Here is a 252,870-nt window from a genome sequence, read left to right as displayed (position 1 = left end):
AGATCCGCCAACGGAGCATTGTCAAAATGTATGGATTCTGCTCCCATTCAGCGTATAAATTTCTTGTCTACGACTACATTCAGCAGGGAAGCCTCCACCAGATGTTGGAAAATGAGGAGACAGCAAGGGAATTGGATTGGCAAAAGAGAATTGTTGTTGTAAATGATGTGGCTCAAGCAATATCTTATTTGCACCACGAATGCAGTCCACCTATAATCCATCGAGATATAACGAGCAACAACATCTTACTTGATGCAACCTTCAAGGCTTTCGTCTCGGATTTCGGCACAGCAAGAATTCTTAAGCCCGATTCATCAAACTGGAGTGCACTAGCAGGGACGTATGGGTACATAGCTCCTGGTATGTACTAGTATAACCTTCCTTCTCACGTCTGGGCATGTATCTATATATATATTTGTTCCTAACTCTAATGTTTTAATTATGTGCAGAACTCTCGTACACATCTGTTGTCACGGAGAAATGTGATGTCTATAGCTTTGGCGTGGTTGTGCTAGAGCTACTTATGGGGAAGCATCCAAGGGATCTATTAGACGGTAGTTTGTCAAACAGGGAACAAGCTATGCTGGTGAAAGATATTCTGGACCAGCGACCGACAACACCAACAGCAACGGAAGAGAATAGCTTAGCTCTGCTCATCAAGCTGGCCTTCTCTTGCTTGGAATCTTCTCCACAAGCAAGGCCAACCATGAGGCAGGCATACCAGACACTCATCCAGCGACCCTCTTGTAGTTCCTCTTCCGTGCCTTTCAGTGCACTAACACTACGGCAAGGGATACATGTTGACATGTGATCCGAATTCTGGCGAGGTTTCCGCTTTAGACTCAAGTCACTCATATGCCACACATATTATATATACCTCCTGTATGCCACACGGGATGAGTTGATGACTCATTCTAAGTCTGTATTTGTAGAAAATCTCCTGATATAGGAAAATACCACGGTGAAAGGACTTCCAGGAAAATTACCACACGGAGCTAGGTGCAGGAAAATTACGAACAGCAAGGAAAACTAGTTGACTCAGTACCTCCTCATCAATGTAATCTGGGACGTAGTAGTTTGTACCGATAGTTTCTTGTATTTCATTGCTCACATTACACTAGATCCATCATCTCGTATTGCATACCCTGCCTGCAGATTATAGAAGCAGGTATGGATTCAGATGCAATTGAAACAAAAGTAGAGAGAAAAGATAGACAATCAAATGAGAATCTTGAAAACATGAAGATTCTGGTAAACAACAGGATGCTGCATACATCTATATCTTGAATCCTGACAGATCCCTCCATCCATTTCAGCTCTTTATTGGCAGTTTTCCGCAGTCATCTGTTAAATGAAAGACAATTCAAGATAAGTCTGGGAGCTAGAATCCAAATCTAACATGAACTGGATAGGAAACCAAGGCAACATACAGTGTGTTGAGCATCTTTAATTCACTCTGATGCAAAAGTGCAGCATGTCATGTTGTCCTTCATACCTGTAGGGAAGGCATATGGAATACAGATATTAGACATTAGAGCGTAGTTTCTCTATCAGATAAGAACACAACCTTTACAAAGATGAGCTATTCTAATGAAGGAAAAATAATATATAGGTGTATGAAAGCACGTCAACTAGATTCAGGATTCAGCTATATACCTTCTCCTATTCAGCTAGACTGAGGACATTTCATCGAATAGTGTGCGGGAAGAGAGGTGAAGAGGACATCGCTGGGGGTGCCGTGGGCATTTCATCGAACATGTAGTGTGCGGGAACTAATCTTTGTGGCCCTGCTCGACTCCCTCCTCCAAATTTGAGTCTTCTGTCTTCTCCCTGAAATGGATGCTCAAACCACCAACAACAGCAGCAACCACCAAATTCTCCTCATCCATGGCATCAATCACCAGAAGTTGTAGGACCCATTAGATCGGGAGAGCACGAGGCAACACCTACTGACCTGAGGCATGGTGAGCACTGAGAGACGAGGGAGTTGACGGTGGCATGGTGACCTCGATGAATGTAGGGCAGCGGGGAGAAGAACAGCTTTCCATAGAAGAGCTCGCGGACACCGTAGCCGCTGCACTTGATGGCCCGGAGCTTGGTGGTCGACGCGGAAGAGGCCGCCGAGAAGTCGATCGGCGCGGCTTGGGGGACTGGAGTAGGCAGGGGCGAGGATGCCGACGGGGACGCGTCGGTGGCCGGAGCACGCAGGCCGGCCGGCGCTGGGTCTAGAGTTAGTACCTTTTTCTTTTAGGGGAAAGCCAATTTATTAATCAAAGTCCACACGAGGTGGGATACAAACTTGGTCATGGGGCTGGCCAAGCCACACATGACGTCCCTTCGAAAGGGAAAGAGCAAATCTTGCTAGTTTACGAGCTTCTACATTAACTACCTGACTTTCAAAAATGAAATTACAAGAAAAAGAAATGGCTCCAGTCTTGATCTCCGCCACAATAGCTCCATATGGACCCTGGCTCCCTTTGGAAATATCCTCGATGACTTGCCTGCAATCAGAGGAAACAATGAATCGATGTAGACCAAGGTCTTGGGCCAAGGCAATTGCTTCCCTACATGCGATGGCTTCTAGTGTTGCTGCGTCACAAACGCCAGTAATTATCAGAGCTGAGCTGCCTAGGTAGGCTCCTTGGGTGTTCCGGCATATAGCTGCTGCCGGTCCGCCTCTGTCGGTGCGAACCGCTGTGTCAACATGGATCTTTGCATAATTGGCAGGTGGGGCGCTTGGTCTTGGAGCTGCTTGATGTATCCTTGGTGCAGTATCTGATGTTGGTTTAGTCACCCGTACTTGGTCTAGATCGGCGATGAAGCGATTTATGAATGCATGTGTAGCATGGGGAGTTTGGAAGATCGCCTCATGTATCGCCTTTCTTCTGGACGACCAGATCGCCCATAATGTTACCGTCAGGAGGACAAACTTTTCGTGAGAGAGAGTGTCGAGTAGATTGAATAACCAGCTCTTAGCTCTGATCTCAGTAGACGTAACCAAAGAACAGGCAAGTTCCTCGTCTACCAGAGCCCATGTGCATCTGGACACAGTACACTCCAAGAGGGAGTGACGCCACGAATCTGGAGCCCCGCAGAAGCCGCATGTGCTCGAAGTTGACATGTTGCGATGCGCCTTCACATCCTCAGTTGGTAGAGATTGCTTGGCCAGTCTCCACAGAAACATACGGACTTTTGAAGGAACCTCAACTTTCCACAATGTTTTCCATGAACCCTCTTCCATGCGAGAAGATGAGGGCCCGGCTGATCCATATAGCCATGCTTCTCTCCTTTGCTTGATTGTTACTAGCATATTATATGCAGACTTTACTGAAAATTGGCCCCGTCTCTCATGAGCCCAGCTCCAGAAGTCTGGGACATTCATAGTACATAAAGGGATACTAGAAATCACCTTTGCATCAAAACTCAGGAACGTGGCATTTAGCTTATTCATATCCCATGAGGCCGAAGTGGCGTCCATTAGTTCTGAGACCATCAAAGGGGGATTTGCGTTGATGCAGCCATATGGTCTCATCATTTCCTCTCTGGGCAACCAATTGTCCTCCCATATATTCGTGTTTTCCCCATTACCGATACATTTGATCAGGCCAAGTTTGAGTGTGTCGCGCCCCTCAACTATAGCCCTCCATATCTGACTAGGGTGGCCCCCTAGAGTTGCATCAAGGATGGTTGACTGTGGATAATAGATGCTCTTCAGTAACCGTGCACATAGCGACTCCGGGTGTTGGAGTAGGCGCCAGGCCTGTCTTGCTAACATTGCCAAATTAAAAAGTTCAAAATCTTTGAACCCCAAACCTCCCATTGTTTTTGGTTTCGTCATCTCTTGCCATGAGACCCAATAGGGTTTACGCTGCCCATTCTTACTGCCCCACCAGAATTTCCTTATTAATTTGTCGAGGTGCTCGCAAAGGCCTCTTGGAAGCTTAAAGCAGGACATGGAGTATACTGGCACTGCTTGCGCGACCGATTTGACCAAGACTTCCTTTCCTGCTGTAGACAAGGATTTTTCAATCCGCCCTTGAATCTTACTCTATAGTCTATCTTTGAGGTATTTAAAGGCCCTGTTCTTCGAATTTCCAATATCAGAGGGCATCCCAAGGTACTTCTCATTTAGGGTTTCATTAGGAACATTGAGGAGTCCCTTAATCTGGTTTCGCATGCTGTCAGGAACACCCTTGCTGGAAAAAATTGAGGATTTTGCATAGTTTATTCGCTGACCTGATGCTTGACAGTAGGCTTCCAACACCTGGTTCACCTCGGTAGCTCCCATACTATTTGCCTTGAAAAACAGCAGGCTGTCATCGGCGAATAAGAGATGGTTTACCGGAGGTGCCGTAGGCGCCACCTGTATCCCACTCAAGTTGGATGACTCACTTTTCGATTTTAACAGGCACGAAAGGCCCTCTGCTGCTAACAAGAACAAGTACGGTGATATCGGGTCCCCTTGGCGGATTCCTCTCGAAAGCTGAAATTCCTCTAGTTTCCTCCCATTGAACATGACTGAAAATTTAACTGAAGTCACCATGCTCATAACAATATCTACCCAGTTCTCAGTGAAGCCCAGCTTAAGCATGATGGCCCGGAGATACGCCCACTCAACCCTATCATATGCCTTCATCATGTCGAGCTTAAGTGCACATAATTGATGCTTCTTTGCCCCGTTTCGCTTCATGAAATGCAGACACTCATAAGCAGTTATGATATTGTCAGTTATTATTCTATCAGGGACAAAAGCGGATTGCTCATCGGAGATGATATCTGGTAATATTTGTTTCAGCCTATTGGCGATGACCTTCGATGCAATCTTGTATAAAATATTACACAAGCTGATTGGGCGGAACTGTGATAGGAGTGTAGAATTTTTTACCTTTGGGATCAACACGAGGATTGTGTCATTAATGCATGCGGCTGACTCCGTTCCTGCCACAATTTGAAGGACCACGCTGGTAACCTCATCCCCACACAAATCCCAATGGCGCTGAAAGAAGTGTGCCAGGAATCCGTCTGGGCCTGGGGCTTTAATAGGAAACATCTGAAATAGGGCCTGCTTGACCTCTTGCTGAGTGTAAGGTGCATTGAGAAATAGGGTCTGGAGTTAGTACCTGCCTGCCATGGCCGGACCCCGGCCCAAAAAGAAATATTGCTCACTCATGGGCCGCAGTCCAATTTCTTCTGTGATCACTTTTTATCGCTTGTGGCGCTCAAAAAAAATTGTCGCTTGTGTTTTTTATTTCATCATGTGTTTTAGAAATTCATCTTTTTCTCAAAATTGTTTATCATGTATTTAAGAACTGTTTGCCGTGTATCTAGCCGGCGAGGCAGAAGGCAGTTGCTGCACTTGGCGCGGGCGCGGCCCTAATCTCGGTGGTGGGGAGGAGAACATCGACGGGGACGCAGCTTCGGGTCGCCGTTGAGAGTTCGGCCGGCACAGCTTTGAAGACGGCGACGGCGGCGGGGCCAAGCCGGCACATCTATTTCCCCTGTTAATTTTTTTGCTTTTTAGGTTTTCTCTTGTTTTGTTCGGTTTATTTATTACGGTGGGTTTTTCGTTTTCCATTTTTTTTCTCTGGTTCTTTTTCCTTTTCTTTTTTGATTTTTATTTCCATTATAAATATAACTCTGGTGTATATCAGTATGACAGTATATATGTGAACATTCTTTAGAAAACATCCAAACTGTAAGCTACTAGCTAATTCTCACCCCGGTTAATGGTGGATTCCGATCTGTGGCAGGAAGAGGAAGGGGATCAGTACGGAGAGATACACACCCACGCCACACACAGCCGTCGTCGCCTTGATCAGCCGTCGTCGCCGTTAGCCTGTGGTTGGGCTTTCTCTCCCTTTGCGGCCTGCTGGGTTCGGTGCTCTTCCTCCCTGGGCCTTGGGCAGATGCTGCTCTACTTGCTGACACCTCCTCCTTCTTCAGAACCAGCTTGTCCCCAAGCCGGATCGCATGGGAACCGGCGTTGCATGTCAGCGAGGTCCTTCCGGGTATCCGATGCAGTGTCATCCCCTTGCCATCGAATGAGCCCCTTCTTTTTGAACTTGCGCCCTCCTTGATGCCAGCAGCGATCCAGCTATTGCACCGGCGTGTTGCTGGTCACTGCTGTAGATGGAAGCTTCGAAGAAGCACTGGTACCTGGTGCCAGGGCCTAAGCTGGGAGATGTGAAACACCGGGAAGACGGAGGAGTTGGCCGCCACGGAAGTTTGTATATATGGCTGAAGCTTCAGGAATGCTTGGCCGCCTACATGAAATTCCCACCACGAATGCCGCGTGTCTGCCTGATCTTCATGATCTGCTTAGTTCACACCTAGTGTTGACGGAGTGCATCTTGCATCTGTTGTCTCTCCTCGAGCCACGAGTTGAGCTCTCATAGGCATAGCGGGGTTGCTTGCTCTAGAGTGATGCCCAATTGCCGTGGTTGTTGGCCGTAGACCACCACAAGTGGTGTTTTGCACAAGGAGGATTGAAAGGTGGAATTATCCCAAAATTCTGCTAGCGCCAACCATCTGCTCCAGCTGCTTGGTGCTCTTTGGACGAAACAACGCCAATGAGTCCCTAGACATTGATTGGCGCGCTCCGTTTGCCGGTCCGTTTGCGGCTGATGGGATAAACTCATCTTCAATTCCACTCCTTGCAACTTAAAAATGTCCTGCCACACTGTCCGACACCAAAGCATAGATTTGATTGATGTACAATTGGGCTATGTGTTGAGCAATATAGGGGTGAGTGACGGGCAGGAAATGAGCAGGGGTGGACTGTGTTGGTCTTTTGGTTTTTTATTAATATTTTTTGAATATTCTAAATACATATTTTCTCATTTCTTTGTAGTTCTGCAGATATATGGGGCTGCCTTGGTCCAGGGTGTTAATCGAGAAAAGACTGCAATATACTTTAGTCCGAACTCCGAACACGCCTGCTAGCTGCAGACAAACCATCAAGCTGACGCTTGACATTAATGTGTAGGCGTTCAGTGAATGCTACATTGAGCTCCCTAACCAGCGGCACCTTTGATCATATTGGCAAGAGAGCGAGGAGTATATGATGCAAGATGAAGATGGTCAGAACAACAGTTCGAAGTTTTAGGTTGGGAAACAATTTTGAAATAAGCAATCCAGGCTATCCCGACGTATAGCCTTAGTTGTTCGGTTTACTGCAATGTCCATCTAGAGGGGCGGTTTTAATTGTAATATCTATTATTATTATCGATTAACTGAATTATCCCTCTGTGATGTCTTCCTGAACACGATGTAATATTATCCAGTTCAGCAATTTAAGCTTCCAACTCAATTACAAACATGTTGTGTGAACCAGAGAAAACTACATCCCAGAAAATTACAGCCAGACAGATGACTGATACAGATCATGTGCTCTCAAGCAACATTTTTGCAACCTCATTATCCCACCCACTGCACATCCCTGTGCTCCAACATTTGCCCCTCTCCCCTCGTCAGAATGCGAGCAGGAAGAAAAATAGAAGCAAGACTTCCAATCATTTATCCTCAAGTAGCATGATCCCACACATGAATCTTGCCCGATTTGGTAGGAGGTGCCTTAAAGGTTTGCACTTTTTAGTCGAACCGAGGAGCTGCTTGACCTGAGTAGTGTGCTGAAAAATATGGCAGCCTGAGAGTAGCCGGAGTCTCCGGCGATTTTTGCCTGACAGCCATGCTTTAGACATGATTGTTTGGTTCGTGACTTGAGCCTGCGAAACAGAGAAATGCAAGTAAAATAATACTATAAGATACAGAAAGAAGGCGATAGGCACGGAACAGGAAGTGGATTAATATGCTAACAATAATGGGTGGAAGCTCCAGGTCTCCAACCAAGCAGCTCGCAGGTAGTTGTCTGGCCAGGTGAGTTCATGTCAGGGTTTCAACCAATGTGTATGCTTGGCTTGGCTTGCAGATCTCTCGTCTAAATCCAGGCTTGGGAATTGCAGTGCTTGAAACTAAATCGCCAACCTTGGGAATCCAGTGCTTGCTTCACTCAGCTAGGAATACCTACCTGCCTCTGCAGCAAATTCAGCAGCTAACATAATAGTCTGGACAATCGTCGAGTTCCAAAACAACAAAATCTTGTCGACAGGCAAGCTTAAATCCATGTGTGTATGTATCTACTCATAAGAGATTCACATGGAACAGCAAATAATCTACTACTACTAGTACAGTTTCAGGCAATGTCCAAATATTGGCACCTTCGGTTAGGCATGCAGTTTGTATTAGGCATGCGCAAGTACTTCCTCCGTTCCTAAATGTAAGTCTTTCTAGAGATTCCACTATGAACCACATACGGATGTATATAGATGCATTTTAGAGTATACATTCACTCATTTTGCTTCGTATGTAGTCCACAGTAGAATCTCTACAAAGACTTATATTTAGGAACGGAGGGAGTAGAAGCATTGGAACATTAAATGCAGCCACATTCTTACTTCTCAATAGGATGGAATGAGGAGAATGATAATGTGTGAAACAAACAAAAAACCCAAGCAACAAAAAGCAGAAAGCGATATTCGAGAACAGCAAGATATCATAACAGTACCAACCAACCATGCAATGGGAGCCCACCATGGGCAGGCAGGCATACAGAAAGCGATGGTAGTAGAATCGGCGGATCGAGTACCCACCTGAGCTTGGAATTTTTCTAGAGTTTGTGTGGTCAAGATGCTTCTTGCTTCTTGTACTATTGATTTGAATTCCACAATTGCAGCCACTGCCTCATTTTCCCACCGACAAGTACAGGATTTCCAACAAGACTTGTCTCAGCCGACACTGGCAGGTTAGGTGTCTCTGCAGCAAATTCAGCAGCTGAGACAATAGTCAGTCATAATAGACAATGGAAAATAGCCTGCAAACAACAGTCAGTCAGAATTTCGGCGGATGAGTACCCACTTGAGTTTGAAATTTTTCTTCAGTTTGTGTGGTCAAGAACTCAAGAGGCTGCTTGCTTGTACAATTGCTTTGAGTTCCACAAGTTGCAGACACTGCCTCATTTTCCGGGGGACTTCCAACAAGACTTGTTTCAGCTAGGTTAGGTGCCTGTCTACGTTCCTCTATGGGATTAATTGGCACCAACCTGAGCTTGGATTTTTTTTTTCTTGCTTCAACTTGTGTGGTGAAGATGCTGCTTGGTTTGTACAAGCCTTGATTTCCACAAAAGATGCAGCTATTGTCGCGTGTTTCCTCAAATACATGACTTCCAGCACGACATGTGGTCCAAAAAAAGAGCTAATTGGCATCCAGCAGGCAAAGATGGCGACACTCATGACTTGAAGAGAAACAGGTTGCCCAGTACGAGCTGCCAAAGGTGTGTTCTGTTCACTCAGGACCTCATATAACACTATTTATCTATGAATAGTGTTGCAACGTCTACTGAATCACACATCCCCCAACCAAACACAACATGCAAACACTAGGCAGCAAAATGGGACCTTTGTTCTACCTCTGCATGGTGCTCATGCTGCCATGCCTCCTTCCACCGCAAGAAGCACATGCCGTGCGCCATGGAGGGATCTCTCTGAGGTCTCAACACATGGCCCTCCTCCACTGGAAAGCAACACTTGCAAGCCCACCGCTGCAGATGAGTTCTTGGCAGGAAAACACCAGCCCCTGCAACTGGACGGGCATCATGTGCACGGCTATTCCACATGGCCGCCGCATGCCCTGGGTGGTGACCAACATCTCCCTGCCAGATGCTGGCATCCATGGCCAGCTTGGTGAGCTCAACTTCTCAGCTCTTCCATTCATCACATATATTGACCTTCATAACAATAGTCTCCATGGTGCACTACCCGCTAGTATCAGCTCCCTGTCTGCACTTTCGAAACTTACCCTTCAGCAGAACCAGTTCACAGGGAAAATTCCTCATGAGATTGGTGACTTGCAAAGTCTCATGTTGCTTGCTCTCTCATTCAACAGACTCACGGGACATATCCCTGCGTCTCTGGGTAACCTAACAATGTTAACTGAACTTGTCATTCACCAAAACATGATATCAGGTCCCATTCCCGAGGACATTGGAAGGCTTGTCAACCTACAACTTCTGCAGCTAAGCAACAACACCATAAGCGGCATGATACCAAAAATCATTGGAAATATGACCCAACTGAATGTTTTGCACCTGTATGGTAATCAACTTTCAGGGCCTATACCCCAAGAACTAGGCACGCTGGTCCATCTACGAAGTCTTGATCTTAGTTCAAATAATTTTTTAGGTCCAATTCCAATCTCCATAAGCAATCTCACTAAGATGAACCGACTTTTTCTACATGAAAATCAAATCATAGGTCTAATACCACCAGAACTAGGCAACCTCGCCATGCTAAGCCAACTTGCTCTCTGCACAAATCAAATAACAGGTTCAATACCCCCAGAACTAGGGAATCTCACTATGCTCAATCTACTTGTTCTATATAGAAATCAAATTACAGGCCCAATACCTTTAGAATTGGGCCACTTGCTGAATCTCCAGGATTTAGAATTGGATGAGAACCAAATATCTGGCTCTATTCCTGGCAGCTTAGGAAATATAACCAAGCTAGTACGACTTGCCCTCGCTACAAATCAGATAAGCGGTTCCATCCCCCAGGAAATTGGCAATCTGATGAACCTAAAATATTTATCCTTGCCTCAGAACCAAATTATAGGTTCAATACCAAAAACTTTTGGGAAGTTGCAAAGTATCCAATCAATAAAACTCTTTGATAACAAATTATCAGGTGCTCTTCCTAAAGAATTAGGAGATCTCACCAACCTTGTTGAACTTGCAGTGTCTAACAACTCACTTTCAGGACCTTTACCCACAAATATATGTTCAGGTGGGAGACTTCAACATCTCACTGTTCATTATAATATGTTTAGTGGACCCATTCCAAGGAGTTTAAAGACATGTACGAGTTTGGTTAAAATTATCCTTCAGAAAACCCAACTAACAGGAGATATATCTCACGATTTCGGTGTGTATCCACAACTCATATGGATGATCTTGTCATCGACTAGACTCTCTGGGCAGATCCCACAAAGTTTAGGTGCATGTACCCAACTAACGGTACTACATCTCCAAAAAAATAACATCACTGGTTCCATACCTCCAATCCTTTCAAAATTGTCCAGACTAGAAGAACTAAGACTCGACTCTAATCATCTCAGTGGTGAGATTCCACCAGAAATCTACACTTTAGCAAACCTATATGGACTGAACTTGTCATCAAACCAACTATCTGGATCCATACCTACACAGATAGAAAAGCTTGGCAATCTAGGATACCTTGATATATCTATGAATAAACTGAGTGGATCAATACCTGAGGAACTAGGGACCATGAAACTACAGTCCTTCAAGATCAACAACAACAACTTCAGTGGGAGTTTGCCAGATGCAATTGGAAATTTAGCAGGCCTGCAGACCATGTTAGATGTCAGCAACAATAATTTCAGTGGTGTGTTGCCGCAACAACTTGGGAAGTTGGAGATCCTAGAATTTCTGAATTTATCACATAATCAGTTTGGTGGCAGCATTCCATCCTCCTTCGCAAGCATGTTGAGCCTTTCAACACTCGATGTGTCGTACAATGACTTGGAAGGACCAGTACCAACAACACGGCTACTCCAAAATGCTTCAACAAGTTGGTTTCTTCACAATAAAGGTCTATGCGGTAACCTCTCTGGCTTGCCTCCTTGTTATTCAACTCCAGTAGCTGGTCACCATAAACGGAAGATACTTGGTTTGCTTTTGCCAATTCTTCTTGTTGTGGGTTTGAGCATTGTTGCTGCAGTTGTTGTCATAATAATGCTTAATCGTAACAAGAGAAAACCTCAAGAAAATGTTACTTCTCAAGGAAGGGAGCTATTCTCTGTTTGGAATTTTGATGGAAGATTAGCATTTGACGACATTGTAAGGGCAACAGAGGACTTCGATGATAAGTACATCATTGGAACAGGAGCATACGGCAAAGTCTATAAGGCACGACTCCAAGACGGGCAGCTAGTTGCTGTAAAGAAGCTTTATCAGACTGAAGAAGAGTTGGATGACCAGAGAAGGTTTCACAGTGAAATGGAAATCTTATCACAGATCCGACAACGAAGTATTGTCAAAATGTATGGATTCTGCTCCCATCCAGCATATAAATTTCTTGTCTATGACTACATTCAGCAGGGAAGCCTCCACAGGACATTGGAAAATGAGGAACTAGCAACGGAACTAGATTGGCACAAGAGAATTGCTCTTGCAAATGATGTGGCTCAAGCAATATCTTATTTGCACCACGAATGCAGTCCACCTATAATCCATCGAGATATCACGAGCAACAACATCTTACTTGATACAACCTTCAAGGCTTTTGTCTCGGATTTCGGCACAGCAAGGATTCTTAAGCCTGATTCATCAAACTGGAGTGCACTTGCAGGAACATATGGCTACATAGCTCCTGGTATGTACTAGTACTACTATAACCTTTCTTCTCATGTTAGAAGGACTCATCTGAAGGAATTCTAATGTTTTTATTTTGTGCAGAATTGTCGTACACATCTGTTGTGACAGAGAAATGCGATGTCTATAGCTTTGGAGTGGTTGTGCTAGAGCTAGTGATGGGGAAGCATCCAAGGGATCTATTAGACGGTACTTTGTCAAACGGAGAACAAGTCATACTGGTGAAAGATATACTGGACCAACGACTGACAACACCAACAACAGAAGAGAATAGGTTATATCTGCTCATCAAGCTGGCCTTTTCTTGCTTGGAATCTTCTCCACAAGCAAGGCCAAGCATGCGGGAGGCATACCAATTGCTCATCGAGCGACCCTCCTCCAGTTCATGTTCTGTGCCTTTCAGCGCACTTACGTTACAGCAAGTAAGGATGAGTTGATGACTCATTGTATGTCCATGTATTTGTAGCCACTCTCCTGATATAGTAAAAGATACCATCATGTGCCCGTGGTTTTTTTCCCGCAAGGGTTTTCCACGTAAAAATTGGTGTCCCGTGTTCTTGATATTTCTTTGTTTACTCGCTTGCTGATTTCTGACAATGCACAAATATAATTTGTTTTGTGGGGTGCTTGTAAAATGTATGCAGTGTCTATGTTATATTTGTTTAGACATAATACCCACATACGACACGTTGTTCCTGCTGTTCTCTACATTCTACAAGGGTACTTGATATGATGTATTAATGTTTCTACATTTATCTACTAACTGGCGTGATATCAGCGGTCACGCTTTATTGTTCCCTAGGAATCAAGGTAAAATACCTTGGACCAAGCAGGAAAAATCACAATGATCAAGTGGTCGATGCGTAAACAGGAACAAATGAATGTAAACGAGCTGGGTGCGTAAAAAAGGAAAATTATTCAAGCATTAGTTGGCGAAATTGACATGGAACAAAGATACAACCTTCTTTTTCTTCATGCCTAATACAAGCTAAAAATTCAACTCAGCTAGTTGAATCACAGACATACTAAGAACAAGATGTACAATCATATAGAGAATAGCTCCATTTACGATTGTTCAACGACTTGCAGTGGTATATGAGGAAAGATACAATGAATTTGTCCATGCACAAACAAAGCGCCAACCATGTACATCAAGATCAAACCTACACCATAGCTTGTTTTTGTTAATTTCAGATATGAATTGACGTGTGTGGCACTGCAGGCAGTCCTAGTTCATCTTCCTGCACAAGCAGAGGAAAGCAAGCACAGCAAATTAGTTTACTAGTTGGGACACAAGCACAGACGTTCACTGAAACTGAAATGAAGCAAAGTATGTGATGTGGTATGATAGGACCGAGACAACGGTAATTATTCCAAAAGCTCAGGATCAAATCCATCATATGGTACATGTTTGGCATTAAAGTGGTTTGCATGTCCTCCCGTGAGTTGTTTTTGCTGGTAATATCAAGCTAGGATAAGCTCAGTTGTTCACACCAACAATATAGGTACTTGACATGAAATTAAACCCGAAATACACAATTTTTAGGTTAGGAAATACTTCCATAATGATCGCACGTATCTAGCCTGTCATTTAGATCATGTGACGAGATAAAGAAGCCGTTTTACAACTTCACGCACAGTGATTGCATGGGAAATGGCATGAACCATCGATTTCTTTCTCAGGAAATCAACACCATAATCAACATAGCAGAAACTAGTCAGTCTTGCAATTGGCATACCTAACTACCTGCTGCCAGTTTTCCATGACTGCTGCATGACCACTTGGTGAAGCAGGTAAGTTAAGCTCAAAATCAAGATATGTTTTATTTGGTTAGAGGTACGATGGGACTGAATTTGATTTGAAGTCCATCAGCTTCCAAAGCATCGAGCTCTGCATTTTTCAACATATAAAATGAGCGCAGCAAACAAAGAACTGTCTTGTATGTACATTAATAAATAGTGCAGGGATTAGGACAAAGTGCCAAAGAAACGTTTTAGGTAAAATCATGGACCTAAGAACTGATAAAAACTGAGAATTGCTGGATTGAATTCAACTACAGAATTTAAATTGATGTGAGCAGTGAAATCATGGACCTAAGTACCACTGTAAGGGAAACTATTTGATTCAGTAACTTTAAGGTGATAATACCTGGTGTTTGAGTCATCTAAGAATAGCCAACTACAAATAAATTCCTCCTCATCAATGTCATCTGGGACATTGTAGCTTCTACCTAGAGTTCCTTGTATTTCACTGCTCACATCCATAACATCTATCGTCTTTGTTGAACGTAACATTGTTCCATCCTCACGTGACAGAGTTCGGCACGTTCTGGGGATAAGCATTGCACAGGAGTCCAACTAGATAGATTAGAATCTTCTCATATGGTTGTAACTCCCTTATCTCTTCCTCTCCAAGAATGTAATCTGAACAAACTTGTACGCTTCACCAGGAGGTCGCGACCTGGTTATTTTTAACACGCAGCCGTTGCCCAGGATGGGTACGACGTTCCTCCATATGGTATACAGAGCCTAACTCTTCCCATCTAGCCTTCCTCCTTCCACCACAGCTTCCTGCCATGGCCTCATCCGCCGCCGCCTCCTCTCCCCTCTCCGGCCAGATCCCCGAGCGCCTTACCCGCACCAACTACGTCCTTTGGCGCACTCAGATCACGCCGCAGCTGAGAGGGGCTGGAGTTTTCGGGTACGTTGATGGAAGCATGGCGGAGCCAGCCGAGTTCGTCGTCAGCAAGGACAAGGATGGAAAGGAGGAAACCATCCCCAACCCGCTCCATGCCGTCTGGTTCCGAGAGGATCAGCAGGTACTCGGTTATCTTCTAAGTAACCTATCCAAAGAGGTGCTAGTGCAGGTCACCTCCATCGCGCACGCACGCGAACTCTGGACGGCGCTGGCGAGCATGTTCTCGTCAAGGTCGCTGTCCCGCGTCAACAACATCCGCGCCGCCCTCTCCAATGCGCAGAAAGGAACGCAATCGGTGGCCACCTTCTTCGCGTATATGCGGGGACTCGCCGATGAGCTCGCTGCGGCTGGCAAGCCATTGAGGGATGATGATGAGTTAATCTCTTATATCCTCAATGGGCTTGACATGGAGTACCAGCCATTGGTGTCCGCCCTTGACGCGCGCACCACTCCGGTCACCCTCGACGAGCTGTTCGGGCAGATGAGCAACTTCGACCAGCGGATGGCTCTTTTCCAGGGAGCGGGCGCGGCAGGCGGCTTCAAGTCGTCGGCAAACGTTGCCACTCGTGGCCGGGGCGGAGGCTCCCGCTACCGCGGTCCACCTCGGACCGGCAAGGGCCGGGGCAACGGGAACGGCAACGGCAACAACAGCGGCGCCAACAACACACGCGGCGGCCGGCCTTTCTCCTCCAACAACCGAGGCCGGCGCAACAACTCCTCCAACAACCGATCGCGCCCTGATGCAATCAGGTGCCAAATCTGTGGCAAGCCGGGACACTCGGCGAAAGATTGTTGGTACCGTTTTGAAGAAGATGAAGATGATTCCTCCCAAGATGAGAAGGTGGCTGGAGCTGCTGATGGCTCCTACGGCATCGACACAAACTGGTACGTCGATAGCGGCGCCACAAACCACATCACCGGTGAGCTGGAGAAGGTGACCATGCGCGATAAATACCGTGGCAAAGATCACATCCACACAGCAAGTGGAGAAGGTATGAAAATTAGTCATGTTGGTCACTCAATTATTAAAACCCCTCATCGGAAAATTCACCTTAGGAAAATTTTGCATGTCCCTAGTGCTTCAAAAAGCCTTCTTTCCGTTCATCGCATTGCCATTGACAATCATGTCTTTCTTGAGTTTCACCCTTACTTCTTTTTGATCAAGGATCAGGCAATGAAGATGGTGCTACATCGAGGTAGATGCGTTCATGGGCTTTGCCCTTTGATTCCGGAGATCCGAAGATTAAATAAAAAAGTTTTTAGTGCCACCAAAGTGTCTTCAACACGATGGCACGATCGTTTAGGACATGCATCTTTTTCCTTAGTTGAGAGATTACTTAAGAAAAATAAGCTCCCGTATGTTGGAGAGCGTGATGTTGAGACAATTTGTGATTCTTGTCAAAGGGCTAAAAGCCATCAATTACCTTATCCAATTTCCACCAGTGTTTCTACCAAGCCTCTACAACTTGTTTTCTCTGATGTGTGGGGGCATGCCCCCTCCTCTGTTGGTAGACACACGTATTATGTGAGTTTCATAGATGACTATAGCAAGTTTTCATGGATATATCTCCTTAAGAAAAAAGATCGGATGTGTTTCAAGTTTTTCTGAATTTCGAAGCTCTTGTTGAGCGTCCATTTGATTGCAAAATTTTAGCTCTCCAATCTGATTGGGGAGGGGAGTACGAGAAGTTAAACTCGTTCTTTCAGAAAATTGGCATATCCCATCATGTGTCATGTCCTCACGCCCATCAACAGAATGGGTCTGCTGAATGCAAACACAGACACATCATTGAAGTCGGCCTAGCTCTCCTAGCCGGCGCCTCCATGCCCTTAAAATTCTGGGACGAGGCCTTTCTTGCTGCGGTACATATCATAAATATGCTCCCTACACTAGTGCAGAACCGGGCAATAGCACCGGTTCGTAAGGCCCTTTAGTGCCGGTTTAGGAACCGGCACTAAAGTTTCGGCACTAAAGCCCCCCCCCCTTTAGTACCGGTTCAGCATGAACCGGTGCTAAAGGGAAACCACGTGGCACGAGGCAGCTCCGGGGGCCGGGAGCCCTTTAGTACCGGTTGGTAACACCAACCGGTACTAAAATGTTTGGGGGTTTTTTGGTTTTATGATTTCTTTTTCATTTAATTTTGTGTTTTCCATTTTAATTCTTTTTCGTTTGCTGGTATTTTACGGTACTACACATTGTACACGTTATGCATATATATATATATAAATAGAATTTCTAGTAGAACCAATCATATATATATCATCAATGTCTCACAAACCACCATATTAATTTACACATACACACATGTATAGCTATATACAATTTCTCCTACATATGCATGTTGCCTTCGGAGCCACTGGCATTAGCCTAATTGGTGCCTTCGGAGCACGATGACAATTGGAAGTGGTTCATGACCTGGTCGATGGGGGCGGTAGCGGGTAATAGTATTCTCCCTTCGGATTTATGACCTGGTCGAGCAAAAATCCCGCTATTTCCTCTTGAAGTGCTTCTACGCGCTCCGTTTCTAGGAGCTTGTCCCGCACCTCTTTGAACTGTTAAGAAGGAGATCAATATGCATGTGTATTAGTTGTGTGACTAGATATCGATAATGGTGTAAAAATTGTGAATAGTGTTCTGACAAGCGTACCCATTCCTGTCTTTGAGATCTACTCCTTTCGGACGCCATCATGCGAATGTTCTCGCAAACGCAGAATGCACACAGATCAGTCCCCTGCACCTGCTTCAGGGACTTTATTACGAGAATGGAATTTAATTTGCTCAGATAATAATTAATCAAGCATGATAATTAAAGAGATGGCAGCTAGCTAGCTAGCTAGTACTACTTAATTACTTACCTTGGGTCGAAACCATTTCAGCTGTGGTTTCCATTCGCCTTCCGTGACGCTGATGAACCTTGCCCAAGCCCTGCCCGCCGACAAAGAAAATGAATAAAGGGGTTATTAAATAGTTCATATCATGAAATAACAAACTAAATAGGACGAGATATATAGTTAATAATGATTGAAATTACCTGTTGACTATCCCAAACAAGATGTTATAGTCACTATTTGCTTTGAGTGGCGAGTCCAGTATTTCAACTGTTCCGGCGTCAACTTTAATGATACACAAGATCCAGTGAAATCTGCATGCACACACGTTTGCATGTCTTAATTAAGCGGGCATATGTAAGCAAAAACATGTAGCTAGCTAGTAGGCAAAAACAGAGAATTTGTAGTACAAGAAAGTGTGACTCACTGGAATTTGTAAGGAAGTAGTATATCTTCATTGTATTTGAGGCGCTTCAAGAACTCTAGCATGCTGTCCTCTACCTCTTTTTCATGATGCTTGTTTATTTTCCATGTGTATTCATTAACGGTGTTTGGGTCAATGAACCCAATGCCATAGCGTCCACCTTTTCTCATTTCATACATCTTCATCCTGCATAATACCACAGAAAAGAATATAGTGAGGATAATTACACGTAATGATTGATCAAAAGGATCACTACAGCTAGCTTGAGACTTAAATTACAGAAAGAAATCACTTACACATAATAGCAACTGACGATAGATTTGTCCAGTGCATCTTGATTGTATAACTGAAACAGTTCAGAATACTCAACGGCCACAGCTTTCTCATGGTAGTAATCATCCTTCTTGACATACACCATGAGGGACTCTCGATCGGATCTCTTGGTAATGTCCATGTACCATTGATGCAATTCATACATTCTCGTTGGGAGCTTCTTGACATCTTCTGGCTCGACCAAAGGTTGGCTCCGGACATATTTCCGTTTTATTTCCTCCTCTGTAATCACAGGCATGTCCTCGATCTCGAGGAGTTGTCCAACAGTGATCTTGAGTTCTTCAGCCTGCATTATATGCTCCTAGGTTATTACCACATCGCCCACCTCGGGAACGTAAACTGTTTGGCCACAATAATATTGGGCGCGCGTACTATCACGTGTTGTTGGCGGCACAACAAGCGGGGGGATCGATTGCGCCGCCTGTTTTCCTAGCTGGGCAACGGTTTTCCCGCATTTTTTGACAGCTGCTTCTTGTTTGCTCGAGCTCGAGCTCGCCTCCTTCTGTAGACGTTGTCGATGTAACTTCCTGATGTGGCGCTCATAGTCTGTGTCAACGGGCTTAGGAGCTGGTGGTTGAGCCATACGAATGAAGTGGTCAACTACTTCCACAGGCACTTTCTCCTTTGGCGGCGGTGGCGGTTTCGGTCCAAAATGGGCGTCGACTTCTGCCCGCACTATGGCATTGGTTTGCTCCTCGGTCCTGTCATAAGCCCTCACAGGAAGAGGAGTAGTGAGGTTTGGACCATATTTATATCGCTTGCCTCCGCCTGTACTTCCTGTACTATGACCTCGACTCGTACCGCTACGCACCATAGCTGCGGGGTGTCTCTTCTGCGATTGCTGAGGCGGCGGAGACGGCTGACGGGGCTGAGTTGGACGAGGAGGAGTGGCCTGAAGCTGTGCCGGACATGGAGGAGGAGTGGCCTGAGGTTGTGCCGGACTTGGAGGAGGAGTGGACGTCTGACGCTGTGTCGGACTTGGAGGAGGAGTGGCCTGACACTTTACCGGACTTGGAGGAGGAGGAGTGGCCTCACGCGTTGGTGGACTTGGAGCGGGAGTCTGCTGACTCGGTGGCGGACTTCGACGAGGAGTCGGGTGACGCGGTGTCGGTGGCCTTCGAAAGATGATGCAATCCTTTCTCCATAGGATGACATGATGTATGGCCTCTCCCGATGTGTGCTCGTCGTCACCTCCAGGAATGTCAAGCTATAGCTCTGATATGGGTCCACCACCTCATCAACCAAGACACGAGCATAGCCCGCTGGAATCGGGTTGCAATGGAAGGTTGCCTCGGGGGAATTTGAAAAAGCAACGGCGTCCGCCACCTTCATGGATATGTTCTTCATTTTGAAGTGTAGCTCGTAGTTAGTGTTCTCCATGATGTCATCCACGGGGTATCTATCCAGCACTGTGTCGCCCGGGGCGGAACCCACGCTGCTTCTCGGCATGGATGGGGCGGTGCTATCCAATGCTGGATCATCCGCTAGCTGCTGCAGATGCTGAGACCCCGTTTGCTGGCTAAGTGAGTCGATCTGCTCCTGCTGCCGCTAGAATTTAACTGCCAATTCCGCTTGACTTGCTTCTAGGCCTTGAAGGCGTTCATAGTCCCGCTTCCTCTGCTCCTCCTCCATCTTCCTCTTCTTCTCCTCCGCAATCTTCTTTCTCGCACGGGTTCTGTAGTCGGCGTTCCAGTCCGAAAACCCCTCATACCACGGAATAGCGCCCTTGCCTCGTGTTCTTCCCGGGTGTTCAGGATTTCCCAGGGCACGCGTAAGCTCGTCGTTCTCTCTGTTGGGCTGGAACACCCCCGATCGAGCCTCTTCTATTGCAACAAGTAGCGCATCGTCGGCTCCATTCAGACATGCCTTCATCAAAACATTGCCTGTCTTCGGGTCCAACTCCCCCTCATGCGCATAGAACCAAGTCCTGCACCTGGGGGGCCAGCTCTTAGTAACCGGAGTGACACTTGCATCCTCCATCTCTTTCTCAGACTTATCCCACTTAGGCATTGCCACCGCGTAGCCACCTGGCCCCAGCTTATGGAACTTATCCTTTTTTCGGCATTCTTCTTGCTTATTCTCGACCGTTCCTTAGCTAATTCTGAATCCTTGAATTTCACGAAATCGTCCCAATGAGCACTTTGATTCTCTAGTATCCCCTCGAATACTGGAGTCTTCCTTCCTCCCTTGACGTACTTCTCCCACGTCGTTCTCTTGTGGTTCTTGAATGCAACCGCCATCTTCCTAAAAGCAGCGTCCTTGACTTTCTGCACATCTGCTTCTGTGAAATGATCTGGTAGGGTGAAATGTTCCATGAGAGTATCCCAAAGCAGTTTTTTTATTCTCGTCGACAAAAGTAACATTTGGACGTGGCTTTACTGGCTTTCTCCATTCTTGAAGGGAGATCGGGAGTTGGTCCTTCCTAAGAACTCCGCACTGACGAACGAACTTGTCCGCAATCTTCTTAGGCGCTAATGGTTCGCCATTAGGTTTGAATGCCTCGATATTGTACTTTCACTACTGGAATCAGCTACTTTGCCATCTGCCAGCTCTTTGACATCTGCTAGCAGACGGCAAAGAAGCTCTTTGCCATCAGCTACCCGAAAGCAGACGGCAAAGAGGGAGGGGCCCACTGAGGAGCTGGTTAAAAAATACTTAACACGGCCCCCCTCTTTGCCGTCCGCTAGCGGACGGCAAAGAGCACATTAGCGGACGGCAAAGGTGGCGGACGGCAAAGATTAAACATATCTAACGGCGCGCCCCCCACCCCGCCCCTCTCTCTCTGTTTCTCTCCCCTGCTCCCACACGCGCGCCGCCGCCACCACCACTCGCCGCCGCCCGGTCGCACCACCGCCCCACCGCCCCACCAGCCCCCCGCCCCGTCGCCCCACCGCCCCCCCGCCCCGTCGCCCCGGCCGCCCTGCCGTCTCGGCGCCGCCGCCGCCCCAGGCCCCCCGCCCCCCGCGCCCCACCGCCCTGGCCCGCCGGCCCCAGGCCGCCCCGCCCCCCTCCTCCACCGGCCACCTCCTCCACCGGCCCAGGTGAGCTCTACCTCTCCTCTGTTTTTCCTTTTTTTCTGTTTTTTTAGTTTTAGGTTTATGTTTAGTTTAGATTTAGTTTTAGTTTTAGGTTTAGGTTTAGGTTTAGGTTTAGGTTTAGTCTTAGTTTAGTTTAAGGTTTAGATTTAGTTTTTTCCTTTTTTCTGTTTTTTTAGTTTTAGGTTTATGTTTAGATTAGATTTAGGTTTAGTTCAGTTTTAGGAAAGAAAAAGAAGAAGAAGAAAAAAACAGGAGAGGAGGAGAAGAAGAAGAGGAAAAAGGAAAGGAGAAAGAAGAAGAGGAGGAGGAGAAGAAAAAAGAAGAGGAAGAAGAAGAAGAAGAAAAAAACAGGAGAGGAGGAGAAGAAGAAGAGGAAAAAGGAAAGGAAGAAGAAGAGGGGGAGGAGAAGAAAAAAGAAGAAGAGGAAGAAGAAGAAGAAGAAGAAGAAGAAAACAGGAGAGGAGGAGAAGAAGAAGAGGAAAAAGGAAAGGAGGAAGAAGAAGAAGAAGAAGAAGAAGAGGAAGAAGAAGAAGAAGGAAAAAAAAGGAAGAAAAGGAAGAAGAGGAAGAAGATGAAAAGGAAAAAAGACCCCGACCCGGCACCCCGACACGACACCCCGACCCTGAGACCCCGACCCCGACACCCGACCCGACCCGACCCCGACCCCCCGACCCCCGACTGACCCGACACCCCGACCCCGAGCCTGACCCGACACCCTGACCCCGACACCACACCCCGACCCCGAAACAACACCCCGACACGACACGGCACTACCCCGACATCGACACGACACCCCGACCCCCCGACCCCGAAACAGCACCCCGACCCGGACACGGCACCCCGACACCGACAGGACACCCCGACCACCGACACCTCCCGAAAAGGTGTTCTTTGGCCTTCCAGAGGCCGACGGGGTCATATATTTGTGAATTATTAGTTAGGTCATATATTTTTCGATTTTGTTATGAAAAACATCATATATAATTGTGTTGATCGTGTAGTTTTAAATGTGCAGTTGTTTCAACGCTGCGAGGTTTGGTGTTCGACGACCTCGCCGTGCGTTTGACGAGCTCTGCCCCTTCGTTCGTGGGTGAGCACAAATGACAAGTCCTCCTCCCCCATTAATTATTTGATCTATTCCGATGAAACTTGATAGCTAGCTATATATGTGTCTTGAATCATCAGTATGCGTAACGAATATGTGTCTCCCGTTCGAAAGCGTCATAGTTATAAATATGCATGCATTTGCATATTTATAACCTTGATTCTTTCGAATTGTCCAACGCTATCCATGGACAGCCCGAGTATGTGTAGATTGGGTTCGTTTTCCCATATGCTTTGCTCCGGATCCGACGCATATATTTCATCAGTGCCTCCCCTGTTGTTCTCCGGGTACACATCCTCTCTGTTTATTGCAGAGACGTGTATCAGGAGAACAGCGGGGAGGTGCTGCCGAAATTTTGCGTCGGATCCGGAGCATAGCATGCGAAAATGAACCCAATCTACACATACACGGGTGGGATTAGGACCTATCATTACCTATTAGAGTGTAGGTTGCATGGACGTAATAAAATTGACAAAGTAGATCAACTAATGAATATATACATGGTGAATTACATATATAATTGTTGTGTGTCCAGCAGCTCTGAAAGTCAAGATGAGTGACCGTGCTTGGATGTATACCGGTCACACTGGTCAGAACAAATGGAGCGCTGAATGGTTCACAAAAACTAAGGGGTTTGTGCAAGCCGCATTTGCAAATGGCCAAAAGAAAACCTGGTGCCCCTATTTTCGGTGCGGCAATTGGGAAAAGAAGACAGAGGCTGAAATGGGCAAACACCTGCAGAAGAGTGGTTTTACGCCCGATTATACGGTGTGGACATTTCATGGTGAGTCTGCCCAACGTGACCGAGCTGAGGTGGATCGTCGTCGCACCGACGAGCATGGTACCGGGATGGAAAACATGGTGCAAGGCTATGATGATGCTCGGGATTCGGACGAGGAGATGGAGGAATCTGCAAAGGCCTTCAATGAAATGTTGGAGTCTTCGAAACGTCCGCTCCACGAGCACGCTGAGCTTTGTCAGTTGGATGCCATCTCACAAGTAATGGCTCTGAAGGCTCGGTTCAACTTGGGCAGAGAATGCTATGACGCAATTATGACAGTATTTGCTTTCTACCCAAAGGCCATGTAATGCCTGCAAACCTGTACCAGTCAGACAAAATCCTCCGTGCACTGAAGATGCCCTATGAGAAGATACATGCCTGTGAGAAAGGATGTGCCTTATTTAGGCTTGACTATGCGGACTTGAACTATTGTCCCATTTGCAAGTCTTCCAGGTATATTGTGGTAGACAACGGTATGGGTGAGAAGACACAGACCAAAATCCCCGTTAGTGTTCTTCGGTATATGCCAATCGTACCAAGACTTCAACGTCTTTTCATGGTCGAAGAGACGGCCAGACAGATGACATGGCACAAAACAGGCAAAAGAACCGAACTAGATGTAGATGGGAATCTGATGATGGTACACACATCGGATGGTGTTGCGTGGAAAAAGTTTGATGAATTACATGGTGACAAAGCGGCAGATCCGAGGCATCCTCGAGTCGGCATCAGCACGGATGGGTTCAGTGTGTTTGGTATGACGGAAGCCCAATACAGTTGTTGGCCTGTATTTGTCTTTCCACTCAATCTCCCCCCCGGACAGATTATGCAAAGAAAGAACATTTTCCTGACGTTGATAATTCCAGGACCCAACTATCCGGGCAAAGATATGAATGTGTACATGCAGCCGCTTAAGGATGAATTGCAAGAAGCCTGGGATAATGGGTTCAAGACATACGACACCTTTAGCAAATGGAACTTCATAATGCGTGTCTGGTACATGTACTCGACGCATGACTTGCTGGCGTATGCGCTATTCGTTGGCTGGTGTGTGCATGGAAGGTTCCTGTGCCCCACATGCAAGGGAGCTCTTGAGTTTCGTTGGCTTCAGGCCGGTCGCAAGTTTTCTTGCTTCGACATGCATAGACAGTTCCTGGATCCTCGCCATAAGTTCAGGAAAGACAAGAAGAACTTCATCAGGGGTAGATTTGTCAAAAACTCTGCACCACCTGCATTGACAGGCCAATAGACCCTGGATCAGTTAAACGCTCTCGAGCCAGATCCACAACGTCCAGGGTACTTCAAGGGGTATAATACTAAGCACGCGTGGACTCACAAAACATGCTTATGGGATCTGCCTTACTTCAAAGACCTCCTTTGCCCACACAACATCGACGTGATGCACACTGAGAAGAATATCACCGAGGCACTTTTTGGTACATTGTTCGGCATAGATGGGAAGTCAAAGGATAATACTAAGGCTAGAGTCGATCTGGAGGCGCTATGTGATAGGCCGTTACAAAACATGAAAGAACCGAAAGGAAAGCAGAACTGGACGAAGCCAAAGGCATGGTTCAATCTTGGAAGGCCAGCTATGAGGGAAATTCTCTTGTGGGTGCAACAGCAGTTGATGTTCCCCGATGGGTATGCAGCGAATCTAAAGAGGGGAGCGAATCTTGATAAACTGAAGATATTTGGTCTCAAGAGTCATGATTGGCACATATGGATTGAGCGGGTAATGCCGGTGATGTCGCGTGGCTTCATCCCTGAGGATGAATGGCTAGTACTGGCAGAACTCAGCTATTTCTTCCGTGTTCTTTGTGTGAAAGAACTATCGCTTGGCGTGCTAGAAGAAATGGAAGAGTTGGCGCCGGAGTTGATCTGCAAGTTAGAGAAGATCTTTCCACCGGGCTTCTTTAATCCAATGCAGCATTTGATTTTGCATCTCCCGACCGAGGCAAGATTGGGGGGGCCCGTGCAAAATCGTTGGTGCTACCCAACTGAGAGGATGCAGAAGACGCTTCGAGAAAAATGTAAAAATAAACGTAGAATTGAAGCATCGATGGCTGAGGCATTCATCACAGAGGAGGCGGCAAACTTCGTAACAGCGCACTACGAAGCCAAAAATCGTCATTTGCATAATCCGAAGCCTCGGTACAATGCTGACGAGCCTAAAAAGGGTGGATCCAACCTCAGCCTATTCAAAGGGAATCTCGCACCAGCTAGTGTTTCACATCCAGTATCTTTGGATAACGAAGAATGGCGGACCATTTCGTTGTATATCTTCAACAACCTGATAGAAGTGCGGCCGTACATCGAGTAAGTTCTCGGTACATTGTTTCGCAACTTCTATTTCCTTTGAACTACTCTTATTCCTGGATATGTCATACAGTCGATACGTCGCCATATTCTCGTATGGAGCGGAGATCCAAAAGGATTCCGTCGAAGAGTATGAGCTTCTCGCAAAGCAAGGAGGTGGCTATCCTGGTTTCATCTCTTGGTTCAAACAAACGGTAATTTCTATTAGACAATTTCATTTCATTCGCTAATTTGTGCATAATGCAACAATCCTTTCATATTAAACTTGTAGGCTAATTCAGAATCTATGGACGCCGAATTGAGACAAGTCGCTAATGGTTTTGACTATAAGGTCCATTCATTTGACAAGTATGACATCAACGGGTATCGCTTTCGTACCTATGGCAAAGAGCTATCTATGGCCGACCGAAAGTCTACAAATTGTTGTGTATCTGCTATCGGCGAAGGAGGTACCGAGTATTATGGGAGAGTTGAAGCAATTTATGAACTTCTGTTCTATGGTGAAAACCCATCGAATGTCGTAGTCTTCAAATGTTATTGGTTTCAGCCGAAGGAGACTAGAAGGACTCATGAACATATAGGGCTAGTTGAAATCAACCAAAGCACTCATTTAGATGTTCCTGATGTCTATATTATGGCTCAACAGGCGACCCAAGTATTCTATCTACCGTGGGCCTGCCAAACTAATCCAAATCTGAAAGGTAGGGATGTCGTTTATGAAGTGCCGCCACGTGCTAGACTTTCTCCCCCAAAGGAAGAGGATTATGAACCTCACATTAACCCAGACACATATGAAGGAGAATTCTTCCAAGAGACACGTCTTTCCAAAAAGCGTTTCAAGAACCGCTATACTTCACCCGAAAACATTGAAGTAGACAGCGACAGTGAATCCGACATCACCCCAGAGGAGGAACAAGAAGAGCCAGAACAAGAAGAGGTTACTGTTGCGGATGACCTGTCAATGCTTGACCGATTACGTCAAGTGGCCTTGCACATGTTCATGCCAATGAACCCTATGAGCCCATCATTGATTATAGTGATGATGATGATTATGCATTTATTGATGATACTGATCGAGATTATTAGTAGTGTCAGGTATTCAATTTTTTTATGTTGTACTTGATGATGATACACTTAAGTGATATACATATTATTATTCATGTCGGTACTTTTTTTATGTTGTACTAATTTTGTTTATTCTTTGTCATGGCAGGTGTTGAAAGATGGTGGGCGCTGGTCGGGAGCGCGCCGAGGCCCCTTCTTCGTCGGCACGTGGTGCGAGGTCTTCCATTCCACACACACCTCTCCGCCGAGCGTTGCTGGACAGTATGGCGACACCGCCGGGCCCTTCTTCGTCGACCGCGGTGCCCAGCAGGGGTCGAGGTAAGAAGAAGAGAGGAGTTGGAGCACGTGGTCGCGGGAGAGGAGGTAGGGTGACTCGTACGGTGCCTTCCTCGCCACCGCCCCCAGCTGTTTCACCCGAGCACGTGACTGCTAGGGTGGACTCGTCTGAGGAGGAGGCTGCACGGACTCCGGTCCACGAGTCTTCGGCCCACGAGCCTCGGGTCGACGGGCCTTCGGCCCACGAGACCCCAGAGGAGCACACGTCTGGATGGGGTACCTGGTCGGGTCAGCCTGAGCATGGCGGGGAGCCGAGTGGCCATGCTGATGATGGCGGGGAGCCGACTGATGAGGAGGGGGAGGAGGGGGGCAACGTCTACCAGCGTGGTGCTACACGGCTCCCGTCCGTGCCGGTGACCCGCGAGCAGAGGTGGTTGATTTTCCCTGATGGGGAGAGGTACGTAAGTGCATTTAATATTTTTGTACCTTCTGCATTCACGTTTCTTCAAATAACTAATGCGTTGGCCTTGTCATGCTGCAGGGGTTGGGACCACCATCATAGTGTCCGCCGGCCCAACTCCGTCCTTGGAGTTCTTTGCCGGCAAAACTTCCCGGGGTTTGTCACGTTGCCTGGTGAGGGTCGGCTTCTAGAGCTTGGATTGAGCTGGGAGAACTACGTGGCTGCCCCGGCCCCGCCGGATGAGATCATCGACGGTGTCGTGTGCGACACGAGGGCAGACATGGTGATCAGAAATTTCTGGGTAATTTCTCCTTTACACATTTAAAAATCTTCAACTAGCTAGTTATTAATTGTACTAATCAATATTGTCTCATTTGATTGCAGACATTCTACAGGTGTGAGGAGGGATACGAGGAGGACGCGGCACATGTTATCGAGAACGTCTGCAAGCGCCTACTCCAGAACTTACGGCACGAGGCTCGGGTGCAGGCTGTTCGAGACTACTACGCCTTGCGTGGTATCAAGAAGACCAAGCCGGCGTGCCGCGATAAGTTCCTGAGTAAGGAGCAGTACATGAAGGTAATTCTTAAGGCCTTCTCTACTTAAGTTCCTTCATTTAGTAATTCTTAGCCGTAGCGCTCAAGTTTCTATTTGCTAACTTAGGCGCCTCCGAGATGGTGTGCGGATCGGATGGATTGTTGGGAGGTGTTGGTCGATGAGTGGTGCTCAAAACAATGGCTAGCCCTCCACAACGAGGCCAAGTACAAACGTGCCCAAATGGAAGGTGTGCCACACCATCAAGGCAGCTCCAACTTATATCAGTTCGGGCGCAACTGGGTATGTGGTTTGCTTCATGATTCATGCAATTCATTCATCATGCTAGCTTGAGCCCTTTAATTACTAATTTTCATTGTTTCTCTCTTTCAGGCACGCTACAATAAGGCGGATAAGGTGCCAGAGGTGTACGACCTGTATGCCATGGCCCACACTGCCTCTTTCAAGAAAGTCAAGGCTTTCTCTCAGTCTGACCTCGATGATGCAAACAACTTCACCAACACTCCTCCCACAACAAGCTCGTGAGATATAGAGATGAGGGGAAGGCGAGGAAAGGGGAGGACTTTAACCCGAGCCAGGGTCCCATTGATCCAGAGCTGGTGATGATATCTGGTGGCGGGAGGTCCCATGGCTCCATAGCCATTGGAGATGGACTTATCCGTTGTCCTAGCACTCTCCCGGAGATCAAGGCGCGCCAGTCGAGCTCCGCTCCTGAGATAAGGCCTCGTGAACGGCCAGTGCAACTCGCCATCAAGGTTAGTGATACGTACTCAGTTATCTTTCTCCATTACATTGTGTGCGCTTCCATCAATGATTACAAATGGTCATGTGAGTGGTGTTGCAGGCTGCTATACATAGTGAGAGAGATAGAACGGAGAAACTTCTGGTGGAGGCGGCGGAGAGGCAGCGGGAGTTGGAGGAGAGGACGACAAAGATGATGGAGGAGGAGAGGGCACGGAATGACATGCAGGCAAGGGCCATGTACGAGCTCCTTGTGGTAAGTTTCTTCTGCAGATTAGCCAAAACATTCATGTAGTGTTTGTCTCATTACTAACTAGTATGACTGAGTCGTCAAAACCAAATGTGTAGTCTGTGTGCGAGAAGACAGGTCAGACCGCTCCGCCGATGCCAGTGATTGCTCCTGGGACCACGGTGAGTTTTATTTGAATGGACATTACTTGCTAGTCTTAACATTTGAGTGTCATCATGCTAACAAGACATTGGAAATGATCTTTGGTGCAGCGTAACTCCAGAAAAGCATCGCACGATCCTTCTCCAGCTACCGACACGAGCCACCCCGCTCCTACACCTCCTGGATCTTGGTAAGTTTATCTAGTGTTTTGCTTAACACATGCATAAAGACCTAGACTTAGCTTTATTTCCTCCAATGCTTACCATAATGTCCTAGACTTAGCTTCTTCTCCTCCAAAATGACTTAATAAGCTTACTGACCTCCAAAACCATCCATTTTACCTAAGTTAGCTCTAAAACGATCTGTACTTAGCTTACTTATGTCAAAAATTGCATAATTAGCTTAGTTAGCTCATAGACGATCCATTTTACCTAAGTTAGCTCTAAAATGACCCATTTTACCTAGGTTAGCTTATAAATGATCCAGTTCATCCAAGTTAGCTCAAAAATGACCCATTTTACCTAGATTAGCTCCTAAATGATCCATTTTATCTACGTTAGCTTTAAAATGACCCATTTCACCTAGGTTAACTCCAAAATGACCCATCTTACCTAGGTTATCTCATAAACGATCCATTTCAACTAATTTAGCTCATAAACGATCCATTTCACCAAGTTAGCTAAAAAATGATCCATTTCACCTAAATTAGCTCTTAAATGATCCATTTCACCTAAGTTAGCTCAAAAAGATCTATTTCAACTAAATTAGCTCATAAATGATCCATTTCACCTAAGTTAGCTCAAAAACGATCCATTTCAACTAAGTTAGCTCATAAATGATCCATTTCACCTAAGTTAGCTAAAAAACGATCCATTTCACCTTAGTTACCTCAAAAACGATCCATTTGACCTTAGTTAGCTCATAAACGACCCATTTCAACTAAGTTAGCTCATAAATGATCCATTTCACCTTAGCTAGCTCATAAACGACCCATTTCAACTTAGTTAGCTCATATATGATCCATTTCACGTAAGTTAGCTCATAAATGGCATACTCTTCTTGTTCTAGTCTTCTTCTTGTTCTACTCTTCTTGTTCTAGTCTTCTTCTTGTTCTACTCTTCTTCTTGTTCTACTCTTCTTGTTCTAACTTTCTTATTTTTCATTTTGCAGATTTCATTCACTTGACGAGAGCTTGATAGATGGAGTGCTCCTTATCCCTTTCTCTGTTTATTTTGTATCGTTGAACTATGCATGTATCGTTGGATGAAACTATTGTAATATATATGGTTGGATGCCTCTATGTTGAACTTGTTATGTATGATGGAACTATGCATGTAATATATATGGTTGGATGATGAAGTTATGTGTTGGATATCTTATATGTTTGCTCTGTAATGTCCTTTTGAAATATATCTATATATGTCATATATATTTGTGATGAAAATTGTTGGATTTAATAAAAAACAGATAAAAGAGCCAATATGCAGGCTCTTTGCCGTCTGCCACCGACGGCAACGGGCTCTTTGCCGTCTGCCGCGGACGGCAAAGAAGACACGTGGCATCCAGCTGTGCTTCCTGGGAGCTGACCCATTTGGTCAGTTTGCCTATAGTGGCAGACGGCAAAGACTTTGCCATCAGTGGCAGACGGCAAAGAACCTGCACTTTGCCATCAGTGGCAGACGGCAAAGAACCTGCCATGTAGTGACGTGTAGATGACATCATACGGCGAACGACAAAGACACTAGAAATTTTGCCGTCAGCGACGGACGGCAAAGGCCTACCATTAGCCACTTAACGGACTAACAGCGCAATTATTGCCGTCCGCTCTCTTTGCCGTCCGCCGCAGAAGGCAAAGGGCCTTTGCCGTCAGCCGCCAGGAAGCAGACGGCAAAGTAGCTGTTTACCGTAGCCTACTTTGCCGGAGCCTTTTGCCGTCCGCGGCTGACGGCAAAGGCCTTTGCCGTCCGCCGTTCATGCCTTTGCCGTCCGCCGTGGCAGACGGCAAAATAGCTGATTCCTGTAGTGTTTACGCCCTCCTTCAACTTTTTGTTCGGGCCTCGTTTCGTCCTTTTGCCTGAAGATTTGCTCGATCCAGATGGCTGAAAGAAGAAAGATCGATTCGTTAATATATCTTCAACTCATTTAAAACATGTGATGATCACCAGATTCCTGCTTATATAAATATATATACCTCGCCGGTGTTTGTTGTTTCAGGATCAACATGTTCTTCGTCGTAGTTCATGACTTCATCTTCTCGGTCGTCGCGATCGAATATCATATCACCCTCTCCGGTGTTGTTTAGAAATTCGGAGCCGTCAAAATCTTCTTCATTCTGATCATCATCTGGCCCGCGTATGATATCGAACATGGTCTGTTCTCTCTCTCTGTCGGTATTGTCCGCCATAGCTTTTATTTAACTATGCCAAAACAAATATAAAACAATTTAGTATAATCTCGAATAATAGATATAATCTCGAATACACCATCTCGAATAATAGATATAATCTCGAATACACCATCTCGAATAATAGATATAATCTCGAATACATCGTCTCGAATAATAGATTTAATCTCGAATACATCGTCTCAAATAATATATAATATTGAATAGTACATCACTGGCTAGGCGGTGGACACCCAAAGAGAAGGAACCCTCACAGGATCATAGCTGAAGTGAGATACCTGAAGAAACTGCCAGGTATTGGAGAACCTGCCGCCCTCTAACGCAACCATGTAGCGATGGACATGCTCGTCCTCCTCCCTGACACGACGACGTACCACCTCCGGCGGGGCCGGCTCCCTCCGCATCGAAACTGGCCCACGCGAACGCCACCAAACGAGATCAGGGTCGACGACGGGACCCGGGGCCGGGTTCCTCATCAAGCGGCGCGCCCCTCCAGGCAACACCTCCCAGTGCCAGCCCGGCGGAGCCCAGTCCCGGACATGGGTCAGCTGGACGTCGTCGCGGACATGTCCACGGCGAGGATGCGGGCCGGGCATCATCGACAACAAATACTAGCTATATGCCCGCAAAAAGTAACATTTTTTTAATGATTGGATTTTGATAACTAAAATTTCTAACATTTCTATATAACACTAATTATGCTATCATTGCATATGTCAAAATTCTATATGCTATTTCATACTAATTAAGCATCTAACACTAAAAACAGAAAACACAACTTTTATACATCCATTAAAAAACTGAAAAACAACATTATATAAAAAAAATTCCATACTAATTAAACACTAATTATATCCATCTAACATGCATTCATACATATATACAAGTGAAAAAATAATAATCTAAAAAATCTAAACTAATTAAACATACAAAATACGTATATACTAATATATACATGCATTAATTCATACATATGTACGTGTGTGTGTGTGTGTGTTCATCATGCTTGTGTGTGTGTATGGGCTCGGGGAGGGGCGGCGCCCATGGTGGCCGCCGGGGGGGAGGGAGAGGGGTTAGAGGGGGAGAGCTCACAGCGGGGTGACGGCGATGGCCGGGGGTGGCGACGGGCCGGGGCGTGACGCGGGGGCGGCGACGCGGGGACGGCGCGACGGGGACGGGCCCAGGGTGGCGACGGAGACGAGGGCGGCGACGGCGACGGCGTCGATCGATCGGGGCGCGCGGGCGGTGCTTCAATGGGGAAACAGAGGAAGAAACAGAGGGAGAATGAAATTTTCGTAAGTGTTGTATATATAGAAGGCACCTTTAGTACCGGTTGGAGCCACCAACCGGTACTAAAGGGTGTGCGCTGCCAGGCGAGGGGCACAAAAGTTTAGTCCCACCTCGCTAGCCGAGGGGCACTCGCACCTGCTTATAAGCCCCGTCGTCGCTGCTGTCTCGAGCTCCTCTCTTAAGCAGGCCTTCTGGGCCTACCTCTTCTGCGATGCCCTATTGGGCCTACCGGGCTAGCGGGCCTGCATCCTGGCCCAACTTGAATTTGGGTTTCTAGTCGTATGCAGGCCGCTGTGGCCCAGTAGGTGGGCTTTTTTTTCTTATTTTTTTTGCTTTATTTATTTTTGTGAATAACTTAACTTTGAAAATAGATTTTTCAGTGATTCTTTTTTCTTATGTTTAATATTAGTGTGTTTTATCATTATATTCAATTTGGTAATGCTTAGGTTATTTAAAAAATGAAATGCCTTTGTAACGGATGAGTTTTCGTCCGAATCCCTGATACTTCGAAACAGATTGTCCATTTTGTACACGAAGTGCATCCAGTTTTTGCGGTAACCCTCTCTACTTTTTTGCACATGCTATGTGGGTGAAATTATGATACCATGCCAACTTTCATCCTTTTCTGAGTTCATTTGAAATGCTTTTCAATTTCAGGGTCATTTAGCTGAAAAAATCAGTAAATGCATGAAAGAATTTGCTTGCACATAAAATTTCTTCGCGTTTCAAATGCCAAAACACATAACTAGCTACCCTAACTATTACAGAGATTCCCTCCTGGGTGTGAAACACAGAAGAAAGTGATGATAGTTAAGCCGGTCACATCCCAGATCTTTGGGTGTGAAACTTTTTCTTCGCGTGTGTCCCTTTGCGTCGTAGCCATGGAAAATCTTCATCATTTAACGGGATGCTCGGGTCAATATTCACTGTGAATGGAGCAATTTCATCAAACTTTTCATAATCTTCTGACTTGTCTGTCTTGTCATCCACTCCCACGATGTTTCTCTTTCCAGAAAGAACTATGTGCCGCTTTGGCTCATCGTACGATGCATTCGCTTCCTTATCTTTTCTTTTTCTTGGCTTGGTAGACATGTCCTTCACATAGAAAACCTGTGCCACATCATTGGCTAGGACGAATGGTTCGTCTGCATACGCAAGATTGTTGAGATCCACTATTGTCATTCCGTACTGCGGGTCTTCCGTTACCCCACCTCGTGTCATATTGACCCATTTGCACCGAAACAAAGGGACCTTCAAACCACGTCGATAGTCAAGTTCCCATATGTCCTGTATATAACCATAATATGTTTCCTTTCCCGTCTTGGTTTCTGCATCAAAGCGGACACCACTGTTTTGGTTGGTGCTCTTCTTATCTTGGGCGATCGTGTAAAATGTATTACCATTTATCTCGTACCCTTTGAAAGTCATTATATTCGAAGATGGTAACTGGGACAGCAAGTACAGGTCATCTTCAATAGAGGTGTCATGCATGGTACGTGCTTGCAACCAGCTGGCGAAACTCCTGGTTTATTCACGTGTAATCCAGTCATCAGACCGCTCCCGGTGTTTGGAGCGTAGCAAATTCTTGTGTTCATCCATATACGGAGCCACCAAGGCGGAATTTTGTAGAACTGTGTAGTGTGCTTCAGTGAGAAAATGTCCGTCCATACATATTATTTGTTCCCCTCCTAGCGTGCCTTTTCCATCCAGTCTGCCCTTATGCCGCGATTCAGGAACACCAATCGGCTTAAGGTCAGGAATAAAGTCAATACAAAACTCAATGACCTCCTCATTTTGACGGCCCTTGGAGATGCTTCCTTCTGTCCTAGCACGGTTATGAACATATTTCTTTAAGACTCCCATGAACCTCTCAAAGGGGAACATATTGTGTAGAAATACAGGACCCAAAACGTTAATCTCTTCGCATAGGTGAACTAGGACGTGTGTCATGATGTTGAAGAAGGATGGTGGGAACACCAACTCGAAACTGACAAGACATTACACCAAATCATTCTATAACCTTGGTATGATTTCTGGATCGATTACCTTCTGAGAGATTGCATTGAGAAATGCACATAGCTTCACAATGGCTAATCGAACGTTTTCCGGTAGAAGCCCCCTCAATGCAACCGGAAGCAGTTGCGTCATAATCACGTGGCAGTCATGAGACTTTAGGTTCTGGAACTTTTTCTCTACCATGTTTATTATTCCCTTTATATTCGACGAGAAGCCAGACAGTACCTTAATACTGAGCAGGCATTCAAAGAAGATTTCCTTCTCTTCTTTGGTAAGAGCGTAGCTTGCATGACCCTGATGTATGCCGTCTTTTCCGTGCATACGTTGCTGGTCCTCCCGTGCCTCAGGTGTATCTTTTTTCTTCCCATACACGCCCAAGAAGCCAAGCAGGGTCACACAAAGATTCTTCGTCACGTGCATCACGTCGATTGCGGAGCGGACCTCCAGGTTTTTCCAATAGGGCAGGTCCCAAAATATAGATTTCTTCTTCCACATGGGTGCGCGTCCGTCAGCGTCATTCGGAACAGGTTGTCCACCACGACCCTTTCCAAAGACCACCTTCAAATCCTTGACAATATCATGTACATCAGCACCAGTACGGTGGCGAGGCTTCGTCCGGTGATCCGCCTCACCTTTGAAATGCTTGCCATTCTTTCTTACGGGATGCCTGCTCGGAAGAAATCGACGATGTCCCAGGTACACATTCTTATTAGCCAAATATATACTGTCGGTATCGTCCAAACAGTGTGTGCATGCACGGTATCCCTTGTTTGTCTGTCCTGAAAGGTTACTGAGAGCAGGCCAATCATTTATGGTCACGAACAGCAACGCCTTTAGGTCAAATTCTTCCCCCATGTGCTCATCCCACGCACTTACACCTGTTCCATTCCACAGTTGTAAGAGTTCTTCAACTAATGGCCTTAGGTACACATCAATGTCGTTGCCGGGTTGCTTAGGGCCTTGGATGAGCACTGGCATCATAATGAACTTCCGCTTCATGCACAACCAAGGAGGAAGGTTATACAAACATAGAGTCACAGGCCAGGTGCTATGGTTGCTGCTCTGCTCCCCAAAAGGATTAATGCCATCTGCGCTTAGACCAAACCATACGCTCCTTGCGTCATCTGCAAACTCCTTCCCGTACTTTCTTTCAATTTTTCTCCACTGCGACCCGTCAGCGGGTACTCTCAACTTTCCGTCTTTCTTACGGTCTTCTCTGTGCCATCGCATCGCCTTGGCATGCTCTTTGTTTTGGAACAAACGTTTCAGCCATGGTATTATAGGAGCATACCACATCACCTTGGCAGGAATCTTCTTCCTGGGGCGCCGGCCCTCGACATCACCAGGGTCATCGCGGCTGATCTTATAGCGCAATGCACCACATACCGGGCAAGCGTTCAAATCCTCATACTCACCGCGGTAGAGGATGCAATCATTAGGGCATGCATGTATCTTCTGCACCTCTAACCCTAGAGGGCAGACAGCCTTCTTTGCTTCGTACGTACTCTCGGGCAATTCGTTGTCCTTTGGAAGCATATCCTTTATCATTACCAGCAACTTTCCAAATCCCTTGTCAGATACACCATTCTCTGCCTTCCATTGCAGCAATTCCAGTGTGGTGCCCAGCTTTTTCTTGTCACCTACGCAATTCAGGTACAACAATTTTTTGTGATCCTCTAACATGCGCTGCAACTTCTTCTTCTCCAAATCACTTGTGCAGTTTCTCTTTGCATCGGCAATGGCCCGACCTAGATCATCAACGGGCTCATCTGATGCCTCTTCTTCAGCTTCTTCCCGCATTGCCGGCTCAGCTTCTTCCCGCATTACCGGCTCAGCTTCTTCCCCCATTGTTGTATCATCGTATTCAGGGAACCCATGGCCAGGATAGCTGTCGTCGTCCTCTTCTTCTTCATTGTCTTCCATCATAACCCCTCTTTCTCCGTGCTTGGTCCAAACATTATAATGGGGCATGAAACCGGACTTAAACAGGTGGACGTGAATGGTTCTTGACGTAGAGTAATTGTGACCATTCTTACAGCGAGCACATGGACAAGGCATAAAACCATCCGCCCGCTTGTTTGCCTCAGCCGCAAGCAGAAAAGTATGCACGCCCTCAACGAACTGGGGAGAGCATCGGTCATCGTACATCCATTGCCGGCTCATCTTCATTACACAACACCGAATAGACCAAATTAATACAAGTTCATACACCACTTAAATGCAACAAACAAATAACTCTCTAGCTAAAGCATTTAAATGCAACAACAAATACGATCAAGATCGCAACTAAGGTAACAATGGATCCAACAGCATAATGATACCAAGCCTCACTATCGATGGCATATTTTCTAATCTTTCTAATCTTCAAGCGCATTTTCTCCATCTTGATCTTGTGATCATCGACGACATCGGCAACATGCAACTCCAATTCCATCTTCTCCCCCTCAATTCTTTTCAATTTTTCTTTCAAGTACTCGTTTTCTCTTTCAACTAAATTAACCTCTCGACAATAGGGTCGGTTAGAATTTCCGGTTCACATACCTCCTAGAAAAAATTGCATATAAATCAAATACTAGCACACACACATATATATATATATATCCTCCCAAATTACTAAACTCACAAATTAATCACTATATAAAGCATTGCAAGAGCATATCTAGCAATGAGAGATGAAAGGACAAAGTTGCTAACCTTTGTGATCATTTGAATGGATGGGGGCCTTCAAATCTTGACAAATTTTGGGCAAAATGTGTGATGAGCTCGAGAGGAAGAGGGGAAGAACAGAGAGGAGAGGGGAAAGGGGAAGAACAGAGCGAGCTCGGGTGGACGAAGGGTTTATGTAGGACGACCTTTAGTACCGGTTCGTGCCAAGAACCGGTACTAAAGGGGCTGGAGGGGCCCCAGTCTGACAACATCCTGCCACCACCCTCATTAGTACCGGTTCGTGGCACGAACCAGTGCTAAAGGTTCGCCACGAACCGGTACTAATGAAAGCGGCCCGGCTAGCCGTTGGAACCGGCACTAATGTATACATTAGTGCCGGCTCAAATACAAACCGGCACTAATGTGCTTCACGTTTGACCCTTTTTCTACTAGTGCTAGCCGTGTCATTAACTATGAAACTCCTATTGAGCGTCTTCTTCACACAAAACCCGACTACACAACCCTTTGTGTGTTTGGTTGCGCTTGCTGGCCCAATCTCCATCCATACAATGCTCGCAAGCTCATGTTTCGCTCTAAGCAATGCGCTTTTCTTGGCTATAGCGCCCAACACAAGGGTGTCAAGTGTCTTGATATCTCCACTGGTCGCGTTTATATTTCTCGCGACGTCGTTTTCGATGAGACCAAATTCCCTTTCTCTGAACTCCATCCAAATGCCGGTGCACTCCTTCGTAAAGAAATTCTTCTTCTACCATCTAGTCTTACCGGTATTTCTCATGGGGATAATGATTGTGGTGATCCAATATTGACTAATGTTTATAACCAAGTGCATGAGCTCTATGATGATGCAGATGAAAACAGCGCAGAAAATGGTGCAGAACCCATCCAACATGGCAAAGAAAATATGCAAAATACGCCATATTTCATGTGTCCAGGGCTGGGGGACAGATCTTCCTCGGGATATGTTCCAATGCAGCCTGACAGCCGATCTTCCTCGGGATCGGAGTTGCATGGGAGCAGCGCTGCGCGGAATTCCGCGTCGCCCGACAGCCAACTCCGTGGCGGGCCAGCATCTGCCACCCGGCGCATTACGACGGGCCCGAGTGATCCACCCCGCCTCCACCACTCGGACGCCTCCGCGCGGCGGCCCGAGACTCGCTGGGCCACTGATGGGCCCCGCCACTACATGCGCCGCCAGCCGACTGGCGGGGAGGCAGGCGTGTCTCCCGATGCAGATCCGGCCCCGTCCACTGGCGCGCCTTCCAGGGTCGATCCGGCCCCATCCGCTGGCGTGCGATCTGATGCTGTCGCGCCGGCTGTCTCCCGCGGCCCTAGATTGTCTGCGCCTGATTCCACCGCATCTCCCCCATCTCCAGCCCGTGTCGGTACAGAGGATCCGACTGGCTTGGTTGGCAGCGAGGCGGGGAATGCCACAGGTCCTCCTCGGATTCTGCTGCCGCTGACGCTGCAGCATCAGGATCTTCTGCACCAACACCTGTTGCTGCCCCACGGACACGTCTTCAAAAAGGGGTAATAAAGCAAATTAATTACAAACAGTTGACGAAGTTCATTCTAATGTGCTCCACAGATGAACCAAGTACTCTTAGCGAGGCACTCAGCGACAACAATTGGAAGGCAGCCATGGAAGAAGAATACATGGCATTCCTCAAAAATAAAACGTGGCATCTGGTTCCCCCACGGCATGGTAAAAATTTGATTGATTGCAAGTGGGTCTTTAGAATCAAAAAGAAGGCTGATGGAACCATTGATCGCTACAAAGCCAGACTAGTTGCAAAGGGTTTCAAACAACGGTATGGTATAGACTATGAGGATACTTTTAGTCCAGTTGTTAAAGCTGCAACTATTCGTCTTGTGCTCTCCATTGCTGTTTCCAGGGGATGGAGCCTTCGCCAGCTAGATGTCAAGAATGCGTTTCTTCATGGTGTTCTGGAAGAGGAAGTGTATATGAAACAACCTCCTGGTTTTGAAAACAAAACAAACCGTTCCACGTGTGCAAGCTTGATAAAGCGCTATATGGACTCAAACAAGCCCCCAGGGCGTGGTACTCCAGGCTAAGTCACAAGTTGCAAACTCTTGGCTTTGTTCCTTCTAAGTCTGACACATCCTTGTTTATTTACAATAAGCTGAAAACATCCGTATTTGTTCTTATATACGTTGATGATATTATTGTCACAAGCTCATCTGATGAGGCTATATCAGGACTGTTGAAGGATTTAAATGCTGAGTTTGCTCTCAAGGATCTAGGTGACTTGCATTTTTCCCTAGGGATTGAAGTTAAGAAACAAGGGAACAGTCTTCATTTATCTCAGGAAAAATATGCTACTGATCTGGTGAGAAGAGCTGGGCTAGAGGGGTGTAAATCTTCATCAACTCCATTGTCCAGCATAGAAAAATTGTCACTTACAGAAGGAGAGCCCTTGGGTCAAGATGACAGTACCAGGTACAGGAGTCTGGTAGGTGCACTTCAGTATTTGACCTTGACAAGACCTGATCTCTCATTTGTAGTAAACAAGGTTTGTCAGTTTCTTCATGCACCCACTACAACTCATTGGACTGCTGCAAAACGCATAGTGAGATATGTAAAAGATACAGTCAATCTTGGTCTCACATTCCACAAGTCCTCATCTACACTTGTTAGTGCTTTCTCTGATTCAGATTGGGCAGGATGCTTAGATGACAGACGATCCACTGGTGGTTTTGCAGTATTTCTTGGTCCAAATCTAGTATCATGGTGTGCAAAGAAACAAGCCACTGTATCAAGATCAAGTACTGAGGCTGAGTACAAAGCTTTGGCCAATGCCACAGCTGAGATTATTTGGGTCCAGTCCATGTTGGGAGAGCTTGGTGTAAAGGTCACTCAAGCCCCATGTTTATGGTGTGATAACCTTGGTGCTACCTATTTATCTGCTAACCCAGTTTTTCATGCAAGGACAAAACACATTGAGATTGATTTCCACTTTGTCAGAGAACGAGTTGCAAGCAAACAGCTGGAAATTCGTTTCATTCATTCTCGTGATCAGGTTGCAGATGGATTCACCAAAGCTTTGCCCATACGAAACTTTGAAGAGTTTAAGCGTAATCTCAACTTGACCAAGTTGTGATTATGGGAGGGTGTTGAACGTAACATTATTCCATCCTCACGTGACAGAGTTCGGCACGTTCTGGAGATAAGCATTGCGCAGGAGTCCAACTAGATAGATTAGAATCTTCTCATATGGTTGTAACTCCCTTATCTCTTTCTCTCCAAGAATGTAATCTGAACAAACTTGTACGCTTCACCAGGAGGTCACGACCTGGTTATTTTTAACACGCAGCCGTCGCCCAGGATTGGTACGACGTTCCTCCATAGTCTCGTCTTGCATGCTCTGCGGATTATGAAAGCAGGTACGGATTCATATGTAATTCAAACAAAATAAGCTGAAGATCTTGAAAACATGAACAATGATGCTGCACACGTCTATATTTTCAATCCTGACAGTCTTCATCATCCCTTTCAGTTCTTTATTGGCAGCTTTCATTGCAGTCATCTGTTAAATGAAAAACAATTCAACATAAGTTTGGGTGCCACAATAAGAATCTGTCATGAACTAGATAGGAAACTAAGGCAACATACAGTGTGTTGAGCATCTTTAATTCTGTCTGATGTGAAAGCGAGTTGGTACGGGATGTGACGTTGATCTTCATACCTGTAGGGAAAGCATGTGGAGTATAAAGATTAGAGCACTAGAATAATAGCCTACTGCCACAAGAGGAATGATTAAATGGTACAGGGTAATCAGCACCCTTTAACCAATAGCATCCCCACTTCTGTCTTGTCCATGTCAAGAACATGCTAGCATTCGAAATCAGCGGCTTCTATAACAAGTAACCTAAGTAGATAAGAACAAAACCTTTTACCTATAAGGAAGTTTTGAAACAACACAAAAATGGCCTATTATTGTAAAGAAGGAAAACAGAATCTGAAAGTGTATGAGAGCACATCAACCAGATTCGGGATTCAGCTATACCTTCTCGGACAGCCTTTTAGACGCTGACTTGTCATTTGTCAACATTGATGGATGGAAGCGTGGACCGGCGAGCGACTGCCAAGAGGGGAGAAGATGACATTGCTGCAGCGCGTTGTGGACATTTCATCGAACATGTGGTGCGCGAGGGCTGATCTTTATGGCCTTGGTCGCCTCTCTCCTCCGATTCCTCGTCCTGCCCCTGAAATCGGTGCTCAAGCTACCAAAATCAACAGTTTTCTTCATCCGTGGCAGCAATCAACGGAAGTTGTAGGATTTAGTAGAAGGAGAGAGCACTAGGCGGCGGAAACGCAACACCTACTGACCTGAGGCTATGAGCACTGGGGCTCGAGGGAGTTGCGGGGAGAAGAGCTGGCGGACGTGGTCGGTGGCTTTGCCGACAAGGGGACACCGCAGTCGCTCGCCGGCGGGGACGGAGGTCGCGATCGGCCGTCACGGCGGTGCAACTTGGCAGCGACGGCCTCGATGCTCAATACAGGCTCTTTTTCTTTCCCGCGGGCGTGAGGCTTTTTTCTTCACTTATGCTTATATTCCAAAAATGCACTAAAATGTACAACTAGATATGTAGACATATAGAAAAAAATCATCCATTCCAAAATAAGTAGTTTCTAAAGAATGTTCAACGTGTAATATAAAAATGTTTCAGAGAATGTCAAAATTTCTGTTCTCAGAGTTTTAAAAAATGTTTGTACAATTCAGTAAAATGTTCGCGAGTTAAAAAAATTCTCATGCAGTACAATTTGTTTTTATAATATTTAAAACAAATCACACCATTAAATAAAATGTTTGTGACACCTTAAAATGTTCACACTTATAACAGAATTATGTTCATGAAATTTCAAAAAACAAGTTTGTCCATGCTCAACATATAATTAAAGAAATGTTCGCATGTATAAGGAAAATGTACAACGCGTATTGAGAAAAAACATTCAATGTGTATTTAAAAATATTCATCATGCATTTACAAAGTTATCAAGGTGTATCCTGGAAATACTCATCATGCATTATGTTCTCGTGGTTTTAAAATATGTTCGTACAATTCAGAAAAATGTTTGCGAGTTTAAAAAATTCCCATGCAGTATAATTTGTTTTCATATGATTTGAAACAAATCACGCCATTCAATAAAATGTTTGTGACATTGTAAAATGTTCACACTTTTAACAAAATTATGTTCATGAAATTTCAAAAACAACTTTGTCCATGCTCAACATACAATTAAAAAATGTTCTCATGTATATGGAAAATGTCCAACGTGTATTCAGAAAAAATTCAATGTGTATTTAAAAAATATTCATCATGCACTTACAAAATTATCAAGTTGTATCCTGAAAATGTTTCACATGTATTGAAAAATATTAAACATGTACTTGAAAAATGGTTAACATGTGTTCCAAAACATGTTCAAAGACGTATTTTATAAAATCTTCATCATGCGTTTGAAAAATATTCAGTGTGTACACAAAAAAGTAGAGCATTTGAAATATATAGCTCTGGCGCTGCTATCCCTCGCTTTTAGCGAGGGCTAGCGTACGAGTCCCTCGCTGGTCACCCTTAAATAGGTCTGACCCGTCAGTGTGTGGTTGTTTTCTTTTTTTCCAAAAATTGCAATTTTTTAATGTTTGAAAATTCAAAATTCTGAACATTTGTAGAAATGTGAAATTATTTAAGAAATTTGAATATTTTTAAAAAGTGAACTCTTTCAAAACACGAATAAATGTTGAGAACACGATTTATTTAAAATCCAAAACAAAAAATCGAAATTCTATCCAAATTTTGAAAAAGTGAAAAAATTTCAAATTACTTTTTGAAAGAAATACACGCTTAACAATTAATTATATATTTTGATGAACATTTTATTTATATAAAATGAACGTTTTATATATGGTGAACAATTTTGCAAAACACACACTGAAGAATTATTGAATATGCAATGAACATTTTATTTGTGTACAATGAAATTTACTTAATATACGGTGAATAATTTTTAATTACACTGATCATTTTATATTTTTATGGTGAACAATATTTAAAAATCCCAAATAATTTTTTATGTCTCGAACAATTTATTAGAAATGTGAAATTTTTGAAAATTTCTTGAAATTGTGATAAAAAATTTAGATTTTGGTAAAATAAAAATTGATTTGAAAAACGTGATTTTTTTCATAAAAACATGAACAATTTAGAAAATCTGAACATTTATATGTTGTGCAACTTCTTCCCGCAATTCTCCCGCAACTCATCCATTGCCGCCGACAGGGAAACACAGATCTAGAGTCACACGCGATAGTGATGGCAAGCAGGAGTGACGCAACTTTTGGCCTCGAGGGCCGGAACGCCACAACATAAGGTACCATGATTTGCTGTTTTTCTTGCTCCGCTGGAACAGCCGCAAAGCCCAGAGTCCCTGGGAGCTGGTCAATCTCCATGACTACTTTCGACCACCTACAAGATATGGTCACTCCAAGTTTTCTGCCTGACCGGCGCGTCTTCCTGTGGCTCCATGTATTTCTACACGTAAAGAAACACATGGAATTTTCCTTAATCACAACAATTAGTAGATTAATATTTTTTAATAAACAAAATTAAACTTCAAAATGGATAGATATGTTTTCAATGATGTTTGACTCTGAAATTGGAGATGTTCTATTCGCAATATATTAGCAAATCTTTTGAGGCATTTGGGCTTGGTGTCGTCATTGTGAGATCGTGAGGATTATCTTGATGTCCTGGCCCTAGATTGTAGTCAATGAATGACGAATGATGAAATTTGTGAGTCATTCCAACAAATGGGTAGTGTCAACAGGGTACATATAGTATATTTTTGTAGCCAGGTCAGCCAATGGTCCCATGTCTATAGGTGTTGTAATATTAACATTAGCCCAATTTTCCTGCAATTAACATGGAGACTCTTTAACTTAACTGGTATATGTGTTAAATGGAGGAAGTGTCAATCAAGTCCACTAAGAAATAAAAATTGATGAAAAATCTATCTATATTCATATCCAAACAAAAATATATATGAATCAAACATTCATTACATGCAAATCAGCTCCACACTTAAGGAACATTGAGACAACGCCTATTTTTTGCATATAAGAAAATATAGATCATGAGGGCATGTACAATGGTTGATAATATTTTCTTATCTTATGTCCCCTATGTAATCTAGAGAAGACAACAAAAAACGATGTACAATGTATTACTCTTAGTCTGGTCTCTAATAACAAGATATTCCTAATTATGTGGTGAGAGAATTGTTGCTAAGAGATCATCTCTTAATGAAAAGAAGGCAAGTCTTTGCTTATGTTTCTCTCTCCTCCACCTCTGCAATTATCCTATGTGGCACTTCTAAGATAAGACCATTGTATATGCCCTCATACGTCCATTCTTTGGATGCAAATCAAGTCCATTGTTAATTATTATTGATGCATAAATTGATCTATATTCATATAAAAAGATAGGAAATCAAGCAATCATTAATTGTATGTAAACCAAGTCAATATTTAATGAACATTAATTAAACAATTGATTTATACCCAACTCTAGAAAGATTAGTTCACCAGATGACTACCCATTAAATGTTCAGTGTATCATCAGTACAATGCAATCCAAAGCCTTCTAAAAGAAGAACCTGGCTCAATTCTATATAAGTTGTGTTCTATAAGAAGATACAAGTACGTCAGGAATCATATAGTTACTATTTCATGGAAAATAACACAATTACCTATACAAATGGGAGGTGATTATGTGGTCATATCGGTCTTACTATGCTTTTTGTGTATAACTTTCCACCTCACCTTTGTTGAATCGGTAGACGTAGATGTCAATCTCCAGACGAATGAGAAGGTAACCAATATTTTACATTTAGATTTTGATATATACAACTTTTTGTCAATTGTTTTATGTATTATCCCATTATTGTATCTACTCAACCCCTTAATCTTGATAATTACTATTGGTGTTAATATTCATAACTACTTTATGTAACTTATATGTTCAACTAAAATCTAGGACATATGTGAAACAAATAGTTATCTTTCAAAGACTCTGTGCATCAATTATATATGCTAACTAGTCATGAACTATTATTTCCCTCTGCAGAACACCACTCTTTTAAGACGTAAACCTTTCCATTTTCCTTGGAGAGCTGATATCACGAATGAAGGAAGCGACATTGTTTCTCATGTACACACACTCTCCCCCATTCTCTGTATATATATCTCTTTACTTTTTCATGTGTTAGATTTGGGATGTTTTGTTGATTTCCTTCTGTGTATTGATCACAAAAATGTCACAATGTATATGCCAGAGTGACATGTGATAAATATAAAAGGCAAAGTCAAGGTATTTTCAATATATGCATCACATATTTAAACCACAGATGAAAAACAGTAGGACTCTAATTCATTAGTGATGTATCTAAATCATTGCTTGTCAAGCTAAATTATGGTAAATGGTCCATGAGACAAGGTGGTACATAAAGACCAGATAAAAGGAATACACCTAAATGAACTTATCTTGATCCCCTATATATCGTGAAAGCTATGCTCATTACATACAAAACATGCTACCAAAATACTGTGAACAACAGATTCAGAAAGGCAGTTAAGACATACTCTATAGGAGACTTATGCTGACATACCAACTTTATTGGCAATACACTTCACACCTACCAGAGAGAGAATCAAATCTTGTTTCACCCATGCCGCAAGGAGTAGAGAAGATGTTGTGAGCCCAAGCACCTAAGTAAGACCATAAAAAATGCACATGAACTAAAGCATTGCATGCATCACCACAAAAGGTCTAATTGTGTTGGATTGACACCACACCCCGCGGAGGAAGCTAAAGCTAGTATGATATACTCAACAAGGCCTATGAAAACAAATCTAGACTAACTCCAAAATAGCATGAAAAATTCCCCATTGTAAATGTCTGGTAGGTGAACCTCATACCAAGGCCAAGAACGCACACCCTCACTTTTTATTATGTCGTTCTCTATAGATTTTTCTCGTTATTTGCTAATTTGAGCTATAATTTTCTATCACTAGTATGCAATGTGGCACACAGAGCCAGGACAATTCTACGGCCTTCGAGCTGACATGAGTATATGGGCTTCACCAAATCAAGGAACTTCTCAAGAATCTGGAGCATCCTTGCAGATCTATTGTCAAGATGGAGGAAACTACAACTTAATTCAAGTTGGATTTCATGTACAAACATATCACCCATGATGTTAAAGTCAAATTCTTTTGAATAAACAACTATTTCATAATTTGCTTCTGCTTGCAGATTTCCCCCTCTTTATACCATAACAGAGATATTCGCTTCTTTACATATTGGACCGTAAGTATAATCAATGCCATTTTAACAAGTTATATATTATTGTGGTCCCCATATAGTTTTATGGTATTTCATAGGAGTTAGAGGCACTATTGGACTAAGTAAAAGTCTCTTTACATCCACAATAATACATGTTTCCTCTTTTTTTGTTGCTCAGAAGGACTTGAAATCGAAGGGGTGCTACAACTTGCAGTGCCCAGGATTTGTTTCTGCAAGTCGAGCTAATCTAGTGCCTGGACAAGCCATGGCTCCTCCATCAATTTATGGCAAAGAAGACCACTACGTTAGGCTTAGCCTCAACAAGGTGCACCATTTGTCCCATTCTAGAGATTACTATATCTATATAAATTCACAAATGTGCTCCTATTTCTACTATAACTAGATGAAACATGCACGTTCCTGCAGTAACCTCATCGAATGAAACATGTAAATAGATGCTATAAGAGCAACTACAAAAGAGAAAAAGTAGGATTGTGGTTAACAGAATGCCATTTTTCTATCAAAAATGTGAAACATGAACTACATAAGTATCCTCAGAGTGTCCAACACATGATCCATTCATGACAACAAAAAATAAACGCAAAAACAGTAATTTATGAGGGGCATGCATGACGTGCTGGCGTGTAGGACTGCATGGATAGGAAAAACAAGCACATATGAAAAATATAACTTATACGAACATGCATGACTTGTTGATGTGGTATGGATGCACACATATAGAAAGAAAAGTAAAATTATAACTAACATGTATGACTTGTTTACATGGCATGGCTGCTTGAATAGGAAAAATAGGTAGTGGATTGCAACTATTTAGGAATAGAGGATTACAATTAACAAAGATATATTTTTTGAATGTTAAAATTAGTTAGGCATAAATTCACATGGTTACTAAGTACCATGCTTTGTATTTTATTAAGAAAATATGGAACGTTGGAATCTAGGAAATTGTATGCCACCCAAGATTCTTGTAAATAACAACATGTTTCCTACTCTTCTTGTACATGAAATTTATTGTTCATGGATGTCATCAATCCCTTGTTGACTACAGGATCCAAATTCCGGAGATTGGGTGGTGTACCGTCACGATTTACAAAAACCATCATTCTTGGGACATTTTCCAAATAAGCTTTGCCCGGGAACTCGACGTATACAAGCCTTGACTGGATTCGTGAATTACTTGAAGAACGCACATGGTCCTCCCATGGGTAGCAGCCACTTCCCTGATTATGACGATAAGAGATCTGCGTACTTCAAGCACATTCAGAACTACAATCCAAATGGTCATTCTTCCGACCTCTTTGGCATTCCCATGATCAAGTTAGTTGATAGGCCAGATTGTTATGGAGCAAATAATTTATTTCTCGAATACAAGAAGGGTTATATGTTCAACTATGGTGGACCAGGTGGTTGTGTTGGTTGATAAAAATAAATTGTATTGCCATTTGCGTTCAATAAATAAAAAATATGTTACTTAATGGTCAAAGACTGTCCTTTATTTCATTTATTTTGTTCCAACTTGGTCTTGATGTTGATTATCGCCATCGTCTCTAGTTTATTAAATTATTGGTTTTCACCGCGCATAAGCCATTCCCAACACGTGCACTTCTGACAAGAGCTAGGTGACAATCGTAAAACAAATCAGTGAAGCCTCAAAGCAGCAAAGACCATATGATCGGACCTCTATGGGCCCAAATATGGGGCAGGAAACCCTAGTAGAACACTACCAACCAATGTGGTATGTTATCCATCTGATGAATTAGGAGTGTGTGTTTGGGCGTGAAATGTTTATTCTGTGTGCGCACTTTGCTGTGCTAAACCCTCCACTGAAAGCCTGGATCTTGTATCAGATAGACACACTGTGTGCAGTACAGGGTCAGGCAGCCGAGTCAGGCAGCACCTGAATAATTCCTCCTTTTCAAGAAAAAAGGCAGCACCTGAATCTCTCGACTCTCTCAACCCAGGCATGCAGGAGATGACGGTGATGATGATGATGATGATGATAACGACGGGGGGTGATCGAGCACACACCCCAAGCCGGAGATGGGCATGATGCTTGCTTTTGCTTTCGTTTCGCGTGATGACTTGTAGCAGAAAATCTAGAAGCTAACACAATAATCTGAACAATCATCGAGTTCAGAAACCTTTGCTACACGACAGGTTAGGTCGACACTCAGGCAAGCAATATTACAAAAATTGCCATCTGCTCCATTCATAATACAGACTTACAAAGGATGGCATGAGACATACAGTATACTAAGTAAAAAGACTAACGGGTTGTAGGGCCGGATTATGAAGTCCTTGTCCATATGAGCATTATATTTCCAGAAATATGTAGTCCATATGAGCATTATCCACCAAATATTCTCCTCATGTGACGCGTTTTAAAATTTCTGTCGGAAATCTGAACCTTATTACTTCTGATACCTGTGCATGTGCTTAGCATCCGAGCTCTTCATGTTTCGTTAATACAGTATAATGAAAACGGGCGGTGCATCCTTTTTCTCTAAAAAAATCATGGTCGGCTTCAGCCAACACATTCTCTTTTGGCTTGATTGTCCACCATAATTATTTGGGCACGTAAGAAATATCAGCTGAGCACAACGATCTATCTACACAAGCGTCAGTATACCATTTGGCAGCAGGTGAGCAGGAAGATGTGTCTCGAAGGTTGACAATTGTTATTGTGGCCAACCCCTGATGATTTGTACAATAAATTTATCAGCTAACATAGTAGTCTGAATAATATATCATAGACTTTTGTTACAGACTTACAATATTAGTTTGGTCGACAGTTAGGCAGGCAAGCAAACATTGGAAATTCGACGTGTGCTCATAAGAAAAATGATTGACATGGAACAACAAATAATTTACTACTGCAGTACCTTGTGGATTGACATGGAACAAACATACAGCCTTCTTTTTTCTTTCTGCCTATTATAAACTTAAGATCATGTGAAAAGGCCCAAGTGAAGGAAACAGGAGAGCTAGCAATGCCCAATAAATTCTTTATAAGAAAAGTAGATACCAATTCGACCAAACTAATCATCAAAATTCATCTCAGCTAGTGGAACCAGACATGCTAAAAGCCGGACGTACAACTGTATCGGGAGCAGCTCCCTCTATCACTCGCTATTATTCCAAAACAAAAGTAGTAAAGAGACATTTCATTGTTCAACTGGGATCAGGAAGGGAAAAAAATCAAGTTCTTGCAACCAGGGGCTGAGGCAAGAGAATACCATGCACGGGGTGACGTACAGAATAATGCAGAAATTGTGCCAAACAGCAAAGGTAATATGAGTCTACCTTTGAGAGACTATGTTTAAGATGCAACCAGTCTAATCTACACGTACACATAAGCACAGGCGCCACTTGGAGCTACCAAAAGTATGGGAGCAATACTAATCATTTGCACACTATTTGTTTACTTGTATTTATAAAGTGCTGGGCAATCAACTCATACATGGGAAGACGTACAGAAAGTGCTCGAAGAAGTAGAATATTACCAAATCAAATCCACTTGAGGTTGGAACTTTTCTTCGGTCAGTGTGCTCCAAATTTTTGCTTAATTGTATTCCCCCACTTGTATCCCACAAGTTGGACCTTTCTTCAGCCAGCCACTTGAATTCAACAAGTTGCAGCCACTGCCTCGTATTCCCTCGGACACAGGACACAATTGGTCCAAGATTCGTATGAACCAAAATTCAGCACATAAACCTTTTCATATTCACCATCGATAGAATTCCAGAATGGAATTTTCCCATGGTTAACCATCCACTTGAGCTAAATATTTTGTTTCATACCAGCTGAAAAGCAAAAAGGGAAACATTTTAGAGAATAGCTTAAGAAATATTCAAGCAGTTATGGTCAAACAAATAAGAAATACTATCAAACCAATCAGAGGAGATACCATCCGATAAAAACTCTACCAGAATGTTAATTCAAAAGTGCATTAAGTGCATAAGTTGTGGTGGGTACCCTTCTATCCCTGCTTTCAATTTGCTTTCTGGGAGTAATTACTGTGTCATCATTCCACAGGCATGAGGAAATAAAATAGAGATGATCACGCTGAAAAAGACAAACTGTCAGTCCAACAAAGCTGCCAAAGGAAAGAAAAATGGGTCAGAGATGGTGACAGATACTGAAGAATATCATCCAGCACCAGCTTCCACTCAACTGCTGTGTGTTGACTGACTGAGGACCTCATGACAATGGATGAGACATTCCTTAAATACTCATCAATGGTTTCCACGGAATCACATCCTCCAACCAATACACAACACGCAAACACTAGGCAGCAAAATGCCATCTTCCTCAACACCATCGTTGTACCTCTGCCTACTGCTCATGTCGTGCCTTCTTCTCTTGGAAGAAGCACATGGGGCGCGCCATGGAGGGATCTCACTGAGGTCTCAGCACATGGCCCTCCTCCACTGGAAGGCTACACTCGCAAGCCCACCGCTGCGGATGAGCTCTTGGCAGGAAAACACCAGCCCATGCAACTGGACGGGTATCATGTGCGCGGTTGTTCGCCATGGCCGACATATGCCCTGGGTGGTGACCAACGTCTCCCTGCCAGATGCTGGCATCCATGGCCAGCTTGGTGAGCTTAACTTCTCGGCTCTTCCATTCCTCGCATATATCGACCTTAGTAATAACAGTCTCAATGGTGCCCTGCCAGCTAGTATCAGCTCCCTGTCAGCACTTTCAGTACTTAACCTTCAGGAAAACCAGCTCACTGGGAAAATTCCTGATGAGATTGGTGACCTGCAAAGTCTTAGGAAACTTGCCCTCGCATTTAACAGGATCACGGGACATATCCCTGCGTCTCTGGGTAACCTAACACTGCTAACTGATATTTTCATTCACCAAACCATGGTATCAGGCCCCATTCCTGAGGAGATGGGAAGGCTTGTCAACCTACAAAGTCTACAGCTAAGCAACAGCAGCTTAAGCGGTTTGATACCGAAAACAATTAGAAATCTGACCCAACTAAATGGTTTGTACCTGTTTGGTAATCAACTTTCAGGACCTATACCCCAAGAAGTAGGCAACCTAGTCCATTTGGAAAGTCTTCAGCTTAATTCAAATGATTTTTCAGGTTCAATTCCAATCTCCATAGCGAATCTTACGAAGATGAACCAACTTTTTCTCTTTGATAATCAAATCACAGGTTCAATACCCCCAGAACTAGGCAACCTCGCTATGCTAAACCAACTGGGTCTCGATAGGAATCAAATAACAGGTTTGATACCCCCAGAACTAGGGAACCTCACTATGCTAAATGATATGTTTCTCTATAGAAATCAAATCACAGGTCCAATACCTTTGGAATTGTGCATCTTGTTGAATCTCCAGACTTTAGAATTGACCGACAACCATATAACCGGTTCCATCCCCCAGGAAATTGGCAATTTGATGAATCTCAAATATTTAGGCTTGTCCGAGAACCAAATTTCGGGATCAATACCGAAAACTTTCGGGAAGTTGCAAAGCCTCATACGACTGCAAATCTACAGTAACAAACTATCAGGTTTTCTTCCTCAAGAATTTGGAGATCTCATCGGCCTTGTTGATCTTGGGCTGTCTAACAACTCACTTTCAGGACATTTACCCGCAAATATTTGTTCAGGTGGCAGACTTCAACATTTCGCTGCAGTTTCTAATATGTTCAGTGGCCCCATTCCTAGAAGTTTAAAGGCATGTACGAGTTTAGTTCGACTTCGCCTTGAGTCGAACCAACTAACTGGAGATATATCACAACATTTTGGTGTGTATCCACAACTCAGAATGATGAGCTTAACATCGAATAGACTCTCCGGGCAAATCTCGCCCAGTCTTGGTGAATGTACCCAACTAACGATCACAGGCTCCATACCTCCAGTCCTTTCTAAATTGTCCAACCTAGTAGAACTAACACTTGATTCTAATCATCTCAGCGGTGAGACTCCACCAGAAATCTTCACTTTAGCAAACCTATATATCCTGAACTTGTCATCAAACCAATTATCTGGAACCATACCTACACAGATAGAGAAGCTAAGGAGCATAGGGTACCTCGATATAGCTGGGAACAAACTGAGTGGATTAATACCTGAGGAACCAGGGGCCTGCGTGAAACTACAGTCCCTGAAGATCAACAACAACAAATTCAGTGGGAGTTTGCCTGGTGCGATTGGAAATTTAGAAGGCCTGCAGATTATGTTCGACGCGAGCAACAATAACCTCAGTGGTGCATTGCCGCAGCAACTTGGGAAGTTGGAGATGCTAGAATTGCTGAATTTATCACATAATCAGTTCAGTGGCAGCATTCCGCCCTCCTTTGCAAGCATGGCAAGCCTTTCAACACTTGATGTGTCCTACAACAAATTGGAAGGACCGGTCCCAACAGCACGGCTACTCCAGAATGCTTCGACAAGTTGGTTTCTTCCCAATAGAGGTCTGTGTGGTAACCTCTCTGGTCTTCCACCTTGCTATTCAACTCTAGCATCTGGTCAACATAAACGGAAGACACCTCGTTTGCTTTTGCCAGTTGTTCTTGTGCTCGGTTTCATCATTGTTGCTACAATTGTTGTCATAATAATGCTTAGCAGTAACAAAAGAAAACCACAAGAAAGTGCTACTGCTGAAGGAAGGGACCTATTCTCTGTTTGGAATTTTGATGGAAGATTAGCATTTGAAAATATTGTAAGGGCAACAGAAGACTTCGATGATAAGTACATCATTGGAATAGGAGGATACGGCAAAGTATACAAGTCACAACTTCAAGACGGGCAGCTAGTTGCTGTGAAGAAGCTTCATCAGACCGGGGAAGAGTTGGATGATGAAAGAAGATTTCGTAGAGAAATGGAAATATTATCACAGATCCGACAACGAAGCATTGTCAAAATGTATGGATTCTGCTCCCATCCAGCGTATAAATTTCTTGTCTATGACTATATTGAGCAGGGAAGCCTCCATGGGACATTGGAAAATGAGGAGCTAGCAAAGGAATTGGATTGGCAGAAGAGAAATGCTCTTGCAACTGATGTGGCTCAAGCCATATCTTATTTGCACCACGAATGCAGTCCACCTATAATCCATCGAGATATAACAAGCAACAACATCTTACTTGATACAACCTTCAAGGCTTTTGTCTCGGATTTCGGCACAGCAAGGATTCTTAAGCCCGATTCATCAAATTGGAGTGCACTAGCAGGAACATATGGCTACATAGCTCTTGGTATGTACTAGTATAACATTACTGCTCAAGTTGGAATCATTTATCTCTATCCATGTATTCCTAACTCTAATGTTTTAATCTTGTGCAGAATTGTCGTACACATCTGTTGTGACAGAGAAATGTGATGTTTATAGCTTTGGCGTGGTTGTGCTAGAACTAGTGATGGGGAAGCATCCAAGGGATCTATTAGACTGTAGTTTGCCAAACGGGGAACAAGCTATACTGGTGAAAGATATTCTGGACCAACGGCCGACAACACCAACAACAGCAGAACAGAAGAGTTTAGCTCTGCTCATCAAGCTGGCCTTTTGTTGCATGGAATCTTCTCCACAAGCAAGGCCAACCATGCGGGACGCATATCAAACGCTCATCCAACGACCCTCTTCTAGTTCAAGTCCCGTGCCTTTCAGCACACTTACATTACAACAAGTAAGGGATGTCTGTTGATATATGATCTGAATTCTAGTGAGAACCCATGGTCTATCGTAGCAGAAACCTAATATGCCATGTATATATGGTTAAGTTTGTAATCATGTCATGTCATCTCCTAGGTTTTATTTCTAGCAAAAATAAAAACCAGTCCATGCAGCGTGAGCCTGTTCACGACATGACCGGATCAGTAGCTCCATGCTGCTATGATCGCCCCGTGGGATGGCACGAGTACCGGCTGTGGTGGCTTATAACTTGAGGCATGGTCAAGAGACGTGGGATGGCACGTCCGTGAAGCTTGGTCATGGCGCAAGATTAGGATCTTTCTAAGCTAATGAGTTGTTTAAATAAAGAGGAGAACAAAGCAGGAAAGCTGCAACATTTTACTCATCGCAAATATCCTGAGTGTTCACTGATTCTTCTCCCTCCCATTTCTGCTCCAACAATATATATGTCAGGATGAGTTCATGACTCATTGTAAGTCTACGTGTTTGTAGACACTCTCCCGATACAGTGAAATATAATCGTTGTGTGCCCTTGGTTTTTCCCAACAAGGGTTTTCTACAAGAAATTACTGTCCCATGCATGTTCTTCGTATTTCATTATTTTTTTACTTGTAATTTCTATCAATTGATAAATATAATTATTTTGGCCGGTTGCTTGTAAAATATATGCGGTCTCTATGCTTATTTATCTGCAAGGGTACTTGAAATGGAGTACTAAGATTCTATATTTATCTACTATTGTTCCCATGAACCTGAGGATGAAAAAAATCAGGATCCAAAACTGACGCAATATAAGCGATCACGCTTTACTGTAAAACACCTTGGAGGCTTGGACCAAGCAGGAACAATCACTAAGATCAAGTGGTTGATGCGTAGACGGGAACAAATGAATGTATAAACGCAGAGCTAGGTGCATAAAAATAGAAAATTATCACAATACTATGTAAAAGAACTTACAGAGGGTTGTAGGACAGGAGTATGATGTTCTTGTCCTTATGTTGGAGCATTGTATCCTGGAATATGTAGTCCTTGCCCTTAGGATGAAAAAAAATAACTACTACACTTAATTTCAAGCATTGGTTGGTTAGCGAGATTAACATGGAACAAAGATACAGCCTTCTTTTTCTTCATGCCTAATGCAAACTTAAAAGACGATGAGATGGTATGATATGAAGAAAATCCCAAGGTGACAAACAACATGAGAGCTAGCAATGTCCCATAATTTTTTCATCAGAAAACTAGATACCAATTCAACTCAGCTAGTTTGCCATGACTGCTGCATGACCAGTTGGTGCAGCAGGTAAGTTAAGCTCAGAATCAAGATCTGTCTCGTTGTCTAGTTGGAGGTACAATGGGACTAAATTCGAATAAAAGTCCATATCGGCTTCCAAAGCATCAAGCTCTGCATTTTGCAATACAGAAAATGAGAACAGAAAAACAGAGAAGTGGCTTGCCTGTAAATTAACACATACATGCGGGAAACCCCACTGAAGTTTTACAAAAATGCCAACGAAATTTTTCAGATGATACCTAAGACTGGTATAAACTGGAGAGTTTGCTGGTTCAAATTCAACTATGAAATTTCGATAGAGGATTGGTTCTGAGCTGGCAACCACTGTAAGGGAACTAGTCACCTCAGTATCTTTAAGGTGACCATATGTGGCATTTGAATTATCTAAGAATAACCGACTAGCAAATAAGAGCCATACCCCCCATAAGTCCTCCTCATCAATGTCATCTGCGACCTTGAAGCTTCTACCAAGAGTTTCTTGTATCTCATTGCTCACATCCATAAGATCCACCATCTCGTCTTGCATTCTCTACAGATTTGAAAAGTAGGCATGGATTCAGATGTAACTGAAACAAAAGTAGACAGGAAAATAAGCAATCAAATGAGAGTATATATAATGTAAGCTGGAAATCTTGAAAGCATGAAGAATCTGGTAAACAACGGCATGCTGCATACATCTATATCTTCAATCCTCGCAGTCTTCATCATCCCTTTCGGCTCTTTATTGGCAGCCTTCATTGCAGTCATCTGTTGAATGAAAGGCACTTCCACCTAAGTTTGGGAGCTAGAATCAGAATATATCATGAACAAGATAGGAAACGAAGGCAACATACAGTCTGTTGAGCACATTTAATTCCCTTTGGTGTGCGCAAGTTTGGTTGTACAGCAAGTCCCGCTGCCCTTCATAGCTCTAGCCTCTAGGGGAAGCACACATGGAGTGTAAAGATTAGGGCACTCGACTAACAGGCTACGGCCATAGAAAGATGACTAAATGCTACAGGATGATCAGCTCCATAGAAAGACTGTCCATGCTAAGAACTTGCTAGTGTTCGAATCAGCATCAGCAGTAACCTAAGCGGATAAGAACGCAACGTTTTACCTATTATTGTATAGAAGGAAAAAGGAATCTAAAGGTGTATGAAAGCACTTGGACTAGATTCAGGATTTAGCTATACCTTCTCGGACAAACTTTTAGATGGTGACTTGTCAACATTGATTGACGGCAGTGTCGACCAGCGAGCTGCCGGGAAGAGAGGAGAAGAAGACATCATGCGGGCTTGTGGTGGGCATTTCATCGAACAGGTAGTGTGCGGGAGCTGATCTTTATGGCCCTACTCACCTCCCTCCTTCGAATCCTCGTCCTGCCCCTGAAATCGGTGCTCAAACTACCAAAATCAGAAGCAAGCCATTTTTCTCTATCCGTGGCATGGCATCAATCAATGGAATTTGTAGGATTTGGTAGAACAAGAGAGCAACTACTGACCTGAGGCGGTGAGCAGAGCACTGGGGATCGAGGGTGTAGGCGACCTCGATGTAGAATGTGGGGGGATGTGGTCGGTGGCGTTGCCGACGAGCGGACGCCGCAGTCGCTCGCCGGGGAACGGAGCTCTCGGTCGACCGTCGCGGCTTCCAGGCGGCACAACTTGGCAGCGTGAGGCTTTTTTTTTCACTTATGCGTATATTCCAAAAATGCCGTGGTTTCCCAGTAGTTTTAAAGAATATCCAACATGTAATATAAAAATATTTTGTAGAATGTCAAAAAATTATGTTCTCACAGTTTAAAAAAATGTTTGCAAGTTTAAAAAATGCTCATGCAGTGGAATTTGTTTGCATAAGATTTCAAAAAATCACACCACTCAATAAAATGTTTGTGACATTTAAAATGTTCACACGTTTAAAAAATTATGTTAATGAAAAATTGGAAAACAAGTTTTTCCATGCTCAACATGTATCAAAAAAAATGTTCTCATGTATATGAAAAAATGTCCAATACATATTGAAAAAAAAACTTCAATGTGTATTTAAAAAACATTCATCAAGTATTTAAAACATTATCAGGGTGTATCAGAAAAATGTTTCACATGTATTAAAAAAATATTAAACATGTACTTGAAAAATGTTTAACATGTTCAAAGAAGTATTTTATAAAATGTTCATCATGCATTTGAAAAATATTAATTGTGTATAGAAAAAAGTAGAACCTATACTATAAAAAGTCTGGCATGTATTTGATAGAAATAAAATGAAAACTGAACGGAAAAGCAAAAGAACCATACAACACCCGCAAAGGAAAACTTAGTACTCCCTCCGTCCCATAATATAGGAGCGTTTTTAACACTAGTGTTAAAAACGCTCCTATATTATGGGACGGAGGGAGTAAAAGACAAAAGAAAAAACTACATGGAACCTTCCAAAAACCGGTGGAAGGTTCCACGAACTGGTGTAGAAACTTCACAACACCGCACGTGTACATGTTAATTGGACCGGCTCGACCTACTGCTCACCTACTGTGTTAGGTATTGCAGTAGACGAGATATTGGTCTGGCCCTCCTATCCATCGCTTTTGGCGAGCGCCAGCTTACGAGTCCCTCGCGGGTCACACCTAAATAGGTCTGACCCGTCAGCGGGAGCCCACCGCGCCCCACGACGCCTCAGCCCCTTCACGCCGCCACCCACAGCCCGCGTCTCCACCGCCTGCTGTTGCTGCCGTGCCGCCGTGCCCCGAGGAAAGCACCGCGCCGCCGCCAGATCTTGGATCCCGTGACCGTCGACTCGTGCGGGGGAAGGAGGAACACCCCGCCGCCGCCCGCGCCGGCAGGGCTTAGCCCACCAGCACGTCGGGGCAGCGGCGAGGGGAGGGAGGCATGAGGAGGACGGCCGCGAGCCGGAGCTGGTTTCCCCCCGGCGCTCGCGGGAGAGTCGCGGGAGGGGAGACAAGGCTGGAATCTTAGAATATGATTACTCCACACTTCAGAGAATAGCTTAAGACATAACTGAAGCAGTTACAAGTTACATGGTCAAATGAACTGATAATGCGTAAGTGTTTACTGCCGTTTCTGATATGCACTGCTATGAGATACCAAAGTACTGAAGCAGTAATAATAATTTGCACACTTTTGATTACTACTTGTAAAGTACAAAGGGCATACCTGGAAATACTGGCGTGTTGGATGTTACACGGCAACTAATCAACTCATACAGAAAGCACTAGTAGTAGAAATTTACTGAGTCAACTCACTTGAGCCTGGAACTTTTCTTCAGTCATTGTCGTCATGATGCTACTTGGTTGTGCATGCTTTGAATTCCACAAGCTGCAGCCACTGCCTCATTTTTCCTCAGACACATGACTTCCGGGAAGACTTGGGGTCCAGGATTTGTATTGACCAAAATTCAACACGGAAACCTTTGTTTTTCCAACAAGACTTGGGAATTTTCCCCACATTTAATCGCTGCATCGCGGCACCGACAATGAGTTATTAATCTTTTGTAGCAGTTAAAAAGCGAACAAGGGAAACATTAGTACTATAGAAAATGATTTGAGACAAGCTGCTTCCATTTATTTTTGGAATTGCAGTTACATGTTGCATGATGAAATTAACAAGAAATACTATCAAACCAATCACAGGATATACCATCAAATAAAAAAATTCTAAATGTTTAACTCAGTGCATAAGTTGTAGACGGAGGATAACTGGGAAAGATATGATTAGGTGTATGCCGTGGGCACACTTCTATCCCTGTCTTCAATTGCTTTCTAGGAATAATTAATGTGTCATTTTCCCATAGTCATGAGGAAAGAAAAAAGAGGAAGAGATGGCGACACTGAAGAGGAGATGGGAAAGAAAAAGGGGCAGAGATGGCCACAGACTCAATTGTCGTGTGTTGACTGAGGGCCATCAACTCTTCTTAGTACCTTTTTTCTTTTGCGAGAACTCTTCTTAGTACTCCTGGTGGCTTACTTAATTTTATTAAAGCATTTATTGGCATACACCAACCTTAATTTTCTTCACGCCATGCCTAATACTGTACAAACTTAACAGGGGATGGCATGAGATCATATGGTACGAAAAAGAACCAGGTGACAGAAAACAGGAGAGCATGATGTACTACCGTATTTGAACAGCTCCCTCATTTTTCCTCAGAGACATGACTTCCAACAAGACTTCCGGTCCAGTAGTTGTATCAGCCAAATCTGAACATAGAAACCTTTATTTTTTTTACCATTGATGTAAATCCAAAAGCGGAATTTTTCCCACAATTGATCTCATATGTAGCATCTGAAAAAGGACAAGGAGAACATTAGTACGGTTGACGATAGCTTAAAATAAGCTGCTTCTATTACTATATGGAATTTCCATAACTGAAGCAGTTACAAGTTACATGAACAAATGAACAAGAAATAATAGAAAACCAATCACAGGAGATACCATCATCAAATAAATACTCAACCCAATGTTAACTGGGAAAGATATGACCAGTAGGCATACTGTCCCTGCCTTCAATTGCTTTCTAGGAGTAATTGCTGTGTCATTTTTTCCACAGGCATGATAGGAAAGAAATAAAGAGATGGCTACACCGAAGAATAGTCATCCTTCTTTATGTGGGGGAGAAGAATAGTCATCCAGCACAAGCTTCCACTCAACTGTTGAGTGTTGGCTGAATGAGAACCTCATAACAATTGGCAACGCGCTAGTTAAATACCGATAGTTGCAGTGTGCACAGAATCACATCCCCCAATCAATACACAACATGGAAACACTAGGCAGCAAAATGTCATCTTTCCCCACACCATTGTTGTACCTCTACCTACTGCTGGTGGCATGCCTTCTTCTCTTCCAAGAAGCACAAGCGGTGCCCCATGGAGGGATCTCACTCAGGTCTCAACACATGACCCTCCTCCACTGGAAAGATACACTTGCAAGACCACCACTGCAGATGAGCTCGTGGCAGCAAAACACCAGCCCCTGCAATTGGACGGGCATCATGTGCACGGCTGTTCGCCATGGCCGCCGCATGCCTTTGGTGGTGGCCAACATCTCCCTGCCGGATGCTGGCATCCGTGGACAGCTTGGTGAGCTCAACTTCTCGGCTCTTCCATTCCTCACACATATTGACCTCAGCAACAACAGTCTCCATGGGGCACTACCCGGCAGTATTATCTCCCTTTCAGCGCTTTTGATACTTAACCTTCCCTACAACCAGCTCACAGGGGAAATTCCTTATGAGATTGGTGGCCTGCGAAGTCTCATGCAGATTGATCTCTCATTTAATAGACTCACAGGACTTATCCCTGCGTGTCTGAGTAACCTAACAATGTTAACTGGTCTTGCCATTCACCAAAACATGGTATCAGGGCCCATTCCTGAGGAGATTGGAAGGCTTGTCAACCTCCAAGGTCTACAGCTAAGCAACAGTGCCTTAAGCGGCATGATACCAAAAACACTTGGAAATCTGACCCAACTAAATATTTTGTACCTGTTTGGCAATCAGCTTTCAGGGCCTATACCCCATGAACTAAGCAGGCTAGTCCATTTGCAGCGTCTTCAGCTTCAGTCAAATGATTTTTCAGGTCCAATCCCAATCTCCATAACCAATCTCACTAAGATGAACCAACTTTTTCTCTTCGAAAATAAAATCACAGGTTCCATCCCACAGGCAATAGGCAGTCTCAATATGTTAAACCAACTTGGTCTCCATAAAAATCAAATAACAGGTTCAATACCCGTAGAACTAGGGAACCTCACTGTGCTCAATGAACTTTTTCTCTATACAAATCAAATCACAGGTTCAATACCTTCAGAATTGGGCATCTTGCTGAACCTCCAGGAATTAGACTTGTCAGAGAACCAAATAACCGGTTCCATTCCCCAAGAGATTGGCAATCTGATGAACCTCGAATATTTAGGCTTGTCTATGAACCAAATTTTGGGATCAATACCAAAAACTTTTGGGAAGTTGCAAAGCATCCAAACAGTGGAAATATTTAGTAACAAATTATCGGGTTCTCTTCCTCAAGAATTTGGAGGTCTCATAAGCCTTGTTGACCTTGAGGTGTCACACAACTCACTTTCAGGACATTTACCCACAAATATATGTTCAAGTGGTAGACTCCAACATCTCATTGTCTCATCTAATATGTTCAATGGCCCCATTCCAAGCAGTTTAAGGACATGTACGAGTTTGGTTCGAATTGACCTTCAGAGAAACCAAATAACAGGTGATATATCTCAGCATTTTGGTGTGTATCCACAACTCATAAAAATGATCTTGGCATCGAATAGACTCTTTGGGCACATCTCACCAAATCTAGCTGCAAGTACCCAGCTAACGGTACTACATCTAGCACAAAATAATATCACGGGTTCCATACCTCCAATACTATCTAAATTGTCCAACCTAGTAGAACTAACACTCGGTTCTAATAATCTCAGCGGTGAGATTCCACCAGAAATCTGCACTTTAACTAATCTATATAAACTGAACTTATCATCGAACCAATTATCTGGATCCATACCTACACAAATAAAAAAGCTGAGCAATCTAGGATACCTTGACATATCTGGGAACAGACTGAGTGGATCAATACCTGAGGCATTAGGGGCCTGCATGAAACTACAGTCTTTGAAGATCTGCAACAACAACTTCAGTGGGAGTTTGCCTGGTGCAATTGGAAATTTAGCAGCTCTGCAGATCATGTTAGATGTGAGCAACAATAACCTCAGCGGTGTGTTGCCACAGCAACTTGGGAAGTTGGAGATGCTAGAATTTCTGAATTTATCAAATAATCAGTTCAGTGGCAGCATTCCATCCGCCTTTGCAAGCATGGTTAGCCTTTCAACACTTGATGTGTCCTACAACAACTTGGAAGGACCAGTCCCAACAGCCCCGCTACTCCAAAATGCTTCAGCAAGTTGGTTTCTTCCCAATAAAGGTCTGTGTGGTAACCTCTCTGGCCTGCCACCATGTTATTCAACCCCAGCAACTGCTCATAAAAGGGGAAAGATACTTGGTTTGCTTTTGCCAATTGTTCTTGTGATGGGTTTCGGCATTGTTGCTGCAATTGTTGTCATAATAATACTTACTCGTAAGAAGAGAAATCCACAAGAAGGTGTTACCGCTGAAGCAAGGGACTTATTCTCTGTTTGGAATTTCGATGGAAGATTAGCATTTGATGATATTGTAAGGGCAACAGAAGACTTTGATGATAAGTACATCATTGGAACAGGGGGGTACGGCAAAGTCTACAAGACACAACTCCAAGACGGGCAGGTGGTTGCTGTGAAGAAGCTTCATCGGACCGAAGAAGAGTTGGATGATGAAAGAAGATTTCGTAGTGAAATGGAAATCTTAACACAGATCCGACAACGAAGCATCGTCAAAATGTATGGATTTTGCTCCCATCCAACATATAAATTTCTCGTCTACGACTACATTCAGCAGGGAAGCCTCCACGGAATATTGGAAAATCAGGGGCTAGCAAAGGAATTAGATTGGAAGAAGAGAATTGCTCTTGCAACTGATGTGGCTCAAGCAATATCTTATTTGCACCACGAATGCAGTCCACCTATAATCCATCGAGATATCACAAGCAACAACATCTTACTTGATACATCCTTCAAGACTTTTGTCTCGGATTTCGGCACGGCAAGGATTCTTAAGCCCGATTCATCAAACTGGAGTGCACTAGCAGGAACGTACGGCTATATAGCTCCTGGTATGTACTAGCATAACCATCCTTCTCACGTCAGAAGCATTCATCTCTATCCATTTGTTCCTGATTCTAATATTCTCGACACTTTTGTGCAGAACTGTCGTACACATCTGTTGCGACAGAGAAATGTGATGTCTATAGCTTTGGGGTGGTTGTGTTAGAGCTACTGATGGGCAAGCACCCAAGGGATCTATTAGATGGTAATCTTTCTAACAGCGAACACTCAATAATGGTGAAAGATATTCTGGACCAACGGCCAACAACACCAACATCAACTGAAGAGATTAGCTTAGCTGTGCACATCAAGCTGGCCTTATCTTGTTTGGAATCTTCACCCTAAGCAAGGCCAACCATGCGGGAGGCATACCAAACACTCATCCAGCAACCATCTTCTAGTTCTTGTTCCGTGCCTTTCAGCGCACTTATATTACAGCAAGGGATGCATGTTGACATAAGGTCTGAATCCTAGTTAGAGACCAGGGTCTGCCAAAGCAGAGGCTGGTTCAGATTTCCGATTTTTTTACTCAAGTCACTTATACACCACATGCCACACAGGATGAGTTGACTACTCATTGTAAGTCTATGCATTTGTAGACTCTTCTGATGCAGCAAAAGATCACCGTTGTGTGCTCGTGGTTTTTCCCACAACGGTTTTCCACGTAAAAATGTGTGTCCATCCCGTGTTCTTGATATTTCTCTGTTTGTTTGCTTGCTGATTTCTAACAATGCATAAATATAATTTGGTTTGTGTGTTGCTTATATTTGTCAAAGACTGTACTGTAGACATAGTATCCACATGAACCTAAAGATTGACAAAAAATGTGTCCTAATATTTGTCTCTTTCTATCTACTGTTGCTCCCATGAACCTAAAGATTGAAAAAAAATGGAATCCAAAACTAGTGCAGTACCATGTAGCCTTGCTTTATTTGTTCCATATGGGAACCGAGATGCATAAACGGGAAGAAATGAATGTAAACATGTTGGAGATAGGTGCATAAAAAATGAGAATTCTTATTATTGCTCCCACTTTGAAGTGCCACAATATACCAAGTAAAAGGACTTACAGAGGGTTGTAGGGTAGGAGAATGTAGTCATTTTCCTTATGACGGAGCATTGTACTAATATTTGTCTCTTTTTAACTATTATTATTGCTCCCATGAACCTGAAGGTGAAAAATGGAATCCAAAACTGGCACGCTATCATGCCATCCCGCTTTATTGTTCTCTGGGTATCAGAGTAAAATACCTTGGACCAAGCAGGAACGATCACAATGATCAAGTGTTCGAACGGACCAAATGAATGTGAACACACGGATATAGGTGCATAAAACAAGAAAAGTGCAACAGTACTAAGTAAAAGGGCTTACGGAGGGTTGTAGGGCACGCATGCGTAGTCCTTGTCCCCATGATGGAGCATATGTGGTCCTTGTTCTTAGGATGGAGCAATAGATAATGTACTACTACACTTAATTACAAGCACTGGTAACGAGATATTCATGGAACAAAGATACACCCTTCTTTTTCTCGATGCCTAATACAAACTTAACAAAGGATGAGATGATAGGAAAAAGCCGTGACTGACAACACAAGAGCCAGCGATGTCCCATAATTTCATTGTCAAAAAATCAGATACCAATTCAACTCAACATAGACATACTAACAACAGGATGTACAACCATATAGAGAACACTCCCTTTATCACTCACTATTGTTCTAACACAATGGGGAAGAAACATTTCATCATTCAACGAATTGCAGTGGTATCTGAGGAAAGATACAATGAATTTGTACGTGCATAAACAAAGTGTCGACTATTTACAACGAGATCAAACCTATAGCATAGTTTTTTTTGGTTACTTTTCAGGTACGAATTGATGCATGTGGCACTGTAGACAGTCCCAGTGCATCCTCTTGCGTGAACAAACAAAAGTAAGCACAGCAAATTAGTCTACTGGCTGACAAGTGTAGCAATCAGGGGGAATCAAGCAAATTAAAGTATGTGCCGTTTAAGATGTTCAATAGAGATTTCGAAGTTCAAGGTCAAATCCCCTTCTGTGTGTTTCTTTTGGTAGTAAGATCAAGATAGGATAAGCTCAATTGTTCACACCAACAATACAGGTATGTACCATGAAATTAAGCCTGAACTTCATGATTTATGAGGTAAGAAATACCTGTAAATTAGATCATGTGACAAGATAAAAGACACCTGCTTATAGCTTCAAGCACTCTGATTACATGGGAAAATGACGCGAGTCATCGATTTCTTCCTTGGGATATCAGCACCATAATCAATGTGAATAGAAACTAGTCAGTCTTGCAATTGACATACCTGCTGCCGGTTTGCCGGGACCGGGACTGCTGCATGACCACTTGGTGCAGCAGGTTAGTTAAGCTGAGAATAAAGATCAGTCTCCTTGTCTGGTTGGAGGTACGATGGGACTGAGTTTGATTCGACATCCATATCAGCTTCCAAAGCATCAAGCTCTGCATTTTTCAACATAAAAATGAGAACGTCATACAGAGAATTGTCTTGTCTCTAAATTAACATGTGCATGACACAAAACTACTAAAGTTTTGCAAAAGTGCCAAAGAAATGTCTTAGAAGAAATCTAAGACTGATAAATTGGAGAGTTTGCTGGATCAGACTCAACTATGAAATTCAAATAGAAGTGGTTCCTCCTCATCGATGTCATCATCTCGTCTTACATTGCTCACGTCCATATATCTTGAAAACAATCTACTCTGTAAAGAAATATAAGAGTGTTTAGATCACTAGTTTAGCTCTTCATATGCAGCCTTCATTGCAGCTATCTGTATACTCACGGAGGGAGTAGTAAACAACAGGATGCTGCATACATCCATGCCTTCAATCCTGACAGTCTTCATCATCCCTCTCGGCTCTTCATATGCAGCCTTCATTGCAGCTAGCTGACAGCTGTTAAATGAAAGATACTTGAACAGAAGTCTAGGAGCAAGAATCTGAATCTATCATGAACTTGGTAGGAAACTAAGGCAACATACAGTGTGGTGAGCACCTTTAATTCCCTCATGGGAAAGCAATTTGGTCGAGATTATATGGTTGTACAGACTGCCACATTATCCTTCATACCTGTAGGGAAAGCATGTGGGGTATACAGATTAGAGCAGTGGACTAATAGGCCGCTGCCAGAGAGATGAAATGAATGATTAGATGCTACAGGATCATCGGCTCCATTTAAGATTTAACTAGGTCCAGGAGCATGGAGCAACAATAGCACTCCATTTCTGTCTTGTCCATGTTAAGATAACAGATAACCTAAGCAGATAAGAACACAAGTCCTATATATAAGGAACTTCTGAGACTACACAAAAATGACATACCTTCTGGGATAACCTTTTAGAACATTGATTGATGGGTGGCAGCATGGGTCGGGTCGGTTCCTTGGTGGGCATTTCATCGAACATGTGGTGTGCGGGAACTTGCCCTTATGGCCCAGCTCGCCTCCCTCCTCTGAATCTTCTTCCTTCCAGCCCCTGAAATCGGTGCTTAATCCACCAAAATCAGCCGCAACCACTCGGTTCTCTTCATCCGTGGCGTCAATCACCAGATGTTACAGGATTCATTAGATTGGGAGAGCACGAGCGAGGTAGCACATACTAATTAACCTGATGGCCGGAGCTCGGTGGACGGGGAGGAGCAGTGGACGGTCGGCGCGGCTTGGAGTTGGAGGCAGGGGCGAGGACGCCGCCGGGGACGCGTCGGTGGCCGGAGCACGGAGGCCGGCCGGCGGTGGGACTGGAGCACCTGCATGACATGGCCGGACCCCGACCCAAAAAGAAATAAATATTGCTCACTCATGGGCCGCAGTCCAATCAAGTGTTTTCTTCTGTCGGCTGGAGTTGGCCCAAAACGAAAGCCCTCAAGTCGGCTGGAGTTCTTTTTTTGTGTGTTTTTTTTTCTTTTTTCTTTGTGTCCGTTCTTTTTTTTCATTGTCAAATGCTCATAGTGTTTTCCTTTATTTCATCATTTTCTCAAAATTGTTTATCATCTAGTAGCATTTAAGAACTGTTTGCCATGTATCTAGAAATTGTCCCGTGTATAAAAAATATTCACGGTGTTTCTAAGAAAATATTAACCGGTTGACATGCATGGGCAGGCTGGTCAGGCGGATACGTCCTGCGCATGAATCTTCCCTGATTTGACAGCGGGTGAGCGGGAGCAAGATGTGGCACTCGGGATATTTGAGATGTGCTTTCACTTTTAATAAGGTATTAGAAGCGGTCGCGCGCTTTGCCGCACCGCTAGGGCTGTATTAATTATCTGACTTGTTAATTTTATGTTTCCTATGTGCGTTAAGAAAATCACTCAATATAAGAAAGCAGCCATGTCCACACACATGAGCCAAAGAAGCATAAGCAGCAGCCGGAGACCATCGGGCAACGACAATGCTACGCCATAGACGTCACACATGTGATCCACTCACTCGAAGACTATCCATGCACGCAGGTACAAGACACCATGCCGAACCTGAATAGCCAAGGCGACATGGCGTACGCGCAACATCGCCCAATGGTTAACAACAACGGCTCATCAAGGGGATGCTGCAAAAATGGTTCATGAGCATGGCATTGATGACGATAGAGATGCAGCGGGGCCGCAAGCTACATGGAGCAATACGGCATGGCATCAACGCGGAGAAGTAGTTTGGCAAGGAGCGGTGGGCACATAAAGAGGCTACGGCGGTCGCATGGCCGCGTACAACACCATCTTTACCCATAGACGTGTACGTACATCATATCACAATGTTTTGATATATATAATGAATTCTTCACTTAAACTCTTCTCTTGTAATCATCTTCTCGGGATCTTGATCCTCCATGACTTAACTCACAAGCTAGAGCAAGACAACCTTTGAGTCGCACACAAGGACTCCATCTTCTTTTATTTTCCTCTTCTTTCAACCTTGAATCTGTTGGAAATATGAGAATTACTACGAGATTTAATCCGAATAAACAGAAGATAAATCATGACCACAACAGCAGAGATTAAACTAATCATGCGAACTAGCATAGCAGATGAATATATCACATCTAGGGCACATACTAGAAACATGAATTCTACCACGATCTCGAACAGGAAGGATAGAATCACATACGGTGCAGCGGGTGCAGCACCGCCGGCGTTGACGTTGTCGCCCATGTCGTCGAGGATGAGGTTGCCGAGGTCGGGGAAGAAGTCGTCGTTCGCGAAGTCGTCGCTGTCAGCAGTCGCGCGAGTGCGCTCCCCAAAAACCTAATCGCCCCTCTCCCGTACAGGATCACGAGAGGCGGGGTTCCGGAGGCCTGCTGTCCCTTCTCGCGGTGCACGCCGGAAGAAGGGATGGAGAAGACTTGCTTGGCGGCGCAATGATCTGGAACAGTGGTGAGAAACCATACAAAGCGGCGGCGGCTAGGGTAGACGTCTGCCTGACTATATAGTACGGGCGGGGTAGGTCGTGGGAGTAAACCCCACGTCCGAGTCGTCACGATCCAAAAGAATCGGAAAGGGTTTAGTAATTAACGCGTCCGTTAATTATTAATGAATGACTCATTAATTTTTCCCGTGCAGCAAAAATGTAGACAACGTGCATAGCTCTGTCCTCGGCTCGGCTCAATCCCGCAACCCGCGGCGCGTCGTGACGAGGCGTGGCGTGGCGAGGAGGAGGAGCGCGCGTGTAGGTCTCCTCTTCTCATGCTCATACAAGTGGTAGAAGAGCTCACCTTATAAAGAGGTGCAACTCTCTCTCAACTTATGAGGTGGGACTAAACTTTAGCCTCACTCACTCCACTCACATGTGTGCATGAATGGGCCAAGAGAATTTCAGAATTTTAGTTGGGCTTTGGGCCAAAGGCCTACTAGCAAAATTCCAACAATCCCCCACAAAGTCTCATTGGCACATCTCATCATTTAGTTCCAAAACATTGTTTTATATACCGGTGCTTAGTGGAGACTGTGAAGTTGAACTTCCACTTAGAAATTTATGCTACACTAGATCACAACTTGAATAGTGGACTATGCCTTGAACTATAAGTTTTCAGTGAAACTAGTTTCACAAAAATTCTTGACCGATACTGGGCTGCCGCAAGGCTTCCCCGCGGGTGGAGCGTATACGTCATACTCCAGGGCCTTTCATGAATTTATTAGAGAACACCCAATTCTCACAGACTGCGACATTAACAGTCAAATTCATATAGGTGTGTTCCTCAGAAGATGTTCTGCAGGACAACATCTCTGCTTACCCGAATAAGCCACTTGAAACACATTAAGATAAGTATCAACCTGCCAGATCAAGAGAGTATTGTATCTTCACGGAGTGGGATAATTAATATAGGGATACTCTCCTCCCAGCTGACCAACAGCTTGTCTCCCACTTCTACTTCACGGGATCTCCGATCACATAGAGTGGGTTACCACTATGGACAACTCATGCCGTGGGTCTCAAACCCATCTCCATTGATGCATTATCTATCACATTACGTGATAGACCCTTTGTGAAGGGATCTGCCAAGTTTTTCGACGTTTGGATATAATCCAATGTAATAATTCCGGAGTTCCTCAATTTTCTGACAGATTTTAGTCTCCTCTTCACATGCCTTGAGGACTTCATATTGTCCTTAGAACTGTTTATCTTGACGATCACAGTTTGATTATCACAGTTCATCAGGATAGGGGGTATTGGTTTTTCAACCATAGGTAAGTCCATCAAGAGTTCACGAAGCCACTCTGCTTCAACAGTGGCAGTGTCTAATGCTGTGAGTTCTGCTTCCATAGTTGACCTCGTTAAGATGGTCTGCTTGCAAGACTTCCAGGAAACAGCGCCACCACCAAGTGTAAAAACATAACCACTTGTGGCCTTAATCTCATCAGCACCAGATATCCAGTTTGAGTCACTATAACCCTCCAGTACCCTTGGATACCCGGTGTAGTGAATCCCATAGCTCGCGGTGCCTTTCAAATAGCGCATAACTCTCTCAAGCGCATGCCAATGATCATCTCCCGGTTTTGACACAAACCGACTCAGCTTGCTCACAGCAAAAGAGATGTCAGGCCTCGTGGCACTCGCCAAATACATAAGCAAGCCAATAATCTGAGAATACCTCAGTTGATCTCTTGCAATCCGTCGATTCTTTCGAAGCAACACACTAGCATCATATGGAGTTGGAGAAGGCGTGCAGTCCTATACCCAAAACGACTCAAGACCTTTTCCACATAATGAGACTGAAGCAGTGTGATCTCATCATTCTCATCTCTCAACAGCTTGATGTTTAAGATAACATCAGCTACTCCTAGATCCTTCATCTCAAAACAGCGAGATAAGAAATCCTTAACCTCCTTGATTAAATCAAGTTTGGTTCCAAAGATCAATATGTCGTCGACATACAGACAAAGAATAACTCCTTCGCCCCCACCATAGCGATAGTACACGCACTTGTCACCATCGTTTACTACAAAGCCGGCAGCAGTTAATGTTCTTTCGAACTTCTCATGCCACTCCTTAGGGCATCTCCAGCCGTTGGCCCCCCAGGGGACGTCCAAAAGCGCCGCCTGGGGGTGAGCCGGCGAAAAAAATTGCACTGGGGGCGAGTCGGTCCCCAGCCGTCGGCCCCCAGGAGCATATCTTAAAAAAAACAGAACCGTTCGGTGAAGTTATGATAAAAACTAGTTAAATTTCGGCCAAACATTACAAATTTCGGCGAAATTCGGCCAAACATTACATGAACCTAATCTAAAAAAAGAGAAAGGGGCTGAAGTCGTCGCCGCCGTCGCCGCCATCGTCGTCGTCGGCCTTCTTCTCCTCCTTGACGCGGGCGCCCCTGCTGGACCCCTCCCCGGTGTCGCCATGGCGAAAAGGCGGTGGCGCGTAGTCGTCGTTGTCGCTGTCGCACAAGACGACGACCCCGCCTTCCTCGCGGCCGCGTCGGCGCTCCTCGAAGCGGCGTAGGGCGGCGCGCTGGCGCTCCTTCTCCTTCTCCATCGCAATGGAGTCTTGGCGCGCCCATTCGAGGGCGGCGTCGCCGTTGTCGTCGAACTCGGCCTTCACCGGCGCCAGCCCCGGCTCCGTCTTCACCGGCGCCAGCCCCGGCTCCGTCTTTGGCTTGACGAAGCACGGAGGAGCCGACGAGGGGCGCGCCGGCCGCCCTCGTTGATGACGATGCCGGCGCTGCGACTGCGCCGGCCGAGCGGCGTCTCCGCCGCGGGCTCGGCCTTGACGCCGAGCAGCGCCGGAGAGCCGGAGCCGAGCAGCGCCAGAGAGCCGGAGGAGTGTGAGGAAGAACGGGATGAGGAGGAGGAAGAAGAGGAGGCACCGAACCTCCTTGGAGCCCATGGCCCGGCGCGTCGGTGCTGCGCCGGGGCGGCCACCCTCGCCGGGGGGTACGCCAATGGCGGGTCGTTGCCGCCCTCGAGGTACGTGAGCACGCCCTCGAGTGTGCGGCCGGGGACGCCCCACCAGAGGTAGCGTCCCTCGCTGTTCTGCCGGCTGCCGACCACCGGCGCGCCGTTGGTGGACGCCAAGCGCTGCTGTTGGCGGCGCTCGAAATACGCCGCCCAGGCCGCGTGGTTGTCGGCGGCATACTGGGGAAGGGAGAGCTCGGCGTCGGTGAGGGACGCGCGCACGATCTCGACCTCCTCGGCGAAGTACCCCGGGTCCGCCACGGCGTCGGGCAACGGGGGAATGGGCACTCCCCTGGGGCTGAGTCTCCACCCCGTCGGCCCGGCGCGCATGTCCGGCGGCGCCGGGATGTTCGCCTGGAACAGGAGTCAGGACTCCTGTTTGCGGAGCGAACGGCCGCCGAAGCCGTTGGCCGCCGCCGTATCTCCGGGGAAGCGTTCTGCCATGGCGAAGGCGGGGCTGGGCGGGCTCGGGAGAGGTAGAGGGAGGGGCTGGGCGGCGGCGCTCGGGGAGAGGTAGGGAGAGGAAGGGCTGGACGGCGGCGAGGGGCGGGGCTGGTGTGGGCGCAGGTGAGTGGAGGCCGCCGGCTTTTATAGCCGGGCCGCGCCCGTGTGTACGCGTGCGAGGGAGTGGAGGCATCGGCGCGCCGTCCCGTGAACGCGCCGCCCGTGAGGAATCAATGGCAAGGCTGACCGGCGGCAGCCTTGCCATTGATTCCCTGCGGGAACCGAGGCCGTTGGGGGAAGACGAGGCGCCGAGTCGCTGACGCGGCTGGCCCGCGTCTTTTTCGCGCCAAAACAGCTCGCCCCGGCGCCCCCGGACGCCCCCCAGCGTGCCGGGTTCGGCCTGGGTCCGCCGGCGCTGTTTTTGGCCCAAGCCGGCGAAAATCGGGCTCCTGGCGGCGCGACTGGGCCGTTTTTTCGGCGCCGGCGCGAAAAAATCGCCTGGGGAGGCCTTCCTGGGGGCGCGGCTAGAGATGCCCTTAGGAGCTTGTTTAAGGCCATATAAAGACTTTAATAACTTGCACACCTTTCCTTCCTGACCAGGTACTACAAAACCATCTGGCTGATCCATGTAAATTTCCTCCTTCAACTCTCCATTGAGGAAAGCCGTCTTAACGTCCATTTGATGAACGAGAAGATCATGTGAGGCAGCCAGTGATAGTAGCACCCGAATTGTGGTCAGTCTAGCCGCAGGTGAGTAAGTATCAAAGAAGTCTTCACCTTCTTTCTGGGTATAACCCTTGGCCACAAGCCGTGCCTTGTACTTTTCAATCGTACCATCAGGTCTAAGCTTCTTCTTGAACACCCACTTACATCCTACAGGTTTGCACCCATAAGGACGGTCAGTGATCTCCCAGGTACCGTTAGCTAAGATGGAATCCATCTCGCTACGTACAGCTTCCTTCCAGTAGTCAGCATCAGGAGATGCATAGGCTTCTGAAATAGTCCTGGGTGTGTCATCCACGAGGTACACAATGAAATCATCACTAAAAGACTTTGCAGTCCTCTGTCTCTTACTCCTCACAGGAGTTCCATTGTCACCCTCAACAGGATTCTCAACGTGTTCCATCGCAATGGTGGGTTCAGGAATTACAGTGAATTCCTCACTAGATGGAGTAGGTATCTCCTGATTTGATGAACTCGACATATCCTTCATAGGAAATATGTCCTCAAAGAAAGTTGCATCATTTGATTCCATAATCGTACCAACATGCATGTCGGATACCTCAGATTTTATTATCAAAAATCTATAGCCGATGCTATGAAAATCATAGCCCAGAAGAACACAATCCACGGTTTTTGGTCCAAGCTTGCGGTTCTTGGGAATTGGTATATTGACTCTCGCCAAACAACCCCAAGTACGTAGGTAAGAGAGTTTCAACCTTTTCCTTTCCCATTCCTCAAATGGAGTCATGGTCTTATGCTTTGTGGGAACTCGGTTTAGGACATGACATGCAGTCATTAGCGCCTCCCCCCACCATTCCTTGGATAGACCCGAAGTGTCTAACATGGTGTTAACCATATCAGTTAGAGTTCGGTTCTTTTTTTCGGCTACCCCATTTGACTGGGGTGAGTAGGGAGGCGTCCTCTCATGGATTATACCATGTTCCGCACAAAACAGATCAAATTCATTGGAAAAATACTCTCCACCACGATCAGACCTAAACCGTTTAATTTTTCGATCAAGTTGGTTCTCTGCCTCAGCTTTATAGTTTTTAAAGAAAGTCAAAGCCTCATCTTTTGATTTCAGAAGATACACATAACAATATCTAGTGGAGTCATCAATCAACGTCATGAAGTATCTCTTTCCACCTTTTGTCAAAACGCCATTCATCTCACAAAGATCAGAATGTATAAGCTCTAGTGGCGCCAAGTCTCTTGCCTCTGCAGTCTTATGAGACTTGCGAGGTTGCTTAGCTTGCACACATACTTGGCACTTGGAGCCTTTGACAGTAGAGATTTTCGGAATTAAATTCATATTGGCTAGCCGCGTCATGCAACCAAAGTTAATATGACAAAGTCGTGAATGCCAAATATCAGACTCATTATTGTGGCAAACATTATTAATAACTTTAGTGCAAATATCTGACAAAGATAGGCGGAACAAGCCTCCGCACTCATCGCTTTTTCCAACAAATTGTCCACACTTAGAAATTACAACTTTATTGGATTCGAAAACCAACTTAAAACCATCTCGACATAAACGAGAACCGCTAACGAGATTTTTATTGATGGACGGCACATGATGAACGTTCTTCAGACACACAGTCTTCCCCGAAGTAAACTTCAGATCGACCGTACCAACACCTCGAACGATGGCATGTGACCCGTTCCCCATCAGCACGAGTGAAGTCCCTGTTGCCTGGTAAGAAAAAAACATGGAGGCGTCAGCACAAACATGTACATTGGCACCGGTGTCAATTAACCAATCAGGGGATTGAAATACTGAAAGGATGGTAGGAAAAATATCGTACCCTGATTCCTTCATATCAGTATCACCGATGACAACATTAGCGGACTTGCCGCTCTTCTCATGTTCGCGCTTCTCAAAGCGGTTAGGACACTTCGGAGCCCAGTGATTAGGATCACCGCAGACATGGCAAAGTCCCTTCCCCTTCTTATGAGAATTCTTCTTGAAGTTGGTAGAATGTGATGGCTTGTTCTTTTTATCAAACTTGCCTTTGCCCTGAGTTTTGTTCTTGTTGTTTTTGAACTTGTTGGGTTGGAAGTTCTTCTTCTGTACCATGTGGGCACTAGAACCTCCCTCAGCAACTCGAGCACGTGTGTCCTTTGCTCTCGCCTTCTCTTCAACATCAAGAGTATCAATAAGATCCGCAACGGAAAACTCCTGTCTCTTGTGTTTCAGGGAAGTAGCAAAATTGTTCCACGAAGGTGGAAGCTTGGCAATGATGCCTCCGGCAACAAATTTGTCCGGCAACACACACTTGAAGTACTCAAGTTCTTTTACGAGCGACTGTATCTCATGAGCCTGCTGTACAACAGGGCGCTCATCAGTCATCTTGTAGTCATAGAATTGCTCCATGACGTACAACTCGCTGCCGGCGTCCGAGGCACCAAACTTGGCCTCGAGCCCAACCCACATGTCCTTGCCGTTGTCAAATGACATATACGAATCCACAATGGAGTCATCAAGAACACTCAGAAGAGCGCCTTTAAAGAGGGTATTGATCTTCTCAAAAGCTTCCAACTGTGCTGGATTAAGATCGCCCTCAGGCTTGCCCTTGGTGGCATCATAGCAGCCCATGGTCTGAAACCAGTAGACTGCTCTCGTGCGCCACCTCTTATATTGCGCCCCCTTAAAGGCAGGCGGCTTCAGATGCGCAACAAAACCACTCGGAGTAAATTGCCTATAATCAGGTTTTTGGATTGTTGGAAATATGAGCAAATTACTACGAGATTTAATCCGAATAAACAGAAGATAAATCATGACCACAACAGCAGAGATTAAACTAATCATGCGAACTAGCATAGCAGATGAATATATCACATCTAGGGCACATACTAGAAACATGAATTCTACCACGATCTCGAACAGGAAGGATAGAATCACATACGGTGCAGCGGGTGCAGCACCGCCGGCGTTGACGTTGTCGCCCATGTCGTCGAGGATGAGGTTGCCGAGGTCGGGGAAGAAGTCGTCGTTCGCGAAGTCGTCGCTGCCAGCAATCGCGCGAGTGCGCTCCCCAAAAACCTGATCGCCCCTCTCCCGTACAGGATCACGAGAGGCGGGGTTCCGGAGGCCTGCTGTCCCTTCTCGCGGTGCACGCCGGAAGAAGGGATGGAGAAGACTTGCTTGGCGGCGCAATGATCTGGAACGGTGGTGAGAAATCATACGAAGCGGCGGCGGCTAGGGTAGACGTCTGCCTGACTATATAGTGCGGGCCGGGTAGGTCGTGGGAGTAAACCCCACGTCCGAGTCGTCACGATCCAAAAGAATCGGAAACGGTTCAGTAATTAACGCATCCGTTAATTATTAATTAATGACTCATTAATTTTTCCCGTGCAGCAAAAATATAGACAACGTGCATAGCTCTGTCCTCGGCTCGGCTCAATCCCGCAACCCGCGGCGCGTCGTGACGAGGCGTGGCGTGGCGAGGAGGAGGAGCGCGCGTGTAGGTCTTCTCTTCTCATGCTCATACAAGTGGTAGAAGAGCTCACCTTATAAAGAGGTGCAACTCTCTCTCAACTTATGAGGTGGGACTAAACTTTAGCCTCACTCACTCCACTCACATGTGTGCATGAATGGGCCAAGAGAATTTTAGAATTTTAGTTGGGCTTTGGGTCAAAGGCCTACTAGCAAAATTCCAACAGAATCCAAGATATGGTCTGCAAGCATTGTCTATGGATAAACCTTCAAGTATAATTCAATACAAACACTAGTCCATAAGGATTGTCCTTACTTACCGAAAAACACACACATGGGGGCACCATGAAGTTTCATGTCGAAATCTGCCATCTTCAGATTGGAGGAAGAAGCCAAACATAATGGTTGAGAACCAAATTTGTGGTGGAGGCTCAAGGAGAAGAATGTGAGCCCGAGGAACTTCGTCGTTAGCAACACCTCTTCAATGGTGATTAGGTTTCTTATCAGGAAGTAAACATCAAGATAAATCTTCATCTCCTCATATCTTGATTATCCAAGTTATCTACCCATTGGGTGGCATCACATCAAGCGATACCGTGGGACGAAAAAAAAAATCACAAAAAAGCGTAGCGTGCTGGCGGGGAATTGACTTGGTAACGAGCCGCTGGTGAATGTGTGTTCCTAGGCACTGGAGCTGACTAGCGTTGTTGATTGTAAGGCAGCGCATATCTTATTGAACAAACCGGAGCCACAACATCAAACTGTGCCATTATAGCAAACTGGAATCAGTCACTGTAGCGAATCAGACCCTGCCAAATATAGCGAACCGGAATGAGTTATTGCACCGGTCAATTTTAAAACAAATTGAGAAATATTTTTTTAAAAGTGTATTTCTTGAAAAAGTGCCAACATATTTGAATTTGTGAAGAAATGTTAAAAACAGGGAACATTTTTTGAAAACTCAAAATAATTTTTTAAAGCATGGACATTCTTTGAATGTGTGATTTTTAAAAAAAAATGCGCAAGCAAATTTTTTGAAGTTGTAAACATTTACGAAATTGCAAACAATTTTTGAAGCCGTGAACATTTTTTGAGTATGTGAAACAAAAATTGAAAATGTTATGAAATTCCGAACAAATAAAATCCGACCACGAACCTTTTTAAAATTTCCTGGACATTTTATATATTTTCTACATTGTTCTCTTACTTTTAGATTGTTTTCTAGCAACTTTAGATATTTTTCCCTGTGTTTTTCATAAAGAAAAAATGTCTTTTTTAAGAACTTAAAGAAAAAATGTCCAGAAGGCCGAAAATAGCGGCCGTCGGCCCGCAGCACAAGGTTCCTGGCTGGGCCATGTGAGCGTGGCGCCGCTGCAGCCCACATCTTCCTCCGCTGGAAATTACAGAGACCAACTAGAAATGCGAGACTAGCTAGGGTTTACTACACTCTCTCCTCCTCCGGCAAGGTCGAGCGGCGGCGGCTACGGTCCATTAATTCTCTATCGCCGGTCTTCTCCGAATCAAGCCCCTCAAGGTTCCCCGTTTCCACATGTAGATGGTTTTTTCTCCCGATTCGATTTCTTGTTCTTGATTGATAGGGGAAAACAAACCCGGTAGTATCATCCCCATCCATCCATAAACTTAGTTAGTTAATGTTGTAAACCCGGTAGTATCTTGTTCTTGATAGAGGCAGTAAGTAAGCTTTTTGCCCTGGGTTGCAGCAAATACTAGTGTAGTATTTCTAGTTGAACAGTTATCAGATTGGCCCTGTGAACTCATGAACTCATCGGCTGTGGCTGGCAAAATGATTGGTTTCCCTGCTTTCTTTCTTGCCCAACCAAGAGCTGCAAGTACTAATTAATTCGCATATGTGCTCTGGGTTTCATGTTACTGTCAATTAGATAGGTTCCTTCAAACAAGTTGGTTCAGATTCAGCATGTTTCTTTGTATTCTCTTAGTTCATTATTCAGGCTCTGCTTCCTTCTTAATTATGGCGCTAGCTAGTTTAATTTAATGATAATGTGGCACGCCTGTAGCCTCATTTTTTCTTCCTAGCAATCTAGAGACAGATAAGGTGCTAGCTAGCTACTTCAATAAATCTCGATGCTTATGAACAGCACACAATTAAGTTTTGGACAGAAAGTGCTCAAAGTTCATCGGCAGTTGGAATTCTTCGTAATGAGTGTCTGTCGCCAGTGTGATCTCCGTCTATCTTCACATGGCACTATTTTTTCTGATCTGATATATCATAAGTTTGAGTTCTGCTCTCTGAGCGTGCCCTGTTGGACCTAAAGTTCGTTAATGTTGTAAAGCTATTCTCCTAGGTACTAGGAAGTAAATTTTTTTGCAATTGATCGAGTACTAGCCTAGGGTTGCAGCAAATACTACTGTAGAATTTCTAGTTGGACATATATTAGATTGGCGTTATCTATCAATAATAACTGAACCCTGTGAACTAACTCATCGGCTGTGGCAAATTTAAATGATTGGTTTCCCTACTTCCTTTCTTGCCCTACCAAGAGCTACAAGTACGTACTATATATTAATTGGCATGTATCCTCTGCTTTTCATCTTATTAATTAGGTGCCTCCAAGTAAATTGTAGGTTCAGATTCAGCACATGGGTCTTCTTGCGTCAATTCTAGCTCGTTTCTTTTTGTATTCTCTTAATTAGTTAGTTCATTATTCAGGCTCTGCCACGTATTGTCATTTTTCTTTCTAATAACAATCTAGAGACAGATAAGGTGCTAGCTAGCTACTTTAATAAATCTCCATGCTTATGAACAACACACAATTAAGTTTTGGACAGATACAGCAAAAAGTGCTCAAAGTTCATCAGTAGTTGGAATTCTTCGTAATGAGTGTCTGTCACCAGTGTTTCTCCATCTATCTTCACATGCATGCATTATTCTGATATTATATCATTGAAGTTTGAGTCCAGCTCTTTCGGTTGTTTTCTGATATTATATCATACAAGTGCTCAAAGTTCATCAGTAGCTAGTTTAATTTAATGATTTGGCCTGCCTGCAGCGTCATTTTTTCTTTCTAACAATCTAGACACAGATAAGGTGCTAGCTAGCTACTTTAATAAATCTCCATGCTTGTGAAGAACACACAAGTTTTGGACGGATACTGAAAATGCTCAAACTTTGTCAGTAACATATTCTTCGTAATGAGTGTCTACCATCAGTGATATATTCTGATATATAATAAGTTTGAGTCAAGCTCTTTCGGTTGTTTTCTGAAAGTTTGAGTCAAGCTCTTTCGGTTGTTTTCTGAACCTTGATATATATTTCCTGATGATTGGTACAGCTGAATTGAATTTGTTCGATGGAGGACCTACCGGAGGCTCTGCTGACAGAGATTCTCAACAGGATCACCAGGACAAGTGATCTCAATTCTCTTTCCCTTGTGTCAAAGCAGCTCTACAAGATAGAGGGGAATCAAAGGGGCGCTATCCGTGTTGGTTCCGGTCTTTGCACTGCTACAAATGCGCTGACATCATTCTGCGCCCGCTTCCCAAATCTGCGGAAAGTGGAAATCGATTACTCTGGTTGGATACCTGGACATGGAAAGCAGCTGGACAACAAAGGCCTTTATGTGCTTTCATCTCACTGTTCCTTGCTGGTTGACCTCACCTTAAGCTTCTGCTCATGCATCGATGACTCTGGGCTTGCTTGTTTAGCTTATTGTAAGAAATTGGTTTCTCTCAGGCTGAACTCCATACCACAAATAACTTCGATTGGGCTTTTCTCGATTGCAGTTGGTTGCACAAGTCTATCTGCTCTCCACCTTATTGGTTGCGAGAAAATTGACAGTGTAGAGTGGCTGGAATACCTTGGTAGGGATGGATAGTTGGAAGAGCTTGTAGTGAAGAATTGCCAAGGAATCAATCATCATGACTTCATAAAGTTTGGTTCAGGATGGATGAAGCTCCAGAAGTTTGAGTTTGAGGGCAAAAGAGGAAGATATGATTGTCTTACAAGTGATGTGGTCTATGACTCCTCGTACGATGCTCACAGCATGGATTTGTATGATTTCTGCTGTGAGAGTTTGAAGGATTTAAGGTTGGCGCGTATTGAAACTTGGCCGGAAGTAGGACTTCGTGTTGTCCTAGGGAAATGTAAAACATTGGAGAAACTTTGCCTTGAGTATGTTTGTGCTCTAAATGACATTGACATGATTGCATTATCTCGGAGCTGCAGCAACCTTAAAAGCATCTCACTTTGGCTCAACCTGCAGCGCTACTCGAGTGATGTCAACTATTGTGAGACCAGGACGTCATTTACTGATAACAGCCTTTACGCTCTAGCCCTCAACTGTCGTATGCTTCAGATGATAGACCTCAGCTTTATAGGATGTGATGCTGACTGGCCATCAGAAATAAGATTCACACAAGAGGGTTTTCTGGTGCTCATTCAGTCCTGCCCAATTCGTGTTCTTGTGCTCAACAACGCCAACTTCTTTGATGACGAGGGGATGAAGGCCCTCTCATCCTCACCTCATCTGGAGGCACTCGAGCTTATATTGTGTCATGCGGTGACTGATGCCGGGATGCGCTTCATTGCGCACACCCCATGCCTGAGTAATCTCACACTTCGGATGTGTCATAATGTTACTGATGTTGGAGTGGCTGAACAGGAACATGCACATAAGTTAGAGTCTTTGGTCATCGAGTCTTGTGGTAAGGTCTCTCTGCAAGCTGCCCAGTGTGTTGCCAAGTCAGTTCAGTACTCGAGCAAGTGTTCAAATGCCCTTATGAAGAAAATTGGTCTTGGCGGCTATTGATGAAGTGGTCTCCAAAATTTTCAGTATGAATTTGCTGCTGAAGCCATTAAGTTGTCCAGTGTGCATCATTGCACAAGGCTGTGCATCATCCGACCTAGATTCACTTGTCTGGACTTTCTATTGCCTTCTGCCTTTACTATATGAGTTTTCTGTATGACAGTTTAATTATGATCTTTGAATGGCATCTGGTGGATGAAACTTTAGTACTCTAGTATGCACCACTTGTGTATTACTATCAACCGTAATTCTGGTTGCTTAACTCTGTAGCCGTATCGAAACCAGCATAAGTAGGCCCCAAGATTCCCTGTTTTTACTGTGGAGGCACTATATGACTGTTTGGTGTTACTTATTTGTATTATTTAAGCAAATGTCATGAACTCTTTTTTATTGCAGAAGTGATTTTGAAGAGATATATATCTGCCTGCTATGTTCTCGTGGCAATTTTGGTATGGATCATTGTAGTAATAATATTATGTCCAAGTTTCCACGGACATGTACAAGGCGGCATGCTTGTTTTGTTGATATCGACTCAATTGGAAGATGCCTTTGTTTGCTTCTCAAAAGAATAGTGCTAGTACTAGTAGCATAACAAAATGACTTGAAGTCGAGGAACAGCTGAAACTACTGAAGGCCTATAACATAGCTGTGTGCTAATTACAGGTAGGTAGTCACATCATGTCTTTGCTCTGGACATCCAGCACTCAACAACATTTTGTTCTTACCTTTTTGAGGGGGTTTAGCTATCAATAGTATAGATGGTGAGTGTATGAAAATAGCAGAAACCATTTGAGGGATTATCGAGATTCATGTGTTTGCTTGGTTCATCAGTCTAGTACAAAGATCCTGAAATTGTAGATCTTTTATTTTAGCAGCAAGACAGTTCGTTGCATCAGTTCAGCTCGTAGGAACAACATTTGCCTTGTATTTGTAGCTCATCAAGATGCCAACTTTGCTGGCTACTTTATTAGCTCATGTATTTTGTACTTTGTGTTGTACTACTTGATAAGTACTTGAGCTAAAATGAAATGTGCGCCTTTCCCTTGTTAAAAAAGGGAGAAATATTTATTTATTTTTACATTATTAGCTCATGCACGCCCTGATTGTGGAATATTTACTAGTACAAAACAAACACTGGCAAAGAGAGGTTGAAAGAGAGGAAGCTAGAAGTTAATGAGATACAGGAAGCGACGCACAAAGCGCTTTATGCAGCTAAACACACAAACTTTATCATGGCTAGCTTAACTGAATTAAAGAACAATTACATTGTTCACTAGCTGGCCAAGTAAAAACCCCGGAGGTTCATTAGTCCAACTATCATCACACTTATTACAAAAACTGAATTTCACTAGCTCACGAGCTTTAGGAAAAAATTCACAGGAGAAAATTAATCTGTCATTTTTTCCACAGGAGAAAATAGAGGAATAGATGGCGACACTGAAGAAGAAAATTTTGGCGTATCGGATGTTACATGGCAACCAACACACACGCGGGCTGGTAGACGTACAGAAAGTGCCGGTAACCCACTTGAGTTTGTATTTTCTTCAGTTTGTGTGGCCAAGATGTTGCTTGGCTGCACAGGCTTTGAGTTTCAGAAGTTGCAGCCATGGCCTCATATTCCCTCGGACACACGACTTCCAACAAGACTTATGGTCCAGGATTTGTATTAAACAGAATTCAACGCTGAAACCTTTATTTCTACCACAGCTGGTGGATAGAATTCAAGCACGGAATTTCCCCGCAATTTGTAGTTGCATTGCATTGCGCCACCAGTCATGAGTCCTTGATCTAAATGTTTGGTCTATGTATCAGCTGAAAAGCAAAAAGAGAAACATTTTTTAGGATAGCTTAAGACACATATACTGAAGCAGTTTTACATGACCAAAAAAACAAGGAAATACTACCAAAAAATCACAGGGGATACCATCAAGGAAAAACCCTGCTGCAATGTTAACTCAAGTCCATTCAGTGCATGAGTTGTTGATGGAGGAGAATTGGATATTGCTTTCTACTCCCACTGTAAAGAAATAGTATAAGAGCGTTTAGATCATTACTTTAGTGATCTAAATGCTGTGTGTCATTTTTCCATAGAAATGAGGACAGAAAATAGAGGAAGAGATGGCAACACCGCAGAAGGAAAACAAGCGCCCAGCAGCAGCTGCCCAACAAAGAGCTTGGAACTTCCAGCAGGCAGAGATGGCAACACTGAAGAATAGTCATAGCAGCAGTATCTCCTCAACTCATGTGAGTTCAGTGAGGACCTCATAACACTATTGAATATCAGTAAACTTGCAGCGTATAGTGAATCACCCACCCCAGCCAAACACAGCATGCAAAGGCTAGGTAGGCGTAGAGGAAGCTGATTCAACCCAGCTGAGCTTGCAACTTTCCTTGAGCTTTGAATTCCACAAGCTGCAGCCAAACAAATGACTTCCCACAAGACTTGCGGTCTTAACCTCAATTGAACATAGAAACCATCAATAGAATTCCAGCACTTCCCACAAGACTTGCGCAAAAAGGTTTGCAGTCCTATGTGATTTCTTTTACTAGTAAGATCAAGCCAGGATAATGCACTGCTATAAGTAGGATTAATAACTTGCACAGTTTTAGTTATTCATAAATTACAAAGGGCGCACCTGTGCTGGGAATGTTGTCGTACATGGCAATCAACACGTACATGGCCAGACGTACAGAGAGCGACCGGTACTAGAATTTTACCGATTCAACCCATTTGAGCCTGAAACTTCTCTTCAGTTTGTGTGGCCAAGATGCTGCTGCTTGCTTCTACAGGCCTTGAATTCTCTCCACAAGATGCAGCCAAACACACGACTTCCTACACAAGACTTGCGGTCCTGGATTTGCGCCAACCAAAATTCAGCACAGAAACCTTTTATCCTTACCATCGACAGAATTTCCAGCACGGAATTTTTCCCACAATGATATTTTGTTCTACTACTATGTACGTAGCATCTGAAAAGCGAAAAGGGGAACATAAGTACTGCAGAGAATAGCATAAGACAAAACATAATTTCCACCATACTTGCTTTCCCATGATGACTGATGACTTGTTTCACCTAGGTTAGGTGCGTGCCAACATCTCTCTTCGGGAAATTAAGCAGAAAACATAACAGTCTGAACAATTGTCGAGTTCAGAGAACAGCTTCCTTTATCCCTTCCTAATAGAGAAGCACATAAAAGAAGTGGATACCAGTTCTGAGTTCAGAGTTCAGAAACCATTTCCAACATAAGACAACCATGTAAAGATGTCATGTGGAATCCAACCTCGAAAATCCATCGTAATTCAGCTCAGCTAGTGAGGAACTGAGGATGTACAGTCACCATATGGCGAGCATTATCACTCGCCTTCCTAAATAAATATCCTTCTACCTTGCTCAGTGCCTTCTTAGATTTTCGACGGATGATCGGAGGTTGACAAGTAGATTTGCACCCTTTTGATTACTCATAAATTACAAATTAAGGGGCATACCTAGGAGTATTGACCGGTGGCCGCCGGAGTTGGAGCCGATGCCCGAAACCCTAGACGATGCCCGGTGACCTGCTGCTTCTTTTCCTGGGACCTCATGTCCTCACAAGGCCATGTCTCGGCGAGGAAGTGCAAGTGGTTGCGTGGCAGATCTGGCCATCGCCATTGGCGTCGCTCTGCTGGATCTCCCTCTCCTTCTGGCACCGAAGAAGGAGGAGGAAGGAGGCGAAGGTCAGGGGGCTGCGGTGGGAGAGAAGGTCGCCGGATTTGGGGGAGATGCCGAGGTGCGAGGCCAGTGGTGGCGGTGGGTGAGGAAGGGCATCGCGGGTGGGAGGGAGAAGGGGAATTAAGAGAGTGTGGGTTCGGGTTTGGGCCTCCGCACGCTATGTGTACACATGTGTTGGTGGGTTGATAGCAGTGGTGCCGGGTTTATACCCCACGCTACTACTATGGCCTATCCCGGGGGTACGGTAGAGACCACTTAGTAGTAGTGAGGGATTTCTACCCCCCGATACTACTATGGCCAGTCCTGGGGGGGGGGGCACGGTGGAGACCACTTAGTAGCAGTGTGGGGTTTATACCCCTCGCTACTACTATCAACTTAGTAGTAGCATGGGTTCTATACCCCTCGCTACTAATAATTAGCAGCAGTGTGGCCCATATACCCCTCACTACTGTTAAGCATCTATGTATAAGGTATTTTCTAGTAGTGCATGGATGGCGGCGAAATCAGTCGTTCTGCTTGTTTTCCCTACTAGCTCTTTAACGTCCAGAACAAGTTTACGGTCATAAGAGCATCTCCAACAGGTGTCGGTCGCGCCGGGCGCAAAAAATACATATGCCGCGCGCGCATCGGCTGGTTTGGTGTGGCGCGCTGCGCCCGCTCCAGCAGCCGCGCTAAAATGTAGCGCGCGCGGCTCGCACAAACAACATATGCATTCAAAAACAAAAGCAAAAAAATCAAAAACAAACAAAAATAAATAGTTCAATTTCGTTTATTACAACTCAAACAAACAGTTTATCGTTCAATATTTTTCTTACCTTCTGGCTTTTTCAACGGCTTGACAAAGGTTTGCCACTTTGGATAGATGCCATCCGCTAGATAATAGCCATAGTTGTATGTACGGCCATTTTCTACAAACTGCACCGGTGGCAACTCCCCATTTGCAATCTTACTCATGAGTGGTGACCGGTTGACAACATTGATGTCATTCAAAGATCCAGGCATTCCAAAGAATGCATGCCAAATCCAAGTCTCTTGATCGGCCATCGCTTCAAGGATTGTAGTGGAACCCTTTTTTTGGCCGTGGAATTGCCCATGCCATGCCTTTGGACAATTCTTCCAAGTCCAATGCATGCAATCTATTGAGCCAAGCATGCCAGGAAAACCGCGAGCTTTGTTCATCGCTAAAAGCCTTGCGACCTCTTCAGTGTTGGGAGATCTCATATACTCCTCACCAAACACTTGCAAAATTCTGACTGCGAAGCGCTTGACACACATGATGGCTTGGCTCTCACCCATAGCCAAGTGATCATCAATTAGATCAGCCGGTATACCGTATGCCAACATACGCAAAGCGGCTGTCACCTTCTGAAAGGTGCTATGCCCGAGCTCTCCGGCGGCATTCCTCCTTTGCTGAAAAAAGCGGTCATGGCTCGCTAGTTTCTCTGCAATGCGCCTGAACAACTCGGTGCTCATCCTAAACCAGCGACGAAAATATGACTCGGGGTATGTGGGATTCTCCGCAAAATAATGCCTGATCAATCTGTTGTGGGCATCGATCCTATCCCTCCAAATTTTTTGCCGACCCATAACCGAACCACCGTGCTTCGGTTTTTTATTAATATGCATAGCTAGGATCATTGCAAGATCCTCCTCCTCTTCCATATCAAATTCTTCTTTGGAAGAATCATACGACGAACTCATCTACAATGTTGAATACTATGCTATAAATAAAAAACTACAATCAACATGCACGAAATTCATGGCTTTTGAGCAATACATACCTTCTAGGCGTTTTGTTGAACACCTAGCGGGCGCTGAGCGGCAGCGAGCGCGCGGGCGCTGTTCGTCGGCGGACCAGCACGCGCGCGGGGCGGCGGGCCTAGAGGGGGGCCGGAGAAAGCGCGCGCGGGGCGGGGATAGGCTGGGGAAGCGCCGGAACGGTCGCCGGGTGGCGCGATCGGCGGCGGCGGCGCGGCTGCAGGGGTGGGTGGGAGGTGCGAGCGAGTGCGCGAGAGTCCAGCGCGCGGGAGCGGGCGCAGCAAATAAGCGGCGCGCGATTGCGTTTCGGCCCGCGCGCTGGACTACGTATGCCGCGCGCGCGGTTTTCGCGCGCCCGCTGGAGCAGCTATTCCGGTTGCGCGCGCGCTAAAAGGGGGGATTTTGCGGCGCGGCGCTAGTTTGGCGAGCCTGTTGGAGATGCTCTAAGGTGCAATGCCCTTGCCTTTGTGAGCGACACGATGACATGGGAACGGGCTTCCAAGCCTATGGTGTCGCATCGTGTCGCGGTCTGCTAGACTTAGTGGACGGATGCTACTCCAATATCGGTTGATCCCATACTACGATACCAAGGAAGACATGCAACTATTATATATATTTCTTCAAGTCGGTCAACACAAGTAAAATCTGGGAGTTCAACCGGTGCAGCTATGCAATGCTAATGGAGACAACACAATTCAACTTTAGCACTTCACACATAAGCAACACCACGTTCAATGGCACACACCTTAGAGTGTACCTATGGTGGTTGATTGGGCTATAAGAAATGTGAGTCCATGTGCAGATGCCAAACATAATAACACGGCTAATTACACATGCAGTGGCAGCAGCAACAAGTGCGTGAATTCCACAAATGATCTAGGGTACACATGCAACTGTGTCTTTGAGTATGACAACAACCCTTATCTTCTAGACAAATGCATGGTATGCTACTAATTTATTTTGCTACAAATTCCAATGAATGGTGTCCTTTACTTTGTACATACCCAATTATGATATTTGATTTTGCTAATACAATGTAGCCTTCAATTTAAACCAAGTTTTTGCATCCATTAATTATGTTAGGTTCATATGACTTCACTACATAAATAGGTAGATAATGCCTAAGACTGAGATTGTAGCTAGGGATGAAAATCTAAATACGGCATGAATCTAACAATTACGAGTAATATCTTTGTGACAAGAACTTTCTTTGTCTTTTATTCCCATGTTTGAACTAGTATAGGTCGGGGTTACACATTATGGTGCACATCACTTTATTTATCATCGTCACATTGAACGCTCATTGACTAAACAACGATGATCCATCTGTCTTGTATTACAGGTCTTCATTTCATTGGCCACCGATGCTTGTAAGACTACTCCCATATGGTTGTTGTTGTGGATATGGTTGTTGAGGTTGGTGTGGTTGCTGGGGGAATGGTTGTTGGGGTTGCTGGGAAATTGTTTGTTCTGGTTGCTGGGATAATTGTTGTTGGGGCTGCTGAAATGGTTGTTGGGGTTGTTGGGGTTGGGGCTGGGGAAATGATTGTTGTGATTGTTGGGGTTGCTGAGGAAATGGTTGTTGCGGTCGTAGGGGGAATGGTTGTTGTGGTTGTTGGGGGAATGGTTATTGTGGTTGTAGGGGGAAAGGTTGTTGTGGTTGTTGGGGGAATGGTTGTTGCGGTTGCAGGGGGAATGGTTGTTGTGGTTGCTGGGGAAATGATTGTTGCGGTTGCTGGGGGAATGGCTGTTGCGGTTACAGGGGGAATGGTTGTTGTGGTTGTTGGGGAATTGGTTGTTGGAGTTCAGGAAATAATTGTTGGGGCTGGGACTGTTTTGCTTCCATGCAGAGTTTCAAGTTTAGGACTAGTTGTTAGCACGGATCTTGATGCAAAACTTGATGGCCTGGATACAGGGGTAGAAAAATTCATGGAGTGAGGATAGTGAGCTAGCTAGCACGCCATGATAGAAAAATTGATTGGAAAAAGGAGCATCAAAGCCCCGTCCCCTGCATCCAAAGGATCCACACAACCATCTTTATTAAATTATTCAATAAAGGTTTGGCAAAAACATAAATCAAACAATCCGAAGCCAATGCCAGACCTACAAACTCGACGATGGGTGATGCCATCACAACGCCCCACCAGCTAAACCCAGGGTCATCACCGAGACACCCGCATGGTGTACCGGGAGTTCGCATCTTGTCTAGCAGAGACCCTAAGCATGAACCGCTTGCACAAACTCCAGAAGCCGCCAACACCATTGAACTGTCGACCCATGTTCATGAAAGAAATCCGAATTGTCCTTGCCAGGCCAGCCATCGACACCGCCACGGCGATAAACAACACCATTCCCTTGCACTAGTCCATCATAACACATCCGTTGCCGAGACTCCGTTGCGCCATGCTGCTGAGAGCCGCCATCATCGACACGGTAGAAATGATGCATCTCCAGCTGTGGGTCCCTTTAGCCAGCAGTTGCTCCAAAGAAGATGCCTCCAGGAGGGGGGTGTGGCGCTAGACGCTACCATCGCCCATTTCGGAAGACTAAAGGGTTTCCTTCGGAGCAAACAAACCTTACAGTTGAGTCTACGCGGCGGTCCAATGCCGCTACGCCTCCTAGATAACACTGGTAGATCTTAGCTCCAAAACAGTGCCTCTAAGGAGGTAGATGACACTACACGCTGCCACTCTCCGGCCCGACAAGCCAAACATGAGGTTTCCTTCGGAGCTTGACGGGACCACCATCGTGACGATACTCTCCAAGGAGGTTAGCGACGCCCGTAGACGTTGCCGCACCATCCGCGACGACTGATCCAGGCAAAGTATTTCTCTTGGTGGTAGTCTCGCGAACCAGGAGATCTGGAGTCATAGGCGCTCGTCGGAGATGCCCACCAACGTAGAAGAAAAGACCTTGTTAGGCTACAAATCCGGGCACACGACCCAAATCTATCCAACTGCACCACCGCCTCCCAGCACAGCAACCACTGGGCCCGTGCGTCCCCGCCGACGGAACCTAGCGCCCCCACGAGCGGCTAACCCGAGGAGGGAGGAGATGGAGCCCCACCGCTGCCAGCGCCGCATGGGCTTCGCCCAACAGATGCCTCAACAGAAGGTTTTACTGGAATTTCTTTATTTCTTGGATATCTTATCCAGGTCGATCTCACTTGTGGAACCGAGGATCAACCTTTGTGGGCACCTTCTCCGTCAAGAGAATTTTTGACCAGATCAGCCGCCCATCGTCATTTCTTTGTGGGGCTGTTAAATTCAAGACATGTTAGGAAATTTGGAGTGCTTTGAGTTCTACCTCATTGCAGATTATTTATTTGGTTGGCCTTACTAAATCAATGTGGGACTATTGTGCTGACCATTTGGCCCGTCGTGGTCTTGATCACCCGTAGAGATGCCCGCTTTGTGATCGAGAGGATGAAAATGGGCAGCGTTTGCTTACTACATGTGTGTTCTCAGGAGGGGTTTGGTTATTGCTCTTGTCTTTGGTTGGTTTGCAGCAGCAAACACCAGGGCCTAATAATCTCATTTTCATTGAGTGGTGGCGCCAAGCATTGCAGAAAATTGATAAGCAATGCCGCAAGGGTTTCAGTTTATTAGTTGTGTTGGTGGCTTCGTGGAATCGGAAACATAGGAATGGATGTGTTTTTTAGGGGAGGGGGGGGGGGCTCACCTAAATCCAATGCTCTTACGCATGAAATTAGGGATAAGGACGAATTGTTGTGTATGGAGGGGGGCAAAGGTCTTATTAGCATTTTGCCATAGAGTATGTTTGGATCTGGACGTAGTATATTTTTCTTTCGGGTGTTCCCCTCGTTCTAAGCTCTGCTCTAATGGGCTTGTACGTGTCTTCATAGACTCTTTTCTTCTTAATATAATGATGCACATTAAAAAATAATAGAAGTAGCACAAAATCAGGAAGGCATTCAATAATTGAAAATATATAAATTGACACCATGGCATGAAAGGAACTCACCGTTGTCTGCCGCATCCCGTACCAGATGTGATTTTTCATGCCCAATTGACCAGCTCTGGGTCTCACCGCTGCCCGCTGGTTAGGGTGTTGAGTCAAGGTCGGGTTTGCCCCACATCTTTGCTTGTTGTTTAGTTTTCTCCAAAGTTGGGATGGTGGGAGCTGATTGGGCCTTTGGTGGAGAGAATGGAAGAAGGTTGGTTCAGGAGCTAATTGGGCAGGGATACACTTGTGCTTTTGTCGAATTATTATTTTTTGTATATGCGTATATTGTACATAGTTAATCACTGTTTTTGCCAAAAATAATGGGCGTACACATGTCCACCCACTTCTTACAGTGACTACACCCCTGATATTGGGTGATGATGATAAGGACCATTGTAAATCAACTCCCTCTTCAGAGATGGAGTGCTTTGGCCCATTGCATGAGGCAGCGGGTAAGGGAAGATTGGAGACTTGCAAATACTTGGTGGAGCAGATTGGGTTTGACATCAATGTTGATGCCAACAATGATTCGGGTATGTGCGTGTTTTCTTGCTAGATTAAGTGTTTTCATGTTTTCATTAATTTGATTTAGTTTTTTTTTTGCTAGTGTGTAGTGTTGGCATGCTATCATTATATATGGCATGCAAACACTGATCATGTGGGTTCATTCTTGTTATATATGCATATATACTTTTCCCTGTCCTATTTTTTGTTTGTTTTGTTTACATGATTTTTCCTCTTTTGCGACATTTTCACTGTTCTAGTTGCCTGATGTAATGTGTTTTTTGCCCGTAAAGTCCGTTGATAGGTTCTTTTGTGCACACACTTTCTCAGGTGACTTGGTCAAGCTAAATGTATTTTATGAATTCGATTTTCTTCTCTGTTTCTTTACAATATGTGACCATGAGTCCGTACCTGATTTTGAGAACCCCCCCTGTAAATGAATGCTTATGATTTCTGAATGACAGTCCCTTGTCCATATGCATCTGCAAAGTGATTTCTGCTTTTAACATTGCATCAGATAGTTTCTTGTAAATTTCTGATGGAAAAGGCCCCCTTTGTCATGTAAACTGTGTTGAAGCGTGACTTTTTATAGATCCAAATTGTAATTATGGTTTGGTATACTATAAATCTATGATGCGTTTGTACTTCGTAGAACTTTAATGCCTTGCATTATGCTGTGATAGTCTCGTACGATGTGTATGTATGATCGGATTAAATTGCTTCTTTGTAACACTTTGCAGGCATGACACCTCTGGCTTGTGCAGTGTCACATGGTAAATCCATTGCTGCGAAGTATTTGCTTGACAAAGGTGCTAATCCTGATAAGCAAGACAACAAAGGCTTTACTCTTCTGCACTACGCTACAAAAGAAGGTTCTCTTTCTGCATCTATTAACATTTGGTATATTTATTAATTGTTTGATCACAAAAGAAAGGTACCAACATTACTATTCTTTATATGTTGAAGTTCTGCCTGATATGGTTACTGATGGCCATCATCACTTTGTTTTTGGACTGCATATTCATCTGTCTGTACTTAAACAGTGATAGTACATCATACCGATTCAGATTTCCCCCTACCTTTTTGGTTCTTTGTACTATTCGATATGACATTGAATTCAATCATGCATTTGTCATGTGCATTGGGGTATGTGTGTGTATCTTGAATGAAACACACATCACTTGAATGATATACTCCTGATCTATTTTTTTTGTTCTTCCTAAAATAAGAATGTCTAAAATAAAATATTGTTCTTAATGCCACTGCATACTTTTGTTTTTCCTAGGGAAGGACCGACTGGTTCGACTCTTGCTATCTAAAGGAGCTAGTGTTGATGTATTCTCTTGTGAAGGGACGCCACTACATGTTGCTGCCTCATATGGGAAGGCTGGCATCATGCAGATTTTGTTGCAGCACAATGCTGATGTAATGGGTATTTTATTTTTTATGTAGTTGAGGAGCATCACTAACATATCTGTAGACTAATTTCTCTTTTACATGTCAAATGACCCCTTTCCCTAAAAACTTGTAGCCAAACAGGGTCTCAGCAGATTTAGGTACACCCATGGCTGCAGTTCTTTGTGTTGCTTCTGGAAGAATTAGTGAGTCTGCTGCTTTGAAGTGCATGAAGCTCCTTGTCAAGGTCTGGTATACAACTTTTTGTTTATCTTCACTGGTAGAGGAACCCAATGTGGATTATTCACTGGATTCCTGTATTTTATGGAGCTGTGTAAATATCGACAAATTCATATGATACATTACTTGTATCCACAGGCCGGTGCTGATTTGAACTGTACAAATCCTGATACTCCATTGGTTATGGCAACTAGCAAATACTTGTCTGAATGTGTTGAGTACTTGTTGGAGGTCGGCGCAGATGCCAATATTCCAAGCAATCATGTAAATTCTTGACTCTTGCAAATTGCTGTTGTTACTTGATTGTTATTCTCCTTGGCACTTTTTTAACCGACATTCTGGTGTTGATGTTGTGTTGCCAACTAGTGGAGCATGGCAGGGAAATATTGAATATTGATTATTTCTGATTTAGTATGTCCTGTTGTTTTTAACATGCTACTAGATGGACCATATGTCTTCTGTTGACACATATTCTGATTATGCTCTATGGATATATCCATCTTGTTTTTTTTTTCATAACAGGGCCATATGGCACCAATAGAAATTGCTGCAAAATCTGGAAGGAAAAAGCTTGTGGAGATTCTATTTCCTTTCACTTCACCCATTCAATCTATGTCCAATTGGAATGTTGAAGGAATCATTGCCCATGCAAGATTATGGCATTCAGAGAACAAGGTATGAACTAAATTTTTACTATGAAGCAAGATGCCTGTTGTTCATTCTCATTAGTCTTGACCATGATCTTTCTCACTAAATTTTGCTGGCAGATAAATAGAAAAATTGTAGAAATGTAAGTGTAGAACTAACATTTACTTGGACATCGTTACCTAGTTTATCCGGCAAACTTTTTTAGAAAAGAGACTTATCGAGCATAAGTTCCTGCGAAGACGCTATCAGTCAAAGAAAGGAAGGAAGTCATAACACACTTTAGAGAGAAACTTTGCCCAATACTCAATAGGATCTCGATACAGAAATTGGAACAGAATCCTAGTAACTGCTTGAAAGAAACCAAAATAGAAATATGTTGTTCATGGAGATAACATTGCGACATTTTCTCGCTTCAAGCCTGTCAAGTATGTTTTGCTGTGGATATGTACTCACCATTTTTGACCAATTTTAAGGTGTTGTCATTGCAAAAAATGTTCAAAGCTGTAGTCTGGAGAGGAAGTACGTACCAATTTTAAGGTGTGTTTTGCCGAAGTGCTTAAATTTTGCTAGTTTGAGTTTTGTAAAGTTGTACATTAAGTTTACTTTTTGTGTATTTGTCATGGTGCTTAATCACCGTGATTCAGGGTAAGCAAAGTGATAAAGGTAGCCGGGTTAGGCTTAAATTGAATGCAGAAAAAGGCAACCATGAAAGGGGACAAGTTATATCATTGGACATCTAGCCTCGGAAAGCTGCATTAGATACATACTGCTAATATGCATAATTTTTTTAATGGTATAGGACAAGGGAGGTGATAAAGATAAGAAGACTGAGCTAAAATTACTTGGTGCAAAAGCAGTCGAGCGGAAGGACTATGCTGCTGCATCAAAGTTCTACAGTGAGGTAATATATTGTTGCGTGGTCATACCTTCCGATCAGAGCGCTCTGTTGGTTCCATCATTTAACTTTGGCATGAATGCAATAAATTATGATTTTCTATGTGATTCTGGGATAACGGGTTGTGCTTGTTATGATTTGGTTTGATGCAGGCAATCAAAGTGGATCCTGCCGATGCAATGCTGTATTCAAATAGGAGTCTATGTCATCTAAAGAGTGGTGAAGCATATGCTGCTTTGCTTGATGCTAATGCTTGCATAAGGCTGCGAGCTGATTGGCCAAAAGGTCACTATCGGAAGGGAGCTGCCCTCATGTCGCTCAAGGTGAGATTAAATTGCAATTTTCTAGTCGTTTGCTGTTTTACACTTCACCCACGATGTAGATAATCTGCTGCTTGTGTTTATCCTTAGAGGTGTAAGGAAGCATGTCATGCATTCTTGACTGGAGGGAAGCTGGATCCTGCAAATGTGGAGATACGTCAAGCATTTTGGTATGTTTTTTAATCCGAACATAACTTTGTTTTTTCTTTCCCTGGAAAATGCAAAAAGAAAAAATGCGCCTTGATAGATTTTTTTTATATATAAGACCAAAGAAGAGTGACACCCGAGAAATACAACACCACACTATTGAAATATATTGCCCGTCTCTCTCCATTAGTTCGGACTTTTGAATGAGTTGGCTGGAGCATGAATTCAATATGGTATCTGAGCCAAGAGGTCTTGAGTTCAAGACCTTGCCAACACAATATTTAAAAGAAAAATTGATTCTGTGGCCTACATCTCTCCTTCACTTCAGATTCCAGATCCACCAAGCTGTGAGCATGATCACTGAAGTGGTTCCCTTGCGCAAGCATGTCGGGTCGATATGATAGGATGACCTGCTGCCACCAATCCATAAAGGCATCTCCTCTCGAAACAGGCTTTCGCCCTGCTTTATATATAAACAACAACCGAACAAAGTGCACATTTGATACAAGATAGTGATGTGGCCCTCATAAAACACTGATCCAGGGATAACTGGATCACACAGGAAGAAATCTAACGGTTGTAGCCGCGTGGGGGACCTGTGTGCATCGAGGAAGAAATCTAACGGTTGATACTATTTGAATCGGAGGGCTGGCGCTCGACCGGCCAAATTTTGGGCCGGACCGCCGGCGCCTATCAGTTGCCTTTAGTGAAAGCCATGTTGCTGGGCGAGAATGTGGATGAGACTAATTAGGGTGGAAGCGTCTGTCCTCTTTGGCAGCAAGATCAACAATTCCTCTAATTAAGTCCCTAGAACCACACACATTGAGTAAGTGGAGCTTCGTGAAGGTGGCAAGCATGCCAGCCTTCATAATACCCTAGCATGACTAGAGGAACTCGACTATGAATCTGTCTAGACCAGGGTCTAGCTGCGGTGTTGGTCCCTCACTAAAAGACTATGAATATGGTGAAATTAAGTCTATATTGTGCTAAGCCTTTTAGGTAGTTTATATGGTGTACGAGGATTGGAGGTCAAGAAATCTCTTGTAGAGATAAGGTAGGGGGTGGATTACAAATCCTATACTGCCAAATGCAGAGAGATGCCTATAACATCTCCCGTTGGTCGTAGCGGTAGCATCACAAACAACTCGAGTGTCATGGATAGTCAGACTAGAGAAAACCTTAAGGTAGAAACCAACCGGTGACATCCTCGGCGGTCATAATGGGAGTGTCGTGGATAGTGCCGCTCTTGCATGCCTTTTTTGTTGAGGAAACCGATGAGGTGCTTAGGCAAGACGATAGCCCTTTGTGTTAATGTTGAGGTAGCCGAGAGTGCATGTCGTGTAGCTGTGGCTGACGTAGCTGCACGAGGGGACACTAGTTGATGTAGAGGACTAGGTTGACGGTGTCGAGGTAGCCGCATGTGAAGCCGTGGGTGCAAATAAGCACATGGAGTTGTAGGCGCAAGGATGCGCTGATAGAAAAGATGGGGACGCGATCCAAGTAGTCGTCAAGAAGGGTGTAGATGACGATTTTGATGTTGTCGAAGCCGTTAGAGACGAGTTGCCAGATGGAGTTTCCAGGCCTAGGGACACATCGAGGAAGAAGACATGCATTGTGTTGTCAGACGTGCATAGACGGGTACCATCACAAACTATTTGCCAAGTCAGAGAGAATCGCATTAGGAGGCTTCCAAGACAAGTGTGGTGTGGTGTGCAGGGAAGGAGAGTGCTGGTGCAGGCCATGATTGCCGGAGTAAACAAGGTGTTGTCGGGTCCAAGGTGATGACATTGGCTAGGAAGTTGTGGTGGACGGACAAAGGTGTAGACAAAGGTGTAGTCAGCGGAACCACTAACTACGGCCGTGCTGATTGCGTGTAGAAGCGTGGTGGTACTCAAAGTAGGCGAGGTAGAAGATGATGGTGTGATGAAGACCATGTCCAAACGGTGGTGATGCCATGTCTAGGGATGCCCATGGCGGTAGCCAAGGGAGACCTCGGTTTGCAAGAGTGGCTAAGACGACCGGGTGCGGTGTCACTGTATGATGATAATCAAGATAAACAAAGGATAAGCAAGATAAACAACAGAGGTAAACAATCACAAACTACAAAGCTTTGGTATAACCAAGGAAATAAGGTAAACCACAAGGTAAGTAAGGTAACCAATCACGAGTGATACACCCTATATGACGATAAGCAAGATAAACAATCACAAGTGACAAAACTCTGGTATGAAATAATCGAGGCACACATACACGAAGATGTATCCTGATGTTCACTTTCTTGGGTGGAAGCTAGTGACCATTGGAGAGGTGTCGGCAACACCAAGTACACTCGACGCCACAAAGCCTCACCTTCTTCTCCTTGAACCTCGCACAAAAAGTGGGAGTTCAATCACTGGAGGTTGTCCTTGAGTTGACCACCAAACCTTCACAAACACTTCCCGGAGCTTTCCACACCTTAAAAGCTTCCAAAATGGGCTCCTACCGCCTAGGAGTCCCCACAACTCCGAGAGAAGAAGTTTGGCGAAGCACAAGTAGGGGATCACGATTTTGGCTTGGTAGAAAAGTAGATCTAGGGTTCCTTTTTGATTTCACAAAGTTTGAGCAAGATTGGTTGGAGGGAAAGGGGGGAAGCAAGCCTTGTCAAGGTCAATAATGGGAGGCAACTCTGATCCAAAGTTGGGGTTGTAGGTAGAAGGGGTGGCTTTTATAGCCGCTCCGCCCCACCCACCAAATTCCAAAAATTATCGACATGGACTTACAATCTCAAAGATAAGATCTGGTACAAGTGCAGAGTTATGGTCCATCCAATCGCGAAACCACCAGCCCAAAGATAAAACCCAGAGCTTCGGGGTTTAACTCCGAAGCAAATCAAGAGCTAGGAGACAAAACCCGGAGTTCCGGACCTTAGCTTCGGCTTGTCCAGAGAGGCCGGCACAGGGAAACTTAAGGTGAATGTTGTCGTGTAGGTTTAGGGTTTGACCTTTGTGGTGGACATGGCATATACTTTAGTGATCTAAACGATCCTATATTTCTTTATAGAGGGAGTATATTTTAATATTGTGATCCACCAACTTAAAAGCCACCTCAACCCCTCTTTCTAGTGTGGCTTTTCCTATACTCAAAGAATCCAAAACCTCTTGGAAATTACGATGCAAACCCACCTTTTGCCTTTTTTATTTTGGTGGGTGGGGGGGGGGGTCTCTAACCTACATACATTTCCTTTCTTGGGACTATGCATATAGATCACCCGATAATCCCAACTAATAATGTATCATCAACACCAAACTCACTTTAGGGCTTAGATGTCCTTTGAGACGGCTGATGGCCTCCCTATCCACATGAGTTTGTGACAAGTTGACCGGTGTAGGGACGACCCCAATGTCGAAGTAGTCGGCGACACAATCTAATATATGGTCGGCAAACCAAAATAATTGCTTGTGGAGCGATTGGCGAAGAGAAAAACCGACCATGGGAATAAAGAGACTCAAAGACAGCCAATGAAATTGATCAGCAGATGGACCCTAGCTACGGGTTGCACGGCCCCAGGTGGAGATCATACAGATCATTATTTTGGGGCGACATGGCGTGGAAGCTTTGGTGGAGCTAGGTTTAGGATCTTGCAGCTGATACCATGTACTCCCTCCGTTCCAAAATAAATGACTCAACTTTGTACTAACTTTATACTAAAGTTAGTACAAAGTTGAGTCATCTATTTTGGATCGGAGGGAGTAAGAATGAATATGGCAGAAGTCAGTGTGTATTTTATTAAGCCCTCGGGCAGTTTATATAGTGTACAAGGCTTGGAAGGAAAGAAGCCTCTCCTAGAGATAAGGTAGTAGATAGATTATAAATCCTATACTACGAAATGCAAACCAGTGCCGATATACTCTTAACACTCACCACCTCGCGCACCTCCTCGAAGAAGGGAGACTCGAGGCTTGCCAAGTCCTCCCAGCGTGATCCTAGAATGATAGGTTCGGCGAGAACTAATGCTCCTTGGTCATTCGCATAAGTGAGTTGAACTGTTCATAGGATGCATCCGCCATGGGCACATGCTGTGAAACCACCACGGCATCAACGATGAAGCTGTGGATCACATTCTCCTGCTTCCGGTCCAGTAGAAAGCGTGCTAGTGGAAGAATGTCGTATTTGCATCCCCTTCCTACAGCGGTGCGATCTTGGATCGCAGACAAGCCGTGGTACACTCCACTCCAGCGAGGCGAGCCTCATTGTGTCATTATGTATATCTCTGTGGCCAGGGTTAATCAAGTTGAAACTGTTCTATGTATCCCACGGCTTGCACGCTCTATTGGAATGTACATATTTGTTTATTTATGAGAACTCGTGCTCTTTTATGGTGGTATATATAATTCGTCACAACATTGTGTTTACACAGAAATGCTTGTTCGATAAAGAAAACAATAGAGAAATCTTTGTAACAAATTTAATATTGCCGTCCTCATTTTTAGCTTGAGCTCCACCCTGGAGGCCTCTAAATAGTTATGTCTGACATTTTCATTTTCAGGGAGGCAGCCAAGGCAGTGAAGAAAGAACATTTGGCTGGACAAAGGACCAACTGATCTGATTAGAAGTTCGCATAGGCTTGAGGGAGTTCCTGCTGGGTTGCCTTCCGGCTTCTCTTGTCTATTTTCAACGTAATATTTGTTCAGTGGTGTAGAGAGCCTAGAGCTAGTGCCTTTTTTTCAATTGCGCAACTCACTGTGCAGTGCCTTGCCTTAGAACTGTGACGTGCCGTGACCCATCGTGATCATCACTGCTTGTGCGTGTCCAGAAGATTTATTTACTTTGTCTAGGATGATGATATTATGGTTGCTTTTGTGTACATGCAGCCGGGGAATGTTTATTGCTCTACCGGGAATTGGAATTTGAAACCCCGCCCGCTCAGACAGCGGCATCAGCTTCTTGAAGATGTATGCATTGCCCTTTCCCTAGCAGCAAGGGTTCCTAGTGCGAGTAGATGAGTCCTGTTGTTGGCTGATTGGTGCCCTTTGAGAGAGTTTCCTTCCGTTTGCTTTCGTTGGTCACCTTATATCCGCCTCAGATATGGATTGGGTTTTGTGCGAGTAGATGAGGAGTTTCAGAGCAGGGAGCTTGATGAATTCATTCAAAGAGAGTTTGTCGACGTATTCGTCGGATGATGTGTTTATAATGACGAGCAGCATCCAGAAGGAAGTGGAGCATGTTTTGAACTTCAAGGGTTCGATCAACGGGAGGAGAATTGTAAATCGAGATAGGATCGCTGGTGCATGGCTGCTCTACAAGGACTACTTGGCATGATGGATTTTTTTCGGCGTCGTTTCCGGATAAGCAAAACCTTGTTCTTGTGTGCGGTGGATGGCGTGGAGGCAAATGATACCTACTTCTGTCTCACAAAGGATTGTTGCGGAAAACTGTCGTTCTCTCCTTTGCAAAAATGCATGGTTGCTTTGAGAATGTCGTTAATGATATGGTCCGGATGGGAGTGAGCACATGTCTTGATGTCACTGTCAAGTTTGCCCGCTCCATGGTAGAGGTGTTTTGAGAGGAGTACTTGACAGGATTAACTGTTGAAGAGATTGAAAGGTTGATGGCAATTAGAGCGGCAAGAGGTTTTCAGCTATGCTTGGTTTACTTTTTTTTCTTTTTCGGATAAGGTATGCTCGGTTTACGTGATTATATGCATTGGCAATGGAAAAACTATCTCAAAGATTTGCGCATGATGCATCAAGGCCACACCAAAAAGGTCATCATGATACTCAAAACAGTGGCAATTGTTTTTAGGGATTTAAAGATGTAGCTATTCTCAGGTCGAGCTCAAATGAGCATGAACAGTAAAATCATAAAAATTCTAAAAATTCTGGTTTTTGTTTCTGTGAAATATTGACAATTTTTCTGAGAGCTTGTAAAATTTCATCATGAAATCACATTTATGGAAGTGGTGGCAAAAGAAAAAATCGGTGCTCCAAAAATATTATTTTCAAAAGCATTTTGGAGTGCTGACCTTGTTTTTTTGCTGTGACTTCCATGAATGTCATTTCAAAGTGAAAATTTGCATGCTCGTAAAAAATTTGTTAAAGTTTATCACACAAAAATGTCAGAATTTATTTTCGAATTTACAGTTCACCGAGCTCATTTGAGCTCGGAAGCAGCACGACACTTTGTGGATTTAACATGCTTTCTTTACCATGCCTACAAAATACTGCCTACGTCTCACAATGCAAGACTTTTTTGCAAGGTACATTATGGACCGAGGGAAGGGAGTATGAAAAATGTAATTTTTAAATCCTCGGGTTTCTATTTTATTTATTCTATGTGTATATATCAGCCTACATGAAATTTGTACACATCCGAGAGGGCAAATCTTTCGTTCCTGTCGTGTGTGTGGCATGATGTCGCCAATATACCTGGCCAAACGGGCCGGCACGGCCCGGCCTGCGGCAATCGTGCCTGGCACGGCACGGCACGGCCCGGCCTGCGGCAATCGTGCCTGGCACGGCACGGCACGATTATTAGCCGGGCCGTGCCGTGCCGGCCCACGGGCGGGAGCTCACAGCCCAGGCACGGCACGCAGCCTATCTGGGCCGGCACGCGGCACGCCCAGGCACGCCGGCCCGTTATGGCACGCTGGGTCGCTGGCGCATATTTACCTCGGGTGGCGCGTTTTTCCCCTCTGTACAGCGAAAAAAGTCCAAAAAATGTCCAAAAAAATGTAGAAAAATATAGAGTATTACGTGGGATAAATCTAGAGTTTTATTAGCGCTTGCCTCATTAAAATCTTCCATCCCAAAGAAGTAAAAGAGTACAAACTATGCTCTAGAAATACTAAAAGATTAAAAGAAATAGAAAGAAATATATTAGAGCACTACAAATGTATGCATGCACTACAAAATTATCGAACATATTAGAGTACTAGATATTTATATAGGACATATTTATTTATATATTTCAAAAAAAGTTAAACGGGCCGTGCCGTGCCGGCCCGCGTGCCCGGCCTCCAGGTCAAGGCATGGCCCATGGCGTGCCGCGTGCGGTGCCTGGCCCATTTAGCCCGGGCCGTGCCGTTCCTGCGTGCTACCGGGCCGGCCCAGTTAGCACGGCCCGTTTGGCCAGCTATATTCGCCAACGCGCCTTTAACTCTTGATCTGGTGTGAAAGGATTTCTCAAAAAAAAAAATCTGGTGTGAAAGGGGCGTGCGGGTGGTCTAGGCAAAGACTTGTTGAGCGTGTCTCATGGGCCAGTCTTGGTGTGGTACGATTTGGTGCTCGTGTGAAAAGGCAGGACTTTGGTCGTCTAGGAATAGGATTGTAGACTAAACCCAAATCTATCTATCTCTGGCGCGTATTTTTTTCTTCCGAAAATGATCAGATTTATTATTAAAAGTTCACCGGAAGTACAAAGCATCTTAAACATAACAAAAATTACATTGAGATTCGGAAACCATCAAACGACCACTACTGCCGCCAGAACTAGCCGCTGACGCACAGGGGCGGATCCACCATGGGGCATGGGTGTACAGATGTACACCCAAATTTTTCTGCAAGAAAAATCTTATATATATAGGCATATATCAATATATGGTAGCAACCACATAGGACGGCAGCAGCCATCCATTTCTGTCCATTGTCCACGCAGCCCATTTCAGATGTACACGCAAATATGCCCAGTTCAGCAGCAGCTAGCAGCCGGCCACGCATGTACGCATGAGACTCACCCAGCAGACGTCTGACAGCCGGTTCTGTCGACAGCCGGTTCCGTCTTCGCTTCTTCCCATGGACGAGGCGGCAGCACGATTCTGTGCCGAACGCCTATGGCGAGCCACAACCAGGCGAGCATGAGCGTTGTGGCGGCGGCCGCCGCAGTCATCGAGGCCGGGAGGGGAGCATGCCAGTGCAAAATTGATGGGCGAATAAGCCACGGCGACAAAGCTGGGAAGGTCGAGTGCGGGTATGGGCGCGCACTGGATTTGCTGGGCGCGTCGGGTCCGAGGAGTAGGGCGTGCGTGTGTGCGTGTGTTGGGTGCATGGGCGTGACCGTGCACCAAGGTAGCGTGTAGGGGCCGTTGGCGAGCCACGCGGGGCGATCGGGGTCGTTTGGCTGGTGCTCACCGCGAGACGCGGGCGCGCGCAGGTGCGTAGCGGGCGCGGCCAGAGCATGCAGAACGTGGAGATGATCGCGGGCGAGTGGAGGCGTGGGTGCGTGCCCAGGGTGCCGGCTCGGGGATATATAGCCGCGTGGTGACGTTGTAATGGTTTGACACAGTCGAGTTCGTGCTCGAGGGAGTAAAGGGGGCGTTCGTGCGCCGGGAAGATCTCTGTGTCCATCGTTTCTCTGAATTTCTCTGAACTTCTTCTTCCTCTCTTCGGTGAGCTAGCCACGGCAGCAGTGAGCGAGCAGAGCACGAGGGAGAGGCGAGCTAGGGCTAGAGAGTGGAGGTTCCAACAATTGGTATCAGAGCCATGTTGAGGAGGGAGCTCGCCGGCGATGTCCATCGTGCCGTACGCCGGCGGATCAGGCAGCATGGTGGCGCATGCAGCGCCGGTGCTCACGGGGGAGAACTACATCACCTGGGCCATCAAGGTGGAGGCCGACCTGGACGCCGCCGGGCTGTGGGAGGCGATGGTGCCGCCGGAGGACGCTGCGTCGGCGGTGATTGCCAAGAAGGATAAGCCGGTGCGGGCTTACCTACTCCGGGCGCTCGCCGACGATTTGCTACTGCATGTGGCCGCAAAGAAGACCGCGGCGGAGATATGGAGCAGTCTGAAGGCCCGGTTCGTCGGGGCTGATCGCGTGCGGGCGGCGCGGCTGGGCACGCTGCGCGGGGAGTTCGAGCTCCTGCGCATGGTGAGCGATGAGTCGCTGGACGCGTTCGCGGGGAAGATCAACGGCATGGCGGCGCGCTACACTGGGCTGGGAGCGACCCTCGACGACGCGGCGATGGTGAGGAAGCTCCTAGACTGCGTCCCGGATCGTCTGTACACGGCGGTCGCCGGGATGGAGCAGTTCTGCAACTTGTCGGAGCTGCTCTTCGAGGACGCGCTCGGGCGCCTGAAGGCGTTCGACGAGCGGCTGCGTCGGCGAGGACAGGCAGGCGGCAAGGGTGCGGACGGGCAGCTGCTATACACCGCGGCACAGTGGCGTGCGCGTGAGCGGCGTCGGGGCGGTGCGCGTGGAGAGGATGACGACGACGGCGCGGCGAGCACGGCATCAGGCGGCGGGGACAACCGTCGCGGGAAGTGCTACAAGTGCGGCGTCAGAGGGCACTTCAAGCGGGAGCGCCCCCTGCTGTGGAAGGAGCCGGCCGCGGGGCGTGCGCTGATGGTGGACGCGGATGTCGAGGACGCCGGGCTGCTCTGAGCCGCGGCTTAGGGCGTGAATGATGGGCGAATAAGCCACGGCGGCAAAGCTGGGCAGGTCGAGTGTGGGTATGGGCGCGCACTGGACTTGCTGGGCGCGTCGGGTCCGAGGAGTAGGGCGTGCGTGTGTGCGTGTGTTGGGTGCATGGGCGTGACCGTGCACCAGGGTAGCGTGCAGGGGCCGTTGGCGGGCCATGCGGGGCGATCGGGGTCGTTCGACTGGTGCTCACTGCGAGACGCGGACGCGCGCAGGTGCGTAGCGGGCGCGGCCAGAGCATGCAGAACGTGGAGATGATCGCGGGCGAGTGGAGGCGTGGGTGCGTGCCCAGGGCGCCGGCTCGGGGATCCGCGTGGTGACGTTGTAATGGTTTGACACAGTCGAGTTCGTGCTCGAGGGAGTAAAGGGGGCGTTCGTGCGCAGGGAAAACCTCTGTGTCCATAGTTTCTCTGAATTTCTCTGAATTTCTTCTTCCTCTCTTCGGTTAGCTAGCCACGGCAGCAGTGAGCGAGCAGAGCACGAGGGAGAGGCGAGCTAGGGCTAGAGAGTGGAGGTTCCAACAAAAATGGCTCCAACATGACCAACAACCTCATCTCTAAGCCTAAGATGAATCCCCTTCCAAGTTCCAACTCTGAAAATTTTCTTCTCTATTTTGTAATTTTCTTTGTCTTGTGAGATATTGTTGCTATTGTAAACAATCTGTATTGCAGTGGATCAATTGGCTTCTCAGGGTGAAAAAAAAATTTGAACACCCAAAGTTGAATTCCTGGATCCGCCACTGCTGACGCATTGTTGTCACCGCTCCCCTGCCGAGCCAGCTTGACCTTGTCGATGACAGCCAGAAAATCTTCGTGCACATGCCCTAAGGACCAGCGCCCTAGAGCTGCAGTTATCGCCATTGAACTCTTGCATATATCTGAAACACCTGACATCAAATATCGCTACATGACGAGAAATTACCGCAACCTCACCGCCCCAAGGAGATGGCAGGAATCTATGCTAAAGCCCCGTCAACTACTTCCAGACGGACGAATTCGAGTAGGATTAAAGCCCGGAAGACAAACTCGAAGAAGAAACGTCGCCATCCGCCCGTGATTGCAGAGAAAGAGGATTTTCAGACTTCTATTTGAAATATATTAATTGGTACTACTTACGTTGGACAATTTGGTTCAAGAGAGTTTACGTTGGCATGTACATGCTTCCATTTCCTTTCTCATCCAAGAAAAAAAAATAGTATTTCTCAATATTCCGTGTTTGTATTTTTTTTTCCTATCGCAAAGGTCAGTTACAATCACAAAATTTCATTGATCACTACATGAAATTTTATTAGTATTTTCCGACAAATGGTAGATTTTATTAACTCAAAATGATGCATCAAGTGGATATAAACATAGGGAGTACACAACTGATCTCTGCATAGCTAGGACGCAAACAGCCAATGCCAACGCGTGCATACATACACCCAAAATACGCTGGCAAGTAGCAAAGTGATATAAGACCAAAGCTATGCTTAAGGGAGGAAAAAGAAAAAGAAAGCCTAAAGAGATCAAATACGCAATCCAAGGACTACAACTATGGCCATATCCGCACCAACCATCTCATGAACTCACAAGGGCAATGGGGTTGTTCAACAGAAACGCCTTCAGAATGGGAGCGACGCTCAAGCATCGCCGTCACCGCATCCAACCACCAAAGATCGGTTTCTAGGTTTCCACCTTGCAGAACCCGTCCAAGCATATCCGGGCGATGCCTTCCAGAAGGTAACAAAGTAAGAAAATCACCATTGACCAACTTGGGTCAGACCTAGATTTTCACCCTAGATCTCGTCGAAGCCAATCATGTGTTCTCAACACCACTTTTCCACGATCCCAGCAGCTACATATGTTGGACTAGAAAACCGACCGCCGACACTGCACAAGCATGCCATTTGTGTCAAGCCGTAGTCTGTAGATTGCCTCCCACTACTCTAGGAACCTACCAGATCTAGAGAGAGGATCCATCATGAAGATGTTTCGATGGCGACCAAAATCAGCTGCGAGGCCGCCGTGGCAGGTTGTTGTCATAGCCGCCGGAGATGGAGAAGCCGGATCCATAAAAATCAGGTCCCAACCAGCATCAGCGAGGACGCGGCTACCCCAGCATGGAGCCCCTGAGCTCCAACACACCGCTGTACCGCCAGTGGTGGCCGAACCCCACCCCCCAACGGCCACTACCACGTCGTTCCTGATCTGGCGAGGCAAAACCCAACCACGCCAGTGGTAGGGACCACATCCACACAGCTGGACGTTGAGGCCAGACTTCGCCTATCATGGGGAAGAGCCGCCAGAAGGAGGCCCCGCCAGGGCAGCGACAGCGTGAGCCAAACACCGTTGGCGAGTTCCAATCGAGAGAGGAAGGTGGTTGTAGAGCAGACGCATGTGCGGGAGAGCTCCCGCCATTGCTGACGACCGTGAGAGGCTTTGGCGAGGAGGAGAGGAGGCGGAAGGGCTAGAACGACGGCAGCAGTTCTGCCGCCCGAGTCGCCCACGGGACGATGCGGGGGCCCCTTCGCCTGTAATTTATTAAGATCGATATTGTATGAATTTGTCATGAAACCGCAAACTGTTTTGAAAACCCAATAAAACTTGGACTATGGTCAAATATAATCTACAATAGAGCGTACCACCGTAGCATGTCATCAGAACCCCGCGTTATGGAACAACTAAGTTAACCTAGAAGCCCAGTAAATTGTGAGTTTAGATGGTAGGACTAAAAAGGAAAAATGCAGTGTGTGCTGTGATAGGCCCGTTTAGATGCTATTTTCGCGCTACAAATTTGAAAATGATGTTTGCCGGCCAGAGGCTTGGTGATCGGATCTCGAGATCCATCATCTTGTCCCGGCTGCGAGTAGGGGAGACATGGTTGCCGGTGAAAACCGAGCCGACGGCAGGCGATGGTGGCGTTCTCGCCGTTACCTTGATGAAGGCATCGTCGTGTAACTTTTGTCGACCCACTCGTGCTGCTCCGGGGGAAACCCTAGGATCTGGTGTTCCAGATCGGACGATGGCGGCACTGCGGTGTCGTTTCTCTCTTGGGAGTATCGTTTGCGGAGCAGCGCTGGATGTCAGAGGCATGAGGTGGAGCGGCTTCGTCTTGCACGGAGGTTCGGTGGTGATGTCAAGTCATGCCTGACCGATAGGTGCTACGCTTCATGCCTGGTCGGCAGGTGCTATGCACGACAGATCTACCAAGGACTTCAAGCTGTGTCGGCTGGTGATACCTGGCAGCATGGCGCTGAGGTGTATCAGTGGCGACCGCGACGTGCTCAGCTGTGTGCGCGCAGGGAGGAGATGCTGTTTGGCGCCGTGGTGGCGTCGGTGATAGCTAGACCGAGCAAGGTTGATGCATCAGTACAGTTCTGAAGATGGAGAGGTGGTAGTTGGCGGCGGCGACATCTGAGTGCACGCCGGACCGGTGGTAGTTGGCGGCGGCGGCATCTGAGTGCACGCCGGACCGGTGAGACCCATGCCCGGCAGGCGTCCTGAATGGGTCCTCAGGTCTTAGATGTTAGGTTTGGCTGTGATGTCTGTTTGGTATTAGGCCCAGGCTATCTGCGCCCCTTCATCAGTTGGATAGAGGTGCTTAGACGGCGGCTTTCGTCTTACTGTTGTATTACTTTGTAAGGTCTTGTAAGAATAATTAATAAAGTGGCCGTATGCATCGCCCAGATGCAGAGGCCGGGGGTCATCCTCCTTTTGCTAGTGTAGACTCAAGAAATTGGATTGCAGTTACGTACATGGCATCATGCGTCTACTCTCTTTGTATGTGGGAAGGACCAAGACATGAGCGAGGTCTATGGTCTGGTCTTGGCACCAGCAACTTGGACTCAATTGCTTTGTGTTGACTGACTTAAGAGCTCGTAACAGTGCAAGACATAATGGCTAAATATAGAGTTGCCGTGCGCACAGAATTAATCACATCCCCATCAACTTTTTAACACACGAATACTTTGCTTGCGGTCTTTTAATATCTTCTGCAGGACATCAAAACTAATGTGTAGTGCCTTATTTCATTCTTACGTTTTATGTGTAGAAATAGAATATATATCGATAAAGAATATTTTTTCTTTCATTCAGTCCATATATATACCGAGCTGATGCCGTAGCAGACTACTCGAGTCTTGACTACTGTCTACTAGTAGTGGGAGCACTCCATCCGGCCACTATACATATATAAGATCTTGCACAGAAAGCATCAGATCAGAGGCAGCAGCAGGTTGGTGGCCATGGCATTGTCTGGCCTCAATTTCGCCGTACTGCTGCTCTCGCTCTCCATGTTCTCTCACGCCAGCAAACCGTGCGTCGAGCAGGAGAAAGGCTCGCTCCTCCAGTTTCTCGCCGTCCTGACGAGGGACAGCGGCCTTGCCGTGTCGTGGCGCAACAACGGCACGGCAGACTGCTGTTCATGGGACGGCGTCACCTGCGACATGGACGGGACGGTCGTCGAGGTCTCGCTGGCCAACAGAGGCCTCGAAGGCCATATCTCGCCGGCTCTTGGTGGCCTCACCGGACTGCGGCGCCTCAACCTCTCCCACAACTCGCTGTCCGGTGGCCTGCCACTCGAGCCGCTCGTGTCGGCCGGCAGGGTCGTCGTCGTCGACGTCAGCTTCAACCGCCTCAGCGGAGAGCTAGGCGAGCTGCCAGCAGCAGCATCTTCGGCCACTCACGGCCGGCTGCTGCCGCTGCAGGCGCTGAACGTCTCCAGCAACATGTTCACCGGAGATTTTCCATCGAGCTCATGGAAGCTGACGTCAAATCTGGTGGTGCTCAACGCGAGCAACAACAGCTTTAGCGGGCAGGTGCCGTCTTCTTTCTGCCTTGCATCACCATCCTCCTTTGCTGTGCTTGACCTCCAGTACAACAAGTTGAGTGGTGCCATCCCGCCTGCGCTTGGCAATTGCTCCATGCTGAGGGTGCTCAGCATTGGTCATAACAACCTATCCGGGACTATCCCGGATGAACTCTTCAAATCTACCTCCCTGCTAGAGCGCCTCTCCTTTCGCAACGCTGGGTTACGAGGAAGACTTGATGGTGCACACGTGGCCAAGCTCACTCGCTTGGCTGCTCTAGACCTTGGAGAGAACAATTTCACTGGCAAGGTTCCAGAATCCATAGGCCAGCTCAGGAGATTGGAGGAGCTCCTTTTGGACTACAACCAGATGTCTGGGGAGCTGCCACCGAGTCTGTGCAACTGTACAAGCCTCACAGACATTAACCTCAAGAACAACAAGTTTGGTGGAGAGCTCGGCAGTGTCAACTTTGCCACGCTGCAAAATCTAAAACGATTAGATGTTGCAGCAAACAACTTCACTGGTGTGATTCCGGAAAGCATCTACTTCTGCACAAATTTGATGGCACTGCGAGTGTCTAGAAACAATTTCCATGGTGAGCTCTCTCCTAGGATCCTCAACCTCAAGTCCCTCACCTTCCTATCACTTTATTACAACTCCTTCACAAACATCACAAAGGCATTTCAGATCCTAAAGAGGTCCAATAGTATCAGGGCCTTGTTCGTGGGCAAGAACTTCATGCGTGAAGCCATGCCACAGGACGAAACCATGGATGGTTTTGACAATCTGCAAGCTCTTGGAATAGATCACTGCTCGTTAACTGGTAAGATGCCAACATGGGTGTCAAAACTCAAAAACCTGGAGGTATTACTTCTGAACCACAATCGATTGGAAGGACAACTACCAAGCTGGATCAAGGACCTAAACTGTCTCTTATATCTGAACCTATCAAACAACACCCTTTCTGGGAAGATTCCAACGGAACTATTGGATATGACAATGCTTAAATCAATCAAGCCTGCAGCTCATTTGGATCCAAGTTATTTTGCCCTGCCTATTTATATGACTTTTTGGCATCAATACCGCCAGGCTAGTGCCTTCCCTGAAGTGCTGGACTTGAGCAATAATAACTTCACTGGGAGGATCCCTGGAGACATTGGTCAGTTAGAAGCACTCAATACACTCAATCTAAGCTTCAACAGATTGGATGGAGAAATCCCACATTCTCTCTGTAACCTCACGAACCTGCAGGTTCTTGATTTATCCAGCAATCTTCTTACGGGTGAGATCCCGGCGGCTCTGAAAAATTTGCACTTCCTTTCCAAGTTCAATGTCTCTAACAATGACCTGGAAGGGCCTGTTCCAACAGAAGGGCAATTAAGTACATTTCCAAATTCTAGTTTTGATGGCAACCCAAAGCTCTGTGGCTCTATGCTTTCTCATCAGTGTAATCCTAATTATCCTACAGAAGCAGCTCCGACATCCATTATGATCACAAGGGACTGCAGTGAGAAGATCATTTTCGCCGTCGCCTTTGCTGTGTCCTTTGGACTAGGAGTGCTATACGAGCAGTTAGTTCTCTCCACATTTCACTGCTGCTTTCAGTCGTAATTCGTGCTACCTCGTGTATTTGGAACAGGTTGAGCTGAACCCAGCAAAGTTAAGAAACAGCTAGATAGTGGTTCATACCCATGTCCACCTTGTCAAATAATGTCCTCTCACCTTATATATCAATAGCTTGTTCTCAATGCAAGAGGCCCTAGTACTTATGTACTGTATTTATCTTGTTCTCAAGAGGTACTTAGATTACACTAATACCTCGAACTATAACACTATTGTACATGTATTTTGTGTGTTCCATGTCCTACTTTCCCAAATGATCCATTCTTGTGTATGTATTTTGTGTTTCCTCTGACGTTCTTTATTTAACCGTGCGTCAACTGGCCATTTTGTATTTCTCCCTTTTCAATTTTCATAACCATTAACCATCGCTTATGCTAATTTAGAGCTCGAAGAACTTGTATCCAGATCATGGTTTTCACTTTCAGTGAGATTTCGGTGAAATTCACTTAATTTCAGTAAATTCAGTAGACACTGAAATATTACGTTCCAGCTAAAATATTTCAATAATTTCAGTACAACACAGGAATTCAAATATTTTTCAAAATATTTTTTCAAATTTCTAAATTTTTTTTGAATTCAAGTGAATATTTCGGTCATTTGGCTGAAATGGAAACTGAAATCACTGAAATTCACTAAACCATGATCCAGATGCAGTCCTTCGCAAAGAAACAAAATGTGTACTTAGGGTTCGTTTGGCACGGCTCCTCATTAGATGCTTCTTTGGAGGAGTCACTTTTTGCAGCTCCGGTTCTTAGCCAAAAACGGCTTTAGCCCCTCTCTATCACGAGAAAACTGATCCTCCTAAAGTGTCCTGTACGCTTCCTCCCTAGAAGCCACTGCCAGACCGGAGCCATGCTAAACAAGTCTTTTTTTTTGGCGTGAAGTCCTCATAACACACAGGGACTAAAATTTTCCTGAGCTGGGGCAACATTGTTCCTATCAAGGACAATAATGTTGGCTAAAATCTCTATCCTCCATTAGGCCAACCTATCTTTGCTTTTGACAGAATAGTCGTTTTAGTCTCTTAACTATTGCTTGAGGCTCATAGTAGTCCCTGAACTTTCAAAATGGCCATTTTAGTTTTCAAACTCTACATTTAAGCTCAATTTCATCATAGAACCATGCTGATTGCGTGTAGAAGCGTGGTGGTACTCAAAGTAGGCGAGGTAGAAGATGATGGTGTGATGAAGACCATGTCCAAACGGTGGCGATGCCATGTCTAGGGAGGCCGCGGTAGCCAAGGGAGACCTCGGTTTGCAAGAGTGGCGAAGACGACCGGGTGCGGTGTCACTGTATGATGATAATCAAGATAAACAAGGGATAAGCAAGATAAACAACAGAGGTAAACAATCACAAACTACAAAGCTTTGGTATAACCGAGGAAATAAGGTAAACCACAAGGTAAATAAGGTAACCAATCACGAGTGATACACCCTATATGACGATAAGCAAGATAAACAATCACAAGTGACAAAAGTATGGTATGAAATAATTGAGGCACACATACACGAAGATGTATTCTGATGTTCACTTTCTTGGGTGGAAGCTAGTGACCATTGGAGAGGTGTCGGCAACACCAAGTACACTCGACGCCACAAAGTCTCACCTTCTCCTTGAACCTCACACAAAAAGTAGGAGTTCAATCACTGGTGGTTGTCCTTGAGTTGACCACCAAACCTTCACAAACACTTCCCGGAGCTTTCCACACCTTAAAAGCTTCCAGAATGGACTCCTACCGCCTAGGAGTCCCCACAACTCCGAGAGAAGAATTTGGCGAAGCACAAGTAGGGGATCACGATTTTGGCTTGGTAGAAAAGTAGATCCAGGGTTCCTTTTTGATTTCACAAAGTTTTAGCAAGATTGGTTGGAGGGAAAGGGGGGAAGCAAGCCTTGTCAAGGTCAATAATGGGAGGCAACTCTGATCCAAAGTTGGGGTTGTAGGTAGAAGGGGTGGCTTTTATAGCCGCTCCGCCCCACCCACCAAATTCCAAAAATTATCGACATGGACTTAGCAAAAAAGGGTTTTCCCCCGCTTTGTATTCCAAAGCACCAACACCGATCACAGAGCATACGCTGGGGCGAGCAGCACAACAAGCCAAAGAAAAAGAAGAAGAAACAATGCCAACACCGGCAGCTCGACAAAGCGCGGATGACCCACTACCTCTGCGCCCTCTGAAATCTACCCACCACGATCCTAGGCTCCGATCCTCCGCATACCAAACAACACCTCCAGGAAGGAATGCGACGCCGACGACGCTGCTCGCTGGACGTGTCCTAGGGTTTCCCCCGGCACGCGGAGGGTAGAGGGGAATGAAGACCACCGGCACCCTCCAGGGAGGAATGGTGGCACCCGCAGGCGTCACCGCATCGGAGCTGGAAGAACCGGCAAGGATTTCTCCCAACTCCAAACCCCACCGCCCAACCGAATCGGAGCGAACTAGCCAGCTCGCCGCCCACCAGCATGCGCCACCGCGGTCACAACGCCACCCACGCTGTCTCACTGAGATCACCACCACGAGGCCAAGAGAACGATGAGAGGAGGAGTTGGTCGATGGGAGCAGCGGCGCCGTAGCCGCGCGGGAGGGAACCACCTCCTCCGCCGTCGTGCAGGAGGCTCGTGCCTCCGGCACCGTCGCAGTCGCTGTCTGGACGCAGTAGCAGGGCATACCAGGACACCCCTGGCCCGGCCAGGCCCGAATCGGGCCCGCTAAGCCCCACCGGCCACGCTGCAGCAGGGCGGCGCCAGCACCGCCAGCCCCCAACGCCCATCGCCGCTCCCCCGCCTCCTGTAAGCCATGCCACTGACCCACCCCGCCGTCGGCCCACCTAGACCCAGATGGGGCCCGAAGGGCCCAGATCTGGGCCGAGCAGGCGCCGCCTGGCCTCGCCGCCGCGCCACCCCGCCACCAACGGCGACGCCACCGTCCAGCCGATATCCCGCATCGCGCCAGGAAGCCCCGCCGCCACGCCGGACCGCCGCCGCCTAGGGAGCACCCCCCGGCGTCCTCCGCCCCGCGCCGGAGAGCAACCGAGAGGGCAATGGCCGGGGGCCACCGCCACCAGCGTCGCCCGGGCCAGGCACGGCGGCAAACGCCGGTGACGGCGGTGAGGAGGGGTGAGTGAGGGAGAGTTGGCGGAGGAGGAACCGGGGCGCGGCCGGTCACCCGCGGGGGCGACGCGGTCGCGAGAGCCCGAGTCGTTTTAGCTGCCTATTGCTTTTAACTGACTGACTGTCTGTTTTCTCGACATGGACTTACAATCTCAAAGATAAGATCTGGTACAAGTGCAGAGTTATGGTCCATCCAATCGCGAAACCACCAGACCCAAAGATAAAACCCAGAGCTGCGGGGTTTAACTCCGGAGCAATTCAAGAGCTATGGGACAAAACCCGGAGTTCTGGACCTTAGCTTCGCCTTGTCCAGAGAGGCTGGCACAGGGAAACTTAAGGTGAATGTTGTCGTGTAGGTTTATGGTTTGACCTTTGTGGTGGACATATCATATACTTTAGTGATCTAAACGATACTATATTTCTTTACAGAGGGACTATATTTTAATGTTGTGATCCACCAACTTGAACGCCACCTCAACCCCTCTTTCTAGTGTGGCTTTTCCTATACTCAAAGAATCCAAAACCTCTAAAATTACGATGCAAACCCACCTTTTGCCTTTTTATTTTGGTGGGTGGGGGGGGTCTCTAACCTACATACATTTCCTTTCTTGGGACTATGCATATAGATCACTCGATAATCCCAACTAATAATGTATCATCAACACCAAACTACCATTAGGGCTTAGGTGTCCTTTCATACGACTGACGGCCTCCCTATCCACATGAGTTTGTGACAAGTTGACCGGTGTAGGGACGACAGCAATGTCGAAGTAGTCGGCGGCACAATCTGATATATGGTCGGCAAACCAAAATAATTTCTTGTGGAGCGATTGGCGAAGAGAAAAACCGACCATGGTAATAAAGAGACTCAAAGACAGCCAATGAAATTGATCAGCAGATGGACCCTAGCTACGGGTTGCGCTGCCCTAGGTGGAGATCATACAGATCATTCTTTTGGGGCGACATGGCGGGGAAGCTTTGGTGGAGCTAGGTTTAGGATCTTGTAGCTGATATCATGTAAGAATGAATATGGCAGAAGTCGATGTGTATTTTAAGCCCTTGGGCAGTTTATATAGTGTACAAGGCTTGGAGGGAAAGAAGCCTCTCCTAGAGATAAGGTAGTAGATAAATTACAAATCCTATACTACCAAATGCAAACCAGTGCCAATATACTCTTAACACTCACCACCTCGCGCACCTCCTCAGAGAAGGGAGACTCGAGGCATGCCAAGTCCTCCGAGCATGATCCTAGAATGATAGGTTCGGCGAGAACTCACGCTCCTCGGTCATTCGCATAAGCGAGTTGAACTGTCCATAGGATGCATCTGCCATGGGCACATGCTCTGAAACAACCATGGTATCAACGACGAAGCTGTGGATCACATTCTCCAACTTCCGGTCCAGTAGAAAGCATGCTACTGGAAGAATGTCGTATTCGCATCCCCTTCCTACAGAAGTGCGATCTTGGATCGCCGTGGTACACTCCACTCCAGCAAGGCCAGCCTCATTGTGACATTATGTATACACTCTGGCCAGAGTTAATCAAGTTGAAACTGTTTTATGTATGCAACTGGCCACTGCTTGCACGCTGTATTTTTACATACATATAGTTTATGGCGGTATAATGCATTGCAACATTATGTTTACAAAGACATGCTTGTTCGATCGATAACAAAAAAGCAATAGAGAAATCTTTAATATGCCGTCCTCACGCTACTACGGAAAAGTCTATACACAGAACTTTAGCAGTAGCGCATGTTAAAAAAGGGCGCTACTGCTAGACAGCAGTATAGCGCGCGAGAAATAACCGCGCTGCAGATACACATATAGCAGTAGCGCGTCCCTTTGTAAAAGCGCTACTAGAAAAATTCCCACCCCTAAGCCGATCAGCTACACATAGTAGTAGCGCTCTTTTAGAAACAGCGCTGCCGCTAATTTTGTTGTAGCAGAGCGTTTACGTGTAAGGCGCTACTTGATAGAGGCAAAGGTGTCCCGATGTTTCAATGAGATGGTGGTTATCGTTTTCTGTGGGAGTTGACCTTGACGGTCGGACTACGAAAGTGCGAGACGTCGCGCCTTAGCAATCGCTAAACCAACTTCCGAGGGTTATTGACCACGCCGGAGCACGATCAACCTGACCACGAGGGTCTGTTTCCTTCGAGCAAACGAAGAACAAGTAAGAAACTGAGATTGCAATCTGGATATTGCGAATATAAGATGAAAGCTCTATTGATCAAGGTGGGGTTCTGTGACGTCTTGGTCTGGTCGTTGGACACAAACGAAGTACGCGAAGTTGCAGCTATGGCGAACTTTTAATCTAAACAAAACCCAAAGCCTAAACGATGCCCTAAGGGATGTATATATGGAGGAGAGAGGGGGAATTTCGTGGCCCTTGGTGGAGGGGTCCGAAACCAACCCTAACTCTTGTTTCCCCACACATACGGACTCTAAAAATAGCCTATACTTAAGTACTTCGAAAATACATGGGCCTGGCCCAATAATAAGGTGACGCGGCACCTAAAATAGCCTCTGGACGAAATTTATGAAGTAGCATCTTGTATATTTCGTCCCATGCTTCATGCACTCATTATGGTGGCTTCAGAGTCCTGGAGTCATCACTTGTAACTCCGTTCTTGTTCCCCTTGCGCATGTCATCATCTCCATGCTTGAACTTGCTCCAAGGTTCATCTTTCTTGTCCAAGCTAGGCCCTTCATTTGTAAGCAAAACAAATGTATCCAATTTAGGCAGCATCATATTCTCATGAACATTAGAATCGTTACCAAGAAACGGAAGTACCTGATAATTCAATTGGCGTGCGTGAGCTCTAGTAATCGGTCCAGTGTGTATAGCAGCAGGGGCTGTGGGTGTAACAATGGTATTGATGTCCTCATCATCCTCCCTTTCTTGAAATGAAGTCGTCCTCGACGAAAGTTCATCGTCCTCACCCAAATAAGGCTTCAAATCTGTAATGTTAAAAGTGGGACTAACCCCAAAATCTGCAGACAGCTCAAGTTTATATGCATTATCATTTATTTTCTCTAACACCTTAAAAGGACCATCAGCACGTGGCATTAGTTTTGATTTGCGCAAATTAGGAAATCTATCCTTACGCAAATGTAACCAGACAAGATCTCCAGGTGCAAACACAACATGTTTTCTACCCTTATCTCCAGCAAGTTTATATTTAGCATTCATACGCTCAATGTTTTCCTTAGTTAACTCATGCATTTTAAAATAAATTCAGCACGTTCTTTAGTATCAAAATTAACCTTCTCCGAAGATGGAAGAGGCAACAAATCAATAGGTGCACGAGGTAGGAAACCATACACAATTTCAAAAGGGCACATCTTAGTAGTAGAATGCAATGAATGATTATAAGCAAATTCAATATAAGGCAAACATTCTTCCCACATTTTCTTGTTATTCTTCAAAACATCCCTAAGCATAGTAGACAATGTTCTATTGACTACTTCAGTTTGTCCATCAGTTTGGGGGTGACAAGTAGTACTAAAAAGCAGCTTAGTCCCCAACTTAGCCCATAAACATCTCCAAAAGTGGCTAAGAAATTTAGTATCACGATCTGAAACAATAGTATTTGGCACACCATGCAAGCTAATAATTTCATGAAAGAACAAATCAGCAACATTAACAGCATCATTGCTTTTATGACATGGTATAAAGTATGCCATTTTCGAGAACCTATCCACGACAACAAATATGCTATCTCTCCCCTTCTTTGTTCGAGGTAAACCTAAAACAAAGTCCATAGATATATCCTCCCAAGGAACACTAGGTACAGGCAAAGGCATATATAAACCATGAGGATTGAGTCGTGACTTAGCTCTTTGACATGTAGTGCAGCGAGCAACAAGACGCTCAACATCCCGTCTCATCTTTGGCCAAAAGAAATGTGTAGCAAGTATATCCTCCGTCTTCTTGACGCCAAAGTGTCCCATTAATCCTCCTCCATGCGCCTCCTGCAACAACAAAAGATGAACGGAGCTAGCTGGAATGCATAGCTTATTAGCACGAAACACAAATCCATCGTTAAGAATGAACTTGTTCCAAGTTCTCCCTTCCTTACAATTCTGCAATACATCTTTAAATTCAGCATCATGAACATATTGATCTTTGATGGTCTCCAAACCAAATATTTTAAACTCAAGTTGTGAAAGCATAGTATAACGACGAGACAAGGCATCAGCAATAACATTTTCTTTACCCTTCTTGTGTTTAATGACATAAGGGAAAGTCTCAATGAATTCAACCCATTTAGCATGTCTACGGTTCAGTTTTGCTTGACTTTTAATGTGTTTCAAAGATTCATGATCAGAATGTATAACAAATTCCTTGGGCCATAAATAATGTTGCCATGTTTCTAAGGTCCGAACAAGAGCATATAATTCTTTATCATAAGTAGAATAGTTCAGACTAGGCCCACTCACTTTTTCAGAAAAGTATGCAACAGGTTTTCCATCTTGTAATAACACACCTCCTAATCCAATTCCACTAGCATCACATTCAAGCTCAAAAGTCTTATTGAAATTAGGAAGTTGGAGTAAAGGAGCATGTGTCAACTTATCTTTCAATACCGTGAAGGCTTCTTCCTGTGCGGTACCCCAAACAAAAGGCACATCCTTCTTTATAAGCTCGTTGGGAGGTGCAGCAATGGTGCTAAAATCTCTCACAAAATGCCGATAGAAACTAGCGAGGCCAAGGAAACTCCTCACTTGTCTGACCGTTTTGGGCTGCGGCAAACTCTCAATAGCTTCAATCTTGGCTTTATCAACTTCAATTCCCTGTGGAGTAACAACATAGCCAAGAAAAGATACTCGGTCGGTGCAAAAGGTGCACTTTCCAAGGTTACCAAACAAACGTGCATCACGTAGAGCAATAAAAACAGCACGTAAATGTTCCAAATGTTTCTCCAAAGATTTGCTATAAATCAATATGTCATCAAAGTAAACTACCACAAATCGTTCAATGAAAGCATGTAAAACTTCGTTTATTAACCTCATGAAAGTACTAGGTGCATTAGTTAACCCAAAAGGCATGACTAACCACTCATATAATCCAAACTTAGTTTTAAATGTTGTTTTCCATTCATCTCCCAATTTCATACGAATTTGATGGTATCCACTACGCAAATCAACTTTGGAGAATATTGTAGAGCCACTCAATTCATCAAGCATATCATCTAGCCTAGGAATAGGATGACGATAACAAATAGTAATATTATTAATGCCTCTACAATCAACGCACATACGCAACGTACCATCCTTTTTCGGCACTAAAATGATAGGAACAGCACAAGGACTAAGGGATTCGCGTATATAACCTTTGTCGAGCAGTTCTTGTACTTGATGCATAATCTCCTTCGTCTCCTCTGGATTGGTACGGTATGGTGCATGGTTGGGTAATGATGCACCGGGAATTAAGTCCATTTGATGCTCAATCCCTCGAATAGATGGTAATCCCGGTGGCACGTCTTGTGGAAAGACGTCAGCGAACTCCTGCAAAATGTTAGTGATAGCAGGAGGCAAAGAGGAAGGCACGTCCTCGAATGAAAATAATGCCTCTTTGCACACAAAAGCATAGCAAACAGATTTGCTAAAATCTAGATCATCAATATCAGATTTGGTGGCAAGTAAACATGCACTTTTCAATTTAATTTCAGAAGCAACACTAGATTGTTTATTATTAGTAGGCTGCATTTGTTGCTCAAATTCTTTTGCCACAATCTGATTTTCACTCTTATTTTTCTCCTATTTTGCTTTATTAGCTCTATTAATATCATCTTTCAAAATGGAATCAGGAGTCATAGGAAGCAAAGTAATATTTTTATCCTTATGAACAAGAGTATACTGATTGTTTCTACCATGGTGTACAGAATTTTTATCAAATTGCCATGGTCTACCAAGTAATAAGGAACATGCTTGCATAGGTACCACATCACAATCAACATAATTAGCATATGTAGAGATACTAAAATACACACGAACAGTACGTGTTACCTTAACCTTGCCGCTGTTGTTGAACCATTGGATGTAGTAAGGATGTGGATGTGGTCTTGTGGTGAGAGATAACTTCTCCACCATCTCCGTGCTAGCCAAGTTATTGCAGCTCCCTCCATCTATGATGACGCGAACAGAACGTTCCTTCACAACTCCCTTTGTATGGAACAAATTATGCCTCTGATTTTGCTCAGCTTGTGTAACCTGCACACTCAAAACACGTTGAGCAACTAAACATTCATTCCTGTCAGCATCTTCAGCAGCCATGTATTGCGTCTCATGATCAGAATCATCTCCACCGTGTTCTTCACGTGTAATAAGAGCCAAAGTCTCCTCATCATAGTCACTAGCGGACTCATACCCACCATCCTCAGTAGCAATCATCACACGCTGAGATTGGCATTCTCTCGCAAAATGTCCTCTTCCCTTACAACGACGACAAATAATATCACTTGTGTGCCCTGTTGATGCCATGGAAGAAGAAGAGCTCTGCGCAGGTCCAGCAGGTGTGCTCTTGGCAGATAGTGGTGGTTGTGCCTGCTTTCTTGTATCACGGCTGGAGGTGGCACCTGATGGAGGTGCTGGTGGAGTGGAAGTAGAGGATGCACATGGTGTCCATGATGAAGATCGACCTGCAGAAAAGTTAGTTCGCGCCAATGCCTGTCGATCCTGCACTTCACGTTCAGCTTTACAAGCAAGATGGAATAAACGAGTGATATTATTATACTCCTTATACTCTAGGATGGTCTTAATCTCTCTATTTAATCCACCCATAAAACATGCAAGTATAGCTTCATTCTCCTCAACAATACCACATCTAATCATGCCAGTTTGTAATTCCTGATAATATTCTTCTACAGAGTTTTTTCCTTGTCTTAAACGCTGCAATTTTTGAAGTAATTCACGTTGATAATATGGTGGAACCCAACGAGTACGCATAGCAGTTTTCAAAGCAGCCCAAGTAGCTGGAATAGGATATAATCTACAATGCTCAGACCACCAAACACATGCAAAACTAGTGAATGCACAAACAGCAGTAGGAACACATCTCTCCTCGGGATATTGTAAACATGTAAATCGTTGTTCAGTTTCTAACTCCCAAGTAAGATATATATCAGGAACATATCTACCCTCAAATGGTGGAATATTCAATTTTAGTTTAGGGAGATGGTCATGATCTCATCCCTGAGGGTGAGCCCTACCATTGCCATTATTTGCATGTGGATGACCTGGTGGTTGCTGTGCTGGTGGTGGCACGTAGTTCTGATTTTGATCAACCTCATCCTCGTAATCGCCGGCAAAATCATCCTCCTCCGCATCAGCAGCAGGAGCCACAGAAGTATCAACAGCAGCACCAACAGTTTGGCCAGGTGCAAGAGGGAGACGGCTCGCTCGGCGGAGGGCTGTTTCACGATGTGTAGGCAGTCCTCGTTGTTGTTGTTGTAGAGGTGCGTTAGGTGCAGCCGGTGGTGGTGGTGGAAGACGCGCGAGCAATTCATTGAACCTGTTATCGAGCTTTGTTTCGAACGTCTTCTCCATGCCATCTATCTTCTCCATGGCCTCTTCAAATCTGTTTAGCACATCTTGCACCAGTCCACTTATCATTTGCTGAAATTTATCATGCAACTCCTTATTCGTCATGTTCTCCCAGTCAGTCTCGTCGGCTTGTGATCCTGCCATGGTTAGCAACAATAGAAACACACAAGAATATGATCCTACAGAATACTAACAAGAGGTGGTGGTGGTGTCACAAATCTGTCAAGCCAATCTCAAATTCTTACCAGTTCTTACCCAGCAGCAGGCGGTGATCGGCAACCGTCATAGTCAAAACTCTCAAAGCTTGGATAGAGCGATTACCAGGGAGAGTCAAACGCACGACGTAGATGTATGTGGAACTGGGAAGGCTTATAATATGGTAGCAAACAGGGTCAGCAATAATCAATTCAGAGATGCAAAGTTGAATAAACGCTCAACGACGGTACTGTGCTGGTCCTAGGCTAGACCGTGCTAGGGACGCGAGCCTAGAACACTAACAAAATCACGACACTGCACGTAAACAATGGAGGAGCACACTCTGATTTTTTTTCTTTTTTTTCACTTTTTTTTGCACATTTTTTTGCTCCGCAACAAATTTTTCTCGAAAAAGTCTACAAATGGTCTAAAAACTGCCTAGCCAGAATTTTCCAGACTTAGTTTTTTTAGTTTGGAACTATTTTTTCTTCTGCGGGTAGCACGGAATCTTGGGAGTCCTTATTTTTCTTCTGCGGGTAGCACAGAATCTTAGGAGTCCTACTCTCTCATGACTCGGAGCATGGCGTGATCTAGAACTCGAAAACAAGCAACAAATACTGGACACAGACTAGGACTGGTGGCGGAGATGAATCTGGTGGAACTCGGACTGTGGTGGTATATCTAGACTCGGATTGGTGGTGGAATATGGCGATGGTATATCTGGACTCGGATTGGTGGTGGTATATGGAGATGGTATATGTGGACTCGGATTGGTGGTTGTATATGGCAGCGGCGATGTATATGGTGGGGTGGTGGTATATGGTAATGAGGATGACGATGGTGCGGCGGTGGCGTGACAACCTGTGAACAGAACTCGAAACTCTAAAGGACTAGACGCTAAGACCAGCAACTTGACACGACGATGCAACCGCAAATTCAACAAAGCAAATACAGAAAAGATTATGCAAAGGCTCAGATTGGTTCGGATAGGATGAACTAACCCTAATTTTTTTGGCTTTTTCGTGGACTGTAGGTTTGAAGAACAGACTCGAACTAATCTACTAAAAACTGTAAAATCTCACCGAGCAACCTGAAAATCTGATACCACTTGATAGAGGCAAAGGTGTCCCGATGTTTCGATGAGATGGTGGCTATCGTTTTCTGTGGGAGTCGACCTTGACGATCCGACTACGAACGTGCGAGACGTCGCGCCTTAGCAATCGCTAAACCAACTTCCGAGGGGTTATTGACCACGCCGGAGCACGATCAACCTGACCACGAGGGCCTGTTTCCTGCGAGCAAACGAAGAACAAGCAAGAAACTGAGATTGCAATCTGGATAGTGTGAATATAAGATGAAAGCTTTATTGATCAAGGTGGGGTTCTATGACGTCTTGGTCTGGTCGTTGGACACAAACGAAGTACGCGAAGTTGCAGCTATGGCGAACTTTTAATCTAAACAAAACCCAAAGCCTAAACGATGCCCTAAGGGATGTATATATGGAGGAGAGAGGGGGAAATTTCATGGCCCTTGGTGGAGGGGTCCGAAACCAACCCTAACTCTTGTTTCCCCACACATACGGACTCTAAAGATAGCCTATACTTAAGTACTTCGAAAATACATGGGACTGACCCAATAATAAGGTGACGCAACACCTAAAATAGCCTCTGGACGAAATTTATGAAGTGGCATCTTGTATATTTCGTCCCATACTTCATGCACTCATTATGGTGGCTTCAGAGTCCTGGAATCATCACTTGTAACTCCGTTCTTGTTCCCCTTGCGCATGCCATCATCTCCATGCTTGAACTTGCTCCAAGGTTCATCTTTCTTGTCCAAGCTAGGCCCTTCATTTGTAAGCAAAACAAATGTATCCAATTTAGGTTGCATCATATTCTCATGAACATTAGAATCGTTACCAAGAAACGAATGTACCTGATAATTCAATTGGCGTGCGCGAGCTCTAGTAATCGGTCCAGTGTGTATACCAGCAGGGGCTGTGGGTGTAACAATGGTATTGATGTCCTCATCACTACTGGAAACAAAAATAAAATAAAATCAAAAACAAGTACAAAAGTAAATGAAAATGAAAGAATAGAAAAAGGAGAAAGTAAAAAATAAAACGTAAATAAAATATAAAGCCATGTATAGCAGTAGTGTGGGACGACAGGTAGCGCCTTATCAGTAGCGCGTCGTCCCGCGCTACTGATAGGCAAAATATCCGCGCTACTGCTAGGGTTTTCCCTAGTAGTGTCATGTCCACCCTGGAGGCCTGTAATTCTTTTTTGAAAAGAAGGCTTACCTCGGGCATATGCATCAATCGATGCATGCAGCCATATTATTAAAATCAAAACAAGGTCTTAAGTACCATGGAATCTCAAAATCTGAGCAAGAAAGATAAACATAACTCCACACTCGGCGAGAAAGCGCCACATTCGGCTATAAAAAACAGGCTATGATGCCTGCACACCTAGCCTATTATTAGCTCGCCATCCAAATCGGCTGAAGATAGCCCGTGCAACCGTCTCCCATCAGCTGCACCCAATTAATAACCATAAGCTCCCTGTAGTCCGCATGAGTGAGTAACGACCACATACGGATCCAGGCTGGAGCTCTGTAGATAACCTGCAAAAAAATTAGTGAATTTTGTCCCATTAAAAATCATATCATTTCGAGTGTTCCAGATAGCCCATAATAGTGCACATATCCCTATCTGAATATGTTTAGCTGTGTGCATGTCTACTCCATTAAGCCACGTCCCAAATAACGTGTTTATACTCATTGGAGGATTAACGTTAAAAGCTATATGGATGGATCGCCATAACAGTTTTGTAAGTGGACATTCGAGAAAAGGTGTTTAATTGTCTCATTTTGATCACAAAAACAACATCTAGATTGACCGACCCAATTCCTTTTCATCAGATTATCTTTGGTCAAGATGACTCCTCTGTGGACAAACCACATAAAGATCTTCATGCGGAGTGGAACTTTAATTTTCCATGTGTGTAAAGACCTCGACAATGGCCCGGAATCAATTATGTCCAAATACATGGATTTGACAGAGAATACTCCATTCGTGGTTAATTTCCAACTAATTGTATCCGCCTGATCTGAAAGTTGAACATCCATCAACCTACATACCAGGTGTAACCAAGCATTCCAACGTTCCCCTACAAGAGATCTCCTAAATTGGATATTAAGTGGCACTGAGTTTAATACTGTGGTGACATAATCTTCCTTACGTTACACAATATTATATAGAGATGGGTATTCTAAGGCCAGGGGCGTCTCCCCTAGACGAGTGTCCTCCGAGAACCTGGTAGAAGTACCACTACCAATTAGGAACTTCACCCGCTGAAAGAAAGTTACTTTTGTCTTCATTAACCCTTTCCAAAAGGGTGAGTCTGTTGGTCTTGCATTCACCTGGGCCGAAGTCTTACTATGAAGGTATTTATTCCGCAAGATTTGTACCCACATGCCTTCGGTCTCCGTCGATAATCTGTATAACCATTTGCTAAGCAAACACCTATTCCTTACCTATAAATTCTCGATCCCTAACCTTTTTTGCATGGTAATACGTGTCTCATTTAAATCAGAAAGAACAAAGTACAAGTCACGTAAAGACCGACATGACAAAACTGAAAAGATAGCAGAACATCTCTGAGCTTGACACCAACGCCCGTCACCTGCCTCCGGCACCACCACAGCAGCCACCGAAGGAAATAATGACGAATCACCTCCTCACCCGAGCTCGACACGGCTCCATCGCTGATATGCAGCTTTGCAGACCTCCAAGGTGGCTCACTAAAAGTGAAGCCCTTACCGTTGAATGAATCAGACCGGGGCAACACCCTGGACACGCCATCAAACTCCAGATCTGGCACCCCACCACGACTAAAACACCGAAGGAGGAAGCCATATCTTCCATCCACGAACCACGAGCCCAGCACATGCTCCGTCTTCCAGATATCGTCGATGCACACCACAATCTGCATCCGCTCCTGGACTACCTCCCAAGCTCCGCGCCGACGCTAGAGCAAACGCCGTCCACACGAGAGAGTAAAAGCAATCCACACGCGTGGATCCGGCGACCCCCCCTCACCACCGACGACCGAGGTCGTCGGCGGAGGGGAGCCGCCGGAGAGCGGCGTTGGAAGATCGGCCTCCCCTGGTGGCGGCTAGGGTTCCAGCCGCCAGGGACGAGAGGAAACAGGAAAGAGTAAGCTTGGCCTCTTGGATGGTGATAACAGCCCCCCGTTCTCGATCCCTACCCTGCCCTGGTCTTTGGGTCTACACATAATATCCCATCTAGCCAGTCTATATTTCTCTTGGCCTCGTCGCTTTGCCAGAAGAAACGGGATCTGTAGAAGTCCAATCTTTTCCGTACCCCTACCGGTACTTCAAAGAAAGATAGGAAGAACATTGGCAAACTCGTCAAATCCGAGTTAATCAACACCAGCCTTCCTCCGTAAGACATGAGCTTGCCCTTCCAGTAGCTCAACTTTTTTTCAAATCTATCTTCTATACATTTCCATTCTTTGTTCATTAAGCGTCTATGGTGAATTAGGATCCCTAGATAACTAAAGGGTAGGGATCCCATTTCACAACCTAATAAGCTTTTGTAATTATCCTGTTCTTTTTTAGCTCTCCCAAAGCAGAACAGTTCGCTTTTATTGAAATTGATTTTGAGCCCGGACAATTGCTCGAAAAGGCATAAAATAAGCTTCATATTCCTAGCTTTTGCAAGATTGTGTTCCATGAAAATAATAGTATCATCTGCGTATTGTAAGACGGAGACACCCCCCTCTACAAGATGGGGAATGAGACCTCCTACTTGGCCACTCTCTTTAGCCCGACTAATAAGTACTGCCAACATATCCTCTACGATATTAAACAACATAGGAGACATGGAGTCTCCCAGTCTTAGTCCCTTACGAGTCTGGAAATAATGACCGGTGTCATCATTGACCTTTATCCCGACACTGCCTTTCTGTATGAATGAATCCACTTGAGACCTCCAGGTTTCATTGAATCCCTTCATACGTAAGGCTTGCTGTAGGAAGGGCCATTTGATCTTATCATACGCTTTTTCAAAATCCACTTTGATGATAACCCAATCGAGTTTCTTTGAGTGGATTTCGTGTAATGTTTCATGTAGGACTACCACCCCTTCAAGGATTTGTCGTCCTGGCATGAAAGCAGTTTGAGTGGGTTGCACAACCGAATGTGCAAACTGCGTCAACCTATTCGTGCCAACCTTTGTAAAGATCTTAAAGCTTACATTGAGAAGACAAATGGTCTAAACTACTCAATGCAAATGGCTTCCACCTTCTTTGGCAACAAAGTTATTGTTCCAAAATTGAGGTGGAACAAATTTAGGTGGCCTTCAAATAAATCATGGAACATAGGCATGAGATCACTCTTTATGATATGCCAACATCTTTGATAGAATTCAGCCGGGAACCCGTCTGGCCCGGGCGCTTTATTATGTTTCATTTGTGTTATGTCATCGAACACCTCTTTCTTAGTGAACGGGGCAGACAACACCTCATTCTCTTCTAAGTTGAGTTGTAGTATTGTGACGCCCCAAGACCGACGCTCTAGATGCCTTCCATGTTTTCGTTGTCGGCGTGTGTTTTATTTGTTTGTTGCATTTCATCATGGCATCATCCGCATTGCATCGGCACTCGTTGCCATCATTTTTTTTAAACTTGCATCCGCCCGTAGTTGTCGCGTCCCCTGCCTTCGTTGACCGTTCCAAGTCCCATCGGGTTTTCGCTTCCCTCTTGACCGTGACCGCCTAACCCCCTTTGCGTGCGTGTCCGAAACTTTCCCGAACTCGATCCGGGCGGTCGTGACCGTTGGGTCCGGGTCATCCCCAAACATCCCAAAAATATCATCGTTTTATTTAATGGACTCCCTAGCATATTTATTCTCGTCCATCAGATTTCGATCGGAAGATCCAAACTTCCCTCCTTGCCATATATATAGTCCACCACTAGTCTAATTTGAGACCAAACCCTAAAACCTAGGGGATCTGTCCCATCCATTCCGTGTCCGCCGCCGCCACCAACTCACCATCTACCTCGGGATCCCTCCCAATCCTGAATCCACCAATCAACAACCCCCTCCATCCACCAGCGCCTCCTCTGCTCGATCCCGAGGGGATCACGAGCAGCTCGCCACCGGCTGCAAGCAGCAGCACCACCAGGACCCCGTCGCCCCTTCCCCTCTTCTTCTCCTCCGTCCCTCCTCCTCTGGTTCTCTCCCTCGTCTCTCATGCCTCTCCCTCTCTGTACCAGGAACAACCATGGTTGGCCGCAGCTCCCTCGCCGCCGTTTGCACCAGGCCCAGACGGGAGACGGACGGATCCGTCCTCCCGCGTCCACCCCCGCGTCCCGCTCGTCCCGGAGCTCCATTGCTTCGCCAAGTCTAACGCCGTGGGCGCCTCCTCTGCCCGACCCCGTCTCTGTCTCGATTTCGCCATGGTCATCTGTCCAGGGAGATGAGCCGCGCCGCCCTGTTCACCTGCGCCCTCGGGTCGCCTCTGCGTCGTCCTCACCGCCCGCTGGTGAGCTCCTTGCGCCGCCTTCGGGCCCTTTCTTTTCCATGCATCGCGCCACTGCTGACTTCTCCACCTCGCCGTCGTTTTGCTGCAGGTGCCGAGGCCGTCGCCTCCTTAGTTCGTCGCGCCGCCTCCAGGCCCTTCCTGGCCGGATCCAGCCATCGCGTTGTGATACGTCCATTTTGCATCATGCTTTTATATCGATAGTTATTGCATTATGGGCTATTATTACACGTTATGTCACAATACTTATGCCTATTCTCTCTTATTTTACAAGGTTTACATAAGGAGGGAGAATGCCGGCAGCTGGAATTCTGGGCTAGAAAAGGAGCAAATATTAGAGACCTATTCTGCACAACTCCAAAAGTCATGAAACTCCACAAAAGTTATTTTTGGAAATAATAAAAAATATTGAGCGGAAGAAGTATGCCAGAGGGGGACCCACCTGGCCACGAGGGTGGGGGGCGCGCCCTACCCCCCAGGGCGCGCCCCCTGCCTCGTGGGCCCCCTGTTGGCTCTCCGGTGGCCATCTTCTGCTATATGATGTCTTTCGTCGAGGAAAAAATCATAAGCAACCTTTCGGGACAAGACTCCGCCGCCACGTGGAGGAACCTTGGCGGAACCAATCTAGGGCTCCGGCAGAGCTGTTCTGTCGGGGACACTTCCCTCCGGGAGGGGGAAATCATCGTCATCGTCATCACCAATGCTCCTCTCATCAGGAGAGGGCAATCTCCATCAACATCTTCACCAGCACCATCTCCTCTCAAAACCCTAGTTCATCTCTTGTATCCAATTCTTGTCTCCAAGTCCGAGATTGGCATTAGTAGGTTGCTAGTAGTGTTGATTACTGCTTGTAGTTGATGCTAGTTGGTTTACTTTGTGGAAGATCATATGTTCAGATCCTTTATGCATATTAATACCCCTCTGATTATGAACATGAATATGCTTTGTGAGTAGTTACGTTTGTTCCTGAGGACATGGGAGAAGTCTTGCTATTAGTAGTCATGTGAATTTGGTATTCGTTCGATATTTTGATGAGATGTATGTTGTCTAGCCTCTAGTGGTGTTATGTGAACGTCGACTACATAACACTTCACCATTATTTGGGCCTAGAGGAAGGCATTGGGAAGTAATAAGTAGATGATGGGTTGCTAGAGTGACTGAAGCTTAAACCCTAGTTTATGTGTTGCTTCGTAAGGGGCTCATTTGGATCCATATGTTTCATGCTATGGTTAGGTTTACCTTAATACTTTTGTTGTAGTTGCGGATGCTTGCAATAGAGGTTAATCATAAGTGGGATGTTTGTTCAAGTAAGAACAGCACCCAAGCACCGGTCCGCCCACATATCAAATTATCAAAGTACCAAACGCGAACCATATGAACGTGATGAAAACTAGCTTGACGATAATTCACATGTGTCCTCGGGGGCGCTTTTCTCTATTTAAGAGTTTTTCAGGCTTTTCCTTTGCTACAAAAAGGATTGGGCCACCTTGCTGCACTTTATTTACTTTTGTTACTTGTTGCTCGTTACAAATTATCCTATCACAAAACTATCTGTTACCACTTATTTCAGTACTTGCAGAGAATACCTTGTTGAAAACCGCTTATCATTTCCTGCTGCTCCTCGTTGGGCAATAATAAAGTTATTATTTTATTTCCTTATATCATGATAAATGTTTATTATTCATGCTAGAATTATATTAACCGGAAACATAATACTTGTGTGAATACATAGACAAACTAAACGTCACTAGTATGCCTCTACTTGACTAGCTCGTTAATCGAAGATGGTTATGTTTCCTAACCATAGACATGTGTTGTCATTTGATTAACGGGATTACATCATTAGGAGAATGATGTGATTGACATGACCCATTCTATTAGCTTAGCACCTGATCGTTTAGTATGTTGCTATTGCTTTCTTCATGACTTATACATGTTCCTATGACTATGAGATTATGCAACTCCCGTTTGCCGGAGGAACACTTTGTGTGCTACCAAACGTCACAACGTAACCGGGTGATTATAAAGGAGCTCTACAGGTGTCTCCAAAGGTACATGTTGGGTTGGCATATTTCGAGATTAGGATTTGTCACTCCGATTGTTGGAGAGGTATCTCTGGGCCCTCTCGGTAATGCACATCACATAAGCCTTGCAAGCATTGCAACTAATGAGTTAGTTGCGAGATGATGTATTATGCAACGAGTAAAGAGACTTGCCGGTAACGAGATTGAACTAGGTATTGAGATACCGACGATCGAATCTCGGCAAGTAACATACCGATGACAAAGGGAACAACATATGTTGTTATGCGGTCTGACCGATAAAGATCTTCATAGAATATGTAGGAGCCAATATGAGCATCCAGGTTCCGCTATTGGTTATTAACCAGAGACGTGTCTCGGTCATGTCTACATTGTTCTCGAACCCGTAGGGTCCGCACGCTTAACGTTACGATGACAGTTCCATTATGAGATTATATATTTTGATGTACCGAAGTTTGTTCGGAGTCCCGGATGTGATGCCGGACATGACGAGGAGTCTCAAAATGGTCGAGACATAAAGATTGATATATTGGATGGCTATATTCGTACACCGGAAGTGTTCCGGAGAAGTTTTGGATAAAACCAGAATACCGGGGGGTTACCGGAACCCCCCCCCCCCCCCGGGGGGGGGGGGTTAATGGGCCTCATGGGCCCAAAGTGGAGAAGAGGAGGGCCGGCCAGGGCAGGCCGCGCACCCCTCCCCCTCTAGTCCGAATTGGACAAGGAGGGGGGGCGGCGCCCCCCCCTTTCCTCCTCTCCTCTCTCCCTTCCTTCCCCCTCTCCTAGTTGGACAAGGAAAAGGAGGGAGTCCTACTCCCGGTAGGAGTAGGACTCCTCCCTGGAGCGCCTCCTCCTGGCCGGCCGCCCCTCCCCCTTGCTCCTTTATATACGGGGGTAGGGGGGCACCTCTAGACACACAAGTTGATCTTCGTGATCATTCTCTTAGCCGTGTGCGGTGCCCCCTCCCCCATACTCCTCGATAATATTGTAGCGGTGCTTAGGCGAAGCCCTGCGACGGTAGAACATCAAGATCGTCACCACGCCGTCGTGCTGACGGAACTCTTCCCCGACACTTTGCTGGATCGGAGTCCGGGGGTCGTCATCGAGCTGAACGTGTGCTAGAACTCGGAGGTGCCATAGTTTCGGTGCCTGATTGGTCGGGTCGCGAAGACATACGACTACATCAACCGCGTTGTCATAACGCTTCCGCTTTCGGTCTACAAGGGTACGTGGACAACACTCTCCCCTCTCGTTGCTATGCATCACCATGATCTTGCGTGTGCGTAGGAAATTTTTTGAAATTACTACGTTCCCCAACAGTGGCATCCGAGCCTAGGTTTTATGTGTTGATGTTATATGCACGAGTAGAACACAAGTGAGTTGTGGGCGATATAAGTCATACTGCTTACCAGCATGTCATACTTTGGTTCGGCGGTATTGTTGGATGAAGTGGCCCGGACCAACATTACGCGTACGCTTACGCGAGACTGGTTCTACCGACGTGCTTTGCACACAGGTGGCTGGCGGGTGTCAGTTTCTCCAACTTTATTTGAACCGAGTGTTGCTACGCCTGGTCCTTGCGAAGGTTAAAACAGCACCAACTTGACAAACTATCGTTGTGGTTTTGATGCGTAGGTAAGATTGGTTCTTGCTTAAGCCCGTAGCAGCCACGTAAAACTTGCTACAAACAAAGTAGAGGACGTCTAACTTGTTTTTGCGGGGTATATTGTGATGTGATATGGTCAAGACATGATGCTAAATTTTATTGTATGAGATGATCATGTTTTGTAACCGAGTTATCGGCAACTGGCAGGAGCCATATGGTTGTCGCTTTATTGTATGCAATGCAATCGCCCTGTAATGCTTTACTTTATCACTAAGCGGTGGCGATAGTCGTAGAAGCATAAGATTGGCGAGACGACAACGATGCTACGATGGAGATCAAGGTGTCGCGCCGGTGACGATGGTGATCATGATGGTGCTCCGAAGATGGAGATCACAAGCACAAGATGATGATGGCCATATCATATCACTTATATTGATTGCATGTGATGTTTATCTTTTATGCATCTTATCTTGCTTTGATTGACGGTAGTATTATAAGATGATCCATCACTAAATTATCATAGTAAAAGTGTTCTCCCTGAGTATGCACTGTTGCAAAAGTTCTTCGTGCTGAGACACCACGTGATGATCGGGTGTGATAGGCTCTACGTTCAAATACAACGGGTGCAAAATAGTTGCACACGCAGAATACTCAGGTTTAACTTGACGAGCCTAGCATATAAAAGATATGGCCTCGGAATACGGAGACCGAAAGGTCGAGCGTGAATCATATAGTAGATATGATCAACATAGTGATGTTCACCATTGAAACTACTCCATCTCACGTGATGATCGGACATGGTCTAGTTGATTTGGATCACGTGATCACTTAGAGGATTAGAGGGATGTCTATCTAAGTGGGAGTTCTTTAGTAATATGATTAAATGAACTTAAATTTATCATGAACTTAGTACCTGATAGTATCTTACTTGTTTATGTTTGATTGTAGATAGATGGCCCGTGCTGTTGTTCCGTTGAACTTTAATGCATTCCTTGAGAAAGCAAAGTTGAAAGATGATGGTAGCAATTACACGGACTGGGTCCGTAACTTGAGGATTATCCTCATTGCTGCACAGAAGAATTACGTCCTGGAAGCACCGCTGGGTGCCAGGCCTGCTGTTGATCCAACTGACGACGTTAAGAACGTCTGGCAGAGCAAAGCTGATGACTACTCGATAGTTCAATGTGCCATGCTACTCAAAATGTCTGGGTATAATAATCACTTGATTCAATTGGGAGTTAATCTTCCAGATGATTGCGTCATTGACAGAATTCTCCAATCAGTTCCACCTAGCTACAAGAGCTTCGTGATGAACTATAATATGCAAGGGATGGATAAGACAATTCCCGAGCTCTTCGCAATGCTGAAAGCTGCGGAGGTAGAAATCAAGAAGGAGCATCAAGTGTTGATGGTCAACAAGACCACTAGTTTCAAGAAAAATGGCAAAGGGAAGAAGAAGGGGAACTTCAAGAAGAACAGCAAGCAAGTTGCTGCTCAGGAGAAGAAACCCACATCTGGACCTAAGCCTGAAACTGAGTGCTTCTACTGCAAGCAGACTGGTCACTGGAAGCGGAACTGCCCCAAGTATTTGGCGGATAAGAAGGATGGCAAGGTGAACAAAGGTATATGTGATATACATCTAATTGATGTGTACCTTACTAGAGCTCGCAGTAGCACCTGGCTATTTGATACTGGTTCTGTTGCTAATATTTGCAACTCGAAACAGGGACTACGGATTAAGCGAAGATTGGCTAAGGACGAGGTGACGATGCGCGTGGGAAATGGTTCCAAAGTCGATGTGATCGCAGTCGGCACGCTACCTCTACATCTACTTCGGGATTAGTATTAGACCTAAATAATTGTTATTTGGTGCCAGCGTTGAGCATGAACATTATATCTGGATCTTGTTTGATGCGAGACGGTTATTCATTTAAATCAGAGAATAATAGTTGTTCTATTTATATGAGTAATATCTTTTATGGTCATGCACCCTTGAAGAGTGGTCTATTCTTATTAAATCTCGATAGTAGTGACACACATATTCATAATGTTGAAGCCAATAGATGCAGAGTTGATAATGATAGTGCAACTTATTTGTGGTACTGCCGTTTGGGTCATATCGGTGTAAAGCGCATGAAGAAACTCCATACTGATGGGCTTTTGGAACCACTTGATTATGAATCACTTGGTACTTGCGAACTGTGCCTTATGGACAAGATGACCAAAACACCGTTCTCCGGTACTATGGAGAGAGCAACAGATTTGTTGGAAATCATACATACAGATGTATGCGGACCGATGAATGTTGAGGCTCGTGGCGGATATCGTTATTTTCTCACCTTCACAGATGACTTAAGCAGATATGGGTATATCTACTTAATGAAACATAAGTCTGAGACATTTGAAAAGTTCAAAGAATTTCAGAGTGAAGTTGAAAATCATCGTAACAAGAAAATAAAGTTTCTACGATCTGATCGTGGAGGAGAATATTTGAGTTATGAGTTTGGTGTACATTTGAAACAATGCGGAATAGTTTCGCAACTCATGCCACCCGGAACACCACAGCGTAATGGTGTGTCCGAACATCGTAATCATACTTTTACTAGATATGGTGCGATCTATGATGTCTCTTACTGATTTACCGCTATCGTTTTGGGGTTATGCTTTAGAGACGGCCGCATTCACGTTAAATAGGGCACCATCGAAATCCGTTGAGACGACGCCTTATGAACTATGGTTTGGCAAGAAACCAAAGTTGTCGTTTCTTAAAGTTTGGGGCTGCGATGCTTATGTGAAAAAGCTTCAACCTGATAAGCTTGAACCCAAATCGGAGAAATGTGTCTTCATAGGATATCCGAAGGAAACTATTGGATACACCTTCTATCACAGATCCGAAGGCAAGACTTTTGTTGCTACATTCGGAAACTTTCTAGAGAAGGAGTTTCTCTCAAAAGAAGTGAGTGGGAGGAAAGTAGAACTTGATGAGGTGTCACAGAAACCGGTTTCTGTGACACCTACACCGATTAGTGAGGAAGCTAATGACGATGATCATGAAACTTCAGAACAAGTTACTACTGAACCTCGTAGATCAAACAGAGTAAGATCCGCACCAGAGTGGTATGGTAATCCTGTTCTGGAAGTCATGCTACTAGATCATGATGAACCTACGAACTATGAAGAAGCGATGGTGAGCCCAGATTCCGCAAAATGGCTTGAAGCCATGAAATCTGAGATGGGATCCATGTATGAGAACAAAGTGTGGACTTTGGTTGACTTGCCCAATGGTCGGCAAGCAATTGAGAATAAATGGATCTTCAAGAAGAAGACTGACGCTGACGGTAATGTTACTGTCTGCAAAGCTCGACTTGTCGCAAAAGGTTTTCGACAAGTTCAAGGGATTGACTACGATGAGACCTTCTCACCCGTAGCGATGCTTAAGTCTGTCCGAATCATGTTAGCAATTGCCGCATTTTATGATTATGAAATTTGGCAGATGGATGTCAAAACTGCATTCCTGAATGGATTTCTGGAAGAAGAGTTGTATATGATGTAGCCGGAAGGTTTTGTCGATCCAAAAGGAGCTAACAAAGTATGCAAGCTCCAGCGATCCATTTATGGACTGGTGCAAGCCTCTCGGAATTGGAATAAACGCTTTGATAGTGTGATCAAAGCATTTGGGTTTGTATAGACTTTTGGAGAAGCCTGTATTTACAAGAAAGTGAGTGGGAGCTCTGTAGCATTTCTGATATTATATGTGGATGACATATTACTAATCGGAAATGATATAGAATTTCTGGATAGCATAAAGGGATACTTGAATAAGAGTTTTTCAATGAAAGACCTCGGTGAAGCTGCTTACATATTGGGCATTAAGATCTATAGAGATAGATCAAGACGCTTAATTGGACTTTCACAAAGCACATACCTTGACAAAGTTTTGAAGAAGTTCAAAATGGATCAAGCAAAGAAAGGATTCTTGCCTGTGTTACAAGGTGTGAAATTGAGTAAGACTCAATGCCCGACCAGTGCAGAAGATAGAGAGAAAATGAAAGATGTTCCCTATGCTTCAGCCATAGGCTCTATCATGTATGCAATGCTGTGTACCAGACCTGATGTGTGTCTTGCTATAAGTCTAGCAGGGAGGTACCAAAGTAATCCAGGAGTGGATCACTGGACAGCGGTCAAGAACATCCTGAAATACCTGAAAAGGACTAAGGATATGTTTCTCGTATATGGAGGTGACAAAGAGCTCATCGTAAATGGTTACGTTGATGCAAGCTTTGACACTAATCCGGACGATTCTAAATCGCAAACCGGATACGTGTTTACATTAAACGGTGGAGCTGTCAATTGGTGCAGTTCTAAACAAAGCGTTGTGGCGGGATCTACATGTGAAGCGGAGTACATAGCTGCTTCGGAAGCAGCAAACGAAGGAGTCTGGATTAAGGAGTTCATATCTGATCTAGGTGTCATACCTAGTGCATCGGGTCCAATGAAAATCTTTTGTGACAATACTGGTGCAATTGCCTTGGCAAAGGAACCCAGATTTCACAAGAGAACCAAGCACATCAAGAGACGCTTCAATTCCATCCGGGATCTAGTCCAGGCGGGAGACATAGAGATTTGCACTAGTAGAAAAAGGGTCAAACGTGAAGCACATTAGTGCCGGTTTGAATTAGAGCCGGCACTAATGTGTACATTAGTGCCGGTTCGTGGCGGCGATCAATAGTACCGGTTCGTGGCGAACCTTTAGTACCGGTTCATGCCACGAACCGGTACTAAAGAGGCTGTGTCAGCCTGCGGTCAGGCTATGGCCCCACCATCACCATTTAGTGCCGGTTCGTACCACGAACCGGTACTAATGAGGTTATGGCAAGCTGTTTTTAGTCCCACCTCGCCAAGAGAGAGGCAGTATGAGCGGTTTATAAGCCGTGAGTGCACAGACAATGATGAAGAGTTGCAATGCTCACCTACATGTTGATTAGCTTCAAGCCTTGCGGAATAGCATAGATTGCACTGAGCTATGTGCAGTGCAGTCTACACTATTCCGAATGGCTTGAAGCAAATTAACCAGCATTGCACCTCTTTTTTATTTTTAATAACTTATTTAAACTCCGGACTTCTTTTGTGTTCAGTATGCAGCATTTAAAGCGACGTCGTCAATTTCCAACATGTTCTGACATCATTTGTTGTTTTTCGGTCATTTACCTAATTGTTTAGAGAGCTAAATGACCGTGAAATTGAAAATCACTACAAAATGAATCCTGAAAATGTTGAAACTTGGCATGGTATCATCATATCACCTGCATAGCATGCGCGAAAGAGTAGAGAGCGTCACGGCAAAAACTGGACGCACTTCGTGTACAAACTGGACAAACTCTTTCCGAGTATCAGGGTTACGGACGAGAACTCATCTGTTACATGGCCACTTCAATGTTTTTTAAACTTATTTGAACTCCGGACTTCTTTTGTGTTCAGTATGCAGCATTTAAAGCAACGTCATCAATTTCCAACATGTTCTGACATCATTTGTTGTTTTTCGGTCATTTACCTAATTGTTTACAGAGCTAAATGACCGTGAACGCCGCCGCCCCGAACGCCGCCGAACGCCGCTGCCGCCCCGAACGCCGCGGCCGTACGTCAATCTCGCACCCGCGCCGCGCGCACCGGCCCGTACGTACGCCGCCGCCCCCGCCCCGTACGCCGGCGTCCCCGCTCGTACGTACGGGGCGGCGGCGTACGGGGCGGCACTGCAGTATACACACACACATACACACACATACACACAAACACACACACATTTTTTTACATATTTTCTGTTTTCTGTTTTTTAGAAAAGTTAATTAGATGATCGAATGTTAGATTAATGTCGAATGTTAGATGAATTAGATAGAAAAGTTAAATATATATTAATGTCAATTGTTAGAGATGAATATAGCTAGATATTAATTAGGTATATGAGATTTGAACTAGTTGAATAATTAATATAACTAGTTTATTTTTAGTAAGAAAATTTAGGTATCTGAGATTTGATGATCTAATTAAAATATTATTTGTTAATGAGTTTTCTGTTTATTTAATTTATTATATATTTTTAGTTTATATAAATGTTACATTAATGTCGAATGTTAGATGAATTCGATAGAAAAGTTAAATATATAGTAATGTCAATTGTTAGAGATGAATATAGTTAGATATATTAATGTCAAATGTTAGATGAATATATATTTGGCTAGATATAGGTGTTTAATGTTTCACCTATATGAACATAGGAAATGTCATCTGACGACGAAAAAGATTTCATTATGTGCGAACACTGTGAAGACCAGCGCGGCCTGTGCGACCAAAATTTCCTTGTTGATGATAGGCGCTTCAGCATCAAGCTGGATGAGACATTCGAAGTTGATACAGTAAGTCACTTTGTCAATTATTATTTGAATGCAAAACTTATGCTTCATTTGCTTCAACTTATAATTTTAAATTTTCACTATTCTACTAGCGCATCCCCTGCCATGCAAGAATTTTTGTCTTGGATAAGATAGGTTTTAGTGCTATAGATGATATGGAGGTAAAGAGAGTTTACTTGAAGACGGAGCATGGGTATACTTTCAATGTCAAATTATATAATGGAGACACATACACCCATTTTGAATGCAAAACTTGGCAAGCACTATGCAAGGCTTATGCATTTGAGCCTGATATGGTTATCACCTTTGATATTCGTCCGGAAGATGATATTGAAGGTAATATAGACATCTGGGTCGATGTGCAAACGCCTCCAGTTCTACCATTTGGTGAGTTTTTCTCAACCATGCATGCATATGTTTATGTCTTTGATACAGTTTATTCGAAAATAGTTGACAACTAATTTGTATTGTCAGCTTATTTCGGTTCAAGCAAACATGTCCGGCGCTTGGTAGACAGGACCTACTACTGCCCCGGGGCTCAACTAAACTGTGAGGAGATAAGTCATTATGTTTCATGGCTTGAGGATCTTAATACTGTCAAGACAAATTTTTTTCCTGAACTTAGAAATGTTAGTACTCAAAACGTGCGACCAATGGTGATCGTATTGAACTACGGTCACATCTATAATCGAAAGATGGTAAGATTTTAAATATTTGTCCTTAATTAGTGCATCTTTTGCATACATTATTTTTGAAGCTAAACTTTCATTGCTTAGTATATTAATTACTATACGATGTTCTTCAGCAGGGACTTCCGATGACAGTTGTGCCTCAGTGGATCGAGTCAAAAGGTCGCATGTCAATGGTTAGCTTACGACCAAGATTTCCTACATTGCACATGAGTGCATTTAGGATTTCTGAAAGCGAAGAATGCTTAATAGTGAAAGATTGGAGCAAAATTGTTAACGATCGCAGAGAAGTACTAGGGGGCAGCAAGGAGAAGCGCAACCCAAGATTAGGAGACAGATTCATCTGCATGCTCCAGTATGATAAATCAGGAGAGCTATACATGTTCTATGCTATTCTACCTGAGGGAGCAGCAGGATCAGTAGCTACTAGTTCATGCTCTTAATTAGTACTTGTCTCATGTCCGTGTCCTGAACTTCGATGTTGGTGATGATTATGTTGAACTTGATGATATCTTTGCTTTTGTTACAAAGTGAATGTTTCCTCTTTAAGCTAGCCAGCGTTGATGATGATTAGATAGCTAGCGGTAATGACTATGATGATTAAATAGTGGTAATTAGACGACTATGATGATTTTTAGCTAGCTAGAGTTTATTTATTTATTAATATGCGATGATGATGATGATGATGATGACGACTACAACTCATTATAACGTAAAACAATCCTAAATTAAATTGATAACACAAATTTAATTGAAAAATACAAAATAAAACAAAAACCCACAACCATTTAGTACCGGTTGGTGTTACCAACCGGAAATAAAGGGCTCCCGGCCCCCGGAGCTGGCTCGTGCCACGTGGTTTCCCTTTAGCACCGGTTCGTGCTGAACCGGTACTAAAGGTGGGGGGCTTTAGTGTCGAAACTTTAGTGCCGGTTCCTAAACCGGCACTAAAGGGCCTTACGAACCGGTGCTATTGCCCGGTTCTGCACTAGTGTTGCAAGATACATACGGATCTGAATGTAGCAGACCCGTTGACTAAGCCTCTTCCACGAGCAAAACATGATCAGCACCAAAGCTCCATGGGTGTTAGAATCATTACTGTGTAATCTAGATTATTGACTCTAATGCAAGTGGGAGACTGAAGGAAATATGCCCTAGAGGCAATAATAAAGTTATTATTTTATTTCCTTATATCATGATAAATGTTTATTATTCATGCTAGAATTGTATTAACCGGAAACATAATACTTGTGTGAATACATAGACAAACTAAACGTCACTAGTATGCCTCTACTTGACTAGCTCGTTAATCGAAGATGGTTATGTTTCCTAACCATAGACATGTGTTTTCATTTGATTAACGGGATCACATCATTAGGAGAATGATGTGATTGACATGACCCATTCCATTAGCTTAGCACCCGATCGTTTAGTATGTTGCTATTGCTTTCTTCATGACTTATACATGTTCCTATGACTATGAGATTATGCAACTCCCGTTTGCCGGAGGAACACTTCGTGTGCTACCAAAAGTCACAACATAACTGGGTGATTATAAAGTAACTCTACAGGTGTCTCCAAAGGTACATGTTGGGTTGGCGTATTTCGAGATTAGGATTTGTCACTCCGATTGTTGGAGAGGTATCTCTGGGCCCTCTCGGTAATGCACATCACATAAGCCTTGCAAGCATTGCAACTAATGAGTTAGTTGCGAGATGATGTATTACGAAACGAGTAAAGAGACTTGCCGGTAACGAGATTGAACTAGGTATTGAGATACCGACGATCGAATCTCGGGCAAGTAACATACCGATGACAAAGGGAACAACGTATGTTGTTATGCGGTCTGACCGATAAAGATCTACGTAGAATATGTAGGAGCCAATATGAGCATCCAGGTTTCGGTATTGGTTATTGACCGGAGACGTGTCTCGGTCATGTCTACATTGTTCTCGAACCCGTAGGGTCCGCACGCTTAACGTTACGATGACAGTTTCATTATGAGTTTATATATTTTGATGTACCGAAGTTTGTTCGGAGTCCCGGATGTGATCCCGGACATGACGAGGAGTCTCGAAATGGTCGAGACATAAAGATTGATATATTGGACGGCTATATTCGTACACCGGAAGTGTTCCGAAGAAGTTTCGGATAAAATTGGAATACCGGGGGGTTACCGGAACCCCCCGGGGGTTAATGGGCCTCATGGGCCCAAAGTGGAGAAGAGGAGGGCGGCCAGGGCAGGCCGCGCACCCTTCCCCCTCTAGTCCGAATTGGACAAGGAGGGGGGGCGGCGCCCCCCCCCCCTTTCCTTCCTCTCCTCCCTCCCTTCCTTCCCCCTCTCCTAGTTGGACAAGGAAAAGGAGGGAGTCCTACTCCCGGTAGGAGTAGGACTCCTCCCTGGCGCGCCTCCTCCTGGCCGGCCGCCCCTCCCCCTTGCTCCTTTATATACGGGGGCAGGGGGCACCTCTAGACACACAAGTTGATCTTCGTGATCGTTCTCTTAGCCGTGTGCGGTGCCCCCCTCCACCATACTCCTTGATAATATTGTAGCAGTGCTTAGGCGAAGCCCTGCGACGGTAGAACATTAAGATCGTCACCACGCCGTCGTGCTGACGGAACTCTTCCCCGACACTTTGCTGGATCGGAGTCCGGGGGTCGTCATCGAGCTGAACGTGTGCTCGAACTCGGAGGTGCCGTAGTTTCGGTGCCTGATTGGTCGGGTCACGAAGACGTACGACTACATCAACCGCGTTGTCATAACGCTTCCGCTTTTGGTCTACAAGGGTACGTGGACAACACTCTCCCCTCTCGTTGCTATGCATCACAATGATCTTGCGTGTGCGTAGGAATTTTTTTTGAAATTACTACGTTCCCCAACAGTTCGACACTCTTACTTATCAAAAGGACTACGATAGATCCCCTATAATTGTGGGTCATCACGCTGCCGCTCCTTGCCCATAGCTTCGCCCGGCCGCCGCCATCTTCTTCCCGGAGGTCCGCTGACGCCGCAAGTCCCGTTGCCGCCTGCTTCCTCTCGTCAGAGACGAACGAGCGCTCGCCCGCGTGCGTTGACCGCGCCCGCGTGGACCAGGCCTCGATCACCTCCATCCCAGCAGCCCGCGTCCTGCGCCAGTAGACCAACCCAGCACCGACCGGGCCAAGAGCCCATGGTGAGGCACTCACATCCTGCGCCCAGTCCGCCGAGCAGATTCGGCCCGTTACGTTTTTTTTCATTTCTGGATGAATTTTCCTATTTATCCTAGGTTTTAATGTTTACAAAAAAGTCCCTATAGATCATGCATATAATAAATCCACAACCATGCATCTTATTAAAATGTTTTAAATATGAAAAATGTTTAGAATTCTGTCTAGTTTCATAATATCCAACTCTCATCCATGTTAAAAATGTTTAAAATGTGTTTTGATTTAATTTGCTCAAATGCCATGCTAAGACGATTTATTTCATAGCTAATGAATCGTAGCTCCAAATTAAATAAATTATATATGTAACTTACTTAGAAAAATGCATAGATTAACATGTTGCACTTCATTTTCCTGTTTAACAACATTAAAATATGATTTAGGGCAGAACAGTAGCTAATTCAAAATATGCACATGGGGATTTTCCGGATTTGTTGTTTGTTGTGCCAAAGGGATATGCTAGTGTCCGAACAAGAGCTAATAGGCATCCAGTAGGCAGAGATGGAGACACTGAAGAATAGTCATCCAGCAGAAGCTTCCACTCAAATGATGTGGGTTCACTGAGGACCTCATAACACTATTTACATATCAGTAGTTGCAGTGTGTATTGAATCACATCCCCCACCACACACAACATGCAAACACTAGGCACCAAAATGAAACATTTGTGATCCCCTTCTCTTGCAAGAAGCACATGCAGCACGCCATGGAGGGATCTCGCTGAGGTCTCAACACATGGCCCTCCTCCACTGGAAGGCTACACTTGCGATTCCATCGCTACAGATGAGCTCCTGGCAGGAAAACACCAGCCCGTGCAACTGGACGGGCATCATGTGCACAGCTATCCACCATGGCCGTCGCATGCCCTGGGTGGTGACCGACATCTTTCTGCCGGATGATGGCATCCATGGAAAGCTTGGTGAGCTCAACTTCTCGGCTCTTCCGTTCCTCACATATATCAACCTTAGTAACAACAGTCTACATGGTGCACTACCCGCTAGTGTCAGCTCCTTGTCAGAACTTTCGGTACTTGACCTTACCCACAACCAGCTCACTGGGAAAATTCCTTATGAGATTGGTGATCTGCAAAGTCTTAGGCTGCTTTATCTCGCATTTAACAGCCTCACAGGAAATATCCCTGCATCTCTAGGTAACCTAACAATGTTAACTGAACTTGTCATTCACCAAAACATAGTATCAGGACCAATTCCTGAGGAGATTGGAAGGCTTGTCAACCTACAACTTCTACAGCTAAGCAACAGCTCCTTAGGCGGCATGATACCAAAAACCCTTGGAAATCTGACCCAACTAGATACTTTGAACCTGTATAATAATGAACTTTCAGGGCCTATACCCCAAGAACTAGGTAGGTTAGTCCATTTGCGAAGTCTTGCGCTTGGTTCAAATTATTTTTCAGTTCCAGATCCAATCTCCATAACCAATCTCACTAAGATGAACATGCTTGATCTCTCTGACAATCAAATAACAGGTTCGATACCCCCGGAACTTAGCAAGCTCACTATGCTAAATGCGCTTTATCTCTATGAAAATCAAATCACAGGTTCAATACCCCCAGAACTTAGCAACCTCACTATGCTAAATACACTTTATCTCTATGGAAATCAAATCACAGGTCCAATACCTTTAGTATTGGGCATCTTACTGAATCTCCAAGACCTAGAATTGAGCAACAACCAAATATATGGCTCTATTCCCGACTTCTTAGGAAATATTACCAAGCTAGTACACCTATCCCTCTTTGAAAATCAGATAACCGGTTCCATCCCCCAGGAAATTGGCAATATGATAAACCTCGAATATTTAGGCTTGCATCTGAACCAAATTTCAGGATCAATACCAAAAACTTTTGGGAAGTTGCAAAGCATCCGAAAACTGTAAATCTTTATTAACAAATTATCAGGCCATCTCCCTCACGAATTTGGAAATCTCACCAGCCTTGTTGAACTTGGGGTGTCTTACAACTCACTTTCAGGACCTTTACCCGAAAATATTTGTTCAGGTGGCAGACTTTAAGAACTCGTTGTACCTTATAATAGGTTCAATGGCCCCATTCCAAGGAGTTTAAAGACATGTATGAGTCTGGTTAAAATTAACCTTGAGAGGAACCACCTAAAAGGAGATATATCTCAGAATTTTGGTGTGTACCCACAACTCGTACAAATGCGCTTGGCATCAAATAGACTCTCGGGGCACATCTCACCAAATCTAGGTGCAAGTACTCAACTATTGATACTACATCTAGCACAAAATATGATCAGCAACAATAATCTCAGTGGTGTGTTGCCGCAACAACTTGGGAAGTTGAAGATGCTAGAATTTCTGAATTTATCACATAATCAGTTTGGTGGCAGCATTCCATCCTCCTTCGCAAGCATGTTGAGCCTTTCAACACTCGATGTGTCATACAATGACTTGGAAGGACCAGTACCAACAACACGGCTACTCCAAAATGCTTCAACAAGTTGGTTTCTTCACAATAAAGGTCTGTGTGGTAACCTCTCTGGCCTACCACCTTGTTATTCAACTCCAGTAGCTGGTCACCATAAACGGAAGATACTTGGTTTGCTTTTGCCAATTCTTCTTGTGGTGGGTTTGAGCATTGTTGTTGCAATTGTTGTCATAATAATGCTTAATCATAACAAGAGAAAACCTCAAGAAAATGTTACTTCTCAAGGAAGGGACCTATTCTCTGTTTGGAATTTTGATGGAAGATTAGCATTTGACGACATTGTAAGGGCAACAGAGGACTTCGACGATAAGTACATCGTTGGAACAGGAGGATACAGCAAAGTCTATAAGGCACAACTCCAAGACGGGCAGCTAGTTGCTGTAAAGAAGCTTTATCAGACTGAAGAAGAGTTGGATGACGAAAGAAGGTTTCGCAGTGAAATGGAAATCTTATCACAGATCCGACAACGAAGTATTGTCAAAATGTATGGATTCTGCTCCCATCCAGCATATAAATTTCTTGTCTATGACTACATTCAGCAGGGAAGCCTCCACATGACATTGGAAAATGAGGAACTAATAAAGGAACTGGATTGGCACAAGATAATTGCTCTTGCAAATGATGTGGCTCAAGCAATATCTTATTTGCACCACGAATGCAGTCCACCTATAATCCATCGAGATATCACGAGCAATAACATCTTACTTGATAAAACCTCCAAGGCTTTTGTCTCAGATTTCGGCACAGCAAGGATTCTTAAGCCTGATTCATCAAACTGGAGTGCACTTGCAGGAACGTATGGCTACATAGCTCCTGGTATGTACTAGTACTACTATAACCTTTCTTCTCACGTCAGAAGGACTCATCTGACGGAATTCTAATGTTTTTATTTTGTGCAGAATTGTCGTACACATATGTTGTGACAGAGAAATGCGACGTCTATAGCTTTGGAGTGGTTATGCTAGAGCTAGTGATGGGGAAGCATCCAAGGGATCTATTAGATGGTACTTTGTCAAACGGAGAACAAGTCATGCTGGTGAAAGATATTCTAGACCAACGACTGACAACACCAACAACAGAAGAGAATAGGTTATCTCTGCTCATCAAGCTGGCCTTTTCTTGCTTGGAATCTTCTCCACAAGCAAGGCCAAGCATGCGGGAGGCATACCAAATGCTCATCGAGCAACCCTCCTCTAGTTCATGTTCCGTGCATTTCAGCGCACTTACATTACAACAAGTAAGGATGAGTTGATGACTCGTTGTATGTCTATGTATTTGTAGCCACTCTCCTGATATAGTAAAAGATCACCATCATGTGGCCGTGGTTTTTTCCCGCAAGGGTTTTCCACGTAAAGATCGGTGTCCCGTGTTCTTGATATTTTTGTTTGCTCGCTTGCTGATTTCCGACAATGCACAAATATAATTTGTTTTGTGGGGTGCTTGTAAAATGTATGCAGTGTCTATGTTATATTTGTTTAGACATAATACCCACATACGACACGTTGTTTTGGCTGTTCTCTACATTCTACAAGGGTACTTGATATGGTGTATTAATATTTCTACATTTATCTACTAACTGGCGTGATATCAGCGGTCATGCTTTATTGTTCTCTAGGAATCAAGGTAAAATACCTTGGACCAAGCAGGAAAAATCACAAATCAAGTGGTCGATGCGTAAACAGGAACAAATGAATGTAAACACGCAGAGCTAGGTGAGTAAAAAAGGAAAATTACCACAGTACTATGTAAAAGGACTTACAGAGGATTGTAGGGCAGGAGTATGAAGTTCTGGTCCTTGTGATGGAGCATTGTATCCAGGAGTATGTAATCCTTGTCCCTAGGATGGAACAACAAATAATTTACTACTACACTTAAATTCAAGCATTAGTTGGCGAAATTGACATGGAACAAAGATACAACCTTCTTTTCTTCATGCCTAATACAAGCTAAACAAAGGATGAGATGAGATGAAAAGCCCCAGGTGACAGTCAATGGTGAGAGCTAAGCTAGTGCAATCATAGACATGAAGAGTACAATCAGAGACATACTAAGAACAAGATGTACAATCGTATAGAGAATAGCTCCATTTACCATTGTTCAACGACTTGCAGTGGTATGAAAGATACAATGAATTTGTCCATGCACAAACAAAGCGCCAACCATGTACATCAAGATCAAACCTACACCATAGCTTGTTTTTGTTAGTTTCAGATACGAATTGACGTGTGTGGCACTGCAGGCAGTCCTAGTTCATCCTCCTGCACAAGCAGAGGAAAGCAAGCACAACAAATTAGTCTACTGGTTGAGACACAAGAATAGACGTTCACTGAAACTGAAATGAAGTGGTATGTGCTGTGGTATGATAGGACCGAGACAACGGTAATTGTTCCAAAAGCTCAGGGTCAAATCCATCATATAGAACATGTTTGGCATTAAAGTGGTTTGCATGTCCTCCCATGAGTTGTTTTTTCTGGTAATATCAAGCTAGGATAAGCTCAGTTGTTCACACCAACAATATATGTACTTGCCATGAAAGTGAACCCGAAATACACAATTTATAGGTTAGGAAATACTTCTGTAATGATCGCAGGTACCTAGCCTGTCATTTCGATCATGTGACGAGATAAAGAAACCCTTTTACAACTTCACTCACTGTGATTGCACGGGAAATGTCACAGAAACTAGTCAGGTAGTTGACATACCTGCTGCCTTGCCGGGACATGACCACTTGGTGTAGCACGTAAGTTAAGCTCAGAATAAAGATCTGCCTCCTCGATTTGAAGTCCATGTCGGCTTTGAAAGCTTGATGCATTTTAGCAGGGAAAAAAATCAAATGTGTATGAAAGAACGTCAACTAGATTCAGGATTCAGCTATACCTTGTGGGACAACCTTTTAGATGGTCACTTGTCAACGTTAATGATGGCAGCATGGACTGGCGAGCGACCGCGAAGATAGGAGAAGAAGACGGCCCTGTGGCACGTTGTGGGCATTTCATCGAACAGGTGGAGTGCGGGAGCTGATCTTTATGGCCACGGTTGCCTCTCTCCTCGGTACCCTCTCGTCCTCGATGTAGAATAGCGGACGTGGTCGGTGGCGTTGCCGACGAGCGGACACCGTAGTCGCTCGCCGGCGGTGAAGAAGCTCGACGAGGCCGGCGCAACTTGGCATCGGTGGCCCGCAGGCCGGAGGAGGGAGAAGCAGGAACCGCTTGCCTCAAAGAGAGCCAAGTAGTGGGCCGGTCCATTACAGGCCTTTTCCGTTTCCTTTCTTTGTTTTTCTTTTTTTTCCAGTGTGAGGCCTTTTTTTTTGTTTATGATTATGTTCCAAAAATGCACTACAATATAGAGATGAATATAATTATATATATTACTACTTAATACAATCTTAGAAAATGTTTACCATGTAATCTAAAAATGTTTGGCAAATGTCAAGTTTTTGTTCTCACGGTTTAAAAAAAAATTTGTACATTTTAGAAAAATATTAACACATTTAAAACATGTCCATGCATTGTATATTTTATGGCGGCTACTACAAATCAACCGACTGATTCCCACAGAAAATCAGTTAGGTCTGTAGCCGTCCGATTCGTCGTGTAGCCGTCCGATCACGCACAGGAAGCCCCCGTCATATCCTTGTCCCTCCGCCGCAGCGGCCCATGTATCGCAACAACACCGGCAGCCGTCGGGGCGTGCTGCGTCGCCGCACCGTGGCACCTCACCCATCTGACCAGCATCTTCGGCGAGTGTTGCATCCCAAAATCAGCCGCAGCACTTCGACCGCCGACGGACCACATAGCAGCAGCGTCACAATTGTTGCATAGCAGTGCCGCCGTGCCGGCAAAGATGCATTGTAGCACCGGCCGCCGCCGACGAATCCCCGCGTCAGAGCGCCGGCAGCACCGTCGAACGTTGCATCGCAGCAACGGCAACCGCCGACGAGCCGCCATATCAGCGCAGTCGTCGAGTCACAGCACCGGCAGCTCCGAATCAAACGACGGCAGTCGTCGACGATCGCCGCGACGCAGCGCGGCAGCACCTACGTGTGCTCTGAAGCAGCAGCGGGGTGGTGCTTGGGCAGCCATGGCGGACGGCGCACCGGTGTGTGGTCTCGCGCAGCAGTGGGGTGGAGCTTGGGCAGCCATGGCGGATGCAGCAGGCCATGGTGCGAGATTTGTGGGGGGCGAAAGGGGACCGAACTTGGTGGAACACTCGAGCGGTTCTCGTTAGCTCTGGAGGACGAGGAAATAAGGCTGGCAGGTGGGCGGGCCCCACCAGGACGCGTGGCGTGCGCAGCGCGCGGTTGATGCGAGTGGAAAATCATCTGATTTAAGTTGATCGTTTTCCATATTTTATTCGCGCAGGTTTTGAGAAAAAAACAAAAAAACAATTGTGACAATTGAAAATGTCCATATGTTTAAAAAAGTATGTTCATGACAGTTTGAAGAAAAATTCATCATATATTGGAAAAATGTTCACATGTATATAGAAAGTGTACAATGCGTATTACAAAAGGTATTCATGGTGTCTTTAAAAGCAATTCTTAAGGTGTATCTGAACAATATTTCACATGTATTCATAAAATGTTCAATGCGTATTCGAAAAATACTCAACGTGTGTTTGAAACAATATTTAACATATATTCAAAAAATATGTTCAAACACATATTTGAAAAAATGTTCATCATGCATTTAAAATATGCTCAGCGTGCATACAAAAATTGTACAACGTGTATTAAACAAGTCCATGTATTTGAAAAAACCCCAAAAAAAATCTTGAAAACATAGAAAGGATAAAAGGAAAAACCACGTGGAACGTTCCCAAACCCGGTGGAAGGTTGAATGAACCGGTGTAGAAACTTCGCAAAACCACTCGTGTACGTGTTAATTAATTGGACCGGCCATCCTACCACTCATCTACTGCGTTCGGTCTGAAGGTAACTCATGTCCAACTGGGAATTCCGTCCAACTGTGGGTGGGTCGGGCTTCCTGTAATTTGGTGCCCATGACGGACCTCACAATTACCACACTTGATGTGGGACGAACGAGCACTTGACGCCTCACTATTGATATGCTTCACCATTGCCCAAGGAAAAATGATGTGGGTCGGGCAATAGCCCCGGCACCGGTCCCAACCCGTTGTCTCTTGCCACCCACAACTGACGTTTTCCCTGAAAGAAAACACGACCAATGTTGCTAAATTGCCACCTCACCACCCCTGTCCGAGCCGTTGTCTCCGTATCGTCCACCTCTCTACTTCCGCCTCCGCAATTATAATATTTGGTACTCCCTTCAATCCAAACTAATTGGATCGGAGAGAGTACAATTTCTCTCTCTTTCAGAACAGAGTTCTATCATCAATTAAGGCGCAAATAAATTTCATTGACCAATACTCGTTTAAAGAAAGATGATAATCGCTGATCCAAGTCTTGGAAAAAGAAGAAGGAAAGCTATAAGAAAGAAAATATCTAAGTGAGTCTAGTTATTGCACATCTAGATGCGCTCTAGTATTATTGCACATCTAAATGAGTGAATCAAGTATAAAAAGGAAAAGAAAAAAAATATCCATACGAATCTCAACGTAAAATCAATAACATAAAACTTAGATGTGCAATACTTATGGCACATCTAAATGTGCTTTAGCAAAACTGTTTAAGAAATGGTTAACTTGTTGAAATTGACTCCGGACTGTGCTACATGCTTTTCCATCTGTAGGTCTCGGTTTCGATAACCCAAGTCGACGCTGAGATCAAGCCGGCCACACTGTCAATTACGCTCTGTATGATGGCTTCTTCGGTAGCTCTGCTTACCTTGAGGTTTTCCATTGCCCAGCTGCTACTGCCTATGTTCTCAAATATGTCTCTATAGAGATTCCAACAAGGCATTACATACAAAGCAAAATAGGTAGATTTATATCCTAAAATATGTTTACATATATTTGTATGTTGTATTTCATTTGAAACTTCTAAAAAACTTATATTTAGGAATGAAAGAGTAAAAGTTATTCTTACAATGTGAGAACACAAAGCAGGATCATGCATGCATGGTTCATGATGAAGACCCAAAGTAGAGAGTGGTGAATGAGTACTGTAGTACTCCCTTCCTTTCAAAATAAATGACTTAACTTTATACTAACTTTAGTACTCCCTCTGTAAACTAATATAAGAGCGTTTAGATCACTAAAATAGTGATCTAAAAGCTCTTATATTAGTTTACAGAGAAATACAAAGTTAATACAAAGTTGGGTCATCTATTTTGGAACGGAAGGAGTAGTTCTCTTGGATGTTAATTGCATCTCAGGTATCTATCAATTCGGCTGTACATTTTATTTTATTTTTTTAGAAAAGGAGGATGTACCCTCTGTCTCTGTATCTGGATGATGCATGCAGCCATATTATTAATTATTCATAAAGATCATACAAGGCGATACATCAATAAGCCTGAAGCCACCATCTTGGCAACACCGCTGCTACTCCTATCCCCTTGATGAAGGTGTGCCGAATGTTCGGGCTTAATAACAAACAGACATGACACCAAAGCCTAACATATAAAGCCGGGTGTTCGATCCAAGCCACTACCTGGATTGGGTCTCACACCGGTCTGACAAACTCCCAGTGAGCACCGCACGCTGCAAGGGCCGTCACCTCCATCATCCCTCAGTCCATCCTCAGAGCAGAACTGAAGCACCGACCTTGCCAGGCCTCTGTGCCATCAACGCCACCATGACGCTAGACAGCTTCCTCCTCCTGCGCGAGTCCATCTCTGCGCATCAGCCGCCGAGTCTCCACAGCGCCACGCCGCCGAGATCCGCCACCATCAGTGTGTAAGATGAAGCACCGCTCCACCAAAGAGGTCGTCCTCTGGTCCCTCAAGCCCGTGTGCACCTCCAAGAATGACTAGTATTCTGAATGGTACATCCAGGTCCTCCACCAACGAACCTGAATGGTCCATGGTCCTCCGCGCGCTCCCGGGAGAGTACTTTGGCAACTGCATCGACGCCGTGAGCACGGACGCCGATTCGCCGGCCCGCGTGTCAGAGCTGCTGGAGCGCGGGCACGGGTGGGCGGCTGCGGCGGTGGGGCGCGCGGTGGCGGCGCACACGGACGGGGCCATCAGGGCGCGCGTGGCGGCATTGACGGCGAGGCCGTTGGTGTACACGCTGCGGTGGTACGATCCGCGCGGGGCCATGGTGGGGAGCTCGTCGCGGTTTGACATGTACGGGTGCGACTTCAGGTAGGGGAGGCCAGCGGCGGTGCGGAGCGGCAAGGCGAACAAGATGGACAGGCGGGCGTCGCTGTACCCCGGGCACGAGGGCAGAGGCAGCATGGACACCGAGGTGACGCTAACGCCGGAGCACATGGTGGCGCTGGAGGAGGACGAGGAGTTCTGGGTCGCCATGACGCCGGAGAAGAAAGCTTGATCCTTTGGAGGAGCAGTGCAATAAAGAGTCGTGATTTCATTCTCATTCTGTGATGATTTGATTGATCGACACGGCCCACAGTGTGTTAGCTCGGTGCTACTACATTTGTTCCATCTGACACTCTCAAAGCTTCTCTTGCCATCTGCTCAATCAGCCTTGTGCCCCACTGCATTATTCTTTATTTTTTTTCAGAGTACGCCGATAGCGTGTCATAATTTTATAGAAGAGAGTAGAAAATTTTACAAGAGTCCAACATTGATCATTGAGTGCTAAATGCATGGGCTCGTTACGGGGGATAACGGGCTCTTTCTTCTATTTCAAACCCCCCCCCCCCCCCCCCCCCCCTTGAGTTTCAGGTGGGTGGGGCCCTTCCTTTCCCTTAATCCAATCAACACCTGACAAATGCTAAATACTCAGTAAAACCCCCGTATTAGTCCACGAATGTAGCATTGTTGTTGAGGCACCCACACACACTCTAACCAAAAGACCTAATTTAACTCCTCGCAAAACAATCTAGACCGCCTACACCCATACCCATACGGGCAAGTTTCCAATCATTCACCTCATCTAAGATTTGGAGAGCTAAGAGCATCTCCAGCCGTTCGCCCCCCTCTAAGGGCTAGAAAAAGCGCCACTTGAAGGTAAACCGGCGATATTTTCGGCATGGGGGACGATCGGCTTCCCAGCTGCAGCATCCAGGTCGGCCCCAGACGCTCTTTTTAAAAAAATTAAAAACATAGTTGGGCAAATTTTGGCAAACACGACATACATTCGGCGACATTTAGGCGGTTCATAGTTTTTTTTTACATATAGGAACATAATAGTAAGTCTACTAAAAAGAAGGAAAAAAACGGCCGTGCCTACAGGCGAAGAACTTGCTGAACACTCCGAAGTCACCGCTGTCGTCGTCCTCCTTCTCCTCCATCACGTGGCCGTCCCTGCTGGAATCCTGGCCGGGGTCCCCCTGGCGGACTGGTTTGGCCGGCGGCGGCGCCTCGTCGTCGTTGTAGTCAAGAACGACAACGCCTCCCTCGTTCCGGCCACGGCGCCGAGCAGCGATCTCCTCCAGGGCACGGCGCTGGCGCTCCATCTCCATCCGCGCCCAGTCCTCCCGCGCCCACTTCATGGCGGCCTTGTTGTCGTGCTCGCGCTTCACGGGGCCGAGCCCCGGCTCCGTCTTCGGCCTGACAAGGCGGGAGGCAGGACCCGAGGAAGCGCCGCCGCCCTCATTGATGACGACGCCGCGATTGTGCCGGTCGAGCGGCGTTTCCACGGGCTCGACCTTGACGCTGAAGAGCGCCGGTGACCCGGAGAAGCGGGAGGAAGAGGAGGACGACCCGCCCAGCATCCTCCTCGGTAGCCATGGACCGCAACTCCGGCGGGGGACCGGGGCGGCCGGGTATGTCAGCGGCGGATCGTTGCCGCCCTCAAGGTACTCGAGGATGGCGTGGAGTGTGCTGCCGGCGGCACCCCACCACAGGCGGCGGCCGTCGTTGTTGTTGCGCCCCTCACCACTCGCGCGTTGTTGATGGAGGCCAGCCGCTTGGTCTGCCGGCGTTCGAAGTGCGCCGGCCACGCCTCGTGGTTGCCGGCGTCGTACTCCGGGAGGGATCGCTCCTCCTTCGACAGAGAAGCCCGCACACGGTCGATCTCGGCCTGGAAGTAGTCGGGGTGCTCGACGTCGGGCACGGGGGGGGGGGGGGGGGGGCCGCCCCGGTGTGTACGCGTGGCGGGAGGGGGCGCGTCGCCTCACCGCGCCGCCCGTGAGGAATCAATGGAAGGCTGATCGGCGGCAGCCTTGGCATTGATTCCTCGTGGGAAACCGAGGCGATGAGGACGACGAGGCGCGGGGATCGCTGACTGGGCAGGCCCGCCATTTTTCCGTGCCAAAAACGATTGCCCCGGCGCCCCCAGTGCGTCGGGTTCTGACTGGGTCCGCCGGCGCCAGTTTTGCCCCTAACCGGCAAAAATTGTGCTTCTGAGGATGCGACTGGGCCGTTTTTTCAGCGCCGGCACTAAAAAATGGCCTTGAGGGGCCTATTAGGGGCGCCGCCGGAGGATGCTCTAAGTCTATGGGTCCCTTGAGGCATGTCAAAAACTCTAGCATTTCTCTCTTTCTAAAGCGCCCACACCGTCCCAATGGTTAGGGCGTTAAAACCACGCGTATCCTGTCTCATGAAAAGCTTCCTAGAACGAGTCCATCAGTCTGTGAAAGTGTTGTTCCGGAGTGATAGATGGATTCATGGTTCCTCGGTCCATGAGGCCTTGTACAATGAAAGATACTTAGAGAGATGCTTAGAAAAATAAACCGGTTTTTTCTTAAACACCGGTGCCTATTTCTATAAGAGAGACGCTTAGTTAAGCGTCTATCCAGTACAAATAAGCACCGGTGCTTAAGAAAAGTCTGGTTTATTTCTCTAAGCACCTTCCTAAACACCTCCCATTGTACAAGGCCTGACATAGCCTCACATGTGGCAGCTATGGTCAGCAGAAGGGTTGTCGACACACAAACCGTACCGTACGTCAAGATCTGATCGATGAACAATGGACTATGGACATCAGCCAAGGCGGCTCATTCATGGCCCTGCTTCAGATCATGCATCTTTGCCACGCCATTGACACGGTGCACAGAGATGCCGAGGCACGCGACATCTTTACTCGGCCTGCCTCGGCCAATGGAATCTACACCGCCAAGTGTAAAATAATTTGCCGGGCTCACCGTCCAGTATCAGTTGTGGATTTCGGACAGGCCTGCGTGTCATGGGCTTAAAGACCACCCCTCCGTATGGTACACTTGCTTATAAGAGGAGGACAATGTTGACCACATCATGAAATAATGTGTATATGCGAGGGAGGGATGACATAGGTGTTTCGATCTGCTGCAGCTTAATGTGGGCTGCCCGACCCCGACTAACACTTCATTATTTTTCTCACCTCACATGTGGTTTGTCTTTGATGGTCTAAAAAAGATTGTTAATGTATCATTGTAAACGACATGAAGGAGTAGTTTAGGAAACCGGACCGGATGGTGGATGGGGCTCTTTCTCCCCTCTTATTCTTTAATACATGACTAGTAGACTGCCCGTACGTTGCTACGGGCTTTTGAAATATTTTGCTGGTGTTATATAAAGTTAATGCATGTTAAATTTCACATGTAGAGACAATATAGCACGAACACAATTGCATAATAATTAAAGTCCACTTCACTTACAATAATTGATAACAAAAGGCAAATTGATGATGTATACATATAGAGCAATGATCCAATTAAAAATCCATTACAAATTATTAAGATCTATTACTTGATGCGCTTAAGAAATTCTCGCCCAATGGAAAAGATTCTTTAGCTTCATTTGCACCATGTTTTAGAAAGTATAATAAAAACTGCTTCCTCAATTCATACTCATCCCACACAAGCAAAAAAATGTAGTTAGCACGAGTACTTCACATCCAAGGTCTTCAAACATTTAACAGACAATAAGCATCGCACAAAGTGGCTTAACCGGTTCTTTACTGTTCCACCAGAGTATAAAATGAAAACCAAAATAGCGAGGCACATCCCCGCAATTTCCAAAATTAATATTATATTATATATATTGATGACAAAAATAAATGTTTGTATTCCGAATTTGTTACCCGCCTATGCTCATTGGAATACCATACAGATATAAACGTTGTTGTTCAGATATATCGGAATCCCAATCGGCTTGCTTTATTTCGAGTGCTTCTGTATGTATGGTACGAGCTACAATATGTATAAATGAATCAAACAAATGATTAAGTTCAGCCGTGTTTGCTTTTATTTCGAGTGCTTCTTTATGTATGATACGAGCTATAGTGCACATAAACAAATCAAATAAACGATTACGACCATTTCCAAGGTTGAAATTCATTTCTCTTACATCCGGGCGTGTTTGAGCATCAAGCAAGCCCCTAACAGGCTATCCAAAATCCAACCATCTGGACAGTCCATCCACCCCCAAATCCAGCCCATGGGGGAGACATATGGTTGTCCGCACTATCTGTCATGTTATCTTAAACAGGCGGTCCAAAGTCCCAACAAAAAATTCCACCCCATGACGCACCCTTGCCTTTTCCTGCAGGACCCTCCCTTCCTGCTTGATTTCTTGCTGTAGTAGGACATTTCTCACTGGAGCACTCTCCTTCAAAGGCAGATGACGCTCGCATCACCATCGCAATGACACCTCTCTCCTTCGCACCGTACTTGCCCACGGACTGCTAATAAAGAGTCCACCACCAGCCGCCCTACTCTCTGCCCCTAATCCTCCCTCCCCGTGCTCACACCGATCCCACCGCCAGCAAGGGGGGCGAGGCATGCGCCGCCCATGACACCCCCGAGCCAAGAAGGAGGATCCGATGTCTCCTGATCCATTGCCATGTTGTAACACAGAAATGAATGTCGTGTATTACGATGAAACAAAAATATGATATAGCTGTTGGCATGCAACTGATACACCACCGTGTCCATTATTAACTCTTGAAACAACCCCCCAATGCATATACTCTTTCATCCTAACAAAAAAAATGTATGACTTAATGAAAAAATACGAACCGCTCACTCATGCAATTTGCTGCAATGCCATCTCTAATTAAATGCACTTTGCCATATTTTCTAAGGTATGGAAATTATTCCGCTCAGATAGCCATAACTGAAAATATCAACCCAAATAACCATCACCCACTCTTAAACCTCACTTTTATAATAAAATCCACTAACTCGTGTTCAAATTGAACCAGTAATCGACGCCGCCTTGGCAGGCCATCAACAAAGGACAAGGGCGGAAATGGCCTTCCTATCTTAGTGCTAGTACCACCTGCTTATATACTGGACCCGCCCTTCATGCCGGGCTCTACCACAATGGCGGCACATAAAATATATCAGAATAATGTACCACCATTTATGTTCTTCAAGCATGGCGGTGTGAGCTTTTCAGTGGAGCCAGACACGGTGATAAGGATACTAACAGCTTAATAGACGGGAAGGAACATAACCTCCAAGAGAGTGAGTAGACAATTCAACCTTTGTAACACACACATTTATTGAGACACCTCCTCTAAGTTGAATGACTCCTTATCCATCTTCACCCTGTAGGAAGGCTCTTCTTCTAGTAAAGTGGGCAGAGATCATGCGGCATGAAAAATTGGAAAACACACATTTGACAGTTCTGATTGCATTCACCAATCTTATCTGACTCTCATGTGGATCTGTGATTGCATTCACCTTATCTTCGACTCTAATGTGGTCTATGTTTTCGGTTTCACTTCCCTTGAGACGGACTCCACCTGTAGCTTACACATTATTCTCCGCTATAAGGTCCACTTTCTATTTAAGGATTTTTTTAATAGGAATTTAAATCATCAGCACTTAGAGCTTTGGCATCACAAGATTCATATGGATTTCATTCCTACCAGTTTTGAAAATATAAATCAACAAGGTCAATGATATCACAGTAAAAGAAATGTGTTTGTCTATCCACACTTCATTGCACCCATATTGAAGGATACAACTGAACTGAAAAAAATAGTCGTGTGAGGCATAGGCTATCACTAATTAATTACATGCAAACAAAATTGCATATAATATAATCTTGTTTCAGTGAATCCATATGGAAATTTTTTTGTTAGGAAAACACAACTCATAAGATCTAAAAAAGGTTGCTGTAGGGAAAGCGTAGAGAACTGAACATTAAGCAATGCAGCATCCTGGTATGCCTTGCCTTTTTTTAGAATGGCATACCTTGCCTTCATCCATTTCTTATATTGGAATGCCTTGCCTTTGTCCATTCCCATAATGCTTATCGAGACGGATGTGCCTACGCCCAGTTATTGTTATTGCATTACATCTTCACACCTCTAAAAATGCACATTTATCCAGTACAAAGGAACAACAAAGAAATTGTAAAACTATTTGCTCTTGCGTCAGTGTAGCTCTGCCACAAGATCAAATGACCTAGATGCAGTGGAGCACATGGTCGGATGAGCTGGACACAGTGGAGCTCGGTGATCAGCACCCAGGAGCTGGACTGCACAATTTCTGTTCATGAGTAATAAAAGAAATTACCCTTCCGACAAAAAATTTGGAAAATGTACAACCTTATCAGTTCAACAAGATTTCAGGTGCTAATCAAATCAGATACACACAACAAACGAAACACACTTTTCCTTACTGTTGAGCATTTTGTTACAAATTCTTCAATTGAAACGCTAAGCAAGGTTGACTTTTACTCAATGTAAATCCTAAACAAGAACTTACATTTTCTTATAACCATCAGAATATCGAAGAACAATTGGTTGAAGGAATATATATCCACAAATTAAAACAGAATCTAAGTTAATGGGTTCGAAACAGGAGGTACACCCAAAAGTAAGTGTAAATGGCCTTCACTTCAAAAACAGGAGGTACATCCAAAAGTAAGTGTAAATGGCTTTCAAACAAGTGCTTGCAAACACAAACATTCATAAAAAAATCTTTTTTAGGAAAAACATATTTAATCTACTAAATACGTGCAACGGTGCAAGGGGAACTTACTTTTTTCTTTTATTCTAAGGCCCATATTTGCTTCAAATAAGATTTGTTCGGCAAAATTATCAGTGTACTATTTGGAATAGTCAATTTTATATATGAACAAACATCTATGAGAAGGTCTGCAGAGGCTTCAAACAAACTTGCTGGATGTCTCACCTCCAAACAAACTTGATGGATGTCTCACCTCGAAACATACTTGGCTGATGTCCCACCTGTAACGTAGCTACATCTGTGCGCAGCCAAAGTAGGAACATTACGCAAAAGTATGAACATCAGCCAAAAACTTGATGCGTTCTAGCGGACAGAACATTGCCTATTTTGAATGCTCGGATGATAGCTGAACCGCCTTAATGTATTCTAGTTCAGACCATAGCATACAATTAGTGTTCTACACTTCTACTTCAGACCATAGCATAGATGTCACTTCTACTGCTCCCACGAAATGGCACGAGATGATTGTGCCATTTCTCATTACTGGAATATAAGCTGACTAACTGCTATTGAGTAAGATATATGTAGCATGTAGCAAACACCCTACAATGTACATTCCTTCTTTATATCATCACACTACAAAAATATCAGTGCACAACAAATAGAAATCTATGTAAAATTGGATGGCATCCACAACTATTCTTGTAACTTAACAATAAAGTATGTGACATATCATGTTATATATTTTCTTCAAGCCCACAGAACATGTTGTATATTGTCCAAAATATTCTGTAGGGATATTTCCTATCTGAAAAGTGCTGGAAAAACATATTTGTTCTGTTGAAATAACTACTAATGATATGAATCAAGAGGTCGTCAAAATTATGAATGAGCATCTCCGAAAATAAAATCATCGGATAGTACATCAGAAAATATTGCTTTCAAATATATATTGTGTTCTAGCTAGCATATGAATCTTCATGTTCATTAGGAGGTCACAAATCAGGGGTGAAAAATATGTTGGATGAGAAAGGATGGTGCACGTTTTTTAGAAGCTAAAAAGATGTCTCACCATGTGTTGGATGCTTCAATGAAGTGCGGAACTTGCACGGGAGAAGAACATTACCGGCGGCTAGCCTCGATCTCGCTCGGCCATGTAGGACAAGTCTGAGCCAATGAACCACGTAAAGAATCAAGATGATGACGTTTCGGCCCAAACCAAAAACAGAGTGGGGGCAAAAGACTCATGGAGAAGATGTTGATACAACAGAAGTACAGAACCTCCATCCACGACTCCCTTTTCTCGCTGCTCTTCTCCAGCCTCCTGCGCAACAATACGGAGAACAAACACCAGTCAAGACTAACAAACACGGTATATCAGAGTCGTGGACACTGGAGGGGAGGCGGCTAAAGGTATGCACGACTCGAATACGGATCTCCTGAAGCACGGGCGTGGGACCGACAGGGCGGCGCCGCGATCCACGCTGTTGGAGCCTGGCATAGAGAGCGTGTCGGGCACCATGAGGAGCGGCAGTGCCACTGACGCCATTAGCAATGCCACCAGGATCGCCATGGACGGCTTTCCCCGCCTCCCGCCCCGCCCCGTCATCCTGTTTGCCATGTAGTTTATGAGCTAAAACTGAGCATTTACTAAACTGAGGTAAAAAGCATCGAGCATCATCAGCTATAAAACAAACAACATTTTCCTAATAATTAAGATGGCACAGGCATGAAATACCCATTGAACCAGTCATGAGAACCTTCGTCGGGTTGCCGTTGTGTAAATAGGAGGCATTTTTGTCTTTGTAACCTTGAGAGCACAACACGAGCATGAGAAATCTGAACCTTCCTCAAGTTTCCTTTGTGTAAACAGGAAAATTGAAATCCTTTGCCACACATCTGAACCTTCAGAGAAGCTGCTATCAGGGTTACATAGAGGCAACAAAAACTACTCTCAAAATTTCATTGATAGGCACAGATATTGGTCCTGAGAACAAAATAGACAGTCATGTTATTATTTGACAAAAGAATCTGGCATATTTACCTCAGTTTAATTAAGCTTCCAATAGAGACTAACAAATTATGTAGCCATCATTCCAAAAGCTTCGCCAGCATCAAAAGTTGGAGCACCCTGCTGAAAGGGATAAGGTAATCTTATCATGTCATTGTAGTAGAAGAAACAGAGACGCTCATATTACTAAATAGCAAGGTTGGTGCAAATGGAATAAGCACAGCAATGAAAAACTGCAGCAGTGGTCGTGAATACCTAGCGCGGCAGTCGCCTGAGTACGGTGGCTTGCCATCTGGGCAGCCATTCTAAGGATGAAGGCGTTGGGCAAACTTAAAAATGACTCCATGATAAGATAACATAAACCTGTTGCCTGAGGATGAAGCTATCTTACTTGGATTGCCCTAGCTTCAAGTATCCCCGCAATGCAAGCTCACATAAAACACTCGAAATCTTTTGGTCAAAATCCTAGTTCACAAGTGCTCTGCATATAAAATAAGTGCTACAAACTTTACACAGTGATGTGAGGTTGGGTTGGATGAAGTCAACTGTTTTGGGTAATCCACCTACTAAAGAGATTCGGTCTTTCCAAATCCTCTATCAAAAACTGCATAATTTTGACTTGGACTCCAAACATAATGTGGAGATCAATCGCAAAAAAAGGAGAGATACGTCCCATGCTTTCTATAGACTATCTCTTTGCACTATTTTGATGTACGGTTTAAAAGTAGCAGTCCAATTTAGTTTCACAGTCCAAAATAAATCTTTATGTGATTCTGTGTACAGTAACCTTGTATGCAGACTTAGACCATGTTACTGTTTGAATTAAACTATGCATTCAACATGAAAGTTGTAGATATCTTTAGTGGTGAGTAGAGCTAAAAGTGCATGGACATACTCACTAAATATTAAAGAGACCAATTAGGCTAGTTTTCCCTAGGTTCTGAAACAGCTGCACGCACTCTAACCTTCTGCAGGTTTGGCTCTTGTGCAGATTACATTTAGCTTTATACTTAAAAAATATTAACAAATCAATATGTTAACCAATATCACCGTCAAATCATCAGTGCCCTGCTTGAAGCTCCTATTGCAGTAGAAAAGGTCTACTGGAAACTGCTACTATCTTTGCTGATTTGAGGACACAACAAGTTCTATTGGACACAACAAGTTACACTGGAAACTGCTACTATCTTTGCTGATTTGATTATCAACAGGATTTCGTGATCATCATCTCGCTGATCAGACCAATACTATGCTAATGCTCTGCTAAATTCACCACTGGCTAAAAGGAGAAAATACAGTTTTTTTAATCTAACAAACATGAAAATTCTCATAAGCATATACGTGTAACTATGACAAGATAGCATTATTTTTTGTGGCAAAATTGGACCAAGTATTACCTTCAATCGGCCAGAAGAGGAACATTTGAATCTCCTTGAAAATTTACAATGGACAACCTGCAGCAAACTGACAGGGTGAGGGTAATTGGGAGAGAGATGCAGAGTTGGGGCTCGGCCAGAGGAGGTTAGTCTCCATCGGAATGGCAAGAGTGCAGTAAGCAAATCAGGAGGGTTTGGGATGAAGAAAACTCACCCCTTTGCGGTCGGTCGGATGGGGCGGAGCTCGCGCTTGGTGAAGACGCGATCCCCGGCGGCGGCGGCGGCGAGGAGGAGGCGGAGATGGCCGGCTCTAGAGGGCCGAACGGGATGTGCAGCTCGCTCCATCCTGGGAGGAAGGATACCTTCCTGGATCCATCCATCCATGCTTGCAGCTTAGACGACGGCCGTGGGTGGATCTGCAGCCATGGTGGCTGGGGGAGAAGACCGCGGGTGCGGGCGCCGTCGCTTGGGAATGGAGGTGGAGGAGGAGGCATCGGCGACGGCGGCATAGGGCATGGATCGGCCGCGGCACAGGGATGGATCGGCCGCGGAGGGGGCGTAGGGCTGGATCGGGCGTGCGAAGGTCTGGTTGGCGGCGGAGACCGATCTGCTGTGGGAACGAGGGATCGATCCTAGGGTTTTTTTGGCACCGGTTTATTTCACTGGAGGGTATCGAGTAAGCAGAGGTGGGAGGATGACGAAAATAAAACGGACGTGGGAGGATGACGAAAATAAACCAGCGAAAATAAACCGCGTAGACTATTCACCAACTGCTCCATTAGGAGTAGAGATACACACACTTTGTGTGTATCCTCAAAAAAAAAACCCGGACCTGTCATCGAACTGGTGAGCCTGTCAATTCAGGTTTTCACTGGTCGGATCGCCGGTTCATCATTCTATTCGCTGGTTTTTACCATAAAATAATATATACTCCCTCCGTCTGAAAATACTTGTTATCAAAATGGATAAAAAGAGATGTATCTAGAACTAAAATACGTCTAGATACATCCACTTTTGTTCATTTTGATGACAAGTATTTTCGGACGGAGGGAGTATTAAGTAACTATATATGGTAATATATTACTGAAAATGGTCAAATAGAAGCATTTCCTTGTACTTGACAACAAATGTGCCCAGCCAAGGTGGTTATTGGGCCAAGCGTTGCTTCGAACTACCACGTAACTACCCTAAACCCTAAACTCTCTGTTCTCCCTAGTTAGATTTTAGATTGTTTTTTTCCCAGTTCAACTTCTGGATTATTTTTGGTTTATTCCACAAAATCGGCCGTTTTCATCGGTCTGGTTGCAGGACAGTCTCCGGAGCCTAAAGAACCATTGGAGGTCTCCGGTTCTAGTTTTTTCTGGTCTAACCACTGGTCCGTTCCGGTTTTCACACTATGCCTGAAGGTCGCTAGCTAAGGGCGCTGGAGCGACGGCGTCCGGGTCGTTTGATCGTTGCATGCAGATCAAGTGGTTCGTGGGGCGCCAGTTGGCATGGACCAGGACAAGAGGAGAGGAGCAGGGCCGGCTCTGGGGGTAGGCCACCTTGGCCTGGGCCAAGGGCCCCGGTCTGGGGGGCCATCATCAGATACATATAAGACTATATATCTATATTGCTGAAAAAAAATGAATTAGTACAGGCCCAGCCCAACTACGGGAGAGGAAAAGGCACGACGCCTAGCATACTACATCGACTAGAAGAACGTCCGTGCGTTGCAACGGGGCCACATTAACTTTAAGAGTTCAATATTAATCATGTTAATAATACATTTAATATTCTCATACATATCAAGTGACACTGGCGACCTTTTTTGTCAATTTAGCAACGGGCTCAATTGCAACGGGCTCTTTATACATATCAGACAACTCGCTACTACTTAAACTACAACTATGGCTATCAATATTTTTTTTGTCAATTTAGCTCAGCAATAGTGCCTCGCTTAATAGACTGCTTTGCATTCACTCCCTTAGGGCATCTCCAGCCGTTCGGCCCCCCAGGACGCCTAAATAGAGCGGCCTGGGGGCGTGCCGGCGCTAGTTCGGCCCCTGGGGGCAACCTAGCGCCCAGTCACGCCCCCACGCGCCGGCCCCAGGATGCAGGAAATTTAAACTTGGTCGTTCCCGCTCACAAAAGACGCCGCAAATCCGGCGATCGGACGTAGTCTGGCGTTACAAAAAACAGAGTTCGCGTGCGCAATGATTCACTCGGCGGGGTCGGCTCCAGGCGTTGGCGGAGTCGGCGTGCGCGGGCTCGGCGGTGTCGGAGCTGCTTTGGTGCTGGGCTGTGTCGGTGCGGCTTCGGCACTGCTGGGCGGCGACGTAGAGGCGTCGTTTGGGATTGGCATCCGGGTGGTCGTGGGCGTCGTCGGCGTCGTCGGCGTTGCCGTCGGCAGCTCGTTCAGGATGAGGCCGCGCTGCACCAGGTACCACGCCTTGAGCTTCTCGTCGTTGCTCTGGAGCATGTCCGCACCGCTCATCAGAAAAGCCATGTCGGTGTTCCTCTTCTTCGCGACGACGTTCGTCCGGAGCAGGTCGAGTTTGATGGCGTTGTTCTTCATCAGCGGCGACCACCGCGCCTCGGTCTTCTCTTCGCGCAGGACGGCCCGGGCCTGCGCGTCGGCGAGGCAATGCTCGATAGACTCCTGCACTCGCGCGGTTGTCGCGTCGGTGTTTTTCCCCTTCTTCGCCAACTTGTGGCCGTCCAGCCGCCCCTCTGACGCGCCCGGAGTCGGCGCGTCCAGCTTGTATGTCTCCTTGGCCTTGTCGAGGGCACGCCGGACTTCCGCCCACTTCTCGCACTTGTCAATGCGCTTGTAGACGTGGAGGTGCTTGAAGTCGGCGTCTTGGTTGTCGCCCCGATACATGGCGAACATACGCAGCAGCTGATCCTCAACGCTGGCGCCGCTCTCTAGGCGAGCCGCGACCTCCTCGACGATTCCATGCCATTTGTTGCACGCCAACTGGACACGGCCCCAATGGTTCGCCATCGCCTTGGAGTCGCGCTGCATGTAGACGCCTTTGAAGTAGGGGTCGATGAGCTTCCGTTCGTCGAACTCGGCCTTGATGCGGTCCCAGTACATCTCCAAGCTCTGGTTCGCGCCGGTGGTCGGGTCGAGGCAGACGACTTTCCATGCTTCGGCGAGGCATTCCTCCTCCTTGGACGTCCACTTGATGCGCGGTTCGCCTGACCTGGCCGCCCGCTTCTTCTTCTTCTGGCGCCCCTTCGCCGGAACAGGAGCCGGCTCATCCTCCTCCTCCTCCTCCTCCTCGGGTTCCTGCGCGTCCTCACCGTAGACGTAGCCGAGCTCGGCCTCCATGTCGCCGCTGAGATCCACTACCTCGTCCTGGGTGGCGAACCCGGGAGAGGCGGCGGCCGCGATCGATCCTGTCGCGATGATGTCGTCCATGTCGGCTCCCGTGTCGTCGGCGTCGCCGAGGTGCGAGAAGGGCAGAGGTCCACGGTAGAGATGGGGCGTCGGCGTGGACGCGTAGGAGGCGGGCGGCGAGTAGTTGTATGGAGGGTACTGCACGCCGACGAAGGCGGGCGAGGGCGTGCGCGTAGCGGGGTGACCATGAGGGAAGGTCACGTTCGGCTTGAACCCACCGTGCGCGTCGCCGTCGGCGTAGCCGGGCGATGATGAACCCCATGGAGATCCGGCGCCTTGCTGTCCCCAGGGCGCGTACTGGGCGTGGCTGACGACGGGTGGATTCATCCCCGCCTGATCGACCGATGAGGAAGACACCGCCAAGCGCGCCGTGTTGTCGCGAGCCTTCTTGGCGATGGCCCTGTTCCGCCCGTCGGCGGTGACTGCTTCGCGCCGCTGAACTTCCACCCTCCACTCGGCGTTCGACATGCCCGGCGGCTTCGATGGCGGCGCCCTCGGCTTCCTCTGCTTCGGCTGGACCACGGCACCAGTCGCGTTTGCCGCCGCGCGCGGCATGGTGTACTTCTTCGGCGGCATGGCGGTGACTGGAAGGCGAGCGGGAGGGGGTTTGGCGGGAGAAAGGGGGAGAATGGCGGGAGGAAGGCGAGCGAGCGGGAGAGATGTGAGGGAAAAGCGTCAACAAACGGCGGGAAAAGGCCCTCGGGTCGCCTCCAGGGCGGGCCCACGCGCCTTTTTCGCTTGCGCCGGCTCCCCAAGCGCCCCCCAGGGCGCCGGGTTCGGCCTGGGTCCGCCGGCACCAGTTTTGGCCCGAGCCGGCGAAAAACGGCCTTCTGGGGGCGCGACTGGGGCCTTTTTTTGGCGCCGGCGCGGCAAAATCGCCTGGGGAGGCCCTGTTGGGGGCGCGGCTGGAGATGCTCTTAGAAGACAGAGAGAACCAACTCAACATGTCAGAAGCTTAACAGAAATTTCATTTGTATGGCATGAACATATAGCAAGAGCACCAACACATAGATCAGCAGAGAGCAGAGCACAGCATGCACACACTCGGGCCATCTATATCATACACACACAACAACGCACACACGCATCACGCTGGCATACACATACAGAAAAGCAGGCACACACACATCATGCGCATTGGCCGGTGCGACACACGCAGAGCAAGTACGTACGCACGGAGAGCAAGCTAGCAAGCACGCACGCGTCCAACCCCGCCGCTGCATGCGCTGGCAGAAGGTGAGGCAGCAAGGGAGACTGCACATTGAAGCTGTCCATGCAAGGCTGGAGGTGCTGGGCCGGCGACGGCGGTGTCGGGACGGCGCTTGATTCGTTCCCGGTGGCCTGGAGCTTGGGGCGGCAACGTGGCGATAGCTAGTGCTCGGAGATGGGGGTTTGGGGCGGGGGCAGTCGACCCGATGGCTGGCGAAGTTAACGGGCTCGGGCGGCTAGAAATTCGGTGGGTGGCGGCGGCACAGCGCGAGGATGGGACAGGCGGAAAACCTAGCGGGCGTTCAACTACCAATACCCACGCCTTTTTTTAGGGGAATTGCTTGTGAAAATAACGTGCGACGACGACTTAGCGAGCGGATCCCCTTAAAAAAGACATAGCGAGCAGATTCCCTTAAAACTGGTAGGAATGGATACGATTGATGACGTTGATAAATAGTGGTGAATGTTGGCCTAATTTACTATCATCATGCATGGAAACGAATCATTAAGAAAAAGAATACTTTCTATTACTACACTCATAGGAAGCTTCCTAATCTCTGCTACCAAACAGTTTCTGCCCAAACAAGGAATGAAAGTTATGGACGTGATTCGGAAGGAAACAAACGTTATGAAGATTAATTAATTTAGATTTAATTTTTAGAGATTGATTGTGATTGATTCTTTTACATAAAAACATTACTAAATAATTTGCGTCAGTATGAAAAGTTCTGATCCGTTCAGTTTTTTTCGTTGTGTGAGAGGCTAAAGTGAAAATAAACCGATGAAGTGGGGGAGGCGACGAAAAAATCTACGACGGTTAACCTACGAAAAAAAACCGGATGAAAGTGGTGGGACGAAAAAAACCTAGAAGCGAGACTACCAACTGCTCCATTAGAAGTAAAGAGATCGATTCAATCGATTGAATCGCATCTCGGCATCTGCGTCTGGTCCTGGTTGCCTCGGGGGCTCGTCCGCCTCCGCCTGCTGCTCTCTCTGTCTCTCGAAGACTCGCACGGATGCCCGGCCGCCGGCTGCTGCAATCAGGTGGCCCTTTAATCCTTGATTCCGTGATTCCCGTCTTGATTTTCTTGGTACGGTTGATTTTCTTGCTTTCTTGGCGTAAACGTATTTATCTTTTCAGTTTCATCATCTTTCTAGTCGTATTGATCTATTGATTTTTTTGCAGCTTTAGGATTTAGGTGTTACAATGACGAAACCTAAGTCCGGTGCTGCGAAAAGGAAACAAAAAAAAACTTTAGGATTTCGTGAAGAATTGAAGCATTATTGTCTATGAATTAGAATTTGGATCTATTTAAGGTAATCAAACTAGCAGGGAATATTGTTTCTCATATTTAATATTTTGGTACTTTATTAGTCTTCCTTTCCTGATATGACATAGTCTGCGTGATTATCAATTTTTTATATGTTATATGTCTCAAAATAACAAAATATGATCGGATATGCGTACATATATATTACCTATAAGGGTCCTTTTTTCAACTTGGCCAAAGGCCCCGAAAAACATAGACCTATAAGGGTCCTTTTTTCAACTTGGCCAAAGGCCCCGAAAAACATAGAGCCGGCCCTGAAGAGGAGGGGGATAGTTGCATACCATTTTTGGTAAAATTGACAAATTTGACCTATGGACGAAATCAAATCACAGAGTGAACTGCCCGTGAAACTATTTCACGCGGCTGACCTTTTTGTGTGACGCCTGACACGAAGGCGCCACACTACACTGTGCAACGCCTCACAGATAGGCGCTACATGCCTGACCAGCATCGCACCCATGTGATACGAAAATTACTAAGTCAGTGTGTAGCGCCTGAGAGTTAGGCGCCACACTATACAGTGTAGCGCCTAGCTTCTAGGCGTTGCACTAGTGGTTGCTTCATTTTGTAGTGCAACCACTAGTGCAGCGCCTGAGAGCTAGGCGCCACACTATACAGTGCAGCGCCTAGCTCGTAGGCTCTGCACAATGACTTGCAATTTTTAGGCAGTCTGGGATGCAACGCTGGCCAGACGTGTAGCGTTTATCTGTGAGGCATTATACAATGCAGTGTGGCGCCTTCGTGTCGGGCGTCACACAAAAAGGTCATCCGCGTGAAATAGCTTTACGGGCAGTTCATTCTGTGATTTGATTTCGTCCACAGGTCAAATTTGTTAAATTTGCCACCATTTCTAATCTCTAATCGGGGGAAAAGAGTTCCACTCGCCCCATTTCTCTCCCAATTCCTCGTTGCCTCCCACCTCGATTTCACATCCCCATCGGCCATGGTGCTTGACCTCGCCCCTCCTCCACTGCTAGTCACGCTCAGCCTCGACTGCTACGTCGACCATTGAGCTCGCGGTGGCGGCCCAGAGAGACGTTGTGAAGCCACCTACTTTCTTCCAAGTCTAGAGTTCGGCTGGAGTTCGCTCGATGGCCTCGTGACCTCGTCGCCTCCTCTAGTCCAACTCCAGCGCCAGCACCGAGCAGGCTAAGTAACGCTTTTTTTTTAATACTGGCCTATGGAAAAAAAATTGGGCCCCCCTGGAATTTTCGGCCCGCGGGCCGCACTTTTGGCACCACTGTGGGGCCGGCCCTGACAACCTCATTCGGTTCCCAAAACGGTTTTTTTCTTTTTTCTAGTTTTCCGACATCCTTTTTTCTTTTTTCTTTTTTTCTTTTATATTTACTTTTCTTGTTTTTTTACCGTTTCAAGTTTATTTTATTCCAAAAAAATTCCTAAATTTAACAAATGTTCATTCTTTTTTTAAGTGTTCAAAATTAAAAAAGGTTGCGATTCCAATTTTTCATAAATTCAAAAAATGTTCTCATTTTGAAAAAATTCTTCTGTTTTCCAAAAATATGTTTGGAATGTTTCTGCTCCGAAATTTGACATATTTTCAAAAATATTCAGGATTTCAAAAAGCAATAGTATTTTGAAAATTTGTTCATAAATTTTAAAAAATGATCATGTTTCATTTTTTATGGAGTTTCAAAAATTGTTCACAATTTCCAAAAAATAGTGCTTTCAAATTTTGTTCGGGAGATTAAAAGATGTTTGCATTTGCAAAAACAAATTGTTTTGGAATCTTTAAAAAATTATCGTTTCAAAAAAAGTGTTCGTAATTTCAAAAAATGTTCCTGCTTTCGAACATATTCCAGTTTTCTAAAAAGAGGTCACATATTTGAAAAGTGTTTGCGTTTTGCGAAACACTCAGTTTAAAAAAATTGCATTGGAAATTTCAAAAATAATTCGGATCTGCGTTGTGGATTGGTTCTTAAAGTTTGATGCTGCTAAATTATTCATAATGCTTGCTAGCTTAGCCAGTTGCAGTGTGTGGTCTCTAGCATGAGATCCATGGTCACGGGCCGGCCCAGTCGGAGACCCGCCTATGCGAAACGACGTCTCTTTGCCACGGAGAGCTGCATATAGGAGGTTCCCTAGTTTCCCTGTTGACCTACTAACATGTGGGCTTGGCTCGCTAGGGTGGCACAGCGCCAAACTTGAGCATTGAGATTGAGCTATGTTGTGGGGAGGGAATCCCTAGGCCAAGGTAAGGAATGATACGATGTGATTGAGCTTGTGTACGGTCAACTATATGAGTTATATTTTGTTGTTTCCTTGTAAATGATTTCTTGCTATTAACGATTTATTTGATATTTTGTTTCATTCTTTCAACGGATTATTTTTCTTCTAAAAACAAGGAGGTGGGGGCGGTTTGGAGAAAATTAATAGAGATTATCATGTGGTTTGAAAAATAGATCGATAGAAAAGGACATGTCTGTAAGCCTAATATTATGTGTATTGACCGTATAGGATGTATATAAAAGGGAGACTTGGAGTGGAGGACAAGTGTACAAGCTTTAAACCTGTTCTATCTCTTAGAGCATCTAAAACCACATTTGGCATATCCGAGCCCCTATACGCCTGCAGATGCGTTCAGATAGGCCCGCTGGCAGCGACTTGGTAGTCCCATATCCGAATACTCAATTCCATGCAATGCATGCAACAACGTAAAACAAAGCAGATCAACACCAAGATCGAAGGAGAAATATAGATAGCCGTTTCATAGGACATAGTTCATTGGACACAAAAAGACATTGTTCACCAGATTCTACTAGATAAAAATATATTCATATAATAGATAGCTAGACGATAAGGAGAGGCTGAGATCACCATTTCGGGTTCTTGCCCTTGTGGTCAGCAGCGCTCCGGTCCAACTCCTTTCAAGAAAAAAAGTCGCGACTTTGAAAAAAAAGTTCATCGATTTTGAAAAAAAAAATCATCTACTTTCAAGGAAAATGTTGATGAATTTGAAAAGAAATTCATCGATTTTGAAAAAGTTCATATATTTTCAAGAAAAAAATTCACAAATTTATTTGGGCGATGCTACGCGTCCGCCGGCAGATTATTTTCAAAGATCCGCCACCTTCACAGCTGTTTGATCGGGCGTATCCATCAGCGGGACCGTTTGTAACATGGACGTTGCGGAACCGTTTGCACATATTTCTTGTTGCGGAAACTTTTTCAACAGAGATTTTGTTGTAGACTTTTTTTAGCATTAACTTTTTGAAACTTGTGTGTTGTTGCGGACGGACTTCTGCAACACAGATGATGTTGCGGGCGCCCCGTGCTACATCTGTTGATCTGAAAAGATATGGCCGGGAGTAATCCAAAGAGAAGATAAGGCAGCACCCAAAGCGGTGCGCTGGTCCACTTGGACACGCGTTGCGTGAGAGGGGGCGGATGGACGAAAGAAAATCCGTCGGTTGACGCTGAGAGTTTTCCAATTTATTTCACAAAAAATTATGAATTTAGAAAAAAGGAACGGAGAAAAAAGAAGGAAGAAAAGGCAACGAGTCAACCGCCGGGAGGTACGTTCCTCCCTCACAAGGAAATAATTAGAAGCGAGAGCAGAGGGAACCAAACCCTGGCCATGTCCGGCGGTACGGTCGACGCGGCGGCGGGCCTCCCGGCAACGGCGACAACCCTGGTGAGACCCCCCTCCCTCCCTCCCTCACTCCCTCCCTTGCCGCGGTTTGGAGATGCATGTGGGCGAATCGATTGCTGCATCTGGGGATTTGGTTTTGCTGGATCCATCCATCCATGGGGCGGGGCAATGACTGACCGACGAGGAGTGATTCCTAGGTATGGGTTTGCTTGCTTTGATGTGGCTTCCGTGAGCCTAGGTTAATTACAGAGTCCACCTTTGGGTTTGGATTTCTTGGATTTCTTGTTTGACTTGCCTGGAGCTTAGAGCCTTAATTAGATTCCCCGTTCAAGAATTCATCCGATTAACTTAACTTGCCGATTAATCCCTACTCATAGGGTCCCCGAGTAGCCGATTACCCGATAAATCATCTAATTAATTGATTAAATGGCTGATTAACTTGCCGATTAGCCTATTAATCCCCTACGCACCAGCCGACCGAGCAGCTACCAGTTAACGATTTCCTCAACAATGATTAGATTACTACAGTCTCATCTGGTATGGTTAAGACCGATGATATAAACATGCTCTGGTTGCTTGTCACAGGTTACCTACCATGCTCAATTCTATAACATTCACTAATCGTCTGCCAATTCTGATAATTGTCTCCCAACTCAATAATCGTTTGCCACAACTTGTGATCGATAACCCTTCTTAAGACTTTGATTAACAGTGCATTACCATTCTGCAGTTTTTTCAATTCTTGACATCATACGTGTAAATACACAAGTTCCAGCAAAACATTGGTACTGTTCCAGCAAAAATGACATGTTCATGACAAAAACATTGGTCTGCTTCCAGCAGAAAATTACAGGGTTCCAGCAAAAAAAATGATATGGTTCCAGCTCAAAAAAAGTCTGGTTTCCGACAAAAAAAAAGTCAAAAAATGCGCCATGACATCTTGCTGCAGCACCTCCCCCTCGCCACCATGGTAACACCTCAACTTGCCGGTGGTAGCAAAAAAAAAGCTCATTGATCTATGGTAGCATTGCCGCCGTAGCCTGAAGCATGACGCCTTTCACCGTATGCAGCTCCCCCGGATGCCGGTTGCAGCTCCCCGCCAACCATGGTTGCAGCTCGCGTTTCGGTTGCAGCTCCTGCCGTCCACAGTTGTAGCTCGCCGTTCCGGGCATCGAGGGAGACGAGGATGTAGCTCCGCATCCATGGGAGAAGCTCCCGCTCGCATCAGCTTTGGCATCCTCAAACTGCAGTCGCCGGTGCTGGTATTTTGGGGACTCAAAGAGAGAAAGAGAACGGCGGTGGGGATGAACTGGATTAGATACTCACGGGGGTGGTGATATGGTTTGTGTGGCCAGCCTTGCTGCATTGGCCAAACGGTCACGTGGGCGAGTTGCATGATAACTGAATGATGGTGTTTAATCCCACGCACGCGGCGCATTCGGCGCAGTGGTTCGGCCGGCCAGCCGGCACCAAACGTTTTCCATCAAAATATCTCTAATTAAGGGAACCAATTGATTTCCTTTTTTTGACAATTAATTGATTTCCTTTTAATTGTATAGCAAGAGACTCGAAAGCAGAGACCTCAGCTGGAACCAAACCCTCGCCATGTCCGGCAGTCGACGCGGCGGCGGGCCTCCTGGCAACGGCGGCAACCCCGGTGAGACCCCCCTCCCTCCCTCCCTCCGTTGCCGTGGTGTGGAGATGCCCCCGTGCTTTGGGGATCCGCCGGTGCGCGTTGGATGGCGCATCTGCTGATTTGGTTTTCTTCAATCCATCCACGGGGCGGGCTGAGTGATTCCTGAATTACCTCCCTCCCTCCCTTGCCGCGGTGTGGAGATGCCCCTGTGCTTTGGGGATCCGCGCGGTGCGCGTTGGATGGCGCATCTGCTGATTTGGTTTTCCTCAACCCATCCATGGGGTGGGCCGAGTGATTCCTGAATTACCTCCCTCCCTCCCTCACCGCGGTGTGGAGATGCCCCCGTGCTTTGGGGATCCGCGCGGTGCACATTGGATGGCGCATCTGCTGATTTGGTTTTCCTCGATCCATCCATGGGGTGGGCCGAGTGGTTCCTGAATTACCTCCCTCCCTCCTTTGCCATGGTGTGGAGATGCTCCCTTGCTTTGGGGATCCGGGCGGTGCGCGTTGGATGGCGCATCTGTTGATTTGGTTTTCCTCGATCCATCCATGGGGTGGGCTGAGTGATTCCTGAATTACCTCCCTCCCTCCCTTGCCGCGGTGTGGAGATGCCCCCGTGCTTTGGGGATCCACGCGGGGCGCGTTGGATGGCGCATCTGCTGATTTGGTTTTCCTCGATCCATCCATGGCTCGTCCATTGCCGATTCACGAATCCTTTGCCAACTGTTATAATTGTCTCCCGACTCAATAATCGTTTGCCACAACTTGTGATAGCCCTTCTTAAGACTTTGATTAACAGTGCATTACCCTTCTGCAGCCTTTACAATTCTTGACATCATGCGTGTAAATATGTTTGTTTATATCGCTCTATCTAATAATCATACATTACATAATCCTGGCCTTGTCCTGCATCCAGGTCCAGGGGGTGGTTGGGAGACTATTGAGAATAAGAAGAAGAAATGGGCGCCACGAACTTCATCCTCCAATGCTCCACCCGCTACAGCACGGCAAGCTTGGAATGGCAATGGACCTTCGCGTCCTTCAGGAAGCAATTTTGCTCAACCTTCTGGTCGTGGGCCTGCTGCCAGAGGCAATCCCAGGGCATCATCGCAAACAAGGTCTACAGAACTAGGATTGCAAGCGCCAAACCCAGCTGTCACCCCACCTCTGGTAAATGGTTGGCAGTGGGCTTCCAGGCCTCGCCCATCTCATCCTGAAAGCAGCAAGGATGGCCCTGAGACGGACAATCCTCAAGTCGAGGACTCGTCAAATGATGATGGCAATGATGGTGATGATGATGATATGAGCGACGACTATGATTCCGATGCATCTGAGAAAAGTTTCGAGACTCGAAAAATGAACAAGTGGTTCAAAAGTTATTTTGAATAGATCGGTACCTTAATGCTTTGCTTGGATTATCGTTTTCATTCCAGATACACCCGTATAAAACTTACAGACCTCCGCCCGCCGTTTTGATTTCCGGCCGGATATAGCTGTTGGCCGGTAAGTTACACTTGTAAGAATAATACACCCGTATTCAATTACACCGATGCCAAGCGCGGCCTAAGTGTGGATCAGATACATGAGCGACAATCGCATTGTCCGGCATGCCAAAATGGACCAGGAGCAATTGCCTGGTTCAAAGGGCTGGAATCTTTGGTCAGACATGCTAGAACAATGGGTTCTAGGAGGGTTAAGCTCCACAGGGAATTGGCTGCATTGCTGGAAGAGGAGATTTCTCACAGGGGATCTTCTGTGGTACAGCCTGGAGAGCACTTTGGGAAATGGAACGGATTGACAGAAAGCACTGACCGGCAGATAGTATGGCCGCCAATGGTGATTGTGATGAACACAAGACTAGAAAAGGGTGAAGATGATAAGGTGATGATGTTTTTCTATCTTCAACTACACATTGTATTAGTAGGAAAAGTAAACAGCAAGACTGTCATATTTTCATGCTTATTTCTTTTATCTTTCTTGAGCATTTGATTCATATCTATTAATTAGTCTGTCTGGGAAGGATTAAAATACTCAATATCTTCAGACGACCTGTTATAATTATTTGCTTGCAATCATGCTTGAATTTAATATATACAAACTAAAATAAAGTAAATATGTGTCTACTGTGTTGGCTAGGTATAGTTGGTGAATCAGTTGAGTGTTTGTAAAAAAGCATATGTTTAAGATAACTGTTCAAGGTTCTAAAATGACATTTTATTGCATTCTGATTTCGCTATTCGTTGATGCTCAACAGTGGTTAGGCATGGGAACCAAGAGCTACTCGAATATTTCAGTACTTATGCCGTGACCAAAGCACGCCATGCGTACGGTCCAGTTGGGCACCGTGGCATGAGTGTGCTAATATTTGAAAGCTCTGCCGTGGGCTATATTGAGGCGGAACATCTGGATAAGCGCTTTGTTGATCAAAGAACACACAGGGACAATTATATGCAAAAACATAGGGCTCTTTTCTTACCAGGTGGGATAAGACAATTATATGGTTTCCTAGCCACAAAGGAAGACATGGAGGATTTCAATAAACACCACCAAGGTATAATATTGAACTTCTGTTCATACATTTAATACATTCTATGGTAAATACTACCTGATTGTAATGAACTTTCTTGCCTGAATTCTTTGCCACCAATGATGATTGGTGTGAATGCAACATGATATGCATGTGAAGCTGCACCTCTGTGTTCTTCACTTCTTGCATTGACATGTTAACATGGTCGATACTTCCCACATTCATCTCTATATATGTATTTGGAGCATAGTACGACAGGCCTGTTTAGTTTTCTGATGCTGTCCTGTTAAATTCAAGATGGCCTATAGTTATGGTGGCTCAAACACAGTATTATTATTATGTATTTATTTTGGTTCAAAAAATGTATTAATTTAGTGCAAAGGTAGAAAAATGCTCTATTAAACCAGATTTCAGTACACCCACGATTTTCTTAGCAGATATATTGCCTACTGTACTATGTGCTTACATAAATGATTGTTTATAATTCTCAGGGAAAAGCCGCCTGAAATATGAGATGAGATCTCATAATGAGATGGTAGTGGCCCCGATGAAAAAAATGAGTGAAGATAATCAACAACTCACTTATGTGAAGAACAAGGGGGTTAAGACAGAGCAACGCTCTAAAGTTGTACAAGGAACCCTGGACGTTGTTGCCCAGAAACTTCGAGAGACTGAGGAAGAGAATATATTCGTCAGGCGTAAAGCTAAAGAGAAGCACTCTGAGTATGAGGAAGAGGTAAATGATTGCTTTCTTAAAGGTTACACCAGTGTATGTGAACACTATTACTACATGCCAATAATCTACATTCGATAGAATTAACTTTTTCAATTTTTTCCCATGTTATCTTTTTCCTTGTTTTTGAGTTCATCTCCTTTTTCTTTACCTTGTGTTTCTGTACTCCTTGCAGATGAAATCCCAAGAGAAATTCTTCCTTGATCAGATAGAAAACATTCACAAGGCCCTAGAGGACAAGGAAAGGGAGTTTGAGAGGTTGCTGCAGGAGGAGCGTGCCAAGGCTAGACAGTGTGACGTGGATTCTGGGACTACCGAAAATCGCAGGCTAAGGTCGATGTTTTATTATTTTGTGCTTCATTTTGTTAATTTTTATCATGCCTCGTCATCTCCTACCTACCTACCTACCTACCTCAATAGAGTAAAAACAATTAATCTGTTTAAACCTGTGTTATGCTGCTGTGCAGGAAGGAACAGGTACAGCGCTTCATGTATTGCCAGGTTAAGGACGTGCAGGAGTTCGAGGCTGAAGCTGACCAACTGATAAAAGCACACGAGGAAAAGAAGGTGCAGCTCAAGAAAGAGTACGCGACAAAGGAGGTGGAGCTCGAGAAGGAGTTTGATGCCGCTTTTACCGGTCTGATGGAGAAACACAAGCCCAACACCTTCCAGGCCTCCAACAGCTCTTGAAGATCACAGTTCATATATAGGTTTTCGATCCGTTTCCCTTATAAACTGGATCATTCTCCTGGCATAATGGCTGCTTTGAGTAATATATTCGGGTGTATGCATGATTAGGAAACCTCAACTTGATTGGACCTGTCATCCTGCTCTGCTTTAGAATTTCAGATAGAAAGTATCCAAATTATCTTGTCATCTTTTCAGAATTTCAAATGGTTCCTTCTAGGCTGGTGGCATTGTCAGATAGAAGGGTTCGAGTTCTTTTCAAAAGACATGATGAAAACTAGAGGCTGGGGCGTGTCTTGGGGCGAGGCAATCATTTGCGTGAGTTTAATCATGGGGATGGTTGTCCGAAAAGTCATTGGCGAAAAGCTTAGTTGCTTTGAGGTTTAAACCGTTGTAACTTTGTCACCATTTTCTTTATCTAGTCACATTTTATTTGTCCTCGTCTTCATCACCTGCAACGGCCAATGTTTGCTATTTGTCATGCGAAAACTGTTCTGGGCCTCAGTGACCCCGGACGCGCCGGTGAAGAAGGCTTGAATCATGCATGGCACCACTCCACTTTGCTTAACACAAACAATAGCAATATGCTCTAATTCTTGGCTTTGAATGACAAGAAGAAATTTGCTCAGATTTGCGGCTTCCTTCCTTGACACTTTGATTGCCTTTGAATGACAAGAAGAAGAATATTAGTACCTTAGAGAACAACTTAAGACAAGCTTCTCCAAACCACCAGGATACTTGATTTCTGATGATGACTGCGCCAACTTCTCTCTTCAGGAAATTTAGCAGCAAACGTGACAGCATGAACAATCCTCATCCTGTGCTTGCTTTCTCCAGTATATATGTGTACTGATAAGAGAAGGGGATACAATTTCAAGTCCAAAAATTCATGGAAATACAACTCAGCTTGTAAAATTTAGCAGCTAACAAGACAGCAAAAACCGTACAGAGAGCAGCTCCATTATCACTTCCTATTATATTCCAAAAAAAGTCATCCTCAGTGCAGATCAGTGCCTTCTCAGATGTTCAACGGATGATTGGAGGTCAACGGGTGGATTTGGCACCCTTTTGATGACTACAGAAAGCGCCAGTAACCCACTTGAGCTTGGTTTTCCTTTTTTCTTTTCTTCAGCTTGTGTGGTGAAGATGATGCTTGGCAGTACAGGCTTTGAATTCCACAAAAGCTGCAGCCACTGACTTCCAGGATTTGTATTGACCACAGTCCAACACTTTGACCGTTATTTCTACAAGTCCTTGAGCTAAATATTTTGCTCTATTTCAAAGCGAAAAGGAAACATTCTAAAATTCAAAAAGAAAGGGGAAACATTCTAGCCGAATAGCTTAAGACAAGATGCTTCAATTTATGTATGAAATTGCCACAACTTAGGTAGTTACAAGTTACCACATGAGAAATACTATGAAACCAATCACATGAGAATGAGATGCCACCAAACGAAAACTCTACTGCAATGTTAACTCAAGTACATTCAGTGCATTAGTTGTATACGCAGAGATATGATCAGTAAGCGACTAGGCGTATGCCATGGCCCATGGGTACCCTTCTACCCATGCCTTCAATTGCTTTCAAACAAAATTCCACGGGCATGAGGAGAGAAAAAGAGGAAGAGACACCGAAGAAGAAAAACAGGCAGCCCAGCAGCATCAATAAATAGATGGCTACAGTTACTTACTGAAGAAGAAAAACAAGCAACCCAGCAGGAGCAGCAGCCCAGTAGCACCTATAAAGAGACGGTGACATACACTGAAGAACAGTCATCCAGCAGCAACTTCCACTCAACACAATAATGTGCACCATGAGACTTCTTCCACAATACTGTAGCCGCCAGGAATATTGGCATGTTGGCTTAACACGAACAGAAAGTGCTAGTAGTAGAAGTTTACCGAATCAACCCACTTGAGCTTGGAGCTTTTCTTCAGCTTGTGTGGTGAAGATGCTGCTCGGCGGTACAGGCTTTGAATTCCACAAGTTGCGGCCACTGTCTCATTTTCCCAGAGACACATCACACATGACTTCCAACAAGATTTGCAGTCCATGATTCATATTAACCCAAATTCAGCACTTAAGCCTTTATTTTTACCATCGAAATAATTCTCCCGACAGTTCATCATTGTGTTGCACCGGTCGCGAGTCCTTGAGCTAAATCTTTTGTTCTATATGTAGTAAGGGAAACATTTTAGAGAATAGACGAGCTAACAACAGGGTCTCCAACCGTATTGGGAACAGCTCCCTCTATCACCCACTATTATTCCAAAACAATGGGCACAGACATTCCATCGTTTGACGGATCAGGAAGGAACAAATCCAAGTTCTTGCAACCGGGAGCTGAGGCAAGAATACAAATGGCACGGAGTGACTGCTTAAGGCCATATAGAGCTTTATCCAGCTTGAATGCATGACGCAGAAAGTGTGTCAAATAGCACAGGAAGTACAAATAGCACAGCGAGTACGAGCTAGCTTACCGAAGAGACTACTATGTGTAAGATTCAACCAGTTCAATTTGCAGACACACAGGTGACCAAGCTCTCGCGCACTCGCCACCTGCATCAGATTAATTTTGCATGACGGTGCCATTTTTGCTTACAATGCGGGTCAGTCATAGTAATGTTTTTGCCCTCTGTCGTCCTTCCTTCCTTCTTTCCTGCACAAGCACAGCCAGCATCTCTCGTCTCAACCACCAGAGACAGTCGTCAAGTTCAGAGAACAGCGCGCTTTACTGATAAGAGAAGCGCATACCAATTCAACCTCAAAAATCTATCAAATTCAACTCAGCTAGTGCAGTGAGTGACTGACATGCTAATAACCGTACAGAGAGGCAGAGAGCACCTCCCTTTATTCCAAAAACAAGTCTTCTTCTACCTTGCTTAGTGCCTTATCAGATGTTTGATTCGCCAGTTCGATGGATGATGGGAGGTCGACAAGTGGATTTGACACCCTTTTGATCGCTACAGAAAGCGCCAGTAACCCACTTGAGCCTTGAATTCCACAAAAGCTGCAGCCACTGACTTCCAGCAAGACCTGCGGTCCAGGATTTGCATTGACCACAATTCAACACGGAACCTTTATTTCCAAAATCGAAGGAATTCCAGTCACAAGTCCTTGAGCTATTACCACTCGCCATTATTCCAAAACAGGTTGTCATGACCGGGCAGACTTATGCCCGTAGGAGGCCCACTGGGCAGGTTTAACTAGGGGCTTAATCCGCAAGTTATCTATTTTAATTTTTCATCGTGATTATATATATAAGTTGTAAAACTCTATGACAATCAAGCAATAAGAATAAATCTATTGCCCGGCTCCCAGACGAGCCGGACCCTAACCCTAGCCACCTCCTGCTCTTGCGCCGCCGCCTCCTCCCTCGCGCACGACGGCGCCTGGCCGCCGGCGGCCGCGAGCCTCGCCACGTCCAATCCCCTCCTTCCCCTACAACCTACGCCCTAGACCCGGTAGGGTCCTAACTCCTACCAATTTGGTATCAGATAGCTTGGGTCCGATCATGTCTGCTCCACCACGCACCCCGCCGCTGCCCACCACCACCGCATCCCCCTCCCTCTCAACTACGTCGATCGACCTCTCCACCGCGCCGCTGGCGCTTCCCACTGCGCCGCTCGGCTCCACCACGGGGGCCTCCACCGACCAGTCGTTGCCCCGGCGGAGATCACCGGGGTCCTTAATGACCTCGTCATCGCCATCCAGGGCATCCGCCTCTGCCTGGCCGGGCCTTACGGGCAGCCGCCACCCTTGCCGTCGGCCGCCGCGACCGGGCCAGCCGCCCTGCCCTGGTACGCGGCCACCACGGCGCCGATCGGGCCTCTACACCACCACTGGCCAGGTCAGCCGCCGCCCGCCGTCGCCCCCCACTGGCCGGCCCCGGCGATCGCCGTGCCCCCGACACCACCCGGGTCGGGGCAGCCGCAGCCCCAGCTGCCGGTCCCACTGCCTCCCGCTGCCGCGCCTCAATGGCCACAGTGGCTGGCCGCGGCCCTCGCTGCACCTCCCACGCCACCCGGGTTCGTGCCGCCGCAGCCTCAGCTGCCGGCCCCGCCATCGCCCAGCAAGGAGCCCGGGTCACCACGCAGGGAGGCGTACCAATCCAGCAAGTGCGCTTCCCGCCGTCGCCGTCCCCAATACCGGCCTGGCTGACCGGATCATCGCCGCCACCGGTCTACACATCAGCTGGAGCCCCGCCGGCACCCACTCTGCAGTTCGGCGATCCCTCCGGCTCAGTGGGGCACTCCACGGGCCGCAGCCATGCTGACTGTGCCCCAATCCTCGCTGCTTCGCACCTCCGAGCCAGTCGGCCACGGCGCTCAGACTCAGACACCGCCGCGGTTTGCCAAACTTGATTTCGCCACCTATGATGGCACGGAGGACCCCCTCAACTGGCTCAACCAGTGCGAGCAGTTCTTTCGCGGGTAGCGCACCCTCGCCTCGGAGCGTACCTGGCTCGCCTCCTACCACCTCCGCGGTGCGGCACAGACCTGGTACTACGCCCTCGAGCAGGACGAGGGCAGCATGCCCCCTTGGGAGCACTTCCGCGAGCTCTCCCTCCGTTTTGGGCCACCAATCCGCGGGAGCCACCTGGCAGAACTCAGCCGCCTTCCCTTCACCTCCACGGTTTAGGACTTCGCCGACCGTTTCCAGGCCCCAGGCCATACAGCCGACAGGCCCAGCTCGAGGAGGCCGCTAGGCCACCAGGCAGTCCCCGCACCCGGCCGGCCACCCCCGGCCGCTCCAGTGACCACCACCCCGGCCGCGACACGGCCCTTCCGTCATCTCTCTCAGGCGTAGCAGCTGGAGCATCGGTGCTTGGGGCTTTGCTTGAACTGCGATGAGCCCTACGCGCCGGGCCATGTCTGCCCGTGCCTCTTCTACCGGGAGACGGTCGACTACACCGAGGAGGACGCCCCAATCGACGGGTTCGACATGCTGCCGCCCCCAGCGGCTGCCGATGCCGCATCCACGGCCGCCCTGGCGACATCCCTCGTGGTCTCGCTCCATGCGCTTGCCGGCATCCGTGATGAGCGGACCATGCTCTTGCCCATAATGATACACGGCGAGCGCCTGGTGGCCCTTTAGCGCTGCCCACATAATGATATACGGGCTCATAATGATATACGGGCTCCACACATAATGATATACGGGCTCCACACATAACTTCCTGCCCGAGGCTACCATGCGCCGCTTAGCGCTGCAGCCGACGGGCGGGGAGCAACTTCAGGTCACGGTGGCCAACGGCGATCGTCTTCGGTGTCATGGGCTCACGCGGAACGTGTCCATCACCATCGGCGACGAGCACTTGACCATCACGTGCGCGGGCATCGACCTGGGTTGCTTCGACTTCATCCTTGGTGTTGACTTCCTGTGGACCCTCGGTCCCATCCTCCGGGACTTCGACGCCTTGACGATGTCCTTCTGGCGTCTCGGCCACCGCGTCCAGTGGGAGGGCATTGGGGGCGCCTCACCGTCGACGCCCCAGCTCCAGCTGGCGACGGCCACGACCGAGGCCGAGCACCCTCTATTGGAGCACCTCCTGCAGCAGCACGGCGACCTCTTCGACGAGCCGCGGGGCCTTCCGCCAGCCCGGGTGTACGATCACCGTATTCATCTCTTGCCAGGCTCGGCGCCGGTGGCGGTCCGGCCATACCGCTATCCGCAGCTGCAGAAGGACAAGTTGGAGCGCCAGTGTGCACTCATGCTGCCGCGGGCATCATCCGGATCTCCACATCGTCGTTTTCCGTGCTGGTCCTCCTCGTCCGCAAGTCGGACGGCACATGGCGCTTCTACATCGACTACCGCACCCTTAATGCCCTGACACTTAAGGACAAGTTTCCTATTCCGGTGGTCGATGAGCTCCTCGATGAGCTACATGGGGCGCGCTTCTTCACCAAACCCGATCTTCGGTCAGGTTACTACCAGGTGCGCATGCACCCGGATGATATCGCCAAGACGGTGTTTCGGACTCATCACGGCCACTTCGAGTTCTTGGTCATGTCGTTTGGTCTCTCCAATGCACCGACGACTTTTCAGGCTCTGATGAACGACGTCCTCTGCCCCTACTTGCACCGGTTTGTGCTCGTGTTTTTTGATGATATTCTTATCTACAACGCCTCGTGGGCGGAGCACCTTCAGCACGTCGCCATCGTCTTCAACGTGCTTCGGGTGCATCATCTTCATCTTAAGCGCTCGAAGTGCTCGTTCGGGACGCCTTCCGTCGCCTACCTCGGCCATGTCATCTCGACCGAGGAGGTGGCCATGGATGCCGACAAGGTGACGGTCGTTGCCGCCTGTCCGACCCCTCATTCACCGGAGGCTCTTCACGGATTTCTAGGCCTCGCGGGGTAATACCGAAAATTTATCCGGGAGTTTGGCCTCATCGCGTCTCCACTCACGCGCCTACTCCGTCGTGACGCCTTTGCCTGGGATGAGGAGGCGACCGTGGCGTTCGAGGACCTCAAGGGGGCCCTCACGACAGGGCCCGTCCTTCAGATGTCGGACTTCGACCGGCCGTTCATCATCGACTACGGCGCTTCCGGTGCCGGGTTCGGCGCCGTCCTTCATCAGGGCGATGGACCCCTCACCTTCTTCAGTAGGCCTTTCACCACGCTCCATCTTAAGCTCGCGGCTTATGAGCGCGAGCTCATTGGATTGGTGCAGGTGATGCGCCATTGGTGGCCCTATCTGTGGGGTCGGTCTTTCCAGATTCGCACGGACCACTACAGCCTCAAGTTCTTGTTGGACCAGAGGCTCTCGACCGTGTCGCAGCACCAGTGGATCAGCAAGCTCTTCGGCTTCGATTTCACCGTCGAGTACCGACCGGGCCGCCTTAACACCGTGGCCGACGCCCTGTCTCGCCGCGACGCCGACCACGACACCGCCGTCGGCGACTCTGAGGGGGCAGCGCTCTGCATCCACTCGGGGCTCACTTTCGCTCTCTTCCTCGACATCCGTTGGGCGACTGCGGCCGCTCCGGACGCCCTCCTCCTTCAGCAGCAGCTGGCTGCGGGTGAGCTTGAGGAGCCGTGGTGCCTTGCCGACGGGTTGCTTCTTCATGGGCGCCAGGTCTTCGTACCAGCGCACGACGATCTCCGTCACCAGGTGCTGCTGCTGGCCCACTCGGTGGGTCATGAGGGTGTGCAGAAAACCCTCCATCGTCTCCGCGCCGACTTCTACATTCCCGGTGATCGGGCCCTGGTCCGTGACTGGGTCTGGTCTTGTGTGACGTGCCAGCGTAATGGAGACACTCAGGCCGGCTAGTCTGCTTCAGCCCTTGGAGGTGCCGCCTCAGGTCTGGGCGGATATCTCCATGGACTTCATCGAGGGCCTCCCTGGTCGACCGCTTCTCCAAGTATGCTCACTTCATCACGCTCGGTCATCCCTAGACTGCTGCATCTGTGGCCCGTGCCTTCTTCGACAGCATCGTCCGCCTCGACGCGTTTCCCTCTCCGATCGTCAGCGATCGGAACCCGGTGTTCACCGGCCATGTTTGGCGCGATCTCTTCCGGTTGGCGGGCGTGAAGCTCCGCCTGAGCATGGCCTTCCATCCTCAGACGGACGGCCAATCCGAGGTTGTCAACAAGGTGATTGCCATGTATTTGCGTTGTGCCACAGGTGATCGTCCTCACGCTTGGGTGGTTTGGCTCTCGTGGGCGGAGTACTGCTACACTAGTAGAAAATAGGGCTATGGTCCAGGCCGGCTCAGCCCATTAGTCCTGGTTCAGTGTAGAACCGGGACCAATGTGGGCATTGGTCCCGGTTCGTGAGCCCTACGCGCCACTCCATTTGAGGTGGTCTACGGCCGGCCGCCCCCGCCCATACTGCCGGTTGATCCGGGACGGCTCGGACGGAGGTGGCCGGTGATCTTATGCGGCGCCGTGATGAGATGCTGGTCGAGGTCCGGCAACGCCTCCTTCAGGCCCAGCAGTTGGCCAAGCACTACGACGATGACCACCATCCCGAGGCGGAGTTCGCGGTGGGTGATTGGGTTTGGCTGCGTCTCCTTCATCGCTCTACGCAGTCACTGGACCCACGCGCGAAGCGCAAGCTGGGTCCTCGCTATGCCGGGCCCTTAGCTGTCTTGGAGCGCATCGGGAAGGTGGCCTACTGTCTTCAGCTTCCGGCCGGTGCCCGCATCCACGACATCTTCCATGTGGGGATGCAGAAGCCCTTCCGTGCGGAGCCACCTGGGGCCCCTCCAGCACTTCCTCCAGTCTTCGGCGGGCGTCTCCTTTCGAAACCGGAGAAGGCCTTTGAAGGCCGAGCTACATCGCCGGGTGTGGTATGTGTTGATTCAGTGGGCTGGACTTCCAAAGGAGGACGCTACTTGGGAGCAGCGCGACGAGTTCCGCCAGCACTACCCAGACTTCCAGCTCGAGGACGAGCTGTTTGCGCAGGCGGGGAAAGATGTTATGACCGGGCAGACTTATGCCCGTAGGAGGCCCACTGGGCAGGTTTAGTTAGGGGCTTAGCCCGCAGGTTATCTATTTTTATTTTCCATCGTGGTTATATATACTAGTTGTAAAACTCTATGACAATCAAGCAATAAGAATAAATCTATTGCCCGGCTCCCAGAGGAGTTGGACCCTAACCCTAGCCGCCTCCTGCTCTTGCGCCGCCGCCTCCTCCCTCGCGCACGACGGCGCCTGGCCGCCGGCGACCGCGAACCTCGCCACGCCCAACCCCCTCCTTCCCTACAACCTACGCCTTAGACCCGGTAGGGTCCTAGCTCCTAACACAAGTCTTCTTCTGCCTCGCTAAGTGCCTTCTCAGATTTTATATTGGGACGGTTTGACAGATGACCCGAGGTCGACTAGTGAGTTGATTTGGCACCCTTTTGATTACCACAGAAAGTGCCAATAACCCACTTGTGTGCTGAAGATGCTGCCTGGCTGTACATGCTTTGAATTCCACAAAAGCTGCAGCTGCTGCCTCGTTTGTCCTCAGACACATGACTTCGAGCAAGACCTGTGGTCCTGGATTTGTATTGACCACAATTCAACACCGAGACCTTCATTCCCACCATTGATGGAATTCCAGCACCGAATTTTTCCCATAATTTCTTGAGCTAAATCTTTTCTTCTATGTACCAGCTGAAAAGCAAAAAGGGAAACATTTTAGAGAATAGATTAAGACAAACTGGTTCAATTTCTTTACGGAAATTCCATAACTGAAACAGTTACAAGTTGCATCATCAAATAAACAAGAAATACTATCAAACAAACCACAGAAGATACCATCAAATGAAAACTCTACTGCAATGTTAACACAAATCCATTCAGTAAATAAGTTGTAGACGGAGGAGCTCTGTGGGTGCCCTGCCTTCAATTGTTTTCATAATTCCTGTGTCGACATGAGAAAATGAAAAAGAAAAACAGACTGCCGGCAGTGAAGAAGAAAAGGAGGCCCCCCAGCGTCGAAACAAGAGGTAATAAACAAGATGGTGACAGACACTGAAGAATAGTCATCCAGCAACAGCTTCCACTCAACCGGTGTGTGTTCGCTGAGGACCCCATAACACTAGAGCTGCATTGTGTACTGAATCACGTACCCCAGCCAAACACAACATGCAAACAATAGACAACAAAATGGCATTTGCATTTGCATTACAGTGCTGCCTGAAAGTAAACCACCAGGCTTATGCTTTTCTTTCTCGTAATGACTTGATTCACCTGGGTTAGGTGCCTGCTTATTATACAGGAAAATTAGCAGCTAAGATAATAGTCATTGGACAATCGTCGAGTTGAGAGAACAACTCCCTTTATCACTTTCTAATGGAGGTTGATCAGACGAGGTTGCCATCCTGTGCTTGCTTTCTCCCTGATATAAAGACTATACGAGAAGTGGATACCAATTCAACCTCGAAAATTCTTTGAAATTCAACTTGGTTAGTGCCATCACAGACAAGCTAACAACAGCTCCCTATCTGTGAGGAGACATTCCATCGTTCAACGAGTTGTAGTGGTATATGAGGATACACCGAATCTGTCCATGCAGAAATGACGGCGTCGAGATTCATGTTTGAATTAGTGTGCGTGCCACTGTACTGTAGGCATGCAGCCCCAGTTCATCCTCCTGCACAAGCAGAAAAAAGCAAGCACCAGATCAGAAAAAAGCAAGCTGAGCAAATTATTCTACTGGTTGAGAGACAAGCTTTAGGCATTCACAAAAAAAAAACATAGGCCATAGATGCTCAACGCGTACAGAAAGTGCCAGTAACCCACTTGATCTTGGATTTTTGCTTCAGCTTTTGTGGTCAAGATGCTGCTTGGTTGTACCGGCTTTGAATTCCGCAAAAGCTGCAGCCACTGCCTTGTTTGTTCACACACGCATGACTTCCGACAAAGACTTGCGGTCCAGGATTTGTATTGACCACAATTTAATGCTGATACCTTTATTTCTACCATAGATAGATTTCCAGCATAGAGTTTTTCCAACAATTCTAGTTACGAGTCCAATTTATTTTTTCCTCTGTACCTGCTGAAAAGCAAATAGTGAAACATTTTAGAGAATAGCTTTTTCTATCACAATTGAATACAGGTTGCATGATCAAATAAACGATAAATACAGGAGATGCCATCAAATAAAAACTCTACTACGATGTTAACTCAAGTCGGTCCAGTAAATAAGTTGTAGACACAGTGGAATTTGGAAAGATACGATGTTAACTCAAGTCGATTCAATAAATAAATTCTAGGTATCCCTGCCATCAATTGCCCGTCTCATTTTTCAACAGGCATGAGAGAAATAAAAAAGAAAAACAGGCTGCCAACACTGAAGAAGAAAAACAGGTTGCCTAGCAACAGCTGCCAAAGGGGTGTGCTAGGGTCCGAACAAGAGCTAATAGGCATCTAGCTGACAGAGATGGAGAAAGACACTGTAAAACAGAGGACCTCACAACACTAGTTAAGTATAAATACAGTTGCAGTGTGCGTTGAATGAAACCCCCAACCAAACACAACATGCAAACACCAGGCAGCAAAATGGGAGCTCCCTTGACACCATTGCTGTACCTCTGCCTACTGCTGGTGCCATGCCTTCTTCTCTTGCAAGAAGCCTATGCGGCTCGCCATGGAGGGATCTCACTGAGGTCTCAACAGATGGCCCTCCTCCACTGGAAAGCTACACTCACGAGCCCACCGCTGCACATGAGCTCTTGGCAGGAAAACACCAGCCCATGCAACTGGACGGGCATCATGTGCACTGCTGTTCACCATGGCCGCCACATGCCCTGGGTGGTGACCAACATCTCCCTGCCAGATGCTGGCATCCATGGCACTCTTGGTGAGCTCAACTTCTCGGCTCTTCCATTCCTCACATACATTGACCTTAGCAGCAACAGTCTCCATGGTCTAATACCAACTAATATCAACTCTTTATCATCACTATCTTATCTTTACCTCGACTTTAACCAGCTCACGGGGGAAATTCCGTACGAGATTGGTGGCCTGCAGAGTCTCACCCAGCTTGTTCTCTCATTTAATCGACTCACAGGACATATCCCTGCATCTCTGGGCAACCTAACCATGTTAACTGATCTTGGCATTCACCAAAATATGATATCAGGTCCCATTCCTGAGGAGATTGTCAAGCTTGCCAACCTACAACTTCTAGTACTAAGCAACAACACCTTGACCGGTTCAATACCGAAAACCCTTGAAAATCTGACCCAACTAAATACTTTGTACCTGTATGGAAATCAACTTTCAGGGCCTATACCCCAAGAACTAGGCAGGCTAGTCCATTTTCAAGATCTTGAGCTTTCTGAAAATGATTTGTCAGGTTCAATTCCAATCTCCATAACCAATCTCACTAAACTGAACCTGTTTTTTCTCTTTGACAATCAAATCACTGGTCCAATACCCCCAGAACTAGGCAACCTCGCTATGCTAAACCAACTTGATCTCCATAGTAATCAAATAACAGATTCAATACCCCTGGAACTAGGAAACCTCACTATGCTCAGTGAACTTTATCTCTATACAAATCAAATCACAGGCCCAATACCTTTAGAATTGGGCATGTTGCTGAATCTCGAAGAATTAGACTTGTCCGATAACCAAATATCTGGCTCTATTCCCCAGGAGATTGGAATCCGATGAATCTCAAATATTTATACTTGTTTCAAAATCAAATTTCGGGCTCAATACCTAAAACTTTTGGGAAGTTGCAAAGCATGCAAGAACTGCTAGTCTTTGATAACAACTTATCAGGTTCTCTTCCTCAAGAATTTGGATCTCATCAGCCTTGTTAAAGTTGAGTTGTCAAACAACTCATTTTCAGGACCTTTACCCGCAAATATATGTTCAGGTGGCAAACTTCAATATCTCATTGTCTTCTCTAATATGTTCAATGGCCCCATTCCAAGGAGTTTAAAGACATGTACGAGTTTGGTTGAAATTGACCTTCAATCGAACCAACTAATAGGAGATATATCTCAACACTTTGGTGTGTATCCACAACTCATAAAGATGATCTTGAAATCGAATAGACTCTCTGGGCACATCTCACCAAGTATAGGTGCATGTACCCAACTAACGGTGCTACGTCTAGCACAAAATATGATCACGGGTTCCATACCTCCAGTCATTTCTAAATTGTCCAACCTAGAACAACTAAGACTCGATAAAGATATGTGTGGTAACCTCTCTGGCCTGCCACCTTGTTATTCAACTCCAGTATCAGGTCACCATAAACGGAAGACACTTGGTTTGCTTTTGCCAATTGTTCTTGTTGTGGGTTTCAGCATTGTTGCTGCAATTGCCGTCATAATAATGCTTAGTCGTAATAAGAGAAAACAACAAGAAAGTGTTACTGCTGAAGGAAGGGACCTATTCTCTGTTTGGAATTTTGATGGAAGATTAGCATTTGATGATATTGTAAGGGCAACCGAAGACTTCGACGAGAAGTACATCATTGGAACAGGAGGATATGGCAAAGTCTATAAGGCACAACTCCAAGACGGGCATCTAGTTGCTGTGAAGAAGCTTCATCAGACTGAAGAAGAGTTGGATGACGAAAGAAGATTTCAAAGTGAAATGGAAATCTTATCACAGATCCGACAACGAAGCATCGTCAAAATGTATGGATTCTGCTCCCATCCAGTGTATAAATTTCTTGTCTATGAGTACATTCAGAGGGGCAGCCTCCACGGGACATTGGAAAATGAGGAGCTAGCAAAGGAATTAGATTGGCAGAAGAGAATAACTCTTGCAACTGATGTGGCTCAAGCAATATCTTATTTGCACCATGAATGCAGTCCACCCATAATCCATCGAGATATCATGAGTAACAACATCTTGCTTGAAATAACCTTCAGGGCTTTTGTCTCGGATTTTGGCACAGCAAGGATTCTTAAGCCCGATTCATCAAACTGGAGTGCACTAGCAGGAACATATGGCTACATAGCTCCTGGTACGTACAAGTATAACCTTTCTTCTTACATCATAAAAATTCATCTCAGTTCATTTGTTCCTCATTCTAATGTTTTGATTTTATGCAGAACTATCATACACATCTGTTGTGACAGAGAAATGTGATGTATATAGCTTTGGCGTGGTTATGCTAGAGCTAGTGATGGGGAAGCATCCAAGGGATAAATTAGAAATAGTTTGCCAAGCGAGAAACAAGCTATGTTGGTGAAAGATATTCTGGACCAACGACCGACCACACCAACAATAACAGAAGAGAATAACTTATCTCTTCTCATTAAGCTGGCCTTTTCTTGCTTGGAATCTTCTCCACAAGCAAGGCCAACCATGCGGGAGGCACACCAAACACTCATATGCCTTTCAGCGCCCTTACATTTACAGCAAGTAAAGGATGCATGTTGATATATGATCCGAAACCTAATGAGAAGCCATGATCTATCATAATGGAAGCCGATTTAGGTTTCCGTTTTGCCTCGAGTCACTCATATGCCACCTATATATGTTGAAGTATGAAATCCATTCATGTCATCTCGTAGATTTTATTTCTAGTAACGATAAAAACCGGTCCATGCAGCATGAGCCTGTTCACGACATGGCCAGATCAGTAGCTGCATCCTGTTATGATCGCCTTGTGGGATGGCATGAGTACCAACCGTGGCAGCTTAGAACTTGAGGCATGGTCAAGGGACGTGGGATGGCACGTCCGTGAAGCTTGCTCATGGCACAAGATTAGGACCTTTGTGTTAGCTAGTTGAGCTAATGAGCTATTTAAATAAAAAGGAGAACAAAGCAGAAAAGCTGCAACGATTTACACAGCGCAAATATCCTGAGTGTTCACTAATTCTTCTACCTCCCGTTTCTGCCCCAACAATATATATATATATATATATATATATATATATATATATATATATATATATATATATATATATATACCTCGGGATGAGTTGATGACTCATTGTAAGTCTATGTCTTTGTAGATAATCTCCTGATACAGTGAAAGATCACCATCGTGTGCCCGTGTTATTTCCTGCAAAGGTTTTCCACATAAAAATTACTGTACTGTCTTCTTGATATTGTTTATATTTGTTTACTTCCCCATTTCTAACATGCATTAATATAATTTGTTTGGCCGGTTGCTTGAAACATGTATGTGGTCTCTATGCTTATATTTGTTTAGGCGTAACACCCATATGTGACACTTTCTGTCAGCTGTAGTCTGCAAGGGTAATTGGAATGGTGTGCAAATATTTGTCTCTTTTTATCTACTTTTGCTCCCACGAACATGAACATGAAAAAAAATGTAATCCAAAACTGGCATGGTATCATTTAATTCCGATTTATTGTTCTACGGGACTCAAAGTAAAATACCCTGGGCACAGAAGAAATAATCATAATGATCAAGTGGTCAATGCGCGGACGAGAACAAATGAATGTAAACGCGCGGAGCTAGGTGCATAAAAGAAGAAAATTACCATAGTACTAAGTCAAAAAGACTTACAGAGGGCTGTAGGGCAGGAGTGTGAATTCTTTGTCCTTAAGCATCGTATCCAGGAGTATGTACTCCTTGTCCTTAAGATGAAACAATAAATAATTTACTGCTAAACTTAATTTCAAGCATTGGTTGTCGAGATTGACATGGAACAAAGATACAATAAGGTGTGATGAAAAAAAAAACATAGCAGCATCATTTTCTTGACAATAGGAGGAATGTTGTCAAAGTAAACACATAAATGTACAGAAGAGAAGTTATATATGATACCACTCAAAAATATCACTATATCACTTGATAAGAAGTTATTGCACCTTCTGTGATAGCAATACTACTGCCACAAGCATCAAAGCTGATTATCAACATTATCATGGGCAGAGAAGATCTATCGCCCCTTTTTAAGATACTTAACACGAGAAGCTGCATCTAGCTCATGCCAGGCAACCAACCAAACATGTACAGGCAAGGCTCATGTTTACCTGTGTATAGCGTTTAGGCCTATAGTATGTTGCCTCACTGCTATTGTTTTTAAATTAATAGACACCTTATACACCAACGTTCCAACCATGCCAAATACTTAACCGACGAAGCCTCTCCTGTTGCCATAGCTCAATGTCTTCCTGAAATTGCAAACAAATATAATACAATATTCTCCAGTTGAGCAATTTAAGTTTCCAAGTCAATTAAAAGCTAGGCAGTGCTCTGAAGCTCTGAACTGTGATAATGATAAGGAGAACACCGATCCCGGTAAAGTATAGCCAAACAGGGGAAGGATACAGATAATGTGTTCTGAAGCTAAACTTATTTGGAATCTTAATCATACCACCCACTGTGCATACCTGTGCTCCAGGATTTGCTCTTTTCCCCTCATCAAGACGTGAGAAGGAAGACAAATAGAAGCAAAAGTGCTCTAGCATTTGATCCAATGATTTATCGTCAAGGAGGGGAGAATAAGGCGTCGCTGGGACATGTAGTGGACGACTAGTTTGTGTGTGGGAACTGTCTTTATGGTGCCTTGCTCACCTCCCTCCAAATTTCTGACCCTTCTCCCTGAAATCCATAATCAAACCATCAAAATCAGCAGCAACCACCCGATTCTCTTCATCTGTGGCAGCAAACAGATAACTGTCTTGCCTGTAAATAGACACATGCACGACGCAAAAACAGTCTTTCGACAGAAATGAGAAGGAAATGTTTCAGATGAAATCTAAGACTGATATGAACTGGAGTGTACTGAATCAGATTCAACCACAAAAGTTTATATTGAGGAGTGGTTCCCAGCTGGTAACCACTATAAGGAAAATTAGTTTGACTCGGAAGCTTTTGAATTATTTAAAGATAACCAACCTCAAATAAGAGCCATACCCCCCATATAAGTTCCTCCTCGTGGATGTCATCTGGGACATTGTAGCTTCTACCTAGATTTTCTTGTATTTCACTGCTTACACCCATAACATCCATCGTCTCGTCTTGCATGCTCTGCGGATTATGAAAGCAGGTATGGATTCAGATGTAATTCAAAGAAAATAAGCTGAAGATCTTGAAAACATGAACAATAATGCTGCACACATCTATACCTTCAATCCTGACCATCTTCATCATCCCTTTCAGCTCGTTATTAGCAGCCTTCATTGCAGTCATCTGTTAAATAAAAGACACTTCAAAATAAGTTTGGGTGCCAGAATAAGAATCTATCATGAACTTGATAGGAAACTAAGGCAACATACAGTGTGTTGAGCATCTTTAATTCCCTCTGATGCGAAAGCAACTTGGTCAAGATTATAAGTTTTGTTGGACAGGATGTCACGTTGACCTTGATACCTGTAGCCTGTAGGGAAAGCATGTGGAGTATAAAGATTAGAGCACTATGCTAATAGCCTACTGCCACAAGAGGAATGATTGATACAGGATAATCAGCGCCCGTTAACTAATAGCATTTCCATTTGTGTCTTGTCCATGTCAAGAACATGCTAGTGTTTGAAATCAGCAGTTTCTATAACAAGTAACCTAATCAGCATTTCCATATATACATTCCGATTCAGGACTAGCTGTGTCTCACTTATGATGTTCTACATTTCCGAACCAGCTTGTTTGAATTTGTCATGTCCTCATCCTCGGTAAAAAATAAAAATTAATTTGGGTTCAGCTAATACCTTCTTGTAGATGCATTTAGCATTATTTGTGAGTATAGTTATATTCTATCAGAAAACCAAAATCAACCAGCTTATAACTTGCATATATGGAAATGCAAAGATTCTGGTTATGGAACAAGTGGTTCCACAGTCTTGCTATCCTTGTTGTAGAACATATCCTTTTTGAGAGTCCAACAGTTAACTGGAAAGTGAAGAACATAGAATAGGTCAACAAGTTTCCAAGGTCTAGTTTCTAAATATAAGTGTTAGCCTTGTTGCTGCTGCATAGTACTCCATCTGTAAACTTCATCCGTCATTACATAATACTTCCTCTGTAAAGAAATATCAGAGTGTTTAGATCACTACATTAGAGATCTAAGAGCGTCTACAGCCGGACCTCTCGAAGCAGCCCCATACGCCCGGGCAGACTGCCCGGTCACGTTTTTTCGATCCAGACGGATGCCTCAAACGGGCCTCAAACGCCCAGACTGACCGGCACCCCCCATATCCAGCCCAAATATGGGGCAGATATGTGGTGGCCCGGAAACGTCCGGGCGCGTCCGCCTGACAAGCCCGGCCCACCATCGACCCCACGGATGTCCCACAAAGAAACCCATCAGGTGGCCTCGTCGGTCTGAAACCCTAGCTCACTCACTCTCCTCTCTTGCCCCGTCCTCTCCTCTCCCCTCACCGATTCCGATCGAATCTAGCGCAATGTCGAGCTTCGGCAGCCGCTCCGATGACGAGGTGGATGCGGAGTATGAGCTTGCCCTCCGCATCGCCTTGGAGCGGTCCAAGGTGGAGACTGGGGGCAGCTCCAGATCTGCAGCCTCTCCGTAGCCGCTGCTTCCTCGTCGGCGCATCTCGGACGCCGGCGTTGGCCCCTCCTGGCCCATGGACAGCTCCCATAGGCGGCCAGCGCAATCAGCGCCACCCCTACGTTGTCCCCTTGCCCCGCCGGCTGCTACTTCCCCACACCGTCCCCTCGCCCTGCCGGCTGCCGCTCCCACTCGTGGGCAGCGGTGGGTGCTTGTGCCCGCCCCGCCCGCCCTGACACGCACGCCGGAGTCGGAGGCGCGTATCGCCCATTGCGAGAGGCAGCGGGCAAGGGAGAGCGAAATTGTGGAGAGCTCTGTCCAACACCGGCGTGGGTTACCGGCGGAGCCTGACGAGGACCAGCAGCTCCTCACATGGGTCTACCGCCGGTCGCTTACGACGGCGGAGACGGACGCTCCGCGACTCCGCCGGAAGAACGCCAGGGCTCTTCGGCTTGCCATCGAGCAGTCCGAGCGGGAGGCGTTGGAGAAGGCGAAGGAGGCGGCTCGGCTGGCCAAGCTCAGGCGCCACCTCATCATCGTCGACTCCTCCTCCCACGACCACGGCTCCTCCAACGATGAATTGGACGATCCTCCACCAGCCATCGAAGGGTATAGCTATGCCGGCGACCAGAAGGGAAAGGTCCGGCCCGGAAGTGGTGAAGTTGATTTTAAGTTCACGTTTTAGATGTAGTAAAAAGTTGTCCGTCATTTATGTGAACTTTGGTGGATCTTTTGGTGAACTATTGTGCAATTTCTATGTCAGGAGCTGATCTACGTACTTTCATCGACGTTGCATGCTATAGTATGTATATAAGGGTTCGGATATGAGAGACACAGATGTAGACGACGCAATTTGAGGAGTGCCCGGTCACTGTCCGCGGGTGCGTCTGCGGGCATTTGAGGGCCTAGTTTTGCTAAGTCTGGCTATAGATGCTCCAGACATTCTTATATTTCTTTACGGAGGGAGTACTTCCTTTGTAAACAATAGATGAACTTGACACAAGTATCTAAAACGTCCTATATTAGTTTATAGAGAGAGTATATATATCTTTTTCGAGAATCCAACAGTTAACTGAAAAGTGCTGCAAGAAGGCAAGAAATTTGAAGAACGAGTCAGAAGCATGTCGCGGGAACACCCGCTCAATCACCATCTTGTTGCAAGTAGTCCAAAGAGTCCACGTCATAGCCGCGAAGATGAGCTAGAATAGTGATCGCTTACGGCCAACCTGAGTGGCCCTAACCTGCAGAAACTCTGCAAGGTCAAGGGCCTCCCACTCCGGTCCTAGAGCCTCACGAACAAAGCACCAAAGCGCCTACGCTGCTACGCACGAGAAAAAAAATATGCATTCTCGTTTCCGGGACATGGCACAAAGGGCAAAGGCCATTGCCCGGACCCTGGCGTTTCAGCACCTCGGTCTCCGAAGGTAGACGATCTCGGAGAAGCTGCCATAAGAAAATTTTAATCTTCAAGGGCATCGGCGCCTTCCACAATGGGGATAGCCACTGTAGAACCGGCAATCGGCATAGTGCCTGATAGGCCGAACTAACGGAGAATTCACTCGAAGGATAAAGGCTCCAAGAAACAGAATCAGGGGCCTGGGACAGAGGAAGAGGGACTACTTCCCTCATTTCTGTCCATTCCCGTACCTCATCTGGTCCGAATGAGCGGCGGAACGCAATGTTCCATCCCTCATCCAAAGAAGCCGTCGAAACAAGGATGGCCGGGTCGTCACAAATCGCAAAGAGCCTCAGGAACTGTAGGCGAAGAGGCTCATCCTCAAACCAAGGGTCCAACCAAAACTGGGTCCCAGACCCATTGCCAACCGAGAAACGCAAACCCAGCCTAATCTCTTCTTTTATGGCCTGAATAGATTTCCAGAACTAGGACCCGACCGAGAGAGAGCAAGCCAAGAGGGGTTGACCCTGCAAGTACTTGGCCTCAATCAGTTGCAGCCACAAACCCCCATCTCCCCTCAAGATCCGCCAAACCCAACGCAGCATCAGTGCAACTTTCATCCGGCGAGACGCAGGGATGCCCAGGCCACCTCGGTCCTTCGGCAAGCAGATGTCAGCCCACTTCACCATATGGTACTTGGGCCGACCATCCCCTGCCTTCCAGAAGAACCTAGCCAGCTCCTTGTCAAAGGAGCTTTGCACACCTTTGGGTAAGATGTACATCCCCGTCATATAGATGGGGAGACTGGCAAGGTTAGAGCTAATGAGGACAGTTTTGCTACCTTTATAAGTGAACCGACCGCACCAGGGCTCCGCACGGGATGCTACTCGTCCCACAAGCAGATCATACGCACTCACCAAAATCCTAGACTCAGCCAGGGGCATCCCCAAGTAAGATATGGGGAACGAAGCCAACCTACAGTTGAGGTTATCTACGATCCGAAGCTGCTCAGCCTCCGAGTAGCCAAGGACCACCACCTTGCTCTTATCAAAGTTAATCTTAAGTCCAGACATTTCCTCAAAGCAGAGAAAAAGGAACTTAAGATTAACAATGTCCGAGTCCGAGCCTTCCACCATAATCATGGAGTCATCCGCATACTGCAAGTGAGTAACCCCTCCATCCGGGATGAGGTGACTCACTTCACCCTTAAGGTGGCCGGCCAACTTGGCCTTATCAAAGATGCCCAGATACGTCCATTTTGCATCATGCTTTTATATCGATATTTATTGCATTATGGGTTGTTATTGCACGCTATGTCACAATACTTATGCCTATTCTCTCTTACTTTACAAGGTTTACATAAGGAGGGAGAATGCCGGTAGCTGGAATTCTGGGCTGGAAAAGGAGCAAATATTAGAGACCTATTCTGCACAACTCCAAAAGTCATGAAACTCCACGAAAGTCATGTTTGGAAATAATAAAAAATATTGAGCGGAAGAAGTTCACCATAGGGGGACCCACCTCGCCACGAGGGTGGGGGGCGCGCCCTACCCCCCCAGGGCGCGCCCCCTATCTCGTGGGCCCCCTGTTGACTCTCCGATGGCCATCTTTTGCTATATGAGGTCTTTCATCGAGGAAAAAATCAGAAGCAACCTTTCGGGACGAAACTCCGCCGCCACGAGGCGGAACCTTGGCAGAACCAATCTAGGGCTCCAGCAGAGCTGTTCTGCCGGGGACACTTCCCTCCGGGAGGGGGAAATCATCGCCATCGTCATCACCAACGCTCCTCTCATTGGGAGAGGGCAATCTCCATCAACATCTTCACCAGCACCATCTCATCTCAAAACCCTAGTCCATCTCTTGTATCCAATTCTTGTCTCCAAGTCCGGGATTGGTACTAGTAGGTTGCTAGTAGTGTTGATTACTCCTTGTAGTTGATGCTAGTTGGTTTATTTGGTGAAAGATCATATGTTCAGATCCTTTATGCATATTAATACCCCTCTGATTATGAACATGAATATGCTTTGTGAGTAGTTACGTTTGTTCCTGAGGACATGGGAGAAGTCTTGCTATTAGTAGTCATGTGAATTTGTTATTCGTTTGATATTTTGATGAGATGTATGTTGTCCAGCCTCTAGTGGTGTTATGTGAACGTCGACTGCATAAAACTTCACCATTATTTGGGCCTAGAGGAAGGCATTGGGAAGTAATAAGTAGATGATGGGTTGCTAGAGTGACAGAAGCTTAAACCCTAGTTTATGCGTTGCTTCGTAAGGGGCTGATTTGGATCCATATGTTTCATGCTATGGTTAGGTTTACCTTAATACTTTTGTTTAGTTGCGGATGCTTGCAATAGAGGTTAATCATAAGTGGGATGCTTGTTCAAGTAAGAACAGCACCCAAGCACCGGTCCACCAACATATCAAATTATCAAAGTACCGAACGCGAATCATATGAACGTGATGAAAACTAGCTTGACGATATTTCCATGTGTCCTCGGGAGTGCTTTTCCTTATATAAGAGTTTGTCCACGCTTGTCCTTTGCTACAAAAAGGATTAGGCCACATTGCTGCACTTTATTTACTTTTGTTACTTGTTGCTTGTTACAAATTATCTTATCACAAAACTATCTGTTACCACTTATTTCAGTACTTGCAGAGAATCCCTTGCTGAAAACCGCTTATCATTTCCTTCTGCTCCTCGTTGGGTTCGACACTCTTACTTACCGAAAGGACTATGATAGATCCCCTATACTTGTGGGTCATCACCCACAAGGGCATCAACTGCGAGGTTGAAAAGCAAGGGGGAGACAGGGTCCCCTTGCTTTACCCTCCTGGAAGCCCGGAAATGGGGGCCCACCTTGCCATTGATGTTGATCGCCGTGTTCCCAGATCTAACCAATTGCATGATCCAGGAGCACCACCTCTCATCAAATCCTCATCGCTTCATCACAAACCTCAAAAAGGACCAGTCCAGACGGTCATGTGCCTTTTGGAAGTCCAGTTTGAGGAAGACCCCCTTAAGCCCCTTCGACGCCACCTCGTGGACAATCTCGTGAAGGGCAATAATTCCGTCATGGATTCGCTCGCCCTTCAAGAACGAGGATTGGAGGGGGTGAGCAATTCGCACTGCCACCGGGGATAAACGGGTTGCGCAAACCTTCGCAAAGATTCGCTCCAACACGTTGATCACCGTGATGGGGCGGAACTGCCGGATATCCGTCGCCCCAACTACTTTGGGGATCAGGGATATGACACCATAATTAATCCTAGCCATGTCCAAGGTTCCAATATAGAACTCATGAAACATGGGCATAATGACCGGACGTAGGATCTCCCAGAATTTCTGGAAAAAGACTACCGGGAGGCCATCCGGTCCCGGGGCCGAGCAAGCTTTCATAGACGCAATCGCCCGACCAACCTCCTCAGGGGAGAATGGGAGAGTAAGATCCGCATTTTCCGCATCGGAGACCTGGTCAGCAAGCGGCCAGAAGTCAACGTGGAGAGAGACACCTCCGCGCGGCTCCGCCGAAAAAAGCTCTTTATAAAAGGAGTAAATATGGGTGGAGATGTCATCTGGGTTCTCCGGAAGAACATCCCCATCCCAGAGGAGCGGGGTGGCACATTTCCGCCTGCGGCCATTAGCAATCACCTGAAATAGGCCATGTTCGCATCCCCCTTAAGGAGCCAGTTTTGGCCCCCTCGACGTTGCCAAAACAACTCCTCACTCTTGTAAATGTCCATGAGCATGGCCTCAAGGGCATATCTCCTAAGCTAGTCATCAGGAGACAGGCCCTACCCGTCTGCAAGGCCATCCAACACCTTAATCTGATCCAGCAGGGCCCCTTTATGGGCCCGGAGATCAGCACCAAGGTTCGCCCCCCAGCCCTTCATGGCCTGACGGGACAATTTAGCACGGTGATGCCAGACATCCACGACACAAAACACCCGAGGCGGTGACGCGACCGCCTCTAGCCAACGGTCGCAAACCATCTCAAAGAAACCCGGTTGCTCCAGCCAAAACATCTCCAAGCGGAAGCGACGGGTTCTAGGGGGGGCTCATCCCCGACGAGAAAAGCAGGGGGGTATGGTCGGAGCCAATCTGAGTGGCCGCTTTAAGAGAGCACAGTGGGAACATCACTTCCCACTGGGCCGACACAAAGACCCGATCCAAGACACTACGGATGGGGTCCGCCTGCTTATTCATCCATGTGAACCTAGCCCCTACGCGGGCTATCTCACGGAGCGCCAGGTCCGCAATGCAATCGTTGAATAGACGCATGCGGACCCGATCAACATTAGGCGAGCTTTTATCAGAAGCCCACCAAATGAGGTTGAAGTCCCCGGCCACCACCTCCGGAGTGGTGCACCTCTCCACCTTATTTTTTAGCTCAGTAAGGAAGGCGGCTGAGCGCCCATGATCTGCAAGACCATAGATGAAAATCACCTCCCAACTGAAGTGGACTCATTGGTCTATGAAAGACATGCTCAGGAAGAATCCCCCTCGGTCCATATCCTCAACCGAGAAGGCATCCTCCCTGACCCCGAGCGAAATGCCACCAGATTGGCCCGTAGTAGGCAACCACTTCCAGGCAAACTGGTGGCGAGAGAGCCCTTGGAGCTCAAGCATACTAAAGTCCTGGCATATCATCCCCTGAAGGCTCACGATGTCAATCTGCTCTTGTCACAAATACTCGATGAGCTGTCTCCGCCGGCCAGTGAGGCCGAAGCCCCTAATGTACCAACATAGGAGCTTCATTTAATAACCTCAGAGGAATCCCTAGGCCCCGCAAGCGTGGCCGAGCTAGCCCGCCCGTCAATCGCGGGTCGGGGGGAGCCTTCACCGGCTGGCCACGCCTCCCCCGCGTAGGGGGGGGGGCAACGGATGCCTCCGGTCCGAGGAAGGCGGGCCTGGAACTAGACTCACACACCTCTAGTCGGTGTTCAGTGGGATTGAGACGCATGGGAGGACGTCCTCGCAGCATCCTCACCGAGGGGGGAGCTGCCAGGGGTGTCGCCAACATGGTCTCCAACTGGGGCACTGCACCATCCCTGTTCTCTCTATGACCAGGGTATGTGTGCGCCGGAGTGCTGGACTCGGCCCGGACAGCATAAGCGCGGGCTTCAGCCAACGCCCTGTCAAGCCGCTCCTTGGCGCAGATAGCAGAGATCTGCTCAAGGATGGGCCCCTTCTTACCACAGAACACAATGCCACTATCGGAAGCCACCTCAGCCAGATGGGACAACGGAACGGAACCAAGCAAAGAAAAACAAGAACCAGAACAGGACGGATCAGGGGGAGCGGGGGGGGGGGGGGGGGGGGGGGGGGTACCTGAGGACAAGTCGCGAGCAGCCGCCCACATGGCGGCCTTCTCCTGGATCATCGGAACACAGCCGTCCAGTAGGGCCCGGGACTGGCTGAGTAAGGGCGGGGGAGGCTCCATGTCCGGGGACCCCAAGGTTGGGGAAGGTGGGGACCTCGGCGAACGCGAGTAGCAAACCACCCCAGGTGAGCGGGGCGACAACAAAGGGTGCACCTCCATCCCCACACTCACCACGTCCTCCTCCACGACCTCCAAGTCAGCCACCAAGGGTGCGACAGGAAGAGGGGTGGCCATGACCAAAGACCCACTCCCTGACGCCACCTGGGAAGCCGTCCCTGCAGGGCAGGAGGACCCACCACCAGTAGAGACCGGGCTACGTCGCCCAGCTGATGGAGCCGGAGGAACCTCATCATCCTCACTGGAAGAGCTCCCCCCAGACGCGGTCCCACCCCCACCATGCCCATCATCCAGGTGAGGCATAGCGGCAGCGGGGGCCGGCCCAAGCATATCCTCGGGAACCGGAGACTCAAGCTCGAAGGTGAGGCGCTTCCCCTTCCCCGTAGCACCGAAGTAGAATACCATGGACAACCCATCAATCTCAGCCGGAGTGGGGCAGAGGATCTCAATGCGTGCGGGGCCATCATCCTCGAAGGACGCCAGGTCGGCGGTCACCAGCTTGCCCACCGGCTCAGAGATTGCCTTGAGGATCTAGGCAAGCTTGCCACCCCTCGGCGATGCCCTGCCACCTCGGGGCAAGCCGTAGACAAGGACCCACACCTTCTCCATAGGAGGCACAGGATTAGGTTCCGCATCCGCGGCCCGAACGGAGATCATGAGCTTGTTGATGGGGCAACGGATGAAGTCGTGGGAGCACACACGGAGCAGCTCCGCGGAGGGGAAGGGGACCGAGAAGACAAGAGGCGTCGTCTCGGTCACCTCCCAAGTGAAGTCGGAGCCGCGGAAGTCACCGATGTAAGCGGCAAGCTTGGCCTGGATGAGGTCAGCCGAGATCACCACCCCAGCAGGCAGGTCTTGCTCGGGGGCGAGAGTGACCATTGCCAAGTGTGGCCACACCGCCTCCTCCTCAATCTCAGCATCCACGTAGTAGAAGCCACCCCCTTCGGTCCCATACCCGAGGTAGGCAAGGGTCGTGGGGCATGGGGGGGGGGGGGGGGGGGGTGGCTCACACTCGGAGCGGAAGTGCCCCGCGTAGCCATAGTTGAGGCACATCGAGCTATTCTTACGAAGTGAGAACAGAAAGCAAAATCATGCATGGCTCCTGATTAAGAAACAAAGCAGAGTGATGAATGAGTACTGTAGTACTTTTCTTGGATATAATTGCATCTCATGTATTCAAAATTCGGCAGTACATATATGCTGTGTTAAGCTTCGGGAATTTTCTTATCTTTGGAGAATGTCTCGTGTAACTCAAAAGAATTCTTACTGTGCTTTGGCAGGTTCTAGCTAAGTTCATCACATGTTGTAGAGATGAACTGAATTATCACTCAATGATTTATATATTTTTTACCAGTATATCTTGTCTCTTGGTGACTACTGGTCGTGTTACACATACGTTTCTGCCTTTCTTATTCGTTTTTGGAAAGAATAGGCGATTGGTAGCAACTCATGGCCAACAATCTAGCTAGCACCGTTGTTTATGGCTGTCTCTGAAATCCTTAGTAGTAGGACAGCAAGAGACGATGATGGCTTGGGAATTCAACGCCTGCTTTCTCGTCACGACTTCTTTCAGCTAAGTTAGGCTCCTACTTAGGGCATCTCCAAAGCGGACCCGCAAATCGCCTGCATCCATCCAGACGACGTTGTCTGGACCGCGGAAGTCATCCAACTCTGACCCGTATCGGTCCGCGGAGCGGTCCGAATGCGATTTCTCCCGCAAATTGGAGACAAGCGTGGGGGGCTTTGCAGGAGGCGGGACTGATCTCACCCGTTTCTGACCTCCCTGGCCCACCCAAACCCTTCCTCCCACGCCAGCTGCCCACATTCATGCCGTTGTAGAGCGGCCGCTCCCCATTGAAGAGTGGATGGAACCTTTCACTGTCGTTGGCATTGAAGCGGCTCGCCGGCCGAGCGCATCGATGCGGCGCCTCTTCAGTGTCTGCGCCTATTCAATGCCAGAGACGCGTGACTGGACGAGACGGATATCTACCACCACCGTTTAATGCCCCGTCCATCCATATGCCGCCATTAAACAGGCCGCCGGCCAAGAAACCCACTTCGGCGTCCCGCCTTGACGCCTGGCCGCACTGGAATCCGCTATTTAAGGGCGGTCACACCCGGCTATCTCTACAACACAACACACCCGCTCCACGTCCTCGTCATTTCCTCCACATCTGCCATGACCACCAGCACGAAAACACTGTGGGACAGTCAGCCGCCGGAGATGAAGCATGCGGTGGCCGCCATTGCCGCCGGCTGGCAGAGCCACCGTGCTAGGAGGATCGAGGCCACCTTGCTCGAGGTCTCCGACGACGAGGATGGCACCACGATGGAGACAGGCTCCGACGACTCTGCCTCGACTTCTGTGCACGCCGGCTTCAGCACGGAGCAGGCGCAAGCGCACTTCAACGCAGCTACGGCGGAGATGCAGCCTGCCCCGACGCCTTTATCAGGGTTCCAGCAGGCACAGGAGGAACAACGGTACAACATGTTCCTCCTGGAGTAGCACCGGTTGGCGGAGGGTTAGATTTACGGCGAGCACGCGAGCGAGGAGGCCATGGCGGCCATAGCCGCGGCGAACCCAAATTTCGTCGCGGAGCAGTGTGCCATCTACGATGTCGTTTGCGCCCAAGCTGCCACTTGCCAGGAAGCAGCGGCCGCGGAGGCGCAGTTGCAGGCGATCGCAGAGGAGAACAACGCCAGCTGCGCCTCCTACGCGCCGCCGACGAACCAACAACCGGCCCGATGGCATGACGATAGCGCCGGCGCCACCATTTCCCTCGTGGACCTCATGTCCCCCCACGACGGACAAGGAGCGGACTCCTCCGAGGATGAGTACGCCACGGGAGGCGGCGGGGCCTGGTGTCTCATGTGGGTCGGTCCGTCTCTCGTGTTCTACTCTTCATCACCGGAGACCGCACCTTCACTTCATCGGTCTTATCGCCGGTGCTCATGGAAACGGCGGATGGAGGACGACACGGGCTTGGACGCCGGGCACTGCCACCGTAGGATGGGTTTAGGGGCCGGTCTTTGTTTTGTTCTAGATGTTCGAAATGTAATGAAATCAGCCGTGTTTGTATAAAATCCATCGTGTTTGTATGAAATCCAGCCATATTTGCATGAATTTTATCTATTTTGTTGAGAAAGAGTTTGAAATATATGCGGACAGCATTGGATGTCGTTCCTCCTGTCCGGCGGACGTATGCGGGAGGAAATTTGCATGTTACCGTTGGAGATGCCCTTATACAGGATATTTAGCTGCAAGCAGCATAATAGTTGAATTGAAGATTTGTCAACAGTCACCGAAGATTTGTCCTCTGCTCCTAAGACAAGGTTCCATATATATATATATATATATGTACATACTCCTAAGAGAATTACTTGCATGGAACAACAAATAATTTACTACTACCTGGAATGACAAAGGGCATACCTGGGAATATTGAATTCCACAAGTAACAATTTGTAGACTTATTATCCCACATAAATGACAAAGCAGCATACCTGGCGATATTGGTGTGTCGGATGTTACACGGCAATCAACAACGTACACGGGCTGGCAGACAATACAGAAAGCACCAGTAACCTATAACCACTTGAGCTTGGATTTTTGTTCTTCAGCTTGTGCGGTGAAGATGCTTCTTGGTTGCACAGGGTTCGAATTCAACAAGTTGCAGCCACAGGCTCATTTTCCTTCAGACACAGGGCTCCCAACAAGATTTGAGGTAAGGATTTGTGTGAACCACAGTTCAACACCGAAACCTTTTTGTTTACCACCACCGTTGGGTAGATTTCAAGCATGGAATTTTTTCCCACGATTTTTCTTCGTGTCGCATGACCAGTTATCATGAGTCCTTGAGCTAAACCTTTTTGTTCTATGTACCAGCTGAAAAGTGAAAAGGGAAACATTGGTGCTGTTGAGAATAGCTTAAGACAGGGAAACATGGCGACACTGAAGAAGAAAAACAGGCAGCCCAGCAGCAGCTGCTAAAGGAAGGAATAAAGGAGCAGATGCAAAACAGTGGTCTCAAGCAAGCTTACGTCGTTTCATTTTACCTGTACATATTGGGTAATCCTGTGCTTGGTTTGAGGTCGTTTCTGAATTTATGTTTGTACTCCTTCCATATCTTAATATAATACCTGCAACTCCCTTGTGTGGTTAAAAAAAAATGATGTCTTCGTTGTCGCGGTCAACTTCCAACGCCCCCTCAAAGAGGGCGATGGCGACAACAAGGACCTTGATTTTAAGAATCCGTCCAGATAATGTTGAGAACAGCTCCTTTTATCACCCACTATCTTTTTTTTTGCCAGGTTTATCGCCCACTATCATTCCCAAAACAATGGGAAGACACTCGTGGAACGACATGACAACAAGAGGAAAGTTAATATCCTGTCATCTTTGCTTTTCTCGTAGCAACACACAAACCACTTTCCTAGTACCAAACAACCAGTAAAGTGCACTCCAACTGTGCACATGAGATCCAATGCCTTGACTACTCCTTCCCTTGCCGCCGCCGCCCTGACCTAGCCTCCCCGCCACCGCCGGCCCGCCCCGCTCCCCTCACGCGGCGCGCCCGCGCGCGCCCGGGGGTTCCCTGCGGCCGCGGCCCTCGGCCCCGCCTCCCTCCCCTTCCCCCGCCGTCGCCGGCGAGCTCCGTTGGGCAAAGCCCGGGGGGCGCGGCGGCGGCAAGGCCCTCCTTCCCCGTCCGCTTGTGGGCGCCGGCGCGGGGCCGCTCCTTCGAGCGGCGGTGCTGGACGTCCGCGGGATCCAGCGGCGCGGTGGCGGTTTCGCGGGGCGGCGGCACTCCGGCGTCCCTCGTTCTACGCGCGGGGCGGCTGCGGTGCTCCCGTCTCGAGAGGTGGCGCGCGACCGGTCTCTTGCCGGATCCGGCCGGATCTGGCTTTGGGGGTCGGCCGGCGGCGACTGGCTCCGGTGGTGCGTGCCCGGCGGCTCCGGCGCTTGGAGCTCTCCGGGTGATGCGGGTAGGGCAACGGCTGGGCGTGGCCGCTGCTCCGGCCGTGGGCGGCGGCAGGGGTAGGTCTCGGGTGGCCTACCGGTGTTGTGGCGGCTTCACGGTGGCTCGATCGATTTGCCCGCGGCAACGGCCGGCTTTTCTGGCGTCGGTTTGTCTGCGTTCGAGCCTTCTCGACCTTCACCCCATCTCCTCGTCGCCCGGGCGCTACCCCCATCAATGGGTTGGTCCTCTCCTAGCTGCGGTCCACCGCTCGTCTCGCGCCCGATGCCGCAGGACCGAGCTCGTCTCGCGCATGATGCAGCAGGACCGAGCTCGTCTCGCGCACGGTGCAGCAGGACTGACCTCGTCCCCCTCTCGGTGCTGCTGGACCGAGCTCGTCTCGCGCTTGGGGCAGCAGGATGGGTCAGTGGATGCCAGTTCTGGCCAACCTATTGGGTCTCGACACTGGGGATTGCCCAGGGGCACGAAAGGTGGGACCTTTCCGCTCGTTACTTTCGTTGGGGTGCGGCGGGTCTCGGGTGAGGTGGTGTCGAGGTCTTGGATGCTGGGGCGGCGGCCCTGGTGGTGGTTGCGCGGTGCTCTTGGGCAGAGCCCGTGCCTTGGTGCTGCCCGGTCACCATGGTCGTGTGGGCGGCGTGGTTGCCGGGGTGTGGCGTTCGATGGCGGTGAATATTGGCCGAGGTGAAAACCTGCTCTATCTTCGGACGGACCGGCGGCGGCAAAGATCGTTCCCTTCTTGAAGGCGTCGTCGCGGCTCTCATTGCCCGTCATGCGGCTCCGGGGGAAACTCTGATCCTTGGATCGGGCGGTGGCGGCGCTCCGGCGTCGTACCCTTTCTGAAGGCGCCGCCTTGGAGCGTATGGTTCGTCGTATGCCTATGTATCCTGTTTTGGGTGTGTGCGTGTGTTGCGGTGGCGTAGCGTGTGTTTGTACTGAATGCTTGTGGTTTGATGCTTTATATATAAGCGGGGCGAAAGCCTTTTTCGATAACTGTGGACATGAGCATTTTATTTGGTCCCTGCAATGCAACGTCAAAATATTACTTGGCTGTATGGGAACTCTCAGAGGAAAAGAGATCCAGCATTTTGCCTGCATGTAGAAGGATCTCTGTTAGCTACAAGTGACAAGTTAAGCATGCAAAAGATTTAGGGCAAGAAGACGTTATAAATACTTCCGTCTCCTTTGACTCTCAGGCGGGATATATATGATAACCAACAATAAAACAAAAGTTGGGAAGTGTCCAAGGATGCTATTCCCACGTATATCTCTCTTCTAAGTCCTTCAGAAAAAGGATCATAGCCCTATGCTGTATTTCTGTGTCCTTCAGAAAAAAGAGCATCGCATGCAGGTAACAAATACTGAGGAATGAAACGTCATAGTTGGGTTTACGTGGAATTTTAGCAGATCAAGTACCCACTTGAGCTTGGAATTTTTCTTCAGTTTGTGTGGTCAAGATGCTGCTTGCTTGCTTGTACTATTGCTTTGAATTCCACAAGTTGCAGCCACAGGACATCCAACAAGACTTGTTTAACCTAGGTTAGGTTAGGTGCCTGCCTACTTCTCTCTGCAGCAAATTCAGCAGCTAACACGGTAATCTGAACAATCGTCTGAGTTGAGAGAACGGCTGCCTTTATCACTTTCTATTAGAGGTTGATCAGACAAGGTTGTCATCCTGTGCTTGCTTTCTCCAGCACGTCTATATATATACTGATGATATATAAGAGAAGTGGACGTCAATTCGACCTAAAAAATCAATCATAATTCAACTAAGCTAGTGCGATGACGGACATGCTAATAACAGTATGTACAACATCATGGATCGCGGCTCCCATTATCACCCACCATTGCCTTCTCAGATGTTCGACGGAATATTGAATGTCCCTTGACTTGTGGATTTGCACCTTTGTGATTGCTAATAAATTACAAAGGGCCATACCTGGAAGTATTGGCGTGTCCGATGTTACACGGCAATCAACAGCATACATGGGACGGCAGTCGCACAGAAAGCTCCAGCGACCCACTTGTATGGTCATACAGCGTCACTCCATCATTTTCCTCGGACACCTGACTTCCAGCAAGACTTGGGGTTTAGCTTTCATATTAACCACAATTCAACAATGAAACCATTATTTTTACCACCATCACAGAATTGCCCCACAGTTTGTCGTTGTGTTGTGCCACCAGCCACGAATCCTTGAGCTAAATCTTTTGTTCGGTGTACCAGCTGAAAAGCGAAAAGGGGAATTAACATTGGTACTGTGGCGAATAGCTTAACTGAAGCAGTTATAGGTTACTTGATCCTTATTTTTTTTTGCGAAATATAGGTTACATGATCAAATAAACAATAGATACTATCAAACCAACCACAGTGTTAACTCAAGTCTATTATCAGTGCATAAGTTATGAGTATGCGTACGCTGTGGCCCGCAGGCACCCTTATATTCCTGCCTTCAATTGCTATCTAGGAATAATTACTGTGTCAATCTTCCACAGGCACAAGGAAAGAACAAAGAGGAATAGATGGTGACACTGAAAAAGGAAAAACTGTCTGCCCAGCAGCAGCTGCCAAAGGGAAAGAAAAAGGGGCAGAGATGGCGACACAACAGAAGACACTCTAGTTAAATACTCATCAATAGTTTGCACAGAATCGCATCCCCCAACCAATCACAGCATGCAAACACTAGGCAGTAAAATGCCATCTTGCTCAACACCTTTGCTGTACCTCTACTACCTGTTGCTAGTGCCATGCTTTCAACTCTTGGAAGAAGCACATGCGGCGCGCCATGGAGGGATCTCACTGAGGTCTCAACACATGGCCCTCCTCCACTGGAAATCTACACTTGGAAGCCCACCGCTGCAGATGAGCACTTGGCGGGAAAACACCAGTCCGTGCAACTGGACAGGCATCAAGTGTACGGCAGTTCGCCACGGCCGCCGCATGCCCTGGGTGGTGACCAACATCACGCTGCCGGATGCTGGCATCCGTGGCCAACTTGGTGAGCTCAACTTTTTGGCTCTTCCATTCCTCGCATGTATCGACCTCAGTAACAACAGTCTCCATGGTGCACTGCCCGGTAGTATCAACTCCCTGTCAGCACTTTCAATAGTTGACCTTACCTACAACAAGCTCACTGGGAAAATTCCTTATGAGATTGGTGACCTACAAAGTCTCAGACATCTTGGTCTCTCATTTAATAGACTCACAGGGCATATCCCAGCGTCTCTAGGCAACCTAACGATGTTAACTGATCTCCTCATTCACCAAAACATGGTATCAGGTCCCATTCCTGAGGAGATTGGGAGGCTTGTCAACCTACAAATTCTACAGCTAAGCAACAACACCTTAACCGGCATGATACCAAAAACCCTTGGAAATCTGTCCCAACTAAATACTTTGTTGCTCTATGGTAATCAACTTTCGGGGCCTATACCCCAAGAACTAGGCAGGCTAGTCCATTTGCAAAGTCTTCAGCTTCATTCAAATGCTTTTTTAGGTCCAATTCCAATCTCCATAACCAATCTCACTAAGATGAAAACACTCTTTCTCTACAGAAATCAAATCACGGGTCCAATACCTTTAGAATTGGGCATCTTGTTGAATCTCCAAGCATTAGACTTGTGCAACAACCAAATATCTGGCTCTATTCCTGGCAGCTTAGGAAATATTACTAAGCTAGTACTACTATCCCTATTTGGAAATCAGATAACAGGTTCCATTCCCCAAGAGATTGGCAATCTGATGAACCTCGAATATTTAAAATTGTATCAGAACCAAATTTCTGGATCAATACCAAAAACTTTTGGGATGTTGCAAAGCCTGAAAGAACTGCAAATCTTTAGTAACAAATTATCAGGTCCTCTTCCTAAAGAATTTGGAGAACTCATAAACCTTTTTGTACTTGGGATGTCTAGGAACTCACTTTCAGGACCTTTACCCGCAAATATATGTTCAGGTGGCAGACTTCAGCGTTTCTCTGTCGCTTCTAATATGTTCAATGGCCCCATACCAAGGAGTTTGAAGACATGTACAAGTTTGGTTCGAATTAACCTTGAGAGGAACCAACTAATAGGAGACATATCTCATCATTTTGGTGTGTATCCACAACTGACAAAGATGCGCTTGACATCGAATAGACTCTCTGGGAGGATCTCACCAAATCTAGGTGCATGTACCCAACTAATAGAACTAAATCTAGCAAACAATATGATCACAGGTTCCATATCTCCAATCCTTTCTAACTTGTCCAACCTAGTAGAGCTAAGACTCGATTCTAATCATCTCAGTGGTGAGATTCCGCCCGAAATCTGCACTTTAACTAATCTATATAGCCTGAACTTATCGTCGAACCAATTATCTGGATCCATACCTAAACAGATAGAAAAGCTGAGCAATCTAGGATATTTTGATATATCTGGGAATAGACTGAGTGGATTAATACCTGAGGAACTAGGGGCCTGCATGAAACTACTATCCTTGAAGATCAACAACAACATCTTCCGCGGGATTTTGCCTGGTGCGATTGGAAATTTAGCAGGCCTGCAGATCATGCTAGATGTGAGCAACAATAACCTTAGCGGTGTGTTGCCGCAGCAACTTGGGAAGTTGGAGATGCTAGAATTTCTGAATTTATCCCATAATCAGTTCAGCGGCAGCATTTCCTCCTCTGTTGCAAGCATGGCGAGCCTTTCAACACTTGATGTGTCCTACAACGACATGGAAGGATCAGTCCCAATAGCATGGCTACTCCAGAATGCTTCGGCAAGTTGGTTTCTTCCAAATAAAGATTTGTGTGGTAACCTCTCTGGCCTGCCACCTTGTTATTCAACTCCAGTTGCTGGTCACCACGAACAGAAGATACTAGGTTGGCTTTTGCCAATTGCTCTTGTGGTAGGTTTCGGCATTGTTGCTGCAATTGCTGTCATAATAATGCTTAGTTGTAACAAGAGAAAACCACAAGATGGTGCCACTGCTGAAGCAAGGGACCTATTCTCTGTTTGGAATTTTGATGGAAGATTAACATTTGACAACATTGTAAGGGCAACAGAAGATTTCCATGATAAGTACATCATAGGAACAGGAGGATACGGCAAAGTCTTTAAGGCACAACTCCAAGATGGTCAGCTAGTTGCTGTGAAGAAGCTTCATCAGACCGAAGAGGAGTTGGACAATGAAAGAAGATTTCACAGTGAAATGGTAATCTTATCACAAATCCGACAACGAAGCATTGTCAAAATGTATGGATTCTGCTCCCATCCCGCATATAAATTTCTCGTATATGACTACATTCAACACGGTAGCCTCCACAGTACACTGGAGAATGATGAGCTAGCAAAGGAATTGGATTGGCAGAGGAGAATTATTGTCGCGACTGATGTGGCTCAAGCAATATCTTATTTGCACCAAGAATGCAGTCCACCTATAATCCATCGAGATATCACGAGCAACAACATATTGCTTGATAAAACCTTCAAGGCTTTTGTCTCGGATTTCGGCACAGCAAGGATTCTTAAGCCTGATTCATCAAACTGGAGTGGACTAGCAGGGACGTATGGATACATAGCTCCTGGTATGTACTAGTATATCATTCCTTGTCACGTCTGAAGCATTTATCTCTATCTATTTGTTCCTAACTCTAATGTCTTGATTATGTGCAGAACTCTCGTACACATCTGTTGTCACGGAGAAATGTGATGTCTATAGCTTTGGTGTGGTTGTGCTAGAACTAGTAATGGGGAAGCATCCAAGGGATCTATTAGACGGTAGTTTGTCAAGCGGGGAACAAGCTATGCTGGTGAAAGATATTCTAGACCAACGGCCGACAACACCAACAATAACAGAAGAGAATAGCTTAACTCTGCTCCTCGAGCTAGCCTTTTCTTGCTTGGAATCTTCTCCACAAGCAAGGCCAACCATGCGGGAGGCATGCCAAACACTCATCCAGCGACCCTCTTCTAGTTCCTGCCCCGTGCTTTTCAGCGCACTTACATTACAGCAAGGGAGTGATGCATGTTGATATATGATCTGAATTCTAGTAAAAAGCCAGGGTCCATCGTAGCGGAAGCCGATTTTTAGGTTTATATTTTGCCTCGAGTCACTCATATACCATCTATATATGTTGAAGTCTGTAATCATCCCGTGTCATCTCGTAGGTTTTACTTCTAGCAAAAATAATAACCGGTCCATGCAGCGTGAGCCTGTTCACGACATGGCCGGATCAGTAGTTGCATGCTATTACAATCGCCTCGTGGGATGGCATGAGTACCGGCTGTAGCGGCTTAGAACTTGAGGCATGGTCAAGGGACCGGGGATGGCATGTCCGTGAAGCTTGGTCATGGCACAAGATTAGGATCTTTATGTTAGCTATTAGTTGAGCTAATGAGCTGTTTAAATAAAGAGGAGAACAAAGCAGAAAAGCTGCAACAGTTTACACAGCACAAATATCCACTGATTCTTCTCCCTCCCTATGCCTCGGGATGAGTTCATGACTCGTTGTAAGTGGTCGATGCGTAAACAAGAACAAATAAATATAAACACACAAAGCTAGGTGCATAAAAAAGGAAAAATACCATAGGACTAAGCAAAAGAACTTACGTGGGGCTGTATGGCAAGAGTATGAAATCCTTATCCTTATGAGCGAGCATTGTATCCAGGAGTATGTAATCCTAGTCCTTCAGATGGAACGACAAATAATTTACTACTACACTAAATTTCAAACATTGATTGGCAAGATTGAAATGGAACAAAGATACAACCTTCTTTTTTCTTCACGCCTAATAAAAACTTAAAGATGAGATGATATGATATGCAAAGTCCCAGGTGACAGATAACAGTGAGAGCAAAGCTACTGCAATCATAGACATGAAGAGATTGGTATGAACATATCCCATAATCTTTTTACCAGAAAAGTAGGTACCGATTCACCTAGAAATTCAACTCACCTAGTGTAAGCACAGACATACTAAGAACAAGATGTACAACCACATAGAGAACAGCTCCATTTACCATTCTTCAACGACTGGCAGTGATATATGAAGAAAAATACAATGAATTTGTCCATGCACAAACAAAGCATTGCAGGCAGTCCTAGTTCATCCTCCTGCACAAGAATTATGAAAGCGGGTATGGATTCAGATGAAATTATCTTCAATCCTGACAATCTTCATCATACCTTTCAGCTCTTTATTGGCGGCCTTCATTGGCTCATTGCAGCCATCTGTTGAATGAAAGACATTTCAACATAAATCTGGGAGCTAGGTATCAGAATCTACCAACTAAGAACTTGATAGGAAACTAAGGCAACATACAATATGTTGAGCATCATTTATTCTCTCTGATGCGAAAGAAACTTGATCAAGAAGTTGTACAGTATGTCACACTGCCTTCCATACCAGTAGAGAAAGCATGTGGAGTATAGAGATTAGAGCATTAGAACTAGACAAATAGGCTGCTGCCACAGAAAAGAATGATTAAATGCTACAGGATAACCGACTACATTAATTTAACTAAGGCCAGGAGCATGGAGCAACAATAGCATCCGCAATTCTGTCTTGTCCATGTCAAGAACTTGCTAGCCTTCCATATCAGCAGTTTCTATAACAAATAACCTAAGCAGATAAGAACACAACCTTTACCTAACAAGAAATTCTGAAACTGTACAAAATGACCTATTGTAAAGATAAGAAGAGAAAATAATCCAAAGGTGTATGAAAGCACTTGGGCTAGATTCAGGATTCAGCAAGCCGGGTGTCAGTCTCCTTGCCGGCGAGAGGGGGAGAAGAAAATGTCGATGCGGTGTGTTGTGGCCTTCTAGGCATTTCATCGAATAGGTAGTGTGCGGTGGCCTCCCTCCAAATTTGTGAGTCTTGTCCCTGAAATTAATCGATGCTCAAACCATGAAATTAAATCAGCAGCAGGCACCGAAGTCTCGTCATCCATGGCCATGGCGTCAATCACCAGAAGTTGTAGGATCCATTAGATTGGGAGAGCACAAGGCAGCACCTACTAACGAACATGAGGCACGGTGAGCACTGGGAATCGAGGGAGTTGCACGGTGGTGGGGCTTCGCGACGGGGAGGAGGACGGTTGGCGCGGCTTGGAGTTGAAGACAAGGGCGAGGACGCCGACGGGGACGCGTCGGTGGCCGGAGCACGGAGGCCGGCGGTGGGACTGGAGTACCTGCCTGCCATGGCCAGACCCTGGCCCAAAAAGAAATATTGCTCACTCATGTGGCCGCAGCCCAATTTCTTCTGTCATCACTTGTCGCTTGTGGCGCTAAAAAAAACCTTGTCGCTTGTGTTTTTTATTTCATCGTGTGGTTTAGAAATTCATCCTTATCTCAAAATTGTTTATCATGGAGTATTTAAGAACTATTTGCTGTGTATCTAGAAATTGTTCATTGTACAAAAAAACTCATGGTGTTTCTAGAAAAATGTTAACAGGCTGACGTGGGCAGGCTGGTCGGGCGGATACCTCATGCACATAAATCTTCCCGACTGGCGGCCGAATTAACTGTTGGGCAGGCTGTAAAAGCTCATTATGAATAGGAGCAGGCTGGACAGGGACGAGTTGATCAGCACCGTTCGGGCGGCTTTGGAAAGCCACCTTCCCTGCCATGGCTCCACCCGGTGCTGGAGCTTGCCTACCGTGGGCCGCAGCTCGGCCACTGTGAGCCTCGAGTCACTAATGGGTATCCCCAGGTAAGTCGTGGGGAAACTCCCGAGCGGGCAATTGAGCCGGTCCGCGATGCTCTGGCGATCGGAGTCGGAGTAGCCCAGAACCATCACAGAGCTCTTATCAAAGTTAATCTTGAGGGCAGACATCTGCTGGAAGCAGAGAAGGAGAAACTTCAGGTTCGTGATGTCGCTCGCCGATCCTTCCACCATGATAATGGTGTCGTCCGCATATTGTAGGAGGGACAAGCCGGTCCCTCCTACTAAGTGTGGGACTATGCCTTTGATGTGTCCCGCAGCTTTTGCTTTGTCTAAGATGGCCGCCAGGGCATCTACCACAACGTTGAACAGGAACGGAGAGAATGGATCGCCCTGGCGCACCCCACAGAAGGTGGGGAAGAATGGGCCAATCTTGCCATTGATATTCACTGCGGTTCTGCCCGAGCAGACCATCTGCATCACCCGGGTCACCCATCGCTCGTCAAAGCCTTTCCGGAGCAGGCATTCCCGCAGGAAGTGCCAGCTGACCGTGTCATAGGCCTTGTGGAAATCTAGTTTCAAGAAGACTGCCTTGAGGTGCTTGGAATGCACCTCGTGTAGAGCTTCGTGAAACACTAGGACTGCGTCCAGGATATAACGGCCCTGGATGAAAGCCGCTGATCCGGGTGGATGATCCGGTCTGCAATTGGGGCCACCCTATTGGCGTACCCCTTTGCGAGGATGCGAAAGATGACATTGATCACCGTGATTGGGCGAAATTGGCGGATGTCTGAGGCACCCGAAACTTTGGGAATGAGCGTGATTATTCCAAAGTTGAGTCTGGTGAGGTCAATGGACCCAACGTAGAATTCTTCAAATAGAGCCATGACCTCTGGTTTAATGGACTCCCAGAAAGTTTGGAAGAACTTTACTGGGAGGCCATCGGGGCCGGGGGCCGAGGACGAGTTCATGCCCTTAATGGCCGCCCATACTTCAGCTTCAAAGAACGGTGCCGTTAGAGCAATGTTATCCTCCTCTGAAACACAGTATCGGGGCGGCCAAATATCGTGGGCAAGGGCTAATCCTCCCCGAGGGGAGGCAGAGAATAGGTCTCTGTAGAAGCCATCAACATGGGCCCGGATGGCCTCCGGCTGTTGTAGCAAGGTATCTCCCTCCCAGAGCAGGGGGATGGTGTTACAGCGTCGGCGGCCGTTGGCGATTGCCTGAAAGTAAGCTGTATTGGCGTCCCCCTTCAGGACCCAATTCTGCGTACCTTGGAGGCGCCAGAATGCCTCCTCGTCCGTGTAGATGATTGTGAGTTGATCTTCCAAGTCGTATCTAAGCATCCATTCCTCAGTCGAGAGGCCCGCGGCATCTGCCCGAAGGTCTAGTGCCTGGATGCCCTCAAGAAGAGTTCTCTTCCGCTCGCGGAGGTCGCGGCCTAAGTTAGCACCCCACCCTTTCATGAATTGGCGCGACCGTTTAGCACAGAAATGCCAGGAGTCGACGGCCGAGAGGGAACGATGGGGTGTCTCCCGAGCCTCCCGCCACCGAGCGGCAACCGCAACAGCGAACCCGGGCTGATTCAGCCAGAATGTCTCGAAACGAAAGCGGGGTGGTTGGGGGGTCGCTCGTTCTCAGAGGAGAGAAGTAGAGGAACATGGTCGGAACCGATCCTAGTAATCGCGCGCAGCGACGCGAGGGGGCACCGCAAGTCCCATTCCGGGGAGACAAAGACCCGGTCTAGGACCGACCGAGTCGGGTCGGCCTGGCGGTTAGTCCAGGTGAATCTGGCGCCGACCCTATCAATTTCCCGGAGCCCCATGTCCGCGATGCAGTCGTTAAACATTTGCATCCGGGGAAAGTTGACCAAATTATTGCTTTTATCCTCCTCGGACCGGATGAGGTTAAAGTCTCCACCCAGCACTACCGAAAGCTGGGCGGCAAAGACTTTCGCTCGGATCTCAGGGAGGAAGGTCTCTGAGCGGCTATGGTCCGCCGGTCCGTAAACGGCAATGACCTCCCATTTGAAGTTGAGGGCCCGCTCGAAGATTTCCATGCTGACGAAGAACTCACCACGGTCCATGCTACCAACCTCAAAGGTGGCATCCTTAACACCTAGAAGGATACCACCCGAGTGGCCTATGCTCCCACTAGAAGGGAGCCAGTGCCAAGCAAATAAGTCTGAACTCAAATGTTCAAGTTCAGACGGCGAAAACTCCATACGCATCGTTTCTTGAATGGCCACAATGTCTATTCGCTCGCTTCGCATGTACTCGATGAGTTGGCGTCGTCGGCCGTCTTGACCGAAGCCGCGGATGTTCCAGAATAGTGTCCGCATCATGAAGCCATTGAGGGGCTGCTTGACCCCAATATTCGGGATGCGCTCTGAGCACGGAGGACGGCGGTGCGAGACCGAGTGCGGCCCCGGACCTCCGCCAGAACAACCGCTGCACGGGAAGAGGAATCCCGCGTAGCCACGATGGAGGAGACGTAGGTATCCTGGAGGCGAGAACGGGTCTCGGCAAGACACCCGTCCAGGATTTCACGGGCACGGATCGCCTCGATCTGGACTAGCGGGGGGCCAACCTCCCCCTGGAAGATGATGGCCGAATCTGTTGCCACCTTAGCAAGGTGGCCTAACGGAGCGGACTCTAGAGCGGGAAATGAGCATGTAGCGGAGGTTACGGGGATGGACGGGGTACCTGGCTCGAGGTTCCGGGCAGTGGCCCGGAGCTCCGCCCGCTCAAGGATGGGCAGAGCTGGGCTGCCCTCCGGTCTGGCCGCCTCGATCCTGGCGCTGCGACGAGAGGACGTCACTGGTGTCGAGGTCGACCTGCCTCGCCTGGAGTACGCCGCGGTCCGAGGGGGGAGGGGGGTAGCCACCAGGGTGGTCACCGCCGCCGTCGCCCCGTCGGGCACCGGGCCGTAGGCCGAGAGCTGAGTCGGTGAAGCGGAGAGCTCGGGCAGGACCGAAGAAGCTGCAGGTGGAGGCGGCGGGGCATCGTCAACATGGCACACACCCGACACCAGCGGGTCCAGGCGCACCGGGGTGACCAGGGCGGGGAGGGTCGGTGTCTGCTCCATACCCATCCCCGGCCCAGCCGAAGCCTCTGCCACCGAGGGCAGGGAAGGGGCGGCCGGAGGAGCCGGGTCTGGGAGGGGCCCGAAATCATCCGGGTCGACCCGGGTTGTTGCGGTATGCAGGCCCGTAGCCGGCCGGACCGTGACCGACCCCATCCCAGCCGCGGGCGCCTCCAGCGTGAGGGGCTCAGGTGAGCTGATGGCGGTGGCGATGACGGCTGGAGCGCCGAGCGGGACTCCGGGGGAGCGTGGAGACGACGCCGGGAACACCTGGAGGCTGGCGTCTGAGTAGTCGCTGCCGTCTGCTGGCTGCGAAGGAGCCACGGTGTGGGAGCGGTTGGTCCCCGCGCCACCCCTCGTGGCAGGAGCGGCAGCCGGGGGGTGGGGCGGGCTATCCTCGGAATCGTCGTCATCCTGCGAATGGCCGGCGAGGCCGCAGTTGAAGCACTTCTGGAGGTCTTGTGGTTGGTTCGTGGAGTGGGCGAGGTTGGGGGTGGCGGTTGCCGGGTCACGAGCCGGAGCCAACGGAGGGGCTGCGCCATTACCACGACCCAAACCCCGCTTCTTCTTCCTCTTGGCCCCCTGCCGGCCACGGCCAGCCCCATTAGCATTGGGAGGGAAGGCCGGCTCGTCACGGGGTGGCTGGTACCGGCGACTTGGGGCAGTAGGTGCGGGCTGGGAGAGCTGCTGGATGGGGCGGGGCGGAGAGCGCGAGCAGCCCGAGCAGGCAGGGGAGCGATCGTCTTGACGCCTCGTCGGAGAGGGAGAGCGACGCCGCTGGTTTCGCCAGTCCGCCCCAGGCGCGGGCGAGCGGGACCGAGATCGACCCCGGCGATCAGCCCGTCCAGGCGAACGGCATGGTGGCGAGCGGGTGTCAATGCGGGGGGCGAGCGATGGTCAGCTCGAGGGGGGGATCGACGGCCATCGCGCGAAGACAAGTGCCGGCGCAGGTCGTCTTCTCGGCGGAGTGCCTCAGGCGATGGGCGCATGGCCTCGCGGCGGTCTTCGGCGCGTCTCTTGGGGCGAGTCCCCTCGTCACCCCAGTCCCGCGGCATGGGGGCGGGTTCGGAGGGAGCGGCCTGCTGCGAGAGCGATACGAGCGCCAAGGGGAGTTGGGTGGCGGCAGGGAGGAAGGGGGCGCGTGGATAAGGGTTGCCGCTGTGTTGCGCCTCGGTGGAGAGGATGGGGGTCTGGGGAAACCAGCTGGAGGCCAGATCGATCTGACTGGCGGGCCGAGCAGCCCAGGAGTGGATCGGGGCAGAGAGGCCCAGCCCAACATCGGGGCGGCCCATGTGCCAATCGCTGGGCCCATTCGAGGCCGGTCCAGCTGGGGACGGCCCGTCTGGGGTTGGTCCAGCCGGCGAGGCGACACGGGGGCAGCGAGGGTTTTCCCTCCCGCCGGCGCCGCGGCTGGTACCGGCGTCCGGGACGGGGCGAGCGCAGGTCGAGGCTGCCGGGGAGCGAGGCGGGGTGAGTAGCTGAGCTTGGAAGACCCAAAAGATGCAATGAATGGCCTAAAAGGCGAGCGGCGCACGAGAATGGGGCGAGCCGAAGCAGCCGACGGGCGGTCCGGCGATGCGACGGTCAGAAGGGAGGGCGCCAGAGGGGTGGAGGAGCGCCACGAGACCCGGGTACTCCCCTGGTCCGACCGCCCAGCGACGCCCCACACCGGTGCGCGTCGGCGGCGAGCGGTTCGGGAGCCAAGGGGAGCCCTTTGGCTAGGCGTCGGCGGGGAGACCGCCACAGAGCGCCGGTGCGACCGCGGGAGGGAGCTCGATCCACCCCAGCATGGGGGGAGAGCGCAGTCCCTACGGGTCGACGCCAGCCGAGCTGGGGGTTTCCGGCGCACCACCGGCCGTCCGGCAGCCACGTCGTCTTCCTCCGCAAGGTCAGCCCAGCGCAGCTGCCCGCCCGGCTCGGGGGACGCTGGGACTGCAGCGAGCGTCAGGGGGGGCGATGGCAGGGAGGCTGGCGGCGCGGCAGCGAGCGCAGCGGGCGGAGAGGACGCAGGGGGGGAGGTCCGGCAGCGAGGCCGCCTGCGGTCGGGGACCAAGCAGCAAGTCGCCCTCCGAGTCGCGGGAGCCCATCTCTCTCAGCAAGGTTATATCATGTAGTTCCGATTTATTGTTCACTGGAATCAAAGTAAAGTGCCTTGGACAAATCAGAAACAATCATAATGATCATGTGGTCGATGCTTAAACGAGAAAAAATGAATGTAAACACAAAGCTAGATACATAACAAAGGAGAATTACCATGTGACTAAGCAAAAGGACTTACGGAGGGTTGTATGGCAGGAGTAGGAGGTCCTTATCCTTATGATGGAGCATTGTATCCAGGAGTAAGTAGTCCTTGTCCTTAGGATGGAACAACAAACAATTTACTGCTACACTTAATTTCAAGCATTGGCTGGCGAAATTGACATGGGAACAAAGATACAACCTTCTTTTTCTTCATCCTAATACAAAAACTTAGCAAAAGGAAGAAATGAGACGAGATGATATGAAAAGCCCCATGTGACAGACAACACGAGAGCTAGCAATCTCCATAATTTCACCTCAAAATTCAACTCAGCTAATGCTCACAGACATGCAGGATGTACAACTGTATAGACAACAGCTCCCATCATCACTCGCTACTATTCGAAATATTGGGAAGAGATATTCCAATCATTTAACAAATTGCATCAGTATATCAGGAAAGAAGCAATGAATTTGTCCATGCATAAACAAAGTGTCGACTATTTACAATGAGATCAAACCTATAATGTAGTCAGCCAGCACCATCTATGCCTCAACCCAGCCAGGGGACGATGATGGTAAAGGCACTGTGGAATGGATACCATATATCTGTGTTGCGTTGGAGTGCTGCCTGAAACTAAACCATCAGGATTGGGAAATCAATGCTTGCTTTCTCGTGATGACTTCTTTCAGCTAGGTCTGGAATTTACTCAAAACAATGGGAAGACACTCCAGAAGTCTGGAGCGAAGCTACGGCGAGCCGAGGAGCAGGTGGAAAGAGAGAAAGCAAGAAGTTAATGCCTTGTCATCCTTTTTTTTTTTGGTACCAACACATGAAGCACATATAGTACCAGCTGAAACTTGTCGTGCTTTATCTTCGTCTCATGCGTACAAGTGTTTACTGCCGTTCTGCTACCTTGTACTGTACATCTCTATGCACTCTGACTCTATGAGCTACAGAAGTATGGAAACAATAGTAATAATTTGCACACTTATCAGAAGGGGTATACCTGGGAATCTTGGCAATCAATACGTACAGAAAGCACAAGTAGTAGAAGTTTGCCGAATCAACCCACTTGAGATTGGAACTTTCCTTCAGTCAGTGTGGTAATGATGCTGCTTGGTTCTGTAGGCTTTGACTTCCAAAAAGACCTTGGGTCCAAGATCTGTATTGACTATAATTCAACACAGGAACCTTTATTTGTTTAGAATCAATAGAACTCTAGCGCTAGGAAGATCCCTTGGCCTATATATATGTACCAGCTGAAAAAGCGAATAAGGAAAGCATTACTACAAATTACAGTAACTGAAGCAGTTGCAAGTTACATGGTCAGATAAACAAGAAATGCTATGAAAACTCTACTGCATTGTTAACTAATAAAGTCCATCCACTGCAGTATAGTTGTAGATGGGGGAGAATTCGGGAAGTATGATCGAGTAGGCGTATTCCTCGATAACCTTCCATCCCTGCCTTCAATTTCTTTCAAAAAAATTCCACAGGCATTGAAGAAAAACAGGCAGCCCAGCAGACACTGAAGAACAGTCATCCAGCAGCTGCTGTTTTCGGATATTATTGTTTTGCTGAAAATTGAAACTATAAAGCAATTTAATTAATTCCCTCTTCACAGGATGTCGTTATGCAAGGGCGGGGTCAGCAGGAGGAGCTGAGCTGCATGGGTAGTGCATTGAGTGACTGACATGCTAATAAGCGTACAGAGAGGCAGAAAGCACCTCCCTTTATTCCAAAAAACAAGTCTTATTCTACCTTGCTCAGTGCCTTCTGAGATGTTTGACACCCTTTTGATCGCTACAAAAAGTGCTAGTAACCGACTTCAGCTTTGAATTCCACAAAAGCTCCAGCCACTGACTTCCAGCAAGATCTGCGGTCCAGGATTTGCATTGACCACAATTCAACACTGAGACCTTTAATTCCACCATCGAAGGAATTCCAGCATCCCACGATTCCAGTCACAAGTCCTTGAGCTATTACCACTCGCCATTATTCCAAAACAGGTCTTCTTCTGCCTCGCTAAGTGCCTTCTCAGATTTTTTATTGGGACGGTTTGACAGATGACCTGAGGTCGACAAGTGAGTTGATTTGGCACCCTTTTGATTACCACAGAAAGTGCCAATAACCCACTTGTGTGCTGAAGATGCTGCCTGACTGTACATGCTTTGAATTCCACAAAAGCTGCAGCTGCTGCCTCGTTTGTCCTCAGACACATGACTTCGAGCAAGACCTGTGGTCCTGGATTTGTATTGACCACAGTTCAACACCAAGATCTTCATTCCCACCATCGATGGTATTCCAGCACCGAATTTTTCCCATAATTCCTTGAGCTAAATCTTTTCTTCAATGTACCAGCTGAAAAGTGAAAAGGGAAACATTTTAGAGAATAGATTAAGACAAGCTGGTTCCATTTCTTTACCAAATTTTCATAACTGAGACAGTTACAAGTTCATGATCAAATAAACAAGAAATAATATCAAACCAATCACAGAAGATACCATCAAATGAAAACTCTACTGCAATGTTAACTCGAATCCATCCAGTAAATAAGTTGTAGTGGAGGGGAGCCGTGGGTGCCCTGCCTTCAATTGCTTCCATAATTCCTGTGTTGATATGAGAAAAAGAAAAACAGACTGCCGACATTGTAGAAGAAAAACAGGCTGCCCAGCAGCAGCTGCCAAAGAGGTGTGCTAGCATCGAAACAAGAGGTAATAATCATCCAGTAGGCTAAGATGGCGACAGTGAAGAAGAAAAACTGTCTGCCCAGCAGCAGCTGTCAAAGGGAGAGAAAAGGGGGTAGAGATGGCGACAGACACTGAAGAATAGTCATCCAACAACAGCTTCCACTCAACTGGTGTGTGTTCGCTGAGGACCTCATAACACTAGAATTGCAGTGTGTATTGAATCACATACCCCAGCAAAACACAACATGCAAACAATAGGCAACAAAATGGCATTTGCATTGCAGTGATTCCTGAAACTAAACCATCAGGCTTGTGTTTTTCTTTCTCGTAATGACTTCATTCACCTGGGTGAGGTGCCTGCTTATTATACAGGAAAATTAGCAGCTAAGATAATAGTCTTTGGACAATTGTCGAGTTAAGATTTATCACTTTCTAATGGAGGTTGATCAGACAAAGTTGCCATATGTGCTTGCTTTCTCCAATTCAGTACGTGTATATACTGATATGAAGACTATAAGAGAAGTGGATACCAATTCAACCCCGAAAATTCTTCCAAATTAAACTCGGCTAGTGTCATCACAGACAAGCTAACAACAGCTCCCTATTTGCGAAGAGACATTTCATCCTTCAACAAATTGTAGTGGCATACGAGGAAACATACACCAAATCTTTCCATGCAGAAATGAAGGCGTCTACTATTTACGTCGAGATTCATGTTTCAATTACTGCACGCGCCACTGTACTGTAGGCATGCAGCCCCAATTCATCCTCCTGCACAAGCAGAAAAAAGCAAGCACCAAATCAGACAAAAGCAAGCTGAGTAAATTATTCTACTGCTTGAGAGACAAGCTTTAGGCATTCACAGTGACTGGAAACAAAGCAAATGGAACTTCGTTAGGTGCTGAGCAGAAGTTTCAAACAAGTCCATTATGTAAAAAAGAACGTTGGCCATAGATGCTCAACGCGTACAAAAAGCGCCAGTAACCCACTTGAGCTTGGATTTTTTTGCTTCAGCTTGTGTGGTCAAGATGCTGCTTGGTTGTACAGGCTTTGAATTCAGCAAAAGCTGCAGCCAGTGCCTCGTTTTTCCTCACACACATGACTTCCAGCAAAGACTTGCGGTCCAGGATTTATATTGACCACAATTTAATGTGGATACCTTTATTTCTACCAAGATAGAATTTCAGCATGGAGTTTTTCTGACAATTCCAGTCACGAGTCCAATTTCGTTTGTTCTCTGTACCTGCTGAAAAGCAAATAGGGAGACATTTTAGAGAATAGCTTAAGACATATCACAACTAAATACAGGTTGAATGATCAAATAAACAAGAAATACAGGAGATGCCATCAAATGAAAACTCTACTACAATGTTAACTCAAGTCTGTAAGTAAGTTGTAGACAAAGCGGAATTGCGAAAGATACGAGTAGGCGTACACCATAGGTACGCCTTCAATTGCTTGTATCATTTTTCAACAGGCATGAGAAAAAGAAAAAAGAAAAACAGGCTGCCGACACTGAAGAAGAAAAACAGGTGCCCAGCAGCAGCTGCCAAAGGGGTGTGCTAGCATCCGAAGAGCTAATAGGCATCCAGCTGGCATAGATATGATGGAGAAAGACACTGAAGAACAGAGGACCTCAAAACACTAGTTAAGTATAAATACAGTTGAAGTGTGCGTTGAATCAAATCCCCAACCAAAAACAACATGCAAACACCAGACAACAAAATGGGAGCTCCCTTGACACCATTGATGTACCTTTGCCTACTGCTGGTACCATGCCTTCTTCTCTTGCAAGAAGCACATGCGGCACGCCATGGAGGGATCTCATGGAGGTCTCAACAAATAGCCCTCCTCCGCTGGAAAGCTACACTTGCGAGCCCACCGCTGCAGATGAGCTCTTGGCAGGAAAACACAAGCTTGTGCAACTGGACGGGCATCATGTGCACAGCTGTTCTCCATGGCCGCCGCAGGCCCTGGGTGGTCACCGACATCTCCCTGCCAGATGCTGGCATCCGTGGCCAGCTTGGTGAGCTCAACTTCTCGGCTCTTCCATCCCTCACATATATCGACCTTCATAACAACAGTCTCCATGGTGTACTACCAGCTAGTATCAGCTCCCTGTCAGCACTTTCAGAACTTTACCTTAAGTACAACCAGCTCACAGGGAAAATTCCTTGTGAGATTGGTGACCTGCAAAGTATCAAGGTGCTTGATCTTTCATTCAATAGACTAATAGGACATATCCCTGCATCTCTGGGTAACCTAACAATGTTAACTGATCTTGCCATTCACCAAACCATGGTATCAGGTCCCATTCCTGAGGAGATTGGAAGGCTTGTCAACCTGCAAATTCTACAGCTAAGCAATAGCACCTTAAGCGGCATAACACCAAAAACCCTTGGAAATCTGAGCCAGCTAAATACTTTGTACCTGTATGGTAATCAACTTTCAGGGCCTATACCACAAGAACTAGGCAGGTAGTCCATTTGCAAATTCTTGAGCTTAGTTCAAATAATTTTTCAGGTCCAATTCCAATCTCCATAACCAATCTCACTAAGATGAACCAACTTTTACTCTTTGAAAATCAAATCACAGGTTCAATACCCCCAGAACTAGGCAAACTCGCTAAGCTAAACCAACTTGTTCTCTACAAAAATCAAATAACAGGTTCAATACCCCTAGAACTAGGGAACCTCGCTATTCTAAACCAACTTGAACTCTATAGTAATCAAATAACTGGTTCAATACTCCCAGAACTAGGGAATCTCACTGTGCTCAATGAACTTTCTCTCTATGCAAATCAAATCACAGGTCCAATACCCCCAGAACTAGGAAACCTCACTATGCTCAATGTACTTTATCTCTATACAAATGAAATCACAGGCGCAATACCTTTAGAATTGGGCATGTTATTGAATCTAAGAGAATTAGACTTGTCCGATAACCAAATATCTGGCTCTATTCCCCAAGAGATTGGCAATCTGATAAACCTCAAATATTTATACTTGTTTCAGAATCAAATTTCAGGCTCAATACCTAGATCTTTTGGGAAGTTGCAAAGCATGCAAGAACTGCTAGTCTTTGATAACAACTTATCAGGTTTTCTTCCTCAAGAATTTGAAGATCTCATCAGCCTTGTTACACTTGAGTTGTCTAACAACTCATTTTCAGGACCTTTACCCGCAAATATTTGTTCAGGTGGCAAACTTCAATATCTCATTGCCTTCTCTAATATGTTCAATGGCCCCATTCCAAGGAGTTTAAAGACATGTACGAGTTTGGTTGAAATTGACCTTCAATCGAACCATCTAATAGGAGATATATCTCAACACTTTGGTGTGTATCCACAACTCATAAAGATGATCTTGCAATCGAATAGACTCTCTGGGCACATCTCACCAAATATAGGTGCATGTACTCAACTAATGGTGCTACGTCTAGCACAAAATATGATCACGGGTTCCATACCTGCAGTCATTTCTAAATTGTCCAAGCTAGAACAACTAAGACTCGACTCTAACCATCTCAGCGGTGAGATTCCACCAGAAATCTGCACTTTAGCAAATCTATATAGCCTTAACTTATCATCAAACCAATTATCTGGATCCATACCTACACAGGTAGAAAAGCTAAGCAATCTAGGATCCCTTGATATATCTGGGAACATACTGAGTGGATTAATACCTGAAGAACTAGGGGCATGCATGAAACTTCAGTCCTTGAACATCAACAACAACAACTTCAGTGGGAGTTTGCCTGGTGCGATTGGAAATTTAGCAGGCCTGCAGATCATATTAGATGTGAGCAACAATAACCTCAGTGGTGTGTTGCCGCAGCAACTTGGACAGTTGGAGATGCTAGAATTTCTGAATTTATCACATAATCAATTCAGTGGAAGCATTCCATCCTCCTTTGCAAGCATGCTGAGCCTTTCAACACTCGATGTGTCCTACAATGACTTGGAAGGACCGATCCCGACAACACGGCTACTCAAAAATGCTCCAGCGACTTGGTTTCTTCCCAATAAAGGTCTGTGTGGTAACCTCTCTAGCCTGCCACCTTGTTATTATTCAACTCCAGTACCAACTGGCCACCATAAATGGAAGATACTTCATCTGCTTTTGCCAATTGTTGTCCTGGTGGGTTTCGGCATTGTTGCCGCAATTGCTATCATAATAATGGTTAGCCTAAACAAGAGAAAACCACAAGAAACTGTTGCCGCTCAAGGAAGGGACCTATTCTCTGTTTGGAATTTTGATGGAAGATTAGCATTTGACGACATTGTAAGGGCAACAGAAGACTTCGACGATAAGTACATCATTGGAACAGGGGGATATGGCAAAGTATACAAGGCACAACTCCAAGATGGGCAGCTAGTTGCGGTGAAGAAGCTTCATCAGACCGAAGAAGAGTTGGATGATGAAAGAAGATTTCGTAGTGAAATGGAAATCTTATCACAGATCCGACAACGAAGCATTGTCAAAATGTACGGATTCTGCTCCCATCCAGCGTACAAATTTCTCGTCTATGACTATATTCAGCAGGGCAGCCTCCACGGGACATTGGAAAATGAGGAGCTAGCATTGGAATTGGATTGGCAGAAGAGAATTGCTCTTGCGACTGATGTGGCTCAAGCAATATCTTATTTGCACCATGAATGCAGTCCACCTATAATACATCGAGATATCACAAGCAACAACATCTTGCTGGATACAACCTTCAAGGCTTTTGTCTCGGATTTCGGCACAGCAAGGATTCTTAAGCCTGATTCATCAAACTGGAGTGTACTAGCAGGAACTTATGGCTACATAGCCCCTGGTATGTACTAGCATAACATTTCTTTTCACATCAGAAGCATTCGTCTCAGTCCATTTGTTCCTAATTCTAATGTTTTGAGTTTGTGCAGAACTATCATACACATCTGTTGTGACAGAGAAATGTGATGTCTATAGCTTTGGCGTTGTTGTGCTGGAGCTAGTGATGGGGAAGCATCCAAGGGATCTATTAGACGGTAGTTTTCCAAGTGGGGAGCAAGCTATGTTGGTGAAAGATATTCTGGACGAACGAACGACAACACCAACAACAACACAAGAGAATAGCTTATCTCTACTCATCAAGGTGGCCTTTTCTTGCTTGGAATCTTCTCCACAAGCAAGGCCAACCATGCGGGAGGCATACCAAACACTCATCAAGCGACCCTCTTCTAGCTCCTGTCCCATGCCTTTCAGTGAACTTACATTACAACAAGTAAGGGGTGCCTGTTGATATATGATCTGAATTTTAGTGAGAAGCCAGGTTCTATTGTAGCGGAAGCTGATTTAGGTTTCCGTTTTGCCTCGAGTCACTCATATATGCCACCTACATATGTTGAAGTCTGTAATTCTCTCATGTCATCTTGTAGTTTTTTCCTAGCAAAAATAAAAACCGGTACATGCAGCGTGAGCCTGTTCACGACATGGCCGGATCAGTAGCTACATGCTGTTACAATCACCTCGTGAGATGACACGAGTACTGGCCATAGCGGCTTAGAACTTGAGCCATGGTCAAGGGACGTGGGATGGCACGTCCATGAAGCTTGGTCATGGCACAAGATTAGGATCTTTCTGTTAGTTAATTGAGCTAATGAGCTGTTTACATAAATATGAAAGCAAAGCAAAAAAGCTGCAACGTTTTACACAGCACAAATATCCTGACTTTCCACTGATTCTTCTCCCTCCCGTTTATGCTCCAACACAACATATACTTCAGGATGAGTTCATGACTTAGTGTAAGTCTATGTGTTTGTAGACACTCCTGATACAGTGAAAGATCACCATCGTTTGACCATGGTTTTCCCACAAGGGTTTTCTAACAATGCATAAATATAATTTGTTTGGCCGGTTGCTTCTAAAACATATGCGGTCTCTATGCTTATATTTGTTTAGACATAATGCTCACATGTGACACTTTCTTCCGGCTATTGTCGGCAAGGGTACTTGGAATGGTGTACAATTTTATTTTATTTATCTACTTTTGCTCCCATGAAGGTGAAGATGGCGAAAACGAAATCCAAAATTGGCATGAGATCATTAAGGGTGTGTTTGGTTGGGGAACGAAGTGTAATGGAATGTCATGGTTCCGTTCTACTAGAATGGGTCGGTTCCATCTCTGTGTTTGGTAGAGGCAATTCAAAGGAATGGAATGGTTATCTTTTGATGTTTGGTTTAAGGGATGGAATGAGATGAATTTGTTCAGTGAAACAAAATTGCTGAATAAAATGGTCATCTATCAATCCATCCATACAACAAAGGCTTGAGCACGCTCCATCTCAAACAAAAAAAAGGCTTGAGCACGCTTTGCCAGAAACAAATCGCAGAGAACTGAAGGAGCGTGAGTTCATCCATCCACGCATGCAGTAGATTGCAGAACAGAACCAGGAAAGAAACGAATCAGACTCAAATCGCAGAGTTCAACAACAGCCACCCTGCACAAGATCCAAGCATGTTCAGGCGCGGTCAACGGCCAGCGCTGGGAGCAGCTACTCCGTCAAGCGCGGCGGCATGGAGCTTCCCGGCATGGGGCCTGGCGCGACGCAGTTCGCCGTCACCCGCGCGGACCCGAGCTAATTCACGGCGACCTATATGGCCTTCACGGCCGCCTTGGAAGCTCATTGACGGGGGCATGCAGGGCGTCGAAATCGGGCCCTGCAGCGGGGCGGTCTGGACGAGGGGGCGCGTGCTCCCAGCGGCGGCGGCGTGTGCTTCCGACGGTGGCGGCTACCAGAGAGGTCGCGCGAGGAAGGGAAAGAGGGAACACAAGATGCAGTCACGGGAGGAAGAGGAGCGGTTCCGCGTGGTCCGCTCGATTTGGAGAGACCGCAGGGAACGGCATAAACAGCGAATATGCCATTCCAGGAACGAGTGGGTTCTGGCTCCTCAGATCAACCAAACACAAGAATGGGCTATAGGAACGGAACGGACCCGTGCCGTTCCACTTGGTGACAGGAACCAAACACACCCTAAGTCCCGATTTATTGTTTTCTAGGAATCAAAGTAAAATACCTTGGACAAAGCAGAAACAATTATAATGATCAAATGGTCGATGCAAACGTGAACAAATGAGTGTAAATACATGAAGCTAGGTGCAGAAAAAAGGAAAATTACCACAGGACTAAGCAAAAGGACTTACATAGGGCTGTAGGGCAGGAGTTTGAAGCCCTTATCCTTAGGATGGAACAACACATCATTTACTACTACACTTGATTTCAAGCATTGTTGACGAAATTCACATGGAACAAAAATACAACCTTCTTTTTCTTCATGCCTAATACAGGCTTAGAATCAAGATCAGTCTCCTTGTCTGGTTTGAGGTACGATGAGACTGAATTTGATTCAAAATCCATATCAGCTTTCAAAGCATCAAGCTCTGCATTTTTCAACATGCAAAATGAGAACAGCAAACAGAGAACTATCTTGTCTGTAAATTAACGCACGCATAACAAAAAACCAGTACAATAGAAGTGCCAAATAAACATTTCAAAAAAGAAATCCTGGACCTAAAACTGATATAAACCGGAGAGTTTGCTGGATCAAATTCAACAACAGAATTTAAATTGGAGTGGTTCCTGGCTGGTTGCCACTGTAAGGAAAACTAGCTGACTCAGTTACTTTAAGGTGATAATATGTGGTATTTTAATCATCTAATAATTAACAGCTAAAAAATAAGAGACATACCCCCCATAAGTTCCTTCTCATCGATGTCATTTGGAGCACTGCACTTCTACCAAGAGTGTCTCGTATTTCATTGCTCACATCCATAAGATCCATCATCCCGTCTTGCATGCTCTGCAGATTTGAAAAGCAGGTATGGATTCAGATGTAATTGGACAAAAGCAATGAAATGGGAATATATGTAATGTAAGTTGAAAATCTTGACAACATGAACAGCCTGGTAAAAAACAGGATGCTGCATACATCTATATCTTCAATCCTGACAGTCTTCGTCATCCCTTCCAGCTCTTTATTGGCGGCCTTCGTTGCAGTCATCTGTAAAATGAAAGACACTTCAACACAAGTCTAGGAGCTAGAACCATAATCTACAAAGCAAACTTGATAGGAAACTTCAATGAAAGACATTTCAACATACAGTTTGTTGAGCATCCTTAATGCACTCTGATGCGAAAGGAATTTGGTTAAGATTATAAATTTGGTCACGCTGCGCTTCATATCTGTAGGGAAGCATACAGATTATAAATATTAAATCACGAAACAAGTAAGGCTCCTGCCACAAAAGGAATATTTAAATGCCACAGGATAATCATGGAGCAACAAGAGCATTCATTTCCACGTATGTCTTATCCATGTCAGGAAGGAAAATCAGCTAGATGGCGTAATAAATATGGAACAAAGATCGAAAAGGTGTAGGAAAGCACTCTGACTAGATTCAGCTATATATAGTTATATACCTGCTCAGCTAGGACTTTAGGCAGTAACTTGTCAACATTGATGGGTGGCATAAAGAAAAGGATTCGGGATTCAGGTGTCCCCTCCTTGTCGGCGAGAGGGGAGAAGAAAACGTCGACACGGCGTATTGTGGCCTTGTAGGCATTTCGTCGAATAGGTAGTGTGCACGGGAAGTGATCTTTATGGCCCCCCTGCCCCAATCCAAATATGTGACTCTTCTCCCTGAAATCGACTCACAAGCAACCAAAATCAGCAGCAACAACGAAATCCTCTACATCCATCGCATCACGCACCAGAAGCCAACCTGATGCCGGCGGAGGATGAGCACTGGAAGTAGTTCCAGGGAGTTGGCGACCAGTGCTCACGAGAAGCGGGGAGAAGAGGACCTTGTCATAGACTCATGGCAGAGTTCGCGGACACCACAAAGCCTAAGGTCGCGGCGTTGCCGATGAGCGGACACCGAAGCTCGCCGGAGGAGGACGGGAGGCGGGGAGGCAACTTGGCGTCGGCCCGTTTCGAAAAGAAAAAAAACATGGCAACGGCGGTCCATGGGCCGGAGCACGGTGGACGGCCTAATGAGATCCCAATTAAGTAGTTTTTTTTTAAAATCATTAATTAAGAAGTACTCGTTGCAAAGAACACTCCACGTTCTTATGTCGCGACAAGTGGCGCATATGCAGCACGCTACTTGTCGCAACATGGAAGTTTTCCTTTTTTCGTAGATTCGTTTATTCAAAACGCTTAATCTTTTAAACTGTGCGGTCAAATCTCGAACCGTTTTCATCATTAGATTCCTTGCGTCGAGATCTTTAAAACTATATCCCATGTTGATAGGTTTTGACGAACTTTTTTTTCAGAAAAAAACCGGACAAAAAAACCGGGCGAAAAAACCGAAGCGGGAGCACGGCTTTTTCCCTTTCCGAAAGAGGCACGCCCATGCCTCTTGCGGAATCACAACCGTTCCTCTCATGAAAGCAAACCGTGACTCTCGTGAAAGGAAAAAAAACAGAAAACACGTTTTTTTCGTTTCCGAAAGGCATGGTCGTGACTCTCATGAAGGCACAACCGTGCCTCTCAAGAAAGCAAAACCGTGACTCGCGAAAGAGAAAAACAGAAAACGCGTTTTGTTTTTCCCTTTCCTAGAGGCACGGTCGTGACTTTCGTGAAAGCACAATCGTGCCTCTCATGGAAGCAAAACCGTGACTCTCACGAAAGGAAAAAAAACAGAAAACGCGTTTTGTTTTTCCCTTTTCCGAGAGGCACGGCCGCGACTCTCGCAAAAGCACAACCGTGCCTCTTGCGGAAGCAAAACCGTGACTCCCGCGAAAAAAAAAAAACAGAAAACACGTTTTTCATTTCCGAAAGGGACGGCCGTGACTCTCGCTAAAGCACAACCGTGCCTCTCGTGGAAGCAAAACCGTGACTTTCGCGAAAGAAAAATAAAAGAAAACGCGTTTTTTTCGTGCAAATTTTTTTTTTGATCGAAAAGCTAAGAAAGACCGGGGGGAAACCAAAACGTCGAAAAAACCCGGGTAAACACCGTTTAAAAAGCCGAAAACGCGTGCGGAAAAATAAAAATAAAAACAAAATCCGAAAGGAGCGTCCAGAGCGCGACACGTGGCGAATGGCTGAGAGCGCGCCAAGTGGCGTTGATCGTTGCGAGGCTCCCGAAGTAGCGCTCGTTAACTAGTTGCTCCCGTGTTTTCTTCTGTCGGCTGGCGTTGGCCCAAAAAAAAGCACTCAAGTTGGCTAGAGTTTTTTTTGTGTTTTTTTTTCTTTGTGTCCGTTCTTTTTTTCATTGCCAATGCTCATAGTGCTTTTTTATTTCATCATGTGTTTCAGCAATTCATCCTTTTCTCAAAATTGTTTATCATGTAGCATCTAAGAACTGTTTGCCATGTATCTAGGAATTGTCCAGTGTATAAAAGATATTCACGGTGTTACTTTAAAAAAATATTAACATGCTGACATGGGCAGGCTGGTCGGGCGGATACCTCCTGCACATGAATCTTGCCCCGATTTGATAGCAGGTGAGCGGGAGGAAGATGTGTCACTTGGGATATTTGTGGTGTGCTTTCACTTTTAACAAGGTACTAGAAGCGGCCGCGCACTTTATCGTGTCACTAGGGTTGTATTGATATTCGACTTGTTAGTTCTGTGTTTTCTTTATGTGTTAAGAAAATCACTCGATATACGAAGTAACCACGTCCACACACACAAGAGCCAAAAAAAGCATAAGCAGCGGACAAAGACCATTAGACAATGAGACAGAGACGTCACACATGTGATCCACTCGAAGACTATCCATGATTATAGTTATAATAGGCCAAGTCGAACCTACATAGCCAATTCAATGTGGCCACATTGACCCATGGTTGACGACAACGGCTCATCAATAGGATGTTGCAAAAATGGTTCATGAGCATGGCGTTGATAACGATATAGATGCAGCAGGGCCGCAAGCTAGGGGGAGGGGGGCAAAACGGTGTGACATCATCAGGTACTAGCATAACATTTCTTTTCACATCAGAAGCATTCGTCTCAGTCCATTTGTTCCTAATTCTAATGTTTTGATTTTGTGCAGAACTATCGTACACATCTGTTGTGACAGAGAAATGTGATGTCTATAGCTTTGGCCTTGTTGTGTAGAGCTAGTGGGGATGTTAGGATGATCCACCGTGTGGGCCTAATGGCCCACCGGGCCCTTAGATCCGCGCCCTGATCGGGGGCGCTCAACCCACTATGGGTGACGGGCCCCTGTCACCTGCACTATATAAAGAGGTGAGGGCCGGCGGCTCGCATCACGAGGTTCTTCACAGCGCCGTACACCCCACCTAATCCCCTACCGATCTAGGGTTAGTGCAGTGCTGATGGGAAGCACCGCCACCACCACTCTCTGCCATCACACCGGCACCGGCCCCATAGCCGGCAACCGGAGCTCCTCAAGCCACAAGGAAAGGTAATACCTATCACTGTTGCCGGAATCCTAGCCTAACCGATCCACTGTATCTATCAATGGTTTCAGAGCCATGTTAGGCTAAGATCTTCGGTACAAAGCATATACAGAGAAAGAAAGATCCTCCTTTCCCCCCAAGAACTCTAGACAGGGCAAAGAAATCACCGGGCAGGGCCTTGAGCTCGCCGGCAAAGAGCGTCGCCGCAAGGCCGCGCCGTTCCTCTCGATCCGGACGCGCATCGGTAAGCCGAGGCGTCGGAAGAAGAATAAAAAAAGGGAAAAAAGGGGCACCGCGGCCAAACCGTTCGACGGCGGCGCGCTCACCGCGAGGCGAACGCGCAGCCGGCGAAGGGGATGGCAACAGCGCAGATGGGAAGGGGGCAGAGGGAGCGCAGCGGCGCCGCGACACTCTCCTTCTCTCGTTCTCTTTGCCACATAAAAAGAAGGAAGAGAAGGAGAAGGGAGGTCGCTCGTGTGGCGCGATGGTTTTGCACCGGCGCAGCCGTGCCCCACCGCTACTCCACCAGAGAAGGGCGCTGTCGAGCGGAAAGGGGAGCAGAGGAGGGCGCAAGCACATCCCTCCCTCTCTGACAGTGGATGACGGTGGGTAGGGGACGAACAGGAGGGAGAAGTAGAAAGAACGGCGCGGCGCGGTGGTAGTTGACGCCGGCGTCGGCGCCCTGGCGCGGCTGTTGGCCATCGACGCCATAGCCGGCGGCCGAGCGCGGCGCGGTGGCCGGGCGTGCGAGAAAGAGCCAGCGACGGAAAAAAATCGAATGGGATTAGGGTTTCCCAGGCGGATCGGGACTGGTTTTGATCCAGCGATATCCGCGCTGGGCCGTCGGATCATCACGGACGGCCGTGATTAAAACCCTAGCCGAAGCTGGGTCTTATGGGCCGAAAGAAAGGCGGGTCTTTGGTCCGACGGACCAGGCTGCAGCCACATTGCCGCTGTGGGCCATGGGCCGAGGAGCTTGGGCGGCCGAGCGAAGCTCGCCCAACAGGCCATGGGCCGCGAGCGGCGTGCGCGCACAGAACACTTTCACTGTCCTTTTTTGTTTTTGTCCAGTTTTTTTGGACAAATATGACACAGTTTTTCTATTCAAATTATTCAAAGATTTTTTTTCTAGAAAATAGAAAAGTAAAAGAAAAGTTGATGAAAACAATAAAGTTGATGAATTTTTTCATGATTTCCGCTGCAAATAGATAAAAGTGCTCTTCTAAAAGTGAACAGAACTAAAGTAAAAGATTAAATTGTTGCTTCTCTAATGCAATTTTGAACAAACCGGTTAAAATTGCTTAGAGAGTAAAAGAGTACAGAATTGTTTCTGATTAGAATATTGTAAAGTTTCTGCTGCAAAGAAAAAGTTTTATCCTCCGATTAAATTGGAACCAACGGGAAAATTTAATTGGAAGAATTGTTCTTAGGAATGTTTTTCCCTATGGGTGAAATAAGATGCAGATAGTTTCCGATATGATAAAAGAAAGATATTTCTTTTAAAGTTAAAATATGGTATTGTTATTTTCTGACCAACTTTGATGATAACAATACTATAATTCTATGAGTCTTATGTTCAAAGCTTAAATCTCTGATAAATTTTGTATCAAAGTGATCATTTTTCAAAGAAGAGTTAAAGATGAAGAAATGCTCTTGAACTAGCGAAATGTATATTTCTTGTTTTCGCTGCAATAAAGTTGATGATGATGATTATTTCTTAGCAAAGTTGTTTAATATAAATACTATCATCACATTGTTTATGATTTATATGCATTATTTCCATTTCCGCCCAACAGTGATATGGAACTAATGTAGAAGAATGAGTTTTATTCTAATTCTACCACAACGGTGATTTAGAGTATAAAAAGAAAGCTTTACAAAAGTTTAATGTGCATATTTATTAACCAGACCAACGTAGGGTTATTTTTATGCTCATTATTGTTGATTATTGGCTATGTTTTCTCAGACTAAAAGTTTTTCATGCTTTCATTCATGAAAGCGAATGGCTGGGTACTTGTGACCCGAAAGATGACCAGGAAAGGTCATAACGTGAGGGAGTATGTTCTCTCTAAAGAATGGCTTCAAAAAAAATTCTTGGTTATTAATCCAAGAGAAGAAAACAGATAGATCATTGAGAGTCTTGGTTGACGAATGTCTTTCATGTATTCTATATGAAGAAGATTTTTCAGTCAACATGATTTGAGATGAAACAAGCAACATGCGTGTTTAATTTGACCAACGTCGGATTAAGCATGTGTGTCAAAGAGCGTTCGGATTTATTTCTGAATTTGATGATTGCATATGCGGTCAAAAGAGCCAATTCTGGCATTCATGTTCCTTACAGGGAATTACCTGCATAGCGGGAAAGAGGATTATGATAAAACCCGCATGGCGGGGAAAGTCTGGGAAAATACCTGCGTAATTGGGTAAAGTTGACATAGTATTATGTCAAAAATCCTATATGTGAGGAGAAATTCTGGCAAAGGACTTATCCTGTATGACAGGAGAAAAATATGATGACTCATGTGCTTAATGTGTCTCACTCTAGGAGAAAAGTATGAAATAGCTATTATGCTTTCCTAGTATCGACCGTACACCTTATGTGTAATGGTCATTAAGCACTCAATAAATCCAAAGAGATTAAAAGTTAAAGATGAACCTAAAGATAAGAATGATATGCAAGTGTGACTTGCAAAAGTAATAATGATAAAGAACTCTGTTGAGTTTCTGAAATGAAATGAAGAAAAAGTACTCCCATATTAGTTAAAAGATAACTTCATTTTGTATGAAGAGATAACTTCATTTCGTATGAAGTAATCTGATGAATGAAGTAGATAATCAAAGTTTCCTCAATTCACAAGAGTTATCAATGGTTTTCGAAATTGTGGCAGAAAAGTTCTTGCCACATTTCGAGGGGGAGAAAGAAATATGAGATAAATTAAGATTGATGAAGAATGTGATCGTCTGGGGGAGTAGGACGGTCATAATCATACCCCTAAAGAAAAGAAATAGTTGTATTTCTAGATCTTTTACAGTTCCGAAAGCAGAGTAAGGAATACTAAGACGGTGCTTAAAGTGCCATAAAGAAGAAAGTTTTAACAGAATAAACCCATATTATAAAGTTTAAAGATATGCCATTTTTAGTGAAGATGGAGTAATCTGGGAGAGCAAGTTGTATGACCTATACAACACATGTTGTTAGCTCTATAAAGGAATGAGAAAATCAGATACTTCTGATTACTATAAAGTCTATGTTAGTGAAATTCAAATGGAGGTTGATCCCACCTCATTTAAAGCACTCATTCGAGCTTTGTGAAGTGTCTGCTTATCTAAATGATAAGAGACTATGTGAGATGAAATGAAATTGTGCATCCCGACGATGTTTGGGACTGATGAGTAATTTCCAATGGAGCCAAAACAGTAGGCTGCAAAGAGTCTACAAGGACAATGTGACTCCAAAGGAAATATGTAAAGGTGTAAAACACGACTTAAATCGAAAGATTTTTGCGCGTTTTGCACTGAATAGATTACAATGAGTGTTGGTAGCACATCATGATCTGAGTTACATCATATGAACGATATTATGATCTGAGTTACAACAGATGAAAGTAAAGAACACAAGGGATACTACCTGAAGAAGTCCTTTATGGACTAAAGCAATCAAATGTTGTTTTGGGTTAAAGAAAATGAGAGGACAATTGTGTTGGAAATATGCCCTAGAGGCAATAATAAAAGCATTATTATTATATTTCCTTGTTCATGATAATTGTCTTTATTCATGCTATAATTGTGTTATCCGGAAATCGTAATACATGTGTGAATAATAGACACCAACATGTCCCTAGTAAGCCTCTAGTTGACTAGCTCGTTGATCAACAGATAGTCATGGTTTCCTGACTATGGACATTGGATGTCATTGATAACGAGATCACATCATTAGGAGAATGATGTGATGGACAAGACCCAATCCTAAACATAGCATAAGATCGTATAGTTCGTTTGCTAGAGTTTTTCCAATGTCAAGTATCTTTTCCTTAGACCATGAGATCGTGTAACTCCCGGATACCGTAGGAGTGCTTTGGGTGTACCAAACGTCACAACGTAACTGGGTGATTATAAAGCTATACTACGGGTATCTCCGAAAGTGTCTGTTGGGTTAACACAGATCAAGACTGGGATTTGTCACTCCGTATGACGGAGAGGTATCACTGGGCCCACTCGGTAATGCATCATCATAATGAGCTCAAAGTGACCAAGTGTCTGGTCATGGGATCATGCATTACGGAACGAGTAAAGTGACTTGCCGGTAACGAGATTGAACGAGGTATTGGGATACCGAAGATTGAATCTCGGGCAAGTAACATACCGATTGACAAAGGGAATTGTATACGGGATTGATTGAATCCTCGACATCGTGGTTCATCCGATGAGATCATCGAGGAGCATGTGGGAGCCAACATGGGTATCCAGATCCCGCTGTTGGTTATTGACCGGAGAGCGATCTCGGTCATGTCTACATGTCTCCCGAACCCGTAGGGTCTACACACTTAAGGTTCGGTGACGCTAGGGTTGTAGGGATATGTATATGCAGTAACCCGAATGTTGTTCGGAGTCCCGGATGAGATCCCGGATGTCACGAGGAGTTCCGGAATGGTCCGGAGGTAAAGAATTATATATAGGAAGTGCTATTCCGGGCATCGGGACAAGTTTCGGGGTCACCGGTATTGTACCGGGACCACCGGAAGGGTCTCGGGGGTCCACCGGGTGGGGACACCTGCCCCGGGGGGCCACATGGGCTGTAGGGGGTGCGCCTTGGCCTATATGGGCCAAGGGCACCAGCCCCAAGAGGCCCATGCGCCTAGGGTTCAAGAGGGGAAGAGTCCCGAAAGGGGAAGGCACCTCCTAGGTGCCTTGGGGAGGAGGGATTCCTCCCTTGGCCGCCGCCCCCTAGGAGATTGGATCTCCTAGGGCCGGCGCCCCCCCCTTGGCCCTCCTATATATAGTGGGGAGATGGAGGACCTCTCACCCCATGCCTTTGGTGCCTCCCTCTCCCTCTCCAACACATCCTCCTCCTCCATAGTGCTTGGCGAAGCCCTGTCGGAGTACTGCAGCTCCACCACCACCACGCCGTCGTGCTACTGCTGGAGCAATCTTCCTCAACCTCTCCTTCCTCCTTGCTGGATCAAGAAGAAGGAGACGTCACACTGACCGTACGTGTGTTGAACGCGGAGGTGCCGTCCGTTCGGCGCTAGGATCTCCGGTGATTTGGATCACGTCGAGTACGCCTTCCTCATCCCCGTTCTTTGAACGCTTTCGCGCGTGATCTACAAAGGTATGTAGATGCAATCCGATCACTCGTTGCTAGATGAACTCATAGATGGATCTTGGTGAAACCGTAGGAAATTTTTTTGTTTTCTGCAACGTTCCCCAACAGTGGCATCATGAGCTAGGTCTATGCGTAGTTCTCTTTGCACGAGTAGAACACAATTTGTTGTGGGCGTAGATGTTGTCAACTTTCTTGCCGCTACTAGTCTTATCTTGCTTCAGCGGTATTGTGGGATGAAGCGGCCCGGACCAACCTTACACGTACGCTTACGTGAGACCGGTTCCACCGACTAACATGCACAAGTTGCATAAGGTGGCTGGCGGGTGTTTGTCTCTCCCACTTTAGTTGGAGCGGATTCGATGAAAAGGGTCCTTATGAAGGGTAAATAGAAGTTGACAAATCACGTTGTGGCTTTCACGTAGGTAAGAAAACGTTCTTGCTAGAACCCTACTTCAGCCACGTAAAACTTGCAACAACAATTAGAGGACGTCTAACTTGTTTTTGCAGCAAGTGCTTTGTGATATGATATGGCCAAAGTTGTGATGAATGATGAATGATATATATGTGATGTATGAGATGTTCATGCTATTGTAATAGGAATCACGACTTGCATGTCGATGAGTATGACAACCGGCAGGAGCCATAGGAGTTGTCTTTATTTTTGTATGACCTGCGTGTCATTGAGAAACGCCATGTAAATTACTTTACTTTATTGCTAAACGCGTTAACCATAGTAGTAGAAGTAATAGTTGGCGAGAAACTTCATGGAGACATGATGATGGAGATCGTGATGATGGAGATCATGGTGTCATGCCGGTGACAAGATGATCATGAAGCCCCAAGATGGAGATCAAAGGAGCTATGTGATATTGGCCATATCATGTCACTATTATTATTTGATTGCATGTGATGTTTATCATGTTTTGTATCTTGTTTACTTAGAACGACGGTAGTAAATAAGATGATCCCTCATAATAATTTCAAGAAAGTGTTTCCCCTAACTGTGCACCGTTGCGACAGTACGTTGTTTCGAAGCACCACGTGATGATTGGGTGTTAGATTCTAACGTTCACATACAACGGGTGTAAGACAGATTTACACATGCAAAAACTTAGGTTGACTTGACGAGCCTAGCATGTACAGACATGGCCTCGGAACACAGAAGACTGAAAGGTCGAGCATGAGTCGTATAGAAGATACGATCAACATGAAGATGTTCACCGATGTTGACTAGTCCGTCTCACGTGATGATCAGACACGGCCCAGTCAACTCGGATCATGTTATACTTAGATAACTGGAGGGATGTCTATCTAAGTGGGAGTTCATTGAATAATTTTATTAGATGAACTTAATTATCATGAACTTAGTCTAAAATCTTTACAATATGTCTTGTAGATCAAATGGCCAACGTAGTCCTCAACTTCAACGCGTTCCTAGAGAAAACCAAACTGAAAGACGATGGCAGCAACTATACGGACTGGGTCCGGAACCTGAGGATCATCCTCATAGCTGCCAAGAAAGATTATGTCCTACAAGCACCGCTAGGTGACGCACCCGTCCCACAGAACCAAGACGTTATGAACGCTTGGCAGACACGTGTTGATGACTACTCCCTTGTTCAGTGCGGCATGCTTTACATCTTAGATCCGGGGCTCCAAAAGCGTTTTGAGAGACATGGAGCATATGAGATGTTCGAAGAGCTGAAAATGGTTTTTCAAGCTCATGCCCGGGTCGAGAGATATGAAGTCTCCGACAAATTCTACAGCTGTAAGATGGAGGAAAACAGTTCTGTCAGTGAGCACATACTCACTATGTCTGGGTTACATAACCGATTGACTCAGCTGGGAGTTAATCTCCCGGATGACGCGGTCATTGACAGAATCCTCCAGTCGCTTCCACCGAGCTACAAGAGCTTTGTGATGAACTTCAATATGCAGGGGATGGAAAAGACCATTCCCGAATTATTTGCAATGCTGAAATCAGCAGAGGTAGAAGTCAAAAAGGAACATCAAGTGTTGATGGTGAATAAAACCACTAAGTTCAAGAAAGGCAAGGGTAAGAAGAACTTCAAGAAGGACGGCAAGGGAGTTGCCGCGCCCGGTAAGCAAGCTGCCGGGAAGAAGCCAAAGAATGGACCCAAGCCCGAGATTGAGTGCTTTTATTGCAAGGGAAGTGGTCACTGGAAGCGGAACTGCCCCAAGTACTTAGCGGACAAGAAGGCCGGCAAAACGAAAGGTATATGTGATATACATGTAATTGATGTGTACCTTACCAGTATTCATAGTAGCTCCTGGGTATTTGATACCGGTGCGGTTGCTCACATTTGTAACTCAAAACAGAAGCTGCGGAATAAGCGGAGACTGGCGAAGGACGAGGTGACGATGCGAGTCGGGAATGGTTCCAAGGTCAATGTGATCGCCGTCGGCACGCTGCCTCTACATTTACCTTCGGGATTAGTTTTAAACCTTAATAATTGTTATTTAGTGCCAGCTTTGAGCATGAACATTGTATCCGGATCTCGTTTAATTCGAGATGGCTACTCATTTAAATCCGAGAATAATGGTTGTTCTATTTATATGAGAGATATGTTTTATGGTCATGCTCCGATGGTGAATGGTTTATTCTTAATGAATCTCGAGCGTAATACTACACATGTTCATAGTGTGAGTACCAAAAGATGTAAGATTGATAATGATAGTCCCACATACTTGTGGCACTACCGCCTTGGTCACATAGGTGTCAAACGCATGAAGAAGCTCCATGCTGATGGACTTTTAGAGTCTCTTGATTACGAATCATTTGACACGTGCGAACCATGCCTCATGGGTAAAATGACCAAGACTCCGTTCTCAGGAACAATGGAGCGAGCAACCAACTTATTGGAAATCATACATACTGATGTGTGCGGTCCAATGAGTGTTGAGGCTCGCGGCGGCTATCGTTATGTTCTCACCCTCACTGATGACTTGAGTAGATATGGGTATGTCTACTTAATGAAACACAAGTCTGAAACCTTTGAAAAGTTCAAGGAATTTCAGAGTGAGGTTGAGAATCAACGTGACAGGAAAATCAAGTTCCTGTGATCAGATCGCGGAGGAGAATACTTGAGTCACGATTTTGGCACGCACTTAAGAAAATGTGGAATAGTTTCACAACTCACGCCGCCTAGAACACCTCAGCGTAATGGTGTGTCCGAACGTCGTAATCGCACTCTATTAGATATGGTGCGATCTATGATGTCTCTTGCCGATTTACCGCTTTCTTTTTGGGGCTATGCTTTAGAGACTGCCGCATTCACTTTAAATAGGGCTCCATCGAAATCCGCTGAGACGACACCGTATGAATTATGGTTTGGGAAGAAACCTAAGCTGTCGTTTCTAAAAGTTTGGGGATGCGATGCTGATGTCAAGAAACTTCAACCTGAAAAGCTCGAACCCAAGTCGGAAAAATGCGTCTTCATAGGATACCCTAAAGAAACTATTGGGTATACCTTCTACCTCAGATCCGAAGGCAAGATCTTTGTTGCCAAGAATGGATCCTTTCTAGAGAAGGAGTTTCTCTCGAAAGAAGTAAGTGGGAGGAAAGTAGACCTTGATGAAGTATTACCTCTTGAACCGGAAAATGGCGCAACTCAAAAAAATGTTCCTGAGGTGCCTGCACCGACTAGAGAGGAAGTTAATGATAATGATCAAGATACTTATGATCAAGCTCCTACTGAAATTCGAAGGTCCACAAGGACATGTTCCGCACCAGAGTGGTACGGCAACCCTGTCTTGGAAATCATGTTGTTGGACAATAGTGAACCTTCGAACTATGAAGAAGCGATGGCGGGCCCAGATTCCGACAAATGGCTGGAAGCCATGAAATCCGAGATAGGATCCATGTATGAAAACAAAGTATGGACTTTGACTGACTTGCCTGTTGAACGGCGAGCCATAGAAAATAAATGGATCTTTAAGAAGAAGACAGACGCGGATGGTAATGTGACCATCTATAAAGCTCGGCTTGTCGCTAAGGGTTATCGACAAGTTCAAGGGGTTGACTACGATGAGACTTTCTCACCGGTAGCGAAGCTAAAGTCCGTCCGAATCATGTTAGCTATTGCCGCATTCTACGATTATGAGATATGGCAAATGGACGTCAAAACGGCATTCCTTAATGGTTTCCTTAAGGAAGAATTGTATATGATGCAGCCGGAAGGTTTTGTCGATCCTAAGAATGCTGACAAGGTGTGCAAGCTCCAACGCTCGATTTATGGGCTGGTGCAAGCATCTCGGAGTTGGAACATTCGCTTTGATGAGATGATCAAAGCGTTTGGGTTTACGCAGACTTATGGAGAAGCCTGCGTTTATAAGAAAGTGAGTGGGAGCTCTGTAGCATTTCTCATATTATATGTTAATGACATACTTTTGATGGGAAATGATATAGAACTCTTGGACAACATTAAGGCCTACTTGAATAAGAGTTTTTCAATGAAGGACCTTGGAGAAGCTGCATATATATTAGGCATCAAGATCTATAGAGATAGATCAAGACGCCTCATAGGTATTTCACAAAGCACCTACCTTGATAAGATATTGAAGAAGTTCAATATGGATCAGTCTAAGAAGGGGTTCTTGCCTGTGTTGCAAGGTGTGAAATTGAGCTCAGCTCAATGTCCGACCACGGCAGAGGATATAGAAGAGATGAGTGTCATCCCCTATGAATCAGCCATAAGTTCTATTATGTATGCCATGCTGTGTACCAGACCTGATGTAAACCTTGCCATAAGTTTGGTAGGAAGGTACCAAAGTAATCCCGGCAAGGAACACTGGACAGCGGTCAAGAATATCCTGAAGTACCTGAAAAGGACTAAGGAAATGTTTCTCGTTTATGGAGGTGACGAAGAGCTCGTCGTAAAAGGTTACGTCGACGCTAGCTTCGACACAAATCTGGATGACTCTAAGTCACAAACCAGATACGTGTATATATTGAATGGTGGGGCAGTAAGCTGGTGCAGTTGCAAGCAGAGCGTCGTGGCGGGATCTACATGTGAAGCGGAGTACATGGCAGCCTCGAAGGCAGCGCATGAAGCAATTTGGGTGAAGGAGTTCATCACCGACCTAGGAGTCATACCCAATGCGTCGGGGCCGATCAAGCTTTTCTGTGACAACACTGGAGCTATTGCTCTTGCCAAGGAGCCCAGGTTTCACAAGAAGACAAGGCACATCAAGCGTCGCTTCAACTCCATTCGTGAAAATGTTCAAGATGGAGACATAGAAATTTGTAAAGTCCATACAGATCTGAATGTAGCAGATCCGTCGACTAAACCTCTCCCTAGAGCAAAACATGATCAACACCAGAATTCCATGGGTGTTCGATTCATCACAATGTAACTAGATTATTGACTCTAGTGCAAGTGGGAGACTGTTGGAAATATGCCCTAGAGGCAATAATAAAAGCATTATTATTATATTTCCTTGTTCATGATAATTGTCTTTATTCATGCTATAATTGTGTTATCCGAAAATCATAATACATGTGTGAATAATAGATACCAACATGTCCCTAGTAAGCCTCTAGTTGACTAGCTCGTTGATCAACAGATAGTCATGGTTTCCTGACTATGGACATTGGATGTCATTGATAACGAGATCACATCATTAGGAGAATGATGTGATGGACAAGACCCAATCCTAAACATAGCATAAGATCGTATAGTTCGTTTGCTAGAGTTTTTCCAATGTCAAGTATCTTTTCCTTAGACCATGAGATCGTGTAACTCCCGGATACCGTAGGAGTGCTTTGGGTGTACCAAACGTCACAACGTAACTGGGTGACTATAAAGGTATACTACGGGTATCTCCGAAAGTGTCTGTTGGGTTGACATGGATCAAGACTGGGATTTGTCACTCCGTATGACGGAGAGGTATCACTGGGCCCACTCGGTAATGCATCATCATAATGAGCTCAAAGTGACCAAGTGTCTGGTCATGGGATCATGCATTACGGAACGAGTAAAGTGACTTGCCGGTAACGAGATTGAACGAGGTATTGGGATACCGACGATCGAATCTCGGGCAAGTAACATACCGATTGACAAAGGGAATTGTATACGGGATTGATTGAATCCTCGACATCATGGTTCATCCGATGAGATCAGCGAGGAGCATGTGGGAGCCAACATGGGTATCCAGATCCCGCTGTTGGTTATTGACCGGAGAGCGATCTCGGTCATGTCTACATGTCTCCCGAACCCGTAGGGTCTACACACTTAAGGTTCGGTGACGCTAGGGTTGTAGGGATATGTATATGCAGTAACCCGAATGTTGTTTGGAGTCCGGGATGAGATCCCAGACGTCACGAGGAGTTCCGGAATGGTCCGGAGGTAAAGAATTATATATAGGAAGTGCTATTTCGGGCATCGAGACAAGTTTCGGGGTCACCGGTATTGTACCGGGACCACCGGAAGGGTCCCGGGGGTCCACCGGGTGGGGCCACCTGCCCCGGGGGGCCACATGGGCTGTAGGGGGTGCGCCTTGGCCTATATGGGCCAAGGGCACCAGCCCCAAGAGGCCCATGCGCCTAGGGTTCAAGAGGGGAAGAGTCCCGAAAGGGGAAGGCACCTCCTAGGTGCCTTGGGGAGGAGGGATTCCTCCCTTGGCCACCGCCCCCCTAGGAGATTGGATCTCCTAGGGCCGGCGCCCCCCCCCTTGGCCCTCCTATATATAGTGGGGAGATGGAGGACCTCTCACCCCACGCCTTTGGTGCCTCCCTCTCCCTCTCCAACACATCCTCCTCCTCCATAGTGCTTGGCGAAGCCCTGTCGGAGTACTGCAGCTCCACCACCACCACGCCGTCGTGCTGCTGCTGGAGCAATCTTCCTCAACCTCTCCTTCCTCCTTGCTGGATCAAGAAGAAGGAGACGTCACGCTGACCGTACGTGTGTTGAACGCGGAGGTGCCGTCCGTTCGGCGCTAGGATCTCCGGTGATTTGGATCACGTCGAGTACGCCTTCCTCATCCCCGTTCTTTGAACACTTCCGCGCGTGATCTACAAAGGTATGTAGATGCAATCCGATCACTCGTTGCTAGATGAACTCATAGATGGATCTTGGTGAAACCGTAGGAAATTTTTTTGTTTTCTGCAACGTTCCCCAACAAATTGTATTTGGGCAAAGTTATAGAATGGGAAATTCATTTCCTAATCCTGTGCATGTGGATGACATCCTACTTGCTAGTGGTGATGTCAACCTACTGCAGGAGGAGAAAAGAAGTTCTTGTCCTCAAAGTTAAAAGAATATTCTCGGTAGAGTGTCTCTCGTTATAAGTAGCGAGATTCACGAAGAAAAGAATAAAAGAGGGTATTAGGGATGTCGAATGGACATGCTAAGAAAGGTCTCTAAAGTATGCATGCCAGAAAACCTACGCCTGTTCTTATAGTCAAGGGTAATGGAGCTGGAAATTATGGTGTTCCAAGAGTTGATGAGAAAAGATTGAAAACGGATATGGTACCATATGCTTCAGTTGTTGGAAGCTCAATACATTACCCTGACACAGTTCACATATCCGGGTTGTTTTGGGAATGTCCAGTCCATATATAGATCATTGGAATGGAGTCAAAGATATCGGCCTCAAGCTGAAAGAAATAAGTGCTCTCCAAAGATTGTGAGTACAAAGACATGACTTGTGAAATGTATAGCGAAATCCATAATTGTCGCTAACTTTCATACTCGGAGGTTTTTGCGTGGAAAAGCTCCAAAGAATGAAACAATTATCATCAATGTGATGCAAAAATATTTTATAGATTGATATGAGGCTGAGGGACAGGCAAAATGGTTAAGGAGGCATGTACCCAGAGTTGATAATGGTTGACAACATCGATAACTATTTGAAGTCTTTCACTCCTATGACAACGAGTCAAGTGTTGATGCCAAACACACTGACACAGAGTTATGCGTTGTAAAGGAGAAAGTCCGGAATTATGTAGGAATGCTTGAAGCATAAAAGCAACAGACAAGTGTTTGCAGATCTGTTTATTAAAGGCTTACCGCCCAGTGTGTTCGGAGAACACACAGTCGACATGGGTTTTATGGTATAGTCTAAAATTTCCGGACAATAAAAGGGCCCAAGGTTAAAGAATTTGTTTCAAAACAGAGAGGTACGTTGTGTCTGTCTGATTCTATCAGCAATTGAGCTGTGACGATGAAACATGTTCTATGTATTGATCTATTATGAAACGAGTAAAGTAAAAGTATAAGGTCAAAAGTAAAAGTTGAGATCAAGGGGGAGAATGTTAGGATGATCTCCACCGTGTGGGCCCAACGGCTCACCGGGCCCTCAGATTCGCGCCCTGATCGGGGGCGCTCAACCCACTATGGGTGACGGGCCCCTGTCACCTGCACTATATAAAGAGGTGGGGGCCGGCGGCTCGCATCACGAGGTTCGTCACAGCGCCGTACACCCCACCTAATCCCTTATCGATCTAGGGTTAGTGCAGTGCTGATGGGAAGCACCGCCACCTCCACTCTCTGCCATCACACCGGCACCGGCCCCATAGCCGGCAACTGGAGCTCCTCGAGCCACAAGGAAAGGTAATACCTATCACTGTTGCTGGAATCCTAGCCTAATCGATCCACAGTATCTATCAGGGGAAGCATCGAAGGGATCTATTAGATGGTAGTTTTCCAAGTGGGGAGCAAGCTATGTTGGTGAAAGATATTTTGGACGAACGAACGACAACACCACCAACAACACAAAAGAATAGGTTATCTCTACTCATCAAGCTGGCCTTTTCTTGCTTGGAATCTTCTCCACAAGCAAGGCCAACCATGCGGGAGGCATACCAAACACTGATCAAGCGACCCTCTTCTAGCTCATGTCCCGTGCCTTTCAGTGCACTTACACTACAATAAGCAGGGGCGGAGCTGGGCCCCGGGCACCTAGGGCCCAGGCCCGGGCATGGAATTTTTACTAGCCTATTATATATGCATAATTTTCTGCAGGCCCGGGGTGCAGCCCAGTAAAATGAAGGCCCAGAGCGGCATTTGCTGTCTCAGCTCGTGAAACAGACGCGAATCAACCTGTGGTTGAATTGGTTAGGTGGACAGTGGTATCCCCAACCCACCAGGGTTCAAATCCTGGTGTTCGCATTATTTCTGGATTTATTTCAGGATTTCCGGCGATAGGGATAGGGTGTGCGTGTGTACCTTCATAAGGGTGAGTACATGCGCATGTATATGAGCGCTTGTGTCTGTATTAGAGTCCAGGCTCCAGCGTTCCAGCGAACACAAGATCAATCTGGCAGAGGTACAGAGTCCAGACTCCAGCGCTCACGCCGGCCTCCGGCGCCGCCGTTCGCCGCCGTGTCGGCTACTGCTGGGCAGCCTTCCTGTGCGCAGTGCGCTGTTCGCCCAATCTGCCGCTTCTTGACTGCTGTACCTTGGTAATTTTTTTATGCTTTCCCGGTACCTTGACTGTTGTATCATGTTCTACAACGTCGGTGTGACATTTGTATATATTACTGTGTGTCTATGTATCAGTGTATATAAACTGCTCTTAATTGCAATAATGTGTGTATGTGTATCAAGTCATATATCTAGTGTATTGTTGAACTCGAATTGATGTGATTGTCAATTTCATTTCATATTGTAGAAAAACAAGATGAAGAGATTTTTTTCACCGGTGTCTGCAACGAGGGTGTCCACACCTATCATTTTAGATATATTTGCATGTACTAACGATGATGATATTGTATATCGATTTCAATCATATATGTCTCGCAAAGGGCTTTTACCCCGTCGAAGTGGTAAGTTTTAGATTTGTATCAATGATAATTCTTTCACTTGATATCTAGCCTTCTCATATGAAATTTTGCTTTTCATGTCTTCAAGGTGTTGGCTCTTCTTCCAGCGATGATGAGTTTAGGTGACGCACTGATGAAGCAAATCATTGATTTGGTATTTTTTTTATCACATAATGTTCTTTGTAGTGCTTGACATGTTTTATCTAATTTTTTGTACCATTAAGCATTGAGCTTAAATTCTAAATTTTTTGTTCATTTGAGCCATATTTTGTATGGGGTTTCTTTTATGGTAGCTAAGAGCCTTATGGACATTAAATATTTTTCTTGGGGCAAACTTTTTTTGGGCCCAGGGCTTGCTCCAATCCTGGCTCCACCACTGACAACAAGTAAGGGGTTCTTGTTGATATATGATCTGAATTTTAGTGAGAAGCCAGGTTCTATCGTAGCGGAAGCTGATTTAGGTTTCCGTTTTTCCTCGAGTCACTCATATGCCACCTATATATGTTGAAGTATGTAATCATGTCGTGTCATCTCTAGGTTTTATTTCTGGCAAAAATAAGAACCGGTCTATGCAGCGTGAGCGTGTTCATGACATGGCCGGATCAATAGCTGCATGTTGTCACGATCGGCTCATGGGATGGCACGAGTACTGGCCGTAGCGGCTTAGAACTTGAGGCATGATCAAGGGAAGTAGGATGGCACGTCCATGAAGCTTGATCAAGGGAAGTAGGATGGCACGTCCATGAAGCTTGATCATGGTGCACGAATAGGATCCTTATGTAGTTAATTGAGCTAATGAGCTATTTAAATAAAGAGGAGAACAAAGCAAAGCAGAAAAGTTGCAACATTTTACACGACGCAAATATCCTGAGTGTTCACTGATTCTTCTCCTTCCCCTCTCTGCTCCAATAATATATACCTCGGGATGAGTTCATATGTCTCATCCTGAAGACAACGGTGGGAGACAGTACCTGCCTGTGGGGGTGAGATGTGCTACTCTGGTCTTTGCTTTCGCAGCGGTTGCAGGTGCCAGTACCCCTACTGCTGGAAGCGCCCAACGCCTCCTGCTTGAAGCCCTCCCATGCATGCATCAACCCTAAAATGTTGGAACGACTATATATGTACGCTGTGGTCGCATGCTTTCTTTCTCAAGCTACCACTATACACGAATGTGAACTATGGTATGTGTGGCTCTCGTGCCTGCAGTCAGGAGATGTGGATAAGAGCGTGGTGGTGTTGTAATACCTATGTTGGGTGGTTAAATAAATGGCATGCGTGTTGTATGTGCTATGTCTCGTGTAACTATAATATATACATTTGTACTATGTTCATGTGGTTATAAATGTCTGCTTGCCGCAAGTTTTGCATCTTTCATCGTGCATATCAACTCGGGTTCCTCCTACATGCATATACGAATTGATTATTCCATCAAAATACTAAAGAACGTATATTCCTGTTGAGTGATGAGATAGTGACTGGCCCGCCACAACTTGTACAGGCATGCTTCGTCCTCCAAACTAATACTCCCTCCGCTCCAAATTACTTGTCGTGGTTTTAGTTTAAATTTGAACTAAAACCACGACAAGCAATTTGGAACAGAGGGAGTACATTCAAAAATGTGTAGTCACATTGAGGAAACAGAAGAGTGATCCAGCCCCGTATAAATTAATTTGTGTCCAGCTTTTACCGTTCAACATCCTAAAGGCTCCAAACCTCCATATAAGCCAATCAAGTCTTCTTCAAGAGGCATAAAATACAAACTATGGAAAACCCAGTCTACTTACCGACCCTTGGCGGCGGAAAGATGGCCTCAGGCCAATGTCCACCACCATGCTTGCTTAATATAAGCACTGAATTTCACAGTGATTTCATAGTTCATACGCAATTTATGTGACTGAATTGTGTGGATGTTCCATAGATTAACTGAATTATGTCTCCCATGGGTGCACTTTTCATCAATATCTTGTCCGTAGTTGGTTCATATCTGCGTTACATTTCTGGGACTTTTCTTTCTTTCGAGAATGTCTTGTGTAACTCAAATACATTTGCGATACGAGCATTTGTGCGGTGTCATGTGTTAGTGACCATAAGCTAGTTGCCAGATTAATTATTTGCAGTATTCATTGTTCAGCTTACCACAATGTCTATCTAGTATTTATTATTATCGATTAACTAAATTATCTCTCTGTGATGCATCTTTTTACTGTTAGTGTCTGGTCGTGATACATGTTTCTGCCATTGATGTTTCTGGAAAAGGACCGGCCAATCAACCATGACAGCTCCTCGCCAATCACGTACGTGAAATATAACAGGCCACTGCAGGCAAAAGTATCTTTCTACACACGAGCACAAATGCTACAGGTGCAAACAGTAAAATCCAAAAATAGAAAAAAAATCAAAAAATTCTGAAATTTTTGTGTGGAATACTTTAAGAAATGTTTATTGTGCATGCAAAATTTCATCACGAAATCAAATTGATGGAAGTCATGGTAAAAAATGAGAGCTTCAAAATGCATTTGGAAATAACATTTCAAGAGCATCAACTTTATTTTTTTACCACGCCTTACACCAATGTGATTTCGTACTGAAATTTTCCACGCACAACAAACATTTCATAAAGTATGCCACAAAAA

The 252,870-nt window shown here is 46.2% G+C and overlaps 5 protein-coding genes, 3 long non-coding RNA genes and 7 pseudogenes across 8 annotated transcripts; 11 read left to right on the top strand and 4 right to left on the bottom strand.

The window, feature by feature from the left end:
• The first annotated feature begins 6 nt into the window (after positions 1–6).
• Positions 7–1,204, top strand: LOC125509070 (MDIS1-interacting receptor like kinase 2-like). The gene is made up of 2 exons (XM_048674295.1): positions 7–360; positions 450–1,204. Exons 1-2 carry the CDS (start codon positions 27–29, stop codon positions 809–811), a joined length of 696 nt encoding a protein of 231 aa, XP_048530252.1. The 5' UTR covers positions 7–26; the 3' UTR covers positions 812–1,204.
• Positions 1,205–9,398: 8,194 nt separating this feature from the next.
• On the top strand, positions 9,399–13,021 carry LOC125541587 (probable leucine-rich repeat receptor-like protein kinase At1g35710). The gene is made up of 2 exons (XM_048704959.1): positions 9,399–12,449; positions 12,533–13,021. The coding sequence occupies exons 1-2, from the start codon at positions 9,425–9,427 to the stop codon at positions 12,883–12,885; spliced, it is 3,378 nt and encodes a 1,125-aa protein (XP_048560916.1). The 5' UTR covers positions 9,399–9,424; the 3' UTR covers positions 12,886–13,021.
• Positions 13,022–13,638: 617 nt separating this feature from the next.
• LOC125532492 lies at positions 13,639–42,366 on the bottom strand (annotated as a pseudogene).
• Positions 42,367–45,983: 3,617 nt separating this feature from the next.
• Positions 45,984–47,227, top strand: LOC125541651. Its single transcript, XR_007297613.1, has 3 exons — positions 45,984–46,069; positions 46,933–47,094; positions 47,174–47,227. It is a non-coding gene; the product is annotated as an uncharacterized LOC125541651 (long non-coding RNA).
• A 2,096-nt stretch (positions 47,228–49,323) lies between these two features.
• Positions 49,324–195,273, bottom strand: LOC125532491 (annotated as a pseudogene).
• Positions 51,204–55,443, top strand: LOC125541595 (MDIS1-interacting receptor like kinase 2-like). The gene is made up of 2 exons (XM_048704963.1): positions 51,204–54,443; positions 54,532–55,443. The coding sequence occupies exons 1-2, from the start codon at positions 51,437–51,439 to the stop codon at positions 54,888–54,890; spliced, it is 3,366 nt and encodes a 1,121-aa protein (XP_048560920.1). The 5' UTR covers positions 51,204–51,436; the 3' UTR covers positions 54,891–55,443.
• Positions 60,285–64,953, top strand: LOC125541607 (probable leucine-rich repeat receptor-like protein kinase At1g35710). The gene is made up of 2 exons (XM_048704973.1): positions 60,285–63,882; positions 63,975–64,953. The coding sequence occupies exons 1-2, from the start codon at positions 60,918–60,920 to the stop codon at positions 64,217–64,219; spliced, it is 3,210 nt and encodes a 1,069-aa protein (XP_048560930.1). The 5' UTR covers positions 60,285–60,917; the 3' UTR covers positions 64,220–64,953.
• Positions 66,628–67,745, bottom strand: LOC125541645. Its single transcript, XR_007297612.1, has 3 exons — positions 67,240–67,745; positions 66,915–66,988; positions 66,628–66,814 (listed from the first exon to the last, which is right to left on the bottom strand). It is a non-coding gene; the product is annotated as an uncharacterized LOC125541645 (long non-coding RNA).
• LOC125541628 lies at positions 80,224–81,895 on the top strand (annotated as a pseudogene).
• LOC125541636 lies at positions 171,618–177,695 on the top strand (annotated as a pseudogene).
• On the top strand, positions 188,273–191,575 carry LOC125541617 (annotated as a pseudogene).
• Positions 195,274–209,726: 14,453 nt separating the features above from the next.
• On the top strand, positions 209,727–213,602 carry LOC125541578 (MDIS1-interacting receptor like kinase 2-like). Its single transcript, XM_048704952.1, has 2 exons — positions 209,727–212,634; positions 212,723–213,602. Exons 1-2 carry the CDS (start codon positions 209,739–209,741, stop codon positions 213,079–213,081), a joined length of 3,255 nt encoding a protein of 1,084 aa, XP_048560909.1. The 5' UTR covers positions 209,727–209,738; the 3' UTR covers positions 213,082–213,602.
• An 11,830-nt stretch (positions 213,603–225,432) lies between these two features.
• On the top strand, positions 225,433–230,449 carry LOC125541567 (annotated as a pseudogene).
• Positions 230,450–230,791: 342 nt separating this feature from the next.
• LOC125532490 lies at positions 230,792–231,952 on the bottom strand (annotated as a pseudogene).
• A 17,588-nt stretch (positions 231,953–249,540) lies between these two features.
• On the top strand, positions 249,541–250,481 carry LOC125508562. Its single transcript, XR_007283782.1, has 2 exons — positions 249,541–250,240; positions 250,326–250,481. It is a non-coding gene; the product is annotated as an uncharacterized LOC125508562 (long non-coding RNA).
• The last annotated feature ends 2,389 nt before the right edge of the window (positions 250,482–252,870 follow it).

This window comes from Triticum urartu, chromosome 1, assembly GCF_003073215.2.
Source record: "Triticum urartu cultivar G1812 chromosome 1, Tu2.1, whole genome shotgun sequence".
Classification (NCBI taxonomy): domain Eukaryota; kingdom Viridiplantae; phylum Streptophyta; class Magnoliopsida; order Poales; family Poaceae; genus Triticum; species Triticum urartu.
Note: the sequence above shows the minus strand (reverse complement) of the source record. Positions and strands in the feature narration are given on the sequence as shown.

What these genes read in the sequence shown, in the direction of transcription:
- LOC125509070 (XM_048674295.1), top strand. Translation starts at nt 27, where the DNA reads ATGTATGGATTCTGCTCCCATTCAGCGTATAAATTTCTTGTCTACGAC. An exon ending in GTATGGGTACATAGCTCCTG is followed by an intron (nt 361 to 449) that starts GTATGTACTAGT and finishes AATTATGTGCAG; the next exon opens with AACTCTCGTACACATCTGTT.
- LOC125541587 (XM_048704959.1), top strand. Translation starts at nt 9,425, where the DNA reads ATGCAAACACTAGGCAGCAAAATGGGACCTTTGTTCTACCTCTGCATG. An exon ending in ATATGGCTACATAGCTCCTG is followed by an intron (nt 12,450 to 12,532) that starts GTATGTACTAGT and finishes TATTTTGTGCAG; the next exon opens with AATTGTCGTACACATCTGTT.
- LOC125541595 (XM_048704963.1), top strand. Translation starts at nt 51,437, where the DNA reads ATGAGACATTCCTTAAATACTCATCAATGGTTTCCACGGAATCACATC. An exon ending in ATATGGCTACATAGCTCTTG is followed by an intron (nt 54,444 to 54,531) that starts GTATGTACTAGT and finishes AATCTTGTGCAG; the next exon opens with AATTGTCGTACACATCTGTT.
- LOC125541607 (XM_048704973.1), top strand. Translation starts at nt 60,918, where the DNA reads ATGGAAACACTAGGCAGCAAAATGTCATCTTTCCCCACACCATTGTTG. An exon ending in GTACGGCTATATAGCTCCTG is followed by an intron (nt 63,883 to 63,974) that starts GTATGTACTAGC and finishes ACTTTTGTGCAG; the next exon opens with AACTGTCGTACACATCTGTT.
- LOC125541578 (XM_048704952.1), top strand. Translation starts at nt 209,739, where the DNA reads ATGCAAACACTAGGCAGTAAAATGCCATCTTGCTCAACACCTTTGCTG. An exon ending in GTATGGATACATAGCTCCTG is followed by an intron (nt 212,635 to 212,722) that starts GTATGTACTAGT and finishes GATTATGTGCAG; the next exon opens with AACTCTCGTACACATCTGTT.